The sequence below is a fragment of the Mastigoproctus giganteus genome, chromosome 9, assembly GCF_048544385.1.
Source record: "Mastigoproctus giganteus isolate SK-2022 chromosome 9, ASM4854438v1, whole genome shotgun sequence".
In the NCBI taxonomy this organism is placed as follows: domain Eukaryota; kingdom Metazoa; phylum Arthropoda; class Arachnida; order Uropygi; family Thelyphonidae; genus Mastigoproctus; species Mastigoproctus giganteus.
In genome coordinates this window covers 21,220,763-21,509,120 of record NC_143583.1, presented here as the reverse complement: position 1 = coordinate 21,509,120, position 288,358 = coordinate 21,220,763, and the positions used below count along the sequence as shown (strand labels likewise).

The window sequence follows — 288,358 nt, the reverse complement described above, 5'->3', positions numbered from 1 at the left end:
TTTTTGTTTTTTTTTTGATTTGGTAGTTGTTGGCGCATCGGCTTCTGTGGCCATATTGCACCTCCCAAGGTTTTTGCAGTACTTTGATCCAAGCCCGAGGCGGGAATCGAACCCGCGACCTTTGGGTTGCCGGGCAGGTACTTTACCCACTCGGCTAGCCCGGTCGGCCACAATCAGTTAAGAGATACTATGTACAATTCATTATAGCCGACTAGAACAGTAGTGCTCACTTTACTTAAAATATATTTTAATGACGTTAAAAGATTTGCACATAAAAGACTGCTGTTCACATTGGAGCGGTGTGGCATTAAGGGCAAGTTGCTGCTATGGTTAAAAGGATGGTTGAGTGAGAGAAGACAAACAGTGGTAATCAGTGGACACTGCTCTTCGCGGACTAATGTCATTAGTAGAGTCCCCCGGGGTTCGCTGTTGGGCCCATTGTTGTTTTCTATATTTATCAATGATATTGATGAAGGCGTATCAGACTTAATGTCCAAGTCCAAGTTTGCAGGGTGGTTAATGCAGACCTTCGAAATTTGCAGACCTTCATTACGAAGGTCTGCAAATTATACTGCAATAGGATCATTTCTTCAAATGTGTCCACATCGTACCTTTATTAATGGTATTCGATAGTATTTAATAAAGGTATGATGTGGTCTGACAAATGCAAAGTACTGTATATATGGGTAGCAGTAACTCTCCAGAGTAACGTTGTGGTACTCCACTCAGGGTAGTGAAAAATGACAAAGACATGGGGGTAATTGTGCATTAGCAGACAGGCTGCAAGTACAGCTCATGGAGTTTTGTCAATGATGTGCAGGAATTTTTCTAGCAGGGATAAGGAAGTAATTATTCTTTTGTAAAAGGCAATAAGCATGCCACATCTTGAGTACTGTATACAGGTCTGGAGGCACCATTATAAGAAGGATGTCGAACTGCTGGAACGAGTACGAAGGGCAACGAGATTGGTGAAGGGAACAAAGGGATGCTCTAACCAAGAAAGATTTCAGTTCTGCAAATTGTAGCGTCTGGAGACTAGACACCTGCTAGGTGCTTAAGGCTTTGAATGGATTGAGCAAGCTCAGTGCTGACGGGATTCTTCCTTTTGTTCAGATTATGCACATGAGGGGACACAAATTCAAATTGAGGAAAGACAGTTACAAAATAGATGTGCTGAAGTTTGCCTTTATCCAGCGAGTGGTTGATTGCTGGAACAAATTTCCATCTGTTGTTATGGGAGTTGATAGCTTAAATAAATTCAAGGAAGAACTAGACAACCATTCGGAGGGAATCGATAGGTGAAATGGTAAGTGTTTTTTTTTTTTTCTGATGCTGTATAAGCTTGCTTTCTTGCATCATATGCCACTACTAATGCTAATACTAATTGCTAAAAGAGGATGGAATAAGAGGCTAAAACATTGGAATGTTTCCGGATGGAATATTTTGAGATTTTTCACAGGTGTACAATTTATTGTCTTCAGAATGAGTGTCACGCAAGTAGAGTTCCGGACATCAGTAAAACTCTCATTCGAAAAACAAGTACAGAAACTTCAAAAATATCTTACGGAATTTAAAAAACAGTTACGTCACTGGTGTTATTAAAAGATTAATTTGCTATGTTGTTAAAATATTTCAACTGGTATGTGTACCACAGTCCGTGGTTGACGCTATCAGTCAGTTCCTCGATTATTTCTCTCTCTCTTTCACACACACATTTCTTATTTTAATATTCTGATTCAATAAGTTAATATAATATTTAAAAATTTGAGTTAATAAGCCAAAACAGTTATTTAAAGTATGACAGTTGATAGCTCAACATTAGGAATTGTTGGTTGGCTGTTGAACGTGCCCTAAGCGCCAAAGTAACTAAGGCTGTGAGGTGTTCATGTTGTGTGTAATATTAATTGTTAGTGTTGTGGGTGAAAAACCCTGAACTGATAATATTAAAATATATGAATTTATTTGGGGTTTGCAAATGCACCCTTGCACTTCCTTCTCCCCTCCCCCCCCGTTGTACAACTGTGTGCTCATATAACATTTCGACATAAAATCAGGCTAATTAATGACCTGCTGAAATTTTGATATCGTTCGTGGAATACCCTGTATATATTCGTATAACATTATTTATTACCAAAAATGTTATTAGTGAAGTAGAGCAGCAAATTATACAGAGCGTAGAGGAACCTAATTTTAGAACACCGGGGCACCTTCCATCAGCTACTCAGAAGACAGGGCTTGCAGGGATTTTAAGATGAAACGTGTTTTTAATAAGTATTTTCATGTTGTTAACAATATCCGTTTATAGAAATAGCTCGGTGGTGACTTCGTTCTCAAAATATTCGTGAGAAAAAAAACTTTGATGAAAATACTGTAATTCTAATTATTTGCAGCAGTCACCGATTAAAATGTTTAGGCACTTTTTTTTTTAAATTAAAGAAAACTTTTTTTTAATATTAACATAGTGTTGTTAATATAAAAAAAAAACAACACAACACACGAAATTATTTCAATTTTTTTTTATTAAGCTTTGAAAAATGTACACTAAATTATTGAAATGATTACTATTAACAACTATCTATTTTTCATCAAAATATCCTCCACGGGATTTTATCATTGCCATACACATAAGTGGCATTCTGGCGATTATTTTATAATACTGTCTTAACTAACACTATTCCAAGCGATCTGTGAAGATAAATTTTGTGAAGATGGGAGACTTCACGGACTTGACAGTCTAGATGATCTCATAAAAGCTCTATAGGGTTTAACTTAGGCGATTGGAGTGACAACACTATAATTTGCAATACCTCCTTACGTTGTTTATTTGCTAGAAAGTCTCTGCACAGCTTAGAGCTGTGCTTCGGGTAATTGTCTTGTTGTAATGTAAAATTTCTTCCAGAAAGTCGAAGTGTACAAGATATTGCATTATGTTCAAGAAGCTTTATATAGCTCTTTTTCTTAAAATTTCTTCAATTCTGACGAAGAAATTGTCTAATGTTGATAGCCCTTAGCCAAGCCAAAGCCAACTGTTTCTTTTGATTTTCTGGTTTTAATAAGGGTTTTCGGACTGCTACACGACCATGAATCCAGCTTGTTTAAAACCACGTTCTACAGTGGATGTAGACACGGGAGTTTCTCTGTTCCTATTGAACGCAGCTCTGAGTTCAGGTGCAGTAAGTCGTCGATTGCGTTTAGAAATCAGTGTTATGGTTCTATCTTGTGCTTCCGTTCTTATTCGCGGTCCTCCTGGTCGTGGTTTGTCCTTTAAACTCTGTCTCCTTGAATGGTCGTTTGTACTCCTTTAAAGGCAACACCTTGTTTTTTGCCAGTACGTCTCAGGGAAAAACTTTCTTTATACAGCGTTATAATAGCACTTTGTTCAACGTTCAGTTCCTTATTTATTGCCATGTTCACCACAAATGACGGGAGTTCGATTTTATAAGGTACAGCTCTTACTCTTCAATTTATGTTAATGCAAAACACTAGAATCATCTACAATATTCTATAATATTGAAACAATATTCCCACTTTGTCGGATATTCTAGAATCGTCTCCAACGTTCTACCACATTCAGGAATCTTCTATTCTAGAAATTTCTTAAATTTTATTTAAGTTTTATTTTTATTATTCTTTGATTTTTATACATAGTATAAAATATTTTAATAAAATTTGGTAAACAAATTGTTCCTGTTATAATAAAAAGCGCGAAAATTAAGAAAAACGATATGTGATTCCAAATTTTTAGGCCGGAGTGTACATGGAATGACAATAAAATCTATATGTATATATGTATAGAGAGAGAGATGGATGGACCCCTTCCATATGTCTCTCTCTTATATATGCAGTTTTAACGAGTGGGGCCACAAAAAGTAGCTTATCTTCGGAAGGCGGTGGCGCGGCATCCAACAAACCCACCTGCAAAATATATATTGCGCCTTAATTGCCAGTTTGCGATTGGGGACTCTTCCTCTGTCTACCTTCCTAAATATAGACAAAGTTTTACTTCAGTATTTTGAAAACATTATGTATTGTTTACGTAGTGTTACCAATAACAACAGCTATCAACATGATATGCTGATAGTGTTGTGGTTGCCCACTAAGCCCATATCGCTCAGTGTGTACTGTCTGTAAATTGCGTCTTTTCTGAGGTTGATTTTCTGTTTGCTGAACGGAAAACTCGAGTTTTAGGGATAAAAAACCATACTACCCTCTCCTGAGACAGACAAACTCAGCCACATTGTGAAAAAGGCCCACAAAATTTCCTCCCGTCATCTACAGGACTGGAACTCGGGTCTTTTCCAGCCAGTGTGGGGAGGATGGTGATCCTACCAACTGTGCTACCCACGTGGGCATATGCCGATAGATGACATGTAGACATGTATAGTATCTTATGTAGGACGGCACCTGAACGAAAGTTCAACTCCGTCTTTGTACACTGTGGTGGTTACAGAAAGCACTGTAACAGGCCAGAAATGTGTGTAACGTTATGTTCGTGCAGTGTGTGTGTGTTGTTGTGTTGTTTAGTTGTTTCTGGCCGTTTTGTCACCAGGCAGGCGATCACCTGGAAAGCCTGCCCAATGTCCGTCTACACCACGGGGAGGTAGGCCACAACTGCGCAGGAACCATGGCCAACCTCAGCAGTCACGTACTGAATGTCCAAAGAGGGTTTGGAGCCATTCAAAAGAATCCCGTGCCAGCAAGCCGGCAACAGCGCATGCGCTCACACACACACACACACACACACACACACACACACACACACACACACACACACACACACACACACACACACACACACACACACACACACACACACACACATTCCCAGGAGACAGGACAGCAGAAGACGAAGAAATAAGGATGAGAATAGCATAAAGTAAAAAAAAAAAAAAAAAAAAAATATATATATATATATATATATATATATAAATATATATGAACATAGAGTGAATGAGCAGGTGGTATCTAAGGGCTGTGATAGCTGTTATAGCTGTCTCTGGTCCATGGTAATAACCTGGTAGGGAAACATAATGGTTATAAGCAAAAATGAAAAATATATATATATATAAGGATAATTACGAAATAAATATGTCAAGCCAATTGTAGTAAAGATAGGGTAGACACATTGCAAAGGACTTTGCAAAGGACTTTGCAATGTGTCTACCCTATCTTTACTACAATTGGCTTGACATATTTATTTCGTAATTATCCTTATATATATTTTTTTTTTTCATTTTTGCTTATAACCATTATGTTTCCCTACCAGGTTATTACCATGGACCAGAGACAGCTATAACAGCTATCACAGCCCTTAGATACCACCTGCTCATTCACTCTATGTTCATAGATATTAAGACTGATGTAATGTTTTATCTAGACATTGATGGCATTAATCAGCTCTTCTCTCCCTTGTTAGGTTCTTTGTTTAGGTTTTCACTGATTGTATCACCATTATAATAATTACCTTACGTTTATAACTGTTAAATATTTGCCATATCCACTATATATAAATATATATAAAAAAAAAAAAAAAAAAAAAAAAAATAGGAAATTAAATCTTTGTTCATTTCTTGCCCACGTCTTTATGCAGTGCTGCCTAAAGTGGTCCACAAAGAGAAAGAGGTGTATTGTCAACCAGAAGTAGTAATGTCATTCAATCTTGATCGACAGGAACAAATTCTAGATGTAATTCTGAATTCTGTTAATCTGGAGTGGTGTCAGAAGTCTCTGGTCGATGACGGTATCACTGAGTAGAGGTTTAGTTGCAGAGAGTCTTGATAAAGGATGAGTCAGAGAAGTGCAGCATCTGTTAAAATCTTTGCGTGTTTTGAAAGCCACAATTTTGTATATGACGTCATCAGGACGACGAGGCAGCGCACAGTTGTATTATGATTTATGATGTGTTTTCAGTTTGATTTCTTGAATTAACATTAAGGTTGAGAGCCTTCCTGCGATTAAAAGCTGAATTGCAGAAGGTTTGAAGGGCCTGGAAATTGTTGACAGAAATGAGTATCTTCTCACCTCCGGGACACAAGTTTGGTACTGTTGCCTTAAGAGCCGATCTTAGATCCTCGTAAATGGAGCATTCAAAAAGTACGTGAGGAGAGTCTTCCGGTAGCCCACATCGACAGGAAACTGTATTGGAAAGTCTAAATTGGTAGAGTTTTGCGTTTAGCGAACCATGCCCAGTTAGTATGTAGGAGGTAAACAGTGAGGGTGAAAACCATTTTCTGGTGGATGATGAGAGTAGTGCAGTTACGTCGGGAACGAAGTTTTTGGTGATAGCTCCTTTTTCGGTAGAATTCCATCTATTCTGCCAGGTGTTCACTAACAAGTTCCAACATCTGGTTCGCTCAGTTTTGGGATCAGCCTGAGGGTTAACAATGATTCCCTGAAATTCCGTAGAAATGCCTTTGCGGATGTAAAAGCAAAGCCCTCTAAACACAACATGCAGGTCAAGTGGTATAGTGCCTGCAAGAGTCTGTAAAGCTGGAGTTGATACTGTTCGTCAAACGTGAAGTAGGCTAAGGAGAAAACAACGTTGAATAGTGGATAACTTGGTTTGTACAGTTTTGAGTGCAGTACGTCTAAACCAAAGGCTGGCAGCATAGATTGTAATTGGGATTATGGCAGCATTATAAAATAGATGTAGGGTTTTAGTGTTCAGTCCCCAGTCTTGTCTGGTAATTTGGAGCAGCATTGCGGTAAAACTCTTAACTTTGACGGACAGATGTTGAATATGCTCAGTAAAGGAGAAGCGGTCGTCGATGATGACTCCTAAAAATTTGGTGCTTCGGACAAGTGGAAGTGATTTCTTGTCAAGTTTTACAACTGGTGGTCTGCGATAGTCTAATTTGTGTTTAAAAATCATGATCTTCGATTTTGTTGGGGATAATTTTAATTTGTTCTTAGAGGACCAGGACGATAGTTCAAGGAGTACTTTATTGGCATAGAGTTCTAATTCAGATCTTGAGTTTCCATTCACTAAAATGCCGATAGATGAGGTGCCACAGTTTGTGTTACTATTTTGCCTTCTGCTTTTTGCTGCTAATTTCGGTGTCAGTGCAATGTAAACGAATATATTTCTCGCCGGATTAATTTCACTACTAATACAGAATTAGATATTCCTTATTTAATAGTCATATAAAATCATTTGTTGTCAAGATTATTTTTGTTATTTGTTTGACAAACCATATTAATAAGTTCATATGCGTCAATTTGAATTTTCATGTGTTTAACTAATCGTTTTTCATTCTTATATTTTATATTTATGATTTTTTTTCAACGAAAAGTTCCATTAGGTTGAAAATAACACGTATAAAAAACACGATATTTAAAAATTTTAGCTTTTTTCATAATTTTTTTTAATGTGTTTAAGAAAGTATTGAAATTGATTAGGAAAAAATTAAATTTTCGTATACTGCAAGAAGAACTGAAAAAAGAAAACTTTGTTTTAGAAATAAAAAAGAAATTGGTGGGACTGTTGCGCAGCGCAACAGGCCCACCATGTTTGTTACGATGAGATGGGAGGTTACTATTGCGAGGTCAGTTGTTCCAAATTAAAGATGGCAAAACTTTAAATTTTTTGGGATTTATGACTATGGTTGCTGAACCCCTTTGAACAACTTGAGTTTCTAGTCCGATCCAATTCGAGTTAAATTATTCTCTAGGGACCATCATGTTCCTATAGAATAAAACAGAATTAAACAGAAAATTTGGGCTTTCCTGTTCAGAAAATGATAAGGAATGAAAATGATGTACTGCCCCAAGGCAAACATTTCTTGGTCAACTTTCTGGCTTCGGAACATCATTTTGAAATTAATTTATATTTGTTTTGAAACCCAACCCTTATATCTCTCCAAAGATTCTTTTTAAATTGTTGCTAATCGGTTGTAACATTATTGCTGAAATGGATTTTTTTTTTGTATTTTGGCCCGCCAGCTAGGAGATTCCAATAAGGAAGAAAAAAAAGCAGAAGGTTGGCTGTATGATGGACTAATTGCCTCATGCATTATTCATATTTATGAACGAGGAAGAGATTACTCCAAAAAAGATGCTTAATTACTGTTCTCTGGAGGATTCTAGTATTGAAGATCTTTTTACGTTACTAAAGAAAAGATGTTGGAAGGACTGTACGAAAGAGTTGAACATTTTCGAAGAAGCAATGAATTGCCTAGAATTGCTATTTTCACGTATCTGAAGCGAGGGAGCAACAGTCCCCTTAATAAACTACAGAATTTTAATATCTCCCCCCGAAAAAATATTGAAATTTCTTATGATAAAGTATATTTTACTCTGTAACTGAACCTACATTAATGACTAGCTTTTAATTGAAAGACAGTGAAAAATTCTCGTAGAGATATGCAATTGTATCTTTAGAGATACGGTAGCCTGTTCAAGCTATTAATAGTCAGAATGAGCTGGTTTCATAATCAGATCTCTTCGTATTCTATCGTTAGAGGAAGTTCATTGACATCGCACAGACCTTTCCATGAATTAACAATAGCATCAAAAGACAGACAGAAAAGTACTGTGGAAAAAATGTTGCCTCTTTACGTCTTCATTTCTTTGTGATTTTTTTTTTTTCAACTTTCATTCGTTCTAGCTGTCAGGTATTTTGGTTTGTTAGACGATCGAAAACGCAGTACGCTTAGGAGTTTATGTGGAAACTCCTCCTGCATTAGGGAGTAAGAGGTTGACGGGAAAACGCCAAGCCTTTATTCCGGGTTAAGACAAAATGCATCCTCAGTGTACAACTGACCCTGCAGTGCATTTATCTTGAAAATGCGTCCAGGATTGGCGGGAGGTTCTCGTGCTGGTAACGCAAGTCGACAAGCACATAAGTTACATCATCTGTCAAGGCGAAAAGAAAGATCATGTATGGAACGAGATCCTTTGGGAAAAAGAAAGAAAAGATATATAGTTGTAATAAATACAGTATGGAGGCTGATAATTTGTTTACATTTTGGAGAAGATCTTTAAAGTATGCCGAAAAAAAAAAAGAAGACACAGTTATGCAAAAGGAAAAGTAATCAGCGACCAGTCTAAATGTTCCTTAATTTTTTAGGAGTTTTCGCATAATTACATATGACCCTAGTCGTTTTCATTAAATTTTATATTTTGCTTTTTTAGAAATATCTGTCGAGCCACCGCAAGTTTCATTAAAATTGGACGAATAGAAATCTAGCAGTTATTATTTCTTTTTTCCATACATATCACCCAGGCTATCATTATACCGTATATTGTATCTGAATGCACAGTATGGCGGATGTGCAGAAAAGAAATGTTCTCAATTTACATATAAAATAGTTACTTTTTTCTTTTTTGTTATTAGTTTACTAAATATATAAATCATGAATTATTACTGTTCGCTTATTATATTAATCGCAGCATATAGGTGTTATTTTTCACTTGTTATTAAAATCTAGGGGGGAATAAGTAAAGTACATTACAAAAATGCTGACTGCATACTGTAATGTGATATACGCGTTGCTATTTGTTTATTTTATTAAATCAGAAGAGCTGGGAAACGTTGCATTTCAAATATTATTAAAAAACCGCGAAGAAATAAGTAAAGCATTACAAAACGTTGATTGAACATTACGCTGTGCAGTATGTGCAGTGATGTGTAAACAATTGCTTTTATATGCTGTTAGTTAATTACTTGGTAACAAGATAGTTATTTACTTTTCATTCTGTTAATCACAGAAAAAGAAAAAAAATGCAGTTATTTTAAGAAATAAACTTGGAACTTGTGTGAAAGGCACTGTGTACATCAGTTAATTTGTAATTTGGTATGTGCATTGATTTATTGGAGAGTATTTTATTCATTTCATAGATAAAATGTTGAACTACACTTTATATTTTTTTATGTTTTAAAACTAAAATGTCACATGGTGTACGTTTAAAGGAGAATAAACTCGACTTTTCTGAAAGGGGTAAATGGCATTTCAACGGTGGAATCACGTGTTCCATGTCCCTTCTATTCATTTCAATGGTACAGCCCTCTGCTGGCGTTAACTGAAATGCCTGCTCTGGTCACTTGCTTTTAGACGCATACAAAGACTTATTTTTCTAGTATGGCAAACCAACCTCGATATTTTTAGAGTTGGATCTGTGTGCAGCTATAGCGTCTACCTCAGAACCATCTGGCTTACTTTGTTGAAGGTGAGAGCTTGCGTGTTAACAGAATTTCTATTTAATATATTTTTTTCCTCCCTTTTAACAAATTGACATATGACACATGTTATTATTTTGACAAGCAAATACAAATGCAAATACAAGCCAGCGCAAGCTGGTACGTAATACAAATTCGATTTCTTTTAAACATCTATCTCTCTCTCTCTTTCTAACAACACTATTCTAAAATGCACGCGAATCTTTGCATTTGGAGATTTCTTTGGAACTGTTTATCTAAGTGGATCAAAATCATCGATGAAAGAGTGCCTCCAGCAAAGTACTGACCATTTGTTTGCATGCAGGGACAAAGAAATTCATCTTTGTTATTCCAAAGCGTTACTAAGCAACGCTTACTTATCCACGCCAAACAACACAGTAAACATCTTTACTATTTTTGGACATGTTCCTAGGTAGCGCCCAAGTAAAATTAGGTTATCCATTCCAGTCGTTAATACACTGGGTAATAAAATTGGGGCAAGTTGCATTTACTTGGTTTGAAATGGTGCCAGAATTATTAAACTTTTTATTAAACAACCTTTTAGAGCACGACGATAGAAAGTACTTCATGTAAATTGAATATTGCCATATTTTGAAAGAAAATTTGAACTACAAAAAAAGTCCACTGTTTTTTTCTTCTTCTTCTTAAATTTAAATTGCTCGAATAATGTACTGCTTTGATGTTATAACCAACTAGTCTGGAAGGCTGAAGTACAAGATACACATACAGATAGTAAATAATAATGCTATAAACACTCAGGGGGTTCTCTAGAGATCGACCCTATTCTAAAACAAAAGGATGTTGTTGTTTTGCTAGTTTTCAAACTGTTAAGAAACTAAAATTGATAGAAATGCATCGAAAATATTTTTTATAAACTACGCGAGACACAATGGAATTCACCTGCGCATGTCATGATTTTTAAGCCTAAATCATGAAAATTTACTTGAGCATTTATAGTTTGGCATAACCACATGAATTGTAAACTCTTCTAACCACATAGGTTAGAACAGTTTACAATTAGTCATTTTAAAAAATAATAATATTGTCTTTTATTTCTTATTAAAGATAATATTATCTTTAATAAACAATATTTAGTATCGATCAGGCCAAATGGTGCAAGGAAGCAAAAATATTCTATAAAAGAAAAAATCCTGAATAAATCGCAATTTGTCCAGTAAACAGTTTGAATTTTTGAAACTGTTTACTTCAACTACATTTGGAGGCAGCTTATTTCAGTGAACAACGACATGCTGCCCAAAAGTGAATCTCGTAAAGTGAACCTAACCTTATATTGTACCTCAAAGTTTTATATTTGCGTTCCCTTTTTATTATTTCGTCTACCAAAGTGAAAATTTAGCAGTCATATTGAACCACGATCAACTCAAATGCTTGTATTACTGTGCTCCCTGATTGACCACTCGGGTATGTCTAGACTAAATTTATACTTTCCATTGACAGTAATTCCATTTTCCCTGTCATAAAAGTCATAAGCTTGTCATCCATGATCCCCATTTTTATGCAATGTCACCCATGATAACCATTGTTATGCAATAGCCATATATGTGCTAAGCGTCGAAGCAACTGAGAAAAACTGGAGTTTCCGGTAGATGAAACCACACGACCCTCATCTGAGATCGTCCAACTCGGCCAGGTTGAGGGAAAAATAGCTTAGTTTATAAAAATTACCCTCGTCATTAAGGAGATTCGAATCCAAATCTTTTTTCAGACGATGTGGGACGATGATGATTATAACATCAGTACTCCCTGCGAGGTTCCATAACAACAGACGCTTGTAGGTAGCACAATACGATGGTAACCTTTGTGCTAGCTATAGTGGTCCTTGTGAATAATTCCTACTTTTAAATTTCTTCCAGACTAGAGAAACCTTTATGGACTTTCTGTTAACATATAAGAACACTTAGTCTTAATTGTGTGGAGAGTAACGTCAGGAGTGTTGTCAATAAACGGATGAATTTGAACTCCTGATTAGGATAATGAACCCTGAACAATACTGCTAACGGAAACGTGATGTCGCCCAGAAATTTCCAGGCATGAGGATGACGGGGCAGCCTGGGCGCGACTAAAGCTTTCCCGGATTCTGAACTTACTCATGCCAGCATAGTGGAGATATTTCTCAGACAAAGAGATTGCAAAGAGTATGATGGTGTACCACATATGTCGTTTAAAAATTTAATTTTTTTTGGGCCCCCTAAATATTGGTGACCTTAGATGCGCGCCCAATGCTTCTACGCTTAAACGCGACCCTGCTTGCACTGTCACCAAAATATACTCACCTAAAGTGAATACTCTTCGTCATTTATGTTCATACCCCTTGCAGGTAGAGTTGGATTTAGTGAAATTTAATTATAATCATCCTAACCTCTCGTTACTTCCCAGGATCGGTGTGCTTGAATTTCAACCCAATAGGGGATGTGGCTGAATGAAGCACATGGATAGGAAACTCGTTCGCTATTGTTTTGTGGCATTGAATTCCTATGCAGTACTAAGTTGATGTTCCTAATAAGTTGTCCACTACTGCATGCATACGTAAAAAAAAAATTTTTTTTTTTCAGTTAACACTTTCTTCATAAAATGAACGCCTCAGGTGTAACAAAAGAATCGAATCGAATGTGTAAGAAGAAAATAGTTAATTTGCATTACAATTAATGGACTGTAGGAATAAAAAGTCAGATGGAAGATTATTTACAAAAGAAGTAATTTTCTCCAGAGTGATTTGTACGTCATTACTCTTGAAAGAAAAGAGAAATTCCATTAAAATTAGTTTCGTCTTCTTTTGAAAGGTAGCAGTACTTGTCTTTAAAAAAAAGAAAGAAAAAAGGAAGTGAGTGCCATTTTGCATTTCCGAAATGCTTTGTCGTGACCAGTGCTATTTTACTCATTTAACGTTGAAATTACATTACCTCGCCAAAAGTATCAGTTCGCCCCCCCATGAAAAGTGGCAGACCAATGTGAACGTGACCACTTTTGACGTACAGCGTATATACTTAGTACACGAAGTATCATAAATCAAAATGTCACTTTTCTTAAACTTAAAAAGACAGTGTGTTTATCTGAAATTGGTTCGTCCGGTTGAGGTCAGTCTAACTTGACCTCACTAGAGTGTACAATCGCTTGAGGACAACACACTAAGTAATTAACAAGAGAGACGCAGCTACCCTCGTTAATTACCCTCCATAACAGAGATTAGGAGGTAACTACACGTGTTCCCACGTAATAAGCAGAAGCGCTTCTTCAGCGTTCATTATCTCGTGCAGCAAGACTCGTGTTAGCGACAACTGGCACTAACACCAAAGATAACTATTAATGATTGGTGGCACTAGGACAGATGGCCGAAGGTTGTGTTGCTGTACTTCATGATTATGCATCAAAGAGGCTACTGCAGTACGGTCACTGCAGCTGCTGGTGAATAAATGGAATATCACGACCTCATGAACGTTAATGATATATGCATCTACTTTTTTAGCTGAGAAAATTGGTTAATTTAATTAAAATCTGAATTGTTCCGCTCCCCAGTGCTGGAATGAGTTACTGAATTGTTTTTGAATTAGCTTTAAGGCAACGAGGGTTATGAGGATCCAGTGTGGTCATGCTTAATTCATAAACCTGAAAATCAAGTGTGTTCCAAGGTTTTATTTTCTGTTTCTATTATATAAGGTTTATTTCTATTTACAAGAGAGTTTAAAAACTTAATTCTACAGGTTTCATCCATGGAGACAGGCGAATTCAGCCAAAAAAAAAAAAAAAGAAAGAAAAACATTGTACTACTTTGCAATATATACACTATATGACCAGAATTATTTGGACGGCATGGGTAGTGAAAAAGGATTCTTAATTCATAAACCTCATGCACAATAAGCCACCTTTGACCACTCTGACAGCCTCGCCCCTTCTGAGCACACTTCTGCTGTGTCGGTGCCAGAATTCGCCTCTATTCGCCTCTCTTACAAGTATATCTGCCAGAACCGGTTTGGAAAAGACGGTTTTGGCTGCAGCCGAATTCCAGTCCAGTTCGTCCTACACGTGTTCAGTGGGATTTAAGGTTCAAGCTTTGAGCCAACCAGTCTGAAATTTTTGATTTAATTACCCACAAACTAAGGAACTTGTCTATTTATCTTTTTGCCAGTGTAAGTTCCACATGTAACATAACCTAACCCGTGCGTATTTATTTGTATTTATGTTTATATTTATTATCATTATCATTATTAGCCATATGGTGCAAGGAAGCCTGAGGCTTTTGCTGCACCAGGCAAAAAAAAAAAAAAAAAAAAAAAAGAGAGAGAGAGAGAGAGAGAGAGAGAGAGAAGGAAATCACCAAGAAATAGAAGAATGATGATATCCAGCTCAGGACCCTGAGTGTGCCAAGCCCATACTCACCAGATGTGAGCCCCTGGAGTGAAATACATTTATGTTTATGTATATATACTACTTAGAACGAAGGTTGCTAGAGTGGTGACCCCTTACTGGAGGAAGGGTAATAGACAAATATCCAAACCAGTATTTTTGGCGCTAATCATGTATGACATGGAGCTTTGCAGTAATGATACTGACAGAGCTGTTTAAATACTACTGTATTACCAAAGTGTGGGTAGCGCATATCGTACAATTAGAGAGAAGGTAGTCTTACTGGAGGATTCACTATGAAGGAAACCGAGAATATATTCTGTAATAAAGACAGTTGGAACAGAGCCAGAGTATATCTGCCAAGGCATACTCTGGTTTTGTTCCATATTCCATCCCATTCTGTTCTGGTGGAACAGAACTAGAGTATGATGTGACTAACTAGCTATTAGCTTTTAAGGGTACTAAAGGGTGTGCAGTGATTCGTGTGGGTACTGATGACTTAAAACGTTAACTAAGTGATGACTGTGCAAAGCTTATGGGGGATAATTTTTCTTAGCATGGCCTGCCCTATTTAATAGAAGAAATTTGTTATGTGAAGATGGAATTCATTTGAACCAAGTTTTTGCTAGTGTCAGGGAAACTGCTAAGTCGGGGTGTTAGGGGAGCCAATGGAATGACGCAGGCTAAAATCATACTTGTACAGTTCTCTGTGTGTACTTGTGTGTGGCTAATTACCTTAATCACAGACAGAAACTGTGGGGGGTGGAAAACAAAAAATGAAGCTTTATATATTTTTTTGTTATTGTTTTATATATTTATATATTTTATTTATTCTTATTTCGTTTTGTTCCCTATTATGTGTTTGTCCACTTTATTCTTAATTCCCCCACTTACGTATCTGACCTTGCTTCACAGAAGAATTCCAAATTCAAGGGAACTTCTCGATTAATTATAATTCCCTTCGGAAAAGCTGGGTGTTCCAGGATGACAAACTACACACACAAATATATAATTATAACATAGTTTATTTACATATATATACAACATAAAAAAATTGAACAAACTGAGGCATGTACTATTAATATTCAACTTTGTCTACTTAGTATTAGTTATATATATACAATTACGTACATTGGTTATACTCTACTAATGTTATTCTTTCCTTTACAACACAAACAATATTAGTACAGCAACTGTTATAGTTTCTTCCTTGCACATGATCCATAATTTCCTTACATGCTCCATAATTCTTACCTTATACACTGGTTTAGGACTTTACCCTCCCCTTCCAAAATGTTAATCATACCTACATTTTTCAGGAAACAACTTATGACAAATATTCCCTTTCTCTCCTTTGCTTATAACATAACATATGTTTGAATATTAATCAAAGCCACTACTATCATTAACATCCTTTTCTTCTTGTTTAGCTCCTTTCACTAATTACAAAGTTATACCTGTCAAATTTCTATTATTATTATCTAACTTATCTCTCTCTACATTACGTATATATTTTTATACATGTATATATCTCTTAGTATCTTAAATCTCCACTAATCTGTTATTAGGGTCCTAAAGTCCTTTAAGGTAACGAGAATACTACGTTAGTCACTTACTTAATTTCTTCTTAGGCGGCTTCGCTGTTTTGGATCCTCCCACTCTTAGTTGGAAATGTCATCATCGTATACCAGGGCATTCATTCTAGAACTCCTAGCGAATTTTCTAATGAGGATCACAATTCTGGTATTCTGATGGACTCACTGTACACCTTAACTGGGCTGGCACGTTGCATACTATTATACTCCGTCGATATGGGGACTGCTATCTTCATCCTGAGGCCTTTTTCCACCTTATACGGCTATCTTGTCCACAAGGAGAGAGCTCACAGGGGCTACCTTCGCTCCACCTAATAAAAAACACTTTCAAGAAGAAGACTTCACAGGGCGCTACCCTTCTTTACTCCTCCTTTCATATACTTCTTATTAAAATAAGAATTATTGGACGGTGCTCGTTAGCATGCGGCTACTATCCATGACGGATTGACTCGCAAAAACGGCCACTGCTCTTGCCTTCCTATGACGGACCGGCTTAATCTTCTTACTCTTCCTAACACCCCAAAAAAACTCAGCTGCTGCTAACACATAATTTCTACAACGACGAAACCCTCCACTATTAACTGTTACTAACTTACTTTTCCTTACACTGACGAAACTCTTAACTGCTGTGTCCACTGACTATTTAAATTTCCTTAAAACCATCACCAAACTAAATTCAGTGTGTTGTGTCCAAACTATCTCACCCAACTATCAGACACGACAGAAAACTCAACTTAGTATAACATTAACCCATTTCCAAAAATACTCACATCACTCCATTCTGCTTCTAACTCCCATTTCACCAACCACTCCAAGAAGGCTCCCCTCTTCGTCCCGTTTCTCACTTTTTGTTTCTCTGAATTACGTACCGCCTTTGTATGTCAGTTCTGCCCCCTTTTTTTTTTCTATAACCAATCTTCTCCTTTTCTTCGACTTTCTTTCTGCCCTATTCGTCCTTCGACTTTTCTCAAGCTAATTTTACCATGTACGATTCAACCTCTTATTCTAATAAATTATAATTTTCCCAGATTATCTGTTCCTTTGAAGCGCGCCGCTACTTTGTTTGTGCTTTTAACAAATTTGTTTTACACTATCTTCTAAACCTGCGATCGCCGACAGTCAGACGCCAATTTTAAAATCTCACCTGAGCATTTGACTCCTATTTACCACCTGGCTGGTCTCTGGGGATCCTCGATCAAAAGGAATGTCCGACCGATTGTGTCCTTCTCGTATTGTTCTGTCCTAGCCTAATTTGTTCGCACCTCCTCGCCAGTAGCCATAGTTACGTTCGGCCAGTAGTCTCCCACGCTCTAAACCTTACATGTTACGTTGTCTACATTTAATCCCCTTGCCTGTGACCCATTATCTAATTAGTATTTGTGGCCAGTACTGTTCCGCTGTCCCATATTGCCATTTCCTAATCTTTATTTTACATTAATCTCACTTTTTTTTTCTAAAATATTAAACATGTAAGATTTTACATCTTACAAAACGTTGAAATAAGTTCAAAAACTTCTAGCAGTCGCATACTATATACACCACCTGAAAAATTGGGTTTAAGCAACTATGAGGGGATACCCCCAAGTGGTAAAAAGCCATAAGATACAATATTTAATTTGTTTGTATAGTAATGCCAGAAGTACAGTAAATAAATTAAATGAATTTGAGCTTTTGATTAGGTCAATTAATGCTGATATAACATGGCTGACGGGAACATAGTACCATGGGGAGGCGAAGGGGAGGGGGCTCATGCTTCTTATCAGAAGCTCTCTGAAAGCGATCTTGAATTTGATCTAACTGTACCCACAAACCACAGTCAAATGAAGTTCAGATGGACGTTGAATCTTTGTGGTGCAAGATGCCTCACGGTAAAGGGAAGATAATAGTCGGGGTATGTTACAAACCAAACGATTCTGAGGCGTAATAAATCTCGATAGATAATTTGAATGTGCAGTCAGACTTCAACATGCCTCTTATAGATTGGAAATCATGGACTGGGAATACGCCATGGGGAAACAGAATTTTTAGCCATCTAAACGATTGCTCTTTATTCCAACATGTCAGAGAAAGTACAAGGGGACCTAATGTATTCTACTTAGTACTCACCAAAGATCCAAACTGCGTTAAAAACTTGACAGTGCAAAAACTACTAGCTGATAGCAGCAACAAATTCACAAAATAGATAGTGTTCAAAGGGATTTTTGTGGCCAAAGGAAAAGGTGGGATGTAGAAAAATTCTGCTTTCTTGCATCATTTAGCCATTATAATACTAATAGAAAATGAGAACACTGCATTTTGATTATAACATCTGACGTTCTAACAGTAAGGTCTCAGTAGCCAAGTGTTCTGGAATGCAGTAGCATGCCGTGTTTGAGTAGACCGGGGTTCAAACCCCTGACTGCTAAATACAGTCGACCTGCCCACCCGCGCTGGGCTAGCATGGCAGGTTTGTGGGTATATTCCATCAACATGACTTGTTGAGGAGGCCTGGAGTGGATTTACGGTGACTGAATGTTTATTATTTTTTTATTCTAAAAGAAAGCTAATCCAGGCTTCTCATTAACCATAAGTAAATTTGCTTTATTAAAATGTTTCAACAGGTGTAAAATAAATTACAATATTCCAATTTCTTGATTGGTCTGAATGGTCCATATTCGGATACTGATGTACGAACGTATGCCTGTAATTATGTTTTTTAAAATTTATTTGTTAAAGGCAATATTAACAAAATATAAAGGAATATAAATTAGAGGGAAAAATAGGTGGAAGAGCGAAAAAACAGATAAATGACAAGGACAGAAGAGGAAAATGAAGATACGTGGTAAGAAAATATGTATAGAAATTTTTAAATATTAGATTTAAGGCAAATAAAGCCAAATTAATAAGCCAATAATTTAGCTTTATTTGCTCTATATCTAATATTTCACAATTTGGCTTTATTTTCCCTATATCTAATGTTTCAAAATTTTTATACATATTTTCCTACGTATCCTCATTTTCCTCTTCTGTTCTTGTTATTTATCTGTTTCTCGCTTTTCCACTTTTTTTTCTTTCCCCTAATTTATATTCCTTTATAGTTTGAACAACGTGTTGGTTTTACTTTATTTGTTCACGCTTAATCAATAACTTCAGTGTTTTCCTTAATTTTTATTGAGATATTTATTTGTACACTGAGATGGATTAAGATCGTAAGTGCATTTTTCTTTTACGAAGTAAGATAAGTAGGAAAGCCTTTCTGAAGAAAAATCTCCTGTGATCCGTAAAAGAACTAAATGATCACGATGCAGTCTATCCCGGCTACAGGTGTCCATGGAAAAGATATTGATTGACTCGGGATTATCGGTCACCATCTGTCACTGACACCGATTACGAAGTTCATAATGTGTTCTAATGCACGCTTACTTCATTAACACTAAGACAAAACAAGCTCGGACGACATCTACATTGGTAGCAATAATTCTAGGTGATTAAACCATTTTAATGTATTTAGAAAGTTGTCCGGCAAGGATTCAACTGTTAATGCGTGGAAGGGGCGTTGAAGCTGAAGTCTTTGGCAACATCGGCAGCAAACATGCATTTTCCATTAGTGTTCATTAGGGGACTGCCGTCATGTACAGCAGGGAAGGGGGGAGATCGTCCGTAATAGAAAGGAAGATAAACACAGAACGAACTCTCGTATGTATGCACCTGAAGTGTTTGGATAGTTTGTCGAAGCAAGTTTTGGTGAAAGAATTAATCTTTCTTTTTTAATTCCTCCAGGGGTTTAACAAGCGTTTTGTTCTTCTAATAGCGACAAAAGTTTTCTCATTGTATACTTTTAACAGAGAATAGTTTTCGTTCCGCACCATTATGGTGCAACCTTTACGAATTTTTCCTCGGGTGATCAGCTGGAACTGTCGTGTATCAACGGAACATCTCTGCCTCAAAAGGTCAAATTCTTGAGTCAATTGAATAATTGGGAATCGACAGATGTTTCTGATCTGGTCTGGTAATTGAAGGTGGCAGGTGGAGCTAAAAAACATTTAAAAGAAGATTTTGAGGCCTTTCATGTTTATTGAAAGTATCGAATTCATTTATTTGTCTTTGTACTCTTTTAATGAAAGATGAAACAAATTATTCCACATACACAAACCTCACTTCATAAAATAAATTTTAAATGTGGTTTAAAGTCTCTGTTGTACAGCTTGTTGACCTGGTTAGCTTGGAAGCCTTTCGTTGTAAGCGGAAAGAAAATTTTACAAATTTTCTCCTAATTTTAGAAACTAAGAACCCTTCTTAGGTCGGCATACTACGACTAAATCGTAGTGCGCATCATCCTGGGTGCCGGTCATTGGGTCGGGAGCGTAGCATAATGCATTGATTTGCACCTTTAATTCCGTTGCATTATTATAGGTACAATCGGTTTGTTAAATTAGACTGCATATCATGTTTCTGAACGGTTCGAGGAACAGTTCCAAGATTTCCAACTTTCTCTGGTTATCTAATTCTCCAGAACTGAATACAATTGAGAATGTCTGGGATATGTTGGAAAGGGCAGTTTTCTACAGACCACAATATAACAGATGACAGATAATGTGATGGAAGAATGGTTAAATCTGAAGCTGGCTTTCTTCGGGCACTTAGTCGAATCCATGCTACACCGTTACGGGCTGCCATTGGAGGAAACGATGGCCTACTATGGATTAATAAAAATTTATAATTTTTTATGCTATAAGTGTAGTGTTTTATACTTTAGTGGCAAAATATTAGAATCAGCCAAAAAAAAAAAAAAATCACTTAATTTGCTCATCCTTTCTAATAATTTGTCTAATTCTTCCTTAAATTTTAAATTTATTCAAATTGCCCTCTCCCACAACACCAAATGATGGAAGTTTGTTTTAACAATTGTGTCTATTGTATTTACTTTATTTATGATATAGGCGCCTACTGCATGTTATCATCTTACGTACACTGGTACATACATGCGTAAAGTGCTTATTGTCTTCACTGTGTCTTCAACAAATCGATACCCATTGGACGGCTTTTAATGAAATTTTATATTTGGATCTTTTAGAAATGTTTATCAAGCCATTCCATTTTTTTCTTCTTTTTATACATTCTTCAGTTATAAATTGAATTGATTCAGATGTTCAGCCATTAGTAGAGAGAGAGAGAGAGAGAGAGAGAGAGAGAGAGAGAGAGAGAGAGAGAGAGATGTCGAATCAACCAATTTTTAAGATACATCCTGTTGGTTCCTGGGATGGTTTTTAAGCTCAATTCTGATTTCAGTCTTCCCTCTCCAATTTCTCCAAAAGGATCGTAACAGTATCTCTGATCCTTTAAAAAATTTCAGGACTTATTTATTATATTCTTACGGACATTTGTGTCAAATTGCATCTAGATAGGTTAACCCTGTGCATCCGTCTCCCCTTAAGAAGTACAAATTCCATGTCAGATCGAATTCTTGAAGAAATGTATACTAGTTAACTTATAATTGTATTCACATTTGTAAGGTGTTGACTAACAAATAAATAAACTATTGGGGAAAAAGAATATGCTAAAATTAGTAATTATTGTTATTCATTCTGCACAGTTGTGAAAATCCATTAATTCTGCTCTCAATTCTGAAAGTAGAATATACAAATGAACGTGGTGCTATTCTATCTTCCAATATTTTGATAACCGCGAAGTTAAATTCTCCTTTATCTACTTAAACGTTTTCAATCAATAGGAGAACACTCTTTGGCTCCATTCAAAGTACGAACATTTTCCAAAAGCAAGTTTTAACCCCCCCCACCCCCAATGGCTATCACGATCGGAGACAGGCACCGTTGCGTGGGTACTTGCTTCCGTACGATTTCAGTTTCCAATTAAAGAATGGTGGCGCTTGACCGATAGCGGAAAAATATGAAACAAGGACAGCGAAATATCAGCTAATATCGATCTTCCTTTTGTCCTGGGCAACAAAACAAAAAAAGAGAACGGAAATATCCCGCTGAAACTGCGCATGACATTCAGACCGCGAAACGATGAACTGCCAGAATCGTCAACCTAATGGACAGTGACGAACAAAGCCAAGAGTATGGCGGCTCCTAATGTCCGATAAGACCCTGTAAATGATCCCCCCAACACAAACATCAGTGGCGGAGCTTAATGGTGCACGAAAGTTCAGTTCGTTGGATCTAGATTACGGCCGAGAGGTGACGGCTGGACTCAAGTTCCCCGTCAGCGATGGCCGATGAGAGTGAAGTATCCTCTGGCCTTCATTGAATGCAGTCATCAGCAATCTGTAATCCGTACCTACGATCTCTGTTCATAGTGAGAACTAGGTCGATGTGAATATGGACATCTAAGTGCGTCACAGGGCCGGAGAATGACTGGGAGTTTTATCGTTTTTATCAAATAATGGCTGTTATGGATGAAATCATAGAAGGAAGTGGAGTCGGGAACTTTTGGTGGTACGATGTATATGAGATATTTTAGGTCATGGTCAGAGGGTATTCATAATTATATGAATTACGTGCAAAATCCACTGACAACATAAGAATTTTTTTTTACAGTTTGGTGGGACAGTGGGAGATCAATAATATACGGAGGGGTGGTGTACAGAAAATTTCATTGTTTAGAATTGCAACTTACTGTATAAAGTAACTAGATTAAATTTATAATAAATATAATTTCATTGGTTTACCTCCTTTAAGTTTCAGATAAATTTATACTAAGGTAATTAAGAAAGGACAAATGGAGGGATGGACTTTGTAGGAAGTTAGCAAGTTCAGTGAAATATGATTTAATGTGTGAGAGAGTAAGAAATGTGAGCATGGAGAAAAAGGAATGAGGTCAGGTGTTATGGAGGGAAGGAATGGGAAGGCATTAAAAATTAGAAGGATAAGGGGGAGGATGAGAATATATAAGAGAGTTATGTGGATCAAAGAAGCGGCAGGGAGAGGATGATTTTAATAATGCAGAACAGAAGGTCAATGGCCATTTGATTTTAAGACTAGAATAACGATAAGAATGGAAAAGAAAGAGCCTTCAATGACACCAAATGCGGCAAAAATAATGTCAAGAATATTGAATATAACGGTGGATATAATAAGGATGGAGGAAAACGTGGAGAAAAGGGCAGTTTGGTTTCAGAAGGAACCGAAAAACCAGGGATGTAATAGATGTGATGAGAATGTTGAGAGATAGACATCTGGAAGTGAACAGAGATGTATTTATATGCGTTATAGATTTAGAGAAGGCTTTTTATCGGGTTAAATTATTGGATATACTCTGTTACATTGAAATTGTAGCATCCAGAAGGATTGATCGATAGTGCATGCAAATCAGCAGGCGGATGAATTGCGCCGAGATATACAAATCATTAAAATACGGAACAAATCAGGCAGAAGCTTCTGCCCGATTATATAAAAACTTCGGTTCGATATAAAAACGAACATAGAGGTCGTGGAGTTTCAGAAACTTGTGTGTGACGCAGTTAACAGGCATCTTGCAGGAACCGACTTGTCTTGCAGGAACCGACTTAAGAGTGCAAGGAGATTGTAGAAAATGCCGAGATGTCACGTTCGACACACCGACTCAGCGACTTCAACAGAAGGTGGATATTCGGCATTCGGTCGTCGAATGGGTAATGGAGCATGACGGAGGACTACAGAATGTGGGGATCGTTTTATCCGTTCGCAGGTTTGCACCGCATCTAACTGCCAGGCTGGCTATCGCCCAATGAGCTGTGGCATCACCCGTTAAACGATTTCACGCCGGCTGTAAGGGGGCTGCCATGCGTACCGGCATTTGTGTCGATTACCCTTGATTATTGCCCATCGTCTAGAATGGTGTCGCGCATGGCTACCTGGGATACAGACATTCATTGGTCTTCAGCGATGAATCCCGCTTCTGCTTGGCGCTCGATGATCGCCACTTTGGGGTGAAGACGTGGTGAACACAGTGATCCTAGAGTCATTGTTGATCGTCACAGTGCGCGCCCTGCTGGTGTTATGGTGTGGAGAGCGATCAATTTGGATAGTCGACCGTCGTTGGTGTTCGTCAACGGCAGTATGACTCGCCGCTATGTCGCCGATATTCTTGAAGCCGTTGCTTTCCCTGACATGCCATTTTTCAGCAGGAAAACCCTCGAACATATACAGCAAGGGTTTCCTGGCAGTGTCTTCGACGTGTGGACCTGTCTTGGCCAGTCAGCTCTCCAGATTTCTCTCCCATCGAGCGCGTATGGGCCATGATTGTACGCCATCTACAGAGCCACCCGCAGTCAATGCTGACCACGTATGTTCTTCGTGATCAGGGCAAGAGGGTTGGTGGAAAATACCGCAGGAGGCTTTTCGACACCTGTACGACTCAATGCCGAGACGCTTAGCTCAACGTATCCGTAACCGTGGTAGATTTATACCATATTGATCCCGTCCATTGTACGCATAATTTTGTGTCAATTAAATGTGTTCATGTAAGCATTAGCGTCTGCAAATTTTATTATGTGTTCCTTAATCTCTTGGCTATCATTACTTTAAGTAACCTCTCTGTATTCCTGTTCCTTCAGGGTGTTGGACAAGAACTCACATCCCACCCAAGACCACCGAACCAAGACGGTATATCGTCCGCCTACATTCCCTATTATCCAGGCGTGTCAGAACGGATCTCGAAGGTCCTTAGAAATTACAACATCAAATGCGTGCAGTTACCCTGCAGGAACCTACGTTCACTTGTCTCCAGTGTGAAGACCCCTGTCACACCTGTCTTACGCAGCAATGTAGTATATCGCATCACCTGTAGAGACTGTGACAGTTGCTACATAGGAGAAACATCAAGGCGTCTCCAAGATCGCCTTACGGAACATGACAGAGCAATCCGGCTTGCCGAAACTGACCAGTCCGCAGTCGCGGAACATTTTTGGGCCACCAACCACTATCTTGATCCCAAACGTGACTTTGAAATAGTAGACCACTCACGACACTTTCGCCACCGCCTATGGCTAGAGTCACTTAACATATTAAACAATCCAAAGGCAATAAACCGCCACAAAGGATGGGGTGTAGACATACGTCTACACCTCATCCTTTTGTCTCTAGGATTGTCTCTAGGATGGGGTGTAGACATACGTCTACACCCCATCCTAGAGACAATCGTTTTAATGCTAGATGATCAGTGGAGTAAAAGCAGCGCACGTCCGTGCAACAACAATGGCACATGAATAACGTGTGCCTCACTCAGCTCATTGCACTTATCCGTTGTATTTTTGTATTTGAATTTCAGTTGATGAAGAGACACGCCAGTCTCGAAAGCTAGTTATGCCTGTTAGTATATATTTGTATTTTTACATTAAACTGGATTTATAATTTATACATGTATGTTATATTAACTTTTTGATTTGTCCTTTCCATTGAAAAAAAATTGCCAATATATATCTCTTTTAGTTCCTGTTTATAATAATTTGTAATGCGGTCAATAATTTATGGACACCCTGTATACTGTCTTCTTCCGCTTCTGACTTCTTAATATCCCCAGAGATTCGAGTATGCTTTCGACTATAAATATCCTTGAGAAATATCTGTTAACTCTTTAGCCATTTCTTCTGGGGTTTCTACGGACTTTTCATCGCAGCTAATTAAGGGACCTATTTGATTTACTCTCTTTCTCTTCTATATTGTATTCACATATGAGAAGAATTTCTTATTATCGTTCTTAGCTCTCTTTGCTAGCGCTCTCCCCCTCATGATCAGCTGTCGCCCGTCTTACCCAGTCAGTGACTTTTTTACATACTCTCTTATAATTACAAATCAGGATCACTGTCTGTAATTATCCCATGCTTGTTTCTATTCCTGAATTAAACTGTCAACTTCGCCTGTCATCCTATGTTGTTTACGGAACTTGACCACTGGTATACGAACACGTATACCAGTGGGGAACATGCTATGTAAAAAGGATAGGTGGAACAGGACCAGGGTATGTCTGCCAGGGGCAAAGGTTGATGACGTTGTAGAGCGGATATCATCTTTCAAGGGCACAAAAGGTGATATAGTTGTACACGTTGGCACTAATGATATTAAGAGTAGGAGACCGGCAGAATTACTCAACAAGTACAGGTCACTGTTGAAAAAAAGCCGTGAAATAGGGTTGAATTTGAAAGTGTCTGCAATTCTGCCCAGACACGATAGGAGGGAGTATATGATGAGAGCCTTGTCGATCAATTCGGCCCTGGAAAGATTGTGCAAGGCTCAAGGGGTAGAATTTTTTTCAGCCTGGACTGTACTTGTTAACAGGAGAGATTGCTTCTACAGGGATGGGATACACTTAAATAGAAAGGGTGCAAGAATATTTGCTGATGCTATCGAGGCAGTGTTAGGTGGGTCGGAAAACTGCTAGCTTGGGGGGAGACAAAGACCAATAGATTGACAGTAGCCACTGGCAGAGGTGAAGGTGATTCTTGCACAACTTCTATTAGAATAAGAAGCGACCTGGAGCGAGGGGTGTTGGGGGTTTCAGGGACGGATGGCAGTCATCCTGGAATAGTTGGGTATATGGGATGTGTTAGGGTAACAAGGAATAGGCATAGGAGCATGTATGCTTGCATGTATACCAATGCTAGAAGTATAGTAAATAAATTTGATGAATTTGAAGTGTTGGTCAAGACATCAAAGGCGGATATTGTTGGGATAGCAGAGACGTGGTGTCACAAAGATATAAGGAATGCAGAACTGGAATTTGGGGAGTACAATGTGTACAGAAAGGATAGACAGGACAGAAAGGGAGGAGGTGTTATGCTGTTAATTAAGAAAAACATAAAATCAAAAGAAGTGCATCCAGTTGATATAGATGGACAGTGCACTGTTGAGTCAGTTTGGTGTGACATAAGCACTGCGAAAGCAAAAATAAGAGTAGGAGTGTGTTATAGGCCTAATGACTCGAATGAGTACAATGAACAATTGTACAGAGAAATAGAGTGGGCCAGTAAATCAGAATGTCTTATAATGGGGGATTTTAACTTCCCAGATATTGACTGGAACTTGTGGGTTGGTCACTCACACACTAGTCAGACTTTTGTGGATTTATTGGATGATTGTTTTCTGCAGCAGCATGTTCGAGAGGCAACCAGAGAAAGTAATACTCTTGATCTGGTTATCAGCAGTGATCATTCGTGTATTAAGAATTTGCAGATAAAGGAACCACTAGGTGGCAGTGATCACAGTGTGCTGAAGTGGGATTTACTCAAAGAGGTAACTACCGTCAGGGGTAAAGGAAAGGGTTTTTGCTTCCGTAAAGGGGAGTACAGTGGTCTCAGACAGTTTTTAAATTCTGTACAGTGGGATCAACTGATGATGTTACAAACAGTAAATTCTAAGTGGGAAGCATTCAAGGAATTAATCGTGGAAGCTACTAGACTTTTCATACCGATGAAGAAATATTGTTCAAGGTTTAGGCCTAAATGGTTATCAAATGAACTAATGAGACTCGTGACAGAGAAGAAAAATGCATGGGATGCATATAAATTATCAGGCGACGCAGAAGCCTGTAGCAGATATAAGCTAGTCTGTAATCAGGTCACAAAGGAGGTTCGGCAGGCAAAGGCGGATTACGAGAAATCTTTGGCAAAAGATGCTAAGAAAAACAGCAAGGATTTCTTTACTTATATAAACTCTAAAAGGAAGGGGATGAATCTGATTGGTCCACTTGACATCGATGGTTCGACTGTTGATGATCCTGCTCAGATAGCAAACAAACTGAATGAGTATTTTGCATCTACATTCACACGTGAGGAATTATTACAGTTTGAAAATGGAAGAAGGTTATCAAATTGTAGCAGTGTGCTTAATGATTTTGTAATAACTGAGAGCAAAGTGGAGGAGAAATTGTTGAAGTTAAACATAAGAAAGGCACCTGGGGTGGATGGGATCTATCCAGTTATATTAAAGGAGGCGGCAAAGCAACTAAGCAAACCCTTAGCCATAATTATGAGAGCATCCTTGGATTCAGGGGAGGTTCCCACGGACTGGAGATGTGCAAATGTATCCCCAATTCACAAAGGAGGTTCGAAGGGTGACACGAGTAATTACAGACCAGTTAGTTTAACTTCTGTTCCGGGTAAAATAATGGAGTCACTGGTTAAAGATGCATTGCAGGATCATCTAGACAAGACTGCAGCAATAATTCAGACACAGCATGGGTTTGTTAAGGGAAAGTCTTGTCTGACAAATTTGATTGGTTATTATGATGTGGTCACAAAGGAACTGGATGCAAAAAATAATTTTGATATCATATATTTGGATTTCAGGAAAGCTTTTGATACTGTTGCGCATGGAAGACTACTGTACAAATTGGAGCAGAATGGTATTAAGGGTAAGTTGCTACAATGGATAAAAGGATGGTTAAGTGGGAGAAGACAGAGGGTGGTAATCAATGGGTGCTGCTCTTCGTGGACTAATGTTATTAGTGGAGTCCCACAGGGTTCGGTGTTGGGTCCACTGTTGTTTTGTATATTTATCAATGATATTGATGAAGGTATATCAGGCTTAATGTCGAAGTTTGCAGATGACACGAAGGTTGGCAGGGTTGTTAATGACAGTAATGGCAGTGTGCTAGTGCAACAGGATCTAGATAATTTGGGCAGATGGGCTAAGAAGTGGCAACTGAAGTTTAACCTTGACAAATGCAAAGTACTGCATATGGGTAGAAGTAACCCGAGAGAAACGTACCAACTGTGTGGTACTACACTTAAGGTGGTAGAAAATGAAAAAGACCTGGGAATAATTGTGCAGTCAGATATGAAGTTTTCTGAGCAATGTAGACAGGCTGCTAGGGCAGGTCATGGGGTTTTGTCAATGATATATAGGAATTTTGCTAGCAGGGAAAAGGAGGTGATTGTCCCTCTGTATAAGGCAATGGTCAGGCCACGCCTTGAGTACTGCGTACAGGTCTGGAGGCCTCATTTTAGGAAGGATGTAGATTTGCTTGAGCGTGTACAGAGAAGAGCAACACGATTGGTGAGGGGAATGAAGGGATCCTCTTACCAAGAGAGGCTTAAGTTCTGCAAATTGCAGTGGCTGGAGACTAGGCACCTGCGCGGTGATCTGATTGAGGTCTATAAGGCCGTGAATGGGTTGAGCACGCTGAATTCTGATGGGATCCTCCCACTTGTTCAGAATACGAACCTACGGGGACATAAGTTCAAATTAAGAAAAGACAGATGTAGAATAGATGTGCGGAAATTTGCCTTTAGCCAGCGGGTGGTTAATTGCTGGAACAAACTTCCATCTGTCGTTGTGGAAGTTGATAGGTTAAATAAATTTAAGGAGGAACTGGACAGGCATTTGGAGGGAATGGTGTGATTTTTTTTTTTTTTTTTTTTTTGGCTGATGCTGCATAAGCTCCTACATTTGCTTTCTTGCATCAAGTGCCACTACTACTACTACTACTACTACTACTACTACGTTTATGGCTTCGAGGAAAAATTTTTGAATATTTCCCATAAATTATCTATCCGACACATACATTAGTCTCTCCAGTTAATCGAGCCTAAGAAATATTTCATATCATTATATAACGTGTCCTCTCTTGAAATTGAAGCCGCACCTTTACCTTTTGATGATATTGGTTTATTTAGATAAAACCCGTTTTTTCGTATTGTAGACACTGTCTGCTGTTGGAGCCCCTACTGCCAAGTTTTGATAAATTTAAGTTCCTTAGTTAGAATCCAGTATAGTAGGGTATCTTGTACTCTCTCTGGGACCTGCTGGATAAGTAGCAATTATCCAGTTTGTTCAAAAACTGCTACTATATAGGTCATTTCCGATCCATATATTCTGTAAGAGAGAGAGAGAGAGGTTAAATTCGCCCGTAATGAGAAAATCATACTTACTGACTCGTTAACAAAAAAAAATAATAAATATTTTTCTGTTTATACTCGGGGACAACTATACGATCAGATTTTCTTACAAGAGAAAGAGAAAACAGCACCGTATTTAGCAGTCACGGACTTGAACCGCGGTCACTCAAAGAACGTGTATTTATGCAGTCTCGCGTTTCACCACTCGGCTACTAAATCTGACTAAAGAGATTTTCGTCATACTCCTCAGCCATTTGACAAGTACCATACCCCAACTGTCATCTTCCATTTATCGCAATTCGTGCCATACTGACTCAGTTTCCTTGATCTGACTCGGAATATTCTTGCCATCTTCAGGCAGTTTTTGATCAAAAGCATCACTCCTCCCATCTCTTCAATTCCTCCTCCTTCTCTCTCTCCTGAATACACGATATTCACCAAAATGAAATCCATCATCCAGTCTCTGAGTTGCACTGTCTTACTAAGCCCATCTACATTATATTGCAATTTCCCCTTCAGTGTTTTAGGGTAATTAATTAAGGGTTGCACACACACACAAGCCCTCTCCGAGAGAGTTCAGTTGTAACTTTAATCCTTCTTTAGACTGATTGTGATAGGTATCGATAGATTAATCTAAATTTTGCTTGGCTATTTTTGGCTATCATGTTCATGTTCTGAAACATGTCAGAACATGTTATAGCAGCAAAATAAATCCTATTTTACTGTTTTGAATCGCGAATTCAGAAAAGGCTTTTTTTTCGTAATTATAAATGTTTCTTTAAATAATTACAAACTGCGTTACGTATTCGCAAAAGTCTTTTTCTATTGGATATTATTAAACAAAAATTTCAGTTTGTTTTTTCTTTGACCATGCAATGTAATGTACGTATTTTATTTTTTATTGTTCTCTGATGCTCCCATCTTCTTCTCCTTCATCCACTTCTGACTTCACTAGCTCTGCCACAACAGTCAGGTAAATGATTCTCATTAGTCTAACTAAAGTCATACAGCTTTCTCCTTTTTAGTAATCTAGCAAGCAATGCCTTATCTCCATCAAACATCTCCACCGGTCAATTACAGTGATAAGAGACTGATGGTTGGAAAACGGGTAGGAGAGTAAAAAAACTTTTAATTTTCCTCATTACTTGCAGGTTATGTCGAATTCTTTGCCATCACTTTTATGGAGATGCGACAAACAGACATGCAGACACACTTCTAGAGATAAGGGCCTTCTCTTTTTCTCTCGGTGTAACGTTAAATTGACTGCCAGAGACAGTTACATGACCGCAGATATGCAAACAAAACAGAAAATAATCATTTCGCTTATAAGAGTACTTAGGAAAAATACGAAAGTCTAAACGAAAACAAGAAAGCGTTTTTTTTTTCTTATTTTAATGAAATTCATTTGTTGACATTAAGTATTCAAAAATTCTTTTTACTGTCAAGTCGTGAAAATTTTCTTTATATTTAGAGCATTTTTTTTCCTTTCTAGATGATGCGAATCTTTGTTTTGATATTCTAACTAATTTTGTTATAAAATTAACCAGAAACAAACGTTTTCAAAAACTTCCCTTCCAATGTTTAAACAGAACATTGATATTGCGAATGGTAAACATCAGCAGCTGCTAATGACATTCTTTATTATTAGCTAACCTAATATTACACAAGTGTATTTCGAACATCGAGACAAGAAGTGTTTCTTCAAGAAATGTTTGTCAAACATTTATTGAAGAGACGTGAGGTCCTTAAACTTTTACCAAACTGTCTGCATAACATCACGAGATGGGGACTTCCTTTGGTTATTCCGTTATTCAAACTTTAGCTAAATGTAAATTTTATTCAACGCTTGAATACCTAAATTGTATGGGCGAGTCATGGTTTGCCACTTGCAGGTGGCCAGAATAACGAACTTTAATTATAACCATCTTGTATATGGTATTTATTATATTAACAAAAGTAACCGAGCAGCTGTAAGTTTCAAAGAAACTTTTGTTGACCCAATATTTAATGACGTGTCGGTCCTTTTGCCTTAGTTACACATGGTATCCTGGTTGGTAGATTCCAAACCAATTTTAGATAATATGAAGTTGGTCTATTTCTCTTGTAACACAACAGCCAATTCAGCTACTGTTTTCGAGCGTGTTGGCCTTGCCCGCAACTGATTCCATTCATTCCAAAGATGTTCAGTTTGGTTAAGGTCGAAGCTCTCAGTCGGTCAATGAAGTTTTCACGCGCTCGTGTCATCAAACCAGGTCATTACAGGTTGTGGTTTGATATGGTACATTGACATGCTGAAACAGAAAACGGCTCCTTCTCATACTGCTGTCACAGTATAGGAAGAGCGGAATTGTCCATAATGTCAATGTACTGCATGCTGTTCATTGTTTCGGGAACGAAGACCAGTTTTTAAGGTGCAAGTCCAAACCACGAATAACACCCAAGAGAATGACAGCAAGTGATTATCCGATGGTGTTGCAATACTTTTATGATACAGTGTGTATTTGAGTGCAGTGGAAGGAATAATCTTGTTGCCTTCTTAGTCAATATAGAGAATGATGTTTTTAATTTTGAAACGAAACTTTGGCACTTTTATTTTATGCCATTTTCTATCTATACATTAAAAAGTTTTCCTCCTAGTGATATTTATTCGAGCCAATGGGAGAAGAGGGCGAGGCAATTACGACCAGTGTGTTTCGACAGGTGTGTCTTTTACGTAGAAAAGATTTGACTTACTCTGTATACCTCTACATTTTACGTAGAAAAGCGTACGCGGGGGTGGGCGAATCCCAGTAGTATTTTATTATTTTGTTTTACCTTCCGAATCTGTCTAAAGATCTGTTTTGTCAGTTTTAGCTTCTGGTAAGAAATTTGGCGAATTAGTCATGATTGACAAGTTATGAGTTGGTGAAGGCAGTTTTTTATTATTATTATTACTGGAAATCTAACTTACTATGCAGGTAGCAACGTGAATTTTTCATCGAGCAGATATTTTTTCCAATATCTGCTCTCTGGCCACTTTGACATGACTCGCCTGTCAATTAATCATTTTGATTCATTTGTTGAAATTATAATTTCGTGTTACGAGTTCCATTCCCATCACCAAAAAAGCTATTCAGGAATAAATTGTTAAAATTAAACATGTAATATTCCGGGCGTGATTCGTTTATCTGCGTAGCAGGTTGGGTTTCCTTGTATTAATAAAAAAAGCTTTCTTAAGTACTCATGTATTGGTGCTGGTTTTAAATTATTGGAAAATTCTTTTGTTTAGAAAAGCTACGAAAAAATATGTATTACCCTTAAATGTATACGCACTATTTGAATCAAAACAGTACTGAGAAATCAAATAACAAGGAGAAATTCATAAGAAATAAAAAAAAAGAGAAACAATTTTAATTTAGTTTTCTTCAAAGTGGAAAGCAATATTTTCTCTGAGATTGATCAGACGTAATTCAGGAAAAAAAATGAAAGGGGGAGGAAAAACTACGTAAGGAGACGCTTGATATTTCCAATTATTGATATTTCGAAAATTCGTAAGAAACAAAGAGTTCAATTAGACTGTCGTATCTGCAGAGTGTTTCGTTAACGTTCACCCCAAAGCGTTGCATGGTGACAGGATTGCGTTGAAGAATGCTCTCAGTGCTGATTGAAGTTCGAACTTTACGTTGGACTGTTTTTATACTCTCCAATAGAAAATAAATAAATGAAATAAAAACTTTAATGTAAACAGTGTCAGTTACGATCAGAAGATAATTAGTATACTCTGGTGCTATTGCGGAGTAGAACAGATTGATGCATGTACCCTGCTCTATCAAAAGTTATAGTATGCAGATGCTATTAATTAATGCACTACTGCATGTGTATCCTGCGAAAGTTGCCATGGAAGCAATGTTTTTGATGTTTGATGATGATTATGATTGATGAATAACAACTGATTGATGAATGGCAACTGATTGATGTTATAACCCAATGACTTTTCGTTACTATGTATTACTAAATCTTTGCTGTTTTTTTTAGTATAGATTTTGTAATTAATTGATTAAAATTCGATTATTGAGCAATACGTTAAAATTTTACATTTACATTTTTCCGTGCTTCATATTCTCAGTCGGTAAGTAATAGATGCGTTATTTGTCTTTGAAAGTTGACTGATGCAATCGATTTGATTTTGGATCTTTTTGCGTATGCTTGTGGTTAATACCGCATATCCTCCCTATCTCTCTCTTTTATCTTATCTTATCTGCATGTTTTGGCTCGAAACAAAGGAAGTTGCGTGCCGTTGCATTTATCATCCGCTTAAACATAAGGAACATAAAGAGTAGATGTCGAATAATTACAAACTTTCGGATGGAGTTTCGAATTATTTTGGACATGTAAATAGTGTATAATGTATCAGCGTCGAAAACGTTTGGAAAGCACTGGCGTAGCCGGATTAAGCGCGCTCAGGACGACCCGTTTATTGATGATCTACTGATTGCTACATTTGAGAAAGATTCCCCTGGAATTCCCGGCGCAAAATGCCGATTCGAACCCTATGAAACGCTTGCGGGATGAACTGTAATGTCGGTTGAAGGCCAGACCATGTTCCACAATGATAAATCATTTGGTCACTGTTGTACAGGAGACTCCTTAGGGGAAACCTACCCTGGAGAGCAGAGTGTGTCATGGAAGCCAAAAGGTGACTGACATTTTATTAAATTGAGTGGTAGTAACGTCAATATGAAACAGATATGTGGCCCGGATACGTTTTTGAAAGTGGTATATATATATATATATGATTCCAGGTATTTTGAATACGCTATACTCCGGATTATCTGCAATAGTTTGGAAATAAATCTACCGGAATAACAAAAAAAAAAGTATTTTTTCAATATTTTTCAATACTAAATAACTTCAACCCGGATATTAGTCATCACATGTCAGGTGAACGATGGATTGATATATGGATTAAAATATTTCTGCCGTTTGCTATTGATTAAATTAAGTAGTTTAATATATAATTTTTCACTTACTCTTGAAATTTATTCCTAAACACCGAACTATGAAATCAAAAGGTCGCTTCACTGTAGTACTTACTTGTATTCCGGTTAAGCTTTCATACAAAATAATTGTTATTAAGTACGAAAGCTACTTATGCATTTCACTTTTTTTTTTGAATCATAATAGCATTATTAATTTGTCACCCTCTATAAAAATACATACAAAAATTTATATAATAATACTAAAAAAACCTTCGATTTCCTGTGAGGCTATCTCTGACAGATAATGTTCTGAACAGCCTCAGAAATAATCGACTGTCTCTTTCATTGCATAGGCTTCTTGGGTTGTTTCTGTTGGAAGGCTTCTCTGCTGCGACAGACACAACACAACAGAATTTGAAGCCTATTAAGCCAATTGGAAGGTAATACACCCTGATGAACATAATCTTCTGAGTCACTAAACTATAATCGTCTCTCTCTCTCTCTAGGTACACTCTGTTACTAGGAGCAGATGGTGATGCTAGGAGAAGAAACAACAGTTCAGAGCAGTGTTTTCTTAACCTCTGTTTCTCGAAATTTTTGAAAAAATACAAGGATCGCATTGAAATAAAATAAAAAAATATAATGTATAAATACTTTTTTACTTTGGATATGAAAAACTGGGGCCACCTCTGTTTGACGCTAATGAGGAGTATAGATGGAAGTTATCTAAGTTTGCTAACGATTTAAAGGAAGGAATGGTGGTAACGACCAGAATCAGACAGGAATCAGACGTTTTGCTTCAGAATGATTTAGATCGGTTGCACAAATTGTCTGGAAAATGGCAACTGAAATTTAATGCCTCTGAATGTAAGGTTTTTCACCTAGGGAACAGATGTCCCAGGAAGTAGAAGCTAGTAACAAGAGTGGAGTTAAATTGGTCCAGAAGGAAAAAGACTTTGTAGTTACTATTCAGTCAGACAATAAATTTCCGGTGATGACATCGCATTTATTGTTCAAGTCTGGAGGCCACACTTGAAGTAAGATATAGAACTTGTATAAAAGGTTCAGAGAAGGGTAACTGGAGGTATATAAGAATCTGAAGAGATTTCGTAAAATGAACAAGGACGGGATATTTTCGTTGGCAGAAGCGAGAAGAACCAGGGGACGCAAATATCAAAATTTTGGAGAGTAACAGAAATCTCATGAAGTTTACTTTAGGGCAGCGTGTTTTGATCACTGGAATGAATTGCTTGACACAATGGTCGAGGGTGATTGTTTGGTGAACTTCAAAGCAGAATGATATAAAAAAAAACCCTGACATATTAGGGCCACGCAAGAACCATCTCATCTGTTCATGTGTATTATGTCCATACTCATCTGTTCATGTGTATTGTGTTCTAAGGTCGATTTGCATGTTTTGCTGGAAGATAAACCCGATTTTTTGGGAGTAAAACCTTACTGTCCACGCCTCAGATTGACTAACTTAGAGACAGAGTGGAGTGAAAAAAGCTCATGGGAGAACTTGTGAGATTATAATACTGTGCTACCGTGCAGACAGCGGAATTGGATAGGCCTGTAGGTTGTTATAAGGTTTCCGGCATACCAGCAACTAAGGCCATATTGCGCCGTATATTATGTGGTAAATTGCGTCCTGTGGGCGATTTGCTGTTTGCTGTACGAAAAACCCGAGTTTTCGAGAGGGGACACCATGCTATCCTCGTCTGAAATCTATTAACTCAGCCACATTGAGAAAAAGACCCATAAAAATTCCTCGCGTCATTGACGGAATTCAAACGCTGGTCTTTTCCATCCGGTTTGAGGGTTTTTTTTAGTGTGAGGAGGGACGGTGATTATACCAACTGTGCTGCCCATGAGAGCTATTGGATAGGCACTTTTTGGTGAGGGGTTAGGTTTAAATGGCAGATGTACAAAAAGCCTCTTTCTTGCATCACTTATCCATTATAATACTATTGCTAATTGAGAAGCCAAAATGACTAATTATTCATGTTTGTAAATGCAACTTCTAAAATCGCAGATTTTTTTTTCTTTTAGAACCAGGGTGGTCACACATATCTTTTACAGTTTACGTAGGTCACGGTACAAAAAAAAGTTGAGGAACACTGGTTTAGAGATCACATTTTAATACGATATAAGACCTTCATTAACCTGTAATACAATATGTAGGCTTCGCGGACATTACTGTCCACCAATTGAATACGTGTCGATAGAAACATTTCTCTATTACTTTAACAGAATAGTTTATAAACTGGACAATTATGTTGATCTTCATTGTTCAAGCACGTGCATTTCTTTTAGTTCTTCCCACGTTGATCCTGTTGGCTCAGGTCTTGGGGCTGACATTGCAGAATTCTGGTCATCGCCAAATATGAACAGAATTCCCAAAAAAGTGATTATAAACATACTTCTGGGCTTTTAGTATTATAACTTATTGAAATGTCACATTACTGACTGTGCGAATACCATCGGTCGAATACCTACCATGAAAGGCTGGTCCAAAAGATCAGACTGTCACTCCATGTCTTTACGGTTGGATTGGCGAACTTCTGTCAGAATGTCCTTCTGGTTGCTCCCACTTTTACCACTTGATAAAAACATGTATTCAGATTCGTAGCGCCATTTTATCCGTCCATGTTCTTTAAGTGAAGAAATATTTTCGGAGCATTTCATTGGCGAAACTGTCGTTTCGCGTCTCTCTGGTAAATTTTTGAATTTGTGTTGGAGTTTGCTTGAATTTATGTTGGAGCTGTTAAGGCTAGAAAGCGTCAGTACTGTGGTAAAATAAGTGTATTCTATAGTCGGGTTACCAGAAGTTACCCAAGTTACCAGAATGAAAACTACACAACTCATCGGAGAGGGTTGCGTGTTTTGCTGGACGAGAAACCCGAGTTTCCGGGAGAAAAACCAATAAACCTTCGTCTGAGACCGAATAACTCAGCCACTTGTCAAAAAACCCATCAAAGGTCCTTGCGTTATTGACGGAACTCGAACCCTGGCCTTTTCCACCCAGTGTAGGTGAGGAGATGTATATCGGACCCACGACAGAGGATAAGCGTATAAAAATATTATGTAAGTCGTGGCTATCTGAGATTTAAGCAATCGTTGGTAATTCAAGTCCTGTATTCCTTAACATAAATAAAAATTCACTTTCAAAGGTGCCTCACAATAAATCCGTGAATTTTTTTTTTGTAAAGTGATTAAAAGTTTTAAAGAAGCTTTGTTTGAACTGTAAATAAAACGTTCTAAAATGGTGTAAAATGTTAAATTAATAAAATTTTTATTAAAATTAATTAAAAAGTAATTTTAATAAAAAATTAATGGAAAATATACTTCTACAAAATAGAACTGTTTGATAACTGGTAACGTTTCTGGATTCCATGCCGAATCCTGTCATCAGGTCTAATGTTTGTTTGTTTGTTATTTGGTTTTTAGGAGCATTAGCAACTAAGGCCATATTGCTCAGGGATATGCGGTGGTCATTCCCTGACTTTTCCGCACCCTCCGTATTTGGTGGTGACGGGCTCGAACCCCGGTCTAATCAAGAAGCGTGTGCTACGCACTGCTGCTCCTTCCCACCTGGCTACGGAGGCGCATCAGGTGTCATAGGAAAGACTGAAAGCCCGAGACTGTTTACTTCACTCGGAGTTTTCTGATTAGACTTGATGACAGAACTCACCATGGAATTCAGAAACGTTGCCAATTTTTAAGTAATTATTGCATGATAGTTTAACTTATTTATTGTAATATTTTGGATATAATAAAATTCAGTTGATAACAGTTCATGTAGTGTCATCAGTGTTATTCACCTTTCACATTGTTTTCCGTTGTTGTTGGCACTAAGGCCATAAGGCACTAAGGCCATATTGCTCCATATATCTATAAACAGCTTGTGTTCTGTGGTCGATTTTCTGTTTGCTGGACGAAATATCCGCGTTTCCGGGAGAGCGAGAACCATACTACCCTCTCCTGAGACCGACTAACTCAGCCAAGTTGTCAAAAGCCCCATAAAAATTCTTCATAACGTCTACGGGACTCGAACTCAGGTCTTTTCCACCCGGTGTGGGGAAGATGGCGATTCTACCAACTGGTAGAATCACGGATTCTACTGGTGCACTATGGCCACAGATGTCGATGCTTCTAATAAATAAACAAACAAACCGATTCTACCAGTTCAACCCACGAGGGCTATTTCACATTAATTCATTATGAACAGCCACATAACTCTTAACACATTAATTAAAATTAATTAATAAAATTTTATTATTTAATTAATTTTTAAATATCTCATTTCAAATAATCGTATAGTAATTCTTTAAAGTCCTTTTTTGGATTTATTCTTAAATATATTACAATTAAATAAACGATAATTTATAAATATTAATTTAAAAAATGGATTGAATATTTTAAAATTAAAAAAAAAACAGGAATGAAATTTTGAATTCAAAAATTTTTAATGTTGTGAATTAAAATTGAGAAGTTTTACTTAATTTTTTTTAGTGTTCATTTTTTGAAATCGGTTATGCTTTTAGAAAATCCACCTATTAAATAGGAAACTCTAAAAAAGAAAAATTGCTAAATTAAAAAAAAAAATAGCACTGTACTAAAAACACGGTTTGAGAAATCACACTTAACTTGAATTAAGAAATAAAGAAATGTTTTAGATGCATCATATCTGTCTATTTCTACTTTCTTCATATCTGTCTATCCGTCCGTCTGTCCGTTAGCACGTAATAACTCGACTCCCAATGTTTGGCCTTACATGATTATATTTTTCTCTTTTATAAAGATTTGTCGAGCGATTAAAATTTTCATTAAAATCAGACCAATAGAAATTCGACAATTATTATTTATTTTTTCATATATACCACATTGACTATCGATATACCGTATGTTGTAATTGAAGCGGTAGATATTTCTTGCCTTGCTCTGATTGGAGGAATGAATGGGCAATATGTTAGCTGCACAGAAACGAAATGCTCTCAGTTCTAGGTTCATGCATAAAATCATTGTTTTTCGCTCGTTTTTTTGGTTATCAGTTTACTAAATACATAAATCACGAATTATTACTGTTTGTGTATTATATTAATCGTAGCTGAAACGTTAAATATGTGTTATATTTCAATAGTTTATTAAAATTCTGGAAGATATATATCTTCCAGAATTGGAAGGCACACTTGTTTCGTAAGATAGAATATTGTATCTGTCTAGAGATTGGATTTGTAAGTTTTCTGCATTATGCTAAATAGAACAGTCGATTTTACGAAAGGGATGAATTAATTGTGATGGGAGAGCATCAGTTGCGTTATCAGCGTTTTATTATACCCCTCCCCCTTCTCCTAGTAGAAGCTGCACACAACACGACTGCATTAATTGTTCAGTTGGATTATTTTCAGATGGTAGTTGGTGGCCATCTACAGGGAAAGAAGATGAGATTTTTGGAAATGCAATAAACTGTAGGTTATCATAGTTTATTATATACCGTGGCCTGTAGTTGTTAAGCTTAAATAATTGCGTTAGATTTAATTAAACATTATAGATTGTGTTAAATTGTGACTTGTTGACAGAGCTGTTTAATTTCCGAGGGCTAATTAACTCTATTAATCATTTGAAGTTACCAACGCTGTACACGGCACATAATGCTCATACCAATGTCTATCGATCAGTCTACAAATCAGGACCCAAAAAGAAATTAAATATGCTTATTAGCCGGTGTAGTTTTACGACATTTACGAGAGAATAAAATTTAATCAGGGTTGTGCAATTCTGGGGAGATTCATTATTACTACATCGACGTTGCGTCATCAGCGTACGTAAAATATTGCATCATCCCTTTATACAGCTAAGCCTACTTTTGATTTAGAGTTTAAATCCTTCCCCCTCTCGCTCTTCCTTTCGCTTAACTAACAGATGTAAGAAATGCAGCTAAAGGTTTCCCCTCCTCAGTTTGCCCCCACAAGAAGCGTTCTTTGGATAATAAAATTTTGGAAAGTTAAAATTGATTTTCCAACTCATCAACGCTGTTTAATTAAGGAGTCATCGCCTAGACTCATAAGCGCTTAATATTTAATACCATTAACTATCATCTTGGTACCGTATTAGGAGCAGCTTTTTTAAAATTCAATTCCGATGCGAACTCGATAATTAGGAAGTTTAATTTTACCTGTTTGGCTGGTTAAAAATATGGCTAGAATTAGTCCTTCGCCTCTAGACTTAAATAATCAGTTTAATTACATAAGGGTTATTAGCGGGAAGAAATTGCGTAAAACGATAAACTATTTTTGACTTAGATTGCGCTCAGCGCTCTTTTCCAGTAAAGAAATGGTTCCTTCCATAAGTAGTTGGTTACGAAATGCAGAGCAATCATTTTGGACTCTGCAATTTGGCTGATTTGTGTACGGATTTATAGAGGTGGTCTAAGATATTGCAATGACTTTAAGAAAACAGATTACTGATATACATAAAACAATGAATATGAATTAATTTCGTGCGTTAACAAAATAACAGTTGGAGTACTGTACATTATTTATTTTTATTTATTTATTCAGCTGATTGCTGGTTACAATCGACCCTTGTACAGCTTGCAAGCCAGAGAGGAATATTTACAACTTAGAAAATTAATTTACAATAGTACGTACAGTTTTGAGAACAAGACAAAAAATATACATAAAAATGAGTTGTTCTTCATCGCTGGCGATTTCTAAGAGGAGCATTCGCAATCATTTAAACATTACTAACTTCGAACTGCTTGGTGGCAGCATAGCTCCGAATAACAAAATTGCGCCATGGGACTGTCAACCTCCAATAACGACATCCTAAACTCCCACGTGAAAACTTTGAGAGATTTGCGCATTGGGACCACCTACAACAGTGGATATACTCCCCAGCTCAATTTTATTTGTATTGCATGCACACAAGACTATGGATTCCAGTTAGTACGGTTGGGACTCAGTTGTTTGTTGGAAGGTAGTCGTTCTGTATGCCTTACTGAAACATAATTTTGCACAGTTTTGTTCAGCTTTTCCATAGTATTTAATGGGGACATCCTGTTGATACTTTTCAAGGAGATTAGGTTGGAGCGCAGTGGCCTTATTTGCAGACTGCATGAATGTCTCTGACTGCGTGAATGCGATATGATGCCTGATAGTACTGGTGCATCGTATCTACCTGTCAATAACTTGGCCAAGGTAATATTTGTCCTAATAACGGAAAATCTCCAAGGTGTCAACTCCATATTCGCGTATAGAATGCCTCTTGAGACAGTAGAGGGTAATTGGAAAATCCTGTTTAACCACATAAGTAGCTAATATTCTATGCTAAGGAAGGCTTTAATGTACATTTCTGGAGCAGATGACCAAATGACCGAAGCGTATAAGGCGACTGGTACCACACACCTAATAATAATATATTCTTTTACTAGTTGAGTCCCAGTCAATTCCTGTCTTGAGCGCTAGATGGCGGCTAGGGTTTTCTTCTTCGTGGTAGTGAAATGCTGGATGGAAGGGCATTCAGTTGCTAATTACTTGGTTGAAGGCAGACAACTGTTTGAATTTCGTTGCGTCGATTGGACTTGAAATAAACTTGAAATGCTCAGTGAAGGATAATTTGTTGTCCCAAATAATTCCCACATCTTTGTAATGATCTATTTTCTTGATGGGATGACCATTTAAGAGTTTGGTGATGTTATGTTTTTTATGCTTTCCGGAGAAGGACATTTGGGCCGTTTTTAGATGGTTTATTTCAAGTCCAATCGACGCAAGGAAATTGGCCAGGTTAGTTACCTGCTGTGTGGCTTGTAGAACAACTTTATGCTCACTATCACTGTTACTAGATGGAAGGGCATTCAGTTGCTAATTACTTGGTTGAAGGCAGACAGCTGTTTGAATTTCTTTGCGTCGATTGACTTGAAATAAACTTGAAATTGGACTTGATGAAAGGGTACATTCGAAAACTTTCTGGCCATTTGTTTGAGTCTGGAGAGGTTAGATTTGAATTGTTGATTTCTTGAATTTTTTTTGTTGGGAGCTGCTGTTATTATGTTGACTATATTTGGTGAATCGCTTGCAGAAGCCACCAACTTTTCAAGAAGCATGACTCCAGATTCAGTGATGATCTGTTGCTGAGGCTTCGTGTTTAAAGTATTCACAAAGCTGATGACTGGATACTGTATTGGAAAAGCCAAGTTTTCTATTGAGCCATCCCAGTACTCTAGGACAAGGAATTTCTTGACATTTGCTTGAGGGGCTCCAGACCAGATTTCAGAAGCATATGATAGTATGGGAAAGATGCATTTTTTAGCATGAATTATGTTTTTTTCTGTTTGTTTGTTTTTAATCTTGGATCCCTGCTGTTCCCTGTTTGATCAGTCATTTTGCTTTTTGAATTTTTTGAGCAATATATAAATGTGATTACAAACAATTCAGTAGAAATATATGTAGGGGAAAAGAAGTAAAAATATAAAATAAGGAAAACAACGAAAACAGCCGATCAAGGAAGGATGAAGAGGAGGGTAAAGCGAGGAGGAGAGAAGAACAAGGAGAAGAAAGCGAAAGAAAAAGAACGAAGAACAATTCAGGAAGTGGAAGATAGAGAGAGAGAGAGTGAGGGGGGAAATAGATAGATGAGAGAGGGGAAGAAAGAGAGAATGAGGAAGAAGAAAAACAGAAAGAAAGGGAGGGGTGAGAGTTGGAGCAAAGAGAGGAAGAGAAAGAAAAGAAGAGAGCAATAGCGAACCATACCAAGAGGAAGAGGTGAGAGAGAGTACTGTGAAATAGGTTAGTTTGTATTTTGCTGTGAAATAAAAGCTGGACTGCCCACATGAAAAATTTCTTTTGCGGTTGTGTTCTCCTTGGAAAGGAATTTTATAACTGCGAACCCCCAAAGGATGTGGCAGTTCTGCAAAATTGCATTCCAAACTAGACGCTGCACTGCCCACTTCTCCCCCACCCCATCCTTTGTTTCTTTCTCACGCAGACGCTACAGCATTTCCGCTTGACGGCCAATTGATCTACATTCATTTCAGCCGACCGTACAACAAAGGGCGCGTTGTCATGGCAATGCTTTGGAAAACAACTCTGTGATAGGCTTGTAAGAATTTAAAAGTGCTACGAGTCTGCAACTGGCAGACTATCGTTTTAATTCGGCCGGTGTGCAACGATCAAACACTACCCCGGCTAAATGGAAATAAAGAAGGCAAAAGAATACAGTACGATGTTTCAAATATCTGGCTCGGTGCCAAATATGTCGTCACAACTGCAGCCTTCTATGGCTTGTCGAAACACCCAGAAAGCCGTCAAGTAGGTCAAACCGGGCCCCGCTGTCAAAACAAAAGAGCATCTCAGAGCATATGGAGAAGGCCGCGATTATTCATTTCGTCGTACGAAGAGGAAAGGGCGGATAAATGATTTGTTACTCTCAATACTCCATAAAAACAATGCATCCAGAAGAAAGTTCGCCGAATCCATCATTGTTACTTGTTTTGCAACGTACTCCTTGCAGAAATCGGCAAAGTCCACAACGGGAGAAATGCGGCAGACGAATCAACGAGATATTCGCAGCGAGGAGGCAGTTGATTGCCTGCCCGCTGCCCATCTGTGTACAATCAGCTTTGGCGAGGGCCCATTTCGAAGAGAAAGGTATGGCCGGTCGAGTTAAGTGAAAGATTATGATAATCGAACTGCTCAAATGGACTGATTTGTTGGGTAATCCTATTTCCTTTGCTCGGCGTTCACTTAAACAGCGGGTGCCCTTTTACAGATGCCATTTCCAGCTTCGCCGGCACTTAGCGATGAGAGCAAATCACCTGTGTTCGAATTAGAATAACACAACTGAAGCAGCACCATCTGCGTGTGAACGGGCTAATTATGCACGCTACACTTGCGTCTAATGTAATTGGAGTAATCTGTCTCCTTTACCTGAATCGATCTGTGCCCAAGTTTGACGTCCGTTCTCCTGTCCAGCATGGAATTAAAATTTAAAAAAAAAAAGAGTGTCCTTTGTTGTTTGCAGTCTCCTTTGTTTCGCGGACCTGGTCTGGGGATGAAAGGGTAAATCGAATGTAGAAGTGAGTATGGTAACATCTGCTAACTCGAGCACCTCATCTATCTGTAGGAAAATTAGGATTTAGGATTTAATGTAGGGTTTATCTGGAGTGCTCTGGTTTCTCTACTTATTTATGCAAGCCTCTGCTAATCCATTTTACTGTGTTGCTAATCTGTAAAGATCGCAGTTCACCCTATCTTGAGTTATCAGAAAATGGAAATGAAAATATTCTCTTTAGGGTACACTAGACTGCGTTTCAGATAAACGCTGAAAGTGGTTTGAAGTGGTTGTAAACAAAACGGTCAGAAATGAATAAGTGCTGTTAATACTGCCACCCAAATTATAAGATTTCGAAATGGCGGATCCAAAAAGACAAAATGAAAGAGGGGGAGGAGAAGAAAGAATAGGGAAATGTAAAGCAATACAGAGAGAGAGAGAGAGAGAGAGAGAGAGAGAGAGAGAGAGAGAGAGAGAGAGAGAGAGAGAGAGGGGGGGGGGGAAGGGTAAGGAGGAAAAGAAAGAGAGAGAAGAGAAATGCAAAGAAATTGATAAAGAGAGGAGAGAAAAAGGGGAGAAAAACTACGCTACCCTCATTGGAGACCGATAGACTCGGCCACGATAAGTAGAGAGGGACGGTTGGAAGAGGACCCTGGCTTTTTTCAGAGAGTAAACACAACAGTTGTCATTGGGTAGTGTTTGTAAATTGAAGTAATGACCATGTTGTTTAACGACGGTGGCTAGAAATAAACACACACACACACATACACACGGGGGAAAGAGATGACTGCATAGGGTGGACTACCCATCATATGGCACTGTGAAAATTTCAGTTCAGATATGGCCAAAGCAGTGTGCATAATGAATCAAGAGAAGGAAGATCCGACCCTGCCACTGTGGCTAAAGTGGAACAGCTAATCCTTGAAGACGTGTGGCTATCAATGTTATACCAAATGAAGTGAATTTTAGCCATGATTCTGTTTTGCACCATAATGCATGAGTTCCTGCTATTTAGCGTAGCTACCCTTTTTCAGGCCCGGAGACAAAGAACATGTTCGGGCCCCTACTTAATTAATGAAAATTGCAAAAACAGGAGACAGCCAAAGACCCCGGGCCCCTATAGGGCCCGGAGGCAATTGCCTTACCTGCCTACATGGTAGCTACACCACTGGTTCCTGCTCATATCTAAGGGTCTCGTGGTAGCACAGTGGTAGAATCACCGTCCTCCTCACAGCGGGTGCAAAAGACCTGAGTTCGAATCCAGTCAATGACGTGAGAAAATTTTGTGGGTCTTTTTCACAACGTGGCTGAGTTAGTTTGTCACAGGCGAAGGTAGAAGGTAGCATGGTTCCCCTCCCCCTTCGAAAACTCAGGTTTTTTGTCCAGAAAACATCAAATCAACCAAGTATGCGGAGCAATATGGTCTACGTTTCTGATGTGCCTAAAACCCTACAACCACGTAATGTCTAATGTGGCAGTCCGATGGTTTTTTCCCGAGATTGCTGACATTTTTGACCGAATTTGGATGATTATGAATGCTAGGTACATTACTATAATCCAGAAATAATGGAAACATTCGTTTTCATCAAACCCCGAAAACACCAGTAGTCTGCCAAGAAGGTCATATTGGTACTCTTCTGAGACTCTAATGGTATCATCCCTGCAAATTACCCCCCAAAAGGCGACAGCATCACTGAGAAGTAATACAGACACCTCCGAGAAAGCTAAGTGAGTCTATCAAGTTGAAGAGACGCGGAAAGCTATCTAAAGGTGCCCACCTCCTAGCCGACAATGCTCATGCTCACAAAGCTGCTCTCACAGTGGACTTTGCAATCAGGTGTAGCTTTTACAATCTGCAGCATCCACCTTATTTTCCTCACCTATCACCTTCAGACTTTCCTCCTCTTTACTAAAATGAAGAAACCATTACTGTACCACAGATTTCAGACCGATGAGGCGTTAATTAATGAAATGGAAGCCCAGTTTTCTGCTCAAATTGAGGGGTTCTATTCAAGAAATTGAAAAAATAGAAAAAATATATAGCTCTAGAAAATAGCTACATAGAAGAGAATGAAATTGACAGCCAAGTTTCAATTTCCTAACTCAGATATTTCTAGATGAGGGTAAATAGAAATGCCCAGCATTTTCAGAAGTGACAAGATGGATCTTTTAATCGAACTGTAAATACAACACTTATTCGGGGAAGGCAAATTACACATGATTAAATTTCATGAGTAAGCATCAGAATTTTTGTCAGATAGGCTGAAAACTAGAATGGACTTGTGAGCGCCGGAACCTTTAAAGTGCTTTTCAAACGGGAGCCAAATTTGTAGGATTTTTCTGCCAAAATCCCCGCTTTTCCACCCTCAAAGAAACTAGCCTCACTAGAAAACACACATAGGCGATATTCGTGATGCACAGGAAGTTCAAATATGGGTGCCCTAGAAGCAGGGACGCTCTATAACTCTCCATACAACATACCTGAATTGGTATGTCGTTTTAAAGATGGCCGAACATGGTACAAGAATATCAGCTGCGCATATAGCACATAGCAGAGCAGTTTACCCAGACGATAAGGCACCATAACCTAATCCCAGTATCTTTGACACAAGGAATCACCTCTCTGTAGGCTAATGACAAAGATATCACAAACCCGGAGAAGTAGAGACCGATCACCTCTCCCAACAAGAGTCCAGACCAGCTGTATAACCAAGAAAATATCAGACCACTTGGAGTGTCAAAACATCATAGCCGAGCAGCAGAAGGAACATAAGCAAATGAGCAAAGGATGCGAGGAGCAATTGACCATTGACGCGACAGTTATGGTGCTCCACAACTGCCGAGTCAATGCCTCCAGAAAGCACTGCAGCCGGTACCCTATATCGACTACCTTCAACTTCGTGTCCTATACCTGGTTGATAGAGACACTGAAGATCTACAAAGTTAACCAGACACTGACAACACACTACCTAAAAGCAACTAGGGCGAAGGGGAGGACCACCATCAAGGTCGAGAACATTATGAAAAGACATCCCCATCAGAAGAGGAATCTTCCAGGGAGATGGTTGAGCCCACAATGGTTTTGTCACTCAACCCACTGTCCACCATGCTCAACAATAGCAAGTAAGTACAGATATATACCCCAAAAAACGAAAGAAGAACCTGTACGCTCTCTCTCTCACCTGATGTGCATGGATTACATCAAACTCTATGGGGAAACCGAGAATGAACCCCAACAGCTACTTCGGATCACCGAAGAGTTCAGCACTAACATCAGGATGCAATTTAGATTAGAGAGATGCAAGGCCTGTGGATATTAGACCACTTGGAGTACGAAACCAGGGGTTTCCCCCATCTCCGCTTAATATGCATTGTCATGTGAAACAGTACACTGTTGAGGACAGAGATTTAACATGTCTTGGGAGGTGTAATGTCGTACACCGTTGTTCATCTGGCCATTTAGCCGTTAGGCCCCTAATGGGACCCACCGTTGCCCACACTAAGCCCCGTGGAGGCACACCAGGGAAACAGTAGCTCTGCATTTTACTCTGGCAGGCCCTGCCACCTAGTTTCTTGAGATTTCAGTAGCTAGGGCTTAAAAAAAATAAAGAATAAATAAATTTTAAAAAATAATAAATAAAAAAAATAAAATAAAATGAATCATGGGGGTGAACGCTAGAATTAAAAAAAAATTGAGAACGCAATTTAATTTGATTGTACTCTAGTTAGATTTTGCAGTGTGGGGCGTACGTTGGCGTACAGGTAGAGTGGGGGGTAGGGGAAGCTGAAGACTGGGGGGTGGAAGTATGGGGACGATAGAGAAGGCGACCCCAGGTGGTCAGTGAGGCAGGCCCATGCCTTACCAGGCGAAGAGAGGGGTCGGCAGGAAACGGAGGAAACAGAGCATCTGTCTCCTCCCCACCTTCCGGAGGATAGGGAATTAAAGTTGATTAGGGTTAGTACACCCCATTCAGATCGCCATATAGCGTTTGGCAGTGGAGCTGATAGTGGTCCTAGTCCTTTCCCAGCAGAGATCGGACCGGAGCGGGATCGTGCATTGGATGGTTCCCGTCCGTTCTGCAGTCTTTACAGTCAAAAGGTCCAGGTTCGCTTGTTGGTGTTTGTGGAGCCTTTCTTGGGTCATTTCCCATCCATGTGGTATTTGCGTCACTGTTGTTTATAGAGTCATTTCTCATTGATTCAACTTTAGATCCACTTCAGGGTTTTGTGCCTTGATCATCGGAGGCCATTAGGTTCCAGGCGTCTTCTGTCGGACGATGTCCATTGAGGTTTGTTCATTTCCTTATTGTGTCAGTGGTTGGCTGCGGTTCGCTGCGATAAGAGCCCACCGTCTCGTGAACAGGGCCAGTGCATAGTTGGAGAAAGCCTGATATTCCTCCCTGGTGTCCAGGATGTGGTGCTTCTGGCTGTATGGTAGATACGGCCAGAAGCACCACATATTTTGGTGATGAACGCACTGCTGAGGTCATCATAGAGCTGACAATCATGCATGCTGCCAGCTCTCCATCCCCCTGCAGGCGCAGGTGAGATCTTCCTGTATGCCGAGTAGGAATAGCTTTGCATTCAAAGCTCCATGTCCTGTCAGAAGGTATGTTACGTGTAGGCCTGGGAAGAACCAGGGCGGGAAGTTTGGAAAAATCCAGCAAATGTTGGGCAGAAACTTTCTGGTGATTTTGCCTTTGAGAGATGGCCTATCTATCCTGCCACACCTGCAGCAGGTGAGCATGCAGCTTTTTCTTCTCCTTAGTCTTGCTATTGGTGATGTCAGTGGTGAATCCCAAACATGTCTTGGGATTCCCTTGTCCAGGTGGTGCGTGATGCCCCGTTGAATGATCTCTAAGACTAGTGGAAGGACGCCAGCAAGGAATTGCAGGGCATGCGTGCTCACTGTGCTGCAAGCTCGAGTAATGGTCAGGATTGATCGGTGAATCGAGTCAATGATTCGTTTATTGACAACAGTTGTGGTTTTGTGATACCACGCGCCAGATGCATACGCGACTATTAGGGTGAAGATGGCTTTATAGAAAAGACGTAGTTCCCGTCTGTCTAGGTCCCAGTCTCTGCGAGTGACTCGGGCAACCAATGCGGTGTACCATCTGACTTTTGTGCGCAAGTATTTCAGGTGGTCCTGAAATGATAGGTTCGGATCTAGGATCACTCCTAGATATTTTAGCTGCTTTTAGAATTTGATTGTTTTCTGGTCAATCTTGATTTGTGGGGGCTGCCTGAGGTTGAGGCACCCCTTGAGCAGGATAGAGTTCGTCTTTGCAGGGGATATTCGAAGTTGATTTTGCCTTGCCCATTCCTGAAGGGTGGCCAGAGCCCGGTTTCTCAAGGTCTCCAGTTGTGCCTTTGAGTCTGCTGACACTGTCAGTATGAGGTCATCGGCAAAGGCCTGTGATTTTACCTCGTCAAGGTCTAAGGCTAAGAAGGAGTCCATTACTATGTTCCACAGTAGTAGTCCAAGTACCGAACTCTGTGGACAGCCACGAAATGAATTTCTGGAGAGGGCTCCATAGGGAGCAAAAATCCTGATCGATCTGTTTGTGAGGTAGCTCTTGATGACGCTGTAGAGGTTGCCTGGGATCCCATAAATCCGAAACCTCGGCAAAAGGCTCGGCCACCAAAATGAGTCGAACACCCCGGCGAAGTCCACGGCAATCACGAGGAAATACTTCTTGGTGCATCTTCTTACTTGTCTTGTAGGTGTGTTTAGGTGTCCATGTCTGAGCGACCCCGCCTGAAGCCAAATTGGTTAGGTGAGGCCTGGCGCCCTGTCCATAATATTGCTGTATTCGTCTATAGATGAGGAGTTCGAATAGTTTACTTGCAACTGTGAGAAGTGCGATCGGTCTGTACGAGTCCGGGAGATGTGGCGCTTTGGTTGGATTTTTCAGAATTAGTTTGACGTTTGTTTTCTTCCATGAGGTCGGGAAGGTGCCAGAGTGAAGACAGAGGTTGAAAGGGTTGAGCAACAGGTTCGGGGCACACTCTACTGTCTTTTTGATGATTTCGGGCTCCAAAAGGTCCGGTCCAGGGAATTTATTTCCCCCGATGCGGGTGGCAGCACTGTTGACTCCTCCAGGGTGAAGCAGGATTCTGTCATTGCTGTTTCATAGTTTTTGTTTTCTAAGCAGACTTGGATCTGCTCCATTGTCGCCAGTTGTATAGACGGTTGAAAGACTGCATCCAGGATATTGGAAATGGTCTGCTCCCAGGTTGTGGACATGTCTCCTTGGGGAAATATGGTAATGGTAATGACTTTCCCTCGGGGAAGTTTATTCGTGGTCAAATTTTAGACGATTTCCCAGGGATTCTCGTTTCCCGTAGTGGAGACCAGGTGCTCCCAAGATTGCTGTTTCCAGCTTCTGATTTGGGCTGTGTACGTGTTCCTTGCTTCTTTGTAGCGTTGTCGGAGTACTTCGACCTCCGCCACCGGCCAGGAGCGCCTGGCCTACTGAAAGGCCTTTCTTCTGGTTTGTGTTTCTTTCCGGAGTCGCTGCAGTTCTAGGTTCCACCAGGGCACAGCCTCAGGGGTTGGATTTTTCTTTTTAATAGCGATGTCGCTTGTATGTGCTATGATCTCTGTTATCTTTCTTTGGAGGTGATCTGGATCTTCGAGACGCTCAAGCTCCCTCTGTCTCTGTTGTATTGGAAGAGTTCCCAATTTGCTTTGAAAATGGCGTATCTGTGAGTGGTTTGTCTAGCTGCAGGTACCCTAGTCAGTGATCTGTTGAGTTGGAACGTAATGGCTTGATGAGCGGACGTTCTCCAGGCCTCTCGGACGGACCAGTCGGTAATATTATTAGTGATGTTCCTTGAAGCCGCCAAGGAGACATCTATGGTGGCCTCCTACAGTGTATTACTGAATGTTGACAGATTGTTTGGTTGGTTTAACACTGTCACCGTTGATTTTGCAAGGAACTCTTCCAATCTAGATCCGGTTCTGGTGCACTGTCTGTCTGGCGCGTGACTATGCCACATTGGTGACCGGCAGTTGACGTCTGCACCGACTATAAATTTAGCATTGGGAAGGGTGTCAGCAGCCAGTTGGAGGTACCTTGTGGCGAAGATGATGTCTTCGCTCGGGCGACAGTAGAGGGCAATAACATACAGTGCCTCCAGTGCTGTGATGAGGTGGGCACATGCAGCCCAGGCTGTGCAAAGCTGTGTGATTTTGGTCACTGTAATATCCGGATTTTTGACCGCCACTGCGGCCCACGGGGTGTCGTCCTCAAATTGTACTGTCTTGTAGGTCAGGGGGTACTGGTTGATCAAAGAAAGTGTATCCTATTACAAGTATGAACCTCAGGCCATACTAGCGCTGCTAATCACAAACTACTGGGGCCGAGCCATAATAACGGACAATACGATCCCGCAAAACAGACCAGATATAACCTCATTGATAAGAAGGAAATGTCTAACTACCCGATCGACACAGCAGTGCCCAACACAAGCAACCTCCAGGAAAGCTACGAGGAGAAGATCAGAAAGTACACAGACTTAACACCGGAAAGTTAAAGACATGCGGCGTAAGGAAAAAGTAATTGCCATCCCAATAACCGTGTCTTATGGAGGCTCTTTGGCACTGGCATAGTGCCAAAGAGCCTCCGTAAGAACCTTGCAGCAATAGGCTTCCCAAAAAACAATTGCATGGAACTCCAGAAAGCTGCGATCCTGAACACCCGTAGGACAGCCAAAAAGTTCCTCGACCAACAGTAATAACAATAATAATAGTAAACGGACACAACAAACGAATCCGTGCACTTGGTACCAATACCAGTCACGGGGTGTAAAAAATCCCATAAAGCAGAAAAAGTTTTAAATAATACACTGCTGGACAAAATTAACAGAACTAAATCTTTTTCATGAATATTTTATTGTGAACAGTGTTTCTAAAGGCGAATGTTTGATATAATAGGCATTTTGGCATTCAAGTTCCGAGTATCCAATAGAAATCAATCTACCACCTTACAGAGTCACACATTATGCAAATTATTCATGCCTATAAAAACACGGGTTGCGACCGCATCACTTCGTTCCCGTTTTTTGGCTTGCTCAGTGGGACAACCACATCTCCAGTACTCAGGATGGCAATTCATTGTCGTTTAGACGATTCTTTGAGATGGCGGGCCGTTGGACAACTTGAAGCCCTGCAGTAGCAAGCGGAGCTGGCACGTTTTCTTAATGTGTCAGACAGTGTCGTATCGTCTTCAGGATACAGGACCTATTAGAAGAAGAGCTATCTAAGGTCACCCGAAGAGCACATCAAACAGAACAAACCGCCATCTGGCTCTAATAGCAAGACGGAACCCTACTTCATCAACTGTATCTTGATGTTGCTGCGGCCACAGGCGTAAACGATTCCAACCGGACTGTGTTAAGAAGGCTCAATTCAGTGGACTCTACGCAAGGAAGCCAATGGTTTGTATCCCATTAACCCCAAACCACCGCAGAGTTGTTGAAACTGGTGGCATGAATATATGTCTTAAAGACCTCACAAATGGGAAATGGGGTACAGCTCTGATGAGTACGGTTTTATCCAACAAACAGATTCTAGGCGTTACTTCATTTGGATACAACTAGAATTTTGGTATTTGGTTTGTTGAGGGTCTTGCGGCGCCTGGGATTTCTCCCATCTCCGTGGTGTTCTCTGTATCGAGTGACAGTACCCTGTCAAGCCAGAGATTTAAAGTGTGTGGATCGTGTATAGTGTAGTCTGTTGTGCCCATTGTTCATCTGGCTTATTGGCCATCGGACCCCTGATGGGACCCGACGTTGCCCATACCGCGCCACGTGGAGACTAGCCAAATGTTACCAGTAAGGAATCAGTACTCTGGCAGGTCCTGCCACCTACTTTCCTCAGATTTCAATGGCTAGGACCTATAAAAAAAAAAAAAAAAAAGACATTGCTTTAATCGCTGTTGGTGCTTTGTTTGGTCATAGAGATTTGCCTTAAGAGCGAGAATGGATTGTACGCTGGATGAGTTTTATTTTTGGCCGAAAAGGGTCTGGCAAGCAATTTTGGTGTAGTTATAATTTTGACATGTGGGGCTGTGCGCTGTGAAGGTAGACAGATTTGGGTGGGGAGAAGGAAGACTTTTGGGTGGGGTAGAAAAAGAAGAAAAGGACCGATAGAGGAGGTGGCCCCCAAATGTTCAGTGGGAATGCCCATGCCACACCAGAGGGAAAGTGGGTTTTGCAGGGAGAGGAGGAGACGGGTGTCCCCCCGCCGGGAAAAGGAGATAAAGCAGGCCCAGAAAAGTGTCGGATCTGGGTCGCCATTTGGCTAGTTGGCAGCAAGGCTGCAATCTAAGTCGTTCACTTTGACTCTCCAGGTGGTGGACTTAGTCTCGGCAGAGACCAGGATGCGTCACCTGCACGTGACAGGCCAACTACATCTAGGTCCCAGTGTTTGGTCGCACCCAGTTAGGACTCAGTTGTCTTTCAGTTGCTGTAGGTTGTCCCCACCACTTGTGTTCAAGTCCTGTAGTCACACAGCTGGTCGTCAATGGCCAGTTGTGTTCTTTCTGTCCATCGGTGGTCCAAAGTCTGAAGTTTGTTTCAGGGTGGTGGAAGTGCTCTTTGCCTCGCGAAGAGATTTTGAGCGAAAAGCGTGAAAGCCTTATAGTTTTCTTCCTCCTACAGCACTATGTCCTCCTGATTTCTAAGGATGGAGCGTAGTTTGGTAAACAGCAGGCCACGGAGGTCTTCATATATATTACATCCATAGAGCAGGTGCTCCCAAGTTTCTTCTTGTCCGCATCTACACTGCGCTATGTCCGGGATACAACTAGAATGCGGTATCATCCCTCCAACCTCAGAGAAAAGGACACTTACAGTGAAGGCGGTGTTCTCTTGTGGTGCACCCCTCTTTATGTTTTTCATAGGAGTATCGTAACTGCGTAGAGGTACCGAGAAAAGATCCTCGAACCCTATTTGCGACTTTTTAGCATTAGCATTAACATTAGTACAGGCATACGATGCAAGAAAGCAAGCTTATGCAGCATCAGACAAAAAAAAAAAAGAATGAGTATTTTGCATCTACATTCACACATGAGGAGTTATTCAATGAAAGGAATGCCAGAAGTTTATCAAAGTCTAACAGGGAGCTAAGTGATTTTGTAATAACTGACAGCAAAGTGGAGGAGAAATTGTTGAAGTTAAAAATAAGGAAGGCACCTGCGGTGGACGGGTTCTATCCAGTTATATTAAAGAAAGCAGCAAAGGAAGCAAGCAAACCCTTAGTCATAATTACGAGAGTTTTCTTGGACCCAAGGGAGGTCCCCATGGACTGGAGTTGTGCAAATGTATCCCCAATTCACAAAGGGAGTTCAAAAGGTGACACGAGTAACTACAGACCTGTTAGTTTAACTTGTGTTCCGGGGAAAATAATGGAGTCACTGGTTAAAGAAGAATTGCAGGATCATCTAGACAAGACTGCAGTAATAGTTAAGACACAGCATGGGTTTGTTAAAGGGAGGTCTTATCTGACCAATTTGATTGGATACTATGATATGGTGACAAAGGAACTGAATGTCAAAAATAATTTTGATATATACTTGGATTTCAGGAAAGCATTTGATAACGTTGCACATGGAAGATTGCTTTACAAATTGGAGAGGTATGGCATTAAGGGTAAGCCATACCTCTCCAATGGATAAAGGGATGGTTGAGTGGGAGACGGCAGAGAGTGGTAATCAATGGACACTGTTCTTCGTGGACAAATGTTATTAGTAGAGTCCCCCAGGGTTCAGTACTAGGCCCATTGTTGTTTTTGTATTCATCAATGATATTGATGAAGGTATATCAGGATTAATGTCCATGTTTGCAGATGGTACAAAGGTTGGCAGGGTTGTTAACGACAGTAAAGACGGTATGCTACTCCAACTGGATTTAGATAAGTTGGGCAAATGGACTGAGAAGTGGCAACTGGAGTTTAACATTGACAAATGCAAAGTACTGCATATGGGTAGCATTAATCGAAGAGAAACGTACCAACTGTGTGGTACTACACTCAGGGAAGTGAAAAGTGTAAAAGACCTGGGGGTAGCTGTGCAGTCAAATATGAAGTTCGCTGAACAGTGCAGACGGGCTGCCAGGCAGGTCATGGAGTATTGTCAATGATATATAGGAATTTTACTAGCAGGGACAGGGAGGTGGTTATCCCATTGTACAAGGCAATGGTCAGACCACACCTAAAGTACTGTGTACAGGTCTGGAGGCCTCGTTTTAGGAAGGATGTAGAGTTGCTAGAACGAGTACAAAAATAGACAACAAGATTGGTGGAACAGACTTCCATCTTTTTTTGTGGAAGTTGATAGCCTAAATAAATTAGGCTATCAACTTTAACTGCTTCTCTTCGATACCCTCATCGGTATCATTAGTGAAAATTAGAAATAGGAGAGGGACCTGACATCGATCCCTGAGGGACTCTATGATACACTGATTCACCCTGAAGACTGACCATTTTTTAACAATCCTCTGTCTCCTATCTCTTATCTTAAGGATCATTAAGTATTTACAATTTTCTTTACCAAAACAGGTTTATTATACTTTTTAAAACAAAAACATGCATAAACTTTGGTGTGGTAATTTTTGCTTAACAAATGTAATTTTTTTTGGGTTTACTGGAATCGAAGAAACAAAAAGTAAAGCGTAATCAAACTCTGGTTTCCTAATGTGTCTGATAATGATGCAATGATGCTTAATGTTTGATAACAAATGTTTGTGTGTAAATAGGAGGGAGAGGGTATGTAGATCCATTGAAACTTCGCTATTTTATTCCCTTAAAATTCGCATAATTGAATCCGTATTGGATTTTCACTGATGGACGTGATTCCGTTTAAACAATCTCAATAAAGTACAGTACGTTGGAGCAGTTACGTTCACTGCAATGTTTCATTTAAAGTGGAAAGACTGATGGCTTGCGGCGCATTTTTATTTTAATAAAAAGCACCTGTTTAACGTACAAATTTTGCAGTGCAGTGTCAAAATGGAATTTGCCCAGTCTATAACAGATCGAAACGCTATGGAAATGCGTTGTCATTAAGGACGCCAGAGCAAACGCTCCGTGCAGTCAGTATCGATTGTAGAAACACACTTGGCTCTCTCTCAGTGATTAATGACTGGTGGCTCCCCCCAGTGTGTATTTTACACATACATTTAGACCAAGGCATCGAGAAAGTGGGAGAGCGAATTTCCGTGACTGCCACTTCATAATTACGACTTTATTACGGTTTGTGAAATGGCACGTGTTCAATAATTAATTCCGCTGTCACTGCAACGCCGAAATAGCGTTTGTTTATCCAAGCCTGCAAAACTTCCATTCTGCCATTAAGAAAACGAAGCCGACGAAGAGGAAAAACAAAGTGTAAAGACGCACCATTTCTCGAAAATCGTTGCGCCACCTGGTGAAACGATTTAGAACCAAACTGTGAGACAGTGGTGAATGGATAAAATTTATTATTAAAGAAATAAACGTAATAGATAGATAAGGATACTGGAAGAGAGAAAGAAGCGAGCAATGGAGTGCAGAAAGAAATTTTCTAGAGTGGCATCAAGGACAAACACACATACGAACTTCGAGAAAGGATAAGATGAGAATGTAAGTTTGATGGATGGATAGATGCTGACAGCCAAGCTCTGAGACACACTGCATTGTGCAGATAAAGACTCCGTACCCTACAAGACTACCATTTCTTTGTGCAATAACGTAAACATAGTAGGGCTTTCAGATCGGTTATTGATCATTTGGTGACCCCTTGTCTCAGTGTATCCGAATCGTTCTTCTTGTGCACGTAACATCTTGACAGTCTCAAGGACAAGAAATCAGTTATCCCTTATATCACACAAAGGCTTTTTCGTATTTTGTTTCCGAAGACACTACCATTTATTTAGCTATCGGGTAATTGGAAAAGAATCATTTGTAATGGCAGCGTTTATTACGTACTGAATGCTACTGGGTCAGTGGTGTTTGGCATTTCTCCCCTTTTATATGGTCATTTGTAATAAAGAATATTTGTTATCATTTAAAAAAATAAAAATCAATTTTTATATCCGTGGATAAAATTTGAGTTCATAACTTTGATCCAGAGAGACCACGTATTTCTATTTTCAAAAGCATTGCCACCGATGTTTTACTTGAATTAACTGAACACCAAACATATTCGTTAGATCTTTCCTATAACGACTTCTACATGTTCCAAACACTGAAAGAACACCGATGGTACGAAAATTTTCTGAAAATTTCTGAAAATACAACTTTTTCAGGGATTCAAATTTTTCAATACCTGAAACAAGTGAAGGCGATAAGGAATATAATCGATTAACAAACAAGTTATTCTATTGGAAAATTGAACCTCAAATCAGATAAATAGATGTAGGCCTAGAAAAACGTTATCAAAAGATGTTCTCGTATAGCAATCCATTCACGGTGGAAATCTATTCGAGGTATGTAGGGCGTGCTTGACACCGTTTCCTGCCCATGTCATTCAACTCAGAAAAAGTAGAAGATGGTGAACATTGAACAGAGTTGGTCTGTTGACACGTCTGTCAGTGTCAGATATTCTTGGACGAATGATTCTGTCAACCGAAAATTGCAGTTATTTGAAACAGGAAATGGATTTTGTAACACAACTGTCCATGCCACCAATCAGTTGAGGTGTATAACATTTCCTTGGGATTCGTTGATACTTCCTTTCATTCTCTTTATATTCAGTAAACCATGTGATTTTCATCTTATCCCTCAATTGAGAGCTGTGAATAATGTTAAAACATGATTCAGTGGTCCTAGGATTTTCTAAAGGAGGAGCTAAAGCAGTTTTGATCATAAGGAGGGGCTATTGCCACTTAAGACCTTACTTGGGACCTCCCCGATATTGTTATTTAGTAAACGTATATTAATTCTTCTGGCTTTCGATGTCTACAAACATATATATTTAAAAATTATTTTTTATCTGACAGCTCCATCTTGAGACACAGTTGGCAGCTAAATCTAAAAACTTTTTCTTCTGTCTTTCACCTATTCGCAAACATTATGCAACTCGCTTAACCAATCATCGACTTGGTTTAATATGTAACAAAAGTTTCCCAACGCTCATTGTCAGAGCCGGTCCTTACGAATGCAGCGAGTACAACGCACCCTGGTCCCAGATTGGAAAGGTCCCAAATCTCAGCATTGTTGGAAACCTCAATCAAGAACTCATCCTTGCTGTCCATTTCCTTAACATTAATTCCCACTTCCTGGTTCCCTGAACTCTAGGACCGACCCTGGCTGTATAATGGCATTACAGATAATATATTAAGTTCTGCCACTAATAATAGATGATATTAAATATAGTAGATATATTTAATCCGAAAATATCAACAATCAGAAATACTTACCTTCGGTTCCAGTTGTTTCGGATAATCGAGAATCTGCTGGATATTGCTCCAAGGTCAGGAATGACTCACTTTGGCGAGTACAAGCTTCTGTGTCAAGTTGACTGTATTGAATGTTTTTTTTTTTTTTTTTTTTGGTAGTTGTTGGGGCATCGGCTTCTGTGGCCATAATGCACCTCCCAAGGCTTTGGCAGTACCGTAGCCTAGTGGTCAGGCGCGCGGGCGCATAAGTACACGTGCCTTGAGTGACCGGGGTTCAAGCCCGTGACTGCTGAATACGGTGCTGTTTCTTGTATTCTGTGCATCTTGTAAACTCCTCTGACCGTTTGGTCGTCCTGGAGTATAAACAGAAAATTTATTTATTTAAATAAATAAATTTATTTAAATTTATTTATTTTACTTTGATCCAAGCCCGAGGCGGGATTCGAACCCGCGACCTTTGGGTTGCTAGGCAGGCACTTTACCCACCTGGCTAGCCCGGTCGGCTGTATTGAATGTGGGCGTTTACCATTCCATCAATTTTTCAATTATATGAAGTTTAATTATCTTCGTTTTAAAAAACTTAGTATTCTTAGTATTTGGGGAACAGAAATCCTGGATGTATAAGCCCGGGGTGGGGAAGAGAGAGAGACGCTAAAAGAGGTTCAAGAGAGAAAAGACTTTGGTTTTACAAACCAGGAGGCTCTCATTTGACCAAATATAAAATATCAGGGAATAATAGAAGACTGGAGCTCATGAAATTCAAAATGGGCAGTAGATTGTCGAATAGTGGAATAAGTTGCCTTCCAGCGTGGTGGACGTAGTGAGTCTGGTTAAATTCAAAGCAGGATTGGTTGGCTACTTTGTAGAATGGGAACAGTATGAATATTCTGTTTTATTTTGTTATTTACTTTATATTATTTTTTATTTTATGTTTTATTTTATTTTCTTTTTTGGCTGATCGAGAAAAAGTCTGCTTCCTTGCATCATTTGGCCTCACCATTTCTGCTTCTGCTACTACTACCACTTTTTGAAGAAGAAAAGTATAAAATTCCTTGAAACGTTTAACTGAATTTATAGTAATCAATAGTTCATAATAAAGTGACTACCGTTAAAGGATATTAAAGTGTCTTATAAAAAATGTTGGAGAAAGACAAAAGAGCTTTGGTAACTGAATGCAATAGGATAATGGCAACGAAATTGCAGAGTTTAAATTTTAGTACCGGTATTATCTGTAAACTGGGGTAGGGTTGTGAGCGAACCCCGGTGGGTGGAGACGCTCTCGAATGCGGCGGAGAAGCGGCGCAACCACTATTACAAGCGGTTTTCTCAACTCGGAAGGTGAAATGAAATCCTCGGCCAGAACTTGCAGTGGCCTAACGATTTCCGTAAGTAGACTCCCCTCTATCGAACAGTTTAGTCGGTTCCCATAGCTACCAGCAAGGTCGGTCATAAGAGCAGCCTAACCTCTGCCGGCACATCCTTCCTTCCGTCAGGTCTGCTCGCTCACCGTGATGAACTGTCAATTGGGCGTCGCCAAAGCCTTCGTCCTGTGGACATGACATTTAAAATCTGGAGAGAGCTTTTAAGTTGATTAACTATTCCCCTCTTGAGTCTTCTGCCTTTTTAATACTCCTATTATCTTGGGGGTAATGACGGAGAAATATGGCGATACTGCGGCTAAATCGTGCTGTCTTCGAGCGTCCTTTGTCTCACGTTATTGATCTTGTGTGCAATACACTACGCTGTCATCTACACCCCCGCACAGACACCGGAACAGGTGACGTCACGCGTAATAACCCCTTCAAGGTGTTCGTAAATGCAATAAAGGATGCGATGGAATTTTTTTCCTCCCGCGCTATCACCTTCACTTTTTTCCACGACCGCCGCATGAATAAACACAACAGAAGGGGAGGGGAGGGAAAGAGACCGCTTGATCGTCATCCTGTCGTGTCTGTCCCGCAGCGGGCCATTTAACTACATTGCTCGGTGGTATGCAGATATTAAAGAGTCCGCCCTTTGGACCCGCTGTTTCTTACAATTTACACTTCCTTGTAACCATGGCAACACTTTTTTCATTCTTCGACATTCTCTTCGAAGTTTCTTGGAATACAACGGTACATCTCTGAACCGTATCACATTCCTCCGGTTCCTTCTTTCTTTCCTTTTACATCCTCTCTAACCTAATCAACACCAGACTTTTTGTTGTAGGCTTCTTTTCCTGTTTCTGCATCTCTGTTTCTTCCCCCTTCCCATCTTCTCTTGAAATGCAGTCTTTGGTCATTTAGATGCCATTTGGATAACTGGGAACGAGGATGCCAAAATAGAAGAAGCCACCCTTTTGAATACACAATAAATCAGACAGAAGCTGACAACCGAACGCTGGCGTCACGTTTACTGAAATGATAAACAGAATAAAATATATTGAAAAGAAAAAAGGGGGTAAAAGAGAAAGAGGGGCTCAAAAGGAAATGAAAATGAGAGAGAGAGAGAGAGAGAGAGAGAGATGAAAGAAAATGGCTTGGAAAAATAGAAAAGCATTGGAAAAAGGGAAAGAGAGGGAAAGATTGTAAAAGAAAGAGAGAGACACAGAAAAATAAAAGAAAGAGGGGGGGAAAAGTAAAGAAAATTTGAAAGAAAGAGACGCACATAGAAAATTGAAAAAAAAAAAAGGAAGGTAAGAGAGAAAAATGAAAGTAAGAGTATTAGTAATGGCAAATAATGAAAGAAGCAAGCTTATAGAGTTTCAGCCAAAAAAAAAAAAAAAAAACTACCCACCTAACCCGTCCATCCCATCCAAGAATTTGTCTAGACATTCCTTGAATTTATTAAAACTACCCACTTCCACAAAAACAAATGGAAGTTTGTTCCAACAAAGGAGGCCTCAAAACCTGTATGCAATGCTCAAGATGCTGCCTAACCATTGCTTTGTACAATGGAATAATCACCTCCTTATCCCTACTTGCAACATTCCTGCATATCATTGACAAAATCCCCATGAGCTGTCCTGGCAGCCTGTCTGAATTGTTCAGCGAACTTTATATCTGATTACACAATTACCCTAGGTCTTTTTCATTTTCCACTACTCTGAGTTTAGTACCATACATTTAGTATCTGGAATTACTGGGATTACCTTGCATTTGTCAATGTTAAACTTCAACTGCCATTTCTCAAACGACCGGCCAAATTTTAATAGATCTTGTTGCAGTTGCTTACATTAATTACTGTCATTAACCACCCTGCAAACCTTTGTATCACCTGCAGATTTAGACATTAAGCCTGATATGCCCTCATCAATATGTTTAATGAATACTGAAAACAACAATGGGCCCAGCACCAAACCCTGTCGGACTCCACTAATAACATTAGTCCAAGAAGAGCAGTGTCCATTAATAACCATTCTCTGTCTTCTCCAACTGAACCATCCGTTTATCCATATCAGTAACTTGCCCTTAATGCCACAATGCTCCAATTTGTACAGTAGTCTTCCATGTGCAACAGTATCAAAAGCTTTCCTAAAATTGAAGTTTATGTTATCAGAATTACTTTTTGCGTCTATTTCTTTTGTTACTACATCATAGTATCCAATCAGATTGGTTAGACAAGACCGCCCCTTAACAAATGCATGCTGTGACTGCAGTATAATTGCAGAGAGAGAGAGAGAGAGAGAGATGATTTTGAATTTCTTCTCTAACATCTTATTGAAATATTGGCTGGATGTTTATTAAGATGGAGGTCAAGTTTCGCTTTAATTGATGTCTTAATAGAGGCAAAAGCAATGGGAAACGGAAGGGTAGGGATTAGATTCTAAATTCTCCTTTTTTTTTCTTATCCGAGATTCTTTTGGAACCTTTGTTTAAACATCTTTCTCTCGTATGCATGGAACTTATACTCTCTACTGATGAACTCCACCCTATCTTCTTCCTTCTTTTCTTTGTCTCCAGGCCATATTTCCCGGCTGCATTACTACTACTAATTGCTGGCAAATAGAGGGAAAGTACAAATTAACTTCAAACACGACCATTCTTAATTAAAACGACTCTAAAGGCTGATTTTAAGCGCTGGTGGGGACGAGACATAATGAAACTTGCCAAAGATTTCTTACCTCAGGGATAGTGTGGGCTGCATATTTTCCACGAGAAATGCCGCACGGTCTTAGTGGAAAAATCAAAATAAGTCTCGTGCGATGAGGACATGGTCTCAGCGACTACCGACCATATACTGTACACGCAAACAAAATAGTGAATAGTTGAATGAAGATTCCTCTCGTCAAGCAGAAACGAAAAAATTAGGGCAATTTATGAAATGAACACGAATTGGCCGTGCTCAATTATGTGAAATGAATTTTTTTCTCTATCCGAGTTCGTGTTAAGTGGAGTTATTACTTTTGAAGTTGTCATCCTTGGTCAGGGCCTTAATGAGTACTTCGTTATATCGTAGAGGAAATTTGGTGATTGTGGACCGATTTAATGCATTTCCCACCTTCGACCACCATTTCCGGTGACGAGTTAATCTCAGAAGATTGTCCACCCGCGCACACATGGCTTGCCGCGTTATTATTGGTAATATTATAGAAATTTGTTAATGAACTGTTAATTAATGATCATCGAGCCCGTGCAAATAGAGAAGTGTGTTTGTTAATGGACCGTTCATGCATCGTCGCTTATCTCGTAAATGAATATACTATTTGTTCCACCACAAGCAACTGATTGTAGATTGTGTTGCCATCGGGTGAACTGCCCTCATTAAATCATGATCGATATCATTTTAGTAGACGCTTATCTCGTATCGAATCTCATTGGCCTGAAAGAACAAGCAATAAATGAATTTTTATAAAACTTGGCAATGTCGCTTGTCCGTAATCACCCATATACATCACCCAATTTTTTTTGGATAATCATTACTCTTCCTCCACGGAAATGGAATGGTCCAGTTCATCTTCTGCTTATGAAATGAATACGAATTGTCTGTGCTGAATTATACGATATATATCAATTTCAAAATGGAGTTCAACAATGCAAAATTATAATTTCAAAGTGTCATGTGACTTCATTGAATGCCAACAGATGTAGAGAAGCAGAAGACGGTGTAATCAGAGAGAATTTTGTGTTCTGTTACAAAATACCTTTATTTTTCAAGTGGAATCTGTTGTTAAAAATCGTTACTCGACCTGTTTAATAGGCTGGTCGAAGGATTACAATTTTGAGTTACTTTTTTTGCAAGACTTTGCTGAATTCTTTACGGTTTCTTTTAAGAACTGTGTTTCGTCTGCTCTTGCTTTCTTTATCTTCTTTGTCGTTCTCATGCATGGTGTGCGAAGCGATAAGAAGAGAGGGGTGGGAAAGTTAGTCTGGGATAAGAAAAGGCTGTTCGCTTTCTTAATAAACAGGTTGTTTCATGATTAAAAGTTTCTCGTGCGGGTCACATAATGGATTAGAAGATGGCAAGTTGTGTGATGTTTGCATACGTGATTCGTAACGGAGTATTCGAAGCAGCCGAGTGGCAGTCTTTTGCTTTTATTTGCTTCAATGAATAAGAATCGAAAACAAATTCAGTTAAGCCCTGCCGGTGAATAGGTTTTCCTAAGAAAAGAGCGTGCACGGTCTCTCCCAGAATGAAACTTAATAAGAAAAGGGGGACGATATTTTCACAATAACTTTTATTGAACGAACCCAGTTGCAATGTTTGAGTGACAACATGACAAAAACTGATGGTGAATATTCCATGAAAGAAATGAAATTTAAAACGATTTCGCTGTACAAAAGCGAAATAATCGATGCGTAAACTAATCTTGATACTTGCGTTTATTAATTATGAAATAGAAAAATCAGAAAATGAAATTCTTTTTAAATATCAACCGTTCCTGTAGTCCGGCTTGATTTCATTGCAGCCACGATTACATCATGACAATGCTGACGTTCTTTTGGCCAATAATTCTTTAGCAAATAAAATTCAACAATGATTTAACAATCGTTTGAAACAATGATTTAGGACAACAATCATCTAGAAAAGGACGTAAAAATGATCTGATGTATTCTTGAAGTTAAGGAAATGACCAGTTCTTCCTGTCAGACCAAATTTATAATTTATTTTCTAAGAAATACTGTATATACAAAATGTACGTTTCGTGGAGCGATTCTCTTCCACTTTTTCAGTGGCTGCAAAAATTTAGCAAAGACGTTAGTAAAACTTCTGTAAAGATTTAGTACGCTATTTAGATGATCTTTTAAAACAGTGGTTCTATTTTCAGTACCCAGCTGCTTCTCAGAGGCGGTGGACGGAAACGCGTTGTTTCACCAGGGTCCCTGGTGGCTAAATGCCAGAGGAGCAACAGACCAACATAACCCTAAACTACACAAAGCAGACTTACACTAAAACCTACATTATATCTGGCATTCGCAGAGTTTGTATTCCGTCACAGAGTATACCTCACGGTTTATAGGGGAAGGGGGAACTCCGGTGCCGGTAGACAATAAACAGTATACAATTTCAGTAAAATCACTCAGGGGACTCGTGAGAAACTGTCGATGCGATCACCATACGCAAAACGGTGTATCCCGTTGGTGACATCAGGCGTCCCCCAAGTATCAGGATTGGCAACACCACAATTCACCTGGTCACAAAGCTTAAATATCTCGGGATTATCATGAACAGCAGCCAGACCTTTACTCCACACTTCTAGTACCTTGGTGAAAAGACCAGAAAATATTCTGCCATGGTCAGAAGGATCTCGCGTAAGGAGTTGGATCTTTATGGGCGTGCTCTTTCTTTGCTCTACAAGGCAGTTTTCCTACCCATCATCTGTAATGGAGCTGGTGCCCGGTCATGTAGGGTCACACATCACAAATTCAAAAAAACTAAAATCAATACAACGTACCATGCGCCTCACTATTTCGAGGGCGTGTTGTACAGTGAGCACCCTGGCCCTCCAAGTCCTGGTGAGCTTTCCCTCCCTTTGACCTGGATGTCATTTGAAATTGCCTCTTCTACCGACTCAAGAAAGGTATCTCTACCACCATCATCAACTACAATATTAACCTGGCCAACGATTTGAAAATGGAAAAAAGAAATATATCCACCCACCTATACCAGATTTGGCAGTCTCGATGGGACTCCACTTCCAAGGGTCTTGTCACGAAGAGATCCATCCCTCAAGTTGCATTTACCAGCCCTAAGCCTCTTAGCTGGTTTGCGCCAGAACTCTACGTGTGCTTTATAATCACTGGCCATGGCTTTTTAAAAGCCGAATTAGCTGAAGCATCATCGAAGACCCTCACTGCTCCTGTGGACTTCCGGAAAGCTGGGAGCACATCCTGTACCTGTCTGCTCTACGAGGACTCCGAGGCACGCCTTCTTATAAGCATGAGAGGACAACCTTCTGGACAAGAACACCTCTTTCTCACCAACCAGGACAGCTATATTGCACTTTCACAGTTTGCGCAGAAAGGCTTCACATAGCGCAGAAGAATTTTGAGACTAATTTAGATGCTATCATTTCCTGAGACCCTAATCATAAACTTGACAATCTTACACCTGACTTCACGATCTTCTGCCGGACTTGACTCAACACCTGACTTAACATGAACCGGAATCAACTGCTTCTGCTGGTGTGGGATTCCTAGAGCACACCAGTCACAGGACGCCATCTGGCGGCTCACGTAAGCTATTCTAAGCCTATGTCTTTCACTTTGGGTATCCTCCCACCTTTCTGCCCCTTTTTCATATTTCAACCGACCTTTGGTCACTTTCTTCGGGCGGCCGCCTTCTCTATGACCACTCCTTTCTCCCCTCTTAACTACCACTCTCTTACTATCTTCCGCTCTCCACTTCATTTTTTTTATTTTTTACTCGGTCTCCGTCCACAAAACTCAGGCGACTCTAGAGGAGACCAGCAGCCAGAGTATCATGGGCAACCAGTCTTACTTCCCAGCGGTGGTGGCGGGTAACGTCAGATGCCACTAGGGGCCTGGGTTAGCCCGGCTCTCCTTTAATACCCCTTCCTGGCAGGAGGACGAGATGACCAGTCGGCTCGCCCCCCTGCTACCCCACCTTTCTTTCTGGTGAGGCATGGGCATGTCAGTGAGGCATGGGCATGCCTCACTGACAACTCTTCTGTGTCCCCCATACTTCTGCCTTTTCCCCCCAACCTTCTTCCTCCCCTCCCCCACTCTATCTATACACGACGCGAGCGCCCTACACACTAAATTTAATCTGTCCCAAAAATAATCTTCGCCCAGTCTCGGCCTAATTATCCTCCGCACTGCCCTACTCTTGCCATATGAATGCATGCACACGTGCTGTATGCAAACATCCAAAGTAATTCCGATTGCATGGATGCGTATATATTATGTATCACTGTTGTGTATATGTGTATGTTCTTATATATATGTGTATGTGTACATAGGTTTTTTTTTTTTTTAGGTCCTAGCTGCCGAAATCTCAGGAAATTAAGCGGCAGGTCCTGCCAGAGTAAATCTTAGTCTACTGGTGTTTCCTGGTCTGCCTCCACGGGGCGAAGGTGGGGCAACGCTGGGCTCCAGCAGGGGTCCAGCGGCTAAATGACCAGATGAACAACGGTACACGACATTACACAGGTACAATACCCACACACTTTTAAACCTCTGGCATTCCCAGGAAACTGGTACACCCACAAAGAAAGCAACGCGGAGATGGGGGAAACCCCTGGTGCCGCATGACAACAATATACCTTACACCTTACACCTTAGGGGCCTGGGGGCCAAGAAGCTAGAAACCCCCACTCCAACATATACCAGAAATTACACTTTTTCTGGCTTTTGCATTGTACTGTTCACAGGAGTATTGTGGCGCAGATGTGGAAAACCACCGGTGGCGCCTTACAACAAACACTATACCACTATGTATCGGGATGATTTTCGTGGAAGAACTGTGGCGCACGTGTGTGAGAGGTGTGTGTGAAATTGACCATGGGGCAACTTCACTAGCAGAGTTAAAAGATTTCCTACTTGAAGAATGAAAATATTTTCAACGAAACTTACCAACAATTGGTAGAAACTTTAACGTACTGGCTGCCAAAGGTAGATCTACTCCATATTAAAATTGTATTTTTTACTCGCTTATCTGATAGTTCCTCAGCGTCCCAATAATTTTCATAATATAGTGTATGCTGTACAAATTGGAGCAGTATGGCATTAAGGACAAGTTTCTGATATGGATAAAGGGATGGTTGAGTGGGAGAAGACAGAGAGTGCTTATCAATGGACACTGCTCTTCTTGGATTAATGTTATTAGTCGAGTATCCCAGGGTTCGCTGCTGGACCCATTGTTGTTTTCTATATTTATTAATGATATTTATGAAGATATATCAGGCTCAATGTCCAAATTTACAGATGATGTAAAGGTTGGCAGAGGTGTTAACGACAGTAATGACAGTACGCTACTGCAACAGGATCTAGAAAAGTTGGGCAGACGGGCTGAGAAGTGTCAACTGAAGTTTAACATTAACAAATGCAAAGTACGTACTGCTTTTTTTTTTTTTTTTGGTAGTTGTTGGCGAATCGGCTTCTGTGGCCATAATGCACCTCCCAAGGTTTTTGCAGTACTTTTGATCCAAGCCCGAGGCGGGATTCGAACCCGCGACCTTTGGGTTGCCAGGAAGGCACTTTACCCACCCGGCTAGCCAGGTCGGCGCAAAGTACTGCATATGGGTAGCAGGAACCCTACAGAAATGTACCAACTGTGTAGTACTACACTAAGGATAGTGGACAATGAAAAAGATCTGGGGGTAATTGTGCAATCGGATATGAAGTTCTCTGAGCAGTCCGTATAGGCTACCAGAGCAGCTCAAAGGGTCTTGTCAATGATATACAAGAACTTTGCTAGCAGGGATAAGGAGGTGATTATCCCTTTGTATAAGGCAATGGTCAGGCCTCACCTTGAGTACTGTTACAGGTCTCGAAGCTTCATTTTAGAAAGGATGTAAAGCTACTGGAACGAGTACAGAGAAGACAACGAGATTGGTGAGGGGGGGGGGGTTACGAAGAAGGGTTTATTTCATGCAAATTGCAGCGTCTGGAGACTAGGCACCTGCGAAGCGATCTGATTGAGAGTATAAGGGCTTGAATCGTTTGAGCAAGCTCAATGCTGATAGAATTCTTCCTCTTGCTCAGATTACGCACCTGAGAGGTTATAAATTCAAATTGAGGAAAGAATTGTAGAGCAGATGCGCGTAAATTTGTCTTTAGCCAGCGATTGGCTGATTGCTGGATCAAACTTCCATCTGTCGTTGTGGAAGTTGATAGTTTAAATAAATTCAAGGAAGAAGTGAACAAACCTTGGGAGCGAATGGATAGGTGAAACCTTTTTTTTTTTGTTTTTAATTTAAGGTGTATAAACTTGCTTTAATGCTAAATTCCCACATGTTCCCGCATGCACAGACAGATGCGCACAAATACTGCGTCCTCGAAGGACTTCTCAGTGTATACACAAGTTTATAGAGTTATATAAGAGCATGTTCAAATCCACGTAATACTAGAGCTATAAAATATCGTAAAATTCTGTCTCAAAGCTTTAATTTAGTACTGTGGTTTTAAACTCCACTGTCCCAATGGTGTTGTGTAAACAGAAAGCGTATTTTTTTATTTATCATCTTACAAGCCAGTGACTCCGCCTTCCAGCGTTGCCATTGTTACGAGCAGGATGAGTCAGTCTTCTCTCTTCCTCTCACTGCTGGAGACAGCGTAGGAGACTAAATGAGTACCAAGAAAAGTAATAAAATTAGTGGTTTTATTAGTTTCTCCGTAATAATGATGTGAACTTTATTTCAGAGAAATTCGTGTACGTTTTTGTTGTTTCCAGTTCTGGCAAATATTTGGTTACGACTGTTGATGTCCACCTGACTACGTGCTTAGTGGTTTTATGTGGCAAACAGAAAATTCGCAAGCCACTGGATGAGTAAAGTGAACAATCCACTTTTGCAATGACGTCATTTCCTGGAAAATAGAAAGGGAAATTGTCATTCAAAATTTTATTTGGTTGATCCACAGTATTTTTGGGAATTCGAATGAGTAATTTGCGCTTTGGTTTTTGGGTTTGGTATGCACCGAATTTATGCTTTTATGCAAAAACTGGCACCCTAGAAATGAACTCATCTGCCCATATGTAATATGTTCGTAAATTGTGTTTATTCTCTAGTAGAGCTGCTTGTTTTTTTTTCTGGACGAAAGACACTTTTTTCGGGGGAGGGGGTGAAAGGAACCCTGCTGTCCATGCATGAGACCAACTAACTCAGCCAGAAGGCCCATAAAAGTTCCTCGTGTCATTGACGGGATTAGACCAGGGCCTTCTCTATTCGGTGTGGGACATGCACACCAACAAACATGGAAACAAACAATAATAAGGTGTCTAATTTCCGTGGCTAGCAATACAGGCATGACATCGACTGTGAGGTTTCTGAAAGGAGACCTTATGGGTAAACCTCCATCCTACCTAGAGCATTCCAAGCATGCGCTATTGTACTGATGTCTGGAGCTTATTCTATATACTCTGTTTCCCTCTCTTTCTCTGATAGTACTGGTTCGCCAGAACAGCTGAGGACATGTGTTATCGTCCACTGAAAGGAGGCTTGCACCAGTTACTCGTGCAAAAGGGTGAACGTAATTGATCAAGCATCTCATCGCGATACGTTACAGCCGTGACAGTTGCTCTCAAGAACACATGGAGACTGTAAGTAAATTAACAGTGATTCTAGACAACATAGGTCCTTCGGCGAAGTTCGGACGGTCTGTGACAGCCAAAATCCTCTGCTTGCACCTTCACGATGGTGGGACTGTTAGTAATCCTGGGTATAACCTCCATGCACAAGCACACTGTGGGTTACCACCCAGGTGTGAACCGTAATCAGCGGGTCGAGGTGTGGCGTCCACACCACATGGAGGAATGCCACCCCTCTGTGTCACCAGGCAATACTAGGTAGTAGATGACTCTCATCAACCGGTGCAAAACCACCACTTTGCTTATTGGAGGCTTGAAGTGAAGGAACCCATGTTTAGTCTCGAAAGCTAAGTTCCGGTCAACCCTTCCCCATCTCTTCCATCATGCAGTATGACTGATGACTTTTGAGTTTATGATGAACATCATGACGAGATCCAATCTTCCTTACATTTCGAGGGTACAGCTCTAAAACGGTGTTCGCAAGCCGGCCGCTAGTTAGTACACCGAACCGAACCTATTGGTGGAGGCTTCCGGATCAGCTAGTGTATGATCCTGCTACCTTTACTGTGCCAGATAGTGACTTGAGGGAGTCCAAGTAGTGTGTATGCGGGGAGCATTGCCGAGGCCACGTTATGTCAAGGATCTGGGTTTATTCTTACCATGTGTACGCCACATCTAAAAATTTCATTACTTCATACAGCATGTCCTCCCCTCCCACACACTTTTTCTTACTGTTGAATACACCATGGATTGTCAAACTAATAGATCACAAACTTATTTGCGAAAAGATCTATACCTCCCAAACCTTCCTAGTTCATTTCACAAATATACGTGGTCTCAATTCTAATCTTAACGATGTCCATTTCCACTTGCAGTGAGCTAAATCTCATGTACATTTTCTGACAGAACCTCAGTTATCGGTTGATTCAACTACTGCTCATCTCAGTTGCCCAAACTATTTGCTGTATGATTCCTTTCGCCTCAAAGGTGGTACTTGTGCATATGTCCGTTCCGATATTCCTTGTAAGAGAATTGGTAATTTTGAATCTCCCCTTTTTTGATCTTCTCTGGCTTAAAATCTCTACCTCATTGTGCCAAATTCATCTTTTGTCTGTACCGTTCTCCCAACTCCACTAATCACTTTGAGCTCTTTGACGTCCTCACTTTGCAACTCGACTTTCTCCAGTCTAACTTTCCTAACAGTGAGGTAATTTTCCTTGGATTTTAAAGTTCACAACTCCAGCTGGCTTCCGTTTTCTAGTCACACCGACCCAGTTGTTCGAGATTCTGAGGCTTTTGCGATTACTAATGACCTTGCACAGATTGTTCATTTAACTACAAGAATACCGGACAATCCTAACCATACAGCCAACACGCTTGATCTTTTTCTCACAAACAACCCTTCAAAGTACACGGTCGAAGTGAGTAGTCCTTTAGGCACTTCAGATCACAACTTGGTGATTGTTTCTTCTCCAATGGAGCCTTTATCTCATGACTATTCCCAACCTCGTATTGTTTGGCTTTACAAGAACGCAAAATGGGATGCCCTGCGAGATTTCTTTTCTTCTTTTCCTTGGTCGGATTACTGTTTCAAAACTTCTAATGTCAACGTTTGCTCAGATTATGTCAGTGAAATTATTCTTGTAGGAATGGAATCCTTTATTCCACACTCCACTTTAAAATCTCGTCCTTTATCCAAACCTTGGTTTTCCAATAAATGTGCTAAGGCTGTTCAAGAGAAGAAATTTGCATATCGTAATTGGCTTGTTTCCAGTTCTTCAGTTTCATTTGCTGCCATTACAACAATTGTAAAGCAGTTATTAATCAGTCCAAATTAAATTTCTAACAGGTAATAGTAGAAAACTTGCTTTTTGCCCTAATGTTATTCGAACATTCTGGTCTCTAGCCAAAGCTATTGCCCATCTCTCTTCCCACCTCTGTCAAAACCAGATGGTTCTGTTATCATTTCAGCCAAGGATAAACCCTTGGCTGAAAGGGTTTATCCTTGACCCGCTAACATCCCATTTTTCTTCCAACTTATGTATTAATGATCTTGGTAAAACACCTCCCACCATTCCCAACACGCTCCATTCAATGCCTCCTGTGGTCTTCCGTCAAAAGGGTGTCAGAAGGATTTTGACGAATCTTGATGCTAAGAAAGCTCCAGGTCCTGATGGTATTTCTCCACTAGTTCTCAAAACCTGTGATCCTGAACTTACTCCTGTTCTTTTTTTTTTTTTTTTATGTTGAGAAGACGAAAGAAGATATTTGTTGACATTGGACTTGAACTTCTGTAGACTGTAATTTTCAGGAAATACCTATGAAGGAAGGTTGTTCCAGAAAACGGCAGTTGAATGAATAAACGAGGAAGATGAAAAGTTGGTTCTGTGAGTTTGAAGTTGGACAGTAAATGGAGGTTGGCTGGTGGCGGCACGTGTTCGGACTGTTTTGAAAGAGAGAGCGGGAACTATAGAAACCAATTCAGAAGAACAGGGCCCATGGAAGTATTTGTAGAAGAGGCATGCAGCAGAAACAGTACGTCTATGAGACAGCGAGTGGAGAGACTGTTAGAGATGAGTCATAAATTAACCTATCTGCCCTCTTCTGAATGGAATCAAGAAGCTTGAGAGAGGTTTTGGGGGCACTACCCCAGATGTTCGAACAATATTCCATGGCAGGGCGGTTTGCGATTTATACAGAGTGAGCAGCTGTTTGGAAGAAAAGTCACGCCGACAGCGAAAGAGAAAACCAAGTTTTTGAGATGCAGAGGAAGAAATATTTGTAATGTGCTTGTGCCAAGAGAGATTAGAAGTCAGGGTAATCCCCAAAAGAGATATATCATTTTGCCTAGAAATCGGAGTGTCACTAAAGATAAGCATTGGAGCAGAAGAATCCTTTTTGCGTGATATAAGACAAGACTGAGTTTTAGAAGGGTTGAAATCAACTAAGTTGTCTTTGCCCCACTGGAGAATTAAATTACCTGAAGATCGGCATTTAAGGAATTGGTGGCAGATTTTCGAGAAGTTGAAGCTGATTGAGTAGGGCAAGGTTTCTCAAAATAGAAAGTATAATGCAATGTACTATCATCGGCAAAACTATGGATAGGATTTCCAGTCAATGGAAGAAGGTCATTAATATACAAGAGGAAAAGAGTGGGGGAAAGAACTGAACGTTGGGGGACACTGGCATTAGTGGAGAAGTTAGAAGACAGAGAGCCATCTACCCTAACCCTCAGTGAGCGATCAGAGAGAAAACTGGATAACCAATTACTAAAAACAGTTAGAAAACCATAAGATGGAAGCTTGTTTAGAAGACCTTTATGCCAAACACGATCGAAAGCCTTTGAGATGTCAAGAGCAACTACTTGTGTTTCACCAAAACTTTCCATTGAATTAGTCCATAAATGGGTAACAGCCAGAATATCACCAGTGGTTCTTTGCCTTTTTTACTTTCTTAATCGAAAGATGCTTTTCCTTCTGCTTGGAAATTTGCTCATATCCAGCCAGTTCCTAAAAAGGGTGACATATCCCTCCCATCCAATTATCCCCATTGCAATTACTTATACTCTTTCTAAAGTAATGAAGAAATCAATTAATCGCCAACTCTTAAACTACCTAGAAACCTTCCGTCTGATCAACGATCGCGAATATGGATTCCGTCAGTGTCGATCCACTGGTGATTTTGTGGTTGTTTATGTTATCCATTTATGGACAAATTCAATGGAAAAGTTCAGGGAAACACGAGAATTTGCTCTTGACATCTCAAAGCCTTTCGATCGTGTTTGGCATAAAGGCCTTCTAAACAAGCTTCCATCTTATGGTTTGCCAACTGTTTTTGTAATCGGTTATCCAGTTTTCTCTCTGATCGCTCACTGAGAGTAATGGTAGATGGCTCTCTATCTACTAACTTCTCCACTAATGCTGGTGTCACTCAAGGTTCAGTTCTTTCCCGACTCTTCTCCTCTTGTTTATTAATGACCTTCTTCCATTGACTGGAAATCCTATCCATAGTTTACCGATGAGAGCATATTGCATTCCACTTTCCATTTTGAGAAGCCTTGCCCTGCTCAATCAGCTTCAACGTCTCGAATAACCGCTACCAATTCCTTAAATGCCGAGCTCCAAGTAATTCTCTAGTGGGGCAAAGACAACTTAGTTGATTTCAATCCTTGTAAAACTCAGTGTTGTCTTATATCTCGCAAAAAGGAATTTTCTGGTGCTATGCTTATCTTTAGTGACACTCCAATTTCTAGGCAAAATGATATATCTCTTTTGGGGATTATCCTGACTTCTAATCTCTCTTGGCACAAGCACATTACAAATATTGCTTCCTCTGCATCTAAAAAAAACTTGGTTTTCCCTTTCGTTCTCGGCGTTACTTTTCTTCCAAACAGCTGCTCACTCTGTACAAATCGCAAATCCGACTTACCATGGAATATTGTTCCCACATCTGGGACTGTTCTTCCAAAACCTCTCTCAGGCTTCTAGATTCCATTCAGAAGAGGGCAGTTAGGTTAATTAATGATTCATCTCTAACAGAGTCTCTCCACTCGCTGTCTCATACACGTACTGTTTCTGCTGCATGCCTTTTCTACAGATACTTCCATGGGCACTGTTCTTCTGAATTGGTTTCTGTAATTCCCGCTCTCTCTTTCAAGACAATCCGAACACGTGCCGCCACCAGCCAACATCCATTTACTGTCCAACTTCAAACTCACAGAACCAACTTTCCAACTTCCTTGTTTATTCATTCAGCTGCCGTTTTCTGGAACAACCTTCCTTCATACGTATTTCCAGTCTATAGAAGTTCAAGTCTAATGTCAACAAATATCTTCTTTCGTCTTCTCAAGCACGGTTTTAATACCTCTCGTGTTTAGGGCTTTCATAAGAAAAAAAAAAAAAAATAACCAACTTTAAACTACCAACTTTCAACAAGTCTCTTTTCGTAATGTTAGCAGAAACCGAATCTAGTTTTCCTTTTCCTCCAGATAAATGCACGTCAGAATACGTTTGAAGATTGTATCTCTGTAGGCCAGACTGTAATCTCATTTGAAATCGGACAACAGCCTCGATTGAAGAAGACTTTGAAAATTTTATAAGCTATCAAGGAAAATCAACTCAGACTTCTTCAATCTAGTGGCAGACGGCCATGATGAGATGGAGGGAGTGGTGATGAGCCCGTGACATCCATAATATTACACATGTGGGTATTTGTACATACATAATACACATGTGGGTATGAACGGCAAACTCGGGTGTTGTTAAAATAATAATATGAACTTGAATTTTGCTTATATATTTGCTCCCCACTTCAATGAAACATTCATACGCTGTGTCTTTGTTTCATTTTCACATTACTGCTGTCTTGAAGTCAACAGTGCGAGGGATAAACGCAAAACGCGTCTTTAAAACAGACTTCTTTCTCTGTCTCTGATTACCAATATTTCATGTTCTAATTTTTTTTTACATTTTTATTAAACATAAAGGTGGCACCCAGAATGTTAGTTCAAATTCGCCTAACTCTCAACTGAGTACCTTACAAGCTTCCTAAAAAAAAAAAAATAATAATAAATAATTAATAAATGAAATAAAACACAAAATTTTGAACACTAACAACTAGTCCAGGTCTTATACAATCATGGGTACCAAGAGCTTTAACATCATACTTTTGCAACTAAATATCGTCAAGGTCTTCTTGATAAACGGCCCGGGTGTGAAGCGATTGCGACCGAGCGATTTCTCTGTGATTCCAGTGCGATTTCCAAAAAGCGATTTACAGTTCTTTTACGTTCCTTTCGTTAAGAAATCTATTTATTTCATAACAGTTCTTGTAACAAAAGTACCTGTACAGAGCAAGGATGGAAAGCAACCTTTCTTTATTTTCATAGTTTATTACTAACCCCTACTACTTTTCGCTTGGTCACACCAGGCACTGCTCCTGTCTCCCCGTGGCGGGGCCGGAAACCTTGGCAGAAAAGTTAATCTGCCAAGGGCTGAAAGGAGCAAAGATGGACTATACCAATACTGACTTTTGTGGGGTCAATGCCCCATCACATTCTAGAGAGCAGGAAGATCACAACCCTTCCTATGCTAAGAGACAAAAGAAGTATACAGACCAGAATATCTGGCCTCACGTCCTTATAACACATTCCTTGACTGACTAGCCAGTCAGCAAGCTTTCTCCTTTTTATGAAATGTTTAGAGAATGCTGCTGGCTCACCAAAAATGCTTCACAGACTAAAATCAGGTGACCTGCTTATTGAAACAACACAACACAAGCACTCTGACAAGTTTAAATTGAAAACGCTTGGAGGAACTCCCATAGAAGTGTTTTTTACTCAAAAGGAGTTATAACAGAATGGGATCTTTTACATGTATCTGAGGAAGAAATTAAACAAGAACTCTCAGACCAAAATGTTATTCAGGTTAAGAGAATCCTAATTAAAAAGGATGGTCCATTATTTCCAACCAGAAACATCATACTAACGTTCAGCTTGCTAAATCCACCAACTTCTGTAAAGGCCGGATACTTGAACTGTCATGTCCATCCGTATATACCGAACCCTATCAGATGCTACAAATGTCAGAAATTTGTGCATTCACAGGCAGTATGTCGAAGGACTGCTCTATGTGCTTCATGTGGAACTAAAGATCAAATCCATACTGAATATTTTGCACAATCTTTACAGTGTCCAAACTGTAGAGGCAATCATTCCACTTACTCCAAAGACTGTGAAATATGGAAAAGAGAAAAAATGATTCAGAAGTACAAAACCGAGCATAAAGTTTCCTATCTTAAAGCAAAGAAACAAATATCACCAATTACAGTAACACGCTCATATGCAGCAACTGTCCAACAGCATAAACAGATAACTACTGCTACCACCACTACCACTGCGGTACAAACCAATGTTACAGTTCCGCCCAACATCTTTATATCTGATTAGGCTCGCTCAATCCTAGCTCCATCAGCAAAATCACTCTCAACGCCAACTTCCAATCACGTCGCAGCCAACCACAAATACTAAAGACAGATACAGATGACAAACTCTCTGCCCATGATCATATAGATATATATGAAAAAGAAGTCTCGGAGGAACCAATCTTAGAGATACATGCCGAGGAAGAGATGTAAGTTCGTCCATTTTTCCCCAGAAAAGAGTGTATATATATATATATATATAAACTTAAGTGAGAATAATGATTAAAAAATAAAAATGCCAGCAGCATGGCAAGACAAGAGCGAAAATTGTGAAATTATACGTAACGATCAAACCAACAGGGAGAAAAGAGAATAAAATTATTGCAGCAAAAACTCTCGAAGATAATTTAGAAAGTCTAAATACAAAGATAATAAAATATAATCAATTAAATTTTGAATAGCCAATTAAATGAAATTTAGCGGCGCCCCCTCTGACGGGCACCAGGACCAAATTTATGTGAAATATCACGAGCACAGATGTGAACAACTACAATAAAATAAAACAAAAACAGAAATAGACTGACCATTATGCCCCATCTCAACAGAGGATCATAAGACCAATAATGGTCAGGGAATCGCTGCATTTCGATCGCTAGACAAATCGCCGCAAAGGCGAATCGATTGAAAGATCAGTCCACCATCCGGTCCCCAGATCGAACCGCCAATGCAAAGGACTTGAATAGCGGTGGTCCTGATGCAGCGAAAATTAAAAATAGGACAGATACAAGCACTCAAATGCAAATATATATATATACAGTATATATATATTGAGCACTAGTGTTCATAACAGTGCACAATGATGAATCAAATACCAGAAGACTCCGTTTAATATCAGCGATTCAATGATGGAACTATCGTCCAACTTTCTATTACAGGTAAAATCTTATTGTCATTTTTCTGTTGCATATATTGCAGACATCACGAAAGGCTTATCATAACCACAGTAAGCCATTCCGCGAGTAAGGCAAAACTGTGTATGGAGAAACCTCACGAGGTCAAGGTTGCCACACAATAGCGCCGATTTAATCCCTCAATCATTGAGTAGGGTAAATTCCCTGGTGGCCTCCTCCCTAACATCTAACGGCCTGCAAGTTCAAATAAATCCATTGAGCGTCGCCTTAGAAAATTGTCTTAAAGTAACTACTATTCTTAGCTTAAACTTAAAAGTCATTTGAAAGCAGGATATTCTAAATTTGTGGAATTTAAACATGCCAAGTCCTACTCAGAAGAATGCCATATCCGCCGCAAAAAGCACGTGTAGCCAGTGCCAAAAGCCTGCGGCGCTCATCGTGCAATGTGTCAGCTGCTCACTTAGCTTAGGGGCTTGTTGTGTTTACAATCCTTCAAAATTATCATTAGCTAAGCGAAAATCATACTTGTGCCAAGCTTGTAAAACACCTGTACGTAAAAAAGTACTAGCAAATAAAAGGACGAAATCGAAAGGAATTGAGACTCAACATAATTGGGGTAATTAGGGTGTATTCAACTCTAGCAGTAAGCTAGAGAATCTAATGAAACAGGCCTACGCGCTCTGGATTCATTAAGAAATTTATTATAGTTGCACACAGAGCGTACAAATAAAAGAAGAAATATATAAGCTTTCGGCTATATGGTAGCCTTCCTCAGAATTAAAAATACATGAATGGCAGTTGGAATAGAGATGTGCACTGCCAGGTGCGTGAGACGCGAGGTTTAATTGTTTGTTGACGTTTGTGGCTGTGACGCATGATGACGTGGCCAGCGTTTGTCCAATGATAGAACTACTGACTCTGTGATCGGGTTGACTTGGCAACCACTGTTCCTGTTCAAGGATTTATCCGAAGATTTTATATTTAACGATTCCAACCAGGTACGCTTTAGGTAATGGTGGGATCTGTCTACCACCACGACATCGCGGTGTGGGTCGATGTCGTGGTGGGTTGTCCAGACATGCTCGGCGATAGCTGAGTGTTCCACGTCCGCTAAACGGATCGCTCTTTTGTGTTCCGAGAGACGTTTCTCGAGTCGACGTCCAGTCTCTCCAAAGTAGCAGCTAGTGCAGTCACGGCAAGAGATGCGATAGACCAAACCGCTCTGCAGAAGGGTGGGGACAGGTGTTTTCACGTTGGAAATGAGAGAACGCAGTTTCTTGCCTGGGAGTTGGATGCACTTTATCCCGTGTGTTCTTAGGATTCTACCGATCTGTTGTGACAGGTTGGGGTAGTATGGGATAAATGCCCTCGTGGATGGCTCGTCACTGTTGGTGTTGCAGCTGGTCGTCACGTTGTCACGTGTCTGTAGATCACACCTGTCGAGGACGTCAATGGGGTAGCCACACCTCGTAAGGTCTACTTTGACCCTGGTGATCTCTTTGCGTCTTTCATCTGCAGAGCTGGAGTGTGTCCAGGCGCGAGTAAGCAAGGTTCGGGCAGTGGAGAGGAGGTGGCCTCGCGCGTGTGCTGACCGGAAGTTGGTAAACTGGCCAGCACACATGGGCTTTCGATAAACTGTCGTCCTCAGGCATGTGTCTTCACGTCGGACAAGTGTATCTAGGTATGGTATAGAGTTGTTCGACTCCAGCTCAATCGTGAATTTTATGAAGGGCGATAGTGAGTTGAGGTAGGATAGAAGTCGCTGACCTGAGTCTCTAGGGATGACCACGAACACATCGTCAACATAGCGACACCAAAAGGCGATGTGATCTGGTGCGTGTGTAAACGCACGTCCCTCTAACTCCTCCATCACGATGTTTGCTGTGACTGAGCTGACAGGGGAACCCATGGCCGTGCCATGTATCTGCTGGTAGACTGAGTCATTAAATATGATCGCACCCCCTGTTAAGCACAGTCTGAGGGCGGCGGAAATGTCATCGGGTGTGAGACCAGTTCTTTCGTTGAGGGTTCTATCATTGTCCAAGAGTTGTTTTGCACATGCCTCTACTAATGCTAATGCTAATAATAACTCCATTAATAGTAAAGTCAGTCCTGCTGTCGTGTTCATCTCAGAGAACTCTGTAAATGAAAACGAAACTCCATGTGAGGAGCCAACCATCAGTGAAGATTCTATGCATGGAGACGTACTAATTGGTCAGAAAACAGACGGTCTGATATTGGAGAAAACACCCAGGGTTAATACTAACGACAAAATAGCTGGCGAACACAGTGAACTTGCCATTTCTACACTAAACTCTGTAATGAATTTTAATACTGGGACACAATCTCCCGTAAATAAGAGTTATGTTGTTAATGCTAATGGCAATCTTACAACCCACATTAAGCCAGTTGTCTCCAGAACGCAACTCCACAGAAATCGATATAGGCGACGGAATATTAGTGATAGTATTATATATGCCAGCCGCCATAATGAAAACCTGGCTGATGCTGGTCCTAACAGTGAAAAGAGTATTGTAAACTTAAATGAATTTCAATATTCAATATGCCAGTCCCAAATAAACAACAGTTTATTTAGGACTGGCGAGTCTAGATGTTCCAAGTGAAACACCCAACTCGGTTGTGGAAGCTTGCCTAGGAACCAACAAAAAATCTGACCATCGACAAGCAGATGACAAAAAACTAGATCCAATTGTGAATGAAATAAGGCATCTGTAACCACGAAATCAAGCCGAAACTGAGCATAGTTCAGAACGTGACACTTTATGTTTAGCCCTTCCAAACTTTGAAGGTCCCCCGCTGGAGGAAACATGTCCCTTCCCTGAAAGTATTGGGCTCTGATCTGATTTTTTCTCCAAAATTCCTGAAACCTGTAATAGTTATCAACCATCTCTCCACCATTGATTGAGATAATTTATCTTCACTATCTGTTAAAGAGGCAATACAGACCCTAGCTGAGCAGTTGAGACATATCGCCACGATCGGAGCGTCTAAACAAGTCAGAATTACTGAGAGAACCCAGCGGTGGTTCCATCCGGATATGAAAATTGCCTTTAGAAGTAAGCAGGTGCCTGCCTAGCAACCAAAAGGTCGCGGGTTGGAATCCCGCCTCGGGTTTGGATCAGAGTAGAAAAAGCAAAAACCTTGGGAGGTGCAATATGGCCATAGAAGCCGATGCGCCAACAACTAACAAAAAAAAAAAAAAAAAAAAAAGAAGTAAGCAGAGGGCATATAGAAAATGGTTAAAATCGAGAAGCAGCACAGGCCACGAAACCTTTAAAAGAGAGAGAGAGCTCATTTTCTTCGCTTCAAGAGAAGCACATCAACAGTATATATTATCCCAAATTACAAAATCCCGGAGAATTTTCCCAAAGTGCAACAACCATCTCAACGTAGATGAAAAGCTATTTGAGGAGTGGAGTCGCATATCTTTCGATCATCAAGATGCGACCACTGAAGTTTCAACCCTACCTACTGTAAACCAGAAAACAAACTCTTTCTGCCATGGATGATGTTATTATCACTAAGCAGCAGTTCATCGACGTGATAAATGGCCTGACGGTATACCACTGTTTATAGTTAAGGTGTGCTCTGTGTACATTGTGGATCTTCTCTTAAACATCTTCCAGAAGATTCTAAAGACAGGCACCATACCGGAAATCTTATTATGTCAAACCAGTCCCTAAAATTGGAAATCCCAAGATGCCTAAGGACTTCCGTCCAATCTCCATAGGATGTACATTATTAAAGATATTTCAAAAACTCATACACCCAGTAATTACTCAACACTGTTTTGCTCACCGACCACCCTACCTCCACACAGTCCTGCCCCATAGGTCCACGACCTCTAGTCTCCTCGATACTCTCTTCAGAGCACAAAAAGTCTTGAATGACAGAGCCCAACTGGACATAATCTTCTTCGATATCAAATCTGCCTTCGATACTGTCTCCATTCCTACTCTTATAGGCATTTTAATAGAATATTTCAAAGTATCTAACCAAATTGTCAGCATTCTGAAGTCCTTACTACAGCGGAGACACTTAATATAGCCAATGGAACTCACCAGAAAACAACCTATGCAACGAGGGGTGTACCTCAAGGTGGGGTGATGTCGATAACCCTCTTTGCAATCCTACTTGAACTATTCCTCGCAAAAAATCCAAATGTTAGCTCCTTCGCTGATGATCTAAAATTCTTTATCAATTCAAAAGACCCCAAACAGATACAAGAAATTAATAATGAAACCTCCAAGCAAATTCAGCAGTTCATTGACTTTTTACAGCGAGCTGGACTCCAACTCAACAATGCCAAGTCAGCCCACATGACAATCACGAAGAGGAAAGTCAAGAATGACATTCGAGTTACAGTTAATGGTGAGTCAGTCCCCAAAGTTTCATCTCATACTGACCTGGGACTAACGTGGGATGGACACTTAAATTTCAAGGAACACTTCCTAAAGGTAAAGAAGAAGACCTGTGCTGCTTTCTGGGCTATCCACCAGGAGCTCGCAGGCTGTCACAACACCAAACTGATTGGCCAATACATTAATAGATGTCTCATACCCATACCACTATATGCCTCAGAAATCTGGTCCTCTGCATCTACCTCTCGATGTAACAAATTTCTGTCAATTTGATTCTGCGGTGGCTGAACCGTCGGAGAGGGAACCCGTTCACCATCTCGAAATCCATTCTCCTAGTCAACCTAGGCATGACCTCCTGGAAGCTCACTGTCCTCAAAAACAATCTGTCAACACTCACCAAGCTGCTAACTTGCCAGATTGATGCCCCATCAATAGAAGATATCATCGCACTAACAGGAGGAAGAAGTAGAAGCCATAACCCACTTAGGATGTATCTATCAAACTTGGACTCCCTAAAAGTAATGTTCCCATTGAATACTTCAACACCTTCTCCATTGATCTGGTAAAGTTTGAAGTCAATTAAACCTACAGAAGCCAAATTATAGACCAAAGCTGGACTAAACAGGATTGCTGTGAAAATTGAGCAGTTTTTATCAGAAATTTGTATGATATGAACAATTTAATGCAATAATAAATGAAAATAAATAAATCTGTTATGTTAGTTGCTGATAAAGAAGTCAACCTGTATATTTAACTCTTCAATTATTAAGATCTATGTTATTTCAAAGTGAATACAATTAAGTAAACGCATATATCTATTTAATAGTTATTATTATACAATAATTATATTGTAAAGATCTGAAAATTTGTACAAAAGTGTATAATGTATATTTCAAAATTTCTGTACACCCTCCTAGCCCACTAGCTGTACAGGGGGTGAACCTTGTGTTAATAAACTGATAGTAATAATAATAATAATATATGAACAGTAATTGGAAATGGAAATAGTGCTGCTGTGGAATTAAATGAGAACATTGGACGTGGAAGATCAGAAGGATGAAGGTGGTATATCAAACTCAGTATCGGTGGTGAGGTGGCTGACTTGATAGACGTTCAAGTCAACCAAAAGATCCTAGGTGGGTAAAGGAGAATAAAAGAGGATTGGAGAGCGCTTGCACTTCTGCGAAGGATTTAAGTCGAAGCCGTAGAAATGCGGCTAGTGAAAAGAGGTAATTATGAACTCATTAACGAGCCGCTCTGCTCGAAACTAGTTTTTAGCGAGCAGTGTGAGAGGCAACAAAGGAAAGAGGCAGCAGTGAATGATGCTGGGACATAAACTCGGGCAAAATTGCCGCAGCCCATGCCACTCAGCTAACAATAGCTTGTTTTCTCGGAGGTAGACGTTGGCCGTGCGTAGGATCGTTATTGCTCTCTGCGTTCGCGAGACCGCATCTCCGCTACTAGTACTCGGCCGGCACATTGAAGGATTTTAATTGAGAAGCGAGTGAGGTTAGAAAAATAAGAGACGCTCATATTAAGCGGGTGAATATACGGGGTGCATCATGCACCGATTGCCGCACTTCGTACAGATCCATCTTTGCCGTATTGTTAGCGGCGCTTTATTTCCTTTTAATGAAAACACACAACAAAATGCGATGAGTACTTGGAGTGCTTAATTCATCAGTGCGTTAAAGTTGTGGGTGCTTGGTTACCGCGCTCCGCTGTAGCCTTTGTAATACGAGGAACATTAACTTTGTGCCGTCGTCTGTGAAGCAAAAATGTACCGGAACAATGCGAAATGGATGCAGCCGCAACTTGGCAGCAGATCCGCGTGCGTCACCGAATTTTTATAACTTAAAATTACGACCGTATTTTTATTTACTTACGCAATATGGCTATTATTTTTCAGGGATCTATGTGAAGCGATAGTTGTTTAGGCCTTGTACCCAGGAACCACGGACATGAGGCGTTATTATACGCTCACTGGCCAAAAAATTAGACACTAATACAGTGGCACCTTTTGTGTGAATTACAGCTGGTGCCGTGAATTCCACTACGTGTCTACCCCCAGATTTGACCATTCTTCCATCACGATATTTGTCAGCTGCTGTACTGTGTTGGGTAGAAAACGAAGCCCAACTGCCCTTTCCAACATGTCCCAGACATTCTCAGTTGAAATCGGATCTGGAGAATTAGGCAGCCTGAGTAGATTGAAGTATTAAGTATTTAAGTGTAGTTGTTGCGGACCCCAGTGCTTCCCCCATTAGCCGCTTTTACACTTCTTGTGGTGAGGCTTACGCTAAACCTGGTCACGTGCATTATATGTAAATTTTATGCTGTGTTCTGGTGTTATGTTGTGTGATCTGACAACTTACCAAAAGTTCTATCCTGGTATCAGGATCAGCAAAGAAAAAAGCTCGTCAGGGACATTCCTATCTTCTTTGAGGAAAGAGTCCAAAGATCATGGACCAAATTTCATCCCATTGCACTCCATTAATAGGAAAATATTCAGTATTAACAAATACACCGATGAGCCAAAACATTATGACCAGCAAGTCGTTATGCAAATCGAAGCAGGTGAACTACGGCGCGTGTGCTGGTCTGTACCCGTTATAAAACACCCGATACTGAGCTCCATTAATCAGTGTTGCTCTTGTTCTTCAGATGGGAAAGGCAGCGGACTTAAGTGAGTTTGACAAAGGACAAATTGTAATGGCCAGACGACTGGGTCAGAGTATATCCAAAACGGCACGGCTGGTGGGATGCTCACGGTCAGCCGTGGCTAGTACCTACCGAAAGTGGTCCGAGGAGGGGAAACCTACGAACCGTCGGCGAAGTGTTGGACGACCACAGCTCATCGATGCTCAGGGTGAGTGAACGCTCTCCCGGATGGTACGTGGTAACAGAAGGGCGACTGTGGTGCAACTCGCCACAGTCGGTAATTGGAATGCTGGTGACTGGAGTAACGTGTCACACCACACGATAGATTGAACCCTGCTGAAAATGGGGCTGCGTAGTCGCAGGCTGCTCCAAGTGCCCATGCTAACCACGGTTCACTGGCTACAGCGCCTACAATGGGCACACGAGCATCAAAACTGGACCTTGAGTGATTGGAAGGTCGTCTGGTCCGATGAATCACGTTTTCTGTTCCACCATGTGGACGGCCGGGTACGTGTGCGTCGTTTACTTGGGGAAGTGATGGCGCCTGGATGCACTGTGGGACGAAAACAAGCCGGTGGCGGTGGTGTCATGCTTTGAGCGGTGTTCTGCTGGGATACCCTGGGTCCAGTCATCCACGTGCCGGGCACTCTGTCGTTTACCACCTACTTAAACATCACTGTTTTTTTTTTTTCAATTTTTGATGGAAGGGTTTATGGCCCTTTCTATTTTGGAAACCAGAAATTGTAACTACTCTTCTGAAGTATAAATCTTTGTAATGCTCAGCTGGTTGTTGGGGACTGATCACTTTGGCTTGTTTGTGGACCGTTTCCGTTTTAAGATTATCTAACCTGATGTATTGATCAGTCTGCTGGACTCCAAAGCCCAGTGTTTATTTTATATCGTTATCATTGTAAATGGCCTTTATGTATCATTTTCATTGTCAATAGCCTTTATGTATCATTTTCATTGTCAATAGCCTTTATGTATCATTATCATTGTATATAGTTGCTTTAAATTGTACACAATGTATACTGTTACCTTTTAGCGGCGGATAGGGGAAACTTGGAACCCGCAAAAATTTAATAAAATACTTTGAATACCTAAACATCATTGCTGACCACCCTTTCATGGCAATGGTCTTTGCCTCTGGTGGTGCCATCTTTCAGCAGGATAATGCGCTACGCCTCACCGCTCGGATTGTTCGAGACTGGTTTGCGGAACTTGAGGAAGACTTCCAGGTATTGTCCTGGCCTCCAAATTCCGCAGACATCAATTCTTGTAGCGTCCATGCCTCGCCGGGTGATCCGTTTTGGCTGCACGTGGAGGACCAACATCATATTAGGTAGGTGGTCATAATGTTTTGGCTCATCGGTGTATATACACTATGTACAATCAATAGCAAGTCCAAGTTGACTTCAAAAGTTCACCAGACAATACAAATCCAAAAGGAAAATCCACTGGCGTATCTTTCCCAAGGATCAAATAGAAGAATCTTCAGAGGCACTAGAAACTCGAAAGTAGTTCTAATATATAACAAAATATTGTTACCATCTAATAGAAGTAGTCACTGTGAGAAGTCGTAGTTAGAAGTAACTTTTCAGTACACCAAGCCTGAGGTACAAAGAGTCACAAGAACAACAGATCTGGAGTTAACTGATCGAATTTCATCTCTCCTTTTGAAGACACATTTAGCAAATGTATTAAGAGCATTAAATGCAACCTGAGATTGAACAAGTAAGGATTTATTTTCACTAGTGAAGAGTCCTGCGATAAGTTGAAGTTCTTGTCTGTAGTCCAAATAGTAGTGACAATTAAGTAAGATATGATCCACGTTCTCTTCAGCCACACATAGACAAAGTGCAGTAGGAGACAGCCCCAGTTTAAAAAGTTTACTATTAATGCTGCCATAACCCGACAGCAGGAATGTGCCGGAATACTGGAGAGTAGATGGAAATCTTCGGAACGTTTGCCAACCATTGATACTATTTTTGCATGGTGGATAGTTGCGTTGTCGTCTTGAAAGAATTCATCGCAATCTGGTAAAAATGAAGCATTGTACGTTGAAGTTGACCCGATACGACAGAAGGATATTTACTAGAGGTAACACGAGCTTCTAACAGACCCAGTCCGTACTAACAGAACATATGCCATATCGTGATATTACCTCCAGTTGTCTGAGTGGTGCACACAAGGCAGTTTGGATGCATGGTTTCATGTAGACATGTATATTGTTTTATGTAGGGTGTAACCCGGACGCTAGTTCCAACTCCCCCTTGACCACAACTTCATTACCTCTATAAAAGGCTAGAAATGTGGTGACTTCCTGCTGACTAAGTGGCCAGAATTTTGGCCACTTAGTCATAAGGCAATCACCTAGAAAGCCTTCCCAGTATCCTTATAGTTCTTAGTTGTGGCCCACCACGGGGAGGTGGACCACAACTAAGTGAAACCTAATCACCAGGCGGGCCAATTTCTACTGTCGTCTGACATCGTATAGTAGGAAAGAATCCCACACTCATTGGAGGGAGTGCAATACCAATGGGTGCGAGTAAATCCCCTACCCTTGGGGACCCAATCCAAGAGCACTAGCAAAAAAAAAAAATAACAATAATAAATAAAACTAAATAAATCAGTGAAGAAAAATTAACTGACCACAGGAACATGTTACCTATTTGATAACAGGCGTGTTCTACTGTTGAAGACACCCATGGAGACACGTTGAAATACTGAAAAGTTTATAGAGTTCTCAAGTGGAATTGCTTCATTACCCTGAGAAAGCTGTGGAGCAAGATTCAGTTAGAGGAAGATTCATTCTTTGTTCATCAAAAAGTGGACAGTGGTGTAAAACATGACTCCAGATTTCTTCAGCTCCATATAGGCAGTGAGGATTACTTTCGAGGTCCAGAAGGTAGAGTTTGACCCTTAGAAACCCATGCCCAATAAGTAAGAAACACGTGCTCGTAGAAGGGTAAAACCATTTTTTAATAGAATTTGATGATGCAAATATAACGGCAGAGGTGAAAAATCTTGTGGCATTACCTGTGTCACTATAATTCCAGCGTGTCTGCCAGACATTATGAATCTCTTTCTTTTCTTCTTTTTCCAGATTTTAAATTATTGGCGGGATCACCTGTAATGGTAGTCGGAAGACCCTTTTTTAGTTGGTAAACAATACTCCTATAACAGCGAAGAGATCCAAAGGTATGTCTCCGGCGATGACGTGGACAGCATTCGTAGATGCTGTTCACCATACCCTATACATTGCCAAAAGCAAAAGTGAAAGGGTTTTGGCTTGGATTTTGACATTGGTAAATCTATAGAACCGAGCGCCTGAAGAATAAGAGATTATAGGGAGAAATGCCACTTTGTACAGTAATATTGCCTAAGGATTTTCTTACAAAATTGTATTTCTCAAACATGTTGTGAAAAAGCTCATAAAAATTCCTCACGTCATCGACGGTATTCGAATTTAGGTCTTTTCCACCCGGTGTGAGGAGGACAGTGGTTATATCCACCTGCTACCCATGAGGGCCAGAAAACCCTGAATAAAAGAATGGGGAGGAGGAAAGCAGGTTCATTTCCCAAACCTTATGTTACATAACCAATCGATGTGCGAGAATGGATGAATAACGAGTGGGGAATTTTATTTCGAGATGGTAAAATGAAACCTAAACTGAGAACCTCTTGTGTAAAACTTATGGTGATTGGGCTTAATTGCATTCAAATATATTTGATTCATGCATCGCTTCCACAAGGACGTCTGGAAAATGTTCTGTGTACACTTTCCAGATGCCCTTGCAGACATGATACTAATACTGCCACCACATGATTCGTATTATCAGGTCTGGACTTTTTTTTGTTGTTGTCTTGCTGCTGAGCTACATTTATCGAAGTCATAGTAATGGAAGTGGAAGAAAACAACTAAACCCGCGAGTAACAAATGTGTTGCGCCATATAAGAGAAAGACTCAAGTTCAAATCACGATACTATGCTATCTTAAGCTGGTTTCGACCACAGGAGCAGAGTCTTTCATCGATGTTCTTTTTATTTTTTATTTCCAAGTATGCAAGCCAGCCTTCGAACACATAGTTTGCAGGCATGATGCTGATTTACAACCCATTTGAGATCATAAAATTCTCAATGTAGTTTCTAAAAGATTGATCAAAAATTCTCTTTGATCCTTTGATTTCCTTTATAGTACGAGTACTGTTCAATAAAGAATGATTATAATTTATTATGAGCAACCGTACCGCTTGCTATTTCTAGCTGGGTTGCGAAATGTTGAAAGAGGCTTATAGTGAATCTACGCTTCCATATAGCACAGCTCTCAGGTGGTTTAGAATGTTTGAAGATGGACGTGATAACAATAATCAACGGCCCTTCCTGGTGCCCCGACCGCTGCTGTCATCATAGAAACCATGAACACTGCTTCTGTAATCGTGAGAGAAGATCGTTGGATTTTAGGCTCATCAGAAACGCAGTATTCTCCATGACAATTTGCATATGACACGTTTTGTGCACGCTGGGTTCTGTAAGAATATTGAAAATCTTACAAAAATCTGAATTTTTTATATGGAAAATTAGTTCTTTTTGTTTAGATTCTTGCCATTAATGAGATATAGGAATAAAATCTGCAGTTTTGAAATCAAATTTATTCTGGTAGGGGTTGAAAATATTAAGATTTTTTCTATTGTAAATAAATTCCTACATAACACTAGCAGAACCAAATTAGTTGTCCTGGGAAAGGGTAGTGAAACGAAAACAGAATAATTAGCCTTACTTTCGTTAAAAGCAAGGAACACTCGGAAAACACAGCGGGTGGCCTAGTGCGACAAAACAGTTGAGGGTCATTCCCGAGACACATTAATACGGAGCAGACAGGCAATTGGTTTGTAAACACACACAAGTTCAATAAAATAGATGCTGCAGTCACGAATGTAGTTTCCTTGTGGGATTAAAATGCCTTAGAGACGAGGCGCTATATGTGTAGGTTAATGTGTTGTTTTGGAAGTATCCGGCTACTTCAAAGGAACACACCGGATGGCCACAGATCCAACAGGTGGAGAATAGGGAGTATTGTTCACGTGCTACGGGGCAGGCTGACCGAGGCTTTTCAACGAATTAAAGGAAAAATAATAAATAAAGAAAGAGGTGATTGGAAGAAACCCACTGTGGGGAGGCGTGGAAAATTCAGGAGTAAGAGATTGTTTTTGGTGGGGAGAGTTGTAGGAGAAGTGCGGAGGAGTTGAAGAGGGAAGAGCGGGTCAGTGTGAGTAAGTTGGGCAGTTAGATGAGTGTTGGGAAGACGAGAGGGAAGCAAGTTAAGATGTAGCAGTTAGTCAGTCCGTCAGCCAGTAGCCGACTCAGTTTTGTTTCAGTAAGGAGACTTCAGAGTTTTCAGAGTTTTTTTGGAGTTCACTAAAGCGCCGTAGGCAACCATAATAATGGAGAAAGCTAAACGCCACTAAGTTAGCTTATTGTAGGATAAACAAAATGCCTGATGTCCGGAGGTAATGAAGCTGAAGCAGATGGAATCCGGAGCCGATCAGAAAGGAGAACAAACGTGCTGATCAGATGAGTGAATCATTCTTTAGGAGCAAGGACACTCGAAACCCAAATAGCAAACCCGGAAACCCCAGCCGAACTCTCCAAAGATTGAAAGATGAGTTCTAGGTGAAGATGATCTGATGGTCACCGCGAGAAGGACAAAGGACATGCCGCAAAACCCCGAGATAACAAAGTAAGTGGTTAGTCACATAATTGTTCTCATACACACTACGAACTGTAGGGACCCCGAAATTAAATAGTAGGACTTTAGAAAGATACTGTACATGAGAATTACTCAGTAGCTAGGATAAGTTAAAATTAGGAAACGTGCTGAAGGAACATTAGCCAGAACAAGCTAATAGTTAACATTTAGAAATTTTGGATGGGAAATAGAAGACAGTGATACCTTTTAATAATCTTTATGATAGATAAATTGAATGTAGTATTGACTTATGTAAGAGTTAATAGAAAGAGGATTGTTATTTTGTTAATTAACGGTTTTAATTGATGCATGATCAATACCTGAAGCGAATTATAGAAAGGGATCGATTTTGTTATTGATGTTTTAAAGGATGTAGGATTGAATGTATACTGGAGGGAATGAAACTTGGCATTGTAATTGATGGTTTCAACCAATGCTAGATTAAAATAGATGTGTATAATAAGATGAGACCAAATCAGGATGGTCTTAGGTTTATATTCAATTGTTATATTTTTTAATTATGATCATGTAACTATACCTAATAAACTTGTTTTTTTGTATAACATTTGTGTGTGTGTAATTGTTGTACTGGACACAAGCCTAACCAATGGGAATCAAACATATAAGAGTTTCTCCCCTATGAACTTAGAATTTTCTGAGAAGTAAAGTCAGATGCGCAAGTGGGGAGATATTATAAAAGGGAATTATTTAAAAGGGGAAATAATAAATATAACCAAATATATAAAATAACATTTTCATAAATTCCACCCCCCACAGTTCCAAGACTACTGACACTCGAGCAATAGCAAGTTCGCATGGAAGTTTGTCAGGAGCTGCAACAGATGGTTACTGAAGATGGTAAGGTTCTGCACAAGGTTATAACGGCGGATGAGACATGATTTCTGAAAAAAAAGCAAAAGTTCTGGCTTCTGCAAGGTTATGGTCATCCCTTTTTTTGACATTCAAGGAATGGTTTACCAGCATGTTGTGCCACGTCGTATGACTATTACGGGACCTTACTACAGAACCGTACTGCACACTTTGAGGGATCACATTCATTGTGGGTGGATGTTGCATCACGACAATGCGAGACCTCACATTGCTCATACTGTCATCGAGTAATTAGCCAGCATTAATGTCAAATGTGTTCCTCGTCCACCCTACAGCCCGACCTTGCACCTTGTGATTTTTTTTTATTTTCCGAAATTAAAGAAAGAGCTGCGAAGAAAACGTTTCGAGTCATCAGAAGCAGTTTTAAAGACATCGGAGGCGATTCTCAAATTCATGTAAAAAAATGGCTTCCAACATGTTTTTGAAGAATGGCAGAAACGTTGGAGTAAGTGTGTTTGATCAAATGGGGGACTACTTTGAAAAGAACCACCAAAATATGGAAGAGTAATAATGGTATATTGTGGGGAAAAAAATTATGGTCATTCTTTATTGAACAGCCCTCGTACGTTCACAAAAATATTATTGTATTTTTTATTTATCATTTTATTTTACAAATTGCATAATATAATTAAAAATATAATATATTGGTGTTTTATTATTAAATTTAAAAAAAAAATCAAGTTTATTCTCAAATAATTACTGTGTAACTCAAATTCGTTTGAAACTATAAATCGCCACCTATTGGAGAAGCTTACAATTATATTATTAGAATCTTCATATACAGATGAAAAGGAAAGTTATGGACTTATAAAATTTCTTGTGTGAAACTTTCTTGTACTTGTTCGCTAAATCTTGATCTGTCGGAACATTTAGAGCACCGCTCCTCTGAGTTAAGTTTCCCCTTCCCAGAAAGCCTTGTACCAACCCCGCCCATAATCTCACTTATCTTCTTCGTTTCCGGGTGAACGGACAGTCGTCAAGGTGCCAGTTAATTCAACGGAAGGCTCCCACTAACCGACATGCGATAAATCATGTCCTTTGTTTGCACGTGTCAGTGGGCAGACCTTTTAAAGCGGGTCACGAGCTGGAAGTTGAGCTCGGCTGACCCCTCTTATTAAGTGTTAATCTCCCAACAGCAAAATGCAACGGATCAAAGCGAGGATTTTCGAAATCACAAGTTTGTTTCCTGAATACGAACATATATACACTACCTTGTCAAAAATAAAGCGATACTCCTCAAGTAGAATGATTTAGTCCTTTCCGAGATTATTGTCTTTTATGCAAAACGATAATGTTCCAGCCTCCATTGTTGGGAGCTACAATGTTATTGAAGTTGTGATGGCGTCATGGTGATTTTGCGATTATTTTTGGTTGGTTGGTTGGTTGGTTGGTTGTGTTGGATTTTAGGCTCATCAGAAATTTAGGCCATGTTGTTGTTGCAACGTCTGAAAGTTTCCGGTGTTCTGTGGTCGGGTTGATGTTTGCTGGACGAAAAACCCTAGTTGCGGGAGGAAAAACCATAACTCAGTCACGTTGTGAAAAATACCCATTCCTCGCGTCATTGACGGGATTCGACCACAGGTCTTTTTCCACTCTGTGGTAAAGACCAGAGTCCCGGTGTGTGGAGGACAGTGATTATACCAACTGTGCTACTCACGAGGACATTTTCCATACCGAGTTGACAGATTGCAATAAAACTTGCAGACGCAACTGTTAGTAATAGTAATAGTAATAGTAACAGAGGCATGTGATGCAAGAAAGCAAGCGTATGATCTTATGTAGCATCAGCCATAAAAAAAAAAATTCACACAACCATTCCCTCTAAATGTTTGTCCAGTTCCTCCTTGAATTTATATAAGCTATCAACTTCCACAACGACAGATCGAAGTTTGTTCCAGCAATTAAGCTGGAACAAAGCTGGCTAAAGGCAAACTTCCGCACATCTATTCTACATCTGTCTTTTCTCAATTTGATTTTATGCCCCCTTAGGTTCGTAATCTGAGCAAGTGGAATAATGCCATCAGAATTCAGCGTACTCAACCCATTCAAGGTCTTATACACCTCAGTCAGATCACCTCACAGATGGCTAGTCTCCAACTGCTACAATTTGCAGAACTTAAGCCTCTCTTGGTAAGAGGATCCCTTCATTCCCCTCACCAATCTTGTTGCCCTTCTCTGTACACGCTCAAGCAATCTATATCCTTCCTAAATTGAGGCCTCCTGTCCTGTACGCAGTACTCAAGGCGTGGCCTGACCATTGCCTTATACAAAGGAATAATCACCTCCTTTTCCGTGCTAGCAAAATTCCTGTATATCATTGACAAAACCCCATGACCTGCTCTTTCAGTCTGTCTGCATTGCTCAGAAAACTTCATATCTGACTGTACAATTACTCCCAGTTCTTTTTCATTTTCTATCACCCTAAGTGTAGTACCACACAGTTGGTACGTTCCTCTGGGGTTATGTCTACCCATTTGCAGTACTCTGCAATTGTCAATGTTCAACTTCAGTTGCCACTTTTCAGCCCCTCTGCCCAAATTTTCTATATTCTGTTGCAGTAGCACACCGCCATTACGGTCATTAACAACCCTGCCAACCTTTGTATCATCTGCAAACTTCGACACTAAGCCTGATTTACCTTTATCATACAAATATACAAAACAAATATACAAACATAAATATACAAAACAACAGTGGGCCCAAAACTGAACCCTGCGGAACTCCACTGATAACATTAGTCCACGAAGAGCAGCCTCCATTGATTACCACCCTCTCTCTTCTCCCACTCAACCACTCTTTTATCCATTGTAGCAACTTACCCTTAATACCAACTCTGCTCCAATTTGTCTTCCGTGTGCAACAGTGTCAAAAGCTTTCCTGAAATCCAAATATATGATATCAAAATTATTTTATGCATCCAGTTCCTTTGTAACCACATCATAATATCCTATCAAATTTGTCAGACAAGACTTTCCCTTAACAAACCCATGCTGTGTCTGAATTATTGCTGCAGTCTTGTCTAGATGATCCTGCAATGCATCTTTAACCAGTGACTCCATTATTTTACCCGGAACAGAAGTTAAAATAACTGGTCTGTAATTACTCATGTGACCCTTCGATTCCACTTTGTGAATTGGGGATACATTTGCACATCTATAGTCCGTGGGGACCTCCCCTGAGTCCAAGGAAGCTCTCATAATTATGACTAAGGGTTTGCTTACTTCCTTTTCCGCCTCCTTTAATATAACTGGATAGATCCCATCCATCGATGGTTCGACTGTTGATGATCCTGCTCAGATAGCAAACAAACTGAATGAGAATTTTGCATCTACATTCACACATGAGGAATTATTAAGGTTTGAAAATGGCAGAAGATTATCAAATTTTAGCAGGATACTTAATGATTTTGTAATAACTGAGAGCAAAGCGGAGGAGAAATTGTTGAAGTTAAACGTAAGAAAGGCACCTGGGGTGGATGGGATATATCCAGTTATATTAAAGGAGGCGGCAAAGCAACTAAGCAAACCCTTAGCCATAATTATGAGAGCATCCTTGGACTCAGGGGAGTTTCCCACGGACTGGAGATGTGCAAATGTATCCCCAATTCACAAAGGGGGGATCGAAGGGTGACACGAGTAATTACAGATCAGTTAGTTTAACTTCTGTTTCGGGTAAAATAATGGAGTCACTGGTTAAAGATGCATTGCAGGATCATCTAGACAAGACTGCAGCAATAATTCAGACACAGCATGGGTTTGTTAAGGGAAAGTCTTGTCTGACAAATTTGATAGGATATTATGATGTGGTTACAAAGGAACTGGATGCATAAAATAATTTTGATATCATATATTTGGATTTCAGGAAAGCTTTTGACACTGTTGCGCATGGAAGACTATTGTACATATTGGAGCAGAATGGTATTAAGGGTAAGTTGCTACAATGGATAAAAGGATGGTTAAGTGGGAGAAGACAGAGGATGGTAATCAATGGGTGCTGCTCTTCGTGGACTAATGTTATTAGTGGAGTCCCACAGGGTTCGGTGTTGGGTCCAGTGTTGTTTTGTATATTTATCAATGATATTAATGAAGGTATATCAGGCTTAATGTCGAAGTTTGCAGATGATACAAAGGTTGGCAGGGTTGTTAATGACAGTAATGGCAGTGTGTTACTGCAACAGGATCTAGATAATTTGGGCAGATGGGCTAAGAAGTGGCAACTGAAGTTTAACCTTGACAAATGCAAAGTATTGCATATGGGTAGAAGCAACCCCAGAGAAACTTACCAACTGTGTGGTACTACACTTAAGGCGGTAGAAAATGAAAAAGACCTGGGAGTAATTGTGCAGTCAGATATGAAGTTTTCTGAGCAATTCAGACAGGCTGCCAGGGCAGGTCATGGGGTTTTGTCAATGATATATAGGAATTTTGCTAGCAGGGAGAAGGAGGTGATTGTCCCTCTGTATAAGGCCATGGTCAGGCCACGCCTTGAATACTTCTTACAGGTCTGGAGGCCTCATTTTAGGAAGGATATAGATTTACTTGGGCGTGTACAGAGAAGGGCAACAAGATTGGTGAGGGGAATGAAGGGATCCTCTTACCAAGAGAGGCTTAAGTTCTGCAAATTGCAGTGGCTGGAGACTAGGCACCTGCGAGGTGATCTGATTGAGGTGTATAAGGCCTTGAATGGGTTGAGCACGCTGAAGTCTGATGGGATCCTTCCACTTGTTCAGATTACGAACCTAAGGGGACATAAATTCAAATTAAGAAAAGACAGATGCAGAATAGATGTGCGGAAATTTGCCTTTTGCCAGCGGGTGGTTAATTGCTGGAACAAACTTCCATCTGTCGTTGTGGAAGTTGATAGGTTGAATTAATTTAAGGAGGAACTGGACAGGCATTTGGAGGGAATGGTGTGATTTTTTTTTTTTTTTTTTTTTTTTGGCTGATGCTGTATAAGCTCATACACTTGCTTTCTTGCATCACATGCCACCACTACTATGACTACTACTACTACTACTACCCCAGGTGCCTTTCTTATGTTTAACTTCAACAATTTTTCCTCCACTTTGCTCTCAGTTATTATAAAATCATAAAATCATTTTGCGTAATTTAACTGATCCACGTACATATAAAAGAATTTGTAAGAGACTATATTTAAGAAAACGGCCTCCAAAGCCGAGTAGTCAGACGGGAGTGCAGTAGCACACGTTCTTTGAGAAGACCGGGGTTCAAGCCCCTGACTGCTAAATATGGTTGGTCTGCATATTTAGCAGTCAGGGGCTTGACCAGCGTGGCAGATTTTGGTCCTTTTCCCTCAACATGAATCATTGAGGAGGCTTCCATCCTGCAGTGGGTTGATAATGGTTGCAGTGTTTATGTATAAAAAAAATAACAGAATATGTTTTATTGCAACAAAATGCAAGTTGAAGACCAGTAATTCCAAAATATCAAGCACTTGATGGAATTGAACTAAAGACAGGAGATCAAGAAAGGGTTTGGGTTCTGTGATACGGTCGAATATGAAATTCTCAGAATAGTCTAGGCAGGAGGAAAGGAAGATCCATAGCATCCAATCGATGATCTTCCGAACTTTTTTTTTTTTTTTTTTTTTGTAGAGATAGATCATAATTCTACTTGGACAGATATGAAGATACTATGTCCAAGTATGGAGACCGCGCCTAAAAAATGAGTTCAAGCTTCTTGAAAAGGTCCACAGATGGACAACGCGTCTGGTGAGATCGACAAAAGGACTAACATATGAGGACAGGCTTCGAATACAGAGCTACAGAGCTTGGACACTTGGCATCTTAGTGGTTTTTTTTTTTTTTTTTTTTTTTTTTTTTGATTTGGTAGTTGTTGGCGCATCGGCTTCTGTGGCCATATTGCACCTCCCAAGGTTTTTGCAGTACTTTGATCCAAGCCCGAGGCGGGAATCGAACCCGCGACCTTTGGGTTGCCGGGCAGGTACTTTACCCACTCGGCTAGCCCGGTCGGCACATCTTAGTGGAGACCTCATTACGGGTATAGAAAGCTCTGAGAGGAGAAAATAAAATGAATGATTCCAGAGGTAAGGTCCATAAATTCAAAATATTATGGCTTCCTTGCACTATAGCAATAATACTAATTTTTAAGACCTACACGGAAATGACAGTTAGAAATATATACCCAATGGCTCGATTCATCAGCACAATACGTATATACATTTGGTAGAAGTCAATTAGTAGCGACTTTTTCTTTCTTTCTTCTTGGTGTGATTTCTGTAGGGGAAGGAGGAGAGTTGTTGTTTTTGTGGTTGTAGTAAGATGTTACGAGTATCAGCGATTATAAGCCATATTGCTTCGTACATACTGTCTGTAAATTGCATGTGTTCTGTGGTCGATTTTCTGTTTGCTGGATGAAAAACAACCCAAGTTTCTGGGAGAAAACAACACGCTATGCTCGACCAAGATCGAAAAAAGCCCACAACAATTCTTCACGTCATTGACGGGACTCGAAATCAGGTTTTTTCCACCCGGTGTGGGGAGGGCGGAAACTCTACGAACTGTGCTACCCACGAGGGCAAGGGAGAGAGAGAGAATTTCTCTTGAGAGTCTGCTATTTCAGATTGAAAGAAAAAAAATAGAATAATCCTTCTAAGTTCTAAAAATTCTTCATTTTCATTGTCTCGGTATACATCGAGTCTTCCTGGATTCCGTTAAGAAGCAAGCCTCATATTTGTCCGGTATAACTTAATTCCGATGAGCCAGTGTTGTTGCCCTGGTGGGTAGAATTTCTGGTAGAATCGCGTCCTCCCTACTCCGGTGGAAAAGACCTGAATTCGAATCCCATCAATGACACGAGGAAGTTTCATGGGCCTTTTTCACAACGTGACTGAGTTAGTTGGTGTCAGGCGAAGGTAGCATGGTTTTTGTTCCTGGGAATTCAAGTTTTTCATCCAGATAAAAAACAGAAAATCAACCACAGAACACACGAAATTTACAGACATAATATGATGTTTCAATATAGCCTAAGTTGTTGATTTTCCTAGGACCCATCAACAACCCAGTGTAATTAGACAAGGATATTTCTGCCTAGAGGTGTAATAACTGGATATTTCTGTAGAGGTGTAATAACTGGCTGCTGTTCAAGGAAGACGAACCCTTGTGAAAGATTCGATAGCGAATCTCAAATCAACCACACGAGAATTGACTGTTACTGCGTGTCGCTCAATATTATGGTTGCCAGGCTGTATTGCTACTTACAGCCAAGCTACATGGTGTTCATTTTAAAATGCAACTGGAGTTTCACTCCATAATATTTATCATGATAACAACTAAATATGTAAAACACAATGAAAAAATTACTTAAATTCAGTTCACAAAAAGATGCTGTACGTGCTCACCATTCTGCCTCTCGATGAAGAGTTCTTTTGATCTATTCTTGCAATGGCATCTGAGATGTTCGTTTTCAGTTTTTCTATGATGTAATGTTTACTGTCGCAAAGTCCTTTGAGATGAGCCCATAGAAAGAAGACTGATGGAGATAGGTCGGGAGACCTAGGAGACCATAAGGCCTGTGAAATCAACCGTTCTCCAAAAAATTCCCCTATGGTCGTTCGCTGGGTAGGCAAGTGGCTACGTCTTGCTGAAACCACGATACCTCTAATCGAACTGAAGAAAAGCGATAAACTGCATTAAAATGTTTTGATAATTTTCTGATGTCACAGTGTCCTCAAAGAATATTAGGAAGAATGCTTAATTTATCCAAGAAGTTTGAAAGTCTGAGATATTACATGATTAAAATGGGAAGAGGAATGAGGGTCAGATCGAAATAGTACACCTAAGTCCTTGAATGATCCCTGCTTGCAGTTAGAGACTTTCTAATATATAATCAATAAAGACGGAGGATCTAACTGCATGATTCGAGCGAAAGCGACATAATTTACATTTTAATTGGTTTGGAAACAAGTTCTTTTTATTGAGCCAGAGTGAGAGGGAATCAAGACAGGATTAGAGTTCATCGCTGTCAGTTGAAGAATAAATAACTTTAAGTTTAATATAATCTGCATAGAGTTGACGCTCAACATTAACGGGCTGAAATAAAGTTGACGGATAATTAATGTAAACAATAAAGAAGAGCGGACCCAAGGATGAGCCTTGAGGAATACCTTGCGAAACAGTAAACGGAAGTGACGAAGTACCATCAATTATTACGGGTAGTTTACGATTAATAAGCAGTGAATTAAGCAAATCCAGTAAAGGGTGTCGTAGACCATAAGATGAAAGCTTGAAGTGCAGAAGATCAATGTGGACAGAGTCAGATGCATATGAAATATCAAGGAAAAGCGAATCAATTTAATTTCCTTTGTCCAAATTAGTTTGTAGGAAATGAGAGAACAAGGCCAGATAAACTTTCTACCAAGGCGGTAAATTGTGCTTTTGTTTGGCATTTGTAGAAACACTTATTGAAAAGTTTTTTGGCGCAACACATGCGATTTCTTACCAAAATAATGCTTCACCACGAAAATTCTTTGTTCAAGAGTCGGGTCGATCTTTCTTGATGAAAAATTCGCGTTATTTCTCTGTCACAATGCACCAACACAAGTCCGCTTTCAACGTTCCTAACAGCCCATTTGCTCAAAGTTATTTTTCACTGATTAAACTCAATCAGCTCCCTCTACCAGCAATTAATAAAATCTCGCACAAACAAAGTACAGAAAATAGCAATTATGAGTTGCTTTTTAAAATGTACACCTTATATAATTAAAGTACACAATAAAGAGTTCTTCTAAATAACACAAAATAAACTTTTAGGAAACAACAGTAACCACTTTGTCAAGAAGGCATCAGATACATTTGGAATTGAGAGTATCTCAGAAGAATGGTATGTAGATCCGGTCAGTCCTTCGAATACTGTCAATCGGGAGATCAAAGAAGCTACAAGAGCTGATATTGATACAACAACGATACGTAAGGAGCTGCAGTGCATCGGATTTTACAGGAGAGCTGCAGCATATAAATCAAACATCACAGAATACAATGCACAGCGTTGACCTGAGGCAGTACAATCATTGGCATCTGGAACGTTGTAAAGCTGTGTTATGGAGAAATGAATTAGTGTACACGATTTTTCGAACTGATCACCGTGTTGGGCATGGCTCTGGGTCTGCGTGTTATTCAGAGAACTTTATTTACAAGAGTGTGTCTTTCCAGCGGCGAAATTTGGAGGAGATGCTGTCACCATATGAGGTTGGCCAAGACCTGGTTGTCATTCCTAGAGCAATGATTGCTATGCAGTATATTGACATTCTCGACGATTCCATTCTTTCAACGCTATGGGAGTATTATGGGGAACGGCCTTTTTCTGTTTCAGCATGACATTGCACCGTGTCACACTGCACAGCCTATAGTAACTTCGTTTGAAGACATGGTCTTGCAAAAGCTTCATCACCCTGCCCAGAAACCAACCCTAACAATATTGAACACCTCTGGGAAGCCGATATCATCTCTGGAACGTCGGTTTTGAGCCAGGTCAGCGTACTCGCAATCAGTAGCCGAATTAGCCACTGTATTAAAGGCGAAATGGGCCAAAACACACTTCCTTTCTTTTATCAAGAACTGGTTTGAGTCTCGAGGAAGATACAGTGTATAGTTAAGGCAAAAGATGGGCACACGTTATTAAATATTTAAATAAAAGACATTTTTTTTTAACATGTAGATGCTCAGTTACTTTTCGCAATATAGTGTATATATATAAACAGTAGTTTTGTTCAAATGTTATTAATTTACAAATTTTCAACAATTATTCAAATCGGCACTGCATTTCTATTATTTTATTTTTGACATATAAACTGTAAACTATCACTGTTAAAATTTCCTTTTTTTTTTCTTTTTCAATGAATTCTGAGGGATTCTTTTTATATAACTCATCCATTTTCTTCTCGTTCTTTCTTTCATTCCTCATTTTTTTAAAAAATATAAGTTCAACTTTCTGACTTCCTGTTTGCATTACCATCTGTAAGTTAAAAGATTGATTGCTTTCGCAGGACCATGAGCGAAAAAAGAATTCAGCGCAACTCTCTCCATTTCTATTTTGTGTGTTTCTCTAATGTTTTCGCCATCTGAATAAGGAAGCCATCACAGATTTTCTAACGTAATCCACCAGCAGTGTGTATGAAATCTGTTGAAATTGGATGGCACATCGAACAAAAGCACTTAGACTACATTATAATAAATTTGCTAAAACAATCCCTTTTATCGATTTTTTTTCTGAAATATTCCAAGCAGTGTTTCCTTTAACCCATGTGGAGGATCAGGAAGGAGACACAGAAATATGTGTAAGATGTTTTTATATGTATATCAAGGAAACACGTAGTTGCTGCACAAAAACCAGAGCCTCGCTGTTTGGTTCCATTCGATAGTGGAATTTTCAAGCACGCCTCTTTCTTTGTGTACCTGATACGTAAAACCTTTTATAAACACCACTTGAAATATGGCTTCTTACAACAGAAAGAGCGTCCACCCAGAAAAGATTCTGGAGAAAGCTCCAAATAATAAGAAACAATCTTTTTGTGTAAGCATCCTATATAAATGACAACTGTTTGCAAGAGATGTAGGGCTTCGGAGAATTGCAATGTTCTTTTAAGAGGCTATGAAACGATTCAAATAAATTATATCTTTGGAAAAAAGTTATAAAAAAAAAATTTAAAAAAGCCTTCGGCAGTTTTATTGATCGTTTTACCTCTGATCTTTCCCAGCATAACAAATCATACTCAAATAGGTATACTATGTTATCAAAAGTATAGAGACACTAAGAGGAAAAAGGAGTTTCTAGATATTACTACCCCAGATTTCCTTTGGCCTATAAATGGAGCAGTATCAGTAATGATATAAAATCGCTGGACATTGGGATCAAGGGTATTTTAGATAGTTATTTGGGAGGGGGGTAATCCTGTTTTATTAAATGCTTCATTGTACTGTGCATGCTTACAGAACTTTAAAATAATTACTGCTTGAAAGATAGTCTTTTTTTTTTTTAACTGAAAGATTATGTATTTTCTTCAAACATATCAATTGAGTCACATTTAAATCTTTCAAATGAGAGATCGAATCATCTAGTTACTGTATGGAAGCCGTTAAATGCTTCACTGGCTATTGATTTCCATAATATACCCTCTTGAGCCAAAACATTATGGCGTGTTTGGGCCGCCTTTCGCCGTGATAATCGAGGGAAGGTGCCATCGGGTATCCTGGACAGAAGGACGTCCCGGAGTTCTGCAACGGAGCAAGGCACTGGCGTGGGCTGACGAATTCTGCGTTACACCACATCCCACATACGTTCGATGGGATTGATGTTGGGAGAATTTGGTGGCTAGCGGAGCACACGAAATGCTTGCACATAATCCTCTAACCGTTCTTGCACAATCTGGGCCTTGTGACACGGGACGTTTTCTCGTTAAAAAAGTATGATGCCATCTGAATACATGCTCACTATATTGAGCAAAACTTGGTTCGAAACAATGCTGAGGTAGAATATTTCGGTGAGGGTAAGTTCAATGGAGATGAGGGGGGGGGATCCATTGATGTCCATGAAAACATCCCCCAAACCATGATACTACCGCCTCTGGCCTGTTTTCATATAACCATGCAATCTTGTGGTAACTATTCACCTGCTCACTGTCCAATACGCGTGAGTCCATCGGTATAATGGAGTCGCTTGGTCTCATGAATGAGATCAAGCGACTCTTTTTCAGTCGTCCATTGTCCATCCCGTGTCCACTACAGGCTGAGGTATCGATGATGGTTGGTCAACATGGACACGTGAACAAGTCTCTTGTTCCTAGGCTTATCCCCAAGAGCATCAGCTTGATGGTGCGCTCGTAAACATTTCTCTGTGGGCCCTGGTTGTAGTCTGTCGATAATTGAGGGATTGTGAGCAGCGGTGCGTTGTCCCGGACAGCTTCTTGACAGCCGTTCACCTCGACTGTCAACCAGTCGTGGTCTCTCCAATAGTGTAGCATTGTAACTCCCTTCCGTGCGAGAAACTGCTTGAAGATGGTCGCGTTGTGTGAAGGTGCATTGTTGTGAAGCAAGAACCACTCACGTGAATCGGCCGCGTCTGGCCTAACATGCCGAAATCTTTTCAACAGTCTGTTCATCACCCTTCTGTAAAATTCAGAGTTGATTGTCTGTCCTTTCTGTAGAAATTCTTCGTGCACAACTCCTTGTCAACGTGGTGGATGAACGTGGCCGTCGACGGCCACGTTCATCCACCACTTTTCTCCACCCACAGCGCTGTACACGATGGGATGTAATTCCGGAAATGGCGTATTCCAGATACACGATACTCTTGCTGTCGAACGGGGATAGTGCAATTTCTGTACCACCTCCGCGATAGAGTGACCCATGCGCCGGGCACCCAAAGTCAGATAACTTACGACGTTTATCCATACTGACATCCAATTACCGTCTACGTGAATGCAGTGTACCTATATACCAGCCAAGCGGTGGGTTCGTCCACTTGCGAGAGTGGTGACAGCGTCGCGTTGCCCACGAATCGGGTATCCTATGAATTCGGGTATCCTATGAATTCGGGTATCCTATGAATTCGGGTATCCTATGAATCGGGTATCCTATGAATAGATGTGCAAAGCATTAGATTGAGATTACTTGCTAATAGTTTCGTTGATGAATAATTATTTCTTCCTATAAAGAGAGAAATTGCTGCATCGATTTTTCTTTTCATTTTTTAAAGCCAAAAAGGTAAACGAAAATATTTTCAAAATGTAAACATGCTGAAATTATCAAGAATTTAAAGAAAGATTTTTTTTGTTAACTTTTTAAAATCATTTCTAAACAAGAAAAAATTTTTTTTTTCTTTTTTACTAAACAAAAAAAAAAATTTTTCTTCCTCTCGTGCCGAGAACATTTTCTTGTCCATTCCTCAGAGCATGCGCAGACAATTAAAAAAACATCAAAATATGAGTGACATCAACATCTCATTCGTCTGCTGCTTGTCACGTATCTCGAAGCAAATTATGTTTTAATAGGTCGTATGTGGTGGCGGTTATACCAGTTTAAGGAAGTTATTTTGAAGATGTAGCCATCACAACTTTACGAAAAAATAAAATATTTGTCACTTTGATTTGCAAATTTTGGTAATGTTTTAGTCATCAGTATAAACATAGAAATGCTTTCAAAAAATTTTAGCATACAGCCATTTATAGCGAGAGAAGGAGAATATATTCTTTCAAAGTTGCCCCAAAATACGACCAGATACAAATTTCCTAGTAGAAAAGGGGACAGAAAGGCGCGTATCCCTCACGAATACACTATCCTAACATTAATAAGAGGGGGACGTTCAAAAAGTTTTTATTCTAACCTACTTCTAGTGAATATGCAATATTTTTTTCAGCAAGTAGTACATCTTCATGTACGTCACTGTACCAAAATCTCAATTTGATAGATCCAATCTTTTTTTTTTTTTCTTTTTTTTTTTTTTTTTGAAGGTGATTTTGTGAACTAAAGAGTAGAAAATTTTTGAAATAGAGAAAAAAGAACTACAGGAAATGATAAAATAGTAGTCTTTGAAAGGAATGCCCCCACAGGAGGTTCATGCTCATATGGTACAGACATTGGAGAATAAGGCTCTTGCGCATTCCACAGTTGCGAATTGCCATAGAGAATTTTATTGAGGCTGCAAATTGCCAGATGATGCAGATCGTTCTGGACAACCCTCCACATCTACCAGTGAAGAAAAGATGAACCGCGTGAATCACCTAGTGATGCAAGACAGACGATATGACTGTTCTGTATCATCTGAGTCTGTAAGATTTCAGTTGGCAGTGTCGATTTCAATTCTGACGAAATCTTTAAAGATGAAAAAGGTTGGTGCTCTGACAACATGAGCTCACTCGGTCTTTTGGGTCTTTCTTCTTTTGGTCTTTAGTTTTTGGCCTTTTCATATTTTCATATTATACTGATTTTTCACTGGTTTGACTGTGCAGAGATCCTGTAAAAAATTACATCCAATATTTGTACGATTTCTAAATGGCCGACTCTTTTAGCATACGACAACATGAACTCACTCGGTCTTTTGGATCTTTCCGTATTTTCGTCTTTCGTTTTCGGTCTTTGGTGTGATTTTTTCACTGGTTTGACTCTGCAGAGACTCTGTAAAAAAATGACATCTAATATTTGTAAGATTTCTGAATAGAAGACGCTTTGAGCATACGACAATATGAACTCAGTCAGTCTTTTGTGTCTTTTCGTCTTTTGGGTTTTTCGTTTTTCGTCTTTTTATCTTTGGTTTTCGGTCTTTTGTCTGATTTTTTCACTGGTTTGACTCTGCAGACACTGTAAAAAAATTACATCCAATATTTGTAAGATTTCTAAATAGAAAACGCTTTTAGCATACGACAATATGAGCTCATTCGGTCTTTTAGGTCTTTTTGTCTTTTGTTTTTATTCTTTTGGTCTTTTTGTTTTTGATCTTTTGGGTGTTTTGGACTTGCAGTCATTGTACATTCAATAGATAATTTTCTAAACGATATAATCATAAAATAAATTATTTTATAAGTATATTCTGTTAAAATATACATTATCATTTAATATCATTAGTAGGCAACACATCGATTTATTTAATTTTCTATTCTCATTCTCTTTCAGCGAAGTAATTACATTTCCATGGTAACAATTTAAATTAAGCAGGATCATTTCGTTATTCGAAAAGTTACTTAAGAGCCTCTTTCTCATATAGCGCTTAATTTTGTAATAAAACTGGCAGCTATCGTTATTACGATCTATAGAAGTCGTCTGTAAAAGCCATTGTTCTCAAAGACTGTGTCAAAAAAGAAAAAAAAAAGAGCGTTTACTGCCCATAGTTAAAGTAACGACAACATGAAAGGACCCGTTCGCTGTCCGATGAGCAGTGACAGATCGACTTGCTAATCTTATTATCTTTACATTAGTAGAATTGCTCTTTGATTCCAGAATTTCAGTCGCTGTGAAAGTGATGGCGCTACAGTAGCCAAAAGTGATTGTCATGTAACTTAAAAGTGTAATTTCTATTGTTTTGTTTTTATTGTTGTTATTGCAAAGTTAAATGAAATTATTTTAGTCGTCTGCTTATTTTAAATAATAGTCGTCTGCTTATTTTAAATAAGCAGACGACTTGGGTTTTAGGATATATTTGAATTAATTATTTATAAATGAGAATAAAAAATAAAAGATTATTAAATAAAATCTTAAAAATGTAAATTATTCACACAAAATCGGGGACAGATAACTTCCACGCTTGATACGATGATAAATAAAGCTATTATTCTTTCATGTCGTGCATGCGTTTCATTAGGGTGAGCCCTTTAATGTGTTAATAAAATAAAATAATTAAATCAAATAATCAATAAATGCTACTGTCAATTGGACTTCACGAAGTACCACATATTTTCCATCAACGAAGATATTGGAAAAATCATTTCTGATGTTTTCAAATAAAAAGGGATTTCATGAAATTCGTATAAATTGTGATAGTCATAGGGCTCGTAATTTACATGATTTTACCAATATCTTCTCAAGTGAGAGGAAAACGTACTTGGCCTTTTACCTTTCCAGAAGGAAGACTCTCTGTTGAAGCAAGGGGATAAAAGATGTTTATCGTGAAGGATTAGGCCTGGTACATTTAGGTGACGTGAGACTTAGCCAAGTCTGGTGATTTATGTAATTCACGTAGGAGTTTAGCCAGTTGCTGCCTTTCGGGAATGAGAAAATCTAAGGGAAGATGAGCTGCTACTCCTATGAGGTCACTGTGCCAGTTTATGAGGCCGAGCAGATACCGCAGGGATTAGAGATGTCTGAATATTTAACACAACTTTCTAGCCTCTTTTAACCCCTGTTAATTTTAGATATTTATTGTTTACTGCATATAACATTAAAGTTCGATATAAATTTAAGATCTGCTTTTAACTATTGTCATTTTTTTTTTTTTTTGGTTTAATTCCTTCTTTTGATGTAACGATGAAATTCTGTCTGTTTATCTCTGTCTGTCATTCCTTTACATTCATTCCGAAAGGATTCAATGCACAATTTTTTCCCCAAGCTTATGAATAGAACTAAGGTATGTAATTTTAATCCCATATTCTGTTAAAAACATTTGGACAACCTCAAAACAAACAACTTGCATTTTTCTTTGACGTCATATGCTTTAAGGAAGGGGGACAAAAGTGAAATAGTTTAGTTTAGAAGGAGTTCGATATGTGCTTCTGAACTTTTACATAATAACCAGGAACCCTAATCACAACATCTTTTAATCAAATTGACTATAAATTTCTCTAAGACTATAAGTTCATTAATTTTCTTCATTTTCATCTGAGTGAAGGTCTCTAATGATCTATTATATAGAGTGCATCAACAGTGTCAATAAGGATATTTGTTACATGCTCGGTTGTGGTCAGTAGAGAACTGCGAAGCCGAACTGCCCTTTCCAACCCGTCCCAGACATCAGATGGATTTAGATATGAAAAATTAGGCAGCCCGGTTAGATGTTGGAAATCTTGGGAATGTTCCTCGAATCATTCAGATACAACTTTTGCAGAGTGAACGGTTGCTTTGTCGTTTTGAAAGAATCCATCCCAATCTAGGTAAAAATGAAGCATTGCAGGGTGAAGTTGGTCCGATACAACAGAAAGATATTCATTTGAATATCTTTCTGTTGGCCTTCAACCCTATAAGAGAACCCCGTCCTTACCAACAGAACATACCCTATACCACCTCCAGCCGCTTGAGTGGTGGGCACGAGACAGTCTGGATTCATGACATCATGAAGTTCACGTCATACCTGAAGTCACGTCATACATGAAGTCACGTCATACATGAAGTTCACGTCATACATGAAGTTTACGTCTACTATTGGTGCAAAAAAAAGTATAAATTGAGACTCGCCAGACTAAATGCGACATGATATTTTCCACTATTCCACAGTGGAATCTTTCGTTTTTTTTTTTACAGAATGAAGTGGCTTTCGTATAGGCACACGACTACCAGATTGAAGAATCCCAGATTCTTCAATTTGGATGTTGGAAATGTCATTCTATTTTGATTCACTATTTTCTTTAAAATTCCTGCGGTCTCGTTCTTAGAGTACCAACTTTCTACCGCGTCTTTCAGAGCTGCATTCTTCTTTTGTCTTCCACTCATTCTATACTTTTGAAATGGTTGCTTTTGACACACCAGTGATTGCCGTTGTTTTCTCAAGTGCTAAACGCGCCCCAACAATAACATCTTTCTGAAAACTGGAAAGGTCACCTACCTTTCCCATGACCGGATGGACTAAGAAACCCCCAGAAAATCGTACAATATTTAACTGATACTAAGGAACTTGTGATCATTCCATGTGATAACTTATATTTGCATACCGTACGTTTAATTATCTCTTGACGCGAATTGCAAAAGGTTTCTAATTTGTTAGCCAGTAACTGCACAAGTTAGTGCTTTACATCATCGCTGTATATAACTAAATCCGGGTGGAGCAAACATAGTTTGCAATATAGCATCATTTCAGAAGATCTCGTACTGTGAACTCCTTCACAACAAATTGTCCTATTGTTATATCTCGAATTAGCAACACTTTCCAAATAGAGAACAGTGTTACTTTTGCTGAGTCGAGTATCACTTACTGTTACGTATTCTCAGTTGATTGCCATTTATTGTTACTTGGTATCTTTATAATCTTTGAGAATCTATCAATAATGCTTTAAGTACTTGTTTGAGTTGAATTCTTTTAGTATGAATGGGCTATTGACAAATGTCTTGGTCTTACCTTTGAATCTAGATTTAAAAACTAATATCGATAAATCTTCAAGATAGTTACCAACCTGTGAAAAGTCGCTACAAATTGACTGTAAAAACTCTTTTGCTGAAATACCTTTGGAGTCTTTGAAAAATTACAGAGTATTGAACCTAGATTTGCAAATTGCACTTGCATTTGGTTAATTGTCACAGCACCCCGTGCATTGGGAATATTTGTTATCAATCTGTTACAAAAATTTAAAATAATTCTTTTCATCTCAGTAGTAAGTAGAGAATACTACTGATTTTAATTTTGCAATTATTCTGTCCATCTGCTGAATTGCTTTGTGTTCTTGGATTTTAGGCGCGTCAGCGACTTCGACCATATTCGACCATACTACCCCTTGCGGGAATTCAACCGAGATTACTTTGCAGTATTGGGAGTTAGCTATAGATAATTTGACTATGCAGTTATTCAGCAGAGATGTGAGGAAAGCTAAGATGTCGCCTCCTACCTGGTAGTAGTTCTCTAGTAGCTTTAGGAGAGACGGGATGGGCATGGCATCAAATGCAGATTCAATGTCTACATAGGTGGCTGCCAGCTCTTCTCTGTTCTCAGAGGCTGGGAGGATTCTGTTAGTTGTTGCTAGAAGGTTGATCACAGTTGATCTGTGTGGGAGTGCATAGTGGATTTGTGGTGGGTTGTCTGGCAGGATTTGCTTAGTAAGGATCGGCAGCAGTATTTTTTCTAGCAGTTTCAGTAGGCAGGATGAATATGAGATCTGTCTGTAGTGTTTCACAAGTGATGGAACTCGAATTTTTGGCCTTGGTTTCACTAGGTGTTCCCTCCATTGGCGTGGGAAGCAGTGCTTTGAGAGCACTGAGTTAAAGATATGTAACAGAGGTTGTAAGATGTAAGGACTCAGGCTCTTAAGCATAAATTGCGGAATCCCGTCAGGTCCAGTAGTAGAAGTTGCTGACGGTGAGTTGATGGTAGTAATTAACTCTTGTCTCGATATTATTATGGTTGTCAATGGGTCAAAACTGGTGTCAGATGTTGGTAGTGAGGGCCGGTCTTCTGTGTTGACAGTGGCGGTAAACCTGGTGATGTAGTCAAGCCAGCTTTGGGGATCAAGTTGAGGGTGGAAATCTGAAGGGGTATCCTTATATGGAACTTTCCCTGTGCTTATGGTCCTGTCAAGGTATGATTTAATCGCTTTGGATTTCAGGCAAGTTAAACTCAGCTCGAGCTCTAGAATAGTAATTTTGTCCGTAAAGTTGTCAGACTGCTTCCACAATTTGTGTTGGTGTTGCTTAAGGTCGAATTGCTCTTTAAGGTCGTGGGACCACCATGCTTTAGAGTGAGGGGAGATTGTAATCTTTCTTGTGGCCGCATCACAGAGATAGTCCATTTAGTAAGGACTATCTCTGTGCTGCATCTCGGTATGTTTAGAAATGTAGGGCTGGCATAAGACATGGTTTTGGTCCGCCGATTTGGAAGGTGGCGATTAGTTGGTAGTTGAAATAGCTATGTATGTATGTCTGTAAATTTCATGTGTTCTATGGTCAATTTGTTGTTTGCTGAACGAAAAAATCCGCGTTTCCGGGAAAAAAAAACAATGCTGCTCTCTCCTGAGACCGACTTTCTCACTCACGCTGTGAAAAAGCCCATAAAAAATTCCGCCCATTATTGACTTGATTCAAACTCGGATCTTTTCCATCCTGTGTGGGGAGGATGATGATTAGTGATTATACCAACTGTGCTACCCACGAGAGCCTTGGTGTTCTCATGTCACAACTTAATATTCCGGTGAATGCTCTCTTTACTTTATAAGAAGAGATATTGGCAGAAAAAGAATAATTGTGTGCAGTCACAGTATCACTTCCAGGGAATGCGATTGCCTTGCTTCAGCGTAGAGTTCTACATAATATTGACCCTACACACACACACATACACAGTAGAGACACGGTAGAGTCAAACCTTTTTGACTCTACCGTGTCTGGAGAAAAGAAAGATATGTCTGTTTCAATAACAGTCAATAAGAGTAGATATTCAGATATGGATCCATTCCAGAGCGATGTGAACAATCCCATCGATAGCTGATGTCAACACTACCCATTTCCCCACAAAATAGAAGAGAGAAATGAGCATTCAATGGAGAGGCAATCGTAGAACGTCAATGATCCAACAATCTTAGTTTGAATGTTATAAAAATATAAATGTGGAAGAAGTCAATGAAGAAGCGATTTCCTTACTATTGTAGACTTGTAAACTTAAAAAATATTAGCCCTTGGGAACAGTACATTTCATTGAAAAGTAACTTGATATGTGTTTCCCGGACTCGGTACACAATTTTTTTTTTCTTTGATTTTTATTCAATTTATTTAAAACGCAGCGGAATGATTCAAGAAATGGAATTGCCTATGCGAACAAAGATAAATATCATTTTAGCTTCTCGCCCACTAAAGACCTTACATTTTTGAAGCAACGTGGCCGAAATTGTTAATGACCCTTTCCATCTTCAGATCATCAATAATTCACTGGTGTCGGCATCAGTTTCCTCCCTGAAATAATTTCGACAGATTCTCGTAGGAAATATGTTCAAAAACTCAAGATATGTGCTTACAAAGTTCTCATCACCCTCAATTTTCAAATATCGCAGGTTAATAACCGAAAACCAAGACCAGCCATTAAAGCTTCATTTCCTACATTCCCATTTAAACTTTTTTCCTGAAAACTTGGGAGCGGTCTCCGATGAACACGATGAAAGGTTTCACCAAGATATTTCTCAAATGGAAAAAAGATACCAGGGAAAATGGAGTCCAAATATGTTGGCAGGCTACTGTTGGAATCTCGTACTGGAGACACCAAAGGACAATTATAAAAGGCAAAAAAAGAAAATGAAAAAAAAAAAGTGGTTTATTATCAGATAAACATTTTGGTAAATAGAATAAGTTAATAGATCCATTGTTCGATATTTAGTGCTGTATGTAACATTTTCTTAAAATATGGGAAATCTTTTTTACTAGAAACTTTTTTGCCTTTAATCCCTTCTTCCTTAAAATTGTGTGTCACAGCAATATGGTTGCCATATTTGAATTCAGCAACGTCAAATCTACAAGAATCATCCTAAATTTTAACAGGGAGCGAAAAACAATTTTTTCAGCAAATTTTGACCTCGGATACCGTCGTCAATATCATTTATGAAAACTGGAATGATCACGGAACTCAACACGGACCCGAGGGAACCTACTTGTTATTCTGGTTCATCCTAAAGAGCGACCATTTATGACAACCCTTTGTTTTCTATCTTTTAACCATCTTGTGATCCAGATTAGGACCTTACTAGTAATCCCAATTTGGTTTCTGTTTATATAGCAGCCTTCATGAGGAGCTATATCAAAATCTTTACTAAATTATAGCCTATTTAATCGCAAAATTAAAATATTTATAACAAAATAAAAAATAAAAATATATTTAAGATCGAAGTCTTTATAAGCACACGATCTGGTGCAATACTGTAGTTTGTATTTCCTATCTAATGGGCCCTGTTGGAGAAGGTATTGAGCTTTTCCTTATGTGCATAATGTCAGAACAGTTTCTCCAGTCATTAAGAAATATGTGTCTGACCCAGATGCGAAAATACCTCGTTTAGTCACTGATACAATTTACTTCGATGCCTGGCGAGTCTGGCGCAAATATGCTCTTATCGTTACCATAGAAACAAGTATCTATTAGACTGCGTCTGATATAAAGAAGTCTTTTCCACCAAATTGATTCTATGCATCTGGATGCAATGACCGGTAACATTATTTTTCTGAATACTTCGATTACAATTTTATATTGTACTACTGTGATTTTTATAGAAGAAAAGTCCATACTTAGAATAAGTGCATAGATGGAAAGATATCGCATGTTAGACATTCTCTTTCTCTCTCTCTCTCCATTTCTCAATGGGCGTGTACAAGATTACGTAATCATCTTTAGTGATGACATCATATGACATTTCTCTACTTCGGCATGAGAAGAATTATTTCCAAAAAAATAACTAAATATTATGCAAAGGAATTACTGCGAAGATGGCCAAATGCTTTTAAAATGCCAAAGAACGCGAATAAATACATTAAAAAGAGAATGGACTTCTAAATTAATAATGGCAACGAAAAAATCTTCTAGAGACTTAAGGGAGGTATCCCGGGAAAAGATAGAATGTAATATATAGAATTAATTAAACTTGCCAAAGATATCTTTTGTTTAAATTATTTATATAAATATTTATATAAAGTAATAAATAAATAAATTTATATCATTCTCATATTTATTCATATCTTATAATGGATGTTTGGCCAGTAGGCAACGCAACAATCTATGCAAAAATATGTAACTCAAGAGGTCACATGGTGTGCTACATGTACAGAAAAGAGCTATAAAGCGGTATGACCGACTAACGTCCAGCCCTCGTGTGTAGCTCAGTTGATATAATCATCTTTCTCTCCACATTGAGTGGAAAAGAGCTGAATTTCTTGCGTTATTTGAGGGGACCGGAAAAGTCCTGTCACAGATACAAGGAATTTTTATGGGCATTTTTCACAACGTGGCTGAGGTAGTCTCTCTCAGGCGAGAGTTACATCGTTTCTCTCACGGAAACGTGGGTTTTTCATCCAACAAATTGACCACTGAACACGCAATTTCCATACGGCTCAATATGTTCTAAATTGCAGATGCGCCTAAAACCCTACGACAACAACAACAACTGGTGTCTACTGACAATGGAAATTAGACAGGCCTTCATAGAATTCCAAAAAAAAAAAAAAAAAAAAAAAAAGAAAGGTATGATTGCCGTTGCGTGTTTAGCAGGTATTACGAGTAGGCATTTGATCATGTCGAATTTGTCATCCGAGTCTTTAACGAAACGAGAAACTCACAGAAAATGCCCAGGCGTAGAACACCTCCTCGAAAGTCACTGATCTCGAATACCAACCGGAAAACACAGTTGAGCTGGTGCCAGGAACGCAAAGGATGGATGTATGTCTAAAACTTTCAATGCTTTGAAAGTTTTAGACATACACTGATCACAATTTAGCTTCAATTAGAGCATGATGTTGTTTTGACCACTGTATTTTTCCAAATAATACCTGGCATACATCAGTGTGTGTCTGATTAAGCAGGCTTCGGAGAATGTAAAACCCCTGGGGTATTTTCAGGAAAGTAGTGCAGCTAAGGCAGTGATCGCCGTCTAACCAGAGGAGTCTAATACAGAGGGGCCAGTCTGCTTCCTCTCATATATTGATCTAAATTCAACTAAAGAATAACTTAATTCACTCGAATGTCTTAGGAATTCACAGTGTATGCTATCAGATGAAGTCTGCAAAATATTTGTGCCATATAATTTGTTGCTTTTACCTTAACAAATTATTCGCCTGGCGAATAAGTTGCAAGAATTTTATTCCAACGATCTATACGCTGCCCAAAGGTAAACTTCGTGAGATTCAGCCTTTTGTTACTACCCAAAATTTTATGTTTGTGCTCATGGTTCTTATTTCTCTTACCATTGAAAATATACCACTCTCACTTTCCCCCAGGGGGCTTACATCCGGTGAGTATGGGCTTGGCACACCCAGGGTCCTGAGCTGAATATCATCATTCTTCTCTTCCTTTTTTTTTTTTTTTTGGCTGGTGCAGCAAAAGCCTCAGGCTTTCCTTGCCCCATATGGCTAATGATAATAATAATAATTTCCTGATCCCTTCATGGCTTTATGTACCTCAGTCACTGAATCCATCCCTAAAAGGAAGCCCTTTAGGAACGCAGCTCCTTGGTGGAATGCAGAGCTGGATAACCTCAGAAAGGCTGTCTGTCCACCGTTCCAGAAAGGAATTCCAAAGAGCTCCAGCCACATTACCCCAGACAGAAGTGGATACAGCCAGGGAAGTTTATAGAGTCTGTAGAAATACATATGCTGAGAGATTCGGAAAAAGCAAAAGAGCCTCCTGGAAACAATTTGTCACTACCGCAGGAAATAATAACCCCTGGGACTCGTGTACCGCATTGTCATGAACAAGCTCCACAGAGGGAAAACTTTGAATGCAACTACAAAACCTGATGGAACTACTACCATGACTTGGGAAGACTCAGTTGAGAATCTTTTAAACATGCTCTTTCCCAATCACAGTGACCCTCTGACATATGAACAATGACTACTCCTCAAACAACGTTGAAGAACCATTCACAATGGATGAACTACAAGCTGCTCTCCACAAGACTAAGGAAGGAAAGACTTCAGGCCATGACCTACTGGAGGTAGATATAATTAAAAAAATTGCAGAGTACTACCCTCTGCGGCTGCTTGCCATCTTCAGTAGGTGCCTCGAGTATGGCGATTTCCCTTCAACCTGGAAGAATGCTCACCTTAAATTAATCTTGAAAAGCCCAGACAAACCATCAGAAAACCCGAAATCGTACAACCAGAATCTTCATTGATTGCATCAGGGCTTGGGAGCTTCAGACCTGGAAGCTTTTGGTCGGGTCTGGGGCTCCTGGGCATGGACCACTTAAGTGGTTTTTTTTTTTTTTTTTTTTTGTTCGGTTGTTGTTGTTGTTGTTCTTGGGTTTGGGCGGCCCAAGGCTGGACAGCTGGCGCTCAACAGTCTAGCACTCTCTCTGTTGAGTGTTTAATTGCGCTTTGGCGCTTCAGCTTTTAAAGATAGAACCAGGTCTGGCTCCACGTGCCAGGGATGGGCATCAGATTGCAGTTGAAGAGTTCAGCTGCTTTCTGATGGCAAAGTGACCTGACATAAACAACATACTACACTCACAAACATTTCTCTTATATTTACTTTTACTCTTTTCTATTCAAAATTTCTTGTTTATACACTTAACTTAACTTAGATTATGAACTTAACTTAAATTTTTTTTTTTTACTTTACTTCTCTTTTCAAAAATATGTTTTGTCTTCTTATTTCTTAGCTATCTTTTTATTTATCAGGTCCACTTTACAGATTTTCTGTTTTAAATGATTTAGGTGGAGATGGGCATTTGCCTGGGAACCACCCTGAACCAGTATACAAAGGGTACTAGGAACGTTTTGCAATACAGCTTTGTTTATTTAATTTTTTCAAAGTAATTTCTTCTACATTCAATACACCTCTCCATCCTCCGAAACCAATCTTTAAACCAGTTCTGCCAAGTTTCACTAGGGAGTAAAGCACACTCGTTGTCCCAAGCCCGTAGAAGGCCCTCATCACTGGAAAACCGCCTCCCTTTTAGCTTCATTTTCACATGCGGGAACAGTGCAAAGTCGCAGGGAGCAAGGTCTGGACTGTAGGGAGGGTGCTCGAGAAGTTTCAGTCCTGTCGTGGTCAAATATTCGGTGCAGGCTTTGGCGCGGTGAGGTGCAGCATTATCGTGATGGAGGTACCAGGTGTCCATTCTTGACTTTGGCCGCAGGTTCTTCATAGATCCAATGACTTTAGGCAGGCATTGTTCAGTATACCACTTAGCTGTGACTGTCTTCTACGTGTCCAAAACGACACGTTCCACAATTCCACTCGATTTGAAAAATACAGCTATCATTTTCTTCTTTACAGATCGGGATTTTCTGACAATTACGGGTGTGTCGTCATCATCAAAGACCCAAACTTTGTTTTGAACCTTGGTCTGCAGATCGTAATAGTACAGCCAAGTCTCGTCACCTGTCACGATGTTGTTCACATACCGAGATTATCCCTTATCAAACTTTTTTAACATCTCCCGGCACCAAGTCACACGTCGTGTCATCTGCTCTTCAGTCAGTTGATGCGGCACCCAGAGAGAACAAAGTTTCTTCACGTGCAAATGATCTTGCAGAATCGAACGAATTGCTGGTGCATTTAGGCCCAAAGTATCCTCTATCTGTTGGTAGGTCACTCGCCTGTTTTCGTCAAGCATTTTCCTCACAGCAGTAACGTTTTCCTCCGTAACTGACGTTCGTGGCCTTCCCGGCCTCTCAGAATCCTCCAGAGTGAAATTTCCCCTTTGGAATTCTCTATACCACCTGAATATCATTGTACGATGTGGACAATCATCATCTAGTGCAAGAGTCATTTCTTCTAAGCACTGGTCTATGGTTAAACCACGCACGAAATTATACCGAAAAACTGTCCTTATCTCATTTCGTGACCACGATGCCATCGCAAGCACTTTACACTCTCACTACTAATGAATAACTGAGCCCATCGACTTGGCGCGGCGGCTACTATGCACGTATGAACATGTCTCAACATGCAGCAACAAACAGCTTCCTGTGATTCATTGTTGCGTCATATTGCAAAACTTTCCTAGTACCCTTTGTACACACACACACACATACACACACGTCCGATAGCGCTCCTCCCCGTTCTAGCTAAATTATTGGAGAGACTGCTACTTATATAGACTCAACAGCTATTACATAGCTGCGAACCTAGCTTCGACGACCCAATTCGGATTCAAGCAAGGAACCAGCACAGTAGACGCAATTCACCATCTGATCTCTACAGCTACAACCACAGATTTCAAGTACTCTATGGCAATAACCGTTGACTTCGAGGGAGCATTCGATAGGATATGGTGGCTCAGCATTCTTAGGAAGCTCCGTCAGATCAACATCCCAACCAGCTTATATAAAATCATACAATCATACCTAACCTACAGAAAGATTACTGTTGCTGCAAAGTTTCAGCGCTTCACCAGGCAAGTTTCACAGGGCTGCCCTCAGGGTTCTGTCCTGGGACCATTCTTCTGGTCCATTGTCCTGGATGAGTTCCTGGGGATGGACCTCGAGCAAGCCTCCTCTATGGCATTTGCTGATGACCTCATCCTGATAGTTCATGCTGAGACTAGGGCACAACTGGAATCCAGATCTAACCATGCAATCAGAAAACTACAGAACTGGGCTGCCTTACATCGACTCTCCATTTCCGGAGAAAAGACCAAGTCAATCCTGTTGAAGGGAACCTTGCAGATTTCAAGACCTCCAACAATCAAGATTGCAAACAGACCAATCAGGCTCTACTCTGAGATCAAATACCTCGGAATCATGATAGACGCAAAGTTAACATTTTTTTCCTGCAAGTAGGGAAAAAATGTTAGCTTCCTTATCTTTCCCTACTAAGATAAGGAAGTACACAGTCATGATCACACGCATCAGCCGGGCAGACTGGGGGCTTAAACGGAGGGCCCTCTCTCTCTCTGTCTCATCTACAGAGTTATCTTCCTTCCCATAGTTTGTTACAGTGCAGCTGTGTGGTCTCACAGAGTTATCCTTGACAGAAATCGCAGAAAACTGGATTCTATCCAACGCTCTATGCTTTTAACCATCACAAGAGCTTGTTGCACCATAAGCACCCCCGCTCTCCAGGTCCTGGCTGGCTGTTTGCCCCTCCACCTTGAAGTCATCAAGAGCGGACTACATCACAAACTCAGATAAAGGGATCCCGTGCACAGTCGCTGGCATTTAGCTTGATATGGCAAATGACCCAAAACACGAAAAGAAAAGGATGGCAGAAAAACTGCGTGAAATATGGCAAGATCGCTGGGATTTGACAACAAAAGGTGCTGTTACCAAAAAATTTATCCCAACTGTATCACTGACACCCAAAGCCTCCTCCCTGGTTTGCTCCAGGTCTCCAAGTCACCTTCCTGCTTACAGGGCATAGCCCATTTAGACATAAATTAACCGTGCTTGGAATTGAAGAAAACCCATTCTGTGTCTGTGGCCATGAAGAAAATTGGGAACATGTCATGTACCTCTGTTCACAGTATGACGACTACCGGACTAGACTATTCACGAAGATACAAGAAAATCCCCGAAATTCTGAGCACCTTTTTCTCACGGAAGAAAACTTTTATCTAACTCTCAATGAATTCGCTCAAGATGTATTCCAGAGAAGGCGTTCTACCCACTTGAGGCACACATTATCAATTCCAGGACAACCCAACTGATGACACTAACTCTCCGCACTTTTTTTTTTTTTTTTTGCACCTGAATACCTTTGGGTTGGTCGGGTGCAGCTGAAATCTGGCTTGCAGATGTGGTATGAGAACATGGCGCTCTCCTTTGCAGACCTCCCTTGTTCTGCAAACTGTCTTCTTCCCTGGCAATGGGTGGGCTCCCACTTGAGGGGTGACTCCCACTTCTTCTCCTCACCTCTTTGCTCAGCTGGAGGATACCTTCCTTTCCATCACTTACCATTTTTCCTCCTTGTTCCCACTTTGATTCCACTTCTTGTACTATCTTCCCCACTCAATCACACCATTTTTATTTTATTTATTTATTTTATTTTATTTTATTTTATTTTATTATTATTTTATTTTATTATTATTTTTTTTATTTTATTTTTATTTTTTTATTATTTTTTATCTTTTTTTTTTTTTTTTTTTTTTGTTCTCCGTTAGGAAGACTTCCACAGTACTCTGGCTGCCCCCTGACGGAGAGCAGCCAGAGTACTGTGGAAGTGTGGCTCACCTCCCAGTGGTGGTGGCGGGCAGCGTGGAGTCCCACTAGGGGCCCTGCGGTTAAGAAGCCAGAGCATTACAACAGAACCAACACAAAACTCTTCACATACAACACACTGCACTTTTTCTGGCTTTTAAGAGTTCTGTATAAATCACAAGAGTACTGATGGCGCAGATGTGGGAACCACAGGTGGCGCCTTACCAAAACACTATGCCACTATGCCACTATGTACCTCAGTCAGGTCACTCCTACGATGTCTATCTGCCAAGCTTTGCAGTCTGCACCTTCTAAGCTGTCTGTATATGGACATTAATTAGCACACCTCACCAATCTGCTCGCCCTTCTTTGAATCCGTTCTAACACTCTACATATTTTTTCAAGCGTGTCCTGCAGACCTTGACATAATATTCTAAATGCTGGCTCACTACAATGAACAATGCCATTTTTTGCCCTACTCGCGAAGTTCCTATATATCGTAGACAGGATGTACTTTTCCAGTCGCATGTTTACATTCCATTGAAAATTTCATGTCCGACTGAATTGTAACCACTAAGACGTTTTCATCGCGAACCATCCTTAACTCTATTCACATAGCTTTTAAGTAACAAATATTCTTACTACTGTTTGTAAGAATTCATTTGACATTTTTGTTTAATTTCTGTTCCACGCATACTGAAGTTGTTTGTATAAATTTAATTTTATATTCTAGTTTAATAGTCCAAAGTTCATGCAATAAACGTAGACATCTATTTAGACTACCAAAAGGTAAAAATATATAAAAGTGATAAGCATTTTTAAAAAATGTTCGCCATCACTGTCACAGACATTAGATTTAATGTCAAAAAATAAAGAAGCTATGTACCTTTTCATCTACATAATACAGCATCCATTATTGAAGACGCATTCTTCAGCTACCACCACATAATTCAGTAGTTGGACCTATTATCAGTAACGACTTAAGGGTTTGAAACTTTTTTTTTAACCTACAGCATGTCTTGAACAAAATCATATACGAAGAGAAATAGCCATTAATAAATCGTACAGTAAATGGAATTTTTAAAATAGGTTGAATGCTCACTACACATCCGTTGAATTTCGGTAGGATTTTAAAGATTTAGCGAGGTCGTGTCATGCAGCGATGATCATGGTAAGCTATTAACTGTCGGCTTTAAATCTGCAGGGTTTGGGATTTTACAAAAACTCAACATCATGTATCAACGGAGACCGTTAGAATTACTGATGGCGTGTGATTTATGACGAAAAAAGCAAGTATCTTTGATGAATTTTTATATCTTTTAGATTATGTTTCTAGGCTTCCCTATGTTTAAAGTTGGACTCTATCTTGATGCTTTATTGCGGGGTAATTCCCAGAAATAATTGACTTTTATTACTGTTGATAGTTCAATAAATCAAAACAAATGACATGTAGCGATGGCTTTCGCGGAAACATGGCATTAGAATTGGTAGCTGAGGCGGGATGTCATGTGGGTTATAAATGGGAATGTTGCGGTGTTGGAGATTATGTTTATGAGCAAAGAAAAAATAAAAAAAAAAACACTTAGAGAGAGCGCGGATTTTAAAAGAATCTACACCAAGATATATAAAAAAAAAAAAAACATTAAAAACTAAATATTATTGATGACGTAATAAAGCTAATCTCCAAGAGATATAATACATGGAAAATTTATTTCAAAATTCATGGCTATTGACGAAAAGTAGAAACAAATAATTTTAAAATATGGTAATTATTGCGTATTCAGGTGTCGGAGACATTTTGAAGACCATTATCCGTTACAGATATTTTTATCTCATATATATTGGTGATATTTCTATTATGGGCTAATCCATCAAACTGTAAGCCAGCAGCGCCTTCTGGTGGTAAGATTGCGATAACATATATCAGCGATAACGAAATAAAACTGTAAACAGTTTGTAATAAGTAAATAATCAATTCTAACACAGATTAATATCCATCAATACCCAATTTCAGTCTTTCAATAACTCTTCCTAAAACACTATTTAAAGTATAATTAATGCATTCAAAAATGTTAAAACATGCTCAAACCATCACATTTCCTTACTTCTTAGTGCTGCAGTTATATATGAAGGGTTCTACACGTTCTTTTGAGGAAACACAAAGTTTTATATCTGATTAATTAAAAATATCTAATTAAACTAAAATGCTTTTAAAATATGCCGAAAATCAAAGAAAACAAGTTGGTTAATATACACATTTCAGGCACTTTAGCAAACAGTTCTAAGAAGTATATTATTGTGTGTTGTCTTTTGTGTGCAAACCAAGAACATTTCGTTTCTGCGCATCCGCCATATTGCCCATTCATTCCTTCCATTAATTACTGCACGACAACACACAATAATATACAGTATACAGAAATTTGGGTTGGCAATACAAAACTCTGAAAGAGCCAAATATAATATTTTATGAAAATACATCCAATAGGAGTGAAGTTATTAAATACGGACAGACTCTAATGTAGATGCGACGCCAGTGGCAGAGCTGGAGTAATTCCTGCATCTGGGGAAAATAAACTTTTTTGCACTCCTCCATTCCCCCATAAAAAAAAAAAAAAACGTTTTAAATTAATAATGAATTATTAAAATATAATGAAATATTTGAAAGCGATGCGTTCGCTCATTTTATGGTATTTCAGAGTTATAGTGTATGTCATTTTTAAATTCTAAGTTTTTGGGTCCCCTATATTTGATGTACTTGGTGGAAAGTCCCTCGATTACTTCCACAGAGCATTTTTTGAATATTTAATTTTTATATTAAAAATCAAAAAATCAAAAGTATGTGCAGCAGTTCATTGAGAAAATATGGCATATTGGTGCTGTCGAAGCAGATTTTAAAAATAAATAAATAAATAAAATCCAAATCTTTTTCTAATAATTGGGAACTTTTTAGGTCAACTACAAAAACATATGCGCATGAGCATGTTAAAATTTTGCGCGGTTTCTTTTAAATATGCTCGCTTAACGGGTTCTTTTGTAATTGCATAAGTAAACAAAATTTATTAGAACAAATTCTCTTCATTTTAAAACACACGTAAAACATTTTTTTAATAATACGTATATAAAAATTTTTGTTACAAAAAAAACCCAACAAATTATTAAAGATCAGTTATATCTTATTGCAGGGAACTGAGGGAAAAGATTTTTCCATCGTTTTAAAATTTTCTGGCCTGAAACAAAACCAAAAAATAATCTCAAAACGAATTGCTTACATTATTTCAATTTTTGATTTCATTGCTTATGTCTTTATAGGTATTTGGCCAAGGGACCAACCTTTAATTCCATATCTTTTAATTCTTGATTGGAGCTTCAACAATCCGGCGAATTACAAGAGCAACATGTGATGAGATATGGACGATTCTGCAGCCACTCTTCATTCAGAAAAATATGAAGAAGATTGGGTTACCCTTGCCAATCAGTTCTACGAACGCATGAATTTCCCTAACGTTATCAGTCGATGGGAAACACATAAGGATAACTAAACCTCGTGAAATTGTTCTTAAATTTTTAATTATAAAAATATTTTCCGACAGGCTTGATGGCATTTGGTCTCTCAAAGTACGCTTTGCTAAGAAAAATTTGACTTTGCAAAAAAATAATATTCAACTACAAGCACACAAGAGCATGCTGGATGGTGGAATGTACATTTGGGATTTTGGCCAGTGAATGGAGAATTTTTTATGCCCAGAATACGAGGAAATGTTTCTGGGACTGATATTAGAAATTATTTTACCTCTTAATTTACTTCACCTCAAGGATCTCTTCCTTGGCAGTATGATAAATTGTTGTGCGAATACGAATATACTGTACATCTGTAATGAACAACTTATTTTTAACATTATTATCTGACTACTGTTGTAATGTTTTTGAAAATACTGCCGGTCTCTTCTCCATTTCATCGATTAACTTTTCACATCGTGTAGATCGAACACTTCGAAAACGTTGAAGAAAGTTAATTTTTTTAATTTTTAACAGCACAGCGCTTGGAGGGAATAAAGAATGAAGATGGAAAGAAGAGTAAATACGGTGTTCGAGGTATTTGAGAGAGAATGAAGAAAAATCAGAGAGTGGGGCTGAATTCAAAAACAATTCTGTTGTCTGTGAATGCACCTGCATTAGCAGTTCTGTGGGATGGAGCTGCTGTTGTACGATTGTAAAGTCGTTGGGAATTTGGAACTGATTACAACACTATCGAACTGTCGCAGATCTGTCGAACATGTGAGTGCATCTCCATATCCACTCAGTTATCATCTCAATTATGACACCTACTTAATACCGTGTTGGGTCACCGTTCTCGCGGATAACAGCCGCTTCTAGTGGAGTCAATTCCCCTAGGAATTGACTCCACCACATGTCTGAAGACGTTCTTAGGGATCTGTAGCAATGTTGCTTGCAAGTCTTTCCACAATGTCGGAATAGATGACAGTTCCGTGTCCATGAACCTCACTTCCCGTTCTAAACATTCCACAGGTGTTCAATTAGATCGAGGTCAGGCGAATTTAGAGGCCAATCAAGATGGGCGCTATCTTCACTGTGTTCCTCGAACAACTCGTGCACAGTGTGGGCCTGATGACACTGCGCTTTATCGTCTTGGAAGATCCCTCTTCTGTTAGGAAAAAATGCAACATGCCAGCGTGACATCTTCCAGCAGCCATTTCCTAATGGCTGCTGGTAGACGTCATCAGTGAAACGTTGGTCCATTCGTACAAGGAGTCCTAGTTCTTGCCAGCAATGGTTCGTATTAAGCAGTCAACGCTCCCAGCCTGGATAATGGGCACCATGCACAATATGTCAATGGATTCGTGTTGCTTGTGCCACACGCCATGTCACTCCATGTATATTGTCTGTAAAGTGCGAGTGTTCTGAGGTCGATTTTCTATTTGCTGAACGAAAAACCCCAGTTTCTGGGAGAAAAAACCAACCATGCTATCCTCATCTGAGACCAATTAACTCAGCCAGGTTGTGAAAAAATCCATAAAAGTCCTCCTGTCATCCGAACTCAGATCTTTTCTACCCAGTGTGGGGAAGATCGCGATCTTACCACCAACTGTGCTACCTACGAAGGCACCAAGTATTTAGACTCATCCAACAGCACACTGGTTTCCTGTCCTCCAGCGTCCAACATGATGGTTGGACGCTGGAGGACTGGAAACTAGTGTCGACGATGATCAGTGACGAGGAGAGGGTGTCTCTTGGATTGTCTGCTCTGGAACGCCACACATCTTAGTATGGAGCGCATCATCATTTGGGATATTGTTCTTGCATTCCCCATATTGTATTGCGATGTCAACTTTCATACAGTGACCTACCATTGAGCCCGTACAATGCGCTGCACCCTTCACTCATCACAAACATTCACTTTGTGCATTCCTTCAGTCTGTGTGGTAGCACAGTGGTATCATCACTCACCGCGCGGAAAAGGCCCGAGTTCAAAGCCTGTCGATGACGCGAGGAACTTTTATGGGCTTTTTTACTCCGTGGGTGAGTTAGTCGGTGTCAGGCATAGATAGCAAGGTTTTCCCCGCAGAAACTGTTCCCCCCCCCCCCAGCAGAACAAGCAAATCGACCAGAGAACACATGCAATTTACGGACACAATACACATAGGTAGTAGAATTAACATTATGGGTTACCCCAATAGTTTTTTTTTAAAAATAGTTTTTAATCCTTTACAGTTCTGCCGGTGGGAGGCTGTTTGACCCGTTAGACACAATTTTTTGTGCACCTTAACCACACTGGGCTGTGGGCAATCGATAAGACGTGACGTTTCCCAAATGGAATCACCCAACGCACTTGCTCTCATAGTCATGCCCCTCTGAAACTCCATGATAGCTTTACTACATCCCATAACTGCCATTTTTTCACTTTGACTTGTACGACCAGATGCAAATTACCACTCCTCTAGTGTACGAAGCTTTTCGGCATTTAATACTGTGAGCTATGCGTTATAGTCCTTACGGATGGGGTGGTTATAATTCAGTAATCACTTGAGTGCAGTGTAATGGATTTCATTCCTTTGACTAAGCAGTCGTACAACAAAAAGTTTTCCGTGTGCGGATACACTAATATTTTGCAAAAGATCTAGTGTCGGCTGGGTGGCCTGAAACATTTTCAAAGACTAAAATGATTTGATTTAAAGATTTCATCTTCCACAATACTCCTTTCTTTGTTTATGGAGATTTCCATTGAAAATGTTCCAAGAAAATGCTTCTTAGAATATTTCAATATTCACTGGAAGACCCTCTTTACAGTATCCCCATATCTAGGAGGCATCAGAATAGTAAACCCTAAAAATGATATGATTTAAAATCGCTTTCTGCATTGCTTCCAAACAGAAAAGTGTGGTGAGCTTTGCCTGCTTTCTCCAGGGGCATTTTCCCTCCCGAGATAAGTAATTTCACCTGGCATTTTCTTCCACTATAAAGCCGTTTTTATCACTGTTTGTAACTTTTTTTTGCACTATAACCACATTCTACAATTATTTTTTCCAAAAATTTGGGAAAATTATTTCCTGCTTTAGCATTTGAATCTGCAGGTTCTTTACTTATTTTAATATCGTGCAAGTTTGTTACAATTTCTAAAATCAATAGAACTAACCAGCACTTGTGCTAAACGGTTGAACATCTGATTCATTTTTACTTACCACTTCAATAAAAATCTTGCTTTTGTATTAAACAAAGATTTAGAGGCATACTTATGGTTTTTGATGCTCGATCCAATGACAATTCATCTCTTCTAGGCATAAATGATTTTGTATGATGTACTCTTGTAGAAATTACTTTTGTCACACTTTTAAAAGTGCTCTCGATTTTTATTTTTTATTTTTTTTTTGTATTTAGAGAAATATTCACCTCATGAAGATTTTCGCAGCAGTGTCAACAGTACACTCGTTCCTAAATGTTCAATCACTTGGCATTTCAACTTCCAAATTGATCTTCGTTTTCTTTTAAATAAATTATGTTCAGTAATACTGTGTTCTCTAAGACAGCCACATATGGCTAGACAAGTTTACAAGATAGAGAACACAGTATTACTGTACGAGCTTGAACGATGGTAAACTGAAACGCACATACTACTATACGTCACCCTGACTGCTCAGCTATTTAAAGCCTTTCGAATTTCGAATCAGTATCACTGCTTATTCACTTCAAATTCATGTTTGCAATTGGAGATCTCCCTACTCATTGTTGTGATAAAGTACTAGTCTACAGCAGTTTTATTCTGTCTGTACTCTATTGGAAATTCAACCTTAGCACTGCTTGGAATGTGGTCAGTTACATAAGCTAGTGGAAACTCTGTACCTACTCTGTTATGGAAATGAATGGCATCAGCTAGTTGGTTCATTGGTTCATTTTACAAATCCCATAGATTTGTAATAATAATGTGGGAAAGTGTATTTTACAGGCACATACAGGGAGTGGAGAAAATACCTGATAAGAGTTACAGATGTGCATTAATATGATGTTCAACCCCCCTTTACTTTTAAGGCAGCTTCTTCTACGTGGAATAGATTTAAATAAATCTTGACCCCTTAAGAGGAATATTGGACCATTCTTTATGGAGGAACATTTTAAACTCCTTGAGTGATGAAGGCAGAAGGAATCTGCTTCTCACTCTCCTCTCCAAATGTGGTTGAGTAACATTTAAGTCTGGTGATCGTGCAGGCCATGGAAGATGCTTAGCCTTTTTGTTCCTCAGACCAAGATTGGACGGTTGGGTGTGTGTATTGGAACATTATCACCTTGCAACATGGCGTTGTTTGTGGAAAAAAATGTTTACCTTTTGAGTGACAAGGCTCATTCAAAATTGAAACATCAAGGAAATTAGGGGCAATAATGCATTCAAGGGTTATGACAGGATCGAAAGAATTCCAAGATATTGCTAACTGAACCACTGTTGATGCTCCTCATGTTATGTTTAATGTTTTACAAAGGACAGTAAGGATGATTTGTTTCCTTTGGCATCACCCAAATATAAGCTCTTCTGGATGCTGGAAAATGCCTAAATGATGATTCATCTGAAAAGATGACGTTTCCAATCAACAAGTGCCCAGTGATTGTGCTCCTTACGCCAAAGTGGCTTGGCAATGGCAGTTCTGCAAAAAATTTTAGTTTTATGAAGTTCTTGTTGAACTGCTCACTCACATTAAGTTCTGCAGTTATTTTTGAGGTAGTAGTTTTATGTTTTTCAGGCTAGTTCTTTTCAGTGCTCAGGGGTCTCTCTTTCATTTGGCTTTGATTTTCTAATTCCTCCTGTCCAATTTTGGTTTTCCATATTGTGTGAATGCCAACATCATCTTCCGATACAGTTGTACTGTGTGCACAGGTATTTTTATCCAGCAAAGCAGGCAAATCAACCATTATAAGAACTACTTTGAGAATAAATGGACCTGTAGTACTGGGATCCATTGCTTAAATAAATACCTAAGTCCAGTAAAAATTTTTTTAATACACATTTAATTACTAATGGCTAACTACAAACCATTTGTAATTAAATGTGTATTAAAATTTTTTTACTGGACATATTTTACTACTTTCATATCAGATGAATATCCATTATTTTGTTGACCCCGTGTATCAATTAATAAAAGGAAGACAGGCACCCGGGGTGGATGGAACCTCTCCAGTGATAATAAGGGAGGCACAAAGTAAGTAAGCAAACCCTTTGTCATAATTACAAATGTAATTGGGGATACAAATGTATCCCCAATTCACAAAGGGGGATTAAAGAGTGACAAGAGTAATTACAGACCTATTAGTTTAACTTCTGTTCCAGGGAAAATAATGGAGTCACTGGTAAAAGAAGTAAAGCAGCATCAGGCAAGGGCACATACTTCAAACACAGCATGGGTTTGTAAAGAGGAAACTTGTTTAACTAATCTGATTGGTTACTACGATGTGGTAACGAAGGAACTGGATGCAAAAATAATTTCGATATCACATACTTGGATTCCAGGAAAGCTTTCAACACTGTTGCACATAAAAGAAAGGTGGTGATTGTGCTGCACAAATTGGAGCAGTGTGGCATTAAGAGCAAGTTGTTGATATGGATAAAGGGTTGGTTGAGTGGAAGAAGACAGAGTCATACTCAATGGACATTGCTCTTCATGGGCTAATGTTATTAGTGGAGTCTTCCCGGGTTTGGTGTTGGGCTCATTGTTGTTTTTTATATTTATCAATGATATAAAGGTTGGCAGTGTGGTTAATGATAGTAATAACCGTATGCTACTTCAATGCGATTTATAAAAGTTGGGGAAATGGGCTGAGAAATGGAAATTGAAGTTTAGCATTGATAAATGCAAAGTACTGCATATGGGTAGCAGTAACCCCAGAGTAACATACCAACTGTATAGTACTACACTCATGGCAGTAGAAAATGAGAAAGATATGGTGGTGATTGTGCAGTCAGATATGAAGTTCTCTGAGCAATGCAGACAGGCTGCATTATTTGCCACTGCTAATGTTATGAGCTTTCTTTGGGAAAGAAATGACTGAAGTGATTTGTTGTTTCCAAGAAAGAGACCATCGTCACCTGAAAGCTGTTTAAGGCATAGCTTCAAATGCAGTACCGAACTGGAGTTCTATCTATAAAGGAATTCTTTCATGTTCAGTGAAACTCTTTAGCGTTAAAATGAAATTATGTGAATTCTTGTTATTTAGTGATTACCTCTATTGACTATCAAACATATGTAAACTCTTCCGGATGCTGGAAAATGCCTAAATGACGATTCGTCTGAAAATATGACATTGACATTTCCAACCAACAAGTGTCCAGTTTTTGTGCTCACCAATGCATCCTCTTTCTAGCATTACCATCAATAGTCAAGTGGCTATTATAATAATAAATTTCCTTTTACACCCTAGAGGAGTTTATGATTTTATTGTAACTGAAAGGCTTCAGCTACAACAAAATCAGTTACAATTTCATTCTGAGTTAGAATGAAATTATAACTGTAACAGATAAAATGGTATAGTAGTTAACAATGTGAAATGGCAATATAAGCTAGTCTGTAATTTATGTCACAAAGGAGTTTAGGCAAGCGAAAGGAGATTATGAGAAATCTTTGGCAAAGGATGCATCAGGTTGGGCTATTTGATAATGGTTCGATTGTTGGTGATCCTGTTAAAGGTAGCTGACAAACTGAATGAGTATTTTGCATCTATATTCACAGATGAAGAATTTTATAGGAAAGTGGAAGACAGAAACCTATCAAACTTTAGCAGGGAGCTAAATGATTTTGTAAAAACTGAGAGCAAAGTGGAAAAGAAATTGTTGAAGTTGAACATAAGAAAGGCATCTGGGGTGGATGGGATCTATGCAATTATATTAAAGGAGGCAGCAAACTCTTAGCCATAATTATGAGAGCTTCCTTGAACTCAGGGGAAGTTCCTACGGATTGGAGATGTCCAAATGTGTCTCCAATTCAAAGGGAATGGGGGAATCAAAGGGTGACATGAGTAATTATGGACCTGTTATTGTAACTTCTGTTCCAGGGAAAATAATGGAGTCACTGGTTAAAGAAGCAATGCAGGATCATCAAGGGACTGCAGTTATAGTTAACACAGAATGGGTTTGTTAAGGGAAGTCTTGTCTGACCAATTTGATTGGATACTACGATGTGGTCGCAAAAGAACTGTATGCAAAAAGTAATTTTGATATCATCTACTTGGATTTTAAGAAAGCTTTTGATACTGTTGCACATGGAAGAATACTATACAAATTGGAGCAGTATGACTTTCATCAACCAGTGAAATACCACCACTTTGCTTATTGGAGGCTTGAAGTGGTGAAACCCATGTTTAGTCTCTAGAGCAAATTTTCCGGCATTCCCCTCCCCCCATACTTCTCCTTCAACCCACGCACGGTACTAAGTACTATAGGTTTTGATACCTTTCGTGTTTGGGATTTTCATAAAAAAAAAAAAAAAAAAAAAAAAAAAATAGCATTAAGGGCAAGTTGCTGCTACGAATAAAGGGATGGCTGTTAGCTGTTTGTTTTTTTTTTTTGGAGCATTAGCAGCTAAGGCCATATTGCTCCAGGGGGATATGCGGTGGTCATTTCCTGACCTTTCCACATCCTCTGTATTTGGTGGGCACGGGCTTGAGTGTGTGTGTGTGTGTGTTGTTTGGTTTTTAGGAGCATTAGCAACTAAGGCCATATTGCTCCGGGATATGCGGTGGTCATTCCCTGACCTTTCCGCATCCTCCATATTTGGTGGTGACGGGCTCGAACCTCGGTCTAATCAAGAAGCGTGTGCTATGCACTGCTGCTCCTTCCCACCTGGCTACGGAGTCGCCCACGGGCTTGAACCCCGGTCTAATCAAGAAGCGTGTGCTACGCACTGCTGCTCCTGCCCACCTGGTTATGGAGGCGCCTGAAAGGGATGGTTGAGTGGGAGAAAAAGACAGAGTGATAATCAATGAACACTGCTCTTTGTGGACTAATATTATTGGTGGAGTCCCCCATGGTTGGGCCCATTGTTTTCTGTATTTATCAATGATATCGATGAAGGTATATCACAGTTAATGTCCAAATTTGTAGATGATACAAAGGTTGGTAGGGTTGTTAATGAAAGTACACTACTGCAACAGGATCTAGAAAAGTTGAGCAGATGGGCCGAGGTGGCAGCTGTAGTTTAACATTGACAAATGAAAAGTACTGCATATGGGATTGTGCAGTCAGATATGAAGTTTTCTGAGCTGTGCAGAGGCTGCAAAAGTAGCTCATGGAGTCTTGTAAATGATATACAGGAATTTTGCTAGCAGAAACAAGGAGGTGATGATCCCCTTGTATAAGGCAAAGGTTAGGCCACACCTTGAGTTTAGCATACAGGCCTGGAGGCTGCATTTTAGGAAGGATGCAGAGCTGTTGGAACAAGTACAGAGAAGGGCAATGAGATTGGTGAATGGAACAAAGGGTTATTACCAAGAAAGGGTTGTTCTGTAAATCGCAGCATCTGGAGTCTAGGTACCTGCGAGGTGATTCTTGCTCTTGCTCAGATTACTCACCCGAGGGGACAAATTCAAATTGAGGAAAGACAGTTGTAGAATAGATGTGTGGAAATTTGCCTTTAGGGTGGTTACTAATGCTAATATGTTGTGCTTCTGAGTCAACAGGTATTGTCAACTTGTAAGGTCAATATCTCTCAACTTTTTAATTTTCCTGTTTATTCATGATACACACTTGCTTTATTCATCAGTATAGAGGAAGCATAGTGATAAACACATATTCAAAATTATTGCAACACAAAAAAAAAAAAAAAAAAAAAAAAAAAAAAATCACAAAAATTTTGTTTATTCCCTCTGCTGTTTCCTTGAATTGCTTTGTTTCCTGAAAACTGCAGTGACTTCAATCACAATGTTTCTTTTTTGGTTGTTTAGAATTTGTGCAAAGACAACTATGGCCAGGAGGCAGAGCCATACTGAGAGTGAGGCAAACAAGGCACTTGCTCAGATTAAAAAGGGGTGCTAAAAGAAAGATTAAATAATTTCTGATGTTGCCACGATTAACAGTAGGGTGCAATTTTTCATTCTTGCCTCAGGTACTAAAATGGCTCGAAATGGCCCTGCCAGGAGGTATCAGTATGTCACATCAACAGTTGTGTTTATTCTGTGGTCTGTTTTCTTAAACCTCATTATGGTATTCCCACTGTGGAGATAATCCATTAGAGATGATAGTACTACTAGAAGAGCAAGAGTTGGTTGTAGTCCATAGATAGCCTGGTTATGTATGGGCTAAAACCAACAAAGATAGATATTTGGCATTTCATGCAACATAACACTACTTCTACAGTAGTCTTAGCAGCTTGTATAGCTATAGAAAGGTGATTTCTTCCATGCGTACAAGGGCGCCAGTGGTATATCATCCTATGGTGGAGGTAGTGCAGTCCATCAGGACCCTTAGCTCAGGGCACTTCAAAAGGAAAAGAGAAAGTGATTTTACATAAAAAGTAGTGTGCACACACTGACCTCATGAACATATGGTTCAGACCTGGAACGAATAGATCACTTCGCTGTTCACAGATGAAACCAGGTTATCTGAAGGACATTATAATACACACATACAGGTAAAATTAAATTAATAATGAAACACTACACTGCATTGTTTGAATAGAATTCAGACTTAATTAATATCTGCATGTTACAATATTCCAAATTTTTGGTACACCACAGTTTGTTTTCTGTGGACAAATAATTAAAATAATAAAAAAACTTGCTTACATATCTACATAATCATTATCTACAGAATTCTTTGGTTACATGTTGCTGGACATAAAGATGCCAAGGAAGAAACAGTCACAAAGTTAAATAAGAGGATATGTCCTTGATTAGATGCTGAGGAGTCCCAGGAGTCAAATGGTTATTTACTGTAATCCATGCTGAGCATCAGGGAGGGAGGTGAGATGGGTCATGTAACTCATTCTCCCCCCCACCTCCAGTTATGATTTATGGTTGCAAGCTATTGTTCCACTCTAGTTGTCATATGAAGCCATTTCCTGCTAACCCAGGCAGTTAACAGAAAACATTAGCAGGATCACATTCCCCAGTTCTTGGACAACTTTTCCATATAGACCCTCATGGAACCAGGAACAGACACCAAGCCACTTGACAAGAACCACAAATTAATTCTACACATTAAAAAGTATTCAAGAAATATGCTGGTCTATAAATACAGCACAGAAAATAGTTTCATGTAACAGCAGAAGCAGAACAGCTCATGGGGTTTTGTCAATGCTAGCAAGGATTAGGAGGAGGTGATATTCCTTTGTATAAGGCCATGGTTATGCTGGCTCTTGAGTACCGTAAACAGATCTGAAGGACTCACTTTAGGGATGTATTCAAGAAATATTCTAGTCTATTAATACAGCACAGAAAATGGTTTCATGTGACAGCAGTAAATCTGCTGGAACAGGTGCAGAGAAGGACAACCAGATTGGTGAAGAGACCAAAAGGGTGCTCTTAATGGCTTCAGTTCTGCAAATGCCACATCTTGAGACCAGGCACCTACAGGGAGATCTGATTGAAGTGTTTAAATTCTTGAATTGATTAAGTAAGCAGAATGTTAATGGTATTCTTCCACTTGCTATGACTATACAAATGAGGGGGCATAAATTCAAGTTGAAGAAGGATGGTTGCAGGATAGATTAGCATTAGTGGAGGCATATGATGCAAGTAGGCAAGCTTATATAGCATCAGCCAAAAAAAAAAAAAAACCGCCTCCACTTCACATTTCACCCATCCATTCGTTCCAAATGTTTGTCTAGTTCTGCCTTGAATTTATTTAAGCTATCAACTTCCACATTGACAGATGGAAGTTTATTCCAGCCATCAACTATCCATCAACTATGGTTAAAGGCAAACATCTATTCTACAAGTCTTTCTTCAGTTTGAATCTATGCCCCCTCAGGTTTGTAATCTGAGCAAGAGGAAGAATCCCATCAGCATTAAGCCTATTCAATCCATTCAAGGCCTTATACACCTCAATCAGATCACCTCGCAGGTGCCTAGTCTCCGGAAGCTGTAATTTGAAGAACTTAAGCCTTTCTTCATAAGAGCACCCATTTATTCCCTTCACCAGACTCGTTGCCCTTCTCTGTACTCATTCTAGCAACTCTACATCCTTCCTAAAATGAGGCTTCCAGTCCTGTGCGCAGTACTCAATGTTTGGCCTGATTATTGCTGTATACAAGGGGATAATTACCTCCTTATCCCTGCTTGCAAAATTCCTATATATCACTGAAAAGGCTCCATGGCTTACTCTTCAGCCTGTCTGCACTGCTCAGAAAACTTCATATCTGACTGCCCCAGGTCTTTTTCATTTTCCACTACCCTGAGTCTAACGCCATCCATTTTGTACATTTCCCTGGGATTACTGCTACCCATATGCAATACTTTGCATTTGTCAATGTTTAAACTTCAGTTGCTACTTCTCAGCCCATCTGCCAAACTTTTCCAGATCCTGTTGCAGCAGCATACTGTCATTACCGTTATTAACAACCCTCCCAAACTTTGACATTAAGCTTGATATACCTTCATCAATATCATTGATAAATATACAAAACAGTGGGCCCAACACTGAACCCTGGGTGACACCACTAATAATATTAGTCCACGAAGAGCAGTATCCACTGATTGCCGCTCTCTCTTCTACCACCCAACCATTCTTTTATCCATTGCAGCAACTTGCCCTTAATACCATACTGCTCCAATTTGTACAGTAGTCTTCCATTTGCAACAGTATCAAAAGCTTTCCTGAAATCCAAGTATTTGATATCAAAATTATTTTTTGCATCCAGTTCCTTTTTGACCACATCACGGTATCCAATCAACAAATTGGTCTGACAAGACTTCCCCTTAACAAACCCACGCTGTGTCTGAATTATTACTGCTGTCTTGTCTAGATGATCCTGCAATGCTTCTTTAACCAGTGACTCCATTATTTTCCCTGGAACAGAATTCAAACTAACAGGTCTATAATTACCCGTGTCACCCTTTGTGAATTGGAGATACATATGCACATCTCCAGCCTCCAAGTCAAAGAATGCTCTTATAATTATGGCTAAGGGTTTGCTTACTTCCTTTGCCACCTCCTTTATATATAGTTTTTTATTTTTATATATTTTATTTGTAATTTTTTTGTTTATTTTTAATTAATTAATTAGTTATTATTATTTTTTTTGTTAGTTGTTGGCGCATCAGCTTCTGTGGCCATAATGCACCTCCCAAAGTTTTCATTTTACTCTGATCCAAGCCCGAGGCGGGATTTGAACCCACGACCTTTTGGTTGCCCGGCAGGCACTTTACCCACCTGGCTAGCCCGGTCGGCTTTTGTTTATTTATTATTATTTTTTTATCAACTGTTTTATGTTTTTAGGTGGTGCAGTAAAAGGCTGTCTTCCTTGTGCTATATGGCTAATACTAATTAAGGGATATAATTTTGCTGCAAATACATTATTCAAGTTAATATCATAAGGAGCCAGATATAAGTTGCTGGACCATCTGGTCAAGCTATGAGGATGGTGGCATAGGTGAGGGGAGATGCACAGAATGATACAGTAATTAAAAAATATTGGTGAAGCCAAGTTCCAAACATAATTAAGCACAAAAAATATATATATATACAGATGTACTTTTTTTTTATCTCTGTAATTAAAGGCTAAGAGGACATTTATTAGTTGTTGCTATATAATAAAAGCAGAGATAACTCAAAATGAAAATGACATTTATTTACATAATATGCCAGCAAGCATAAATATTTACACTCTTTTAACATATACTTTTTCTGCACTTTGAACAAAATTCTTCAGTGTGTAAAAGTTAATTCTATATTATTCTTAGTGTTTATTCCAAAATAGTAATTATTTAGATTTTACATCTTTATATCATTTTATGACTGTCCAAGGGATGCCTAAAGATTATTAAAAACCTATTTTGCATGCTGGGATAATATTCTAATAACAGCCACAGGGTGTCCAACCTACTTTTTTTTTGAATATTACAAGTGTCTGTTATCTTACAGGGCCAAACTGCAATTAAACTGTACCAACAATAATATATCATTCATCAAAAAAAGGGGAACTCTGAAATTCTTTTTCAGTATATGTTAGCAAATCTAGTTAATATTCACCTTTGCTAAACTTTATTAATGGATGCAAGAACATGATGGTTAGTAATTTTAAGTAATTTAGGATGACTGATGAAAATCAGTGAGGTCATTTATCTCTGTCTGTCAACAATAAGTGATCTATGAAATCTAACCATGCATATGATTATCCCACACAATGAAGTTATATATGACAACTCTAAAGCATCAAAAATACAGTACAATTCTGGTTATCCAGCATTCATGAGAACAGTATGAGTGCTGCTTCCATCATTTTGCTGCTTGGGTGAGCACTACCTGTACAGGTGACTAGACCAGTGTTTACAAAACTGTGTTCCATGAGATGTGAACAAGTTTTCCATGAAAAATCGTAATTAATAATTTAAAAAAATTAAATAAAAAAATTTTTGCATATTTGTAGCATACACCACTTTTGTATCATTATTTTATTATTTTATTTTTTCGGTTATTAATATACTGGCATAGACTAATAATCAAATAGACCAGGGAACACTTTATTTTGGCGGGCTTTGCATAGAAAATCATGCGTAGTGATAATGCCATCTATGAAAAAGTAGCAATGTAGTGACCTAATATGCCATTTGTATGCAATTTGGCCTGGAGTATATGGGTTGAGGGAGAGGGGAAAATGAACTGATATAACTAAACTCACTTTCTTGTATAAATTTTTTTGATAATTATCAGTATTTTGAAATATTATTATTAAAATAAATGACCATGGATTTGTGGTTGAAAAAAGGAACTTTAAAATGAGAAGCAAAGTACTTCTAGTATTGCAACAGTGGGCAATGAAAACAAATACAATATTGTCACACTTCAAAGTGAGGATGAACAACTGCAGCCTTTTGTTCCCAAAATTCCGAAGTGAAAAAACAGGAACCAACTAATAAAAGACCAAAACGAAAGTATAATGACAGTTATTTGAATTTCAGCTTTACATGTGTTGGAAATAAAGATGCTCCTGATGCACTGTGTATCGTATGTAATAAAATATTAGCACATAGTTATTTGGTTCCCGCTAAACTTGTAATTCGTAAGTGTTCTGTAAATATGTTGTGGGATGAAAAGTGTTCAGTGACTAAAAAAGTTTGGGAAACACTGGACTAGACTATAACAGTAACATTCATCCAGTCAGCATTGCTGTTATAGATGCCTGTACTACACAATGAAATGCTGTAATGTGAAATTAACCTTAGTTACACCAATATATACACTATACTTTATTTCCTTAGGCTGAATTTTAAAATACTTGTTTTTACATTTCTCATCATTGAAAACTTCTCTCCAGTGAAAAGGAGGTGAAAGAACAACCCAAAATTTCTTAAACTCTGTATAGACAAGATCATACTCCTTTGTAAGTGCATTATGATTTTCACTCTTTTCTAATGAAAATATCTAATTTCTGTTTTAAGGTAAATACAATGCTACTGCATTTTTAAACAAACTTTCTGGATACCATAATGGATGGATGGGTTATGACTATTATCATATAAATAAATACACTTGCTTAAGTAGAAAATGCTGATTTAATTGTGGTAGCTGGGTGAAGGATAGATTTCATAGGTACATTGTAAGTGCCTCTGGTTGGGAGAGAGAGAGAGAGAGAGAGAGAGAGAGAGAGAGAGAGAGAGAGAGAGAGAGAGAGAGAGTTTGTAAGTATAGTGATTTGAGTAAACATGATTTACTAATGCATGCATACAAATAAAAGAATTCTGAGAGAAAGTAGTACTTCATGCAACTAATCCAGATTAACTGCACAAATATAAGACTAATGTTAAAGTCTTTCTTGACTTATTAACAATAGATATGCAGCTGCTGAAAGATAAAAAAAAGTGGATAAGCAGTACACTAACCTTAAAAAACCATAAAGAATTGATATTTAATAAAATGAGGCCAATGGAAGAACACACAAATATAAATCAAAATTAAATTTTAATATATATATAAATATTACAGTTGTATATATATAAAAAAAAAAGAACAACCCAAAATCTAGCACACAGGAACTGTTACTTGTAAAATTCATGCTCTGATTCATCTTTCTTTATGTTATTTTTATATCCCTTTTCGAAATCTTTGGCCAAAATAACATATCTGTTTTCTCGGACAGCATGCATTCCAGCCTAAAACAAAGAAATATATTTTAATTATATCGAGACTGTTAATGAATTATCATAATTAGTTTCCTACAGTTACTAATAATATTGTTCTTCACTTTTTCATTTTTAATTAAATATGCAATTAAGTATAAAGTTATAGAATTCTTATAGTACCATGATAATAGACTAAATATAAAAAATAGTGAAATGCTTAAAGTGCGGTACTCACCTTGAATATAATCTGCAATAGTTTTATGAAAAGACTGATGGCCAAATATAAGGTGGAATGATTAAGTTAATGCATTAAGGTGGGATGAGATTTAATTTAATGGAATTTTAAAATAAGCGCAAGGAAGCAGAAGTGCACTACTCTGTCCCTGGTTGTCATAAAGTAGAAAATAGTTAATCTGGAACATAAAAGAATTGATAATGCCAATAGTCATGACGACAGACTTTCGTTAAGTTATAACGTCTTCAGTTGGCGGTGTTAAGTGAGAAGTAACGCGTGCTGTAAAGGAATTTCCTATACTCTCGTGATGCCCTTTGGAACACGTGGGAATCTCAGATGTGAGAGATTCCAAGCCGAGGAAAGGTGAAAGGGAAGTTTTGTGTTTAGGATGTTGAGATTAGTATTGTGTTGAAACCATTCGATAATGAGGGCTTCATATTGAAGAATTTTGTGGCTGGTTTTAAGTCTTATAATGGTGATAGCGGAGTCAATTAAAGGAGTGTGATTGTGGGTTTGAGCTTGAATTGTGAGTTCTGCACTAGCTTGTCCCGATCTAAGACTATTATAGTGGTAGTATGCGCGAGTGTTGGAGGTTTTGGTAGAACCAAACTTGGTAGTAGTACTACCAATATAACAGGCATCACGGTTTGGTTGACATTTAATCAAGTAAATTATACTGTTCAAATCGTTGGTTGGGTATTTGTGTGTGTCTTTGTAAGTGTTGAATAAGGATCTGAGTTTATTATAAGCTGAAAAAATAAGGGAGATATCAGTACCTGTAAACACACGGTGGAATTGTCCGGCGAGTTCATTATGGTATGGGAGGATGATGCGTATATTTGCGTTGGTGGGTTTTGTTGGATTGTTAATTTTACTTTTGAATGAGTTGGGCTGGGTAGTTCCTAGCTGTAAATTTTTCCGTGAGGTATTGAAGTTCATTGGTTAAGTCATTTTGTGAGGTGCTATATTTAAGGGCATTATGTATTTGGTTGTATAAAACCGCTTTTTTTGTGAAGAGGGGGTGGTGCGAAGCAAAATGTAGGTATTTGCCTGTATGTGTATTTTTTCTGAAAAAATACGGTATACGAAAAAATAAGTATTTTTTCTGAAAAAGCGGATAAAGGAGACACGATTGTCATCATAGACAAAAACACTTACATTCAGAAAATGGAACAAATTTTAGCCAACCAAAACACATAAAATTGATAACAATCATAATATCACTGCAGGGAAAAGGAGGCGATTATCCCTCTGTATAAGGCAATGGTCAGGCCACGCCTTGAGTACTGCGTACAGGTCTGGAGGCCTCATTTTAGGAAGGATGTAGATTTATTTGAGTGTGTACAGAGAAGGGCAACAAGATTGGTGAGGGGAATGAAGGGATCCTCTTACCAAGAGAGGCTTAAGTTCTGCAGTGGATGGAGACTAGGCACCTACGCGGTGATCTGATGAGGTGTATAAGGCCTTGAATGGGTTGAGCACGCTGAATTCTGATGGGATCCTTCCACTTGTTCAGATTACGAACCTAAGGGGACGTAAATTCAAATTAAGAAAGGACAGATGTAGAATAGATGTGCGGAAATTTGCCTTTAGCCAGCGGGTGGTTAACTGCTGGAACAAACTTCCATCTGTCGTTGTGGAAGTTGATAGGTTGAATAAATTTAAGGAGGAACTGGACAGGCATTTGGAGGGAATGGTGTGATTTTTTTTTGGCTGATGCTGCATAAGCTCATATACATGCTTTCTTGCATCACATGCCACTACTCCTACTACTATTACTTAAAAATAAACTAGATTTAATCTTAAGAAAACTCAGACAAAAAAAAGAAATCAATTTATACACACTGCATCAGATAGGAATCCACAACATCCTTCCTCACATGTTTGGCATCGCCAATCTACACAAACCTGGCCACACATTAAGACCAATTATCTCTTTCAGTAAGTCAGCTTTTGCAAACATATCCAACTACTTAGTTAAAATTATATCTCCTCTTACCATATTCTCAGAATTCAAAATCAGCAACACCAATCAGACCTTTCAGAAAATAAGCAATACTACAATTTCTGATGGAGATATCCTAGCATCATTTGACGTAATATCTCTATATACTAACATGCATATCCCATACACTTTACAGGCCTTACGGAAATTCTTAACAACAGATAACACTTTGACAAAACGTACCTCTCTTTCCATTAATAACATCCTTGAACTCACTTTGCTTTTACTAGACGCTTGATATTTCAGATTCAATAATAAAATTTTCAAACAAATATTCAGTTTACCCATGGGTTAAGGTATTTCCGCCCCCCGACAGGCAAATACCTACATTTTGCTTTGCACCATCCCCTCTGCACAAAAAAAGTGGTTTTATACAACCAAATATATAATGCCCTCAAATATAGCACCTCACAAAATGACTTAACCAATGAACTTCAATACCTCACGAAAAAATTTACAGCAACACCAATCAGACCTTTCAGAAAATAAGCAATACTACAATTTCTGATGGAGATATCCTAGCATCATTTGACGTAATATCTCTATATACTAACATGCATATCCCATACACTTTACAGGCCTTACGGAAATTCTTAACAACAGATAACACTTTGACAAAACGTACCTCTCTTTCCATTAATAACATCCTTGAACTCACTTTGCTTTTACTAGACGCTTGATATTTCAGATTCAATAATAAAATTTTCAAACAAATATTCAGTTTACCCATGGGTTAAGGTATTTCCGCCCCCCGACAGGCAAATACCTACATTTTGCTTTGCACCATCCCCTCTGCACAAAAAAAGTGGTTTTATACAACCAAATATATAATGCCCTCAAATATAGCACCTCACAAAATGACTTAACCAATGAACTTCAATACCTCACGAAAAAATTTACAGCAACACCAATCAGACCTTTCAGAAAATAAGCAATACTACAATTTCTGATGGAGATATCCTAGCATCATTTGACGTAATATCTCTATATACTAACATGCATATCCCATACACTTTACAGGCCTTACGGAAATTCTTAACAACAGATAACACTTTGACAAAACGTACCTCTCTTTCCATTAATAACATCCTTGAACTCACTTTGCTTTTACTAGACGCTTGATATTTCAGATTCAATAATAAAATTTTCAAACAAATATTCAGTTTACCCATGGGTTAAGGTATTTCCGCCCCCCGACAGGCAAATACCTACATTTTGCTTTGCACCATCCCCTCTGCACAAAAAAAGTGGTTTTATACAACCAAATATATAATGCCCTCAAATATAGCACCTCACAAAATGACTTAACCAATGAACTTCAATACCTCACGAAAAAATTTACAGCTAGGAACTACCCAGCCCAACTCATTCAACACACTATTTCCACCGCCAAAAACCCACCACCAAAGCAAATATATGCATCATCCTCCCATACCATAATGAACTCGCCGGGCAATTCCGCCGTGTGTTTACAGGTACTGATATCTCCCTTATTTTTACAGCTTATAATAAACTCTGATCCTTATTCAACACTTACAAAGGCACACACAAATACGCAACCAACAATTTGAACAATATAATTTACTTGATTAAATGTCAACCAAACTGTGATGCCTGTTATATTGGTAGTACTACTACCAAGTTTGGTTCTACCAAAACCTCCAACACTCGTGCATACTACCACTATAATAGTCTTAGATTGGGACAAGCTAGTGCAGAACTCACAATTCATGCTCAAACCCACAATTACACTCCTTTAATTGACTCCGCTATCACCATTATAAGAGTTAAAAACCAGCCACAAAATTCTTCAATATGAAGCCCTCATTATCGAATGGTTTCGACACAATACTAATCTCAACGTCCTAAACGCAAAACTTCCCTTTCACCTTTCCTCGGCTTGGAATCTCTCACATCTGAGATTCCCACGTGTTCCAAAGAGCATCACGAGAGTATAGAAAATTCCTTTACAGCACGCGTTACTTCTCACTTAACACCGCCAACTGAAGACGTTATAACTTAATGAAAGTCTGTCATCACGACTATTGGCATTATCAATTCTTTTATGTTCCAGATTAACTATTTTCTACTTTATGACAACCAGGGATGAAGTAGTGCACTTCTGCTTCCTTGCGCTTATTTTAAAATTCCGTTAAATTAAATCTCATCCCACTTTAATGCATCATTAACTTAACCATTCCACCTTATATTTAGCCATCAGTCTTTTCATAAAACTATTGCAGATTATATTCAAGGTGAGTACCGCACTTTAAGCATTTCGCTATTTTTATATATGCAATTAAGTTAAGAGGAATTTAAACTTGCCCAGAACTGAGCTTAACTATATCTAACATACACTGTGTGCCACTTTATTAGGTACACTTACATAACAGTGAGTCGGTATCCTTTCCTTTAGTTCTCAAAACAACATAGATTTATTGTGGCATTTATTCAATGATGTGGTGTATGTATGTCATAGAGATGCTGGTCCATATCAACTGAATTGGTTCCCACAATTGTTGCAAGTTGGATGGTTGCAGATCTCTACTCTGAAGAGCTCATTCCTCCTCATCCAACAGCTTAATGTGGTCCTACCCCAGTCTCTAGTAGGACCACAGTAAGCTGACTTCACCTTCATGTTCCCAGAGTCAGTTCTGTAAAATTCTGGCCTTGTAAATGGCACATTACTCTGTTGGAAGAATCCATTCACAGATAGACTCAGAGCAATGAAAGGATGTGCCTGGTCAGAAACAATTTCCAGATAACCTGTACATCCAAACATCCAAATGTTGGCTCACTGGTATCAAGAGGCCCAGTGTGCACCATAAAAACACTCCCCACATCATCACACTGCCACTACCAACCTTCAATGTTGACTCCTGCTAGGATGGGTCCATGGACGTACTGTTTTTGCTATATTCCAGGTCTCGCATCATCAATATGAAACAGTAGTAATTGGGAATTCATCTGGCCAGGTAATATTTTCCAATCTTCTACTGTCTAGTTGTAGTGTTGGTGTTCCTGAGCCCATTGTAACTGTACCATCTAGTATTTTGCTGACAGAAGTGAAATGTGGTTCACTTGGTGGCAATGATACCCCACATCCATGACAAGATAAAACAAGTTGTGTTTGAAAATTCTCAAATGCCTCTTTGGTTAACACTGTTTCACTGAGTTGTTATATGACTGACTAACTATAGCCTTTCTGTTAACTTGCACAAGTTTACTAGCCTCTACTGGCCTCTCACATCAACAAGCTGTTTATGACCACAGGATTGTTATTGGCTAGATATTATTTGGTTAGTAGATCAACCTCAATATACCTGAGATACAAACATATTAAGGATGCAATTTTTGAGCTACTCGTACCAACACGGACTACCATGCCACATTCAAAGTCACTTAAATCTTCTGTATTACCTTTTCTTGCACATAATTGCACGTATAGAGCATCCCTTATGTATCTGCCCACCTTCTTTATATTGCATGGTATGAAAATGTGCCAATATTACTGAAAGATTCCTAATAAAGCGTCCAGCTAGTGTAACTTGATATATATATATATACACACAGTGGATTCCGGTTATTTGGGCCGCCGGTTAATCAGGGCAGCCGTTTATTTGGGGCAAATATTAAAAAAACAGAACCCAATTGAGAAAATAGCCAGGGTTTACTTCGCTTAATTGGGACAACATGCCGTTTAATTGGGGCAGGAGACCGCAGCACTGGAGATCACCCTACAATTGTCTCCGACCGTACCACGTGGTTCGGTCTGATTTCTGGAGGTCACAACCATAAAACAATTAGCAGTCACCTGTTTAATGGGCTTTTCTGTTAGTGCAATCTATCATAAATGTATAGTAAACTTGATCTTATTGAATTTGCAATAATACGGACAGCTGGAATTCTGTGGGTTATTATGGTAAAATGTGTTTACACTTCCACGAAATCTTCAATCATATAAAAAAATTAATTTTCATAATCTTCTCTTCATTCATATTTTTAAAGATTCGTAACTTGTTATTCCGTTCTCACTTGCACGTATCGTGTTACTTGCAATTTGTGTGTGCCGTGTTCTTTGTTATTATCTTTTTATTGTTTTGAATTTTAACCCCCACCCACAAATGTCAGTGAACAGAAATGTCAACTAGTTAGTATGTACATATTACAGTACATATTAATTCCGATTTTCACGTATCATTTAATTTTTTAATTGGTAAGGTAATAAAGGGTAAATTTGTGCTTAATATAACTTTACTTTTATAGCCTGTGGATAATATTCCTCCTATTTTCGCTAATTAGAATCGCTGTTTAATAGAACTAAAATTCAATTCACAAACGTGATCACAATGAACAGCGCTTACTACACATCGTATAGTGAAGGGTACTTTACTTAGGTGACTCCATCGCAACGTGATTTGATTGTATAGTGAACCAATTGTAAAGCGGGATTCCATTGTATTTTTAACTTTCTTTAACGTGAAACTTCGAATAATTGGGGCAGCCGCTTAATAGGACAAAAATGCACTAGTCCCGATGTGTCCCAATTAACCGGAATCGACTGTGTGTGTGTGTATATATATATATATATATATATAAACTTCACGTGCAGCCAAAACATCTCGTACTAGGCAAGGCATGGATGCTACAAGATTTCTACGTGTGTCTTGTGGTATCTGAAACCAACACGTAACCAGCAGATCCTTTAACTCCTGCAAGGTCCGTGGTTGAGAAGCCGCAGATCAGAGTTGCTGTTCCAACACAAACCACAGATGCTCGACTGGATTGATGTCTGCAGAATTTGGAGGCCAGGACAATACCTGGAAGTCTTCCTTATGTTTCGCGAACCAGTCTCGAACAATCCAGGTGGTGTGGCATGACGCATTATCCTGCTGAAAGACAGCACCGCCATAGGGGAAGACTGTTGGCACGAAAGGGTGTACCTGGAGAGCAATGATGTTTAGGTAGGTGGTAGACATCAGAGTGCCCGGCATATGGATAGACATCACGGTATCCCAGCAGAACATCGCCCATAGTACTGCCACTGGCTTGTTTTCATCCCATGGTGCATCCAGGCACCATCACTTCCCCAGGTAAACAACGCACACATACCCGGCCATCCACATGGTGCAACAGGAAATGTGATTTATCGGACCAGATGACCTTCTTTCAATCACTCAAGGTACAGTTTCGATGCTCGCGTGCCCATTGTAGGCGCTGTTGCCGATGAACCGTGGTTAGCATGGACACTCGGAGCGGACTGTGGCTATGCAACCCCATTTTCAGCAGGGTTCAATGTACCATGTGTTGTGATACATTAGCATTAGTAGAGGCATTTGATGCAAGAAAGCAAGCTTATGCAGCATCAGCCAAAAAAAAAAAAAAAAAAACCCACTACCACTTCACCCCTCTGTTCGTTCAAAATACCTGTCCAGCTGAGCCTTAAACTTATTTAGGCTATCAACCTCCACCACAAGGGATGGCAGTCTGTTCCACCAACCAACCACCCGCTGGCTAAAGGCAAATTTCCGCACGTCTATCCTACATCTGTCTTTCCTCAATTTGAATTTATGCCCTCTCAGGTGATTTTTCTGAGCTAGAGGAAGAATCCCATCAGCATTGAGCATGCTTAAACCATTCAAGGCTTTATACACCTCTATCAGATCACCTCGCTGGTGCCTAGTCTCCAGACACTGTAATTTGCAAAACTTAAGCCTTTCTTCGTAAGAGCACCCCTTTGTTCCATTCACTAATCTTGTTGCCCTTCTCTGTACTCGTTCCAGCAGCTCTACATCCTTCTTGAAATGAGGCCTCCAGACCTGTATACAGTACTCTAGGTGTGGCCTGACCATTGCCTTATACAATGGAATAATCACCTCCTTATCCCTGCTGGAAAAATTCCTGTATATCATTGACAATACTCCATGAGCTACTCTTGCAGCCCGTCTGCACTGCTCAGAGAACTTCATATCTGCCTGCACAATCACCCCCAAGTCCCTTTCATTCTCTACCACTGTCAGTGTAGTACCACAGAGTTGATACGTTGCTCTGGGGTTGCTGTTTCCCATGTGTAGTACTTTACATTTGTCAATGTTAAACTCCATTTGCCACCTCTCAGCCCATCTGCTCAACCTTTCCAGATCCTGTTGCAGCAGCATAGTGTCAGTAGTGTCCTTGACAACCCTGCCAACCTTTGTATCATCTGCAAACTTGACATTAAGCTTGATATACCATCATCAATATCATTTATAAATACAGAAAACAATAATGGACCCAACACTGAGCCCTGAGGGACTCCACTAATAACATTAGTCCACGATGAGCAGTGTCCATTGATTACCACTCTCTGTCTTCTCCCCCTCAACCACCCCTTTATCCATAGCAGCAATTTGCCTCCAATGTCACACTGCTCCAATTTGTGTAGCAGTCTTCCATGTGCAACAGTATCAAAAGCCTTTCTAAGATCCAAGTATATAATATCAAAGTTATTCCCTGCATCCAGTTCTTTTGTGACTGCATCATAGTATCCAATCAAGTTGGTCAGGCAAGACTTCCCCTTAACAAAACCATGCTGTGTCTGAGCTATAACTGAAGTCTTGTCTAAATGATCCTGCAGTGCTTCTTTAACCAGTGCCTCCATTAATTTTCCTGGAACAGACGTTAAGCTCACAGGTCTATAATTACTTGTGTCAGCCTTTGATCCTCCTTTGTGAATTGGGGTCACATTTGCACATTTCCAGTCTATGGGTACCTCCCCTGAGTCCAAGGAAGCTCTCATAATTATGGCTAAGGGTTTGCTTACTTCCTTTGCTGCCTCCTTTAATATAACTGGATAGATCCCATCCACCCCAGGTGCCTTTCTTGTGTTTATCTTCAACAGTTTCTCCTCCACTTTACTCTCAGTTATTTCAAGATTCTGTAGCTTACTGCTAGAGTTGAATACACCTCTGGCATTCCCCTTGCTGAATAACTCCTCATGTGTGAATGTCGATGCAAAATATTCATTTAGTTTGTTAGCTACCTGAGCAGGATCATCAACAGTTGACCCATCAATATCAAGTGGACCAATCTGATTCATCCCCTTCCTTCTAGAGTTTACATAAGTAAAGAACTCTTTGCTGTTTTTCTTTGCATCCCTTGCCAAGGATTTCTCGTAATCTGCCTTCGCCTGCCTAACCTCCTTTGTAACTTGGTTGCATATCAACTTGTATCTATCATAGGCTTCTGTGTCATGTGTTAATTTGTAAGTATCCCATGCATTTTTCTTCTCTGCCATATGCCTCATTAGTTCATCTGACATCCATTTTGGCCTAAACCTTGAACAATATTTCTTAGTTGGTATGTAAAGCCTAGTAGCTTCCAAGATAAGTTCTTTGAATGCTTCCCATTTTGAATTTGCTGTTGTTAACATCATCAGTTGGTCCCACTGTATAGAATTTAAATACTGTCTCAGTCCATCGTAGTCGCCTTTACGGAAGCAATAACCCTTCCCTTTACCCCTAATGGTAGTTACCTCTTTCAGTAAATCCCACTTCAGCACACTGTGATCACTGCCACCTAGTGGTTCATTTATCTGCAGATTCTTAATGCATGAAGAATCACTGCTGATAATCAAATCAAGAGTATTACTCCCTCTAGTTGCCTCCCGAACATGCTGATGTAGAAAACAATCATCCAATAAATCCACAAAAGCCCTGCTAGTGTGTGAGTAACCAGCCCCCAAATTCCAGTCAATATCTGGGAAATTAAAATCTCCCATTATAAGACTCTCTGATTTACTGGCCCACTCTATTTCCCTGTACAGTTCCTTATTATACTCATCAGAGTCATTAGGCCTATAGCACACTCCTACTCTCAATTTTGATCTCCCAATGCTTATGTCACACCAAACATTACTCCTGTCACCAGCATTCCAATTTTTTTTTTTTTTTTTTTATGAAAACCCCAAACACGAAAGGTATCAAAACCTATAGTACTTAGTACCGTGCAAGGGTTTAAGGAGAAGTATGGGGGGAGGGGGATGCCGGAAACTTTACTCTAGAGACTAAACATGGGTTTCACCAATTCAAGCCTCCAATAAGCAAAGTGGTGGTATTTCACCAGTTGATGAAAGTCATTTACCAACTACTGGCAAGTTGCGCCACATACCATCTGGGAGAGCCTTCGCTCACCTCGATGAGCCATGGTTGTCGAACACCTCACTGGCGGTTCGCGGGTTTCCCTCCTCAGACCACTTTTGGTAGGTACTAATCACGTCTGCCTGTGAGCATCCCACCAGCCATGCCGTTTAGGATATGCTCTGACCCAGTTGTCTGGCCATTACAATTTGGCCTTTGTCAAACTCGCTGAAGTCCGCTGCCTCTCCCATCTGAAGAACAAGAGTAACACTGATTAACGGAGCTCAGTATCAGGTGTTTTTTTATACCGTGCCCCGATGTGCTGTAGTTCACCTGCAGTTGCATCGATTTGCATAATGACTTGCTGGTCATAATGTTTTGGCGCACACACACACACACACAGTAGAACCTGGATAAGAAGTTTTCCAAAGGAATGGCGGTTTAAAACTTGTTTCGAGGGAAAACTCCTTAGAAGGGAAAGTGACCCAAGGATATGAAATATTAACTACACAAATAAAAAGATACATACATAAGTTAAAGATCATTTCTAAATGTAATAGCCAAATCTCATTAATACAAAGTTCAAGGGACCTAAATTTTCACATTTTTTTGTTATCTAAGAATAATAATAAATAATAATATTAAAAATAAATGAAATAATAAAAATAATAAAAGCCTCATTTAAAAATACAGCAATAGGAATAACATTTTTTAAACATTTTATTTTATTTGTAAGATAAGCTAAGAGAAAGCAATTAACGGAAATGAAAATATTGTACAGTATATTTTTTGATATATGCAATATTTCAGTATCACAGTAAAAAGAATTAAAATCTTAATATAAAAGGAGACACACAAACCCATTAACTTTTTAATAAATTAATCTAATTTAAAGAAAGATCCAATGTTGTTTGCACAGTTTTTGCCTTATATGCACTTTTAACTACAGCACAGACATTATTAAATGCAATAGTCGTTTCTTTATCAATGTTACTGCAGGCCAACACATTCTTGGCGTCTTTTTTAGATAGCTGTGTGTGTGTGTGTGTGTGTGTGTGCTTCTTCACTTTTGCTGTCGCTTTGCTGGTAACAAAAACATCATTGTTTTGCATGGTGCTCAGAAGCTCTTCTGGTGTTGCCGTGGTAGTAACTTCATCATCCACCTTCACAAATATTTCAAATTTGCCCAACAAAATCGATATGCTTCTTCAAATTCCTCCATTCCTTAATATTGCTATAATATTCATCTGCTGGACCATGTTTTTCGATATTCTCTCCAAAGCTACTCTTTCTGAAGCAGTTGATTATTACACTTGGTGCAATACTGTACCAAGCAATAACAAGATTATGGGCAGCATCCAAGACACTCCAATTTAGCTGAAAATTGTTCCCTCCTTCTAGGTTGCAGATCAAGTACCTTATCAGGTGGGCTCTATATGTTCTTTTGAGGTTATAAATAATGCCTTGATCCAGTGGCTGCATAAACTGGTGGCATTGAGAGGTAAAAACAACAGCTGTACAGCGATCTAGAATTGTTAAAATTTTCCTTTTTTTTCTGAAGCCATTCTTCTGTCCACTTTTGATAACCAAGACTGAAAAAATTTGACCATAAGCCAAGCACTTCTATTGGCCTCCTAATCACAGGGAAGTTGGCTAACTTTTTTAAAACATCTCGGCTTGGAAAACTTACCAATCACAAGTGGATGTAGCTTTGTACTGCCATCTGAATTGCAGCATAACAGAACAGTGAGTCTTTGTTTACTCAATTTTCCACCATGACAAGACTCTTTGAACAGCAAATGTTTTGTTTGACAGCAAATTATAAAATAAACCTGTCTCGGCAAGATTAAAAATATCCTTTGCCTCATATTTTTCAAGAATAGACCATACAGAATACAACCCTTTTCTTTGTCAACTAATCCAGACTCACCACAAACATTTAGTGAAACCAAGTTATTTTTGTTTTTAAATCTTTGCAACCAGCCACTGATGCATTTGAAGTTTCTAATTCCATGTTGCTGAGCTAGATAATTTGCTCTTTCTTGCAAAATTGGACCTGATATGGCAAATCAGATGCACGCATTTGTTGTTACCACTTGAAACATTTTGTTTCAAGTTCCTCATGTTTTGCACCATGAATTTCTTCCCTGTTTTTTTTTTTATCGTTGCTCCATTGTCAGCTTCGGTTTTTCAGTATTGTAGATAAAGTAGGTAAATGGATGTATTCCTGCAATGTCTATTTTACTTCGATCCATCATATCAGCCCTTGTATAATTTCCAGTCTTAATTCCGTCTGTTTATATTTTGTCGCCATAACACTGCTAGATGAGATTTAATATAAACAAATTTTAAATTAATTTGAAGACAAGTTTCAATAAAGACATCAGCTCAGATAAAATGGCAAAAAAAAAATTGATTACTGTATACTGTAGCAAAAGACTCTGAACTGGCGTAACAATTGCAACTGACCTTAATCCCATGGAGAGTGAGAGTGTATGTAAGCAACTTAGAAAAACTGTTTTTATTCTTTAGTTAATTTAACAGCTCATTTTCCACAATGACATTTTTTGGAGTGCACTTACGTTGTAGCTACCATAAACTGGTTTTGTTTACACAAAAGTAAATTCTAACAAGTCAGTGGCATCCTTTGGGAAGCAGTACAGGGTGGCCAGAGGCAATTATTGCTCTGGCCAGAGCAATAAGGGGGCAATAATCAGACAACTGCCAAGATTTGTATTAAACATACAAAATAACAATATTTATTTCTCACAGGGTGAAAACAGACTTTGTAATACATATTGACCAAATTTTGTAATAAACGAATATATTTACATAGAAAAGCCTATCCTTTCACAGGGGAATGGTATGTGCTTCATATAAACAATTAATTTGTATAGTTTGTATTAATGAGATTTTATTGTATTTCAGAATTTATAAATATTTTACTCTGCCTACGGGAAAAAATTTTAAACTGAAGCTGTGTTAGTAGAAGAAGCTAATATCAAATGCCTGTAATATATAACATTTTGGGGAAAAAAAAAAAAAAAAAAAAGAAAAAAGAAAACTGGAAATATAAAGTCAAAAAAAATAAAAACCGAAGTAATTTAAAATTAGAAAAAGGCAGAATACAGAGAAATATTCAATTGTGAATAGGACAGAATAGAAAAGTAAATACTCTGAACTCATAACTGCAGCATGTTTCGTTAAAGGCAGAAAAACGTACAGTGGAACTATATAATCCCAGTAGACGAAATTTGACAGAGAACAGTAGCAGATAAGCTGGCATATTTGTAAAGTATTAGGAAGTTGGAAATAATATACACCAATGAGCCAAAACATTATGATCACCTACCTAATATGATGTTGGTCCTCCACGTGCAGCCAAAACAGCTCGTACCGAGCAAGGCATGGATGCTACAAGATTTCTAAATGTGTCTTGTGGTATCTGGTACCAACACGTAACAGATCCTCTAACTCCTCTGGCAACAGATGTTATCCAGGGCATTCTCAACACCACACTTACCAAGCAAATTGGAATAGGGTGTAGTTAGATTTGTTACTTCACAGAACCCATTTCCACTGCTCTATGGACCAAGTAAGCATTTGCTGCACCTTGTAAATTGTTTATTTTGGGTGCATCAGCAACTAGGGCCATATTGGCCTAATATATACAGGGTGTTTCAAAAACAGCTTTACAACTTTGAAAGTGTATATATATTTATTAGGAAGGACGTACACAATATTTTGAAATGTCAGAATGTAGCAAAACACTTCAAGTTTTACCTTGGATAGTTATGGTTCAATGTGACTTCCATTTGTAATGCAGCAGACATCCCACCTGTAGTCAGTTTCTTACCACACGCAGTGTAGCATCTCTGGCATCACTTCTGCAAATGCGGCGGTAATTTGAGTTTGGAGCTCAGCAACATTTGCAGGAAAGGGTGGTACGTACACTACATCTTAAACAAATCCCCATAAGAAAAAATCCATAGTGCTAAGATTTGGAGAATGAGGTGCTCACGCACTTCTCCAAGATAATGAGGGGATGTGGCATCTTGCTGGAAGTGAATGCGTCCTTCTTGGTCATCTTCGCCAATTTGTGGAATGAGGAATTGTTGGAGCATCTAGATACACGATACCAGTAATGGTCATCTCCATGAAAAAGAAAGGGCTGTACACTTTTTCTTTGCTGAGGGTGCAAAACACATTCACCTTTGGGCTGTCACAAACATGTTCCAGGGAGGCATGTGGATTTTCGGTGCACCAAGTCCTGCAGTTGTGGGTGTTGACCTTACCAGAGATGTTATCATCACTGAAAATTGCAGAGTCCAGAAATCTCTCATCGTCTTCTATCCAATGCAACATTTGCATACAGAATTCCTTACGAACTAGCCTATCTGCAGTTGTAAGGTTTTGCATGATGGATAATTTATACACCTTTAAGTGTAAACGTTTTCGTAACACTCACCACAGTCACATGTGGAATACCAATTTCCCGAGATGCACGTCGCATTGACTTTTTGTGGACTTCGAACAAAGCCATTCTTAACCCTTTCCACGACATCGTCAGGAACATGTGCCCGACCGGGTGACGTGGCATGGCACACAGAACATCCACTCTCAACAAAATTCTTGTGCCACATGTACATTGTAGGCCTAATGGAACATTTCTTGCAATACTGAATGTGAAACTCCCTTTGAACTTGTGTAGCAGATTTTGTTTCTTCGAACCAAAACACAGAATGAGCCTGCTCTGCACCTGTGAAAGTCGCCATCTTGATCTCAACTGCCCAGAGTGCTCACGGTGGTAGTACTCACACAGTCGATGTGCATTGCTACATTCTGACATTTCAAAATACTATGTGTCCTCTAAATAAATTTATATACTCTTTCAAAGTCGTAAAGCTGTTTTTGACACACCCTGTATTGTCTGTAAATTAATGAATGTGTTCTGTGGTCAATTTTCTGTTTGCTGGATGAAAAACCATGCTGCCCTTGCCTGAGATCGACTTACTCAGCCATGTTGTGAAAAAAGCCCATAAATTCCCCATGTCATCAACAGGATTTTAACTCAGGTCTTTTCCACTTGGTGTGGAAAAGACCTGAGTTCAAATCCTGAACAATCCTACGCAATCTACCAACAATCCTACCAACTGTGTTACCCCTGAAGGCCCTTTCAAGGTGAGACCACTGATTGCATTTCATGTTTGGCTTATGTACTACTGCTCTTCCACAAAAGCTGAAGTTGCGGAGTTGTTGTTGTTTGGTTTTTAGGAGCATTAGCAACTAAGGCCATATTGCTCCGGGGATATGCGGTGGTCATTCCCTGACCTTTCCGCATCCTCTGTATTTGGTGGTCACGGGCTCAAACCCCGGTCTAATCAAGAAGCATGTGCTACGCACTGCTGCTCTTGCCCACCTGGCTACAGAGGTGCCAGTTGTGTAGTTCCATACAGTGGGTTTATACAGATCTCAATCACTGTCAATGCCTTAAACTTCTGATTGATGTTTTGCAGGGATGTATGATGAAACTGTTATACTACCCTTCCAAGTACCTCTGGGTCATGTGGAATGAACTTTGCTGGCCTTCTGGGTATTGCTGATGGTACTATCACACTTCCATTTTATGATAACATCACTGACTACTGACTTTTGATGGTGCAGGCTGTCAGCAACTTCAAAAATTGGCAAGCCACCAACGTGACATACAACAATCACACTTCTTGAAATCTTGACTCTACAATTCACGACAAGGGCAACTAACTTGTGTGGTTCTTATGCCTTCCTTCATATACTGTTCTGAGTCACTTGTTTATCTGGAATGGTCTAATGGAATATGAAAACATGGTTAATAAACAATGTCATAATAAAGCAGGTTTAATAAATTTTTGGGCCAATATTTTCGGTAGGATAATTTATTCAGATCATCAGTTGATTTACTATTTCCATTGCATGAAAGAAATCTGGCTGACTTTTTTCCTCTTTGTATTTAAGTATGAATAAAAATCATTATTCCATTCTTGGCTGATTTCTCAAACTCAGATTCTGCATGCCTAATGCTATCTGTGGTTTTTATAAATCAACTTATATGAATCTAAGTTTTCTGTCATTCTAAATGATCCTTATTAATTTCTTGTGTTCTCTCAAGCTTGCTAAATCAGGAACGTAGTTGGGAAATATTAAATCACTGGATTTGGCAGTGCTGAATTGTGGATAATAATATAAGTAATTTATAATGTTGTTTACTTATTCAAGTCTATGCCAAGTACACAATTATGTACCTGGTACAGAATCTTTTATCTTCAAAATCAACCAATACAAAACAAATTTCAACAATTCTTAATATAGAAAAATAATATGAACAGAGATATCACCTCTTGACATATTGCATTTATATCTGCTCCTGATATTTTATCAGGCCTAGCAACATAGTCCTCCAGGTCTACTTCATCACTCAGGTTCATTCTAGCTGTTATTGTAGAAAATATCAGTCTCTTTTGTCGTCGGTCTGGTAGTGGAAATTCTATTTTGCGGTCTAACCGACCTGGACGTAAAAGTGCTGGATCCAGAGTATCTGCTCTGTTAGTTGCCATTATTACCTAAAAAAGTAAAGCTAACTGTAAAACAAAGGAAGAATCAATTTGCCAATGTTTTAGATTTTACACCTATGGCAAAGATAGTTTAATATAAAACTGTTACTCTCATTTCAAAATAATTTTATTTTTCATTTTATTCTATGAACTATATTATATCCCTAAGAATTTTATTCTATGAACTAATCATATCCCTAAAGAGGGATTGAAAGACCTCTTTCAATTTCTTTCTATCCATCAATTCTTGTTGATGTTAATCAGAGAATAAAAGGAAGTGACTAAGACCATTAAAAAATTATTTAAAATTTAGCACATCACTAAAGATACTTAAAACTGTAACAGTAATAAGTATGTAATTAAACTGTGTACTTCAGGAATAAAAATATAGTGTATATACAGAAATATATACAGGCGGGCCTCGATTAACGAGATTAATTCGTCCCGCGAGTGCATCGCGCAAAACGAAAATGCGTTAATCGAATATAATAACCAATAGGAAAAATTATAATTGGTCCTTGACCTTCTGGAATGTCCGTAAAGAATTTTAAAAATACCTTTTAAATAACTTTTTAACTGTATATAATGTAAAAGATAATGAAAATAATTATGGAATTAAATGTCTATTGCATAAAACAGCGGTTCTTAAACTGTGCGCCGTGGAATATTTTAAATTTTCGAGGGAAACACAGCGATACTCGACATCTGTCGGACACAGCGCGAACTACTAGCTCAAGGTAGTTCACAGTTTCAGCATTTCTTATTATGTTGTTTGGACCTAACTACTAAACGAAACTGTTAGGTATTTCTTTTGGTCTGGGTGCGCCTCGAAAAAATTACTGAAACATTAAAGGCGCCGTGAACCGAGAAACTTTGGGAACCTCTGACATAAAATACACAATGAAGAAATTACTGTTGCGGAAATATTTGAACAGTATTGACTTTCTCTTTTCATCAATCAATTTCCGATAGCCGACAACAATCTTCTCTGGGCCCCTGGCAAAATAAATATTGCAGAGAACATCAAACCTTTTGTTTGAGGTTCTATGCGATACGAAAGATTTCACCTAATTCTTTTACTGTTATCTCCTTTGCGGTAACATTTTCATCTGGCTCATTTAAAAATTTGAATTTTTAAATGCAAGTCTGCATTGACTTTATTAGCAGGAAACAAACAAACACGTCTTTTCCGATGGTTGATGGAACACACCGAGGCGGCCAGCAGGCAAACGTTTGTTTATTGACCGTACGACTCGCGGTAAGCTTAACGCGCGATTCAAATCTTTTTCAACTATCGCATTAAAAAAAAAAAAGATCGCGTTAACTGGAAATTTGCATCGTGTAAAGTGAAAAGTGGTATCATTTTTCAAATAGCGTTAACTGAATATCGCGTTATGCGAGGCCTAGCTGTATACTGAAATTTCTCTGAAGTGGACACTGCTAGGTCACAAGAAAGTGTCCACTATAGAGAGTTGTCTACTTTCTCAGAGGTCCATGTAGCCAGTTTCAATAATTTGTAAAAATGAAATTAAATTGTTTCTGGTTGCTTACTCAACAGTTTTTATTCATTTTCATTAATTAATTAACATTGATTAACTTTTAATAAATAACATCACTAAGTAAACAATTATTTTTAGTATAAATGAATATAAATTTTAATAAAAATGAACATAAATCTTTTGTTTAGAGCATTTCATTTTTATTATCGATAATTAGATCACCTATTAGTCCATATTCACTGTTTTTGCTCACATATCATTTTTACAATGTAATAGGATACACTATTTTAATTTTCTGAATATAGCACTTTCCATTCTTTTTTTTGTAAAGTATACAGTGGAAATTAACTCTCAAAATTAAACTTAAGTTTAATAATACCAGTTATAATAAGGGTGGAAACACACTCTTATCATGGCAGCTTACATATAAACATGTCTTACTGTAGTTGTATGGGCTGGAGCAGCGTTTCTCAAACTGTGTTCCGCAAAAAATCGTAATTAATAATTAAAAAAATAAAATAAAATAAATAAATTTTGCATATTTGTAGAGGGACACCACTTTTGTATCATTAGCAGAGGCATATGATGCAAGAAAGCAAGCTTATGCAGCATCAGCCAAAAAAAAAAAAAAAAAAAAACCCACTTCCACTTCACCCCTCCGTTCGTTCGAAATACCTGTCCAGCTGAGCCTTAAATTTATTTAGACTATCAACTTTCACGACAATGGATGAAAGTCTGTTCCACCAACCAACTACCCGCTGGCTAAAGGCAAATTTCCGCACGTCTATCCTACATGTCTTTCCTCAATTTGAATTTATGCCCTCTCAGATGATTATTCTGAGCAAGAGGAAGAATCCCATCAGCATTGAGCATGCTCAAACCATTCAAGGCTTTATACACCTCTATCAGATCACCTTGCTGGTGCCTAGTCTCCAGACACTGTAATTTGCAAAACTTAAGCCTTTCTTTGTAAGAGCAACCCTTTGTTCCATTCACTAATCTTGTTGCCCTTCTCTGTACTTGTTCCAGCAGCTCTATATCCTTCTTGAAATGAGGCCTCCAGACCTGTATACAGTACTCAAGGTGTGGCCTGACCATTGCCTTATACAAGGGAATAATCACCTCCTTATCCCTGCTAGAAAAATTCCTGTATATCATTGACAAGACACCATGAGCTACTCTTGCAGCCCATTTGCACTGCTCAGAAAACTTCATATATGCCTGCACAATTACCCCCAGGTCCTTTTCATTCTCTACCACTGTCAGTGTAGTACCACAGAATTAATACATTACTCTGGGGTTACTGTTTCCCATATGTAGCACTTTACATTTGTCAATGTTAAACTTCATTTGCCACCTCTCAGCCCATCTGCTCAACCTTTCCAGATCCTGTTGCAGCAGCAGCATACTGCCAGTAGTGTCCTTAACAACCCAGCCAACCTTTGTATCGTCTGTAAACTTGGACATTAAGCTTGATATACCATCCTCAATATCATTTATAAATATAGAAAACAACAATGGACCCAACACTGAACCTTAGGGACTTCACTAATAACATTAGTCCGCGATGAGCAGTGTCCTTTGATTACCACTCTCTGTCTTCTCCCCCTCAACCATTCCTTTATCCATAGCAGCAATTTGCCTTCAATGCCACACTGCTCCAATTTGTGCAGCAGTCTTCCATGTGCAACAGAATCAAAAGCCTTTCTAAGATCCAAATATATAATATCAAAGTTATTCTCTGCATTCAGTTCTTTTGTGACTGCATCATAGTATCCAATCAAATTGGTCAGGCAAGAATTTCTCTTAACAAAACCATGCTCTGTCCGAGCTATAACTGAAGTCTTGTCTAGATGATCCTGCAGTGCTTCTTTAACCAGTGCTCCATTAATTATTCTGGAACAAAAGTTAAACTCACAGGTCTATAATTACTTGTGTCAGCCTTTGATCCTCCTTTGTGAATTGGGGTCACATTTGCACATCTCCAGTCTATGGGTACCTCCCCCAAGTCCAAAGAAGCTCTCACAATTATGGCTAAGGGTTTGATTACTTCCTTTGCTGCCTCCTTTAATATAACTGGATAGATCCCATCCACCCCATTCCTTTTTTTATGTTTATCCTCAACAATTTCTCCTCCACTTTCCTCTCAGTTATTACAAAATCATCTAGCTCACTGCCAGAGTTTACTTCACCTCTGGCATTCCCCTTCCTGAATAACTCCTAGTGTGAATGTAGATGCAAAATACTCATTTAGTTTGTTAGCCACCTGAGCAAGATCATCAACAGTTGAACCATCAATATCCAGTGGACCAATCTGATTCATCCCTTTCCTTCTAGAGTTTACATAGGTAAAGAACTGTTTTCTGTTTTCTTTGTATCCTTTGGCAAGGAGTTCTCCTAACCTGCATTTGCCTGCCTAATCTCCTTTGTGACTTGGTTACAGATCAGCTTATATCTATCCTAAGCTTCCATGTCACCCATTAATTTATATGTATCCCCATGCATTTTTCTTCTCTGCGATATGTCTCATTAGTTCATCTGACATCCATTTAGGCCTAAACCTTGAACAATATTTCTTAGTTGGTATGTAAAGCCTAGTAGCTTCCAAGATTAATTATTTGAATGCTTCCCATTTTGAATTTGCTGTTGGTAACACATCATCAGTTAGTCCCACTGTATAGAATTTAAATACTGTCTCAGACCATCGTAGTCGCCTTTACGAAAGTAAAAACCCTTCCCTTTACCCCTGATGGTAGTTACCTCTTTGAGTAAATCCCACTTCAGCACACTGTGATCACTGCTATCTAGTGGTTCCTTTATCTGCAGATTCTTAATGCATGAAGAATCACTACTGATAATCAGATCAAGATTATTACTCCCTCTAGTTACCTCCTGAACTGCTGATGTAGAAAACAATCATTCAATAAATCCACAAAAGCGTTGCTAGTGTGTGAGTGACCAACCCACAAATTCCAGTCAATATCTGGGAAATTAAAATCCCCCATTATAAGACCCTCTGATTTACTGGCCCACTCTATTTCTCTGTACAGTTTCTTATTATACTCATCAGAGTCATTAGGCCTACAGCACACTCCTACTCTCAATTTTGATCTCCCAATCATAAAAAACCCCATCATTATAAAAATTTTTTTTTTTTTTTCAGTTATTAATATACTGGCGTAGACTAATAATCAAATAGATCTCGGAATACTTTATTTTTCTGGGCTTTGCATAAAGAAGTATGCATAGAGGTAATGACACCTACGAAAAAGTAGTAATGCGGTGATCTAATATGCAATTCGTACTCGATTTAGCCTAAAGTACACGGGTTGAAGGAGAGGAGGAAGCAAACTGGTATCATAACTAAATTCACTTGCTTGTACAAATTTTTTTTGATAATTATCAGTATTTCAAAATATTATTACTAAAATATGTGACCATGGATTTGTGGTTGAAAAAAGGAACTTTAAAACGAGAAGCAAAGTACTTCTAGTATTGCAACTGTGGTCGATGAAAAGGAACACAATATTGTAGAACTTCAAAGTGAGGATGAACAATTGCAGCCTTTTGTTCCCCAAAAAAACTGAAGTGAAAAAAAAAAAAAAAACAGGAACTAACCAATAAAAGACCAAAACGAAAGTATGATGGAATTTATTTGAATTTTGGCTTTACACGTGTTGGAAATAAAGATGCTTCTGATGCACAGTGCATCGTATGTAATAAAATATTACAAACAGTTTTTTGGCTCCCGCTAAACTTGTGTTTCATGTATTCCATCAATATATTGTGAGATGAAAAGTGTTCCGCCAATATATTGTGAGATGAAAAGTGTTCCGTCAATATATTGAGGTCAAGTGTTCTGTGACTAAAAAAGTTTGGGAAACGGTGGGTTGGAGACACACTGCTGTCATTTGCTGTATTCACAAATAATAGGTGATACTGTAGGCCGATTCACGTTTTCAGTTCACATTTTTTTGTTTGAACAGAAATTTTGGGAGGCGGGATAGCATGAGTGGAGGAGCACATTTCTGGAGGTTACTACCATAAAACAATAAAACTAATTTACAATTCCCGGTTTATTGGGCATTCCTGTTAGTGAAATCTAATTATAATGAGTTTTTACGTTATTATGGTGAAATATGTACCCACTTCCTCTTCAACCATATAAAAAACAAATTTTCAGAATCTTCTCTTCATTCCTATTTTTTAAGCTTCGTCAGGTCGTTACTCCATATCTCACTTGAACAATTTGGAGAAATATCAATTAGTTAGTATGCATATATACTATTAATTAAGCTATGTACATAAGCGAACATAGTCTCCAACCAATACAACTAAATGGGAAATACAGCTCTCACAATTTGATATTTGACATGTTTACATGTGAGCTCCCGTGAGATGATAAGTGTTTGCACCCTAACTACCATTTTTACAAATGATGTATGCATCAAAATCCATTATAAATTAACATAATAGTAATGGTGATATTTGTCCTAGAAACAGAAGTTTAAAAGAATTTTGTTTCAATAAGATTTTAAGTCTTTTCTATGAACATATAAAAAATAATAAACCCTTGGAGGTTTGTAATTTGATCCATGATTGGTTTTTGCTTATATGAATTACAGAATACAAGAAAGCAACCAGACAATTGTCGAATCAATTTATTACCACTAAAGATACTTTGGAAGAAACAGCTTTATTTTATTTATATAAATATATATTAATAAAAACAGAAACCTTTTAAAAACTGTACATTATCTTCATTGAAAGAACAGTGAAACCTCCCTTAACAGACACCTCTTTGTGGACACAGGCCCGGGTTCCAGCCAGGAGTAGCAATTACATTCATTTTAGACAAACAATAGGCACTCTCAAATATGGATGCAAACTCTTTAATAGGTGTTCTTTTCATATTTCCAGCCTCCCTAGAAGGGAGGCTTTCAAGAGTAACTGACACACATATGCATTTTCATTTGTCAGCAAGCTTTTGCAATGAAGGCAAGTAAAGATCAAGGTCATACAGTACAGACGGATGGCTGGAATGTTTAGAAACTTATTTGGGCTATCTGACGCAATTCCACTGTTACACTCACTGCTAAGTGATGTGTAACAGTGGAATTGGAATAAAATTGTCAAAATTGTCAAACTAAGAAGTTCTAATTCCAGAATTGAGAAAAAAAAAAAAAAGTGGTGGGAATAGTACTGTCAGAGTGCATAGACAATTTTGTCTGCATTCACAAATCTCCTCTACAAAATTCAAACATTATTGTGCGAATACAGTTTGTGATCCAAATCTGAAACCACTTCCTGTTGATAGAGGATATCTTCAAGTTTTTTTTACCAACCAGAAAAAAGGAACTCTATAGTAGATATCAGCATAATCATAAACAATTATAAACAGTAAATGTAGTGGAATTTACCAAACCCAAGAAGGTGCAGTGCATACTTCAGTTTAATGAGTTGCAGGCTTCCACTGCTGTTATGATTTCAAACCATTTAAAAATAAGCCACACACTGAGTAGAACTACAATTCTGCAATGGTATGGAAAATTCATAAAGGATGCCTGTTTGTGCAATCATCTCGACAGATTAATGGCAGAACAAAAGTCTGCAAGGGCACAGTGGAACTGGTTCAAGGAAGCTTTACATAAAGCCCAGGGAAATCTATACAACATGCCATCATGTGCTTAACATGCAAAGTCAACAGTCATCGATCAAAACCACTGATCGATGACAAAACCAAGAGCATGAAATTTTATTGGTAAATTTCTTCATGACTGCAGTTTTGTGACTATGCTGCCATCTTACTGCAGTACACACACTTTCTGATTGGTAATAAAAACTTGATATTTTTATTACTTGGAAGGGGTTTCAGACATGTACCCTATTCACACAATAATGTTTTAGTTTTGTAAAGGTGTATGGATTCTCTGTACATTTGATATTCCTGCATATTAATAAGAGAATACTATGTGATGCTTGACAGTCCTTTCATAACTGCTTTAATGACAGTGTGCCAAGCTTTTTGACTGAGGGACCATGACAGTTTTCCTTTGCTGTCACATACCATTTTTATTTGGCAATGAGAAACGGTTGATCATTTAAGTACCATATTTATCGGCTTATAAGATGCTGCAGTGTGGAAGACGCACCCTAATTCTGGAACTGTAAATTTAAGAAAAAAACCTTTGAAAAAAATTTATTCTTAATACAATGGAAATTTAAAATTCAATAAAAATAAAACTCAAAAGCCAATAAAGAAAGATATAGGATTATTACTCTTATTATTTTAGTATTATTCAACTTCTGATTCATTACTGACTTGATCATCATTATCCTCAACATCATCATTCTCTTCACCAGTATTATGTCTCTCATACAATAAATGATCTTCAGTGCCATCCACTGCATTACTTATACCACGTTTTTTAAAGGACTTGAACACAATTTCAGTCTAAATATCATGCCATGACTTCAGTACCCATTCACACACTTGTGATATTGATGGATGTTTCATCCTTCTCGTAAGCGTTGTATCACGTTTCCCCTCTATCATCCATTTATTCCATTGCTCCCGCATGTTATTCATGAATGGCTTATTGATGCTGATATCTAGCAGCTGTAACTGGGAAGTTAAGCCACCCACAATTACCGCCAATCCTGTGTCCATCCTTTTGGCCATTTGTTTGATGTTTTCAGTCCTACGTGCTCTAAACTGATCCCATACTAGTAGTGCATTTTTATGCAGTAGTCCAAAAGGACGCTTAGACCAAATGTTTCTAAAACCCAATCCTTGATACTTTCTTCATCCATCCATCCCTTCGATTTTACAAGTATGTGAATTCCATTTGGCAGTTTATCTTTCGGTAAAGTTTTTCTTTTAAAAATTAACATTGGCGGAAGTTTGGTCCCATCAGCACAACAAGTTAAAACTGCGGTGTGGTGTAGTGTGTCTCTTAGTTTACGGTTTTATTGGATGGTACATCAAAAGCCAACGGAATTTCATCCATATTCCTGATTTGGCTAAGTTCGCAGCTGCTTCGTTTTCTAGCATTAAGGACAAATTTATGGAAATCAAATATTCTCTGTTCATACTCAGCAGGCATTCTCAGGGCTATTCTAGTTCTTGTGCATAAACCTAACCCGTTTATTTTCACGAAGCAATAACACCAAGATTCGGTTCCTTTAAAGTCGTGTATTCCAATATCAGCTGCTCATTTCTTCTGCTTCTATCATTTTAAGCACTCACTGCAATAACCATGTCTCTAAGTTCCATTATCCAATTACACGTTTTCTTCCAAATTTGTCCATTCAGGTGGAATTTTAGGAAGGTTATGCTTTGTTTTACCAGCTTCTTGTAATAAAACTTTCTGCTTCCTCCATCGACGAATTACCTTCTCAGTAGGCGGTGGTCTGAAATTCTGTTCTATTGCTCTGTTCCCATGTTCTTTGGTGTATTGTACTACTTTTATCTTAAATCCAATAGTATAATTTTGCCTTCTTGATGCATCTGCCACTGATTAGGGCTTAAATGTATAACTGGAATTCACTTGTTACTACAACAGCCTGGTAATTACTAAAAAGTGTACTGACCGTGATAACGATGTAAACTATCCAATAACTACATTTTGTCACTTGCTGACTTCTTGGTTTTAACCATGTGCCCTATTGCCACTTTTTGCTTCTAGAATGCAGGGCAATATTTTAAGGAAAAAAGTGTCTTATAAGCCGACAAATACGATAGTTGCATGTGAAGTTTGTTTGTGTATGCAGATTTTTCCTCTGGATTACTGGTTAAAATTTTCTTAGTGCTTGCATTCAAGTGCATGCTAATTTTTTAAGAAATGAAATTTCTTGTTGTCAATACATAATATACTTTAGATAAATTTTACAAATGGTGTGAATTTAATTTATTCTTTAAAAATGATTACAGAAAAAGATTAAATATTAAGTTTTACATAACTGTTTTTTTTAACATTACATACCTTCACATTTGTAGTTTGGTCAAATCCATCCATTTGGTTTAAAAGTTCTAATAAGATTCTTTGAACTTCTCTATCGGCTAGAAGAAAGATTTAAAAGTTTAAATATGATAACTAATGCAACAGACTGAATTCTGAGATATAATAAAAAAGGAAAGTTTTGGAAGCAGTGAGCATATAATTTCAGTGGCATGCAGGAGAAGTATACTCAATATGAAATATTGTAATAGCAGAGAGAAGTATATAGGCAAGTGAAAACTAGCTAGATTATTAGAAATGTAACTAAGTAGGTGTATAATCAAGAAAGCAATTAGGGAAGGAACAAGAAATTTGGATATTCAACAAATGAAGATAATGATGATTTGTTTATAGTGCATGCATTGGCATCTTAGGTCATGAAGCACCAAACAATCACTTTGGGTCCTAGAATATAGGGGCTGCAAATTTACTATATCTAAAGTACAATTGTAAAAGAGCTAATATTCTTCACATGTAAACATTCATTTACAATGCATCTCACAGTTAATTTATTAAAAAACAAACAAACAAACAAATGAACACACACATCTTAATTTTGTCAAAGCACATATGCATTTTTATAATATATGGACCCACTGAGGGGTCCATATATTCTTGTTTAGGACCCAGAGAATGTTAAATCTGCTAATGAACCAATATTTTGTCAATAGTTCAATAGCTATATCAACAAGATTATAATATGGATATAAATCAAAGATATTCATTCAAAGTTATCCATATACACTGAGTGGACAGAAATCGTAGGATACCTACCAAGTAAGTGGTAGGCCCACATTATGCCCGGATAAGTGCAATCACACAGTGAGGCATTGCCCACTAGTTCAAAAAAGCATTACACAGATATTTCCATCCATAATTCTGTCATATTCCTGGGTGGAGGATCCAAATCTCGAACGGAACTCTCCACAGCATCCCAAACATGCTCCACAGGGTTCACGTTGGGAAAACATGGAGGCCATTCCATGGTGGTAAAATCTGCAGAATGCACTTCGAACTGTGTTCTAGTCACCATGGCTCTGTGGGAGAGGCACACTGTCCTGTTGGAAGAGTCCATTGCCCTGTGGGTGCATGATGACCATGAAGGGATGCAGATGGTCCGCAAGGATGGACATGTAACCTGGACTCTTCAAAGGTGCATCTAGATGTACCAGAGGTCCCAACGTGTGCTAGTGAACATCTTCCAGACAACTACCGACCATCCACCTGCGTGAACAGTTCCTTGTTGACATGATGGGTGCATAGCTTCACATGGTTTCCACCAGATATGTACCCTCCCATTCGTTCAAAATAACAGGACTCATCGGACCAGTCTCCAATCATCCTAGTGCCAATGTTTTTTCGCCCAGTTGAGGCATAGAGTCTTGTGTCATGGTGTTAGCAATGGGACTCGGGCGGGTCAGCTGCTCCCATAACCTATTCGGCTAATGATCGCCTGATGGTCTTGATGGAGACGTTTCTGGTACTTAGCTCACTGAAGTCAGATTTGTGCCACTGTCACTCTCCAGTTGGCTGAAACAATGCGAGACTGACGTTGGCGGCCACATTCATCCACCACCTTTCTCTGCACACAGCGCTGTCCATTTTTCAGAATATGTTATTCTGGAAATGGCATATTCCCGATACACTCTTGATACTGTCAAACGGAGATAGTGCAATTTCTGTACCACCTCCGCAATAGAATTACCCATGCATCGGGCACCCACTATCATCCCTCTTTCAAAGTCAGTTAACTCACGATGTTTATCCATACTGACATTGAATTATCGACTATGTGCATACGGTGAAACGTGAATACAGTGTACCTATATACCTGCCAAGCGGTGGGTTTGTCCACTAGCAAGAGAGGTGACAGTGTTCCGTTGTCCAGGAACTAGGTATCCTATGGATTCTGTCTTTCTATGTCCTATGGTTCGACTGTTGATGATCCTGCTCAGATAGCAAACAAACTGAATGAGTATTTTGCATCTACATTCACACGTGAGGAATTATTACAGTTTGAAAATGGAAGAAGGTTATCAAATTGTAGCAGTGTGCTTAATGATTTTGTAATAACTGAGAGCAAAGTGGAGGAGAAAAATTTGCAGATAAAGGAACCACTAGGTGGCAGTGATCACAGTGTGCTGAAGTGGGATTTACTCAAAGAGGTAACTATCGTTAGGGGTAAAGGAAAGGGTTTTTGCTTCCGTAAAGGGGAGTACAGTGGTCTCAGACAGTTTTTAAATTCTGTACAGTGGGATCAACTGACGATGTTACAAACAGTAAATTCTAAGTGGGAAGCATTCAAGGAATTAATCGTGGAAGCTACTAGACTTTTCATACCGATGAAGAAATATTGTTCAAGGTTTAGGCCTAAATGGTTATCAAATGAACTAATGAGACTCGTGACAGAGAAGAAAAATGCATGGGATGCATATAAATTATCAGGCGACGCAGAAGCCTGTAGCAGATATAAGCTAGTCTGTAATCAGGTCACAAAGGAGGTTCGGCAGGCAAAGGCGGATTACGAGAAATCTTTGGCAAAAGATGCTAAGAAAAACAGCAAGGATTTCTTTACTTATATAAACTCTAAAAGGAAGGGGATGAATATGATTGGTCCACTTGACATCGATGGTTCGACTGTTGATGATCCTGCTCAGATAGCAAACAAACTGAATGAGTATTTTGCATCTACATTCACACGTGAGGAATTATTACAGTTTGAAAATGGAAGAAGGTTATCAAATTGTAGCAGTGTGCTTAATGATTTTGTAATAACTGAGAGCAAAGTGGAGGAGAAATTGTTGAAGTTAAACATAAGAAAGGCACCTGGGGTGGATGGAATCTATCCAGTTATATTAAAGGAGGCGGCAAAGCAACTAAGCAAACCCTTAGCCATAATTATGAGAGCATCCTTGGATTCAGGGGAGGTTCCAACGGACTGGAGATGTGCAAATGTATCCCCAATTCACAAAGGAGGTTCGAAGGGTGACACGAGTAATTACAGACCAGTTAGTTTAACTTCTGTTCCGGGTAAAATAATGGAGTCACTGGTTAAAGATGCATTGCAGGATCATCTAGACAAGACTGCAGCAATAATTCAGACACAGCATGGGTTTGTTAAGGGAAAGTCTTGTCTGACAAATTTGATTGGTTATTATGATGTGGTCACAAAGGAACTGGATGCAAAAAATAATTTTGATATCATATACTTGGATTTCAGGAAAGCTTTTGACACTGTTGCGCATGGAAGACTACTGTACAAATTGGAGCAGAATGGTATTAAGGGTAAGTTGCTACAATGGATAAAAGGATGGTTAAGTGGGAGAAGACAGAGGGTGGTAATCAATGGGTGCTGCTCTTCGTGGACTAATGTTATTAGTGGAGTCCCACAGGGTTCGGTGTTGGGTCCACTGTTGTTTTGTATATTTATCAATGATATTGATGAAGGTATATCAGGCTTAATGTCGAAGTTTGCAGATGACACGAAGGTTGGCAGGGTTGTTAATGACAGTAATGGCAGTGTGCTACTGCAACAGGATCTAGATAATTTGGGCAGATGGGCTAAGAAGTGGCAACTGAAGTTTAACCTTGACAAATGCAAAGTACTGCATATGGGTAGAAGTAACCCCAGAGAAATGTACCAACTGTGTGGTACTACACTTAAGGTGGTAGAAAATGAAAAAGACCTGGGAATAATTGTGCAGTCAGATATGAAGTTTTCTGAGCAATGTAGACAGGCTGCTAGGGCAGGTCATGGGGTTTTGTCAATGATATATAGGAATTTTGCTAGCAGGGAAAAGGAGGTGATTGTCCCTCTGTATAAGGCAATGGTCAGGCCACGCCTTGAGTACTGCGTACAGGTCTGGAGGCCTCATTTTAGGAAGGATGTAGATTTGCTTGAGCGTGTACAGAGAAGAGCAACACGATTGGTGAGGGGAATGAAGGGATCCTCTTACCAAGAGAGGCTTAAGTTCTGCAAATTGCAGTGGCTGGAGACTAGGCACCTGCGCGGTGATCTGATTGAGGTCTATAAGGCCCTAAATGGGTTGAGCACGCTGAATTCTGATGGGATCCTCCCACTTGTTCAGAATACGAACCTACGGGGACATAAGTTCAAATTAAGAAAGGATAGATGTAGAATAGATGTGCGGAAATTTGCCTTTAGCCAGCGGGTGGTTAATTGCTGGAACAAACTTCCATCTGTCGTTGTGGAAGTTGATAGGTTAAATAAATTTAAGGAGGAACTGGACAGGCATTTGGAGGGTATGGTGTGATTTTTTTTTTTTGGCTGATGCTGCATAAGCTCCTACACTTGCTTTCTTGCATCAAGTGCCACTACTACTACTACTACTACTACTACTACTACTACAGTGTACCTATATACCTGCCAAGCGGTGGGTTTGTCCACTAGCAAGAGAGGTGACAGTGTTGCGTTGTCCAGGAACTAGGTATCCTATGGATTCTTGTCTTTTCAGTGTAAATCCTAACTGCTTTAGATGAATAACTGGAATTCCTGAAACTACAATTTATATAGCTATCTGGTAAGATAAGTACAAAGTAAAATCTTGGGTTCGTTCCAATTATGTTAGTAAAAGTGAATACACACTACCTCCTTTATTAGACTAGACAAAGACAGTAGCAAATTTAAAATTGAGATAGTAGTTCAACAAGGAGACAATATCTCTGAAGTTGTTTACTGCTGCCCTTGAAGAAGGTTGCAGAAGATTAGACTGGTCGCAGAAAGGAGTCAATGTGAATGGAGAGTATCTAAAACATTTACGATTTGCAGATGACATTGTGATCATAAGCCACGATCCCAAAGAATTAAAGGAAAATCTTAAAATCAGTTATGAAGAGTTAGTAAGGATTTCAGACTATGGATAAGGCTAAAACAGAAGTAATGATGAACAATACCTGCAATAAGGCCTCTAAGGTTGGGATTATTCATATCACAGATTTAAACAGATACGCCAACCGTTTAAAACTGATTTAATAATAAAATAAAATAAAATAATACAAGACTGTAAAATAATATTTACAAAATGACCGGGTGCATAGATTCTGGGACCGCAAGTGGCTGGAAAGTCTGTGAATTGGATCCTCTGGCAACAATAGCATGAACAGAGACAGGGTAGTTAGGCTTCACCTCCTTTTTGAGGCAGTGGTTTTTGTTTCATGTGTACCAGAACCGGAAGTGGTCTGGGGGCATGGAGTGCCCCCAGACCACTTCCGGTTCTGGTACACATGAAAGGAATACTGAGTATGCGCCTGGTCATCCACGTGTGCCGCTTAAGTTTCATTATTGCTGAGGAAGGAGGCAGACACCTCCGAAAGCTTCAATAGTGTTTTTATCACTTTTAAATTTATATTTTAATGCATTTTAACTTATTTTATTTTTGTTTTAAACTAGTTTTTTGTAAATATTATTTTACAGTCTTTTGTATTATTTTATTTTATTATTTATCATGTCCCAACACCACAGGTGCTTACTTTTAACCAGAAATGTCTTCGAACTGTTTATTAAAAGAAGTCTGCTTCAATTGAATGATACTTATATATCAAGGAATAGCACTATGCAAATGAATGGCCAATCATCATTTGCCGTTTACATTTTAAATAGCACACCTACTAAAATGTCAATTTCAACCTCTATCCAAGTTCTAGATTTCAGAATTCTAGACTGATGTGATACACCATTTTCTTGCAAACTTCTATAGACAAAGAGTCTTTATTTAGCAATAGCTTCTGCACTCATCAATTCAGTTCTTATAACACAGCATTAAGACTTTTCATGTGATGTGGTGGTGTCTTTACCAGATGGACTGGAAAAGTGGGAGATACTATGAAGATTATGCTTTCCATCATGGAAACACTCCCAATTGCAAAACCATCACCTCCAAGATTGGATTCACGTCTATTCCCTTATCTTTGTTCTTCACTGTATTCAAACCCGTATATTTTATGACCAATGTACTGTAGTCATTTCTGCTTGTCCCATTTATACGAACTACCATCAGGTCTTGCCTCTAGCATGTGTCTTTTCTGCCAGAAATGTTCTGAAACCACTAATCTATTAATCTTAAAATATTCATCACTTTATCTTTTCTATAGGCTTAGAATAGTAAAAGGAAATGGAACAATTCCACCATTCTATATAAATTCATAATGTCACTTTGGCCTAAACTGGGTACGGTTTTGAGTTCAAACTCCTCCACAGATTTATACACAATGAAAATTCACTTTTAGGAACTGGAATTTTCAAAACTATTAATGCAGATTTATCTTCTTTTTTTTTAAGTGTTCCAGAATGTTTCTTCAAAATAACTGTGTATCATATATCAAAATGGAAAAATTATGTATGTCACTGATTGCAAATTAATCTACCAAATTTTATAATTATCTATTTTATTTGTATGTTCTAATTTTCTCTATCTTCTCATACAAAAAAATCTAGTGACGGACTATGAAATGTGAAAGAGATGCTGATTATTGCATATGACTGGGATGACATAATTCTGCATCACATTGTTCCAGAAGTCAACACTGTAAATTGTGTACAAATGCTCATTTCTGGAGAAGTATTTGTACCCAGCAATATGAGAAAAGGGCCAACTTTTCCTGGAAACAGCATTAATCATATTGCATGACAATGGGAAATTCTTGAATGCCCACCCCATTTCCCTGGACATGGGTCCTTGAGACTTTGATAATTTGATGACCAATGCAGTTGTATAGCACAAGATATAGGTATCAAATTCCCTGAACATGTTTTGAAGTTATACAGAAGGCCAGAAATTCCTCTGATGAAATGTAACTGTCAAATACTTATAAAGTTTTTTTTTTTTAAATAAGTTGTATTGGCAGTGCTTTTGGAACATGTTAGTATATCTTTCTACATTCCATTACAATAAGCAGGATTCAAATATTTTGACTCAGCTAAGAAGTCAAACAAAAATACTATACATTGTATGCGTGTAATTTTGGCTTGTACAGTCAGTCCTCGTATAATATGATAGTTGTGTTCCTAGAAACCCTCGTGCAATATAATTTACAGGTCCTATGGGAAAAATAGGGTTAGGTGCTGATCACACAAGATTGAACACACATTTGTAACCAAACACAATCATATATCATCTTTTAAGGGCACAAAAGGTGATATTATTGTGCACGTTGGCACCAATGACATGAAGAGTAGGAGATCTGCAGATTTACTTAACAAATACAGGTCAATGTTGCAAAAAAGCAACACCGTGAGTCAGGGTTAAATTTGAAATTGTCTGCAATTCTGCCCAGACACAATAGGAGGGAGTACATGATGAGAGCCCTGTAAATCAATTCGGCCCTGGAGGGAATGTGCAAGGCTCAAGGGGTAGAATTTTTTTCAGCGTGGTCTGTGCTTGTTAACAGGAGACTGCTTCTACAGGGATGGTAATACTCTTGATCTGGTATCAGCAGTGATCATTCGTGTATTAAGAATTTGCAGATAAAGGAACTACTAGGTGGCAGTGATCATGTGTACTGATGTGGGATTTACTTAATGATATAATTATTATCAGGGGTAATGGAAAGGGTTTTTTCTTCCGTAAAGGTGAGTACAGTGGTCTCAGACAGTTTTTAAATTCTGTACAGTGGGATCAACTGATGATGTTACCAACAGTAAATTCTAAGTGGGAAGCATTCAAGGAATTAATCGTGGATGCTACTAAACGTTTCATACCTATTAAGAAATATTGTTCAAGGCTTAGGCCTAAATGGTTATCAAATGAACTAACGAGACTCGTGACAGAGAACAAAAATGCATGGGATGCATATAAATTATCAAGCGACTCAGAAGCCTATGGCAGATATAAATTAATCTGTAATCAGGTCACAAAGGAGGTTCGGCAGGTGAAGGCAGATTACGAGAAATCTGGCAAAGGATGCTAAGAAAAACAGCAAGAATTTCTTTACTTTATATAAACTCTAAAAGGAAGGGGATGAATCTGATTGGTCCACTTGATATCATTGGTTCGACTGTTGATGATCCTGCTCAGATAGCAAACAAACTGAATGAGTATTTTGCATCTACATTCACACATGAGGAGTTATTAAGGTTTGAAAATGGCAGAAGATTATCAAATTGTATCAGGGTGCTTAATGATTTTGTAATAACTGAGAGCAAAGTGGAGGAGAAATTGTTGAAGTTAAACATAAGAAAGGCACCTGGGGTGGATGGGATCTATCCAGTTATATTAAAGGAGGTGGCAAAGCAACTAAGCAAACCCTTAGCCATAATTATGAGAGCATCCTTGGACTCAGGGGAGGTCCCCACGGACTGGAGATGTGCAATGTATCCCGAATTCACAAAGGAGGATCGAAAGGTGACACGAGTAATTACAGACCAGTTAGTTTAACTTCTGTTCTGGGTAAAATGATGGAGTCACTGGTTAAAGATGCATTGCAGGATCATTTAGACAAGACTGCAGCAATAATTCAGACACAGCAAGGGTTTGTTAAGGGAAAGTCTTGTCTGACAAATTTGATAGGATATTATGATATGGTTACAAAGGAACTGGATGCAAAAAATAATTTTGATATCATATATTTGGATTTCAGGAAAGATTTTGACACTGTTGCGCATGGAAGACTATTGTAAAAATTGGAGCAGAATGGTATTAAGGGTAAGTTGCTACAATGGATAAAAGGATGGTTGAGTAGGAGAAGACAGAGGGTGGTAATCAATGGGTGCTGCTGAAGTTAATCTATTAGTGCAGTCTAATGTTATTAGTGCAGTCTCACAGAGGTTCGGTGTTGAGTCCACTGTTGTTTTGTATATTTATCAATATTGATGAAGGTATATCAGGCTTAGTGTCGAAGTTTGCAGATAGTTATTAGTGCAGTCTCACAGAGGTTCGGTGTTGAGTCCACTGTTGTTTTGTATATTTATCAATATTGATGAAGGTATATCAGGCTTAGTGTCGAAGTTTGCAGATAATACAAAGGTTGGCAGAGTTGTTAATGACAGTAATGGCAGTGTGCTACTAGAACAGGATCTAGAAAATTTGGGCAGATGGGCTAAGAAGTGGCAACTGAAGTTTAACCTTGACAAATGCAAAGTACTGCATATGGGTCGAAGTAACCCCAGAGAAACGTACCAACTGTGTGGTGCTACACTTAAGGTGGTAGAAAATGAAAAAGACCTGGGAGTAATTGTGCAGTCAGATATGAAGTTTTCTGAGCAATGCAGACAGGCTGCCAGGGCAGGTCATGGGGTTTTGTCAATGATATATAGGAATTTTGCTAGCAGGGAAAAGGAGGTGATTGTCCCTCTGTATAAAGCAATGGTCAGGCCGCACCTCGAGTAACGCGTACAGGTCTGGAGGCCTCATAGTGGGAAGGATGTTGATTTGCTTGAGTGTGTACAAATAAGGGCAACAAGATTGGTGAGGGGAATGAAGGGATCCTCTTACCAAGAGAGGCTTAAGTTCTGCAAATTGCAGTGGCTGGAAACTAGGCACCTGCGCGGTGATCTGATTGAGGTGTATAAGGCCATGAATGGGTTGAGCACGCTGAATTCTGATGGGATCCTTCCACTTGTTCAAATTACGAACCTAAGGGGGCATAAATTCAAATTAAGAAAAGACAGATGTAGAATAGATGTGCGGAAATTTGCCTTTAGCCAGCGGGTGGTTAATTGCTGGAACAAGCTTCCATCTGTCATTGTGGAAGTTGATAGGTTAAATGAATAAATTTAAGGAGGAACTGGACAGGCATTTGGAGGGAATGGTGTGATTTTTTTTTTTTTTTTTTTGGCTGATGCTGCATAAGCTCATACACTTGCTTTCTTGCATCACATGCCACTACTACTACTACTACGAGTCAATTTCTGAGCCATTATAAAGTACTAAAAGAATATGACATATAAAATATATTAATCAAAAATAAACATACCACCAGTCTGTGCATCAAATCGTTTAGTAGCTATGGCATCAATTTCATCAATAAATATAATAGCAGGAGCATTTTCTCTGGCTAGTCGGAAAACATCTCTAACCATTCGTGGACCTTCACCTAGATATTTCTGAACAAACTCTGAACCAACGACACGAATAAAGGCAGCTGCAATGTTGAGAAATGAAAAATTACAAAACAAGAACTCGTACTGACCTGAAGCTAAAAGTATAATTACCACAAATTTGAGAATATCATGATGTAAGTTAGATATATATATATATATATATATATATATATAAACTTCCTGCAAGAAATTCACAGTTAAATGAATGAATGCAATTACGTGCAATTACGTATATAATTGAATTCATTTAAACATGCAGTACTGTAGGAAGTTATGTCTCATTAAGTGATAAAAAGTTAAAAAAAAAAAAAAAAGATTGCAAATACACTTATTAAATAAATGAATACTAGAATTTAAAAGTAAAACATACTGTTTTTGCAAGATGGAAGCACCTTAGTACAATTGGTAACAATGGTATAACATACATATTACACTGTCATATAAGTTAGTGCATTAGTATCATTTGTATACACTGTAAACCAGCCAAAGTTGTACATTAATAGTAAACCAGCCAAAGTTGTACATTAACAGTAAACCAGCCAAAGTTGTACATTAACAGTAAACCAGCCAAAGCTGTATTTGCATCCCAAAATCCAGTCAAACCAGCTATATTCAATGCTGGAACCTTTTGTTGCAATTTGAAATTGGTGTTCTCTCAATTGTAACTATATATATATATATATACAGGGTGGCCTCGATTAACGCGATTAATTCGTCCCGCAAGTGCATCGCGCAAAACAAATGCATTAATCGAATATAATAATCAATAGGAAAAATTATAATTGGTCCTTGACCTTCTGGAATGTGCATAAAGAATTTTAAAAATACCTTTTAAATAACTTTTTAACTGTATACAATGTAAAAGACAATGAAAATAATTATGGAATTAAATGTTTATTGCATAAAACAGCGGTTCCCAAACTGTGTGCCACGGAATATTTTAAATTTTCGAGGGAAACACAGCAATACTCAAAATCTGTCGGACACCGCACGAACTACTAGGTAGTTCACAGTTTCAACATTTCTTATTAAGTAGTTTGGACCTAACTACTAAATGGAACTGTTAGGTATTTCTTTTGGTCTGGGTGCACCTTGAAAAAATTACTGAGACACTAAGGGCGCTGTGAACCAAGAAAGTTTGGGAACCTCTGACATAAAATACACAATGAAGAAATGACTGTTGCGGTAATATTTGAACAGTGTTGACTTTCTCTTTTCATCAATCAATTTCCGATAGCCGACAACAATCTCCTCTGGGCCCTGGTGAAATAAATATCGCAGAGAACCTCAAACCTTTTGTTTGAGGTTCTATGCGATACGAAAGATTTCATCTAATTCTTTTACCGTTATCTCCTTCGCAGTAGCATTTTCATCTGGCTCATTTAAAAATTTGAATTTTTATGCAAATGTGTATTGACTTTATTAGCAGGAGACAAACAAGTAACACTTCTTCCAATGGTTGATGGAATACACCGAGGCGGGCAGCAGGCAAACGCTTGTTAATTGACAGTATGATTTGCGGTAAGCTTAACGCGCAATTCAAATCTTTTTCAACTATCGCATAAAAAAAAAAGACAGCGTTAACTGGAAATTTTCATCATGTAAAGTGAAAAGTGGTATAATTTTTCAAATAGCGTTAACTGAAAATCGCATTATGCAAGGCCTGGCTGCATATACAGACAGTTCCTGCTTTACAGGTTCACAATTTATTTTTTCAAGTATCAAGTATCAAAAAAATAGAAAGTATGAACATTAATTGCAATAAATGCTAAAAATTCATAAATATGGCATTTCAAACCACGTGCATAGCTGTACAATACAGTACTACAGTGTGTGCATTTGTTTAGGCAGATAAGAGAGTCTCACTAACTTACATAACATAAGGCAGTCCATGCTGATGTTAGAGAGTGGTTGTGTTCCTCTTCATTTTTGCTGTTTTGTCAAATGCACAAGAAAAATTGCTACAGATTTAAAAAATTATTATGCATGCTATCATGACATTTATAAAGAAAACAGAAGACTGTCTTGGAAACAAACGACCCTTGAAGCACTTCCGAAGTAGAAGACGACTCCTTGTGCTTCCAACAAAACAATGAGTGATGAAGAATAAACATTGTTTAACATTTCTATGACATAAATAATTTTTTTATTATTATAATTTGCTTGATTTTAAAGGTTATGTTTTCATTTCTGTGGATAAACAAATCATTGTTAAGAACGTAATCCCTGTTTTTAAAATTACATCTATGGGAAATAAATTCCCGCTTTACGAGTGCACACTACAAATGAAATAAAGTCAGGAACTGCCTGTGTATATATATACTGTGGATTCCGGTTATTTGGGCCACCAGTTAATCGGGGCAGCTGTTTATTTGGGACAAATCTTAAAGAACAGAACCCAATCGAGAAAATAGTCACGGATTACTTTGCCTAATTGGGACAATATGCCATTTAATCGGGGCAGGAGACCACATCACTTGAGATTACCCTACGATTGTCTCCGACCATACCATGTGGTTCGGTAGGATTTCTGGAGGTCACAACCATAAAACAATTAGTAGTCCCCTGTTTATTGGGCTTTTCTGTTAGTGCTTCAATCATATAAAAAAAGTAATTTTCAGAATCTGCTCTTCATTCCTATTTTTTAAGCTTCGTTCTCACTCGTGCGTATCATGTTACTTGCAACTTGTGTGTCGTGTTCTTTGTTATTGATTGCTTATCTTTTTTACTGTTTTAAATTTTAACCCCCACCTACAGTGAACAGAAATGTCAACTAGTCGGTGCCGACCGGGCTAGCCGGGTGGGTAAAGTGCCTGCCTGGCAACCCAAAGGTCGCGGGCTCGAATCCTGCCTCGGGCTTGGATCAAAGTACTGCAAAAACCTTGGGAGGTGCATTATGGCCACAGAAGCCGATGCGCCAACAACTACCAAAAAGATGAAAAAAAAAAAAAAAAAAAAAAAAAACCCTAGTTAGTATATACATATTACAGTATGCAAGGAGATATTCGGTGTGGGCAGAAAGAGCATATGCCCCTCCTTAACCCTAATTTTTTTTTGAATGCCTCCTGCTTTCTAAAAAACTCACTGGTCGGCATGCCCCCTGTTACGATGATACCTGGATACGCCACCGGTACGTATTAATTAAGCTATGCACATAAGATTAAATTTATTTTTATTTTGCTAACCTGTGGAAAATACTCTTCCGATTTTCACGTATCATTTAATTTTTTAATTGGTAATGCAATAAAGTGTAAATTTGTACTTAATACAGTATATCTTTACTTTTATAGCCCGTGGATAATATTCCTCCTATTTTGGCTAATTAGAATCGCTGTTTAATAGAATTAAACTTCAATTCACAAACGTGATCACAATGACTGGCGCTTACTACATATCGTATAGTGAACGGTACTTTACTATGGTGAATCCATCGTAACATGATTTGATCGTACAGAAAATCAATCGTAAAGCTGTATTTTTAACTATTTACGCGAAACTTTACATAATTGGGGCAGCCACTTAATTGGGCCAAAATGCATTAGCCCCGATGTGTCCCAAATAACCGGAATCAACTATATATATATATATATATTTTTTTTTTTTTTTATTATTTTTTTTTTTTTATTGTCAATCATGTTTGCAGCAGCAGCTTCTTATATTTATGGCACAAAAGAGAACTGACCAATGCTCAGAATTCCTGTTTTTTTGAAACTGTAGTGCAGATGGAAAGTGTTCGTATGTAGGGTATTCACTTACATGCATGCAGGGCTGTAGTGGAGGATATACATTGTATACCCTCTGTATTTTTTTAGGTGAACAGCATATACCTTCTGGTTTTTGAAAGACTTGAAAAAAAAAAAAAAAACAAATATATTAAAAATTTAATTTCATTGACTATCAGCTGAAAAACTGCAAACAAGCTGAAAAATTGCTTGTTTTCTTCTATGCGACAGAAGTGAATTCAATTAATGAGCCTGATATGCACAGTACACCTTCTGCTAATTTTACAACTACAGCACTGCTTACATGGTGACAGCTATGCTTACAGCACTGCTTATGTGGAGGGTATACATCATATACCCTCTGGATTTTTTTAGGTGAATAGCGTATACCTTCTGGTTTTTGAAAGACTTGAAAAAACAAATATAATAAAATTTTAATTTCATTGATTACCAGAAGTTTTTCATATGCTGATTACTAAAGTAAAGAATATTCTGTTGAAAAATCACTTGTTTTCTTCTATGTGACCAAAGTGAGTTCAATTAATATGCCTGATATGCACAGTACATTCTCTGCTTTTTGTTACATCCATACGTATACCTTCTACTAATTTTACAACTACAGCACTGCTTTCATGGCGATCAAGTACAGATACATTTATATTCTCATTCACTTAGTTTTAATATAGTACCTCTAAGTTTATTAGTACAAACTATATAGTGCAAAGAAACTGCAGGCATTTGATGCACTGGCCAAATATAAAATAAAATAGGTAAATAACTAAAGAAAAATTTTAAAAATATTAAAAAAAAGTAAAATAAACATGCAAATAGCTGACTGAGTATATCCAGCTGACTTTTATTGCCCAAGCTGTCAGCCTCAATTACCTAACCACGGAGGTAACTTATTCCAGTAATTAAGAACTTGCTGGCTAAAAGAAAACTTCCTACAATCTTGTCTAAATCTCTTTTTAATTTATTTTATGGTACTATTCTCCCTCATCAAGTCAGTTTAATTTGTGTTACTTTGGTTGTCCAAATTATGTGCAAAGTTTTAATTTTGCCGATTTTATTACATTCTGATTAATTATTATTTTGATTATTTTGTTTGTTGTATTGCTAATAAATGTTATTAGGTAATTTATAATTCTGAATTTACAAAAGTTGGCCTTTCATTAAATACGTTAAGTGAGCATCTATCTAGAATGTAATTGCAGTTTATAGTACAACGGCTGTAAAAAAAAAAAAAAAAAAAAGTGCTTCAAAGTAACCCAAAATTCAGAAAATCCCTCTATTCAGCACTTTTTTTTTCTCAATTGCTGGATAAGAAGTCCAGTAGTGTATACCTTTTAAATGTGCATTAAAATTACCTTCACATATTCCTGTTAAAGTTCTAACTTCAAAAACAGTTCAGTTTCATTAGTGAAAATAACCAACAACAAGGAATTTAGACTGAGTATATCAAACATAGCAGAACCACACATTTAATAGCTAAAGTAACTTGTATTCCAATAGGCAGTTTCATATTATATTCTCAAGGTTACCTATACATTCATAATAGCTATGACTAAGAGATAAACACATCTGTTTGTAAAGTTCACTGCTTGCAGCTAGTATACTGTTAGACCATAAGATACAGGGCAATTTTGGGCAACATTTATTAAGAAAAAAAGCAAGTAATATGGTTTGGCAAATACAGTACATATATTCTATTTTTTTTTTCATATATATATATATATATATATATTTATATATATTAATAGTTATATTAGTGATAAAAGGAAAGCAAAGCAAGAAAGTTAAAAGACAATAACTAATATTTATGGGTTAATGCAGTTGCAAGCAATCATGCAATACACCCACAATGTCTATAGAATATCATTAGAAAAAGTAAATCAATCCAATAATAAGAATACCATCAAGGACTTAAGAAAACGCAAAAAAAAAAAAAAAAAAAAAAAATTATTATTATTATCGCTTTTTACCGACAATCTAGATGACTTCAACTGGGGCCAACCACCCAGAATGAAGGCAAAAAACGACAAGAAGTTCTCTGTTTCTGTGATGATCAATATATGCTAAGTAATTTAAATCTAAACCAAATATAAACCAGTAAAGGCCGAACATAAATCGAATATAAATCGAATGAAGATAATTAATTAAGAAAATTTTTTTGAAATATTAGAATCAAAGGTAAGAAATATAAGTAAAATATAAATGTAAGCATATATTAATCATCGTTGACCCGACAGAGAACGTAATTTAAGGATTAAAACAAGATTAAATATATAATACATACTACATTTGACCGTATCTAGGACATAATGTAATAGTCGTCAAAATAATATGTGGTGCCCCCTATGTGATGGATACGGTAAAAATAAATAATTAAATTAAATTAACGCAAAGAGAAACATGCAGATAGTAAGAAGAAAAACTAAAGGAGTAGGAAAAATAGAACCTGAACTCCACAAAGGCGAAAAATAGTGGTATAGATAAGAAATAGTTTCTCCTACGTCCTCGGATTGCCCTAATAATTTCGGAGAAATAAAAATAAAGAGTGTAGGACAGCTTAAAGGCATTACAAGATATAAGTTGTGGCTCGGGTATGCCCGGGATCGCAAACCCGTTCCTATAGTAGGACCCTGAGCTGAATTTGCATGTTATCTCAGCGTGAATTTAAGTAAATTTAAATGAAATTAACTATTTGTATTAAAAAAAAAAAAAAAAAAAAAAAATGATACACTGTAATTTGCAAGCCAGTGGGTACAAGTTTTCTACGCCATAAGACACCAAGAATGCAAAGTGTATCCTATTTACATATATACATGGCACTAAATATAACGATTTTATTGAAAATTATATTGAAACGATAGGTTCAGAAAACAAATTTTTGAAATTAATTATGCTAATTGCTTTCCTGAAGTGATATTTCAGGTAAGCGATAGGGAAATTATTATTAATCAACTTGCCGTACAACGCTGTTAAGCCTGTTGAACAATTTTTATTACTATTGCAGATATAAGCAATCCTTAAACATTGCGATAAAATTATATTAGCATGCACTGATTTTGATACATTTGATTTCCAGTTTGTAAGGCTGACTACGTTAAAATTAAATGCATCTCTTTTATTATATACGTTTACGTCTATTTTATTATTATGTAATATTTCTATATGAAGATCCAAGTAATTTGCTATAGTATCGGAACTATTAGTTTTTTCCAACACAAGCTCCCCTGGATATAATCCACTATAATCCTGGACAAAATGTGGACAATTAAAAACACATATATCATCTACGTATCTGTATATAAGTAGGTTATCTTGAAATTCTCTTTCTGTATAATACAGATAAAGGTTTGCGATTATGCTTGATGCTGGACTTCCCATAGGGGTGCTAGTGACTTGCAAATATAACGATGTTCCGTCATATACATAGTTATTAAAGATGCATAATTTTATTAGAGAATTCCAATAGGTTAAATCAACCTTTATAGCATTTTTATTTTCTAAATATAGTTTCTGGAGGACGACTTCTAAGTTATTAAGGTTAATGCTCGTAAATAGACTGTTAAAGTCAAAAGTTTGTATTTGATGAATATTATTATTTTTTAGAGCATTTATAATAGGTAAGTTATTATTTATTATAATAGTTTTATTTAAGTTATTTAATATACTTTTAAGTAACTTTTCTAACGTTTTTCCGGGAAATTTAGCATAACTATCTCTACATGATGTTATGAATCTAAAAGCAATTGGTGTTTTGTGAAATTTGGGTATGCAATATATAAAGGGATATTTTAGGTTATTATACTTTAACTTTAATTTTTTATGCAATGCAATTAATTTTTTGATTATTATATTAGAAGAAGATGTTATCTGTTTATATGTACGGCTAGACTGTAGTTCATTTTTTATAATATCTATATAATATGATTTACATATGATTGCATAATTGCAAGCAGCTTTGTCAACGGGGGTTATTATAAAATGTTCATGTATATCTTTGAGCTGCCTATTTATTAATTTGGTATTATATAGATTATCCTGTACGAATTTCAATTGATTATATTTATTAGATATGATATTAAGCATTGTAAGTAACCACATGTGATAAGCTTCAACCGGTATATTATGTTTGTATGCTGATCTTATGCAGTATTTTAGTAAATCTAGATATAACAATTTTTTAAAATTAGATTTATTAATAGGTGGATTAGGTCGAAATTTAAAACCCAGTGATAAAATATCTCTAAGTTCGGGATATGGGATTATATCTAAATTGCCGGTTATAATGTGATTATGGTTAGGATCCACGTATCTATGAAATGAAGGTTTGTGACAAACACATGTATCCTGTCCGATGTTAATATTGTGAAGGTTTGTAGCTATTGTTTTATAGTTACACGCTTTAAGACCAAATGGTTTAGAATATCTAAATCTGATATTAATATGTAAGTTATTAATAGGCAGCAAGTCATTACGTAAATTAATAGTTTTATGTATATCTAAATCATCCATCATTTTATTTTGAAAGTATAAGATGAGGACAGAGTTTTCAGGCTGCTTGCTAACATTCAAAATATTAATTCTGAATTTAAAAATATCCAATATAATGTGCATAAGGTGGGAGGATGCAAAGACGTAATCATTGGTTTTTCTATATAGTGCTTTGAGTACACTAAGTTTAATACTGAAAAGTGTGTTGTGAATTTTATTAATATTTATAGGATCCGTATCCCACATTTTGAATAAATCTATAAAGTCTCCTAGATGTTCTCGGTTGCTTTTATACGTGTTGGATTGATTGCTTTTTCTATGATTGCTTTTTCTATTATATTATTTTTATTTTTTTATTTTTTTTTTTTTTTTAACTGCATTGATTGATCTTTCTTAATTTTACCTTCATGGATTTATGATTGCGCATCTTGATTTTATTTTATATTTTATATTAACTTTGCTTTTATTTTATTTTATTTTATATTAACTTTGCGCTTATTATGTCACTTAAATATAATAATAATAATATACTACATCGGCAGAGTAGGATAAAAGTGACCGAGGATACTATTGTTGCCCTGGATAGTAATCCTAACCATGTTAATACATTTACACATACGCAAATATCACACACTTTACAGAGCAGTTTAGCATATAATGCTTCTGGCACTAATATCCGATCTCTTAAATTTCAACCTTGTAATAACAAATTATGTCTTACTTGCCCCTATATGCATCCAAATCATGCTACAATGAATACGAATTCACATATATTCTGTAAAATGAATAATGTTATATATATGATCACTTGTCGTACATGCAATGTTAAATATATTGGTCAAACTAGCAATAAACTAAATATCAGAATGAACCTTCATCGTTCCGATATTAAAACTTATAATAACAAATCCAGTAAGAAAACAGGTAATCTGGAACATGATATTGAATTCAGACATTTCCAAAAACATACTTTTGGTAATATTTTCATTTCAATACTTAACGTAATTAACAACGCAAATGAAAGATTATTGCAAGAAGAAATTAGCATGTTACAATATAAAACACTATATCCATACGGTCTAAATAATAAATTTAATCAAAAATATATGACGAATAATTTAAAAGATAGTTGTGTTTATAATATGTTTCAAATTGCCAAACTTCGTAAAGATAATCGCAATAGGAAATATAGTAAATCCAACACGTATAAAAGCAACCGAGAACATCTAGGAGACTTTATAGATTTATTCAAAATGTGGGATACGGATCCTATAAATATTAGTAAAATTCACAACACACTTTTCAGTATTAAACTTAGTGTACTCAAAGCACTATATAGAAAAACCAATGATTACGTCTTTGCATCCTCCCACCTTATGCACATTATATTGGATATTTTTAAATTCAGAATTAATATTTTGAATGTTAGCAAGCAGCCTGAAAACTCTGTCCTCATCTTATACTTTCAAAATAAAATGATGGATGATTTAGATATACATAAAACTATTAATTTACGTAATGACTTGCTGCCTATTAATAACTTACATATTAATATCAGATTTAGATATTCTAAACCATTTGGTCTTAAAGCGTGTAACTATAAAACAATAGCTACAAACCTTCACAATATTAACATCGGACAGGATACATATGTTTGTCACAAACCTTCATTTCATAGATACGTGGATCCTAACCATAATCACATTATAACCGGCAATTTAGATATAATCCCATATCCCGAACTTAGAGATATTTTATCACTGGGTTTTAAATTTCGACCTAATCCACCTATTAATAAATCTAATTTTAAAAAATTGTTATATCTAGATTTACTAAAATACTGCATAAGATCAGCATACAAACATAATATACCGGTTGAAGCTTATCACATGTGGTTACTTACAATGCTTAATATCATATCTAATAAATATAATCAATTGAAATTCGTACAGGATAATCTATATAATACCAAATTAATAAATAGGCAGCTCAAAGATATACATGAACATTTTATAATAACCCCCGTTGACAAAGCTGCTTGCAATTATGCAATCATATGTAAATCATATTATATAGATATTATAAAAAATGAACTACAGTCTAGCCGTACATATAAACAGATAACATCTTCTTCTAATATAATAATCAAAAAATTAATTGCATTGCATAAAAAATTAAAGTTAAAGTATAATAACCTAAAATATCCATTTATATATTGCATACCCAAATTTCACAAAACACCAATTGCTTTTAGATTCATAACATCATGTAGAGATAGTTATGCTAAATTTCCCGGAAAAACGTTAGAAAAGTTACTTAAAAGTATATTAAATAACTTAAATAAAACTATTATAATAAATAATAACTTACCTATTATAAATGCTCTAAAAAATAATAATATTCATCAAATACAAACTTTTGACTTTAACAGTCTATTTACGAGCATTAACCTTAATAACTTAGAAGTCGTCCTCCAGAAACTATATTTAGAAAATAAAAATGCTATAAAGGTTGATTTAACCTATTGGAATTCTCTAATAAAATGATGCATCTTTAATAACTATGTATATGACGGAACATCGTTATATTTGCAAGTCACTGGCACCCCTATGGGAAGTCCAGCATCAAGCATAATCGCAAACCTTTATCTGTATTATACAGAAAGAGAATTTCAAGATAACCTACTTATATACAGATACGTAGATGATATATGTGTTTTTAATTGTCCACATTTTGTCCAGGATTATAGTGGATTATATCCAGGGGAGCTTGTGTTGGAAAAAACTAATAGTTCCGATACTATAGCAAATTACTTGGATCTTCATATAGAAATATTACATAATAATAAAATAGACGTAAACGTATATAATAAAAGAGATGCATTTAATTTTAACGTAGTCAGCCTTACAAACTGGAAATCAAATGTATCAAAATCAGTGCATGCTAATATAATTTTATCGCAATGTTTAAGGATTGCTTATATCTGCAATAGTAATAAAAATTGTTCAACAGGCTTAACAGCGTTGTACGGCAAGTTGATTAATAATAATTTCCCTATCGCTTACCTGAAATATCACTTCAGGAAAGCAATTAGCATAATTAATTTCAAAAATTTGTTTTCTGAACCTATCGTTTCAATATAATTTTCAATAAAATCGTTATATTTAGTGCCATGTATATATGTAAATAGGATACACTTTGCATTCTTGGTGTCTTACGGCGTAGAAAACTTGTACCCACTGGCTTGCAAATTACAGTGTATCATTTTTTTTTTTTTTTTTTTTTTTTAATACAAATAGTTAATTTCATTTAAATTTACTTAAATTCACGCTGAGATAACATGCAAATTCAGCTCAGGGTCCTACTATAGGAACGGGTTTGCGATCCCGGGCATACCCGAGCCACAACTTATATCTTGTAATGCCTTTAAGCTGTCCTACACTCTTTATTTTTATTTCTCCGAAATTATTAGGGCAATCCGAGGACGTAGGAGAAACTATTTCTTATCTATACCACTATTTTTCGCCTTTGTGGAGTTCAGGTTCTATTTTTCCTACTCCTTTAGTTTTTCTTCTTACTATCTGCATGTTTCTCTTTGCGTTAATTTAATTTAATTATTTATTTTTACCGTATCCATCACATAGGGGGCACCACATATTATTTTGACGACTATTACATTATGTCCTAGATACGGTCAAATGTAGTATGTATTATATATTTAATCTTGTTTTAATCCTTAAATTACGTTCTCTGTCGGGTCAACGATGATTAATATATGCTTACATTTATATTTTACTTATATTTCTTACCTTTGATTCTAATATTTCAAAAAAATTTTCTTAATTAATTATCTTCATTCGATTTATATTCGATTTATGTTAGGCCTTTACTGGTTTATATTTGGTTTAGATTTAAATTACTTAGCATATATTGATCATCACAGAAACAGAGAACTTCTTGTCGTTTTTTGCCTTCATTCTGGGTGGTTGGCCCCAGTTGAAGTCATCTAGATTGTCGGTAAAAAGCGATAATAATAATAATTTTTTTTTTTTTTTTTTTTTTTTGCGTTTTCTTAAGTCCTTGATGGTATTCTTATTATTGGATTGATTTACTTTTTCTAATGATATTCTATATTTATATATATATATACATCCCATTCCGGTTATTTGGGATACATCGGGACTAGTGCATTTTGGCCCAATTAAGCGGCTGCCCCAATTATCCGAAGTTTCACGTAAATAGTTAAAAATGAAGATGAAATACTGCTGAAGTGTTAGACAAGACCATGATAATGAAGAAATTAATAATGATGTTGAAGACACATCAGAACAACCCGTAGAAAAGCCAACTCGCGAAAAAATAATTCACGCTTTTAAAACGATTCATATGGGTCTACAGTTTTGTGAAAATGTTCCTGATAATGTTTTTAATGCTCTGAACAAATGTGAGGTTTTCTTTGAGAATCAGACATTTTTTAATTGTACTGTGCAAACGAAAATTGCACATTTTTTTAATTTGTGATACTTACCGGCAAAAATTGTGTAAACATAATTTAAATAAGTGTTTTTGAAATAAAATACATTAAAAATAAATGTAGATTCATTTTCATTTTCTAATTAAATAACAATTTCTAATAAAAAAGATATTCTCTGTATTACCAAATTTCTCTATAACGAATTTTTTCACTGGATTTATCGAATTCGTTATAGGGAAGTTTGACTGTATATATAAGAATATATACATTTCATATAAATATATTCTTCATATATTTTATTTTTAAGATTACTCATACATTCATAATTATCTGCATTGCTAAATGCCAGACCAATATTTCTCTATAACAGGACAGGTATTTCAAACGAACGAGGGGTGAAATGGGAGTAGTGGTTGTGTTTTTTTTTGGCTGATGCTGAATAAGCTTGCTTTCTTGCATCATATGCCTCTACTAATGCTAATATATGCATAGTCATCATAACTCTAATGTGTAGGCGAAAGTCATGTAACTCTGTTTTCCTATTTAAAATGATCTATCTGGCTTGTTTGCTGAAATGAAAACTTGCTACCATATAAAAAATTTAGTTTATCTAGTAATAACAGTACATAAGAAAAAAAAAACAACCTGTGGTATGATGAGCTACAGCTTTGGCTAACATGGTTTTTCCACATCCTGGAGGCCCATACATTAGTACTCCACGGGGCGGATCAATTCCAATCTGTTTGTAAAGTTCAAAATGAGTAAGAGGGAGTTCTACTGCTTCTCTGATTTCTTGTTTCTGAATATCTAACCCTCCTATATCTGCATAAGTAACATCAGGCTTTTCATCTGAAACATAATAAATATTACCTCAAAAATCAAAGTATTATAAAAGTAATTTCAAAATCAACAGAACAAAGTACTGATTACTCTAAAATTAAAAATTAAAATTCCTCTAACAGACCTAAAAAATATAACAATCATCTCTAAAAGAGAGAAGATTTAAGTGAAAGAAAGAACAGCAGATTTTATCGCAACAACTTACATAAAACTGCAAATTATTTAGCATTACAAGTTCCTACTGATTTCATGTATTATGGTAATGCCTGAAAGCGGCACTTTCAGAATTGAGTGATAACTCATCCCTTCATCATCTCAAAGTTGCAATAGCAGCATAGGTTAATTCAAATATGGAATAGTTTACACAGTATAAAAAAAAAAAAAAAGAAAGAAAATACACACAGGTTGCTACATGTGATATTTATCAAAAATTAAAAAACATTTAACCAAAATATACAACAAAATGTCGAAAAGCAAATAAATGCAGAGATTTTAATTATCTGTATTTAAACTTCATGGCATTCTTTATTATTGATTTTTTAAGGCACCTTTATAGTGACACTTTATACTCGTTGAGGATTGTCTTGTCTTCTGTTTGCTAAATAAAATGTACAAACTTTCATGGCATAGGGAATATGCTAGCAAAACATTTTATGAAACCGCTGAGTCACTTTCATTTCTTTTTGACAGTTACAACAAATACTCTATTTTTTTTTTTATGAAAACCCCAAACGAGAGGTATTAGAACCTATAGTACTTAGTACTTTGCATGGGTTGGAGGTTGAGAAGAGGAAAGAAAATATTTGTTGACATTACACTTGAACTTCTGTAGATGATAATTTTCAGGAAATATGTATGAAGGAAGTTTGTTCCAGAAAATGACAGTTGAATGAATAAACGAGGAAGATGAAAAGTTGGTTCTGTGAGTTTGAAGTTGGACAGTAAATGGATGATGGCTGGTGGCAGCATGTGTTGGGACTGTTTTGAAAGAGAGAGAGCAGGAATCATAGAAGCCATTCAGAAGAACATTGCTCAGGGAAGTATCTGTAGAAAAGGCATGCAGCAGAAACTGTACCTCTATGAGATAGCGGGTGGAGAGTTTGTTTGTTTGTTATTTGGTTTTTAGGAGCATTAGCAACTAAGGCCATATTGCTCCGGGGATATGCAGTGGTCATTCCCTAACCTTTCTGCATCCTCCGTATTTGGTGGTCACAGGCTCGAACCCCGGTCTAATCAAGAAGCGTGTGCTACGTGCTGCCACTCCTACCCACCTGGCTATGGAGGCACCCAGGTGGGGAGAGACTATTAGAGATGAGTCATTAATTAACCGAACTGCCCTCTTCTGAATGGAATCTAGAAGCCTGAGAGAAGTTTTGTGGTCACCGCCTCAGTTGTGGGAACAATATTCAATGGTAGGGCAGATTTGCGATTTGTACAGAGTGAACAGCTGTTTGGAAGAAAAATAACACTGAGTGCTAAAGAGAAAACAAAGTTTTTTAGATGCAGAGGAAGCAATATTTGTAATGTGCTTGTGCCAAGAGAGATTAGAAGTCAGGGTAATTGCCAAAAGAGATATATCGACTTGCCTAGAAATCGGAGTGTCACCAAAGATAAGCATTAGACAAGAATAATCGTTTTTGCAAGATATAAGACAGGACTGAGTTTTAGAAGGATTGAAATCAACTAAGTTGTCTTTGCCCACTGAAGAATTACCTGGAGATCGGCATTTAAGAAATTGGTAGCAGATATTCAAGAAGTTGAAGCTGATTGAGCAGGGCAAAGTTTCTCAAACTGGAAAGTGGAATGTAATGTGCTATCATCAACAAAACTATGGATGATAGGATTTCCGGGTCAATGGAAGAAGGTAATTAATATACAAGAGGAAAGGAGTGGGGAAAAGAACTTAACTTTGGGGGACACTGGCATTAGTGGAGAAATTAGAAGACAGAGAGCCATCTACCATCACCCTCAGTGAGCAGTCAGAAAGAAAACTGGATAACCAATTACAAAAAACAGCTGGCAAACCTTAAGATGGGAAGCTTGCTTAGAAGACCTTTACGTCAAACACAGTCCAAATTAAAAAAAAAAAAAAAAAAAGGCTTTGAGATGTCAAGAGCACCTGCTTGTGTTTCACCGAACTTTTCCATTGAATTTGTTCATAAATGGGTAACATAAGCCAGAATATCACCAGTGGATCAACACTGATGGAATCCATACTGGTGATCGTTGATCAGATGGAAGGTTTCTAAATAGTTTAAGAGCGGAGGTTAATTGATTTCTCCATTACTTTAAAAAGAGCAGAAGCAAATGCAATGAGACGATAATTGGATAGGAAGCATTTGTCACCCTTTTTAGGAACTGGCTGGATATGAGCAAATTTCTTAGCAGAAGGAAAAGCACCTTTGGAATAAGAAAGTTAAAAAAGTGCAAAGAACAGGAGTATGTTCAGGAGCACAGGTTTTGAGAACAAGTGGAGAAATACCATCAGGAAATGGAGCTTTCTTAGCATCAAGATTTGTCAAAATCCTTCTGACATCCTTTTGATGGAAGATCACAGGATTGTTGAATGGAGCATGTTGGGAATAGTGGGAGGTGTTTTACCAAGATCATTAATACACAAGTTGGAAAAAAATGGGATGCTAGCAGGTCAGCTTTATCCTTGGCTAAAGTTACAATAGAACCATCTGGTTTTAACAGAGGTGGGAGCAGAGATGGGTAAAAGTTGCGGCCATTAGCTTTAGCAAGAGACCAGAATGCTCAGCTACCATTAGGGCAAGAAGCAAGTTTTCTACTCTTAGCCTGTTCAAAATCTAATTTGGAATGATTAATAACTGCTTTACAATTGTTGCGAGCTTTGGTATAGGCAGAAAATGAAACTGAAGAACTGGAAACAAGCCAATTATGATATGCAACATTCTTCTCTTGAAGAGCCTTAGCACATTTATTGGAAAACCAAGATTTAGATAAAGGACGAGATTTTAAAGTGGAGTGTGGAATAAAGGATTTCATTCCTACAAGAATAATTTCACTGACACGATCTGAGCAAACATTAACATCAGAAGTTTTGAAACAGTAATCCGACCATGGAAAAGAAATCTCACAGTTCGCCCCATTTTGCATTCTTGTAGTGCCAAACAACACGAGGTTGGGAATAGCCATGATATAAAGGCTCCATTGGCGAAGAGACGATCACCAAGTTGTGATCTGAGGTACTTAAAGGACCACTCACTTCGACCACGTACTTAGAAGAGTTGTTTGTGAGAAAAAAGATCGACCATGTTGGCTGTATGATTAGGAGTGTCCAGTATCCTTGTAGTTAAATGAACAATCTGTGCGAGGTCATTAACAATTGCAAAAGCCTCAGCATCTCGACCAGCTGGGTCTGTGTGACTAGAAAACGGAAGCCAGGTGGAGTTGTGAACATTAAAATCACCAAGGAAAATTACCTCACTGTTAGGAAAGTTGGACTGGAGAAAGTCAAGTTGCAAAGAGGAAGTCAAAGAGTTCCAAGTGATTAGTGGAGTTGGAGAATGGTAGAGACAACGGATGAATTTGACACGAGGTAGAGAGATTTTAAGCCAGAGTAGATCGAAAAGAGGAGATTCCAAATTATTAAGTCTCTGACAGGGAATATTGGAACAGACATACGCACAAGTACCACCTTTGAGGCGAAAGGAATCATACAGCGAATAATTTGGGCATCTGAAATGAGCAGTTGTTGAATCAACCGATAACCGAGATTTTGTCAGAAAAAGTACATGGGGTTTGGCAGACTGCAAGTGGAAATGGACATCGTTGAGATTAGAATTGAGACCACGTATATTTGTGAAATGAATTAGGAAGTGTTTCGGAGGTTTAGATCTTTTCACAAATAAGTTTGATCTATTAGTTTGACATTTACGGTGTATTCAATAATAAGAAAAAGTAGGGGAGGGGATATGTTGTATGAAGTAATGAAATTTTTGGATATGGTGTACATATTTTTGGAATGCATTCGTGTTAAAATTTAGAATTACATGCCAAACCTGAAAGTTGTCAGAGTTTTCTGATGGTTTAAATGTAGGAAGGTGGTTAGCAACACGAACCAGGCCATACTGCTTCAAAACATTAGATTGGCTACACAAATGGTCTTGAAAAATGACAATTGAAGTTTAATGCTTTTAAATATAAGGTACATGGTGTCCTATCTACAATATACAGGACCTTCACAAGTAGGGAAAAGGATGTCGTCATCGTCATCCCTTTGTATAAGATGACGGTGAGACTACATTCAGAATATTATAATAGTACTCGCTATATAGTGCAAGGAAGCCAGTCTTCTGCTGTACTGGCAAAAAAAAAAAAAAAAAAAAAAAACAAGTAGACAAGAAAGAAACTGCAAATTATATGCTTCCCTCCTCACACAGGTAACTATCCAGTTAGTTGACCTTTGAATTTATTCAAATTGTCAGTCTGAACTACATGTGAGGGCAATTTGTTCCAGCAATCAACGACTTGCTGGCTAAAAGAAAACTTCCTACAATCTAATCTAAACCTCAATCCTGTAATTTGAATTTATAACCCCTAGTTCTGGAATTCTTTATAACTGTGAGAATTCCTCCTTCATTCATTTTATTAATCCCTTGCCGAGCCTTATAAACCTCAATCAGGTCACCTCTGAGGTGCCTGGTTGCCAAGCTCTGTAGCCCACATAATCGGAGTCTTTACTCATACAGTCGTCCTTCTGAGGATCTCACTATTCAAATTTCCTGTCTTTGGACCCTTTCAAGAAGCTCAATACCCTTTTTTTTTTTTTTTTTACAGATGAGGTCTTGAACACAGTATTCCAAATGTAGTCTTACAATTATATGAAACGATCTTTAAAAACCATAAATTTACTTCTGTATTCTAGAAAGCGTTATGAATGAGATGGGGTCCAGGTGGACAGAATTCCATTTGAAATTTTAGGGAAATTTAGATTCATCTTGCTATTTTAGTATTATAATGGGTAAATGATGCAAGAAAGTGGGCTTTTTTCTACATCTACCAAAAAAAATAAAAAATCTATCATTTATATCGTACCATCAAGTATAATGGTTTTGCCATTTGCCACTCATTTGGAGAAGTCTGGATTTGAATTCCACTGATGACTGGAGGAATTTCTAAACTCCTCTTCAATCGAGGCTGTAGTTAGTGAATCTCAGGTGGAGAGAGTAAGATTTCTCTCAAGAGTTATTCCTGGTTTCTCAGTCTGCATTGCATATTAGCCCAAAAATGCACACTTCTATAGACACAGTACAAACATATGGATATGAGGGAATGCATGAGAATTGCTAAAATAATAATAATGCATACCTTTCCCATTGCCAAAAGAATGCCTATTCAATTCTGTTTTGAAATGAACCAAACTATCAAACAAACATGCCCACTGTGTCAGGCAATTCATTCGAGTGATCAACAACACATACCCAAAAGTAAATATCATGAAATCCAGCCTTCAATTACTCCCCAAAATTTTGTATTTCTGCTGCCTGGTTTTCTCTTCTGCTAGTATAATTATACCTCCCTCATTTATTTTACTCACTCCTTTCAGGGATTTATATACCTCTATCAGGTTCCATCCACCCCTACCTCAAGAATGTTTACTTGTTGCCAAGCTTTGCAGATCACGCTTTTTAAGCCATCCTTCATGTAGGTGATTAGCACTCCTTACCAATTTCTTCTCAGAATCCTTTCTAGAAGTTGTCTTTTTTTCAAGTGTGACTTCCGGACCTGAACACAAATCTGGATCCCCCAAGGATCAGTTCTTGGACCACCGTTGTTTATCACTTTCATAAATGACATTGACGAAAGGATAGAAGGCCGCTGTAGCCTAGTGGTCAGATGTGCGGGTGCATAAGTACACGTGCCTTGAGTGACTGGGGTTCAAGCCCATGAATGCTGAATACGGTGCTGTTTCTTGTAATATGTCTATCTTGTGAACTCCTCTGACTGTTTGGTCGTCCCGGAGTATAAACAGAAAATTTATTTATTTATTTATAGAAGGCATCATGTCAAAATTTGCAGATGTGGTAAAGATTGGCAGAGTCGTTAATGATTAGTGCCAAGCAGTGTTCCTTTCGGATGACTTGAACAGACTTTAAAGATGGTCAGAGAAGTGATAACTATGTTTTAATGCTGCTAAATGCAAGGTCTTACACACTTCGGAAAGGATAACTATATAGGAGTTACAATATGAGCAAATATTAAGTTTCCTGAAAACAGGAAGCCAGAAAGCCCATGGTGTCCTATCAATGATTTATCGAACATTATAGGAGGTCATAATTCCACTGTATAAGGGTTCCTATAAAATTGTATAGGAAAAAAGAAATTTATAGATTAATTATTGTTTTAATGCAGTATTGTTATGTTGTTGTTGTTGTTATTTGGTTTTTTAGGAGCATTAGCAACTAAGGCCATATTGCTCCGGGATATGCGGTGGTCATTCCCTGACCTTTCCGCATCCTCCGTATTTGGTGGTGCCGGGCTTGAACCCCGGTCTAATCAAGAAGCATGTGCTATGCACTGGTGCTCCTTCCCCCTGGCTACGGAGGCGCCAGTATTGTTATGTATGATTCATGAACATGGTGTCACTTGTGAACAATGATATATATATATACAGATATATAGAGAAAAAAGAGACTTAAAAGTATATGGGATAGAGCACTAAAAATTATACAGTTGTAATTAAAACTGAATGGCTAAGTTTCAAGAATGTAAAAGTACAAAAATTTATGATGTGTTCTATAAAGTTATCTTAGTAATTAATTGATATGAAGATAACTATATAGGGGCTCACATCTGGTGAGTATGGGCTTGGCACACCCAAGGTCCTGAGCTGGATATCATCATTCTTTTTTTCTTGGTGATTCCCTTCTACTTCTCTCTCTCTCTCTCTCTCTCAGGATAACTCTGGAATTTTTTTTTTTTGGCTGGTGCAGCATAAGCCTCGGGCTTCCTTGCACCACATGGCTAATAATAATAATATGTAATAATAATATTTATTTTTTGCTTCAGTTAATCGCAGACAATGAAAAAAAAAATTCAATTAATTTTAATAAAAAAAATAGGATGTGCCTGAAATGTAATGCATTGCATACATTACCTAACTTGTAATGTATGAAATACATTACCTATTTTATCAGATGTTTAGACATTACTTAATAAGAAAAAGTTTGATCGATATCACATTTTCAATATATATTTCGTAGGTCCCTGGAAAGCTTACCACAGCTTTCACCGACCCCCTCCCCCAACCACAGAAATATATACATATTTCACATATTACTCTAGAATGCAATGTTTGATAGAGGCCAAATTTTCAACTTATATTCTGCTGTTGGTCCTTGGGATTGTCGAGTTATGATTTCAGAGGCTTTGTCTCACCACCCCTCCCACAAAAATCAGCATAAATGAAAGTGTTTCCCCATTAATCAACAAGAATAATGCAGCTTGCTACCATTTGTTTTCAACATGTATTCTCTTGGTCCTTGGGATGATTCTAAGTTCAATTTAGATTTCATAATATTCACACCCCAGTTCCTGCTACAGATTGTTTGTTATTTGGTTTTTAGGAGCATTAGCAACTAAGGCCATATTGCTCCAGGGATATGCGGTGGTCATTCCCTGACCTTTCCACATCCTCCATATTTGGTGGTCACGGGCTCGAACCCCGGTCTAATCAAGAAGCGTGTGCTACGCACTGCTGCTCCTGCTCACCTAGCTACCGAGGCGCCTCCTGCTACAGAAATATTACTGTAAATTTGGAACAGGAACTCTGATCTATTTTAAAATTTCATGCTTACCCAATATGTTACAATCTTTGTAACAAATTTTCATGTCAATGGGTTGACTTATTTTGTTATAAATCATGAATTGCTACTATTAGCAAATGGTAGCAATTCATGATTACTTTATTATTATATATAAACAATATATAAATATTAAAATTATTACCTTTTGCTAATGTGTCTGAAATATAATGCACTGCATGCATTAACTAACTTGTTCAAATATTGTCTCCTGTATGACAGCACAAAGTCTGACTATTTCTAATGTCAGTTTCAGTATTCCATGGTATTCCCCACACCCAATATGGCGTCCCTTGCCTTTTATTTAAATTTTAATATTATAACTTTATTTTTTTTTTCTTTTGTAGATTTTTTTTCTGACTGCAGTAGCACCACATGCAAGCATCTATGCAGTTGTGCTTACTTTAGTGAATTTTGGCTTTATATTTCATGTAATTTAATTTATTTTACAATTTTTATTTTACTTTATTTCTAAATTTTATTCCCGTTTCAGTTTTTGTTTGTCTTTGATTTTTGTTTCTTTTCTCTCAGTTGTTTCAAGTTTTGCAAGGTGTCTTTCATATTTATTTGAGCACATTGTTCTCATCTATTAGTTTTTTTCTGTCATATAGGGGCATCCGTAGCTGGTCTGCTTTTTTTTAGCAGGCCACAGCTAAAATACAACTGTTTATGATTCACAGTGGCCAATACCATTCTGCTGAAGATGATACTGCATTTCCGCAGTTCTCTTATCTTTCTTTTCTCTATTTGAAGATCAACGTTTTACCTTTAAGTCTGCACATGTTAGGAGTCTTTACCCTTTACCAGTTTTAGTAGTAGCACCACCATGTGCAGCTCTGCACCTCTTTGCAGTTGTGCTATCTGTCACTAGTATCAGCTTTCAATTTGATTTTATTCTTTTCTTTTCTTCTTCTATGCTTAAATCTTTTAAATTCTCTCTCTTTGTTTAGTCTTTCTTTGTTCAAACTGTTCAATTTAGAATGTGCCATACTAGCAGTTAACTGTAGCACTTTACAAGCATTATCTTGCTGCAGATTGCAGTAAAATTTTACACGATATAAGAGTCTTATATTAAATTGTATACAGGTCTGGAGGTCTGGAGGCCTCATTTCAAGAAGGATGTAGAGCTGCTGGAACGAGTACAGAGAAGGGCAACAAGATTAGTGAATGGAACAAAGGGGTGCTCTTACGAAGAAAGGCTTAAGTTTTGCAAATTACAGTGTCTGGAGACTAGGCACCAGCGAGGTGATCTGATAGAGGTGTATAAAGCCTTGAATGGTTTAAGCATGCTCAATGCTGATGGGATTCTTCCTCTAGCTCAGAAAAATCACCTGAGAGGGCATAAATTCAAATTGAGGAAAGACAGATGTAGGATAGACGTGCGGAAATTTGCCTTTAGCCAGCGGGTGGTTGGTTGGTGGAACAGACTGCCATCCCTTGTGGTGGAGGTTGATAGACTAAATAAGTTTAAGGCTCAGCTGGACAGGTATTTTGAACGAACAGAGGGGTGAAGTGGAAGTGGGTTTTTTTTTTTTTTTTTGGCTGATGCTGCATAAGCTTGCTTTCTTGCATCAAATGCCTCTACTAATGCTAATGCTAATCTTTAGTTGATAACCATAACTGTCTTCACATTTTTTTCAAACATCCAATTTATTCAAAAATTTTGTCCATCATGGTGAGATTCTCCCACTTATTCCAATCAATAAGGGGAAATTTTAAATCACTCATTCCATATGCATGTAAAAGCTCCTGTCGTACTCTTCAGATCTGGAACATATCCCCACTCCCATTTTAACTCTGCATCCAACTACTTCACACCACACAGATTCTATGCTGGCATGTGCAAGTTCTGAATTTGGGAAAGCTTTTGTCACACCCAGACTGCTTTTGATAAAGAGCATGACCACCCCACTACTTATATTTTGCCCAGCCTTCCTAAACACATTATATATGCCATAGTGAAACTCATCGGTCCCATATTTCTAGATGACACGACCATGTTTCCATTAGTCTTGTTATGTAAACTTTAGTCGTCCTAACCAGGAATTCAAATTCATTCATTTCCTTGACTGAACTCCTGACTTTACTGGCAAGAGTTCAGTTAAAATTAATTCCAGAACAAAAATTAATTATGCAATTAATTTTTGCTCTGGATCGTTTAAGTCACATTTATAAATAACAGAAAATTGCAATAATATTGCAATAATAAGAGAAGAAAAATGCATGGGATGCATGTAGATTGTCAGGCGGCGCAGGGGCCTGTAGCAGATGTGGGCTGGTCTGTGATCAGGTCGCGGAGGGGGTTCGGCGGGCGGGGGCGGATTACGAGAGATCTTTGGCAGGGGATGCTGGGAGGAACAGCAAGGATTTCTTTACTTGTATGGACTCTGGAAGGAGGGGGATGAGTATGATTGGTCCGCTTGACGTCGATGGTTCGACTGTTGATGGTCCTGCTCAGATGGCGGACGGGCTGAATGAGTATTTTGCATCTACATTCACACGTGAGGAATTATTACAGTTTGAAAATGGAAGAAGGTTATCAAATTGTAGCAGTGTGCTTAATGATTTTGTAATAACTGAGAGCAGAGTGGAGGAGAGATTGTTGAAGTTAAACATAGGAAAGGCACCTGGGGTGGATGGGATCTGTCCAGTTATATTGGAGGAGGCGGCAAAGCAACTAAGCAGGCCCTTGGCCGTAATTGTGAGAGCGTCCTTGGATTCGGGGGAGGTTCCCATGGACTGGAGATGTGCAAATGTGTCCCCAATTCACGGGGGAGGTTCGAAGGGTGACACGAGTAATTACGGACCAGTTAGTTTAGCTTCTGTTCCGGGTAAAATAATGGAGTCACTGGTTAAAGATGCATTCAGGATCATCTAGACAAGACTGCAGCAGTGGTTCAGGCACAGCATGGGTTTGTTGAGGGGGGGTCTTGTCTGACAGATTTGATTGGTTATTGTGGTGTGGTCGCAGGGGAGCTGGATGCAGGGAATGATTTTGATGTCGTGTACTTGGATTTCGGGAAGGCTTTTGACGCTGTTGCGCATGGAGGACTGCTGTGCAGGTTGGAGCAGAGTGGTATTGAGGGTAGGTTGCTGCAATGGATGGAGGGATGGTTGGGTGGGGGGGGACGGAGGATGGTGGTCGATGGGTGCTGCTCTTCGTGGACTGGTGTTGTTGGTGGAGTCCCACAGGGTTCGGTGTTGGGTCCACTGTTGTTTTGTATATTTATCAATGATATTGATGAAGGTATATCAGGCTTAATGTCGAAGTTTGCAGATGACACGAAGGTTGGCAGGGTTGTTAATGACAGTAATGGCAGTGTGCTACTGCAACAGGATCTAGATAATTTGGGCAGATGGGCTAAGAAGTGGCAACTGAAGTTTAACCTTGACAAATGCAAAGTACTGCATATGGGTAGAAGTAACCCCAGAGAAACGTACCAACTGTGTGGTACTACACTTAAGGTGGTAGAAAATGAAAAAGACCTGGGAGTAATTGTGCAGTCAGATATGAAGTTTTCTGAGCAATGTAGACAGGCTGCTAGGGCAGGTCATGGGGTTTTGTCAATGATATATAGGAATTTTGCTAGCAGGGAAAAGGAGGTGATTGTCCCTCTGTATAAGGCAATGGTCAGGCCACGCCTTGAGTACTGCGTACAGGTCTGGAGGCCTCATTTTAGGAAGGATGTAGATTTGCTTGAGCGTGTACAGAGAAGAGCAACACGATTGGTGAGGGGAATGAAGGGATCCTCTTACCAAGAGAGGCTTAAGTTCTGCAAATTGCAGTGGCTGGAGACTAGGCACCTGCGCGGTGATCTGATTGAGGTCTATAAGGCCTTGAATGGGTTGAGCACGCTGAATTCTGATGGATCCTCCCACTTGTTCAGAATACGAACCTACGGGGACATAAGTTCAAATTAAGAAAGGATAGATGTAGAATAGATGTGCGGAAATTTGCCTTTAGCCAGCGGGTGGTTAATTGCTGGAACAAACTTCCATCTGTCGTTGTGGAAGTTGATAGGTTAAATAAATTTAAGGAGGAACTGGACAGGCATTTGGAGGGTATGGTGTGATTTTTTTTTTTTTTTTTTTTTTTTTTTTTGGCTGATGCTGCATAAGCTCCTACACTTGCTTTCTTGCATCAAGTGCCACTACTACTACTACTACTACTACTACTAATATTGCAAATATTATTGCAATATAACAAAAATAATATTGCAAAGTATTACACTTCCCCACCCAGCTACTTCAATAATGCCACCCAGCTGGCAAAATTTTCTGGGGAGAACACTGTATTATTATATATTAATAACAAAATTTCAAGGCAAATTTTGTACTGAAAGTTGAATTATAAACTTCTGTAAACCAGCATCAAATCAAAAACCAGAAAAGAACAAAATTGAATAATTGTGATTTTTTAAAAAATACCTAATGCTAAAATAAACTAACTACAAATAACTAGTAATACAAAAATTTGGTTTTGTGAACCTAGATAGTATTAGTAACCAGAGAGAAAAAAATTTTAAAATTTTCATAAATGCTGAAGTTTCTTTCCTTGGGTCTCTTCAACTCAGGTGTCCACCTGTATAATCACAGAGTACAGTAGTGTTAATTTTATTCAATGATAAATGTTTACACTGTTAACAATCTTCAATATAATCTCCTGCAACCACACACAGTTCTAGCATTGTGTCTGTCATTAACAAAACATTTTTGAGTTTTTTTTTTTTTTTTTTTAATGTTTTTAGATGGTCTATTGTGTTGATTGGATTTCTTAAATATTGATTCAAATCATTTTCTGTTCATGTCCTGTTTTAATTTTGGGAACAGCCAAATGTCACACAGCACCAAATCAGGTGAAAATAAGGTGGGTAATAGGTCATTCATGGCAGATTGCATCTCTCAACTGTTTTAAAACTTCTTGGTTATAGGCCACACTAACTTCATGGAATGAATTTTGATTGCACCATCCCCTCGTCAGAAATTGCAATCGGCATGATCTGCACATGTGATTTTGATTGCTGTGACTTTTTTTTTGGTCTCGTGACAATGATGTTTTCCATTGTGAGCTTTGAACCTTGGTTTCTGGGTCATATCCATACACCTAAGACTCATAGCCTGTTATAATTTTTATTAAAAATGCAGGATCTGACACAGCTTGCTCACACAACTCTGACAAGGGGAGATGTTATCTTTGATCTCAAGTGAGAACAAATGGAGCAAACTTGGCACCCACTCACCTTGTGACCAAATCCTCAGTCAAAATGGCCTGAACTGAACCAAATGAAGTTAACTGCTGAAAATTTCTCTTCAGGAAATTCTCAATGGCCAGTCAGTGATTTGATTGTTTTTGGGATGTTGAGGGGTGATTGCTTCTTTCTTAATCTGCAAGTGAAAAATTTCCCAAACAAAACCTTTGAAATCACTTGAAAACTTTATTTATTTCCACCTTAGCATCATCTCTGTAAACTACAGTGAGCATTTCATGTGTTTCTGTTGCTGACTTTCAAGTTTACAACAAAATTTAATGTTTACAATTTTTTTTTAAATTTCATCATGTTCAATACATGTGATGAATGAGAAAATAAATTCTTACTTGAAGCAGCTTTCCACTAGCCTGGCACAAAAAATAGGGCCTTTTGAGACTTTTGCAGGCTCAAAAGGTGTCACTGTTCCCACGTACAATCTTCTAGCTATAGCTATGTGTTCAAGAATTATAAGATCGTTCACCAAGGTTTTAATCAAACCCCCCCCCCCACAAACAATACACACAAACACACACAGAGAGAGAGAGAGAGAGAGAGAGAGAGAGAATGGACAGAAAAAGAAAATAAGCAAGCAAAATAAAGATTAGAAATAACATAAGTATGTGAAATGAGCCAGTAAAACTAAACAACATATCCACATAATAGCCACAAATACTTACCTGCTCTTAACATGGAAATGCTGCTATCTGCTTCAGGAGGTAGGACGTCCACAAGTGCATTACTGTGTTTGTGAAGGGCAACACTTGCACTGGGTTTCAGGAGTTCACGATCAATAGTAGACAATATTCGAACATAGTAATTAGATCCTGCAACAGAAATATGACTTTTTACTTACAAAATGAACATCAAATGTGAGTGGACAAAGTTCAATGGAATTTACATCACCAAGAGGCCAAGTTTATAACAGTGTAATCTCAGATACAAAATTGAGTATTCTGAGCAATAAACCATAATATTATGCATTTGTAAGATTACTATTGCCAGTTCCTCTTCTTAAATTATTTGATATGAATACATAAAATATCATTTAATTTATACTCAATGTAATTATATACTCATGAACAAAACATTATGACCTTTTCCTTTCCTTTTGAATGGGAAAATCATTCCCCATTCAAAAGGAAGGTGGGGACCAGCACCTCAGCGACTGCAGGCATTGTTGCCTGTTTGAGTGAGGACTGCTGTAGTGAAAGGCATGGTAGGAATAGTCTGAAGAGGGACACAAAACCATCCAATGTGTCTGGCTGGGGAGGGGAGACCTACCACTGGTTGACAAGTTGGGATGAACATGCTGAATGAGCTGGTTGGTACATTGCTGTCCAAGGGCTCACGATACCTCAAATAAAAGCAGGCTACAACCAGGGTACACAGGGAAATGTTTCTGAGCACACCATCTAGCAGATATTCTTGCAGATAGGCCTATGGAGTAGGGAGGTGACCTGTTTATGTGCCCATGCTGATCGGCCATCATCAATACCTAGTAGTAGGCACTGGAATACTGTTCCTGGATATTGGACGACTGAAACAATGTTGCCTGGTCTGATGAATCAAGGTTCCAGCCGATGGACGAGTGCATAATTGATGGCGAGCAGGTATTAAACGACCAGCTGCAACCAGACTGCACAGTAAGACGAAACCAGGGTGCCAGTGGTAGTATCATGGTCTTGGGGGATGTTTCCATGGACATCATTGGGTCCACTCATCCCTATTGAACACACCCTCACCACCAGATCCTACCTTGCATTGTTTCCAACAAAGTTTTGCCGTAAATGGTGACCGTGTATCCACTCGACTCTTTCAAGAAGACAATGCTCGCATTGTGCAGGAATGGTTCAAGGATTATGTCCAAGCATTTCATCTGCTCCCCTAGCTGCCAAATTTCCCTGACATCAATCCCATCAAAAATTTGTGCGATGCAGTGAAATACAGCAGTTGCCAGTTCACACCAGTGTCTCACTCTGGAACATCCTTCTGTTTCCAGCTGGTTCAGGATGCCTGAGCACAACTTCTGCAGTCTTGTGGAGTTGATGCTATGCTAGGTGCAAGCGGTTGTCATAGCAAAAAGCGGCTTAACAAGCTATTAGGTTTGTGGTCACAATGTTTTGGCTCGTGAGTGTATACATCTTTAAATCTTAATAATATGATGACCATGTTTGATCTGCAATTTTCTATTGTTTACTATATTAATTAACTGCCTATATTAATAAAGAGGAACTGCTGAATGAGGAACTGAAGCAACTGGATTATGTGGTGAGAAGATTCCAGAAATTAACCTGCAGAAAAAATTTTGACAATGAAGATGCTCCAGTGTTCTCCCCAGGATCTATAGAATGGGTGCACTGCCCGGTGAATTAAGTGACCTCACAGCTAAAATTTTAACAATTCTCACAGTACCACACGGTACTGTTCACTGATCTCGATCGATATTAATTCGAACATACTATGCGATCGAGGTCAATGCGACAAGAGCATATAATGTTAAATTATGCAATTAATTTTTGCTCTGGATCACTGAATTCACATTTATAAATAACAGAAAATTTTATAATAATGCAAGGTATTACACTTCCCCACCCAGCTACTTCTTAATGTCACCAGGCCGGCAAAATTTTCTGGGAGAACACTGTGCTCTATCAAATAAGAGGAAATCAGAATAGGAAAATTTTAAACACAGATCCACCTTTCAGATAGAATGGCATTATGAAACATTTCTTCAAAATTATTATTATTGATAATAATTAATGTATGGTGTCACAGGAAAATTATACATGCTACTATGAAATGCACAAACCATATTTTAAAGACTATTGTATTTGCTTTGCTTATTATGTTTTTGTTTTTTTTATTTATCTTCCCCCATTTGTTCAATTACATAATATTGGCTGAAAATGTTTCAGTTCTGGAGCTTCAAAAAATAAACAAATAAAAATAAGTATGCATGCACTGTGTTTCTTAACATGTTGGCCATACTTTCTGTATTGATTCAGGATCTAAAAACGATAAAAAAAAGTTTTATAAATGTGTCTGATTCTGAATGGCTAAAAAGCATACAAAGCCATTTTAAAAAATGGATGTGGAATTTTCAATGGCAAAAAATTAAAAGTAATAAATAAAAATAAGCAACATGTACCTAGTATAAACGAACAATTTAATATGCTGTTTATTTATTATTTTTAACCCTTGAAAACTAGCCAATAGTTTTCAATATTAAAATTCAAACAGCCATAGCTGTTTGAATTTTAAAACATTTCACTCTTCATGGGGCTGTAAATGCAGAAAACTGCCAAATATGGGGAACTACTTGTCCATCTGCTGTGCATGAAAGACCACTAAAAAGTCCTTTTGTTACAGTATGGTGTGGATTCACAGCAGAGTTTATAATTGGGCCATTTTTTTTTTTGAAGAGTCTACACCTCATGGCCCAGTAAGGTGTACAGTAACTAGTGCACGGTACTGCACTCTTCTAAGAGATTACATTATTCCCGCTCCTGCAAGAAAGGCAATGCTTGGAGACCGCAGTGTTCATAGAAGATGGTGCCCCCCCATGTTGGTCAACAAGTGAAGGAACTGCTCCGTTCAACATTTGGAAATGATTGCATCATTTCTAGAGGCTTTCCGTAGTTCTGGCCAGCCCAATCACAGATCTCAATCCCTGTGATTTCTGACTATGGGGATACCCGAAAGACACGAGTTTACCGTGGCGGCATACAGATGTTTGTCAATTTGAAAGCAAGCATTAAACAGCATGTAGCCAACATCCCCAATGGGATCTACATGAAACTGTGTCACATGCAGTCCTCCATTTTCAGAATGTCATCTGAAGTGAAGGAAAGTGCATAGAACAATATCTGTAGATTTCTAAGTTCTGATATTAAAATCTAATCCTAAGTTAAGTATTCCATCTCATGTTTACAGTGCCAATTTCTCCACCGGTGGCAGAAATTTGAACTAATTTTTCTTCTTCTGCAAATCGCTTCCCCATACCCTAAATGACATATACACCGATTTTCAGTGCTATCTCTAACCATTTTGATACTAGGGTCTCCTGAACAGGGAAACTTATTTTATAACCACCCTATACTTTTATCATTGTTTTCAGGTCCTGAATTGATCCTAAAGTACAGCCCGCTTGTCATTAAAAATCCTGTATATACAAACATGGTCACCGTGATGATGTAGAAATCTGGCTTGGCAGGCGACTAGTATTTTATAGGTCAGTCTACTGCAGGAATTCTTAACCTTTTTATGGATTTACCTCCCTTCGAATTTTGTATACCACTTCACCCCCACTATATCGCTTCACCTTTCAAAATTTATAAATGAAATATAGTCTTTGGTATATTAAGAACCCTTAGTCTAGCAATACTGCAGTCTCTACCTTGCAAGCATTGCCACGACAAATGTACAGTACGATAGGCTTGTGGTATGGAAGCTAAACTATTGACAGCATTAATTTACAGATGGAGGAATGTAACAAATAACAGAAGAACCAATAATATCTTGCTTTTATTAAGATAGCACAAAAATTAAAGTTACCTAGAGTGCATTTCATAATCAGTTCCTTATTCCGTGTGGATACAGCAAACAAACTTTAGCCTTTTTTAATTGATCAGGAAAAAATAAATATTCGAAGATTGTTCATGTTTGAAAACATTATACAGGGTGATTCAAAAAGGACTTTAAAACTTTGTAAGTGTATAGAAATTTATTCAGGAGACATATATAATTTATTGAACTGTCATATTGCAGCAAAAAACATTAAGTTTTTCCTAGAACAGTCATTTTGGTTTGATGTGTCTGCCATCGGTGATACAGCAGACATCTCATCTGAACTCAATTTCCTCCCAAATGTGATGTAACACATCAGGCGTAACTTCTGTAACTGCGGCGGTGATTTTAGTTTTGAGCTCGGCAAGATTGGTAGGTAAGGATGGAACAAACACTTGATCTTTAATGAAACCCCATAGAAAAAAAGTCTAGAGGTGTCAAATCTGGGGAACGAGGTGGACATGCTAATGGCCCTGCTCGACCAATCCACCGACCTGGGAAACGGTTATTGAGGAATTCCATTACCTCCGTCAGGTAGTGAGGAGGTGCTCTATCTTGCTGAAAGTGAAAGCGTCCTTCGTGGTCACCTTCGCAAGGGAATTCCTCGATAACTGCTTCCCAGGTTGGTGATTCTAAAGTTACCGCCGCAGTTACAGAAGTTATGCCAGATATGTTATGTTGCATTTGGGAGGAAACTGAGTTCAGATGGGATGTCTGCCATATCACCAATGGCAGTCACATCATACCAAAATGACTGTTCTAGGTAAAACTTGATGTTTTTTGCCACCATATGACAGTTCAATAAATTATATCTCCTGAATAAATTTCTATACACTTATGAAGTTGTAAAGTCCTTTTTGAATCACCCTGTATTGTTCATCTTACGGAGCTTTGTTCACACTTGATAAATAAATAAATAAATAGATACAGAAGATATTACTGCATGAAAAAATTATAATAGCCAATATATTTTACAAATTTTTCTGCAATTAATTTAATTTAATTTTATATTTTTTGTAAAATTCAGATTTGATTCATTCTAATGCTGGGCAATAAGATCGAAATAAAAACAAATTAATATTTAAAAGCATTTATGCAAAAAACTTACTGCCAGTAAAAGTAAACTTACTTTTAAATAAATGCCACAGCATTTATTTAAAAGACGCCCCTGATGGGTTGAAGGGTAATGCTGAGTATCAGTTCGAGTAATATGGAAAAAACAGAAATAGATAAAAGGGATGAGAGAAGGGTATGAAAGGTTCAATACAGGTATAAGGATATACCATTAATGCTATACAATCGGCATGGGAAATGATTCCTTGGCTAAAAATAAACTAAAAAGTGTTCTTAACAGTTTTGCAATCTGACATTCATGTAATGAGATATTCGCAAGTAAAGTCCAGGCTGAATTATTTGCATTGAAAAGAGCGGTTATGGAAATCACATTTCCACACAAATCACAACTGCATAGACACGCATAAACATTCTTGACAGCTGTATCAGCTGTTGGAAATTTAAAAGGAAACCATTCCAACTTTTGAAGGAAAGAGTTGTGTAAACAACAAAAAGATTGACCTAATGGGGTGGAATACAGCTAATGAATAGTGTGATAGAGCAAAGCTATTTGCACTCGAGGAAGTGCACACAGCTTTGCTCACCATAACAATACTCAGGCTAATGTCATCACTGAGTAACTTGATGAGCACCTAATACTGTGAGTAGCAGAATTGTGAATGTTAGCAGCAGTGAATCATACTAACATTCACTGTGTTATGAGGAAATGGTTGCACCTGTACCTTTTTAGCCATGTTCAAGAACTGTTACCTGCAGATTACGAATGTTGTTTGTCCTAGATGAGTAGTTTCTGGAAGAGGTCACTGTTGAATGGTTTGACATATTTTAAATTCATTGTATGTGGAAGATTTTAGCTTAACTGACTCTCAATAAGTAGAGAAAGAATGCAATTCTAAAAGTGAGAAAGCTGAAGAGTACTTCCACTCCAGTCTAGTATTAAACTGAAGAGAGATTTTAAATTTCTTATCTTACTTTTTTACATGCTATTACTGTCAGTTTTTAAATACAATCCTACTATTATATTGGATAAATGATCTCAGGAAGCAGACTTTTTCTACATCTCCAAAAACACAAAGAAAAAAAACAGAAGGTATAAAAAAAAAAAAAAAAAAAAAAAAAAAAAAAATGTGAATCACTTGCTTGTGCACTCTGGCCAAAAAATTAGAAACCTTTATTTAATATCTACTTTGTTTGTATTGAAGTTTAGTGGCACATGGACTACGTGGGTCATAATGCACCAGTTCATATGGTGTAATTTAATATCTAGTAGGATAACCTTTTTCCTGAATTACTGCCCATAGACACTGTGGCATAGATCCCAGTAGGTGTCTCTAGGGAGTCTAGTTCCAGGTTTCACCTATTTTAATGCACATTGTACGTGGAGATTAAATACCTGTTATGCACATAAGTTAAAACAAAAACTGATATTTACTCATTTTAATTATTTGGTGAGAAATTGTTTTTGAATGTCAATCAAATGTATTTAGTATTATAGTATTAGCAATGGCCACATGGTGCAAGGAAGCCTATGGCTTATGCTGCACCAGCAAAAAAAAAAAAACGATAATAATAAGAAAATTTAAAAAAAATAAATAATTAATAAAAGAAATGGAAATAGAGAACCTATGCATTTCCTTTCTCCTGTAGGTAATTATCCAGCTGACCTTTGAACTTCTCCAAACTGTCAGCCTCTAGGTAACTTATTCCAGTAATTCATAACTCGCTGGCGAAAATAAAACTTTCTGCAATCCAGTCTAAGCATTTGCCCCCAGTAACTTGAATTTATGGCCCCTAGTTCTAGAATCATTTATAACCGTGAAAATTTCATTTTACTTATGCCTCTCAGAGCCTTAAACACCTCAATCAAGTCTCCTCTAATGTGCCTAGTTTCCAAGCTCAGCAACCCACATATTTGAAGCCTTTCCTCATATGCCATTTTGCCAATCTCACCAGGCAAGTTATCCATCTTTGGTCCCTTTCAAGAATTAGCTGCGGTCTCCATACTTGAACGCAGTATTCCAATTGTGGTCTAATAGTCTTACATAATGGGATTATGACGTCCTTATCTCTACTAGCAAATGTTCGATAAATCATTGACAAGACACTCTGGGCTTCCTTGCAACCTGTCTACAATGATCGGAGAACTTTATGTCTGACTGAATCGTAACACACGAGTCCCTTCCCCCGATGCTGACTTAAGTTAACTCCACCAAGTGTATAAGTTATTTTCGGGTTACTGTTCCCCAGGAGTAATACCTTATACTTTGCTGGATTAAGCCATAGCTGCCATTTTTCTGACCATCCGTGAAGTCTATCAAGATCACTCTGAAGAAGCTCTGCATGGTGGTGATCACTAACTACTCTACCAATCATTACATCATCTGCAAATTTAGACATCATGGCCTCTACGCCTTCATGGATATCATTTATGAAAATTGAAAACAACAGTGGTCCTAATACTGGTCCTCTGGACCCCCACTTCTTACATCAACCCAATCTGAGGAATAACCATTTATCACAACCCTCTGCCTCTTGCCCTGAAGCCATCATGTTATCTATCTAAGGATTTTCCCCGTGATTCCAACCTCTTCCAGCTTATAAAGTAACCGCTCATGTGAGACTGAGTCAAAGGCTTTGCTGAAATCCAAATAAACAATGTTGAAATTATTCCCTAAATCCAACTCTTGAGTGACCCTGTCAAAATAGCTAACCAGATTAGTTAAATATGTTTTTCCCTTAACAAAACTATGCTGAGTATCCTTCAGAAATCTATTTCTATCTAAATAATCTGGAATTCCACCCTTGATCATTGCTTCCATGATTATCCCTACTACTGAAGTTAGACTTTTTTTTTTTTTTTTAATGAAAACCCCAAACACGAAAGGTATTAGAACCTATAGTACTTGGGTTGGAGGTTGAGAAAAAGAAAGAATATATTTGTTGACATTACACTTGAACTTCTGTAGACGGTAATTTTAAGGAAATATGTATGAAGGAAGGTTGTTCCAGAAAACAGTAGTTGAATGAATAAACGAGGAAGATGAAAAGTTGGATCTGCGAGTTTGAAGTTGGACAGTAAATGGATGTTGGCTGGTGGCGGCACGTGTTCGGACTGTTTTGAAAGAGAGAGAGTGGGAATAATAGAAGCCATTCCAGAAGAACAGTGCCCATGGAAGTATCAGTAGAAAAGGCATGCAGCAGAAACAGTACATCTATGAGACAGCGAGTGGTGACTCTATTAAAGAGGAGTCATTAATTAACCTAACTGCCCTCTTCTGAATGGAATCTAGAAGCCTGAGAGAGGTTTTGGGGGCACAATCCCAGATGTGGGAACAATATTCCATAGTAGGGCAGATTTGCGATTTCAACAGAGTGAACAGCTGTTTGGAAGAAAAGTAACGCTGAGAGCGAAAGAGAAAAAGTTTTTTAGATACAGAGGAAGCAATATTTGTAATGTGCTTGTGCCAAGAGAGATCAGAAGTCACGGTAATCCCCAAAAGAGATATGTCAACTTGCCTAGAAATCGGAGTGTCACCAAAGGTAAGCATAGGAGAAGAATCCTTTTTGCGAGATATAAGACAAGACTGAGTTTTAGAAGGATTGAAATCAACTAAGTTGTATTTGCCCCACTGGAGAATTATCTGGAGATCGGTATTTAAAGAATTGGTAGCGTATATTTGAGAAGTTGAAGCTGATTGAGCAGGGCAAGGTTTCTCAAAATGGAAAGTGGAATGCAATGTGCTATCATCGGCAAAACTATGAATAGGATTTCCAGTCAATGGAAGATCATTAATATACAAGAGGAAAAGAGTGGGGGAAAGAACTGAACCTTGGGGGACACCAGCATTAGTGGAGAAGTTAGAAGACAGAGACATCTACCATCACCCTCAGTGAGCGATCAAAGAGAAAACTGGATAACCAATTACAAAAAACAGTTGGCAACAAACCATAAGATGGAAGCTTATTTAGAAGACCTTTATGCCAAACACGATCGAAAGCCTTTGAGATGTCAAGAGCAACTACTTGTATTTCACCGAACTTTTCCATTGAATTTTTCCATGAATGGGTAACACAAGCCAGAATATCACCAGTGGATTGACACTGACTGAATCCATACTGGCGATTGCTGGTCAGACGGAAGGTTTCTAGGGAGTTTAAGAGTTGGCGGTTAATTGATTTCTCCATTACTTTAGAAAGAGTAGAAGTAATTGCAATGGGACAATAATTGGATGGGAGGGATTTGTCACCATTTTTAGGAACTGGCTGGATATGAGCAAATTTCCAAGCAGAAGGAAAAACACCTTTGGAATAAGAAAGTGAAAAAAGGCGGCAAAGAACAGGAGCACAGGTTTTGAGAACATGTGGAGAAATGCCATCACGACCGGGAGCTTTCTTAGCATCAAGGTTTGTCAAAATCCTTCTGACATCCTTTTGACAGAAGACCACAGGAGGCATTGAATGGAGTGTGTTGGGAATGGTGGGAGGTGTTTTACCAAGATCATTAATACAGTCAGTCCTCGTATAGCACGATAGTTGTGTTCCTAGAAACCCTCGTGCAACGCAAAATCGTGCAATATAAACAACAGGCCCTATGGGAAAAATGGGGTTAGGTGCCGACCACCCAAGATTGAACACACATTTGTAACCAAAACATTGCCAAACTCAATAAATAATCGTAATAAAATACTTACACATTTTATTACGACTATTACGTAATAAAATATTGCTAATGCTTTTACTTCTATCATAAGCAAACTTGTTTTTTGTTTGATTTTCTATCCAAACAGATGACAGGCGTTCCATCTCTTCCAATTCTTTGTGTCTTAATCTAATGGATTTTAATTACACTTTGAGTTGTTCCTGCTATGAAAGTTGTTTTTATTTTCTCTGCATTCTTTCTAATTCTCGGCGTTGCCTCATTTAGGTCTGTAGCACGTGCAATATCACACGGTCTTTCATTTCGCTCAAAGCGTTTCACAATTTCATATTTTTTCTCTATCGACAGAGGCGGACTGGCCATAAGCCTTACCGGGGAAACCCCGGTGGGCCGGAGGCCGGTGTGATTTTGGCCATAAACCATAGTATGAGGCCACTATAAATTTTCCCGGGTAAGAATTTTTGACCCAGTCCGCCTCTGTTTATCGATATTGCTTTTCTTTTTCTCTCTGAATCTGCAGTGTCTTCACCAGGACGCTTCCTTTTCACACCTTTTAAGTATTTTACTAATTTTTGGGGAACAAAGCACAATTACAAAACGAGGAGGCATGCTTGATATACATAAACAAAGCTGCACGTGTGTAGCAACTGAATAAACAACACCGTAAAGGCTGAGATACACTATTAACACCTCACATTTTACTAAAGCACATTTCTAGGGGTTACTACCATAAAACAATAAAAACAATTTCCAGTTGCGTTTCTGCTAGTGGAATCTGTTATAACCTGGTAGTAAACTCGATCTAATTGCATTTGCGATTATACTGATTTATAGCTAGAATTGTGTTGCTTTTTACGTTATTATGGTGAAATGTGTTTCCCCTTCACTGATATAAAAAACATAATATTAGTAAAATAATAAGAGGAGTTTACCTCAATATAGTGCGTAGAACCCTTCCGTATGATACCCTCCAGAAATTAAAACGGAAAAAACGAAAAAATCGGCAACTTACCGGTACAATAGAGTAAAATATAAATAATTAAATAATCAATTTAACACAATTCAAATCAATTTAAAACAATTAAAAATCAAATTAACGCAATTAAAAGAATCTAACGAAAATATTCAAAACGATTTTCCTTCCTGAAGCTGACAATGCTTTTTGACAACGTGATCACAGGAATGAAAGAATTTTCATTCCTGTGATCACGACATACGGTCGAAAAGCGTTGTCAGCTTCAGGAAGGAAAATCGTTTTGAATATTTGTTAGATTCTTTTAATTGCGTTAATTTGATTTTTAATTGTTTTAAATTGATTTGAATTGTGTTAAATTGATTATTTAATTATTTATATTTTACTCTATTGTACCGGTAAGTTGCCGATTTTTTCGTTTTTTCCGTTTTAATTTCTGGAGGGTATCATACGGAAGGGTTCTACGCACTATATTGAGGTAAACTCCTCTTATTATTTTACTAATATTATTATCAACGTAGAACATATTGAGTAGTATAGCTCTGATTCATACTATCTAACTATAAAAAACATAAATACATTTTCAGAATCTTCTCTTCATTCCTATCGTGTTGCGTTCCGTTGGGGTGATTCTGCGTTCGACTGCCATTTCTTGTAAACACAAAGGCGAATCGTGCATAAGCGAATTCGGTTCGTGTTATATAAGATATCGTTCCCCTATTTATAAATCGTGTATGATCGAATTCGTGTAGTGTAAACACGTGTTATACGAGGACTGACTGTATATGAGTTGGAAGAAAAATGGGATGCTAACAGGTCAGCATTATCTTTGGCTGAAGTGACAATAGAACCATCTGGTTTTGATAGAGGTGGGAGCAAAGGTGGGCAAAAGTTCCGGCCAATAGCTTTGGGAAGAGACCAGAATGCTCAGCTACCATTAGGGCAAGAAGCAAGTTTTCTACTATTAGCCTGTTCAAAATCTAGTTTGGACTGATTAATAATTGCTTTACAATTGTTGCGAGCTTTGGTGTAGGCAGAAAATGAAACTGAAGAATTGGAAATAAGCCAATTACAATATGCAACGTTCTTCTCTTGAACAGCCTTTGCATATTTATTGGAAAACCAAGGTTTAGATAAAGGATGAGATTTTAAAGTGGAGTGTGGAATAAAGGATTTCATTCCTACAAGAATAATTTCACTGATATGATCTGAGAACATTGACATCAAAAGTTTTGAAACAGTAATCCGACCAAGGAAAAGAAATCTCGCAGGTCATCCCATTTTGCATTCTTCCAATGCCAAACAACAAGAGGTTTGGAATAGGTATGAGATAAAGGCTCCATTGGAGAAGAGACAATCACCAAGTTGTGATCTGAGGCACCTAAAGGACCATTCACTTCAACCACATACTTAGAAGGGTTGTTTGTGAGAAAAAGATCAAGTGTGTTGACTGTATGGTTAGACTGACCAGCTGGCAATTTCCTGCTTCACTCTTAGAAATACCCTTATGTATTGGAGATACATTGGCACTCTTCCAATTCAACAGAATCACTCCTGAGTCCAGTGATGCTCTCATAATCAGCCTCAATGGTTCAATGCACTCACTTGCCGCCTCCCTTAAGATTATAGGGTATATGCCATCAACCCCAGGAGCCTTACTGGATACCTAGGCTAGGCGCATTATAACCTAAGCTGCTCTTGCACCAATAACTTTTAAACAACAAAAACAACCACCACCTTACTGGCCTGTAGGATTGAAAGTTTTTTCATTAAATAATCATCTGAAATTTTAATACCATTAATTAGATATTTTTTGATTTCACTCCTATAATTTCTCTTTGACATAAAGGGTTTTTCTTATGTAAATATCGATGCAAAGTAACTGTTGAGTTCATCTGCAACTTCAGCTGGGGAATCTAATACTATCCCATGTCCATGTGTAAGCATTGCTTTGACCAATATTATCAGATAAAAGAGTATCTGTATTACCCTTCTCTCCCCCCCCCCAAAACTAGCAGTTTTGCTGAACATTTAAGGTATCCTCAATAATACTGGCAAAAACTCTTGCACCACCTTTGCTTTTGCTCCAATTTCTACAAAACATATTCCTTCTACCTACAAGTGCGGGCCAAGCTGATAGAAATTTCCCCCCAAAAGCTTTGCAGAGCCCTTCAAGTCTTGAGTTAATCCACAAGGCTTTCACAGCATATAATCCCTCCTATTATTATCATGCCTGGGCAGAATTGCAGACACATAGACACTGTGACCTAACTTGCAGCATTTCTTCAGAATGATCCTATATTTGTCTAACAAACTGTCAGATCGTGTATGCTTAATATCATTAGTCCCCACATGAATAATAATATTCTGTTTATCCTCCATCCCCTTAAAATCTGACAGTCTGTTGGTAGCATCATTAATAGTTGGACTAGAACCAGAATATGTCTGCTGGGAGCAACTATTAATGATGCTACCAACAGACTGTCAAAAAATATTTCCCATTTCCCTTACAATGGAGTCTCCTAATAGAACTGTTGTTGTTTTTTGGTTTTTAGGAGCATTAGCAACTAAGGCCATATTGCTCCAGGATATGCGGTGGTCATTCCCTGACCTTTCCGCATCCTCTGTATTTGGTGGTGACGGGCTCAAACCCCGGCCTAATCAAGAAGCGTGTGCTACCCACTGCTGCTTCTTCCCACCTGGCTACGGAGGCGCCCCCTAACAGAACTAAGTCCTTTTGAACCAGAATAGTTTGCACTTGGCTATTCTGTTCTGGGGCCCAAATTGGGAGTGCATCACTTGATAGGTTGCTAGAGTCTTGAGTCCCTGACGAGCTCCCAGTTACATTATTCTCGAGGGCAAGCACCCATTTTTTCAGTGACTCAAATTGTTCTAGCAGTGCACCAAATTTTAACTTAAGATCAGCACACTCCGTACAATGGTGACAAAGAAAAGAATCACCAGGTGAACTATGATTATCCACCAGGTCGACCTTGGAATACAACCCACATGTGTTCCAAGTCTTGATGGACATTTGAAAGGAACTGCCTGTTATATCTGTATGGATAAGTACAAAAATAAATATAATTATTTATTTTCAATAAAAATGGAAACTGTACCTGTTGTAGATCCAACAATGCCTGTGTTTTGATCAACAGCTTCCAGAAATTGTCCAATAACTAAGGGCACACTTTGTATTCGTTTCACTTCTTCTTGAGCATGAAGATATTCTTTTTTAAGATTTTTCTGTTCATCTTTGATGTATTCTTCTTGAACTTCAAGAAATTCAAGCTGTCTCTGCAACTTCTGAAATAGTTTTATCCATAATATAAATTTTTCTTCAGCTAAAATAACTGCTGTTTTCAGCTCATATTAACATAATTTATAAAGATCACTATTATGAAAACAACAGGGATTACCTTTATTTTAGATATGGGATGCTTCTTTTCCAGCCAACTCTCGTAGTCCAACGTGCTAATAAATCTTTGGGAAGGTGATATCAGTTTTACAAAAAATTGAGACATCTTCCCCACTGTCAGAACCGTAGTGTTCTGACCCTTCGGTCTCAACATTGAGCGCTCAAGACTTCTGTCTTCAAACATCATACTTCTGACAGCAAGGAAACCATTATGTGGATTGACATAAAATTAAATTTTTGAAGGTCTAAAAAGCTTAATAATTATGGACCGATTATTCTCTTCGGTCCTGTAGCTTGACATTAGAATTAAATTTAGGGGTCTAAAAAGCTTAATGGATATGGGGGATTATTCTCTACATTCCTTAAGTCGGACTAGAACTTTTCAAGGCATCACGTTCACAGGAATAGAGCAACTCACAATTAATCCGAAACTTTGTCTTATGTTGTAGTGTTTGTTCTTCACTCATGCGTATAAGTGACCAATCATCGGACAATAGGAATGGTCTACAGATATTGATTGAATTTTTATGTAGTTTCATCTCTAAGGTTTCCGCAATAAGTAATTTGTGGTAGTTGTGTTGAATATTTATAATTTTTGTTTCATTAAAGCCGAATGAATGTCGTTCATTTGTTGTGTGGAACGAAAGTTACGATGCATTTGAACGACCCTCCCGCACAGAAGCTTCGTGTTGTTTTGCTTGAAGCTGTGCCACTCCCATGATAGATCCTACATAAACAGCGTCGCAATTTTTGCATGGGATGCTGTATACTAGGTCATGCTGTGATTGGAATGTAGAATGTGGTGTTTGAAGGTCGATTTCTGTATCACACATTCCAATCACAGCATGATCTAGTATACAGCATCCCATGCAAAAATTGCAACGCTGTTTATGTAGGATCTATCATGGGAGTGGCACAGCTTCAAGCAAAACAACACGAAGCTTCTGTGTGGGCGGGTCGTTCAAATGCATCGGAACTTTCATTCCACGCAATAAATGAACGACATTCATTCAGCTTTAATGAAACAAAAATTATAAATATTCAACACAACTACCACAAATTACTTATTGTGGAAACCTTAGAGATGAAACTACATGAAAATTCAATAAATATCTGTAGACCATTCCTATTGTCCGATGATTGGTCACTTATACGCATGAGTGAAGAACAAACACTACAACATAAGACAAAAAGTTTCGGATTAATTGTGAGTTGCTCTATTCCTGTGAACGTGATGTCCTGAAAAGTTCTAGTCCGACTTAAGGAATGTAGAGAATAATCCCCCATATCCATTAAGCTTTTTAGATCCCTAAATTTAATTATAATGTCAAACTACAGGACCGAAGAGAATAATCGGTCCATAATTATTAAGATTTTTAGACCTTCAAAAATTTAATTTTATGTCAATACACGTAATGGTTTCCTTGCTGCCAGAGGTATGGTGTTTGAAGACCGAATTCTGGTCATGCTAGTCAGTCTTGAGCGCTCAATGTTGAGACCGAGGGGTCTGAACACTACAGTGGGGAAGATGTCCCACATTTTTTGTAAAATTGATATCACCTTCCCAAAGAATTATTAGCGCGTTGGACTAGGAGAGTTGGCTGGAAAAGAAGCTTCCTATATTTAAAATAGAGGTAAGCCCTGTTGTTTTCATAATATAATAGAATATAGGAATTATCAAGCACTAAATAGCTCCCTATTATCAAAAAGATCACTATGAATTAAACTGATAACAAACAAAAGAATAACAGTGAATTTGTGGATGGTTTTAGGACCACCTCTCCATCTGTGAGAAAAAGTGTTTCACATCCAGGCAACTCTATATGTTCCAGTGACAATAACCAAGACTACCACGTGGAAATCTTGCTGATGTAACTGATATTCTGGTCATGCTAGTCAGTCAAGTACAGTATGTTATGGCAAAGTCCAGTTGCACGTGCTGCTCACCTTCCCTCTTAGTAATCAATGGTATATCCCCCATGACAAGGTCAAAATATAGCTAGTAAACCACCCAAATATGAATCAATATAAGCAGGGGTTGGGATGTGGCATCCACCACCCACAGAGGAATGACCAAGCTCCTTGGATATTAGGAAATACTTGATGGTAGATGATTTTCATCACCTGGAGCAATCCCACCACTTTGGGATGGGTGGGCACCCTGTGGTATGTACGTTTATATATATTTTGAAGATCATGTCAAATAATGTCTGTTTATTTATGTATTGCCTATCTTCAAGTAGGTGCTGTCACATCCTATTATTTTATATTATTTACGGTGGTGTGAAAATCAGAAGAGAACTCAAATGTGTTAGGCATCAGTTGTCTGATTTGGGTTTACAAAACCGAATATATTGATAATTTTGATCTAGAAATAGATGAAGAAATTAAATTAGGTGACACATAATTAGATGTAGAGAATATTACTGCAAAAAACAGTAATATTCAAAAAAAATAATAAAAAATAAATAATAATACCAGGTAATAATAAACAACCTTCCCCCCCCCCCTTTTTATTTTCTGTCTCAATTTTTGTAATTTTTTTTTTTTTTTATCAATTCTGATTTGATTTTTGACAATTGCATTCTAATGTTGGGCAGTCGAGTCAAAATAACAAAAAATTAATATTTAAAAGCATTTATGTACAGTGCTCATTTTTATAAAACTTCAAATCTGCGCAATGGAACTCCATAGCACCTGGCAACATCAGAAACTTATTACCCACAGCCCACTCATATTCCAAGGATTAACCACCATAGGCCTATGCATGTTTGTTAAAAATTTTCCATGCAAATAAGAAAATAAAACAATTATACAAAACAAAATCATAATTTTGTTTTGTATATGAAATTTTGTTTTATAATTTAATTATACAAGGGGTTTCCAAAAAGTAAGGTAACACATTTTTCTCTCTCGATGATGTTTACTAATACAAAGTTGAAAGTACACACCAAGAAATAAGTAAACATGTACTACTACTCCACAAAGTCTCCAGTTTTATTGATGCACTTGTCCCAACAATGGATCAGTTTATCAATACCAGTACTGAAGAAGTCTGTGCCCACACGCAGTAACCAACATCGCACCGCCTGATGAACTTCCTCATCCGTGAAATGCTTGGAGGGCCGAACAAATGGAAGTCTGAAGGCACTAAGTCTGGGCTGTGGGGGGGATGTGACAGAGTTTCCCAACGATTACGGTGCAACCACTCATGAGTGGTGTGGGCAGCGTATGGAGTTGCACTGTCATGAAACAAAATCACGCTGCTTGTCAGGAGTCCTGGTCGTTTGCATCGAATGTTGGCTTTCAGTTTTTCCAACGTTGCACAGTAAAGCTGTGCATTGATTGTTCCTCTCTTCAGCAATAAATCCACCAAAAGAATGCCTTGGTGATCCTAGAACATTGTGGCCATGACTTTTCGGACACTGGAGACAGTTTTGAATTTTTTGCACACAGGACATTGTGGATGTTTCCAGGTCATGGAGTCTTCTTGCTCTCCGGGGTAAAGTAATGAACCCACATTTCATTTGCTGTGACTAGGCGAGCGAGAAAATTCTCTCCTTCATTGCTGTATCACAACAGGTTCTCCAGACACATCCCCATGCGTTTTGCTTTGTCCACTTCTGACAATTGTCGAGGCACCCAGCAGCATACCTTTCGAAAGTCAAGGACACCATGAACAATTGACTTACTCACATTCACTATTTGTGCAATTTCACTTGCCTGTTTTCAAGAACAATGCCCTTAATATGCGAAATGTTGTCTCCTGTCTTGCTCGATGAAGGCCTGCCCTCCCGATGTCAATCTTCAATGTCAACAAGCCCGCTTTAAATTCATTGCACCAAAAACACACACCTGCTTCTTTGTGATCACCTTTTTGCCATACATAGCAACCAGTTTACGGTGAATGTCACTTGGTGAAGACCCTTTTGTTTGCAAAAAACGAATAACTTCACGAACACCTGTTTTGGACCACATTCGCATGGTAGCCGCCATTTTGCAACTGGAATCTGCTGTGAGGCGACAGTACCGCAACACTGTACTGGCAGTCTTTTTTAACGTTATTAACGGGTCTATCTGTCCACCGCATTTCATCTCATTCCCTTTCACCATTATTAAGGAAAAAAAAAAAAAAAAATGTGTTACCTTACTTTTCGGAAACCCCTCATACATCATTTTAACATGTCGTTTTTTACACATTCATATACCTAGCAATGTTTTTTGCAAACATAGTGGGAATTCACATAGTATTAGGGTCAGGTGCCACCTGTGCTTTCCCACATCTAGCACACTTCTTTTTTGATTTTCCAATCTTAGTGATAGCAGAGATGAAAACCTAAATTCTTCACAGAAAGAGAAGAAAGTGTTTCCAGCCCTATCCAGTGAGTTTTTTGTTTTGTCCAATTTCATAAGTGTAATCTAATCCTAATGAATTTGGCTGGCATCAGTTCTCTAGCAAACAACTGTAGAAGCTCAATAAAAAAAATCTAAGGAATCATAAACATGATCAGCTATGTAAACTGTCTAAGGACGCAATAATAGACTTTTGTTTGTTTCAAAAAATATATGATCAAGAATATACCTTATCAAGCAGGTTCAGATTTGACTGTAACCTCATGCTATAAGCATGAAAATAAATATTTCAGAAAAAAAAATTGGATAAATTCATTTGGCATGCAGCGTTTAATGCTCGAAACTTAAACTGAATTCCTATATACATTACTGGAAAATAAATTTCAACAATCACATTATTAAAAAAATAACTCGGTATGAGTTATTTTATAAAAGATAAAACACAAAATTTACACAAACCTTGTATTTTGTATATAAATCTTCCTGGTCAACTTCCTCTGGTAAAACTGCACTCAGTGGCTTTGATTCTATAGTAACATTTTCTTCCTACCAATGAAATCATTGCATTCTTATAAAGAATATGAGGTATGAAAAAGTACTATTAGACATACATTATTAGTTCTTATATTTAAACATGTTAACTACTGACATAGCCCAGTGGTCAACATATTACCATCATTTAAAACATTTAAAATTATGTTATAAACTCTCATGAAAATGGGAATAGCAAATCTTAATTTTAAGAAAACAAAGTTAGCTGTGACATAGCCAAGTGTTTAATGTAAAGGTACAGTAGTATATTCATTTGAGTTGCACAGTTCATATATAAATGAATACAAAATATGGTTAATGATAGCATCCTTTTCAAATAATCAGCTGCAAACGCCTACAGGGTAGTAAACTATAGAAGAATACTTAGTATTAAGTGTGTCTTACAGAAATGTCACGAGTGTTGTCACAAAATGGGTGAATTCCAACTCCTGGTATGTATTATACATACCATAATCCTAAACACAATATGTATTTAGGAAAGATAGAAGGGGTGGTTGGCTCATGATTCTTATCAAAAGCAGCCTGAGTGCAAAATAAGCTTTTGCTGAGTCAGAAGTTATTTCTGCCAGCACAGAATTTGTGGTGTGAGTTAACTGTGTGGTGAGAGAAACTTGCAATGGGAAACAAAATTTTTAAATAAACTTGATTATTATTATTCGTACCAGCATGTTAGAGAAAATACTAGAGTTAAGAATATTCTTGACTTCATCATTACTCACAAATCAGATGAAATCATGGAGCTTAAAGTATGGGAACCACTGGCAGGTAAGTAATTATATAGTTGTTAGTATGAAGAAAGATGTTGGAGTAGTTAAAGGTAAATGCAAGGGTTTTAATTTCAAAAAAGGGGGACTATAGCAGTTTAAAGTGCTACATGATATCTATTAATTGGGTAGATTGCACAGGCAGGGCAAATACATTAGAATCATGGAATATACCTTCAAAGCAATAAACACAGAAGACGTGAATGCGTATATAGCATTATGAAAATATAGCATGAGGAGGATGCTGGGACGGATGAATATGGAGCTGACCAGTCTAACAGAGCAGAACAAAGAGAGCATGGGATGGTTACAGAGTGATGAAAGGTACTGGTGCTTATAACCAGCTACAAGTTAATCCATAATAGTATCACAGATAAGGTTAGGGAGGCTAAGGGTGAGAATGAGAAAGTATTGGCTAAGACAGCAGAGAATGGGGACAAAGAGTTTTTCATGTAGGTGAATACAAAGAAGAAAACATATTGGATTGGACCTTGTGCACTGGGTATAAGAGTCTTAGATAACCCAGCTGATGTTGCTGAAGAATTGAATATATATACTTCATATTAGTCTTTACTGACAACAGACCCTTTATGTTGAGGAGAGGCTGAGCCACATGAAATTAGTGATTCTGAAATTACAGATGACAGTTTATTAGAAAAACTTTAAAGCCTAAAGACAAGTAAGGCTCCTGGAGTTGATGGCATATACCCAGTAATTTTGAGGGAGGAGGAGGCAAGAGAGTGTATTAATTATGAGGGCATCTTTGGAATCAAGAGAAATTCCTTTTGATTAGAGGAGTGCCGATGTATCACAATGCATAAAGGAATAAAGTTTTAAGAGTGGAGATGGTAATTACAGGCAGCTTAGTCTGACTTCAGTGGGTAGAGAAAATCTTAGAAGCAATAATTAAGAGTGCAATGCAGGGTCATTTAGTTAAAAATGGCATTTTGAAGGACAAACAGCATGGATTTGTTAAGGGAAAATCATGTTTAACTAACGCAGTAAGCTATTTTGACAGAGTTAGTAGCTAGATGTAAGGAACAATTTTGTCATAGTTTATTTGAATTTTAGCAAGGCATCTAACTCAGTCCCTCACGAGAGGTTACTAAATAAGCGGGAACATCTTGGGATTACTGGAAATATTCTAAGATAGACTACAGGGCAGAAGAATGTGATTAATGGATATTTTTCAGATTGGTATAATTTTGAAGTAGAGCCCCCCCCCCACCCCCGCAAAGGATCAATTCTTAGAACACTGTTGTTTCTGATTTTCATAAATGACATTGTCAAAGAGATAAAGGGTGTGATAACAAAATTCGCAGACGACGTAAAGACTGGGACAGTTGTTAATGATTGGCACCAAGCAGCGCTCCTTCGGATTGACTCGAACAGACTTAAGGAATGGTCAGAAAAGTGGCAGCTATGTTTTAATGAAGCAAATGCAAGGTGTTACAATTGGGATATAGTGACCCCAAAATAACTTTATACACTTAGTCAGTATGAATTAAAAACAGTAGAGGAAGACAGGAACCCGGGAGTTAAGATATGGATAGATATGAAGTTTTCTGAGCAGTGTAAACAGCAGCCTATCGATGATTTATTGAACAATCATCTGGTGAGTATGGGCTTGGCACACCCAGGGTCCTGAGCTGGATATCATTCTTCTCTTTCTCTCTTTCTCTCTCTCTCTCTCTCTCTCTCTCAGGGTAACACTGAAAATTTTTTTTTGGCTGGTGCCGCATAAGCCTCAGGCTTCCTTGCACTATATGGCTAATAATAATATCCTTTAGAGATAGGGAAGTCATAATCCTATTATGACCTCCCTAAAACCACATGAAATACTGTGTCCAAGTATGGAGACCTCATCTGTAAAAAGACATTGAGCATCTTGAAAGGATCCAAAGATGGGCAACTCACATGGCGAGATTGGCAAAAGGGTTAAGATACAAGGAAAAACTGATTATATGAGCCAAAGATATTGGTACCTTAGAGGGACACCTGATTGAGGTTTATAAGGCTCTGAGAGAGGTTAGTACAATGAATGAATTATTATAAAGAATTCCAGAACTAGAGATCATAAATTGAAATTACAGGGGAAGAGATTTAGACTAGATTGTAGGAAGTTTTGTTTTAGCAAGTGAGGTCTTGATTAATGGTACAAACTGCCTTCACAGGTAGTTGAGGCTGACAGTTTGAAGAAATTGAAGTCAACTAGATACTTACCTACATGAGGAGGAAAGCACACAATTTGTATTTGCTTATCTACTAAGCAATGTTTTTTGACTGGTGCAGCAAGTCTGTGGCTTCCTTGCACTATATCACTGGAACTAATGAGAAACTTCTAATCATGACCCATAGCCTGCAGTGGCCTGTAGTGATCTGCCAAAAAACTGATTAAACACTTAATCAGTTTGCACAATAAAATTTTTATTTTCTGAGATTCATTTTTTTTTTTTTCTTCTTTGTTTATTTTTTTTATGTAAACCCTAAACACGAGAGGTATCAGAACCTATAGTACTAAGTACCGTGCTTGGGTTGGAGGTTGAGAAGACGAAAGATATTTGTTGACATTGGACTTGAACTTCTGTAGACTGTAATTTTCAGGAAATACGTATGAAGGAAGGTTGTTCCAGAAAACAGAAAACGGCAGTTGAATGAATAAACGAGGAAGATGAAAAGTTGGTTCTGTGAGTTTGAAGTTGGATAGTAAATGGATGTTGGTGGCACGTGTTTGGACTGTTTTGAAAAAGAGAGCAGGAATTATAGAAGCCAATTCAGAAGAACAGTGCCCATGGAAGTATCTGTAGAAGAGGCATGCAGCAGAAACAGTACATCTGTGACACAGCGGGTGGAGAGACTCTGTTAGAGATGAATTATTAATTAACCTAACTGCCCTCTTCTGAATGGAATCGAGAAGCCTGAGAGAGGTTTTGGGAGCACCACCCCAGTTGTGGGAACAATATTCCATGGTAGGGCGGATTTGCAATTTATACAGAGTGAGCAGCTGTTTGGAAGAAAAGTAATGCCGAGAGCAAAAGAGAAAACCAAGTTCTTTAGATGCAGAGGAAGCAATATTTGTAATGTGCTTGTGCCAAGAGAGATTAGAAGTCAAGGTAATCCCCAAAAGAGATATATAAAAGTGCCTAGAAATCGGAGTGTCACCAAAGATAAGCATAGGTGCAAAAGAATCCTTTTTGCGAGATATAAGGCAAGACTGAGTTTTAGAATGGTTGAAATCAACTAAGTTGTCTTTGTCCCGCTGGAGAATTACCCGATGATCAGCATTTAAGGAATTGGTAGCAGATTTTAGAGAAGTTGAAGCTGATTGAACAGGGCAAGGTTTCTCAAAATGGAAAGTGGAATGCAATGTGCTATCATCGGCAAAACTATGGATAGCATTTCCAGTCATCATTAATATACAAGAGGAAAAGAGTGGGGGAAAGAACTGAACCTTGGGGGACACCGGCATGGGGAATTTAGAAGACAGAGAGCCATCTACCATCACCCTCAGTGAGCGATCAGAGAGAAAACTGGATAACCAATTACAAAAAACAGTTGGCAAACCATAAGATGGAAACTTGTTTAGAAGATCTTTATGCCAAACATGATCGAAAGCCTTTGAGTTGTCAAGAGCAACTACTTGTGCTTCACCGAACTTTTCCATTGAATTAATCCATAAATGGGTAACATAAGTCAGAACATCACCAGTGGATTGACACTGGCAGAATCCATACTGGCAATCGTTGATCAGATGGAAGGTTTCCAGATAGTTTAAGAGTTGGCGGTTAATTGATTTCTTCATTACTTTAGAAAGGGTAGAAGTAATTGCAATGGGACGATAATTGGATGGGAGGGATTTGTCACCCTTTTTAGGAACTGGCTGGATATGAGCAAATTTCCAAGCAGAAGGAAAAACACCTTTGGAATAAGAAAGTGAAAAAAGGCGGCAAAGAATAGCAGTAAGTTCATTAACACAGGTTTTGAGAACAAGTGGAAAAATACCATCGGGACCTGGAGCTTCTTAGCATCAAGATTTGTCAAAATCCTTCTGACATCCTTTTGACGGAAGACTACAGGAGGCATTGGATGGTTGTTGTTATTTGGTTTTTAGGAACATTAGCAACTAAGGCCATATTGCTCCGGGGATATGCAGTGGTCATTCCCTGACCTTTCCGCATCCTCCGGATTTGGAGGCTCATGGGCTCGAACCCCGGTCTAATCAAGAAGCATGTGCTACGCACTGCTGCTCCTGCCCACCTGGCTATGCAGGCGCCATATTGGATGGAGTGTGTTGGGAATGGTGGGAGGTGTTTTACCATGATCATTAATACATGAGTTGGAAGAAAAATGGGATGCTAGCAGGTCAGCTTTATCCTTGGCTGAAGTGACAACAGAACCATCTGTTTTGGACAGAGGTGGGAGCAGAGATGGGCAAAAGTTGCGGCCACTAGCTTTGGCAAGAGAACAGAATGCTCGGCTACAATTAGGGCAAGAAGCAAGTTTTCTACTCTTAGCCAGTTCAAACTCTAGTTTAGACTGATTAATAACTGCATTACAATTGTTGTGAGCTTTGGTGTAGGCAGAAAATGAAACTGAAGAATTAGAAACAAGCCAATTACGATATGCAACATTCTTTTCTTGAACAGCCTTAGCACATTTATTGGAAAACCAAGGTTTAGATAAAGGATGAGATTTTAAAGTGGAGTGTGGGATAAAGGATTCCATTCCTGCAAGAATAATTTCACTGACACGATCTGAGCAAATGCTGACATCAGAAGTTTTGAAATAGTAATCCGACCAAGGAAAAGAAATCTCGCAGGTCATCCCATTTTGCATTCTTGTAATGCCAAACAACACGAGGTTGGGAATAGCTGTGAGGTAAAGGTGCCATTGGAGGAGAGACAACCACCAAGTTGTGATCTGAAGTGACTAAAGGACCTCTCACTTCGACCGTGTACTTAGAAGGGTTGTTTGTGAGAAAAAGATCAAGCGTGTTGGCTGTATGATTATGATTGTCTGGTATTCTTGTAGGTAAATGAACAATCTGTGCAAGGTCATTAATAATTGCAAAAGCCTCAGTATCTCGACCAGCTAGGTTGGTGTGACTAGAAAACGGAAGCCAGCTGGAGTTGTGAACATTAAAATCACCAAGGAAAATTACCTCACTGTTAGGAAAGTTGAACTGGAGAAAGTCAAGTTGCAAAGAGAGGAAGTCAAAGACCTCCAAGTGATTACTGGAGTTGGGAGAACGGCAGAGACTACAGATGAATTTGACACAATGAGGCAGAGAGATTTTAAGCAAGAGAAGATCAAAGAGAAGAGATTCCAAATTGCCAAGTCTCTGACAGGGAATATCAGAACGGACATATGCACAAGTACCACCTTTGAGGCGAAAGGAATCATACAGTGAATAATTTGGGCATCTGAGATGAGCAGTAGTTTAATCAACTAATAACTGAGATTCTGTCAGAAAAAGAACATTGGGTTTGGTAGACTGCAAGTGGAAATGGACATTGTTGAGATTAGAATTGAGACCACGTATATTTGTGAAATGAATTAGGAAGTGTTTGGGAGGTTTAGATCTTTTCGCAGATAAGCTTGCTCTATTAGTTTGACAATTCATGGTGTATTCAATAGTAAGAAAAAGTGGGTGGGACATGCTGTCTGAAGTAATGAAATTTTTGGATATGGCGTACACATCGTAAGAATATACTCCGATCCTCGACATAACGTGGCCTTGACAATGCCCTCCCCCACATATACACTACTCGGACTCCCTCTAGTCACTATCTGGCAGAATAGAGGGGGCAAGATTATACACTAGCTGATCTTGAAGCCTCCTAGAGAGTTACCAATAGGTTCGGTCTGGTGTACCAACTAGCGGCCGACCTGCGAACACCATTTTAGAGCTGTACCCTCAAAATGTAAGGAATAGTGGATCTCGCCACGATGTTCATCATAATTTCAAATGTCATCAATCATACTGCATGATGGAAGAGATGGGGAAGGGTTGATCGGAACTTAGCTCTAGAGACTAAACACGGGTTCAATCACTTCAAGTCTCCAATAAGCAAAGTGGTTGTATTGCGCCGGTTGATGAAAGTCATCTACCACCTAGTACTGCCTGGTAACATAGAGGGGCGGCATTCCTCTATGTGGTGTGGTTGCCACACCTCGACCCCTGCTTACGTTGGTTCACACCTGGGTGGTCACCAACCATGTACTTATGCATGGTGGTTATACCCAGGATTACTAACAGTCCAACCATCGTGAAGGTCCAAGCAGAGGATTTGGCTGTCACAGACCGTCCGGACTTTGCCAAAATTGGGTCCACTTGACTTGAGTGTCACCCGAATATCAGTTCCATCAGCGTTTTAGACTCCCAGGTAGCAAGTACAGCTTGTCTGGCATATCTGAGAGAATGTCTGTGACAACCTCAAGGTGTATAAAATGTTTATATTCTATCATTCCTATCAAATTAAAAAATTTAATTTCTTAACAGCAAACTTAGGAAATACAGAACAATGCCAATTTGGGACTTGGTTATCTGTACAGCTGGATTAGCCATGATCCCAGACCATGTTTTTTAACAATTATTAAAAAAAACCCCATAATTAATGGATCATATTACAGATTTTCTAACAAAATGTCTTTTTTGAAAAATGTTTAGTTTTTTTTTATATGTTTCGGAATATGACTATGTTCATTTGTTTACTTTGTGTAGTATTATTTTGTTTTTACATGAATTTTCAAGGATCTAGCTTCTACAAATTACCACAGATAACCAGTGTTCTACTTTACTTTTAGAGAAAAATGCCAAAAGCAATTGGGGCAAAAGTCTGATATTGCACTATCCCGAATAAGTAACACTTCAGTGGAAAAGACTATTGTTACTTATTCTCAGTGGATACCACCACAAAGAACTACCCACCCACCAATGATGCCAAAAAGCCTCAAAGCGGTTATCCAGGTGGTTGTGGTATCCACTGAGAATAAGTAACAATGGCCTTCTCCACTGGCAAAGTGTTACTTATTCGAGATAATACAATATAAAACAACTCGTGAAGGTATTCACAATATGAGATACGATAAAAAGATGCCATTTTCACTATTTCGGTGATTCGCCTATGTACAAATATGATGCTAATGCACTAACCTGTTACATTAAGGGAATTTTCTGTGAGTCGAGGCAGATGTGGCCCGCAACCAATACAATACTTAATATAGTGTAAAGTGTAAATTTTATAAAAGTATAAATGTTTAGTTAAATAAAATAATTCCTGTGTGGTTCACAAAAGAAATCATTCAATTACTTAAGAAAAAAAAAAACAAATGTTCATCAAATTCAAAAACACAGAGACATGACAGCTACATCCAGTTCTCCAATCTAAGAAGGCAGATAATCAATTTGGCCTACCAAAATTACTTATCTAATCTACAAAATGGAATGCTAAATAGGCATGATATGGGTCCATTCTGGAAGCATTGGAAAATGGGTTATAAAAACCACAAACATATGAACAAAATGGAGACCATTCAATTAGATGAATTTGCAAATTTCTACAGTGAACTATATACTGAAAAAGGTGATCACAGCTCACATACGCAGATGACGTGAAAATATATAAAACCATCAAAGCAACACAAGACCGTGAATCACTGGAAAATGGACTAGACACTATCACCCGATGGATTACAATGGCCTAACACTAAACTTAAACAAATGCTGCACCATGTCTGTTGCAGACTATCACAAAAAACACAAGATTAATTATCCCTATAACCATGAGCTATTGAGAATACAAGAGGTTTCAGATTGGGGAGTATGGTTTTCTGACAAGGGAAACTTCAACACACATGTAAATAAAACTACAGCAAAGCCCTCCAAATCCCTTGGACTGCTTAAAAGAATCTGCTTCGACTTTAGCAACATACAGCTCATAAAAACAGCTTGCATAATGATAATCAACCCAATTCTAGAATATGCCTCACAAATCAGGAATCCTCACGCCAAAATTCTTAAAAAACAACTGGAACGTATTCAGAAATCCATAGTCAGATTCCTAGTGTACAAATCTAGGTTGGAAATGAACACAAAATCCTACGATGAATGGTGCATTCACTTCGGGATGGTACCACTCTACCAAAGAAGGGCTGAGGCAGACTGCAAATTCCTAATGCATCTCATGGCTGGAAAGTTGGATGCCCCCAAGCTGCTCTACCTCATCGATTTCAGCTGTCCTCCAAGAGCCTTGAGAAGACACAATATGCTGGCACTAGAGCCATTCAGAACTGATCAACTTAAATTCCACTATTTCAACAGAACTGCAAAATTGCTAAATGAATCCAACATTGATATTCTAGCTGAAGACATCAATATCAAAAAAGAGTTGCAAAGGTTTTATAATCAAGTAACTAGAAAATGAGAAAAAATCATTAACTTAATAACAATAATAAAATAATAAAAAATAGGTATATATTATCTATAATTTTTTCAATAAACAAAGATAATAAATAAATATAATAATAAGAAATAATAAAAAAAAAAATTGGATAACTATAAGAATAATAATACAAATCAATCAATGTAACTATTCATTGTGAACAAACAAGAAAAGATAACAACAAAAGTGTTTAGAAATACAAAATTCTCTGTCAACCCAGCTTTGCTCAAATGCAAATCACTTGTAACATAAGATATTCATTGTATATGTTGTATATTGACCTTGTATATTTGACATTGTATACTGACTGTAAATAGAATTATTACTGTATTGCTACTGTTATATTCCTCCTTTGTAAGGCTTCGACTGTTTTGGAGTAATAAAAAAAAAAATAAAAAAAATAAAAAATATATAATAATGTTAATTCATATATATGCCTAAAATGAAGTAAAATTAAGTTAAAATAAAATTGATTCCGTTCTACTTAACGCAATTTTAACATGTACAAGTCCAAATTGTTGTTTCAGATAAGTTTACCCTCATATCCTTTCCCTCAGCCATTTTCTCTTATTTCCATTAAACAGCTGACATGTTTTCTACTTTTTTCCTGACAACTCATTCAGTTTGGCCAGAAAAACCTTACTTTGTTCATCTTTTCGCCTTTTTTTTTTACCTAAAATTTTTGCTTAACGCAAAATATTTTTAAGTAATCACTTAATTAACTAGCGTTACAGGAACATATTTGACTTTTGCGGATGGTAGTTTTTGGCATTTCATGTTTTCTTGCAAACTTGAGAACTAATCAGCAACTTGGGTAAATGAGCTACGTGTTAGACCGACGACTGCAGTCCTGTTGACTCCTGCAGTCATAATATTTTTGTTGTTTGTGGTACATAGTTTTTACTGTTTGTGCATTTACTTCATAAGTTTGATCATTAATTTTTGATGAACAATAACCCTTGCAATGTCTTTGTCAAACAAAAGAAAGCTATCCGACGAGGGAGTTTCAAGAGTGGTGGAAAAACGATTATTTGTTTATCGAATCAAAAAACAAACTTGTGTGCTTAATAAATTTCCTGTTTATACTCCGGCATGACAACCAAGTCAGTAGAGTTTACAATAAATCGTCAATACAAATATTTATCGTATTTAGTAGTCACGGGCTTGAACCCCGGTCAACTCAAGGAACGCGTGCTATGCACTCTCGTTCCTGACCACTGGGCTACGTCAGGCCTGATCTGTTCTGAAACTGTTTCTGTTTTCAAGGAATACAATATTAAGCATCATTACAATATGAAACCCACTGAATATCATAAACCTTAAGGAGAAATTAGAAAGATGAAACCAGAAAAATTTATGAAACAGACTAAGAGCCTGACTACATTCTTTTTGAAAAAGCAGAAATTTTCTGACATTTTGCTTGCAAGTTATATTGTATCAGAGAATATTGCCAAGCACTCAAAAAGTTACTCTGATGGTGAATTTGTCAAGGAGTGCTTAACCTCTGTTGTTAATATTTTGTATCCAGAGAAGAATGAAGAGTTCAATGCCATTAGCTTGTACCGAAGAACAGTTACAAGACATTTTTATTTGTGGAATTGATAGAGCTTTTTCTATTACTGAACAAATGCTTTGCCTTTGAAGTATGAATGATATTACCACAGGTGATAATATTTTCAATGAACTAAAAGCATTCATGAAGAAATTTAACCTTGCTTTTGATAAGCTCGAAAGTGTCAACAGATGGGGCTCCAGCAATTATCGGAAATAAGGTGAGTCTAATTTCCAAAATAAAATCAGAAATACATTTCCTCAACTTGGAAGAAAAATATTTTACTTCTTTTCACTGTTTGATACATCAGAAGAACTTGTGCGATAAATCTCTTCAATTTGCAAATGTGATGAAAGTTGTGGTCTCAACCATTAATTTTATAAAATCAAAGGGATTCAACCATTGCAGTTCAAGCTATTCCTTGAAGAACTTGAATGAATACAGAAGATTTGTCTATTACTGTGAAGTTCGTTGGTTAAGCAAAGAAAAAATGCTTCAGCACTTTTATAATCTTAGAGAAGAAGTCTATCTTTATGGAGATGAAAGGCAAATCTGTTCCAGAACTAGAAAGTATTGAATGGACATGTGATCTTTCATTTCTTGTTGATATCACATCTCATTTAAATGAGCTAAATCAGAAAATACAAGTACAAAATCAGTCAGTTCGCGAACTTTATGCTCATATAAAAGCTTTTCATATCAAACTTCAACTTTGGGAAAGACAACTTAGAGATGGTGATATTTATCACTTTCACCAATCACAATAGTTCTGAGTATATTTCATATGCTGAAGAGTTAGTAGCCATTAACATAGAATTCAGTGTTAGATTTCAAGATTTCAAATCAAAAGATGCAGATTTCACACTATTTTCAAATCCTTTTAATGCAGTTATTTATCAGGTGAGAAAAGAGCTGCAAATGGAAATAAATGAACTTAAAAGAACTTGAAATTTCTGTTGACCTTCAACAGAAATTTCAAGATGTTTCTCTATTGGAATTCTATGCCTCTCTTCTGTTAGATTTCTTTCCACGAATGATAAAATTTGCTAGAAAACATGCCTCAATTTTTGGCAGTACCTATAAATGTGAACAGCTATTTTCATGAATGAAATTCACCAAGTCTAAAACAAGATCAAGATTGATAAACACGCATTTAGAAAGCACATTGAGGGTAGCAACAACTTTTATTCCCGCTAACCTTGAAAATTTGGTAAAAGATTCTCAAGCGCAAGTTATCTCACTAACTGTAAGTAAATTGGTTACATTTTTTTTCTAATAAACTTTGTTTCTATAATTATACAATTATCATAATTACAATATATATTTTTGGAATTTGATGATTGGTATGAATGGTGATTAGATATATGAAAATATTATTGCTTCAACTATATCATTTCTTAATATTTCTTAATCCATAATTTTAATGATTTATTTATAATAAAATAGTTGAAATTTTATTATTTTATGTTACAAGTTAAGACTATTAGGTAAATTTGCCATTCTTTTAGTAGTGTGGCCCGAATCAGGGACTTAGTCTTGTGTGGCCCACTGAACAAAAAAGGTTGCCCATGCCTAGTCTAGATGATCCCATAAAAGCTCTATCTGGTTTTAGCCGGGTCATTGGGGTGGCCACACCATAATTTGCAATACCCTCCTCTGGTTGACTTGCTAGAAAGTCCCTGCACAGCTAAGAGCTGTGCGCTGGGTCATTGCCTTGTAATATAAAATATCTTTCAAAAAGTCGAAGTGCAAAGGATATTGCATTACATTCAAGAACATCTTTATAGCCTTCATTTCTTAAAATTCCTTCAATTCTGATGATAACACCTACTCCAGAAAAGAGAAGCAACCTCCATGATGGAACCACCACTGTTCTTGACTGTAAGCACTAAAAAATGTGGCACCATTGTTTCTTCAGTTGATCATCTCATAAAAACTGTACGTTGGGATCCAAAAATTTCAAATTTGGATTCATTCGTCCATGTTTTTCCAACCTTCAATTGTCAAATGGCTCTTAGCCAAGCCAACTGTTTCTTTCAATTTTTTGTCTTTAATAATGATTCTCAGACAACTGCACAACCATGAATTCCTGCTTGTTTATGACAAAGTTTTACAGTGGATTTAGACATGGGAATTTCTCTGTTCCTATCATCTCAGCTTGGATTTCAAGTGCAGTATGTTGTCAACTGTGTTTAGAAATCAGTGTTATGGTTTCACCTTGCGCTTCCATTGTTAAGCGCAATTGTCCTGATCATGGTTTGTCCTTTAAACTGCCAATCTCCTTGAATCGTCAAATGTTAGTTTGTGCTCCTTTAAAATGAAACACCTAGTTTTTTGCCAATACTTCTCATGGAGTAACTTCTTCATACAGAGTTATAATAGCACTTCATTTTCCAACACTCAGTTCCCTATTTCTTGTCATGTTTATCACAAAAGACAAAACTTACACTGAACACTCTTTCTGAATGACGGGTATATCTTATAAGTTATTAAGATCTTATAAGTTACTTCTCTTACTCTTCAATTTACGTTACTGCAAACTACTCTAGAATCATCCACAATTTTCTATAATATTGAAACAATGCCTAGAATATTCTAGAATCATCTAAAACGTTATACCACTTTCAAGAATATTCTACATTCTGGAATATTTGAGAATACAGGTGACCCCCGCTTAACGCTGATAATTCGTTCCGGAAAAACAGAGCGCTAAGTGAATCCGCGCTAAGCGAGCTCCGCATTCCCATAAGGTAACATATGTATTTGTAGGTTGCGGTCGGTGCCATAGGATATTTCCTAATCAATAATAAACGGTAGTGAAAAGATGCACAAATGTCGGTCAAAATATTTAATACTCAAATATTTGTACATATAAAATATTCTGCATTACATACGTATATAATTATGTTTGAGCTATTTACGTATCAAAATTAAACTTAAAATTCCAATTAAAATCATGAATTTAATTGATCTAAATTGATTGTAATTGATTTAATTTAATTGATGAATTTAATCATGAAAAATGTGTCGATTTTGGGTTGAACTTTGGCCCTCTTCCAAATAAACTAAAACGGGTATTAATTTTAAATGCGCTGCAGCGTTACCACCCAATAATAAAGTCACCGGATCCTTCGCCGCTTTGAAACCTGGCATGTTTTTTGCTTCTTTCAATATGAAACTTCTTTTAGGCATTCGTTTCCACAAAAATCCTGCTTCATCTATGTTATAAACTTGTTGAGAAGTATAACACATAATATCCCTCTTCAATAATTTTAACAAGTTCTTTTTTGAAAGTTTCGGCTCCTTGATCTGCACTTGCGGCTTCTCCCTGGATTTTAAATCTATTCAACCAATCCTTACCAGTTTTAAATGATTCCACATTTATTTTATTATTATTTTTTTTTGGTTAGTTTTCTTCAGATCATCATATTGGCTAATCTCTCTCTCTCTCTCTCTCTTTTATTTTTTATTATTTTTTTTATAATATTTAACTTAACTGAATTCTGCATTGAACTTTATCTTCAATAAAGTCTTTTCCATTTCAATCGGAATAGCCGGCCTAGCCCTAGTTGCTTGCAGTGGAACAGCTATCTTTCCCGCTGTTAAAATTAATTCTTTATTTTTTTATAATTGTTCTTACATTTAAACTTGCAAGTCCTAAATTATGGCACACATCCGCTTGTCTTTGACCGGAATCGATTCGCTTCAAAACGTCTAATTTAATTTTCAAATTCCGTCTTTTTCTTACATTTATAGTCTTCGTACTGCGCTCAGACGTTGCTTTTTTCATTCTTATCGGCCATTATTAACTCTTATAAAATGTAATTGCGTTAATTACGATACAATGTTCAAGTAAACTGTCCGTAACGCACGATATCTAATACTGTACTGAGTGATGACTAGACTTCGGATAAATGCATAATAACGCAAATATTACAAGCAATATACTTCATCATTTTTTTTAAAATGTTGATCTCGGAACTACGTAACATACTGCAATTAAATCTGCGAGAAAATTTCACTGAGCGTGGGAAAATTTCTCAAGTCGGCGTGGAAAACGTTTTAATGCTGTTTTGCTATCGACTCCATCAAATAAAACGATTTCGTTAAATATGCCAAAAATGCAATCTGTAAAAGAGCGTTATAGTGATCTGTGACAGCGTTATAGTCAGATACGGGTTATAATATCAGAACAGCGTTATAGCGAATCAGCGTAAAGCAAACCGCGTTATAACGGGGGCCTGCTGTATTCCAAAAATTTCTTAAATATTATTTTAAGTTTTTTGATTTTTATACATAATAGAAAATATTTTAATAAGAATTGGTAAACAAGTTGGTCCTATTTTAATAAAAACTTTCAAAACTGAGAAAATGAAACATGATTCCAAACTTTTAGGTGGGAATGTAACTGTGAAGAAAACTGATGGAATGCTTTAAATGGATTAAGTAAAATGAATTAAGCAAATAATAAAATGTGCAGGAAATTAATTTTTTTCTTTTAAATGGTGATGCTTATAAGCTTGTTTCCTTACATAATTTTGCCACTACTAATAATCTTTGCAACCTCTAATTTTTTTTTTTTTTTTTTTTTTTCAGTGAAAACTGCAACATCAAAAGGTATTAGACCCTATAGTACTTAGTACCACGTGTGGGTTGAGAACCCACATTGAGAATATGAAAAAAAAGATACTAGTTGATATTTGACTTGAATTTCTGCAGATTATAAATTTCCGGAAATGTGTGCGAAGGGAAGCTGATCCAGAAAATGGAAGTTGAATGGATAAGTGGGGAAGAAGAAAAGTTGGTTCTGTGAGTTTGAAGTTGGACAGTAAAAGGATGCCGACTGATTGCAGCACGTGTTCAGACTGATTTGGAAGAGAGAGCAGGAATTATAGAAGCCAATTCAGAAGAATAGTGCCCGAGGAAATATCTATAGAAAAGGCATGCAGCAAAAACAAAATGTCTATGAGACAGAGTGTGGAAAGACTTTGTAAGAAATTGGTCATTAATTAACCTAACTGCTCTCTTTTGAATAGAGTCTAGAAGTCTGAGAGGTTATAGGGGGCACCATACCAGATGTGGAAACAATATTCCATGCTTGGATGTATTTTAGATTTGTATAGAATGTAACACAAAGAAGAAAAGTAACACCAAGAGCGAGGGAGAAAACCAAGTGTTTTAGATGCAGGGGAAGCAATATCTGTGATGTGCTTGTGCCAAGAGAGATTAGAAGTCAGGATAATCCCTAATAAAGATATGTGATATTGTCTAGAAATTTGAGTGGTGTCACTGAAAATAAAAATAGGAGAAGAATCCTTTCTGCAAAGTATAAGACAAAATTGTGTTTTAGAAGAATTGAAATTAACTAAGTTAATTTGGCTCCATTGGAGAATTACCTGGAGATCAGCATTTAAAGAATTGGTAGCAGATATTTGAGAAGTTGAAGCTGAGTAAGATTTTTCAAACTGGAAAAATGGAATGCAATGTGCTATCATCAGCAAAAATGGAATGCAATGTGCTATGACCAGCAAAACTAATGCTAGTGTTTCTTGGGGAACACTAGCATTAGTTTTGCTAGTGGAGAAGTTAAGAGGACACAGCCATCTACCATCACCTGCAGCGAGCAGAGAAAACTGGATACCCAAATACAAACACATTTGGAAATCATTTTATGATGGAAGCTTATTTAGAAGACCTCTTTTAAAAGGCTTTGAAATGTCAAGAGAAACTGCTTGAGTTTCACAAACTTTTCCATTGAATTTGTCCATAGATGGGTAACATAAGCCTGTATATTACCAATGGATTGATGGAATCCATATTGGCAATCACTGATTGGATGGAAGGTTTCAAGATAGTTTAGGAGTAGGCTGTTCATGAACATCTCTATTAATTACAAGTAAATGCAATGGGATGATAATTGGATCAGAGGAATTTTTCACCCTTTTTATGAACTAGCTGGATATAAGCAAATTTCCAAGCAAAAGATAAAAACACCAGTGGAATAAGAAAATTTAAAAAGGCAACACAGGACAGGAGTAAGTTGAAGAGCACAGGTTTTGAGAACAAGTGGAGAAATACCATCAGTTCCAGGAGCTTTCTTAACATCAAAATTGTACAAAATCCTTCTGATATCCTTTTGACAGAAGATCACAGGAAGCATCGAATGGGGTGTATTGGGAATGGTAAGTGGTGGTTTACCAAGGTCATCAATATAAGGGTTAGAAGAAAAGTAGAATGCTAGTATGCCACTTTAACTTTAAGTGAGGTGGCAAAAGAACCATCATGTTTTAAAAGAGGTGGGAACAAAGATGGAAAAATTTTGCGGCTAACAGTTCTGGTAAGAGACCAACATGCTCGACTACCATCCGGAGAAGAAGCAAAGTTTTTAAGTACTCTTAGCCTGTTCAAAATCTAGTTTGGACTGATTCATAACTGCTTGGTGTAGGCAGAAAATTAAACTGAAGAACTGGAAACAAGTCAATTATGATATGCAACATTCTTCTCTTGAACAGCCTTAGCACATTTATTGGAAAACCAAGGTTTAGATAAAGGACAAGATTTTAAAGTGGAGTGTGGAATAAAGGATTCCATTCCTACAAGAATAATTTCACTGACATGATCTGAGCAAACATTGACATCAGAAGTTTTGAAACAGTAATATGACCAAGGAAAAGAAATCTTGCAGGTCATCCCTTTTGCATTCTTGTAATGCCAAAAAACACAAGGTTGGGAATAGCTGTGAGATGATGGCTCCACTGAAGAAGAAACCATCCTCAGGGTGTGATCTGAGATGCCTAGGGTATCACTAATTTATCATGTACTTGGAACGGTTTGTGAGAAAAAGATCAAGAGTTTTCGCTGTGTGGTTATGTTTTTTGTTGTTGTTTGTTTGGTTTTTAGGAGCATTAGCAACTAAGGCCATATTGCTCCGGGGATATGCAGTGGCCATTCCCTGACCTTTCCGCATCCTCCGTATTTGGTGGTCACAGGCTCGAACCCCGGTATAATCAAGAAGCGTGTGCTACGCACTGCTGCTCCTGCCCACCTGGCTATGGAGGCGCCGGCTATGTGGTTAGGATTGTCTGGTAATTTGATAGGTAAATGAATAATCCGTGTGAGGTCATTATTGAGCTGGATGTGTGTGAGTAGAAAATTGAAGCCAGCTGGAGTTGTGAACATTATAATTGCCAAGGAAAATTACTTCACTGTTAGGAAAGTTGTTTTAGATAAACTCAAGCTTCAAAGAGTTCCAAATGATTACTGGAATTGGGAGATTGATAAAGGCAATAGATGAATTTGACAGAATGGGATAGAGAGATTTTAAGCCAGGGAAGATCCAAAAGAGGAGATTCCAAATTACTAAGTCTCTGACAGGGAATATCACCATAAGCACCTTTAGAGCAAAAGGATACGCACAGCGAATAATTAGAACTGAAATCAGCAGTGGTTTAATCAACAACAATTGCGATTCTATCAGAAAAAGCAAGTGGGACTTGGCAGACTGTAAGGGGAAATGGACTCATCAAGATTGAAAATGATACCACATATATTTGTGAAATGAACAAGGAAGTATTTGGGAGGTTTAGATGTTTCTGCAGATAAGTAAGGCACCTCCGTAGCCAGGTGGGAAGGAGCAGCAGTGCATAGCACACGCTTCTTGATTAGACCGGGGTTCGAGCCCGTCACCACCAAATAGGGAGGTTGCGGAAAGGTCAGGGAATGACCACCGCATATCCCGGAGCAATATGGCCTTAGTTGCTAATGCTCCAAACAACAAGCACGCCCACTTAGAGATGCAGATAAGTTTGTTCTATTAGTTTGACTATCCATGACATATTCAATAGTAGAGAAAAGGGGGGGGGAACATGAATGAAGTAATGAAATTTTTGGATATGGCATATACACAGTAAGAACATACCCAGCTCCTTTACATTACGTGGCCTCAACAAAGCCACCAATACACACTACTTGGACACCCTCCAGTCACTATATGCCAGAGTACAGTCAGTGAGATTACACCTAGGTGATCTGAATGGCTCCCACAACGTTAAAAACGATTCAGTCCAGTGGACTATCTAGTGTCTGGTCTGCGAACACTGTTTTATTGCTGTACCCACGAATGCAAGATTGGATCTTGCCATGATGCCCATCATAACCTCAAATACATTAATCACATTATATTGCACTGCATGACAGAAAAAATAAGGGTTCCTAGAACTTAGCTGGAGACTAAACATCAGTTTTACCACTTCAAGGCTCCAACAAGTAGAGGCTGTATTGCACTGGTTGATGACAGTCATCTACCCACCTAGTATTGATTGTTAACACAGAGGGGGTTGCATTCCTCTGCATGGTGTGAGTGCCACACCTTGAAGTGTTGGTCAAGACATTAAAGGCGGATACTGTTGGGATAGCAGAGACTTGGTGTCACACAGATATAAGGAATGCAGAACTGGAATTTGTGGAGTACAATGTGTACAGAAAGGATAGATAGGATAGAAAGGGAGGAGGTGTTATGCTGTTAATTGAGAAAAACAAAATCAAAAGAAGTGCACCCAGGTGATATAGATGAACAGTGCACTGTTGAGTCAGTTTGGTGTGACATAAGCACTGCGAAAGCAAAAATAAGAGTGGGAGTGTGTTATAGGCCTAATGACTCGAATGAGTACAATGAACAATGATACAGAGAAATAGAGTGGGCCAGTAAATCAGAATGTCTTATAATGGGGGATTTTAACTTCCCAGATATTGACTGGAACTTGTGGGTTGGTCACTCACACACTAGTCAGACATGTGTGGATTTATTGGATGATTGTTTTCTGCAGCAGCATGTTCGAGAGGCAACCAGAGAGAGTAATATTCTTGATCTGGTTATCAGCAGTGATAATTCGTGTATTAAGAATTTGCAGATAAAGGAACCACTAGGTGGCAGTGATCACAGTGTACTGATGTGGGATTTACTTAAAGATATATAATTACAATCAGGGGTAAAGGAAAGGGTTTTTGCTTCCGTAAAGGAGAGTTACAGTGGTCTCAGAAAGTTTTTAAATTCTGTACAGTGGGATAAACTGATGATGTTACCAACAGTAAATTCTAAGTGGGAAGCATTCAAGGAATTAATCGTGGAAGCTACTAAAAGTTTCGTATCTATTAAGAAATATTGTTCAAGGTTTAGGCCTAAATGGTTATCAAATGAACTAATGAGACTCGTAACAGAGAAGAAAAATGCATGGGATGCATATAAATTATCTAGCGACTCAGAAGCCTATGGCAGATATAAGCTAGTCTGTAATCAGGTCACAAAGGAGGTTAGGCAGGCGAAGACAGATTACGAGAAATCATTGGCAAAAGATGCTAAGAAAAATAGCAAGGATTTCTTTACTTATATAAATTCTAAAAGGAAGGGGATGAATCTGATTGGTCGACTTGTCATTGATGGTTCGACTGTTGATGATCCTGCTCAGATAGCAAACAAACTGAATAAGTATTTTGCATCTACATTCACACATGAGGAATTATTAAGGTTTGAAAATGGCAGAAGGTTATCAAATTGTAGCAGGATACTTAATGATTCTGTAATAACTGAGAGCAAAGTGGAGGAGAAATTGCTGAAGTTAAACATAAGAAACGCACCTGGGGTGGATGGGATCTATCCAGTTATATTAAAGGAGGTGGCAAAGCAACTAAGCAAACCCTTAGCCATAATTATGAGCTTCCTTGGACTCATTGTTGTTATTTGGTTTTTAGGAGCATTAGCAACTAAGGCCATATTGCTCCGGTGCGGTGGTCATTCCCTGACCTTTCCGCATCCTCCGTATTTGGTGGTGACGGGCTCGAACCCCGGTCTAATCAAGAAGCGTGTGCTACGAACTGCTGCTCCTTCCCACCTGGCTACGGAGGCGCCTCCTTGGACTCAGGGGAGGTTCCCACGGACTGGGGATGTGCAAATGTATCCCCAATTCACAAAGGGGGATCGAAGGGTGACACGAGTAATTACAGACCAGTTAGTTTAACTTCTGTTCCGAGTAAAATAATGGAGTCACTGGTTAAAGATGCATTGCAGGATCATCTAGACAAGACTGCAGCAATAATTCAAACACAGCATGGGTTTGTTAAGGGAAAGTCTTGTCTGACAAATTTTATAGGATATTATGATGTGGTTACAAAGGAACTGGATGCAAAAAATAATTTTGATATCATATATTTGGATTTCAGGAAAGATTTTGACACTGTTGCGCATGGAAGACTATTGTACAAATTGGAGCAGAATCGTATTAAAGGTAAGTTGCTACAATGGATAAAAGGATGGTTAAGTGGGAGAAGACAGAGGGTGGTAATCAATGGGTGCTGCTCTTCGTGGACTAATGTTATTAGTGGAGTCCCACAGGGTTCGGTGTTGGGTCCACTGTTGTTTTGTATATTTATCAATGATATTGATGAAGGTATATCAGGCTTAATGTCAAAGTTTGCAGATGATACAAAGGTTGGCAGGGTTGTTAATGACAGTAATGGCAGTGTGCTACTTCAACAGGACCTAGATAATTTGGGCAGATGGGCTAAGAAGTGGCAACTGAAGTTTAACCTTGACAAATGCAAAGTACTGCATATGAGTAGAAGTAACCCCAGAGAAACGTACCAACTGTGTGGTACTACACTTAAGGTGGTAGAAAATGAAAAAGACCTGGGAGTAATTGTGCAGGCAGATATGAAGTTTTCTGAGCAATGCAGAGAGGCTGCCAGGGCAGGTCATGGGGTTTTGTCAATGATATATAGGAATTTTGCTAGCAGGGAAAAAGAGGTGATTATCCCTCTGTATAAGGCAACGGTCAGGCCACGTCTTGAGTACTGCACACAGGTCTGTAGGCCTCATTTTAGGAAGGATGTAGATTTACTTGAGCGTGTACAGAGAAGGGCAACAAGACTGGTGAGAGGAATGAAGGGATCCTCTTACCAAGAGAGGCTTAAGTTCTGCAAATTGCAGTGGCTGGAAACTAGGCACCTGCACCGTGATCTGATTGAGGTGTATAAGGCCTTGAATGGGTTGAGCATGCTGAATTCTGATGGGATCCTTCCACTTGTTCAGATTACTAACCTAAGTGGTCATAAATTCAAATTAAGAAAAGACAGATGTAGAATAGATGTGCGGAAATTTGCCTTTAGCCAGCGGGTGGTTAATTGCTGGAACAAACTTCCATCTGTCGTTGTGGAAGTTGATAGGTTGAATAAATTTAAGGAGGAACTGGACAGGCATTTGGAGGGAATGGTGTGATTTTTTTTTTTTTGGCTTGATGCTGCATAAGCTCATACACATGCTTTCTTGCATCACCTGCCACTACTACTACTACTAATGTGCTAGTCTCACAGGAATATGTAATTGTTGGTGACTCGATTGTCAAGGAAAGGGGATATATATATATATATATATATATATATATTGTGCAAAAAGTATAGGTGGAATAGGACCAAGGTACGTCTGCCAGGGGCAAAAGTTGATGACATTGTGGAGTAGATATCTTTTAAGGGCACAAAAGGTGATAACATTGCACACATTGGCACTAATGATATTAAGTGTAGGAGACCTGCAGATTTACTACGCAAGTACAGGTCAATGCTGAAAACAAATTGCCAGTTAGGGTTAAATTTAAAAGTGTCTGCAATCCTGCCCAGACATGATAGGAGGGAGTATATGATGAGAGTCTTTGTCAATGAATTAGCATTAGCATTAGTAGAGGCATTTGATGCAAGAAAGCAAGCTTATGCAGCATCAGCCAAAAAAAAAAAAAAAAAAAACCCACTACCACTTCACCCCTCTGTTCGTTCAAAATACCTGTCCAGCTGAGCCTTAAACTTATTTAGGCTATCAACCTCCACCACAAGGGATGGCAGTCTGTTCCACCAACCAACCACCCGCTGGCTAAAGGCAAATTTCCACACGTCTATCCTACATCTGTCTTTCCTCAATTTGAATTTATGCCCTCTCAGGTGATTTTTCTGAGCTAGAGGAAGAATCCCATCAGCATTGAGCATGCTTAAACCATTCAAGGCTTTATACACCTCTATCAGATCACCTCGCTGGTGCCTAGTCTCCAGACACTGTAATTTGCAAAACTTAAGCCTTTCTTCGTAAGAACACCCCTTTGTTCCATTCACTAATCTTGTTGCCCTTCTCTGTACTCGTTCCAGCAGCTCTACATCCTTCTTGAAATGAGGCCTCCAGACCTGTATACAGTACTCTAGGTGTGGCCTGACCATTGCCTTATACAATGGAATAATCACCTCCTTATCCCTGCTGGAAAAATTCCTGTATATCATTGACAATACTCCATGAGCTACTCTTGCAGCCCGTCTGCACTGCTCAGTTGGTGGTGGAGAGATTGTGCAGGGGTCATGGGGATAGAATTTTTCTCAGCGTGGTGTGTGCTAGTTAACAGGAGAGATTGCTTCTACAGGGATGGGATACAATTAAATAGAAGGGGTGCAAGAATATTTGCTGATGCTATTGTGGCAATATTAGGTGGGTTGGAAAACTGCTAGCTTGGGGGGGGGGATTCACAGACTAAAAGATTAACAATAGCCACAGGCAGAGGTGGAAATGATTCTTGCACTGCTTCTATGCAATGAGCAGCAGCCCAGAAAGCCAGTTGCTGGGGCTTTCAGGAACTGCTGGGGGTCAAGAAACAAGTAAATACATGGGCTGTGTTTTAGAGTAACTAAGGGTAAGAACAGGTGTATGTATACTAGCATGTAAACCAATGCTAGGAGTATAGTAAAAAAATTTGATGAATTTGAAGTGCTGGTTAAGACATCAAAGGCAGATATTGTTGGGATATCAGAGACGTGGTGTCACACAGATATAAGGAATGCAGAACTGGAATTTGGGGAGTACAATGTGTACAGGAAGGATAGACAGGATAGGAAGTTAGGAGGGGTTATGCTATTAGTTAAGAAACAAAATCAAAAGAGGTACAGCCAGTTCACATATATGGACAGTGCAATGTTGAGTCAGTTTGGAGTGACATAAGCATTGGGAAAGCAAAAATGAGGGTAGGAGTTTGTTATAGGCCTAATGACTCTTATGAGTACAATGAACAATTATACAGAGAAATAGTGGGACAGTAAACTAGATTGTCTTATAATGGGGGATTTTAACTTCCCAGATATAGACTGGAACTTGTGGGTCGGTCACTCACACACTAGCAAGACTTGTGTGGATTTGTTGGTGATTGTGTTCTATGGCAGCATGTTAGAGAGGCAACAAGAGGGAGTAACACTCTTGATCTGATTATCAGCAGTGATTATTCATGCATTAAGAATTTACACATAAAGGAACCACTAGGTGGCAGTGATCACAGCATACTGATGTGGGATTTACTTAAAGATGTAACTACCATCAAGGGTAAAGGGAAGGGTTTTTGCTTTCATAAAGCCGACTACAGTGGTCTCAGAGATTTTTTAGGTTCCATACAGTGGGACCAACTGATGATGATGTTACCAACAGAAAATTCTAAATGGGAAGATTCAAGGAAGTAATTTTGGTAACTAAGAAATACTGCTCTAGGTTTAGGCCTGAATGGATGTCAGAAGGACTAATGACACTCGTGGCAGAGAAGAAAAATGCATGGGATGAACATAAATTGTCAGGTGACACAGAAGCATATGGTAGGTATAAGCTAGTCTGTAATCAAGTCACAAAGGAAGTTAGGCAAGCGAAGTCAGATTATGAAAATCTTCGGCAAAGGATGCAAAGACTTTTTTACTTATATAAACTCTAAAAGGAAGGAGATGAAATAAACTCTAAAAGGAAGGAGATGAATCAGATTGGTCCACTTGATATCAACGGTTTGACTGTAGATGATCATTCTCAGATAGCTGCAGAACTAAATGAGTATTTTGCCTCTAGATTTGCACAAGGAGTTATTCAAGGAGGAGAGGGCCAGATGTTTATCCAACTCTAACAGGGAGTTAAATGATTTTGTAATAACTGAGAGCAAAGTAGAAGAGAATTGTGAAGTTAAACATAACAAAAGGCACCTGGGGTGGATGGGATCTATCCAGTTATATTAAAGGAGGGGGCAAAGGAAGTTAGCAAACCATTAGCCATAATTATGAGAGCATTCTTAGACTAGGGAAAATCCCCACGGACTGGAGATCTGCAAGTGTATCTCCAATTCACAAAGGACGATCAAAGAGTGACATGAGTAATTACAGACCTGTTAGTTTGACTACTGTTCCAGGGAAAATAATGGAGTCACTGGTTAAAGAAGCATTGCAGGATCATCTAGACCAGCGTTTCTGAAACATTTTTAGTCACGGAACACTTTTCATCCCACAATATATTTATGGAACACTTACAAAACACAAGTTCAGCTGGATCCAAAGACCTGTTTGCTAATATTTTATTACATACGATACACTGTGCATCAGGAGCATCTTTACTTCCAACACGTGTGAAGCCGAAATTCAAATAGCTGTCATCATACTTTCGTTTTGGTCTTTTATTAGTTGGTTCCTGTTTTTTCACTTCAGATTTTTTGGGAAAAGAAGGCTGCTTGTACATCCTCACTTTGAAGTATGACAATATTGTGTTAGTTTTCATCAATCATGTTTGCACTACTTGAAGTACTTGCTTCCCATTTTAAAGTTCCTTTTTTCAACCACAAATTCATAGTCATTTATTTTAATACTAATATTTTGAAATACTGATAATTATCAAAAAAAATTTATAAAGGAAATGAGTTTAGTTATGATATTGATTAGCTTCTCCCTCTCCTTCAACCTGGGTTCTCCAGGCTAAATGGATATAAATGGCATATTAGATCACTACATTGCTATTTTTTGTAGATGTCATTACCTCAACGCATACTTCTCTATGCCCACCAAAATAAAGTGTCCCACGGTCTATTTGATTATTAGTCTATGCCAGAATATTAATAACCAAAAAAATAAAATAATAAAATAATGTTAAAAATTATAATGGTGCAAAAGTGGTGTTGCTACAAATATGCGAAATTTATTTATTTTATTATTATTTTTTAATTATTAATTATGATTTTTCACGGAACACTTGTTCACATCTCACGGAACACAGTTTGAGAAACGCTGATCTAGACAAGACAGCAGTAATAATTCAGACAGCATGGGTTTGTCAAAAGGAAGTCTTGTTTGTTTTGTTTGTTATTTGGTTTTTAGGAGCATTAGCAACTAAGGCCATATTGCTCCGGGATATGCGGTGGTCATTCCCTGACCTTTCCGAATCCTCCGTGTTTGGTGGTGACGGGCTCGAACCCCGGTCTAATCAAGAAGCGTGTGCTACGCACTGCTGCTCCTTCCCACCTGGCTACGGAGGTGCGGAAGTCTCTTGTCTAACCAATTTGAATGGATGCTATGATGTGGTCACAAAGCAACTGGATGCAAAAAATAATTTTGATATCATATACTTGGATTTCAGGAAAGCTTTTGATACTGTTGCACATGGAAGACTGCTGTACAAATTGGAGCAGTTTGGAATTAAGGGAAAGTTGCTACAATGAATAAAAGGATGGTTGAGCAGGAGTAGACAGAGTGGTAGTAGTGGCATGTGATGCAAGAAAGCAAGTGTATGAGCTTATGCAGCATCAGCCAAAAAAAAAAAAAAAAAAAAAATCACACCATACCCTCCAAATGCCTGTCCAGTTCCTCCTTAAATTTATTCAACCTATCAACTTCCACAACGACAGATGGAAGTATGTTCCAGCAATTAACCACCCGCTGGCGAAAGGCAAATTTCCGCACATCTATCCTACATCTGTCCTTTCTTAATTTGAATTTATTCCCCCCTTAGGTTCGTAATCAGAACAAGTGGAAGAATCTCATCAGAATTCAGCGTGCTCAACCCATTCAAGGCCTTATACACCTCAATCAGATCACCGCGCAGGTGCCTAGTCTCCAGCCAATGCAATTTGCAGATCCTCTTGGTAAGAGGATCCCTTCATTCCCCTCACCAATCTTGTTGCCCTTCTCTGTACATGCTCAAACAAATCTACATCGTTACTAAAATGAGGCCTCCAGACCTGTACGCAGTACTCAAGGCGTGGCCTGACCATTGCCTTATACAGAGGGACAATCACCTCCTTTTCCCTGCTAGCAAAATTCCTATATATCATTGACAAAACCCCATGACCTGCCCTGGCAGCCTGTCTGCATTGCTCAGAAAACTTCATATCTGACTGCACAATTACTCCCAGGTCTTTTTCATTTTCTACCACCTTAAGTGTAGTACCACACAGTTGGTACGTTTCTTTGGGGTTACTTCTACACATATGCAGTACTTTGCATTTGTCAAGGTTAAACTTCAGTTGCCACTTCTTAGCCCATCTACCCAAATTATCTAGATCCTGTTGCAGTAGCACACTGCCATTGCTGTCATTAACAACCCTGCCAACCTTTGTATCATCTGCAAACTTCGACATTAAGTCTGATATACCTTCATCAATATCATTGATAAATATACAAAACAACAGTGGACCCAACACTGAACCCTGTGGGATTCCACTAATAAAATTAGTCAACGAAGAGCAGCACCCATTGATTACCACCCTCTGTCTTCTTCCACTTAACCATCCTTTTATCCATTATAGCAACTTATCCTTAATAATATTCTGCTCCAATTTGTACAATAGTCTTCCATGCGCAACAGTGTCAAAAGCTTTCCTGAAATCCAAATATATGATATCAAAATTATTTTTTGCATCCAGTTCCTTTGTAACCACATCATAATATCCTATAAAATTTGTCAGACAAGACTTTCCCTTAACAAACCCATGCTGTGTCTGAATTATTGCTGCAGTCTTGTCTGGATGATCCTGAAATGCATCTTTAACCAGTGACTCCATTATTTTACCTGGAGCGGAAGTTAAACTAACTGGTCTGTAATTACTCGTGTCACCCTTCGATCCCCCTTTGTGAACTGGGGATACATTTGCACATCTCCAGTCCATGGGAACCTCCTCTGAGTCCAAGGATGCTCTCATAATTATGGCTAAGGGTTCGCTTAGTTGCTTTGGTAAATAGTGGGTACTGCTCTACGTGGACTAATGTTATTAGTGGTGTACCTCAGGGTTCGGTGTTGGGCCCATTGTTGTTTTGTATATTTATCAATAATATTGATGAAGATATATCAAGCTTAATGTCAAAGTGTGCAGATGATACAAAGGTTGGCAAAGTTGTTAATAATAGTAATGACAGTATGCTACTGCAACAGGATCTGGGAAAGTTGGGTAGATGGGCTGAGAAGTGGCAACTGAAGTTTAACATTGACAAGTGCAAAGTACTGCATATGTGTAGCAGTAACCCCAGAGAAACGTACCAACTGTGTGGTACTACACTTAAGGTGGTAGAAAATGAAAAAGACCTGGGAGTAATTGTGCAGGCAGATATGAAGTTTTCTGAGCAGTGCAGACAGGCTGCCAGGGTAGGTCATGGGATCTTGTCAATGATATGCAGGAATTTTGCAAGCAGGGATAAGGTGGTGATTATCCTCTTGTATAAGGCAATGGTCAGGCCACATCTTGGGTACTGTGTATAGGCCTGAAAGCTTTGTTTTAGGAAGGATGTAGAGTTGCTAGAATGAATACAGAGAAGGGCAACAAGACTGGTGAACAACAAGGGGTGCACTTATGAAGGAATGCTTAAGTTCTACAAATTGCAGATTCTGGAGACTAGGCACCTGTGAGGCAATCTGATTGAGGTGTATATCGTCTTGAATGGATTGAGCAGACTCAATGCTGATGGGATTCTTCCTCTTGCTCAGATTACAAACCTGAAGGGGCATAGATTCAAATTGAGGAAAGAATTTAGAATAGATGTGCAGAAGTTTGCCTTTAGCCAGCAGTAGTTTGCAGGAACAAACTTCCATCTGTTGTTATGGAAGTTGACAGCTTAAATAAATTTGAGGCAGAACTAGACAAACATTTGGAATGAATGGATCAGTGAAATGGGAAGTGTTTTTTTTTTTTTTTTTTTTTTTGGCTGATGCTGTATAAGCTTGCGTTCTTGCATCATGTGCCTCTACTAATGCTAAGTCCTATGTTGTCATACCTGAGAAAATGTGTGACAAGCCACAAGGATCAAACAAGCTACTGACAATACAAATTATTAATTAAACACAACTGTGTTAGCTAGAGGGTAAACAAGACAAAAATTTGTCTACCTGTAAGTTAAGGAATACGTTTATGATTGAAATTAATGTGTCATAACCATTATACTAATGCACCTTGCATATCTGTTGCAAAGTCAGGCCTGAATTTTCAATGGAAAGTCACTTAGATAATGCTGTATGAATTCATGTTGTCATTTCAATAACGTAGGTGAGTTATTGTACGATACAGAACTAAACTACCTCTGTCATGATTATTTAAGTCAACGTTTAATTCCATTACTGTACAGCAACTTGTAAAAGTATATATATTTAAGGGGTTAGGCAAATGAGGTGGTTAGTGTTTCATCTTGCACTATTTTTTTGCTGATACTGTATATTATTATTATTATTATTATTAGCCATATGGTGCAAGGAAGCCTGAGGCTTATGCTGCACCAGCCAAAAAAAATTTCCCGAGTTACCCTGACCCTGAAAGAGAGAGAGAGAGAGAAATAGAAAGGAATCACCAAGAAAGAGAAGAATGATGATATCCAGCTCAGGACCCTGGGTTTACCAAGCCCATACTCACCAGATGTGAGTCCCTGGGGTAATGTTTGCTTACTTATATCTTCATGCCACTACTAATACTATATCTCAAAAAACTAATATTCTTAATGCACGAATAATCACTGCTGATTGCCAGACCAAGAGTTACCCTTTCTGCTTGCCTCTCGAACATGCTACTGCAGAAATGTGCAATATAAGAAATGAAACTGCAATCTCTATCCACTGAGAACAGTTTCTTATGCCTCGCTTTAATTATAATTCATATTTTTAGCATATCAAAAATTGTTTTTAATGACAACCGCATAAAACGTTAATTTCGGAGCTTATGGTTACTCTCTCGTATCCACACAGACACCAGAAAACAAAATTGCTACATATAACAAAAAAAAAAACTGCTGCCATTGAATGAATAAGCCAGAATGTAGCTACCAGATACCAAGGAGTTTAGACACTGACATTAATTTAAACAGCAGTGTATGGCTGTAAGAGCTTTACGTTATAGTATATATTACGTAAGAGCTTTAGGTTAAAATTGGGATGTCTACTAAACGCTGAAGAAATAAAAATGATCCTGAAAAGCCAAAAATGATTCTCACCTTTTCGGGAACAATCACCCCAATTTCCTCCATTTTAATTTTTGTAAAGCGACCTCTATAGCTAAATGCACTTTTTGAAAAAAATATATATAACAAACACTGCAGGATTTATTACAAACTAGTTGTACCCGGCGTAATATACGCCATCTTTCTGATCATGGAGTAAATATTTTAACCTAGATCCTCAGTCTTCACCATTCTTTTTTAGCGCTGTTATAATTTACAGCAGTCACCGGTGGGATATATGCATATATCTCTATTTTCAGATGGTTTTTCGTCTTCTCCAACAAATATTGCAGCAACCTCCGTTTTGGATGTAGTAGTAGTGGCATGTGATGCAAGAAAGCAAGCGTATGAGCTTATGCAGCATCAGCCAAAAAATATTACAAAACAGTCCCCTCTAAATATTTGTCCAGTTCGTCCTTAAATTTATTTAACCTATCAACTTTAATGTAGGTGCATTATATCGTCTCTTATCTAAGTCAGGGTCTTCTATAAATGCCATGCGCACATTCAATGTTGGATTGGTTCGGTTATTTGATGCATTTGTTTATATGACTCAGCAAATGGGTTAACTTGTCGCAGCATCTCGTCCAGTTGCTGCATTACTTCGGCAATACTCCCTTGGTTTGATTGTTTTTCAAGCCGCTTTATTGTTGCTTCAGCAGAATCGAAAATACAAAGTTGGCTACATACTGGCTTATTTGCTTCGTTTGCATATAGCGGTGAGACCGAAGGGTAAATCTGGTCATATATTGTAAAACAGTATGGACCATTTCCAGGCAGTGATTTAATCTCTGTGCCCATTGATGCGAACACCATTGCAGAGTTGTACTCTCGTATATATTCCCTGTAGTTATTTGCTTCACGTGTATTCCCTGTAAGCAGCTCCCGTAAGAGAGAAGCTGGCTCAGACAGTAAATCGAGTGATAACTTTCCATCATGACAGCATTTAGTATTTATTCAATGTATTTAACTCATGTCCACAATGTCTTGCATTGCGATACTCACAGTTCTAACAAACAAGCCCTCAGCTGCCCAGTTCAAATGCTGTCTCAGTCCATCGTAGTCGCCTTTACGAAAGCAATAACCCTTCCCTTTACCCCTAATGGTAGTTACCTCTTTGAGTAAATCCCACTTCAGCACACTGTGATCACTGCCACCTAGTGATTCATTTACCTGCAGATTCTTAATGCATGAAGAATCACTACTGATAATCAAATCAAGAGTATTACTCCCTCTAGTTGCCTCCCGAACAGGCTGATGTAGAAAACAATCATCCAATAAATCCACAAAAGCCTTGCTAGTGTGTGAGTGACCAGCCCCCAAATTCCAGTCAATATCTGGGAAATTAAAATCCCCCATTATAAGACTCTCTGATTTTCTGACCCACTCTATTTCCCTGTACAGTTTCTTATTATACTCATCAGTGTCATTAGGCCTACAGCACACTCCTACTCTCAATTTTGATCTCCCAATGCTTATGTCACACCAAACTGACTCGACACTGCACTGTCCAGCAAAGTCGACTGGCTTCACTTCCCTGGGATTTTATGTATTTCTTAACTAATAGCATAACCCCTGCTCCTTTCCTATCCTGTCTATCCTTTCTGTAGACATTGTACTCCCCAAATTTCAGTTCTGCATTCCTTATATCTGTGTGACACCACGTCTCTGAAATCCCCACAATATCTGCCTTTGGTGTTTTGAGCAATACCTCAAATTCATCAAATTTATTTACTAAACTCCCAGCATTGGTGTACACACAAGTATACATGCACCTGTTCTTTTTCTTAGCTACCCTAACACAACCCATGTGTTTACTTGTACCCCAATGATTCCCAGCAGTCTCTGAAATATCCTGCATCTTATTTTCCAGGCTGCGGCTCATTCCAATAGAAGCAGTGCAAGAATCACTTTCACCTCTGCCAGTGGCTACTGTTAATCTATTAGTCCTTGTATCCCCCCAATCTAGCAGTTTTCCGACCCATCTAACACTGCCTCGATAGCATCAGCAAACATTCTTGCACCCTTTCTATTTAAGTGTATCCCATTCCTGTAGAAGCAGTCTCTCCTGTTAACAAGTACAGACCAGGCTGAAAAAAATTCTACCCCTTGAGCCTTGCACAATCTTTCCAGGGACTCCCAGCAGTCTCTGTAATATCCTGCATCTTGTTTTCCAGTTCAATGGCAGAGCTCATTTCTGTGCATCAGACAACACAAAGGCAATCTCCAAGGCACAATGCGCTGGTCCAAAAAGGAACTAGTTATTGTTGTTGACTCTATTGTCATCAACCCTGGTCCTGTTCCAATTGTATTGGAACAGGACCAGGGTATGGTAATGAGCAGCAGCCTGGAAAACAAGATGAAGGTTATTTCAGAGACTGCTGGGAGTCATTGCGATACAAGTAAACACATGGGTTGTGTTAGGGTAGCTAAGAATAGAAACTGGTGCATGTATACTTGCGTGTATACCAATGCTAGGAGTTTGGTAAATAAATTTGATGAATTTGAGGTATTGCTCAAAGCATCAAAGGCAGATATTGTTGAGATATCAGAGACGTGTCACACAGATATTAGCATTAGCATTAGCATTAGTAGAGGCATTTGATGCAAGAAAGCAAGCTTATGAAGCATCAGCCAAAAAAAAAAAAAAAAACTCACTTCCACTTCATCCCTCTGTTCGTTCGACATACCTGTCCATCTGAGCCTTAAACTTATTTACGCTATCAACTTCCACGACAAGGGATGAAAGTCTTCCACCAACCAATCACCCGCTGGCTAAAGGCAAATTTCCGCACGTCTATCCTACATCTGTCTTTCCTCAATTTGAATTTATGCCCTCTCAGGTGATTATTCTGAGCAAGAGGAAGAATCCCATCAGCATTCAGCATGCTCAAACCATTCAAGGCGTTATACACCTCTATCAGGTCACCTCGCTGGTGCCTAGTCTCCAGACATGGTAATTTGCAAAACATAAGCCTTTCTTCATAAGAGCACCCCTTTGTTCCATTCACTAATCTTGTTGCCCTTCTCTGTACTCGTTCCAGCAGCTCTATATCCTTATTGAAATGAGGTCTCCAGACCTGTATAGAGTACTCAAGGTGTGGCCTGACCATTGCCTTATACAAGGGAATAATCACCTCCTTTTCCCTGCAAGAAAAATTCCTATATATCATTGACAATACACCATGAGCTACACTTGCAGCCCGTCTGCACTGCTCAGAGAACTTCATATCTGCTTGCACAACCATCCCCAGGTCACTTTCATTCTCTACCACTGTCAGTGTAGTACCACAGAGTTGATACGTTGCTCTGGGGATGCTGTTTCCCATATGCAGTACTTCACATTTGCCAATGTTAAACTTCATTTGCCACTTCTCAGCCCATCTGCTCAACCTTTCCAGATCCTGTTGCAGCAGCATAGTGTCAGTAGTGTCCTTGACAACCCTGCCAACCTTTGTATCGTCTGCAAACCTGGACATTAAGCTTGATATACCATCATCAATATCATTTATAAATACAGAAAACAATAATGGACCCAACACTGAACCCTGAGGAACTCCACTAATAACATTAGTCCACGAAGAGCAGTGTCCATTAATTACCACTCTCTGTCTTCTCCCCCTCAACCACCCCTTTATCCATAGCAGCAATTTGCCTCCAAGCCATACTGCTCCAATTTGTGCAGCAGTCTTCCATATGCAACAGTATCAAAAGCCTTTCTAAGATCCAAATTAAACCCAGGGGCTCACATCTGGTGAGTATGGGCTTGGCACACCCAGATTCCTGAGCTGGATATCATCATTCTTCTCTTTCTTGGTGATTCCCTTCTACTTCTCTCTCTCTGGGTGGTTCAGAAATTTTTTTTTGGCTGGTGCGGCATAAGCCTCAGGCTTCCTTGCACCATATGGCTAATAATAATAATAATAATAAGTATATAATGTCAAAGTTATTCCCTGCATCCAGTTCTTTTCTGACTACATCATAGTATCCGATCAAATTGGTCAGGCAAGACTTCCCCTTAACAAAAATATGCTGTGTTCGAGCTATAACTGAAGTCTTGTCTAGATGATCCTGCAGTGCTTCTTTAACCAGTGCCTCCATTAATTTTCCTGGAACAGAAGTTAAACTCACAGGTCTATAATTACTTGTGTCAGCCTTTGATCTTCCTTTGTGAATTGGGGTCACATTTGCACATCTTCAGTCTGTGGTTACCTCCCCTGAGTCCAAGGAAGTTCTCATAATTATGGCTAAGGGTTTGCTTACTTCCTTTGCTGCCTCATTTAATATAACCGGATAGATCCCATCCACCCCAGGTGCCTTTCTTGTGTTTATCTTCAACAATTTCTCCTCCACTTTACTCTCAGAGATTACAAGATTCTCTAGCTTACTGCCAGAGTTGAATACACCTCTGGCATTCCCCTCGCTGAATAACTCCTCATGTGTGAATGTCGATTCAAAATATTCATTTAGTTTATTAGCCACCTGAGCAGGATCATCAACAGTTGACCCATTTGATATCAAGTGGACCAATCTGATTCATCCCCTTCCTTCTAGAGTTTACATAATTAAAGAACTCTTTGCTGTTTTTCTTTGCATCCCTTGCCAAAGATTTCACCTAATCTGCCTTCGCCTGCCTAACCTCCTTTGTAACTTGGTTACAGATCAATTTGTATCTATCATAGGCTTCTGTGTCACGTGTTAATTTGTATGTATCCCATGCTATTTTCTTCTCTGCCATATGTCTCATTAGTTCATCTGACATCCATATAGGCCTAAACTTGAACAATATTTCTTAGTTGGTATGTAAAGCATAGTAGCTTCCAAGATAAGTTCTTTGAATGCTTCCCATATTGAATTTGCTGTTGGTAACATCATTAGTTGGTCCCACTGTATAGAATTTAAATAATGTCTCAGTCCATCGTAGTCGCCTTTCCGAAAGCAATAACCCTTCCCTTTACCCCTAATGGTAGTTACCTCTTTGAGTAAATCCCACTTCAGCACACTGTGATCACTGCCATCTAGTGGTTCATTTATCTGCAGATTCGTAATGCATGAAGAATCACTACTGATAATGAAATGAAGAGTATTACTCCTTCTAGTTGACCCCCGAACATGCTGATGTAGAAAACAATCATCCAATAAATCCACAAAAGCCTTGCTAGTGTGTGTGTGACCAGCCCCCAAATTTCAGTCAATATCTGGGAAATTAAAATCCCCCATTATAAGACTCTCTGATGTACGCCCACTCTATTTCCCTGTACAGTTTCTTATTATACTCATCAGAGTCCTTAGGCCTATAGCACACGCATACTCTCAATTTTGATCTCCCAATGCTTTTGTCACACCAAACTGACTCGACACTGCACTGTCCAGCGATGTCGACTGGCTTCACTTCCTTGGATTTTATGTGTTTCTTAACCAATAGCATAACCCCTTCTTCCTTCCTATCCTGTCTATCCTTTCTGTAGACGTTGAACTCCCCAAATTCCAGTTCTGCATTCCTTATATCTGTGTGACACCACGTCTCTGAAATCCCAACAATATCTGCCTTTGATGTTTTGAGCAATACCTCAAATTGGTCAAATTTATTTACTAAACTCCAAGCATTGGTGTACACGAAAGTATACATGCACCTGTTTCTATTCTTAGATACCCTAACACAACCCTTGTGTTTACTTGTACCGTAATGACTCCCAGCAGTCTCTGAAATGTCCTGCATCTTGTTTTTCAGGCTTCTGCTCATTCCAATAGAAGCAGTGCAAGAATTTCTTTCACCTCTGCCAGTGGCTACTGTTAATCTATTAGTCTTTGTATCCCCCCCCAAGCTAGCAGTTTTCCGACCCACCTAACACTGCCTCGATAGCATCAGCAAATATTCTTGCACACTTTCTATTTAAGTGTATCCCATCCCTGTAGAAGCAGTCTCTCCTGTTAACAAGTACAGTCCAGGCTGAAAAAACGTCTACCCCTTGAGCCTTGCACAATCGTTCCAGTGCCGAATTGATCGACAAGGCTCTCATCATATACTCCCTCCTAGCGTGTCTGGGCAGAATTGCAGACACTTTCAAATTCAACCCTAATTCACGGCTTTTTTTTAACAGTGACCTAAGGAATATAAGGAATGCAGAACTGGAATTTGGGGAGTACAACGTGTACAGAAAGGTTAGACAGGATAGGAAGGGAGGAGGGGTTATGCTATTAGTTAAGAAACACAATAAATCCAAGGAAGTGAAGCCAGTCGACATCTCTGGACAGTGCAGTGTCAAGTCAGTTTGGTGTGACATAAGCATTGGGAGATCAAAATTGAGAGTAGGAGTGTGCTATAGGCCTAATGAATCTGATGAATATAGACTAGGTATAAATATTGTGCAAGCCCAACAGAAATACATAACTCTATGTGAATAAATCAGAATATTAGTAAAATGGCATCGTTTTGCTAATGTTACTTATTCTCAGATGGATACTACTACCCAGACGGCACCGTTTCAGGGCTATTTGGCCCTTCTTCGGTGGGTGGGTAGGCTTATGCCCTACACGCTTTAGAGTCTAAATACATGATACACCATCAGGCATTTCTCATATTGTGGAGTTATACTTCATAACTGATTTGCCATCATTGCATCACTCGGGTGCCCTGGAGATTTTGATACAGTTTGAAGCGCAATTGGAAAACCACTTTTTCGCAATGAAGGCACACTCACTGGCCAAAAAATTAGAAACATTTTGTAATTGGTATAACCAGGTCATTAAACGTATGGTATGCAAATGTAAGTTGTCACATCCTATGCAAATCCCTTGATGGCAGATAAATATTGTACATTTACAATATTTTTCTTAATCGATTCTTGGTCGATTCAGTCATGTGGAAGACATTTGATCTTAATGATTTTCTGAAAGTTGTTACTGTTGGGGCACGTTTAGTACGCTACAGTTGAGAAAACAAAGGAAGTCATCGGTGTGTCGAAAGAAACCATCTCAAAAGTATACAATGAGTGAATAACAGAAGGAGAATGCAAATTTGAAAGGAAAAAGGAAGAAAGTTGTCAGAAAGTCGGAATTTTTCTTTAGAATAGAAAGTCCAGCAAAAGTGCAGCAAATGATTGAAAAATTCAATTTAGGAAAAGAAAGACCCATTTACAACCATAGTCTACAGCGGAACTGATGAAGAATTTGGAATTTATTGGTCGTGTGTCTACACAAAAGCCACTTATTTCTGTGAAAAATCGAAGGATTCGACTTGGAGTGTATCTCGAACGCCAAGACTGGAGTATTAGTATTAGTAGTGGCAAATGATGCAAAAGAGCAAGCTTATAAAGCATCAGCCAAAAAAAGAAAGAAAGAAAAAATAAAACCATTCCACATCAGTTCTCGACCGCCTCCAACAATCTGTCTAGTTCTTCAATGGAAAAAGACAGTGGAAAAAGAGCATGCGGTCTGACTAGTCTAGATTTACAACTTTTTTGCACGAATGGTAGGATGAAACGGTCCCGTGAGTTTCAAGAAGCCGTACATCCAGATTGTATTGTGTCGAACACTCAATCGACTGGAAGTGGTGTCGTGGTACGCTCTGTTGGTATGGGCTGGGGCAGCTCATACCGTTAGAAGGTCGTGTTATCCCAATGAATAACTTTGTCACATTGAACCAACTTCACTCTACAATACTTAATTTTTATTCTGATGGCATTTAATTTTTTCATACAACAATGTAACTATCCATAGTGTAAAAACTATTCAAATGAAACATTCCAAGATTTATTATATTAGGGCCACTCGTAATTTCTTCCATATACCCATTTATATAATGTGTCTGTAAATTGCGTGTGTTCTCTGGTCGATTTGCCTGTTCTCATGGACGAAAAAAAACCCCAGTTTCTTGGGGGAAAAACCTTGCTATCTACGCCCGAGATAGACTAACTCAGCTACGGTGTGAAAAAAGCCAATTAAAGTTCCTTGCGTCATTGACAGGATTCGAACCCGGGCCTTTTCCACCCGGTGTGGAGAGGACGGTGACAATACCATTGTGCTACCGCGCAGACCATTCCAAGTTTTCCAAAATGTACTCTAGCCGCCTAATTCTTCAAATGTGAATCTACTTGGGAATGTCTGGTATATGTGGAAAGGGCAGTTCGGTTTTGTAGTTCTTTAGTGACCATAATACAGCCGCTAACAGCTTTTTCCACGGTGCTAGCTGTAGAACAAGCTGTTAGCGGCTGTAAAGAAGCTGGAGCTAGACTCTGAGACACTTATTGGAATCTATGCCTTGACGTGAATGGGCTTAATTCGGGAAATTATGGTACTACTAGATAAAAGTTTCTAATTTTTTGGCCAGTGAGTTTATGAGTGATTCATAGTTGCCATTTTTTTTTTTTTTTTTTTGTATATTTGCAGATATAGAAAATGTCCCCTTAACCATTATAATATAAGAATAATTTCTGTTAAAAGTTCAGGCCGAGTGGTCAGGAGCAGAGTGCATAGCAAGCGTTCCTTGAATGGACCGCGGTTCAAGATCGTGACTACTAAATACGATAAATATTTGTATTAACGATTTATTGTAAATTCTATTGACTTGGTTGTCGTGCCGGAGTATAAACAGAGATTTTAATTTAACAGCACGCTGTTTGTAACAGAATGTAATGATTGTTAAGGAATTAAGAAAGAATTTTAAATTTTCACTTCAGTTTAATAGAAGAGTCGTGTGGAAATACTTTTCGAGATAAAAAAAACATAACTGTTAGTTCAGCTTTCTCCATTTTAAAATCGTGTTCTTTCCTTCGCATTTCTGTCTCACGCATACAACGGTGGGCTTCCATAGGATGGTCGTTGCAAATAATTTTATGAGACTTTTTTTTCCAATTTCTTTAACTTCCCCCCTCTCTCTCTCTCTCTCTCTCTCTCTTTCTTTCTTGTTCGTTGAAGGGTTTCAGTGATCTTCATCTGGTACTTCCCAGTAATCTATATCATCATACAACTGTTCTGAGGAAGGTGGATCAAACATTGGTTGGCGTATAATGAAACCTGAATAGAAAATAAATAAATAAATAATAATAATAATTAAATAAAAAGTTATATATATTATTACAATATATGACGATCGCAGCTATATTCAGAAATAATGTTAAACACATTAAGATGGAATTGTTGCCTGAATAAGCCACACAACAAAATAAAGCGGGCTTTGGAACCATTTTGTGCTTACGTATCAAGATCATTATAAATTCTTAATCCATAAATGGTTCCGAATTTTTACATGCACACGGACGAACTGTTCAAATAGAAATCAGGCATATCTGCCTGATTTCTATTTGTCTGTGATCATGTAACAAATCGACTCTCAGCGGGCAAATTTTAATGAAATTTTATACTCTAATTACAGAATTCGAAAAATCTGCAATTCCAAATTTCATTAAAATCTGATAATTAGAAATCTGACCTTTTTCTTTTCCATACATACTCGATTTATCTAGTATATATTTATAAATGAAAGTTTGTTTCGGATGTTCAGACATTCAAGAAAGAAAATTTGGGCTGAGATTTTTAAAATATGTTTAGAAGATTTTCTAGGGTGGTTTAAAGTGCCATTCTGATGTCTTAGCCCCCTTGTTTCTCCCTCCCACATGCACACAAAATTTGTTTTTTATTTGTAACGATAGCTATGAGTCTGTTAAATACGTTTATACTAACTATACAACTGTCAATAAACACTGTTTTAAATTTTGGTTTATTAATCTCAGCATTATCATACAATTATTATCTTTCCAGATTTGTAGCTTATAAATAAATTAATTATTTATATTATAAAATACTATATATAATAAATTTATTTATTAGCTACACATCTGTAGAAAGATAATAATTACAATGTGGCATAAAAAATATATTATTCTCTAGGCTATGTATAAATATAGTGCAAGCGCATCAGAAATACATAGCTATATCTGAATAAATCAGAATATTAGTAAAACGGCATCATTTTAAGTTATATATCGTAGGTTATCTATGAGTCAAAAAGTATTTGTTGATGTTACATATTTTAATTAAGTCTGTATGTCATTTAAGCTTAATGGTTTATGCCACTAGGAAAGACAACGTTTTAATTGACTATTATGGATTTAAACCTAAAATACTGGTGACAATCTGAAAGTTCAAATTACAATATCCGAAGATCATTAATCCAGTAATTTCAAACTAGCCCTTACCTGTAAACAGGCCAGATAAAATGGCAATAGCAAGTGTGGTTGCCAAAGCTTTCAATTGGACAAGCGCTTGCTCTTCAGCTGTGAAATCTTTACCTGGCATTATCCGATCCAGAGTGGCATGAATATTGATGAAGTCACTGCTGTTTTCTACAGGCGCTCGGGCTGGAAATACTTCGTACAGACTGGATTGAAAATAATAAAATATTACCGTGTTGCAAATAACGAAGTTTTTGTTTAATTCATTAAGGAAGAAATTCAAATTATAAAATAATATCTAAAATAAGTCTGAATAAGCATTCGGTCTTATTTTTGATCTGATATGCTGCTTTATCCAATAACCTGTTTAAATTCTAATTATGAGATGAAATTTCGCTCGAGCATGGAGCAGGAAAATAAAGAAATTTGAACATAAAATAATGTGAAGTTAAAATTGATTACTGTATTTGAATTAGCCAATCCCAATTAGTTCGAATAATCGTCCAATTATATCAGGTTTTATATTGTAAAATTTATTATAGTTTAATTCTAAGTAATTACAGATAAGAAATTTGAATAAATATCAAGATTAATTCTAATTGCTTTCATTATTCATTAGCATTTAACACAAAATTTAAGATGTATAATTACCTGTAACCGTAGTCGGTCTCAGTTGCTATAGCAGCCATAATTGTGCTGATAAGACCAGCCATTATTCCAGGCATACCATGGAGATTGTTGACACCACAAGTATCGTGGACATTGAATTTTTTAGCGAGGAGAGGCTATAAGGAAAAAAGGATATGATTGTCCCTGCTAGGCTTTAGAGAGGATTTAGAACCCTATTAGAATGTGCAATAAAAAATCCCAATATCTTTATAAAAAGGCATAACTTAGTAAACAGATATTTAAATAAATAATAAACACCAATTATCAACAGTTAGGACATTAAAAGGAAAGACACAACGGACAGAGCTTTTAACACGGCCTTATTTGGCCTACAATAAATGAAATAATGTGGAATTTCTTCTGTCTTGGCAGGGGAGCATGAAGGCGAATAAGCCAAAAACAAAAAAAGAATAGTACATCGACTGTGGTGGTAGAGTTTCAGAACATAAAGTAGATTTTTCTGGTGATGAAGCTGTAGCAAACGTCATTAACTCCGAGAATTGTTTGGGGATTTGTCTCAATGGCTGGATACCGACCAAGTTCTTAAATCTGACGTCATTAGCAGTCTCTACTACCTTTGGAACACCTTTGAACATGGACAGAGTGAATATCGGCAGCATTGGATTTATGGAAGGTAAGGTGATGACTAAGGAAATTGTTATTCCAGCTGGTGTTAGACGTTGCAACGTTTATTAGTCTTCGCAAATATTAAACCATGTTTCCTAAATTTCTGTTCTAAGTTCGATTTTGTAAAAGACTTATAAGGAATTTTTCCAATTTTGTTCAGGAAAGGTAATTTTCCAGAACTGCTGTCAAAAATTGCTGCCTTATCCAACAACTACTGAATAAGATTTACTTTATTGATATAGATATTTGGTAGCAATGTAATATGCAGAGCTCACTTGATTTCGTCAATGAGCTATTGTGGGTCTGAAGAAATAATTCTTGGACTCATTTCTCAGTTTCGTTTTCTGTCAAATTTGGTGATTTTGTAACTCATTAAGAATGCACGGAATGGTGATTTTAGAATTTGCAGATGGGACCCATTTAAAGGGGGCTATAGTTTAATTACATATTTGGACAAAAATTATTTATAATACAAAAAAATAATAAATGAGCAGAAAATTTTAGAAGCAAAATAAAAATTCTTAAATAGAAAATAAAGTAATATACAATAAAACTTGCTTGAATATATTAATGGCATATATTAAAGATGACGAATCTTTTCAGCGCGGTGTGCCAAGAAATAGCTGAAACAAAAGTATAAAAATTTTCGCGTGTCAAAAAAAAAAAAAACAGACTAAAATTAATAAGTACTGTTTATAATTATATAAAAAAGATAACAGGACTTGAAAGTTTAATTCTGCGTACAATTACGCTTACGGTTTTTCCGCCATATACGGTTAATAGACCGTAAAACAAATTTGTCTTTACAGTAAAATATCTTTAATCAGGGGCGACTCGTCCATAGGCACTGCAGCACCCCCAGCTATTTAAATCTAGAAGTACAGTGAACGGAGTTATATGAAATTTGTTGAAGAACAATGCAATGCAATGAATATTTTTATCCAGTAATCAAATCAAAGTCACTGTAAAGCGCACAGTGCAGATTTCATCGTTGACCATGATGGTTGTGTAGCCACAATGTCGGTGTCTTTTTGTTATTCGCCCGAATTCCTATTAAGTAACTAAATAATATCAGTGTTAAGTCAATACTCAACATTCAATAGTGTAATTATGTGATTATAGCTTAATTGCGAATTGAGCTTGAACTTGGTAAGTTGAAGTTATATTATGAGGTGATGTGTAAGTAAAACATTATTTCTGCGACACACGGTTTTGTGAAATTTGATTCAATTATGGCTTCCATGCTTCCCCATGAAGTAAATCGCGTGACAGTGAATAAACTTCAGCAACTTAGTATTTCACAATTATCTCTTCAAGAAAAAAATGCGATTAAAAAAGAAGGCCGCTCCACACCAAAGATTCAAATTTCTCAGCGGGGAATAAGTAATAATAAGAAATATATTTTAGTTTTAAAACTGAATGGTACCAAAGGAAAAGTTGGCTTTGTGGTTGTGAAGTTAAAAATTTATTGTTTTGTTTTCCATGTTTACTGTTCGGAGGTGATTTAACGTGGACAAAAAGTGATTTTACAAACTTAACAGAATGAAAGAAAAAACTGTAAAACATGAGAGTTCGAAGAAACATATTGATAATGTGATTTCACTATAGCTTTTAGGAAGCGCAAATATTAAAGAACAGCTTAGTGAGGCCTACAGACTTTCGATCTTTTTTTTTTTTTTTTTTTTATGTGAACCCCAAACACGAGAGGTATTAGAACCTATAGTACTTAGTACCGTGCTTGGGTTGGAGGTTGAGAAGACGAAAGAAGATATTTGTTGACATTGGACTTGAACTTCTGTAGATTGTAATTTTCAGTAAATACGTATGAAGGAAGGTTGTTCCAGAAAACGGCAGTTGAATGAATAAATGAGGAAGATGAAAAGTTGGTTCTGTGGGTTTGAAGTTGGACAGTAAATGGATGTTGGCTGGTGGCGGCACGTGTTCGGACTGTTTTGAAAGAGAGAGCGGGAATTATAGAAGCCAATTCAGAAGAACAGTGCCCATGGAAGTATCTGTAAAAGAGGCATGCAGCAGAAACAGTGCGTCTATGAGAAAGCGAGTGGAGAGACTCTGTTAGAGATGAGTCATTAATTAACCTAACTGCCCTCTTCTGAATGGAATCAAGAAGCCTGAGAGAGGTTTTGGGGGCACCACCCCAAATGTGGGAACAATATTCCATGGCAGGGCGGATTTGCGATTTATACAGAGTGAGCAGCTGTTTGGAAGAAAAGTAACGCCGAGAGCGAAAGAGAAAACCAAGTTTTTTAGATGCAGAAGAAGCAATATTTGTAATGTGCTTGTGCCAAGAGAGATTAGAAGTCAGGGTAATCCCCAAAAGAGATATATCCTTTTGCCTAGAAATCGGAGTGTCACTAAAGATAAGCATAAAAGCAGAAGAATCCTTTTTGCGAGATATAAGACAAGACTGAGTTTTAGAAGGGTTGAAATCAACTAAGTTGTCTTTGCCCCACTGGAGAATTACCTGAAGATCGGCATTTAAGGAATTGGCAGCAGATTTTCGAGAAGTTGAAGCTGATTGAGCAGGACAAGGTTTCTCAAAATGGAAAGTTGAATGCAATGTGCTATCATCGGCAAAACTATGGATAGGATTTCCAGTCAATGGAAGAAGGTCATTGATATACAAGAGGAAAAGAGTGGGGGAAAGAACTGAACCTTGGGGGACACCGGCATTAGTGGAGAAGTTAGAAGACAGAGAGCCATCTACCATCACCCTCAGTGAGCGATCAGAGAGAAAACTGGATACCCAATTACTAAAAACAGTTGGCAAACCATAAGATGGAAGCTTGTTTAGAAGACCTTTATGCCAAACACGATCAAAAGCCTTTGAGATGTCAAGAGCAACTACTTGTGTTTCACCGAACCTTTCCATTGAAGTAGTCCATAAATGGGTAACATAAGCCAGGATATTACCAGTGGATCGACACTGACGGAATCCATACTGGTAATCGTTGATCAGACGGAAGGTTTCTAGGTAGTTTAAGAGTTGGCGGTTAATTGATTTCTTCATTACTTTAGAAAAAGTAGAAGTAATTGCAATGGGACGATAATTGGATGGGAGGGATTTGTCACCCTTTTTAGGAACTGGCTGGATATGAGCAAATTTCCAAGCAGAAGGAAAAACACCTTTGGAATAAGAAAGTGAAAAAAGGCGGCAAAGAATAGGAGTAAGTTCAGGAGCACAGATTTTGAGAACAAGTGGAGAAATACCATCAGGACCTGGAGCTTTCTTAGCATCAAGATTCATCAAAGTCCTTCTGATATCCTTTTGACGGAAGACCACAGGAGGCATTGAATGGACCGTGTTGGGAATGGTGGGAGGTGTTTTACAAAGTTCATTAATACATGAGCTGGAAGAAAAATGGGATGCTAGCAGGTCAGCTTTATCCTTGGCTGAAGTGACAACAGAACCATCTGGTTTGGACAGAGGTGGAAGCAGAGATGGGCAAAAGTTGCGGCCAAGAGCTTTGGCAAGAGACCAGAATGCTCGGCTACCATTAGGGCAAGAAGCAAGTTTTCTACTCTTAGCCTGTTCAAACTCTAGTTTGGACTGATTAATAACTGCTTTACAATTGTTGCGAGCTTTGGTGTAGGCAGAAAATGAAACTGAAGAATTAGAAACAAGCCAATTACGATATGCAACATTCTTCTCTTGAACAGCCTTAGTACATTTATTGGAAAACCAAGGTTTAGATAAAGGACGAGATTTTAAAGTGGAGTGTGGGATAAAGGATTCCATTCCTGCAAGAATAATTTCACTGACACGATCTGAGCAAACGTTGACATCAGAAGTTTTGAAACAGTAATCCGACCAAGGAAAAGAAGAAAAGAGGTCTCGCAGGTCATCCCATTTTGCATTCTTGTAATGCCAAACAACACGAGGTTGGGAATAACCATGAGATAAAGGTTCCATTGGAGAAGAGACAATCACCAAGTTGTGATCTGAAGTGCCTAAAGGACCTCTCACTTCGACCGTGTACTTAGAAGGGTTGTTTGTGAGAAAAAGATCAAGCGATATTGGCTGTATGATTAGGATTGTCCGGTATTCTTGTAAGTAAATGAACAATCTGTGCATTTACTTATTAATCTGTGCATTTACTTTATTAATGTGTGTGTAAGTAAATGAACAATCATTAGTAATTGCAAAAGCCTCAGCATCTCGACCTGCTGGGTCGGTGTGACTAGAGAACGGAAGCCAGCTGGAGTTGTGAACATTAAAATCACCAAGGAAAATTACCTCACTGTTAGGAAAGTTGGACTGGAGAAAGTCAAGTTGCAACGAGAGGAAGTCAAAGAGCTCCAAGCGATTAGTGGAGTTGGGAGAACGGTAGAGACAACAGATAAATTTGACACAATGAGGTAGAGAGATTTTAAGCCAGAGATGATCGAAGAGAGGAGATTCCAAATTGCCAAGTCTCTGACAGGGAATATCAGAACGGACATATGCACAAGTACCACCTTTGAGGCGAAAGGAATCATACAGCGAATAATTTGGGCATCTGAGATGGGCAGTAGTTAAATCAACCGATAACTGAGATTCTGTCAGAAAAAGTACATGTGGTTTGGCAGACTGCAAGTGGAAATGGACATCGTTGAGATTAGAATTGAGACCACGTATATTTGTGAAATGAATTAGGAAGTCCTTGGGAGGTTTAGATCTTTTCGCAGATAAGCTTGTTCTATTAGTTTGACAATTCATGGTGTATTCAATAGTAAGAAAAAGTGGGTGGGACATGCTGTATGAAGTAATGAAATTTTTGGATATGGCGTACATGTGGTAAGAATATACCCAGATCCTTGACATAACGTGGCCTCGACAATGCTCCCCGCATACACACTACTCGGACTCCCTCCAGTCACTATCTGGCAGAGTAGAGGTAGCAAGATTATACACTAGCTGATCCGGAAGCCTCCTAGAGAGTTACCAATAGGTTCGGTCCGGTGTACTAACTAGCGGCCGGCCTGCGAAAACCGTTTTAGAGCTGTACCCTCGAAATGTAAGGAATATTGGATCTCGCTACGACGTTCATCATAACCTCAAAAGTCATCAATCATACTGCATGATGGAAGAGATAGGGAAGGGTTGACCGGAACTTAGCTCTAGAGACTAAACATGTGTTCCACCACTTCAAGCCTCCAATAAGCAAAGTGGTGGTAGTTCACCGGTTGATGAGAGTCATCTACCACCTAGTACTGCCTGGTAACATAGAGGGGCGGCGTTCCTCCATGTGGTGTGGGCGCCACACCTCGACCCCTGCTTACGTTGGTTCACACCTGGGTGGTCACCCACCATGTGCTTGTGCATGGAGGTTATACCCAGGATTACTAACAGTCCCACCATCGTGAAGGTGCAAGCAGAGGATTTGGCTGTCACAGACCGTCCGGACTTCTCCGAAATTGGGTCCACGTGACTTGAGTGTCACCCGAATATCAGTTCCATCAGCGTTTTAGACTCCCAGGTAGCAAGTACAGCTTGTCTGGCATATCTGAGAGAATGTCTGTGACAACCTCAAGGACCAATACTTGCAAACATTACAGAAAAGTTACCAAGAATCGTGAGGTATTATCTAAAATAATAGACTGCATTAAATTTTGTGGACAGTTTGAAATTCCTTTAATTGGACACGATGAAAAAGACGATTCTAAAAATCCAGGAGTATTCAGAGGATTAATAAATTTCGCCTGTACATTATATTCCAATTTAAAGAACCATTTAGAAAGAAATGTAGCATTTAAAGGCATTTCAAAAACTATTCAGAATGATATTCTTGACTGTTTGCTGCAAATATGTCGGGATGAAATAAAAAGAGAAATTAAAAAAGCTTCACTCGTAGCTGTCACGGCTGATGACACAACAGATGTTTCAGAACGTATAAAAATAGTAATTGTTCTGAGGTATGAACTGAATGGAGACATTTTTGAGCGTTTCTGGGGTTTTTTCACTCCGGAAAACCAAACGGCAGACGGAACATCGAAGTGCATTCTAGATCAGTTAGGCATAATCCTCGAAGGAAATACTCAAAAACTGGTTGCTCAGACATTTGATGGCGCAAGTGTGATAAAAGCCAAGAAAGGGGGAGTTCAAGATAAAATAAAAGAAGTGTACAAAAATTCACATTTTATTCACTGCTATGCACATCAACTGAATCTGATGGTGAGAAATGCAGCAAGTAGTACTCGAGATTCAAGAATATTCTTTTCGAACCTCATGTCGATGCCAACATTTTTCTCGAGATCACCACAGCGTCTCTCTGTTCTCAGAAAGCATATGTACAGCCGTGTTGCCCGACCTTCCCCTACAAGATGGAACTTCAATATACGCACCGTTAACAGCGTTTATGAAAATTTTGAATCCTTAAAAAAGTGCATGGAGGAACTACAAGCGACAGCAAACGCAGATAAGACGATTTCAGAAGCAACTGGAATTTTGCACATTTTGAGTAATGAAAAATTCGAGTTCTGGTTTAAATTATGTTTAAACTAATGACTTAGCAAAGTTCACAGGGGCAGGCGCAAGCTCGAAGAAGGGACCCTAAAAGCAGAAGTACTTGCATATCATTCGTGAAAAAGATCTTCTGAGGTATGGGGTGGCTGGCCCTGGCGCGGTTGAACCCATGTGCGGTATTGTAGCTACGCCCCTGCTTTAAGTAACATTTAATATCTAATCTAGTTGGATGGTATTGGAATAGTAGTGGAGATGAGTGGGATCCAGGCAGCTTTTATATGGCGGACTGATATAACGATAATAATACATTATTGAATTAATATCATAAACAGTATTTGTTTCCATTTACTTAGGCTTTGGGGTCGTCCCAATCGCTCATTACTTGATTCGTCACCTTAGTGAAGGTCCTAATGTGAATTCTCCACCCATGAAATGTCATCTGTGTATTGTGGTAAACTTAAAAAAAATTTAACGGAAACGTAGGTAAAAGGCTATTTTTCATAGATTGTAGATGATCTTTGATAGCAGAGAACAAGGAGTTCGTCCTTTATTTGGAAATAGTTTATACAGAAAGGTTTTAGAATCTAGGCTTGGCTGATCGAGAGGCAATGCCTGAGCATTCCATCAATGACAAGAATTTATATCGCTTTTTATAGTAACGTCGCTGAGTTAATCGGTCTCAGACGAGGGTTGCATGGTATATTCCTTGAAACTCTGGTCTTTGATCCAAGAAATAGAAAACTGGCCGAAGAATACGAGCAATTACAAACACAATATACTGACGTCTCTAGCCTTAGTTTCTTTGGTGCTTAACACGCACCATTCTAGCAGCTCTGTACAGAAATAAAATTTGTTAAATATTTTAAATGTATAAAATTATTAATAAATTTATTAAAGCTATTTATTAATTTAATTTATTATTTTTATATTATTATTATTTTATTAGTGTTTATTACTTTTAATATTTTTTTATTTTTTATTTTATTATAAATTTAATTAATTAAAGTAAATTTAATAAATTCTTTTATTAAAATTATTATTAAATTAATACATACTGTCAGAAACCTATAGCCAGCTGTTGATAAACATCCAGCGACACTTCCAATTATCATTGCACCATATGGATTCACCATGAAGTTGGCTGATGTTCCAACGGCAACCCCACCTGCTAGAGTAGCATTTTGAATGTGTACCTGAGAGCGATAATATCAATTTACTACGATTAGATTACAAAAGGGTAGGAGAAGCAAAAAAGCCATATTAAAATATACTAAGCATAACAATTTCTTTTATGTTAGGCCTAATATCTACTGTATTAAAGTTTTACAAATTGTACGTTACCATATTCAGACGCCGTTCTCCATCAACAAGAGAAGATACAGCAAACGTGACGACGCAACAAGCCATCAAGGAAAGATATGTATTTAAGACAGCTCTGTGGCGACCATCACCTTCCACTAAAGCAGAATTGAAACTTGGCCAGAACATCCAAAGAAAAATTGTTCCTTAGAAAATAAAAATTACAAAAAAAGTTTTAGTTTCCTGGGCAGCTTAGCAGTAAACACTTAATAATACACGATAGAGATCAATTAATAAGGAAATACTTTTTATTCAACTGGGTTTAAGATTTTCTTCAAGTTAAAAGTAATCTGAATGCATAACAGTGAAATGAAAGTTCAATATCTGTGCGGAACTTTCATAAGTATTTTTGGATTTTTATTCCAGGAAAATTATCTCTAATCTAAAGCAGTATACGACAGTTTGACATTATCCTACAGAAGACCCTATCCATCTTATTGCAGACAAAATCGTCTGTGGAGTCATAACCACAGATGGTGGTATCAGCAATCAGGTCAGTTTGCCTGAGTTTCTCAGGCAAATTGACATGAATTGCTGACCTGATTGTTCGAGTTTCTCAGAGATAAAACAGTGAAATCCTCGCCCGAGGACCTAATCCCCACTATATATTGTCCTTTGATTTACTGGCTTTTTCTAAATTACACTGGCACAATCATAGAGATAACTCTACGTACCAAAAAAAGTTAAAAAGTTGTAATAAACACGTGTTCAGAAATCATTCTTTTCCCAGTTAACAAATGTGTTTGAAAAGTGATAGGCGAAAAGGCTTTTAATACTTGCTGGTATGCTGTGAAACACAACAGAGAAGGGAGACTATAATTAGTTCTCTTTACCATGTTCATCAATCACAGAAGCTGCTCGAACATGGCACCACAACACAACCTGCAGAGACAGACATTGGTCGCACACCTTAAAAAAACTCAGGAAAGTTCCAAATTGAATAATTGGCATCCGTATTGTGGTGAAAAAGTCTTCCTTGTGTTCAAAAGATTTTTTCTCCTAAAAAAGAAATCCAATTGACTCAGATTAAGTAACTGCGCTGGACATGGAGCATCGTTCCAAATCCATTTCTCTTGGTGCTTGGAAGTCAGATGGTTACGAGCCACAGGGTGAAATGAGTGAGGATGAAAATTGTCTTATCATTTACATATGGGAAAATGTAAATTTTCCCATATATAAATGATAGGACAAAAACACAACTATCTCTATGCTAAGGTAGCAATTGCTGTGCACTGTGGGACGTCGCAGTCTCTCCTGTATATTTACTGCCTCTATGGTTAGATACAATATCGACATACAGTATACAATATAGCTATAATCTGAATAACAATATTTATTATGTGCGTTATAAATGGAACAATATAAAAGGTACTTTCAAACATTTTAAACATTGCAACTCACCAATCATTGCAAACAAATCAGAATGATAAACAGCCTCTTCTTTTTTGTTTCCAACAAACTCTTCTCGGTAGAGAGCGTATGATACTGCCAGCCCAAAATAAGCCCCAAAAGTGTGCACAAATATGGAACCCCCAACGTCTGCAGTCTAAAAGATAGTAAACATGTGGAATATTTAAATGTGTCTGAGGAAGTTCATAAGTAGATAACTGTAGGCCATAAGTAATATTTGTCACAGTATTTAGGACAATATTTATCCTACGTTTTACTTTCTGCAGTTAACTTCTAATTTTTAATGACTCGATTATGACATCTTTCAAGTAAAAATTATCAGGACCAATAACTAATGATCATTATTAGTTACTGGTTCTACTAATAAGACTATAAATAAAAATATTAATAATAATCAATAGCTCCAGTCCCGTCAGAGACGATTTTTTTCGGTTATTTTTCAAAGTGGTAACTCTGGTTAGATTATGAAGGGAGGGATCGTCTCTCTTGTATTTTCCCAATAAAATAAAATTTTCAACGAATTTCAGTTTAACTCTTTAAAATCTTCTTTATCTATGGCTCTGCCTACAAGAATTATTTGTCTCAACAAACAGATAAGTCGTACAAACAGCACCTAGTTCGCTTAACTACAGCAAAATCCGAAACAGAATTCGTGTCATATAGTTAGCATCAAAATATCAGCAAGTGAAATCAATACCTCGTTGTTCTGTATGAGTACAATGGAGGCTGTCCTACCCCACCCTAAGAGCCAATCATATGAAGATTTCTTCACGTGTATATATAGTGTTATATGCAATGTCTTGAAGCAGACTCTTGTGGATAACACTACACTTTTGCAGTTTGTGAAAAGGTTTGGATTTGACTGTCCTCACCAACCCAAGTTGAGAAATAAAACTGCTTTTTAAATAATTGGAGTTTAAGATGTTTCGGTGTATTCTGAAGGCACTGTTTAAGAAAAAAAAAAAAAAAAGAGTTACAAATATAAAGGAAAGGGCATTAAATGATAATTGGAATTTAATCATACCTCATAATCTTAACTACAAAATCGCACGATAGTAAATTATAAAAAGCAAATGGTAGTACTCACTTTAAATATTTCCACACCAAGATGTTCGTTGCAGGAGAACACCAAAATCTCTATAATAGTCATTACCAATAGCTGTAGGGGACTTGTTTTCCCTAGAAGAGCTCCGTATGATATAAGTACAGCTGCAGAAGCGAAATCACCCGAAATGATTCTGGAAGACAAGGGCCAGATAAAAGAATTAATTAAAGTCTATCCCAATATTAAAAAAAAAAAAAAAAGAATTTCACAAGCAACGTTAGACCAGTTCTTACTCTGTAATGCTGATGCGAATCTTGCCATTTTCTACGTGCCAGACATTCTGCATAATAATGGCCCATTGAATAGCGATCGCTGCCAGCAGCATGTTCAGTCCTGCAGCACTGTAGCCATACTTCTTCAGAAAGGTCATCAGGAATCCGAAGCCCACAAAAATCATAACATTAACATCCTGGAACACTAGAAGAGATGAAAATTAACGTTGCGAGATTGTTCAAGTAAAATAGAGGAAATGCTTTTATCTTATCGAAGGTGAGAAAGATAAGTAATTAAGTAGGTTCGATAATTGTTTACATGATGTACCAGGGATTTGGTGATCACGATGCTGCATTAAATTATTTGTGACTATTATCCGGTCATTATTAATTTTTTTACAGCATTTGGACTCTGAGGCCTTATGTTGGAATATTGAGAAAATATATGTTGGAACGTAGAGAAAACTCAGTATGATGGTTGAGGAGTAAAATGAAAGAAACTGTACAATTAAGGTATATAGATATTTGTTGGTCAGTGAGTGGCAAAATTGTTATTGCTAACATGACGCAAAGACAGCAAAGCTTATACGGAGCCAGCCAAGACGTATTAACATTTAGTTAACCTTTTTAAAGCCTTATACGTTTCAATGAGGTCACCAAGCAGTCGCTTACTTTCAGGCAAAGTTCGAATCCCGACGTTAACGCGATTCGAAGGACTTTTTTTCACAAGGTGACAGTTACTTGGTCTCGGCCAAGGGTTGCATGACTTTACTCCAGGGAACTCAGGTACAGTAGACTGTCCAAATAACGGCAGATTGAAATTGGATGTTTACACACAGTGCAGATGGCTTGCAAAGAAAACGGCAAGTCACGTGATTACTGTATTTGTTCATGTTCGCCATTTTTTAAAAGTGAACTGATATCACGGATTATAAAGCTGTTTTACATTTATTTTAAATTAAAAACCCCTCACTATGGCTCCTAAAGTTAATAAACCTTATACAGAGAAGAAGAAGAAGAAGAAGAACATTAAAGCTTAGTGACAAACTTTATATAATCCAAACTTTGGATTATATCACATTAGGGTCGCCCGAAAAGTTAATTCATACAGAGAATGTGTATTGTGTCTGTAAATTGCTTGTGTTCTCTGGTCAATCTGCCTATTTTACTGGACAAAAAACCCCAGTTTTTCCGGGTAAAAAACCCCACTGTCTATACCTGAGACCGACTAACTCAGCCACGGAGTGAAAAAAGCCCAATAAAGTTCCTCGCGTCATCGACAGTATTCGAACCTGAGCGTTTTCCACCCGGTGTGGGGAGGATGGTGACGATACCACTGTGCCGCTCAGACTAAACTTGATATAATAAAGAAAATAGAACGGGGTGTAAGCAGGAGTGTATTAATGACAGAATATAGCATCGGAACATCAACACGTTTATGTTTTTTATGTGCAGTTAATAAAACTACATTATTAATCTCTCTGTTCTTATTTAGCCTCATTATTTATGCATTAAATATATTAAAAATAAAACTTTTCTAGATAAAGGAAAAATCGAAATAACGGCACATTGAATCTCCGAAGATGCGCTGTTCTGAAAGTCTATTCTATTTGTCCAGCAAAACGCAATTACAGGCATAAATAAACTGATGTTGAGTCGAGTCGTATCGTGTCTTTGACGCATAATACACACACTTAACACGATCGTTTCTGCAACAGGTATCTACGTGGGAATCTCAGCGAAGTGTTCAAGGCCTTAGTCAATAGTATGAGTGCTGTACTAGGAGTGGCAAATAATGCAAGAAAGCAAACCTTCACAGCATCAGCCAAAAAATACTAATATAAACTAATATAAAAAAACTAATATGTCTAATTCTTCCTTAAATTTATTCAAATTTCCCTCGTCTAGAACACTAGATGGAAGTTTGTTCAAACGATCACATCCATCCTGCAACCATTCTTTTTCAATTTAAAATGATGCCCCCCTCCTTGTGTGTGTGTGATCTGAGAAAGTAAAAGTATTATCACCATATAGTTTACCCAATTAAACTTTTCGATCAGGTCTCTTCGCAAACGTCTAGTTTCCAGAAGCAAAAGAAAAAAAAAAAAAACCGAGTTGCCGAAAAAAAAGAAAAAACACAATCATTGCCTGATACCCAATAACTCAGCCACGTTGTGAAAAAGCAAATGAAAATCCTCTTCTGAGGACTTCACATCGGACCGAACAGTTACCTATAGGGCTTTTTCCTTATTACCTATTTTCCAAATGTTATGTTATTCCAAGATTGACAGGATTCCAATCCAGGCTATCTCCCTCTTTCGTGGTAAGAGTACATTTTTTTTTGTTGCCTTTGCTAACCTTGCTTTTCGTTGCATTCTTTCCAACGGATCTATTTCTTCTTATAAGGAGGTTTTAGCAGTAGCACAGTGGATATGATCACCTTCGTCCTCACACCTGCTTAAAATGAGCCACTTCGAATCCCATCGATGACGCGAAGGATTTTATGGGATTTTTTACAACGTGGTTGAATTAGTTTGTCTCAGGAGAGGGTTGCATGGAGTCCCTGGGAAACAAATCATAGAATACACGCAATTAAGCCAAATTGGCTTAACCATTGCCTTATAAAAAGGGATAATCACTTCTTTGTCCCTGTTGGCGATACCCCTGTGTATCATTGACAGAACCCCATGAGCTGTTCTAAGAGCTTGTTCACATTCTTCTGAAGACTTCACAAGGGACTGAAAAGTTACCTATAGTCCATTTTCCTTATTACTTACATTGAGTTTGGTGCTTCCCAAATGGTATGTTATTTCAAGATTTACTACTACCTAAATGCATTTATCAATCTTAAACTACAATTTCCATTTTTCAGCCTATCTGCCTAGTTTATCTAAGGTCGCTTTATATAGCATACCCTGATTGCTGTCTTAACCATCACGCCCACCATTATATCATCAGAAAGCTTAGACATCAATCTTGAAATACCTTCATCAATATCATTTATAATATTAAAAACAGCAAGAAGCCTTACACCAACCTGCGTGGTACTCTACTCAAAACATTAATCAAGAATCATGGCCATTTGTAACCACTTATTGTCTCCTATTACTTAACCATCCCTTTATCCATAGTTCTAATTTTTCCCAAATTATCAATTTGCTCCAGTTCACGCAGTACAGTACAAAAGACTTGATTTTATTTTTAGGGAATTCGTACTTAGTTTAAAATTTCAAAATGAGCATCGATAAGGACTGCGATGGAACACTCCTACAGTTTCGAATAATAAGTTAATGGATGTTCTAGCTATGAAGAATAATCGCATTTTTTTCTTGCATTAAATCATTTTTATACTGTAATTATGCTAAACTTGAAGTAGGTGTTATAGGTACCTTCAGAATCTTAAAATGTTGACTAGGATATATAAATATTTTACAGTACATATCTCCTTTTCTTTACACAAACAAACATGCTTATAGACATTTGAACTTACTTGCGTAGTATTTTCCAAGAGAGTTTTTTTCAGGATCGTTTCCCCCATTTTGGGGGGAGAGGTTGTTCTTCGAATCCTTTGCATTGGCATCCTCACCATAATCCACACAGAAGGCATATAGGATAATTAAAACTATCTGAATGATCCCGGCTACAAGAGTAAATTTTCCAGGCACGCAGTGCATAATAGCAAAAAAAAAAACACAAAAGGTACACAATTTTTTATTATGATAAAAAAAATTAGAGATGCATGTAGCAGAAAGATGCTTGAATATCTGCGCAAAGTGAAATTCTCTCTCCCAAATGAAGTGCGTACCACTTCATTTGGGAGAGAGACAGCAAAGCAACTTCCCGTTCTGATTGGTCGCTTGATTCTACGTATGACATCAATTGACTTTTATTACGAATGCACTGATTTCGCCGGTATCTTTATTGCATACAATAGCCGGTTTCCTTTTTTTTTTTTTTAATGTAGTACAGAATTATTTTAATGCATATTTATGAAAGATTCTTTCGTTATTTTCGTGGTGCTATGAGAGCCAGTTTTCAGTTGTCAGAAATCTGTTTATTTTGTTTTTCAGCCTGTACTGTTTCCTACTGCAATTACGCATTTTTAATATTTGTTATTTTATGATGCTCTTTAAGAGGAAAGTGCTCCACGTTCTTGGCAATTAATTCCAAAATTTAGATCAAAGTGTACTCGTAAAACATACGATAAATGGAGCTCTGGTGCATCCGGATTTTACGGACGTGTCCCCTCTTTTTGAATCTGGCATATTTTTTGGGAATACTGGGCCTGACCCTCATTTTTCATGCTATGTTTGCAGGTTTTGTCGGTCTAGAGAGCGCATATACGAGTATAGAATTTAAAAATTCCACTTCCCCATGTTTTTTGCAATTATCTGTTTTTTCTTCTCTTTTGTAAATATCCATTATAGTTAATTTAATTTGTAAATGAAATTTATATTAGAAAATTCGAAGTTTTCTATACTGATATCTTCGCGGTAGCACAGTGGTCATAATCACTGTCCTCTTCTCTCTGGGTGGAAAAGGCCCGGCTCAGTTCGAATTCTGTCAACGAGGCGAGGAACTTTTATGGGCTTTATTATTTTTTTTTAACTCTGTGGCTGAGTTGTTTGGTCTCAGGCAATAATAGCAAGCCAGGAAACTCGGGTTTTTATTCCAGCAACACAGTCAAACTGACCAGAGAATACGCAAGTAGATGAGGTAATTATCAGGTAACCCCAAAATGATAATTTTTACACTGATGTTGCCCACTTAAGTATTATAGTACTATACTGTAACTATTCCTGACTATTTTTAGAAGTATAATAGTCATTGTCGGATGGATACAAACAAGAAATCAATACCAACACAGAAATTCTTGTTTACATGAATGAGCTGCTCGGTAACCCATAACTTAAAATGTTTTTCTTTTGTTTTGTCTATGGTAACATTCTGAAGGAATATACCTTACCTGAGTTATCGCAATTATTTGGAGAGGGACCACGTTGGTTTATTTTGGAATGCTAATTTATAAGCAGAATAAGATGTCCTCGTTCACAAGGGAAACTAGCAGTAGTCTTACGAGAGGAAGGGGATGATTTCGATTACCCACAGAGGATGATTTATGTCATTTAAGCCAAAAAAGATAATGTAATGTCATAAATAATATCATATGTGCGCTGTACAATATTTCAGGCGCAAATATATATATATATATATATAAACACAAAAAGCAACGATTTTTATCCGCGATCAAAGAGCATTTCGTTTCTGCTCAACCATCATGTTGCACATTCATTCCTCCAATCATTGCACAGCAACGAACATAATATGCAGTGCTTCAGATACGGATAGCCTATCTGATATGATCAGCCAATATGATATGAACAACCAATCTGATAATGTATAAAGAAATAAATAATAACTGCTTGATTTCTATTGGTCTGATTTTAAAGAAATTTTGAATTACTGAATTACTAATCTTTCTAAAAGAGCTAAATATAAAATTTTATGAAAATCTATTCAACTGGAGTCGAGTTACTACATGCGGACGGACGGACACAGACAGACGAATAGTCGTGGTGCATACAAAAGGCGCTTTATGCATATATGCTAACGAATCTAAAAAAGTCGAAAGTAAAATTTTCGTTTTCCTAACAAACATTCTTTTTAGTGTCTTAATACATATCAGAAAATTTATATTATATTTTGAAATCAGGCGCGTGTAAGCAATTATTTTAGAACACAGTACATGATATAGTGATTATATGCTACTGAACTAATCATCTTGCATCATTTCTGTTTACTGGAATTATCTCAACGCAGTGTTGTCATCTATCCCTTTTACCGGAAAGAATCATTTAAATATGGTCCGAGCAACTCAGATTGCTCAATGGATCATGAACTTCATCATGCATTACGTCTGAACAAGTGTGTGTTCAGGGGCAGATTCACATATTGTGAGAACTGAATACCCCGGAATAACTCAAGGTGGATAGACCCACATCTGAGATCAGCTAAGTACATCACTGATTGAAAATGCCTTGAGGAATTTCTCCAGCTTCCAACAGGAATGGAACTCAGACCTTTCCGAAAGAATGATAAAGAAGCCATCATATTGCATCATTGCGCAGATATGATGTTTGTAAAGATAACTGCTACGTTTTGGATTTGTGTTATAAATCTAGTATGAAGATTAAATAAAATCGGAAATACAACTTTCGATTCCAATGACACGATCACTTTTAAGGTAGGAGGCAATAATAAATTTAGTGAACACAGAAAGAGAAACAAATTTTATTAAAATTTCTGTTTTCAGAAGTGATCCATTGAGCAATCTGAGTTGCCCGGACCATATTTAAATGATTCTTTCCGGTAAAAGGGATAGATGACAACACTGCATTGAGATAATTCCAGTAAACAGAAAATAAATGCAAGGAAAATTTTTTAATGTTGTCCTTTAAATTAATGTCTAGAATGAATTTTATCGTTGGAATCTCTTCTACAAACAGTACTTCATATGATGAGATTTAAGTAAACAGATTTTTCTCTATCTTTAAGCGGATGTTATTGAATACATTTACTTGAGGGTTACATTATCATGTTTCATATTACGTTTGCGTTATACTTGCTTATCCAAGCTTCCATTTAATTAAGAAGACGCTGAAGGTCAAATGTTTTCAAACGTGCGAAACAACAAACATCAAATGTACGATGAAAGATTTATCTGATTAAGGATTAGCTAAGATATTTCCATGCAGTTTTTTCTTAGATCCATGCTTCCTTCTCACTGTATTATATAATAGCAACCAGTAGAGATAATAATAATAATAATAATTATTATTATTTTAACGGTCCGCTGGAGTTACCCAAATTTGTATGTGGGTATTTTGTCTGTAGAAGTGTGCGTTCACGGCTGATTTGTAAGTAGTATTGACGGGAAAACTCGGAATAACTGATGGAAAACCCCGTGACTTGTCGATCATAGGGTCTCTGCCTGAGATTGGCTAACTACAGCCTCAATTGAAGAGGACTTTAAAAATTCCTCCAATCGTTGACGGAATTCAAACCCAGGCCTCTTCAAAAGAGTGACAAGTGGTGAAACCACTATATTGTCATAGAGGACTGACCAGTACAGACATACACATAAACATATCAAGTACACTTATCAAGGACTTATCGCATTTCAATAATTATTTTTGAGTTGTTTATAATTTGAGCTGAAGTAACTAAGGCGTCAGTTTAATGTGTTTGTAAATTGTTTGTATCTTAAAGTCGGTTTTCATGTTTCGTGGGACGAAAAACCCGAGTTTCCTGGTGGAAAAACATTGAAACTCACTTTGCCTTTTAGAAAAAAAAGAGCTTTTATTGTGTCATTTAATGTTTTGTGCTGAAACTTTTGCTTTTATAACGGCCTTCAATCTTCGCGCATACTCTCAACCAGCTTTTTCTATAAATGTCAGGTGATATGTTCCTCCACTCAGCCTTTAACGCAGCCACCAGTTCGGCCTTGTTCTTTGGGCGATCTCGACGTGCACGTACCCGAACTATCCAATACATCCCAAAGCTGCTCGATCGATAGGGTCCAGATCAGACTCGAGGCTGGCCAATCCAACTTTTTCCACACCCATGTCCTCAAACCCCTGTTAAGCCCCGAGCAGTATGACATGGCGCATTGTCTTGCTGATACAGGTATGGGCCTTCCCCGAAGTATTGCCATAATGTTGGAAGTGCATAATTGTCCAGGTTGTCCTGGTATTGCACAGCATTCATGGTTTTGTCGATAACGACTAATGGGCCCAAGCGAAAACCATGAAAGGAGCCTCACATCATGACACACCAAACTTCATTTTGGAAGGATACAACTCGGGAAGAACTGCTCCCCTGGAATTCGCCACACCCAGGAACGGCCATCCGACTGGTAGAATACAAACCTCGACTCGTCTGTATACAGGACCGTTTTCCAATGCTCCACAGTCCAGGATTCGCGCTCCTTACACTATGTTAATCGGTGTCTAGCATTAGTTGAGGTGATCAAGTCTGTTGAACTGTTGAGGTAATTCTGTTGAACGTGTCATCTTGCATGCCCACTTTTGCAATTGTCTGTTCGAAGCTCGGTGTGAATATTTATAACAGATTCTATGACGTGTTGCATGCATAGGACCTGTTTCCCTATCCATGGATAGGTGTCCGGATATTAATGGTAGGGCAATGTATATACACTATGCTGCCATTTTATTAGATACGCTTACCTAGTAGCGTGTCGAGCCTCCTTTAGCCTTCAAACAGCCTGAATTCGTCTAGGCATGGATTGAACAAGATGCTGAAAACGTTGTGCAGGAATGGAGTACCATGCAGATATGAGTGTGTCATGCTGTTCCTTGACATTCGACGGAGGTGTAGGCCTGCAGCGAACAGCCCTTTCCAGCTCATCCCAAAGATGTTTAATAGGATTGAGATGCAGGGACTGAGCGGGCCACTGCAGCAAAGAAAAGTCATTGTCATGTTCCTGGAACCATTCCATAGTGATTCGGGCTTTCTGCACCGGCGCATTATCCTGCTGGAAGTAATCATCTGACTGAGGATAAACTGTCAACATGAACGGATGCACTTGGTCAGCAATGATGTTAAGGTAGGTACGATGTGGCATTCAGGCGTGAATCTATGGGTATCAATGGACCCAACGTGTGCCAAGAAAACATTCCCCACACCATAACACTGCCCCCCACCACCTTGCACAGTAGTCGTCAGACATGACGGGTACATGGATTCATGTTGTTTTCCCAAATTCTGAGCCTTCCATCAACATGATGCACCAGGAACTTCGACTCGTCAGACCAAGCAACTGTTTTCCAATCCTCGATAGTCCAGTGCTGGTGTTGCTGTGCCTACAGGAGGCGTACTCTCTTGTTCTTCATTGATAACAAAGGTACGCGATGTGGCTGTCGGCTTTGTAGCCCATTCGCGACAAAGTGCGACTAGTGGTCCGTTGCGACATTTTGGTCTGCGCACTAAGGTTGTATTCTGACGTGATGTGCGACATTGTGGCCCGTCTGTTTGCTTGCACAATTCTAGCCATCCTTCTCTGGTCTCTCTCATCAACAAGTGATTTTCTTCCACAGGAGTGCCGTTGAGAGGATATTTTCTGTTCGTTGCACCATTCTCGATACACCCTTGAAACTGTGGTGCGTGAAAAGTTCAGAAGAACTGCTGTTTCAGAGATGCTTTGTCCAGCACGTCTTGCACCTACTACCAGGCCAAGTTCGAAGTCCGTTATATCACTCCTTTTCCCCATTCTTGCTATAGTTTGTATGCTTAACTGATACTAGAAAGATTGTTCTGCTGCATTTATAACCACAACTGCGGTCATGTGACTTGCAACATTGTGGGACAAACCATTTGTGTGCACAGCAGGGGTGTACCTAATAAAGTGGCAGCAAAGTGTAAGGAGGCCGCCGTAGCCTAGTGGTCAGGCGCGCGGGTGCATAAGTACACGTGCCTTGAGTGACCGGGGTTCAAGCCCGTGACTACTGAATACGGTGCTGTTTCTTGTATTCTGTCTATCTTGTGAACTCCTCTGACAGTTTGGTCGTCCCGGAGTATAAATGGAAAATTTATTTATTATGTATACATATATGAAGTCCTCCAGTTTTTATTAAATGTACTTTTAAATCGTCTTCATTGCTATTAGCGTTAGTCATTCTGCTTTTAATGAATTTATCCATCGAATGACTAATGTATTGTTTAATGTTCCGGTATCTATTATAAGCATTTCTATACCGACGGACATCTTAGCGGAAATCCTAAAAAATCTGAGAGGAAGTATTAAAGCAGGAATTTGGAATCATTTCGAAGGAAACAAAAAACAACTGTTGTATGATAAATTTAGCCTTTTATGTAACAATTTTCACAAAAGGTACATCAGAGAGAGAGAGAGAGAGAGAGAGATTTTAAAAGAATAAGAGGTAACGTTGTATAGCTTCTATAATTTCAAACGTTTATTTTCTTTTCATATTTTTTATTTTTGCAAATGTTTAATTTTCTTTAGGGGAAAAAAAAAAAAGCATGAACCTAAGTTATGAGTCTTTCAGATTCTTACTAAGAATTCCAGATTTTCATTTTCATTTTATTATTCAGTTGTCAAGCAGAGTTACGACAAAAGCACAAAAATGAAACTTTAAAATTAGAAATATATACAACGCCAATTCAAACTGTAAAGACAATTTTTATGTTAAATACTGATAATAATTCAGAACGAGCTCTTGTACACATTACACTTATTACATATTGATATAAAATTGAACACAACGTTGGGTTGCAGTGTCCTCGCTGGTATCACATTGGAAAAAAAAAACAAATGTGAAAAAACTTAGACAGACTCAGGCGAAGATTGGATGTTTTTCTTCCAGAATCTCGCCTCATAGCCTTAGTTGCTTTTGCGCTTAATGCACACACTTTGCTTGTTTAAGCTTAATATTTATTTATTTCGTGAATTATTAAATATATTAATAATTTACGTAATTATTTTTGAGGTTTGTAATATTATTATGCAGGTGGCAGTAGAGTATGTTTAGTGAAAAGTTAAGTATGGAAAGGAGTGTTTACTTTTGATTCTCAAGATTTATTTCAAGTATGTATTCAGTAGAAGCGTGCTATTACTTTTTCAGCTTCTTTAGAGAGAACGAATGACCTAATTACCAGTTATTGTAGCCGTGTTTTCTGTTTTGTGTGTTTCATTTCCTGTGATCTTAGTAGCAATCACACATCATTAATGGAAGGATATAAAGCGATCGTTAACTGCTATGCGCCTATTTTTTGTATTATTCATTGCTGAATGTCTGTGGTTCCTGAGCAAGGCAGATGTTTCTTACATCGATTTTTATGGCAAGAAACTGAGGAGAAGCAAAACAGGTCACTGTAAATTGATAAAATAAATGATATCTTTATTTTTCGTAAAAATTAAGGTTTAAGTGACAGCAACGTCAGTTATAACGATTTATGCATTATGCCATTCGTGCTTAGTGATGTGTGTAGAAATATTTTTGGAGATCAAGAATATTTTCAAAAAGATTTTAATTTATCGACCGAAATGTAAACAGAAAAAAAAAGTAATAATCTCTGATTTTACTAAATATAATGCTACATTAAACTGCATTTTATTTAGTACGGATCCTGAGAACAGCCTCTTTCGATCTATACGTACTGTTTTTGGCCAACACACAGCGTTGTAAAGCTACAGAAAAGCTTCATCTTCATAGCCTGTGCTGACCAACACCGTTTGTTCAACGGTGCAAGGCTCACACGTCATTCCAAAGGGCTTTCTCTACAAAGTTCCGTTCCGTTTCTCAATGAACGTATGCAGCGTGCCTCTCGGATCTTCAGTTTCTGAACTCAAATATCTGGACTGGCTATCTTCACCAGGACCTACGGAGAGCTTCCACCATCAAAGCCGTCCTCATGCCCGAACTCAGGAGCCTGGTCCCTACCTCCGTATATTCCAAGGTGATGCGAACCTTATGTTCGCAAGCAGTTCGGGGATCCGACCATTATCGCTCTCGTCAGCAAAGTAAGTTCAACGAATTAGTTCGGGAGGCCCGTAACACCGGTCACCTGCAAAGAGCCCCTACCGTGGACTTCTCTCAGTTTGTGCTGAATTTAAGTGACAAATGCTTGTCTGATGAGCAGTTAGATCTACTCACCCTAGGGATGAAGTTTGCCGTTCTCCCCTGCAGTCCTCCAGTCACAGAACTTGCTGTGGGTATTGAGGCGTCGTTGACACGATTGTCTGAAGAGACTGCAAATGCGATTCGCCTAAGAACTGCGGCAATTCTACAGCGTGTCCGTCCGGTTAACTCTAATCTTAACCAACGTCAAATCTCTGCCCTCATCGCGTTGAAATGTGATGATTTTATTGTCATTTTACCAGTGGACAAAGGGCGTCGAAAAGTCGTTCTAAATCGTTCGGACTACCAAATGAAAGTCCTATCTCTTTTACAGGACTCATCCGTCTACGAACCTGTACTCGACTATCCCTTGAATATCCTGGAGCGGTGGGAGGCCAAAGTAAACAGCCTGGTTTATGGTTGGTTCAAGTCTGGCAAAATCTCTGAATCCGTATAATGGCGCCTACACGCCTCCAGGTGCCGGATTCCACAGTTTTACGGTTTACCGTCCACAAGCAAGGTGTGACCTTATGACCTATCGTCTCCTGTTGTGGTTCCTCGATGTATGAGTTATCGACGTTCGTCGCCAATCTGCTGCTGGTAGGCAAGACTTCACACGATTTCTAACAGCAGAGAGTTCCTAAACCTGGTTTCCGGTCTAACCATCTCAGAGGATCAGGTTATTGTCTCTTTTGACTTAGTACCACTCTTCACTTCAGTTCCCGTCCAACTGGCCATCACATGTGCCAAACAACTCCTGGACAACGACCAAACTTTGGGCAGCAGAACTTCACTATCTGCCAACGACATTTGCGCTGCCCTCAGATTGTGCCTGACTGGTGGTGGTGTCGTTATGTACAGTGAATCCCTTTACCGTCAAATTCACGGTACACCCATGGGTGCACCCGTCAGCTCGGTCACAGCAAACATCGGTATGGAGGAACTGGAGGATCGCACGTTTGTGGGTCTGCCAGATACTATAGCCATTTGGTGTCGCTATGTCGACGATGTGTTTGTGATCATTCCCCGCGAGTCAGAAGTTTGACTTTTACAACACCTCAACTCCCTGTCGCCCTTCATTCAGTTCACCATTGAACTAGAGTCGGACAATTCTCTTTCTTTTTTGGATACCCTTGTTCGGCGCGAGGGCATGCATTTAAAAACCTCAGTCCATCGTAAATCGATGTGTGCTGGCCAATTCGCCAACTAGAGGTCAGCAAATGCTCACAGTTAACTTCTCAGTACCGCGCGTGCCCTATTAACCAGCGCCTGGACCCACTCCAGTTCTACGGACGAGAGGCACGCTGAGATTGTTAGGGTAAAAGCAGATCTGGCTAAATGCGGCTACCTTGCCAGTGCCTTAGATAGGTGTGACCTTCAGGCCTGTGACAACTCGGCTAACACTAAGGCCGCACGTAGCGATGACCCCGCCTTTATCCTCTACTACCCGAACCTGTCGCAACAACTCCCTAGGGTTTACAGGCTTACGGGATAAAGTGCTTACAGCTTCTGGGCAGGAGATTGCAGTCCCTCGTCTCGAGGGTAAAGACACCGAACCCCCTCCCCCTCTTGCAGAGTAGTTTGTGTACTGCATTTCTGGCCGTCACTGCACTGGCTGCTACGTTGGTGAATCTGGCAGGAGATTCAAAGATCTAGTCTCTGAACACGAGAGAATAATCCGTTCCGCCGGTTTGGAACACAGCGATCGCGGAGCACTTCTGGTCTACCCAACACGACATCGACCCACGCCGCGACGTTGAGATCATCGGCCGATCCCCCCACTACCGTCGTCGTGTCTGGTTGGAATCGCTCCACATCTTGTGTTGTGGCGATTCCTTTAATCGGAACAAAGGAGGTCGCATCCATCCCATTACTGAAGCAACCATCCTCCTGAATGATGAACTTTGGCACACGCAGCATACCCAAGCGTTGCAGCTACAACCACAAGCCTCCAACTGCGGATTGTTGTCTGCACCTGTGTCCAGCGCTTTGCCTTGCATGACCACCATGACTGGGCACATGATATTCTGTACTATTTTTTTGTATTACCGTTCCCAACTGAGGAAGGGAATTTATGTCCGAAAGCTATTGGTGATTTAATTATTTTATTTTATTTTAATATGTTTTTAACTTGTCTCAAGTTCATTAAAGAAATTTTTACCCTAAACCTCTTATTATTTTTATCCGTTTTCTCAGCGAAACTGCATTATATTTAGTATCGATCCTGAGAACAGAGGCCTCTTTAGATTTAATCTGATTTATAAACCACTTTTATGCGTTAACCGAGAATATTTCGTTTCTGCGCATCCACCATTTTGCCCATCCATTCCTCTAATCAGCGCACAAGCTACAATATAGGATACAATATATCCTTAAATTTTTTTAATGTACAAATTTGGA

At 38.2% G+C, this 288,358-nt stretch overlaps 2 protein-coding genes across 2 annotated transcripts; both read right to left on the bottom strand.

The window, feature by feature from the left end:
- Positions 1–139,396: 139,396 nt before the first annotated feature.
- Positions 139,397–252,335, bottom strand: Rpt3 (26S proteasome regulatory subunit Rpt3). The gene is made up of 9 exons (XM_090381647.1): positions 252,279–252,335; positions 222,148–222,234; positions 217,037–217,223; positions 203,325–203,471; positions 189,375–189,578; positions 175,907–176,074; positions 165,962–166,038; positions 156,262–156,486; positions 139,397–139,560 (listed from the first exon to the last, which is right to left on the bottom strand). Exons 1-9 carry the CDS (start codon positions 252,309–252,311, stop codon positions 139,447–139,449), a joined length of 1,242 nt encoding a protein of 413 aa, XP_090237773.1. The 5' UTR covers positions 252,312–252,335; the 3' UTR covers positions 139,397–139,446.
- Positions 252,336–261,034: 8,699 nt separating this feature from the next.
- Rh50 (Rhesus blood group-associated glycoprotein Rh50) lies at positions 261,035–277,975 on the bottom strand. The gene is made up of 9 exons (XM_090381222.1): positions 277,792–277,975; positions 274,323–274,506; positions 274,072–274,222; positions 272,976–273,120; positions 271,557–271,720; positions 271,271–271,408; positions 263,108–263,241; positions 262,481–262,662; positions 261,035–261,299 (listed from the first exon to the last, which is right to left on the bottom strand). Exons 1-9 carry the CDS (start codon positions 277,973–277,975, stop codon positions 261,205–261,207), a joined length of 1,377 nt encoding a protein of 458 aa, XP_090237348.1. The 3' UTR covers positions 261,035–261,204.
- Positions 277,976–288,358: the final 10,383 nt, after the last annotated feature.

Bases quoted from the DNA above. Each gene is read 5' to 3' on its own strand.
- Rpt3 (XM_090381647.1), bottom strand. From the start codon at position 252,311: ATGGAGGAAATTGGGGTGATTGTTCCCGAAAAG. The intron at 217,224-222,147 runs GTTTGTGTAAAT...AAACTATTTCAG, and splicing joins ATTTATATACAAAATACAAG to AAGTTGCAGAGACAGCTTGA. The intron at 139,561-156,261 runs GTGATATCTCTG...TCTTTGTTTTAG, and splicing joins TAAATGCAATATGTCAAGAG to GCTGGAATGCATGCTGTCCG.
- Rh50 (XM_090381222.1), bottom strand. From the start codon at position 277,975: ATGCACTGCGTGCCTGGAAAATTTACTCTTGTAGCCGGGATCATTCAG. The intron at 262,663-263,107 runs GTAATTATACAT...TTTTCAATCCAG, and splicing joins GAGACCGACTACGGTTACAG to TCTGTACGAAGTATTTCCAG. The intron at 261,300-262,480 runs GTAAGGGCTAGT...TTTTCTATTCAG, and splicing joins TTTATCTGGCCTGTTTACAG to GTTTCATTATACGCCAACCA.